This window comes from Macaca mulatta, chromosome 4 (assembly GCF_049350105.2).
Source record: "Macaca mulatta isolate MMU2019108-1 chromosome 4, T2T-MMU8v2.0, whole genome shotgun sequence".
Classification (NCBI taxonomy): domain Eukaryota; kingdom Metazoa; phylum Chordata; class Mammalia; order Primates; family Cercopithecidae; genus Macaca; species Macaca mulatta.
The window spans coordinates 26,794,588-27,082,945 of NC_133409.1; the positions used below are offsets into that span (position 1 = coordinate 26,794,588).

General features: G+C 36.7%; 1 protein-coding gene, 2 long non-coding RNA genes and 1 other non-coding gene across 5 annotated transcripts; 3 read left to right on the forward strand and 1 right to left on the reverse strand.

Annotated features, from left to right (window-relative positions):
• The first annotated feature begins 32,013 nt into the window (after positions 1 to 32,013).
• On the forward strand, positions 32,014 to 106,774 carry LOC144340714 (uncharacterized). 2 transcript variants are annotated; one of them, XR_013416984.1, is made up of 3 exons: positions 32,014 to 32,300; positions 53,627 to 53,684; positions 67,252 to 69,862. It is a non-coding gene; the product is annotated as an uncharacterized LOC144340714 (long non-coding RNA). The 2 variants fall into 2 exon arrangements; XR_013416985.1 differs by lacking the exons at positions 53,627 to 53,684; positions 67,252 to 69,862 and adding exons at positions 101,124 to 101,245; positions 105,622 to 106,774 and having other exon boundaries at positions 32,134 to 32,300.
• Positions 43,569 to 43,705, reverse strand: LOC114677879 (small nucleolar RNA SNORA46). The gene has a single exon (XR_003729307.2). It is a non-coding gene; the product is annotated as a small nucleolar RNA SNORA46 (small nucleolar RNA).
• Positions 106,775 to 106,814: 40 nt separating the features above from the next.
• Positions 106,815 to 155,708, forward strand: LOC106998165 (uncharacterized). The gene is made up of 4 exons (XR_013416986.1): positions 106,815 to 106,948; positions 108,294 to 108,452; positions 150,610 to 150,678; positions 154,657 to 155,708. It is a non-coding gene; the product is annotated as an uncharacterized LOC106998165 (long non-coding RNA).
• Positions 155,709 to 180,303: 24,595 nt separating this feature from the next.
• Positions 180,304 to 181,129, forward strand: LOC144340715 (oligosaccharyltransferase complex subunit OSTC). Its single transcript, XM_078001185.1, has one exon. It carries the CDS (start codon positions 180,334 to 180,336, stop codon positions 180,781 to 180,783), a length of 450 nt encoding a protein of 149 aa, XP_077857311.1. The 5' UTR covers positions 180,304 to 180,333; the 3' UTR covers positions 180,784 to 181,129.
• Positions 181,130 to 288,358: the final 107,229 nt, after the last annotated feature.

Genomic DNA, 288,358 nt, shown 5'->3' on the forward strand with positions numbered 1-288,358 from the left:
TTCTCATTAAGCATTGGGCTGCGTGATGGGGAAATAGCAGTATATGTTACACCAAGACACAAAGACAAGACAAGGTCCTTCCTTTGTGGAAATTATATTTTTATGAGGAAAGCAGGCAATGAACCACTATTAATTCACTTAGTTAATATTTTTATTAAGCCTCTACTATTTTAATAGATCCTTCTCTAAATTCTAGATACATCACAATGAATAAGACAGTGTGTCTGTACTCTCAAAGATCCAAAGTTTTAGTGGGAGAGATGGAAAATATAAGTGACCAAGTAAAAGAATACAACACTTCCAAATAATGATAACTGCTGTGGAGGAAACAACAATCAGTTGTAATATAAAAATGCTATATAATGCCAATGTAATGTAAAAATGCTATGGAGAAAAATAACACTCAGTAATGTGATAGGAAATCAAAGGGATAGAGGATGGTCAAGAAAGGAATGGCTGAGCAGGTGACATTTGAGATGAGACTTGAATGATGAGACCAAGCCTGCCATGTAAAGGCCAGAGGGAAATGTGCTTAAGCATAAGTGACAAGTGAATGTCCTGAGGGAAACAGCTGACAGAGGTATGGTTGGGCAGAGTGAGGAGAGGGTGTAGATGGTGAGGTTAGTAGGCAGCCCTTGTAGGCCATGGGAAAAGTTTGACTCTTTTCCTAAGCATTGGGAAACTACTGGAGGATTTGAAGTAGCTACATACTAAACCTGACAAGTTTTGGGAAAAGGTTATTATGGATACAATGAAAAAATCAGATATGTGAGGATGCATGTGGACACAGGTGCTCCTGTCAGAAGGAAACTGCAGTAGCCTAGTTAGCGATGTTGGTGATGGGATGGCCTAATAACATTAGAGATGGAAATCAATGAACGTTTATGGAATAATTTTGGAGACAGAGGTGACTGGTTGATAGGCTGAGCACAGGGGGGAAAGGCAGGAATCAAGGATGATTCTATTTTTACTTGAGCCTACAACAGACAAATAAAAAATGAGATAATAATAGAAGTGGTAAGTACTCTGAGGGTGATGTGGTAGGGGGTAATGGGAGAGATATTACTCCACCTGGAGATAGTTTGGTCACAAAAGGATTTTTGTGAAGGTTGCATTTGAGCAGAGATCTGTGGCATGAGAAGGAGCTGGTCATTGAAAAATCTGAGGCTGGAGTGAACAGTTGAAAGGGAAAAGTCCTGACACCAGGACAAGGAATTGAAATCAACAGTAGCCCATTATGACTGGAGCACAGTGAGAGAGGGGAAATATGCTGGGATACGGTTGCAAAGCAAAGCAAGAACCATAAAATAACTACTTAGGACTTTGTTCCTAAACCTGTATTTAAATCCGTAGATTCATTGATAAGACAAAAAGCTCTGAGTGGAAACTGGAAGATGACCAGCATGGCTGGGGACACAGTGAAGTTCTCAGAACTCCCAGTATTTGGCAGAGCTGATTTGTTTTAACACTTCTTATTTCCTAGGGCTACTTAGAGATCTTTTAGTTGTGCTTAAAGATTCCATATGACCGAATAAATAAAAAATTCATTTGTGACTTTTAGTTGTAAATTTAGAATTAATTTTTGGCAGGTTTACTAACAATAATAATATAGAACACATGTAATGTTCAAAATGATTTCTATGTTCAACATTTTTTGTAAGGCAATGCAAACGTCATTATCCTCATTTTATCAATGAGCTAAGATGAGTCATGATGTAGTTTAGTGGACTTGGCCAAAATGAATTCCTAATTAATGGAGGAATTAGGATTAGACTCCTTTGTTTCTTAGTCCAGATTCCCTGCCGGCGCACCCTTTTTTCTCTGTAAATGATGAATCATCACAGAGAATAATGTTTAGCAGAACACAATTTTGGACTCTTACTTAGTGTGAGCAAGACTACAGAGAGAAGTTGCCGAAAACAGCTTTCTGCACAGCAGGGAATGCTTGAAGACAAAATGGGGAGGAAGAAGCAAACAGGAAAACTCACCAGAAACGTAAAGGAGAATATTGTTTAAGCCTTTTTTTTTCTACTTGTATTTCTAGTCTTTCCCTTTCCTGGAAAATGCCCATTTTTCTAATATTGAAAAAAAAATTAAAATACTGGTCTCTCACACACCTACTTTACAATTAGGAAGTTGGTTCTTACACTATTTCTTTTTATAGTACTTCTTTCCAATTTAACCATATAGAGTGACATTAGATGTGTGTGTGTGTATGTGTGTGTGTATGTGTGTGTGTGTATCACCTAGATTTTAAGCATCTGGAGGGCAAAAACAGTATCATTTAGGCTTTTGGTTCATGTTACAGTACATTGTGTGAATACTTGACAATCGTTTTGCCTGGCTAGGAGACTGAGCTTTTTTCTTTTTTTTTTTTTTTGAGGCGGAGTCTCGCTCTGTCACCCAGGCTGGAGTGCAGTGGCCGGATCTCAGCTCACTGCAAGCTCCGCCTCCCGGGTTTACGCCATTCTCCGGCCTCAGCCTCCCGAGTAGCTGGGACTACAGGCGCCCGCCACCTCGCCCGGCTAGTTTTTTGTATTTCTTAATAGAGACGGGGTTTCACCGTGTTAGCCAGGATGGTCTCGATCTCCTGACCTCATGATCCGCCCGTCTCGGCCTCCCAAAGTGCTGGGATTACAGGCTTGAGCCACCGCGCCCGGCCTACTCTTTTTTCTTTTAAGTAAGCAATTATAAAAGGACAGTTATTAGTTACCATTGGTTCATTACCTAATAAGTGCCTGTCCAAAGAATATAGGCATCCTATCTGAAGGTGGGTCTCAATGTGTTCAAATGGGTGCATGTTCAAGCAGGCTGGAGAACTTACATTGATCATAGACTATGGCTGACTTGACAAAAAGGAGTATAGACCAAAGGCATGTGCTCAAAATAAAACTTCTTGTGAAATTATTCTTTAAAAAGCATTAGCTGGAAATTTGGTTGAATAATTCTGCAATAAGGGCATTAGATCTTTTTGTATTAACTGGCCCTTCAGTAGTAAAGGTGTAAGACCCTTACTTTAAATTAATCCAGTGTTTTGAAAATGCATTATTGGGTTCATATAGAAAAACAACTTGACTTTTCTCAGTAGTCTGTTTATATAGATTCTTCTGTAGTATGAACTTTTGGGACATGTGTAGATGATTGTGAGATTCTCTTATGTTTTTAGTTTTTCTATCTGAAACAGAAAACCACAATCCTTCTTCACCTTGTCAATCAGTTAACTGCTACAATTAGATGAGAGGACCTAAAATCAATAATGGAAAAAAAGAGATTACTCAGAAGATTTATTATCATAGGTAGAAAAGTTAGATGTGTCTTTACAATAATATTTTTACTTTAACAGTTTAAAATATTAACAATAATAGCATTATCATTAAGTAGTATGGGGCTGTTTATTTTAACTATAGTTTAAAATATTAATGATAATAATATTATTAGTAGTACGGGGCTACTTATTTTAACTATCTCTTTGATGTAGTGGAAACAGACTCAAGATGAAAGCTAATTTCTTTGTTCTCCTCCCCAAACCTTCCCATTTGATCCCAGCTACTTGCCTGAAACTCACCTATGGTTCCTATTGAGAGTCCTGAGAAGATATGTTTGAAAATGTCTTCTTTGAGCAGTCCAAAGTTTCACATGCTGTATAGCTCTGTACACTCTCTCTCTCTCTCTCTCTCTCTCTCTCTGTTTAATAAGTGTTAAAAATCAAAATTAATGTGTTGGTTATTTCAAGACCATGAAAAATATTCATCTACTAAGCTGAACATTTTTCAGATACAAGTTTTTATCAAAGAGAAATAACATTTTTTTAAAGCTGAAAAATTGAATATAGAGATCCTGAGTAACAAGAAAGAAGCAAACACGTCTTTGCTTACAGCTCTCTATTACGCCATGTGAGCATTGTACATGCACTTGTACTACTTTACCCTTCTCTGCTTTGAAGATTAAAATAGTTTGCATAAATCATTTTTGGCAAATAACTATCTCAAAATATACTTTATATAAAGTGTGAGCTTCAACACACTGTGGTGACACTCCAGGAAACACTTTGGAACCTCTCTAAGAAGATTTTCAGAAGTTGAGAGAGATTTGTTTCAGGCATGACATAAAATGTAAAAATTGAATTTCTTGCAGAAACTTAAAACCAAAACATCATATAACCTCTCTGTGTTTTGGACCCATCGTGTCTGTCTATTTGGATAGAAACTATTGGATGCACATTTTTTGGTGAGCTGTCAGCAGTGAAGCATGAAAACAGATGTGTTTCTGCTATTTTTATTATTAGGGAAATAAAAGCAGCTGTGCTGGACTGGTGTGCGAAGGAAGCTCTCAGTGAGGCCTTCACACTCAAGAAGCTGGAAAACCTGGCAGCGTAGACCACGGGGGACAAATTCTGGGCATTGTTGAGGATTTCATTCCTTTCTGGAGGTGTTGGTTCAGTTTTTCTGATATCAAAGCTCTATGTGAGAATATATGCTAAAGCTAGATAAAGTAATTATGGCCTCAATTTGCATATGGCAATATGAAAGACTATTTCAGAACTGCACTTTTTCAGAATTTGAGACTCTGTCACTTTAAAAAGTGAATGTTGCTTATTATATTTGTGTTGGGGGATGGTCAGTGAGAAGTATAAACTGATGAAAGTGCTTTGATACAGTTCTGCTAAAGCTGTCTAGACAAAGAGGACCAAATATATGTTTTCTAGACACAATACACACAATGGGGGAAAAATCTAGCATATTTGGTGAAAGAAAAACAAATCAAAGTATAAAAACAGTCTTCTTTTGTGCACTTGCCGACCTGACAATAACCAGATGCTAAGTTTTTTTTTGCATCAAATTGGTCTTTTTTGTGCAGAGGGTCTATTTTGGGTCCAGTTTGGAAAATCTGTCACAAAAGTTTACTTGTCTCAAGCTTTTGCTTCCTTCTGTAGGTGTCTGGTGTTTGTGTTTGTGTGTGGAAAGAGGAATGGGGAGGAGGATTTTGTGTGTGCATCTGCACGTGTGTGCGTAAGGCTACTTTTATATGTGTGTATTCATCCATTCCCATGCTGCTAATAACAACATACCTGACGCTGGGTAATTTATAAAGGAGACACATTTAATTGACTCACACTTCTGCGTGGCTGGGGAGATCTCAGGAAACTTACAATCATGGTGGAAAGGGAAGCAAACACATCCTTCTTCACATGGCCGCAGCAAGAAGTGCTGAGCAAAAGGAGAAAAGCCCCTTATAAAACCGTCAGATCTCATGAGAACAGCATGAAGGTAACTGTTCCCGTGATTCAATTACCTCCCACCGCGTCCCTCCCAAGACATGTGGGAATTATGGAAACTGCAATTCAAGATGAGTTTTGGGTGGGGACACAGCCAAACCGTATCAATGTGGCTATGTGCTTTTCCTGCCTTTACATAGAACAGAAGTTATCTCTTGGCAAAGAGAGCAGAGACAAAATGAGAGAATAATGAAACTAGATTTCTCTATATTGATCTGAAGTTTGAACTGATGTTATACTAATGATCAAGATAAAACATTAAAGCAAAGAGACTGATAAAAGGGAACAGTGACGTATTTCACTGTATGCAAAATTATGTAAGTACTGCATTTATTTATAGTATCTTGAGAAATTTTCCCAAGGGGAGAAATTTAAATGGACTACAGATAATCAGAAAAAGTACTAAATTTAAGAGTGTATGGCCGGGCGCGGTGGCTCAACCCTGTAATCCCAGCACTTTGGGAGGCCGAGACGGGCGGATCACGAGGTCAGGAGATCGAGACCATCCTGGTTAACACGGTGAAACCCCGTCTCTACTAAAAAATACAAAAAAAAAACTAGCTGGGCGAGGTGGCGGCGCCTGTAGTCCCAGCTACTCGGGAGGCTGAGGCAGGAGAATGGCGTAAACCCGGGAGGCGGAGCTTGCAGTGAGCTGAGATGCGGCCACTGCACTCCAGCCTGGGTGACAGAGCGAGACTCTGTCTCAAAAAAAAAAAAAAAAAAAAAAAAAAAAGTGTAGCTTTTGCTCTAAAATATAGATGCTATGGTTTCTTTAGGTAACTATGATAATAGCTCACCACTGTAGCCTTAATTAGTTAGAATCTCCAAGTGAGATATAGCTACATGTGTTTCTAATGAGAAATGAAATTCTGTGGTGCCTTCATATTCATTTTTACAAACTGCTTGTGTGTAATAATCTACTAAAAGGTTTTGATTTGCTCTTCCTCTTTTCATATATATAAATATATATATATATATATATGTGTGTGTATATATATATATATTTCTTTTTTTTTTTTTTTTTTTTTTGAGACAGGGTCTCACACTTTTGTCCAGGCTGGAGTGCAGTGGCATGAACTTGGTTCACTGCAGTCTCTGACTCCTGGGCTCAAGAGATCCTCCTGCCTCAGTCTCTTGAGTAGCTACAGTAGTTCACCACTGCACCTAGATAATTTTATATATATACACACACACACACACACACACATATATATATATATATATATTTTTTTTTTTGTAAAGATGGGGTCTCCATATGTTTCCCAGGCTGGTCTCAAACTTCTGGCCTCAAGCAATCAATTCTCCCACCTCAACCCCCAAAGTGCTGGGATTATAGGTGTGAGTCACCACACTGGGCCATAAATTTTAAAAGGCTGTTTATGAAGCAATTTTAAGAGAAGAGTAAGGAAGAAGAGCAAATTTAGGTATGGATTTCAGAGAGCCTTGGCACGATCTCTAAAACTCCCACCCACACAAGCAATTGTAGAGAGCTACTCAGAGTCTTTCTTTCCCAGGTGAGTATTTCCGATGCTACAAATTTAGCTCAAATATTAATTTTTATTTTCATAACATTCTCATTCTCTCCTCTTTCAGTCTCTCTCTCTCTCTCTCTCCCCTATTATATCTGCCTTTAAATTTGTATTACTACTAGCTATACTTGACCAAGCTTAGAACAACCCAGTGTGAGAAAATGGTTTACACATTACAGTTATGGAATGGTTATTAGGAATGCTGGTTCAAACATGCTGCTTATCTGATCAACTCTCAATGAAGGGCTTTTTAAGATTTTAACACAAATTTTGTAGCATTCTATTGATTCATGTTTTGATTCTCAAAAATAACTATTTCCAGGTTGTCACTACTGAGTATTTTGGACTCATATATTGAATGGAAACTCAGGGAACACCACTCTGTAACAGCAGCAGGTAAAGGCAGGTGCCCAGGAAGGGAGGGAAAGTAGCAGCCTCGGGTTCTCCATTCTCCAGGGAGAACCCCCAGAGATATAAATGCCCACCAAATCAACAGCAAGGCCTTCTGGGAGTAAATTCTAAGTTTTTGTCTCTCTTACTCTCATATTCCTACCTTCTCATAGGGCATTCACTCCCCTTTTATTTGAAATTTATAATGTTGGGATTAACCTAAACTTTGTGTAGGTGTTCAAACCTATTGTAAAATTCACTGTTTAACCTATTGCCATCTGGGCTCTTTCCCTTCCCCTCAGGGTAATTCTCCTACACCACTCCATTCTCATCCTACATCTCTGACTTCCCTTCTTGGTTTCCTGAGGGGCTTTTTTTTTCTGTCTTATAAACTTTTGATGATCTTGGTTTTTTGTTTTTGTTTTGTTTTGTCTTTTGCACATACTTTATCTGAAAGATGTCATTTTTATTTCAAGGTGTTATCTAAAGCCTATTAAAGACTTCCACAATGGATTTCTCCAGTATAGACTTCTCCTGGGGGGTGGGGGGGGGGGAACATATTTATCTCCTTTGAATATCTAGGCCTGAAATTCAGTCTCTTTCATCTGAATCTCCTCAATCAGTCTCCCTTCCCTGCTCCTTCTCCTGTGACCTTCCCTACAACCCTTTCTCTTACATCATTCACTGCTGAACTACTACCAAATCGTGCAGATGTTATTTTTAAAGTATTTCTTGATCCTGATATCACCCAAAGAAAATCAAAATGTCTCCTCCTAGAATATGGTTTCCTGAGGGTAATGAGTGTTTTAAATTAAAAACCCTTAGAGATCGACAGGCATTGGAAGAGACTCTTTCCCCCACCTACATAAAGATAGGACCCATCAAGGAGAACATTTCTTCTTGTTCCCCTCCCCACATTATCTTATTATCCATTAGAGGAAAGAAGACCAAAAAAAATGTAACTACACCTGACCAGACCCTTTTTCAAGATAATGACTGTCTTCAAGGATCATTTAAATTACAAGAGAACTATTTTCACAAGTTAATTTCTGTTCTCCCTCCAATCTTTTTCCCTAGTAATTTTTTATTGTTCCTTAATACAATTTCTCTTCTTCCCCCCTCCCATAACCTGTTTCACCAGGCAGGATCCAAGCTCCATTCTTTCTGTAACCCCAAGATGGTGTATATGCTCATGTACCACACTTGGAAAGTTGGGTCTTCATTCTAAAGGCTCCCCTGTGTATATGTTAAATAAGTTGTATGCCTTTTCTCCTATTAATCTGCCATTTGCAAACTGATTTTTTTTTCCAGAGAACCTTCCGAGAGCCAATGGGAAAGCTGGACCCAACATACTTCTCTCATCGCTTCTTGCCTGGATTACTACAGTAACTTTCTAGCTCGTCTCCCTGTCTCGAAATGTTTGTTCTTTAAGCCCATGCCCCACACCACTATCAGAGTGGGCCATCAAATATCCATTTTGCTACCATCTGATTCACACCATAAAATTGCCCTACTTGTACTAGACACCTCTACATTTCAGTCCCCCTTCCCATCCCAGTTTGTTGCCAATGCTGCTTTTGGCACTTTATTTATCTTACCTTCATACCCTTGTTCCTGCTCTTTCCTCTGACTTCATTCCCTCATATCTTCATCTAACTTTTGCTCACTCATCAATGTATCAACTCCTTCACAATGCCTTCCTGACTACCTTCAGGACCATTACCCTCCTAGAGGGGTAAGATTTCCTTCCGTGGTTTGGGGCCTCATGATCAAAACAACAACTGCTTCTGTGCCTTAAACTGAATCGATGATAAGAGTAGCACTGAATCGGTGGTAATAAGCAGGCAATAAGGCTGTAGCCCCCAAGCCTCTGTATTTTTCTAAAAAACTGTAAAACAGCCAAGTGGCAAAGGTTAAATTAAGGGAAGTACATCTTCATTCAAGGCAAATATTTTAAACAGCCTCTAGGTAGCATCCATTATGTGGAAAAAGTCGAGGGTGGTGAGTGGGAGGGTGGGGACAGAGGTGGACGGTGAGGCGTGTAGAAGGGAGAAAACAGTACATAAAAAGAAGGCATGATTTCAGGTTTTAAAATTATGTCCAAAACTTTGGCTATGGTTACTCCCAAATAGAATTGAGTAAGAACAAAAACGTGGCAACCTATTAAACTTTTGAAGACATTATAGTCAAAGAATCCACATGTTGTGCTTACAAAGACTTCTAACTCTTCAAATCCTGAATCAGATAATTCTGTAATCCAGATTGCGAAGCTGGGCAGCCATCAAACATACATACTACTTTCAACATGTCCAGAGAGAATGAAAGATAGACTTGAAAGGTACTTCCTAGAGGCCAAAGCCAGGAGGTCATGGAAAACAGGATGCTGGAGAGCTCCTCACAGGGAACAGGGTGCTGGAGAGCTTCTCACTGAGGTAAGAATCAGTGACAGTCAGACAGGCTTTATAAGAAACTTACTCTGGGCTGGGCGCGGTGGCTCACGCCTGTAATCCCAGCTCTCAGGGAGGCAGAGGCGGGAGGATAGCTTGAGCCCAGGAGTTCGAGACCTGCCTGGGTAATATAGCGAGACCCCATTCTCCACAAAAAGGAAAAAAAAAAAAAAAAGACAAAAAAGAAAGTTACTCTGAGGGAAGGAATCTTTGCAGTTCATACCCATCAGCCCTTGATAATCCCTATGGACAGATGACTGACATTTCTTGTTTTTTCCTATTTAAAACTGAGATATTATGACAGTTCTCCTAGTCTTAATCCACCATTGTAAACTTAGTGTGTGTCTATTGGTAGAGGGGGTGAGGTGGTGGGGAACATACTTGTCTTTCATTTCATAGGTTGCCAGGTGCTGAATAGAACTTAGAGAGGCTTTAATATATTCCTTATATGACACTTAGGTAAGCAAAAGAAATGGATTGTGAGAAAGATAATTTTCTTCTTATCCATGGTAATGAAATCTTACCTTTTACAAGGCCATCCAAAATAAAGAGTACATTTGTAGCTTTTTTGCATCTGGTTGGTTGTGTTGATATGACTTGGTTCTGGCTTCTAGAACAAAAATAATACGTGCTTCTAGGTTTTTCTCTTAAAAGGATATCCTTCCTTTGCTCCCTTTTCCTTTCCCAGTTGTGGGAAGGTAAGGGCTGGGCATCAATTGCAAGATGGAAGCCACATATTGTGAAGGTTGGAACACTGATATAGGTGGAAGATTTATTCTTGAGGCTTGTGGAACTATCATGCAAGCCAAATGACTTGTTTGGGGATTTAGGGACCTTCTTTATCCCATCATCAAACCAGTATCATAACTAATGTAAATTAAATAAAGATAAAAAGTATCCAAATAGGCCAACATAATTAATTCAACTTCATTATTAAACCATGTGTTCATTTGAAGAGTTTCATGATTTTTACTTTTTCAAAAGCAATTCCAAACTTTCTCCAAAATCTGCAATAGCAAAGTCATACATGTATACACAGTTATTTTTCCTTTCACCCACACTCAATTTACTTGAGGGGTATAGTGAGATATAGACTGGAAGTAGGGCACCATTGGTGGGCAGATGAAAATTAGATAATCAGATTCCACCCTCTTTGGATATGTATTTTTGGCTCCTTTGAATTCAAATGGCAGATACTTATATTGCATGTTTTTGTTAAATATTAACTTACAGTGGCCCAAGTCACCAAGAGTTGAATTGCAAATGAACACAAAAATGATGAAAAGTGAACTTAATTTGAGACGTTTAGGGAAGGGATAGGAGTAAGCACATTTATGAGAGGGCTGAAACATTGAAGGCCAGGGATTTCCTTGACTCTGGAAACAGAGAAAATTCTAAAGGCCAATCCGTTTGAGCCTGGTCCCTACATTGCCAGGGCACTAGATATTTCTCTTCTCCCTATCTGTGTCCTCTGCTTCCTTGGCCTGAGAGATTATCCTGGATTATCTGTGTGGGCTGTAAATGCCATCAGATTTTCCTTATAAGACAGAGGCATGGCCAGACATGGTGGCTCATGCCTGTAATCCTGGCACTTTGAGAGGCTGAGGCAGGTAGATCACTTGAGGTTAGGAGTTCAAGACCAGCTTGGCCAACATGGTGAAACCTCATCTCTGCTAAAAAATACAAAAATTAGCTGGGCCTGGTGGTGCTTGCTTGTAATCCCAGCTACTCTGGAGGCGGAGGCAGGAGAATCGTTTGAACCCAGGAGGCAGAGGTTGTGGTGAGCCGAGATCATGCCACTGCACTCCAGCCTGGGTGACAGAGTGAGACTGTATCTAAAAAAAAAAAAAAAAAAGAGAGAGAGAGAGAAAGAGAGGCAGAGGGAGATTTGACACATAGGGAAGAGTATGTAAAGACAGAAGCAGAGATTGCAGGGATGCAGGCACAAGCCATGGAATGCCAATGAATGCTAGCAGCCACCAGAAGCTAGAAGATGCAAGGAACAGGTTCTTCCTCGGAACCTCTATACAGAAGGTCGCATTGCCCACACTTGATTTTGGTCGTCTGGCTTCCAGGACTGTGACAGAATACTTTTCTGTTGTTTTTAGCCACCAAGGCTGTAGTGAATTTTTTTTTTTTTTTTAAAGCAGCTAAAGGATATTCATACAGTGGGCAAGTCATAACTGGGGATAACATACTTTGAATTGTCTTCTTTTTAAATAAGTGTACACACCAAGGTTACTCACTAATTCATTCCCTTTTCTCTGTAAGTAGACCTCTTTCCTGTAATTGACTGTGGGTGCACAGGTGTGTAAGTGTAGTCATGCTGACTTTGCCCTTTCAGTATTTAAGCAGAGTGATTCTACGGCAATCTTTTCTACATGCCTCGTTCTTTCTTGCTCTTTGTGACTTTAATTTTTCTAGCCTGTTTTTGTCAAAAAAAAAAAAAAAAAACAAAGTTATGAGTAAGTTCATTACTTCAAGTAGTTTCATCTATTACCCCTGCTCTTTGCTGATACATGCAAATACAGTTACTGCTTTGCCTGGCCTGGCAGTAGGATAGACATCTGATGGATGAAATGCTTTATAAGATATTTTACTCTTCTAAGCATTGCATAGGCTTTTCTTAGGGTCGTATCCATGATGAATAGACTATATGTTTTCAAAAAGTAAACAGCTAAGATTTAGAAGTCAGCAAATTGGTCTATAGACAAGGTCAGTCAGTCTTTGCTGTATTAAGCCTATGCTCTACTGGGGAAGACGTACAAGAGAGGTATGGACAATATTTGACAAGTGTTAAATTACTGTGTTTGTATCCCTCTCCCCCATAAACCATGTTTCATCACAGTGATTTTATTGGGGTTGCGCATGGAAAGGAGGCGTTGACAAATGCTTCTTCAGGAAGAAGGAAGACAGAGACATAGTAAAAGTCTATGTCACAAAGCAGGCAGCCAGAACACTCCCTTCTTTCATTGGCTTATGGGCAGAAAAAGAGGAAGAAATCATAAGATATCAGGGGAGGAAAACAGTCAGACATGGGGTTTTGATGAAGGATGTGCCCTTTAAGGAAAATCAAGGCAACGAGGGTTTTGGCCCAGCCGCCCATTAGGTCTCTGGGAGGAGCCCATGAACAGAGTGGCCCCACAAAATGAAATGGCCCACATCAGGTAAGCAGGTGGACTGGCATACACACACTGAGTCAGAGTTCTGTTTTTCCTCCTGAAACCCCCTTAGGTACTGTGTAATGTGAATGCTGAGTTGACAGCCCAGTCCCTGGCCAAGCCAAGCATACTCAACCACAAGCTCATCAGATATAGATGTCAGCAGCAGACACTAGCAGAAAGCCCAAGGGTGGGACTGTGCCAACCACAGCTCACTGGATCCCAGCCAAGTACACAAACAAGGCAGCACAGGATGGTGGTTAAAGACATGGGTTATGGAGCAGTCTGCCTGGGTACAATTCTTGTCTCTGTAGTAACTTTGCATAAATCATAGTGCCTCTCTCTGCCTCAGTTTCTCCAACTGTAAATCAGATTAATAACGGGACAGATGCTTTTAGACTTATGATGGGATTGTGGCCCAATAAACCCATTGTAAATTGAAAATATCATAAGCTAAAAGTGCATTTAATAGGCTGCGCACGGTGGCTCATGCCTGTAATCCCAGCACTTTGGGAGGCCGAGGTTGGCGATCACCTGAGGTCAGGAGTTCAAGACTAGCTTGGCCAACATGGTGAAACCCCATCTCTACTGAAAATACAAAAATTAGCTGGGCATGGTGGTATATGCCTGTAATCCCAGCTACTCAGGAGGCTGAGGCGGGAGAATCACTTGAACCCTGAAGGCAGAGGTTGCAGTGAGCCAAAATGGCACCACTGCACTCCAGCCTGAGCAACAGAGACTCTATCTCAAAAAAAAAAAAAAAAAAAAAAAAAGGCGCATTTAATATATCTAACCCACTGAACATTATAGCTTAGCCCAGACTACCTTAATTAAATGTGCTCAGAACACTGACATTAGCCTATGGTTGGACAAACTCATCTAACACAAAGCCTATTTTATAATGTGTTGAATATCACATGTAATTTATTGAATACTGTAGTGAAAGTGAAAACAGAATGGTTTTATGGTTACTCAAAGTAGGATTTCCACCGAGTGTGTATTGCATTCACACCATCATAAAGTCAAGAAGTTTTAAGATAAATCATTGTAGGACAGGAACTGTCTGTGTTTACCTCACAGAGTTGTGATGATTAAATTAAGCAATGCATGTAATCAACTTAGAACAATTCTGGGATTATAATAATCATTCATTAAACATGCTTGAGTTACCCAAGAACCAGCATGAGGCCAGGAAATTCCCTTTCCGTATTGCTATGATGACACATAAATACTTCCCCCTTTTCCAACTTGAGGAAAGCAAGGAGTTCAGAAGTCATGTAAAAAATGAAATAATTGTATCAAACAAATCTAAAGGTGATTTAAATCCTTGGATTGAATTAAGTTTTAAAGTGAAATATACTACATAGAATTTCTTTTTCACTTTTCCTTGCTACTAGCTGGTGTGGTTGGGGACAGGCTCATGAGTAAGACCACATTAGTTAACAGACCAAGAAAAAAGGACTTCATTTTCTTTGCCTTTAATAAATTGTAGTGTAGGTAAAAGCCTGGTCCTGGTCCCAAGTAAATGAATGACCATTTTCTGATAGTAATGATTTGTGACAAAACTTCAAGTGAATAAAATCATGTATAATAACGGGTCAAAGCAGGAACTTTAGAGCCAGGGAAGAACTCACTGAGAAGGTAACATTGGAGTTTAGATTTGAATTTGAGAAGGAGCCACACTGACTTATATTTGGAGGAAGAGCTTTTCAGATAGATGGAGTAGCAACACAAAGGTCTGTTGGCCACAATGAATTGCTGTGTTTTCGGAACAGAGGGAGAGCCAGTGTGCCCAGAATGATGGAGGTGGAGGCACATGACATTGAAGTATTTGCAGGCTGTGGTAGAGAGTCTAGGTTTTATTCTAAAAGTAATGAGAAACCATAGAACATTTTTAATCAAAGAGTAAGATGACAGATGTACATTTTTACAAGTCACTTATATGCATGGAATATGGATTCTAAAGGGACATTAGTGGAAGAGATGTAGACTGTCCACTGTAGGTAATCCAGACAAGTGAACATGATTTGAACTAGGGTGATGGCAGTGGATATGGGAGAAAGTGGATGGATACAGAATATATTTGAGTAGTAGAGACAACAGTTTGTGCCGATGCATTAGTTGTGAAGTTGAGAAATTAAATACCCCTTACTGAGGTGAGAAAGAATGGTTTTTGGGGTTTGTGGCCACAAGACAGAACAGGTATCAAATAGTCTGTTTTGAATGTATTTAATTTAAGGTGCTTAGTACCTAGCCAAGTATAAATGCCAAATAAGTAACCAGTATGAGTGAGTCTAGAGCTCTCAGTAAAATTCATGTCTTTAACATCTAAATCTAGGTGTCACCATCCATATAGAAAGATTTGGCATCATGGGACCATAAGCAATCATCTATTTGGAGAATGTAGATAAAGAAGAGAAGAGTGCTCAGATCTATTTAGGATGAAACAAAACCAAAACACAACACATAAAGAACAAAAATGTTTCTTTTTTTTTTTTTTTTTGAGATGGAGTTTCGCTATTTTTGCCCAGGCTGGAGTGCAATGGTGCAACCTTGGCTCACCACAACCTCCGCCTCCCGGGTTCAAGCGATTCTCCTGCCTCAGCCTCCCGAGTAGCTGGGTTTACAGGCATGCGCCACCATGCCTGGCTAATTTTTTTTTTTTTTTTTTTTTTTCAGTAGAGACGGGGTTTCTCTATGTTGGTCAGGCTGGTCTTGAACTCCTGACCTCAGGTGATCCACCCGCCTCAGCCTCCCAAAGTGCTGGGGTTACAGGCGTGAGCCACCGCACCCGGCCACAAAAATGTTTCTTTATCTGTCTTTTTTGAATCTGCCAATACAGTGGAAAAGTGTACAGAGAATACAAGCTAAACTTGGAACACTGACTCTGACATGGTTGTGGGATTGGAGGAAGTTGAAGGAAAATGTTATCTTTTTGCTTTATGCATTCTGTATTGTTTGAAGACACATGGCTTCAAACATGGAAAGTATCATAACTAATACATATATATTATAGACAATTTAGAAGATAATACCAACCCCAAAAATAAAAGAAACTTTATTCATAACCCCACACTCAGAAGCAACTACAGCTAACATTTTAACATACAGTCCTCTGGATTTTTCTTGTACAAACATATTTAGATATAGAACCTTAAGTATTTTATTGTTAGTATTTCTCAAAAAAAAGTTCCCCAGAGTTTGTGTCGTCAGTTTTCATTCTATCCCAAGTTGATTTTTCTCAATGCCTAAGTTCTGATACCATTTATACCTCTGATCCAGAGTTTAATTCTGCTTATCCTACTTTTGTATCCTTTGACTACCTGTAGTTCCACCTGTGTGCCCTCTCAGAAGCCCAGATTTAATATATCACACTTGAAATGTATGTTTCCCCGATCTGCGCATTCTGAATTTTCCAAACCAGAATTTTCAGGCAGGCTCTTATCCTTGACCTATTCCATTCTCTTACTTTCCATATCTAAAGAGTTAACATGTTCTATATCTTTTATACTCTGTACATCCTTTAAATCCAAATTTAGATATCCTTATTGCCACTGCTTACATTCAAGCTTTTAATTTTTTTATTTAATTGTTTTGTTGCTGTGTTATAATCTGATTTTTCTAAAAAAGTAAACCTGAGTATGTCACTCCCTCATTTAAAGCTACCTACTGCCTTCGGGATAAAAGCTGAACTCCATAGTTTCACATAAGCCATTTGCTGATGGGGTTCCTCTGCCTTGGCTGCATTGTATCTTATCACCTTCCTTCTTGCATCTTTATCTCTAGCCACAGGGAGGCACTTGCAGTTTCCAGAATATACTCCAGCCTCCAATTTACCTACAGTTTCTGACGGACTCCCTGGAACCAAATAGTCATTCCTTACATGCTTATTGAATACCTAAATATAAGTTTAAGAAGGCCTCTAAAACTTACAATGTGGACATGAGAAGTAGCCGACTGTGTAGAGACGAAAAGTCCAAGTGAAAACATGAGCCACAAATATCAAAAGGATTCAGAATCAGGAAGGAATATTTGAAACTCTAGGGATGTAGTATCCAGGGATTCATATTCTAATCCAGTGCTGTCCAATAGAAATATGATGTGAGTCACATAGCTAATTTTAAACTTCCTAGTAGCCACATTTTAAAAAGTGAAAATAAACAGGTAAAAACAACTTTATTAATGTAAGTAATATAGCCAATATATTGCAAATATTTTTCAACATGTAATTAGCATTTAAAAATTAATATTAAAATGACTGAGATATGTTACTTTTTGAATAGTACTCAAAATCTAGTACAGGTGTATATATGGCAATCGTTACTTTTTAAAGTTTTATTTATTTATTTATTTATTTGGAGACAGAGTCTCGCTCTGTCACCCAGACTGGAGTGCAGTGGCGTGATCTCGGTTCACTGCAACCTCTGCCTCCTGGATTCAAGTGATTCTCCTGCCTCAGCTTCTTGAGGCAGCTGGGATTAGAGGCGTGCGCCACCACGCCCGGCTAACTTTTGCATTTTTAGTAGAGACAAGGTTTCACCATATTGGTCAGGCTGGTCTCAAAGTGCTGACCTTGTGATCCGCCTGCCTCAGCCTCTCAAAGTGCTGGGATTACAGGTGTAAGCCACCGTGCCCAACCTAAAGTTTTATTTTTTTAATCAACTTGATTAATGAGATAATTTTTCATTAAGTTGAAACAGTAAGATTTTTTTGTTGTTCTTCTTTTGATTTTTTTTTTTTTTTTTTTTTTGAGGCAGGGTCTCACTGTGTCACCCAGGCTGGAGTGCAGTGGTGTGATCAAGGCTCACTGAAGCCTTGACCTCCCTAGGCTCAGTAATCCTTCCACCTCAGCCTCACAAGTGGCTGGGACTACAGGCCTGTGCCGCCGTACCTAGCTAATTTTTATATTTTTGTAGAGATAGGATTTCACCATGTTGCTGAGGCTAGCCTTGAACTGGGCTCAAACAATCCTCCCACCTCAGCCTCCCAAAGTGCTAGGATTACAGGCATGAGCCAGCATGCCCATCCTGATATATAGTTCTATAAACTTAACATATGTATAGAATCATGTAATCATCCATAAATGAAGGATACAGAACAGCTGTATCACTCCAAAAAATTCTTTTTAGAAAATTGACATGTAATAATTGTACATATTTCTGAGATACATAGTGATGTTTTAATACATGCACTATATAGTAATTAGGTCAGGATAATTAGTATATCCATCTCAAGCCTTTCTCATTTCTTTGTGTTGGGAGCATTCAATATCCTCCTTCTAGCTATTTGAAATTACATAATATATTATTGTTAACTATAGTCATCCTACAACTTCTTTTTTTTTTTTTTTTGAGACGGAGTCTTGCTCTGTTGCCCAGGCTGGAGTGCAGTGGCCGGATCTCAGCTCACTGCAAGCTCTGCCTCCCGGGTTCACACCATTCTCCTGCCTCAGCCTCCTGAGTAGCTGGGACTACAGGCGCCCGCCACCTCGCCCAGCTAGTTTTTTGTATTTTTTTAGTAGAGACGGGGTTTCACCGTGTTAGCCAAGATGGTCTCGATCTCCTGACCTCGCGATCCGCCCGTTTTGGCCTCCCAAAGTGCTGGGATTACAGGCTTGAGCCACCGCGCTCGGCCTGTCATCCTACAACTTACAGCACATAGTAATATACTCAATATATACAATATAATTAAGCCACATTCTCAATATAGAGTAGTCACATATATTGCACATATGTACAATAGATAGTATACACATCATAATGCAGATTAGGGCTCCATAATCTCATGTGGCTAGTGACTACTGTATTCCTATAAAATCTCCTAATCTTCTTCTACAGAGAAGAAACTGGGGTGGGTGCAGGGAGATCTGTTGAATACCATGTTGCTGTCATTGGGGTAAGAGCAAGCATCCAGAAGTTCAAGTTTGAGGACTTTAGGAACACCAGTTCACTGTCTGTGGATGAGATTTGAGATGAGTCAGAAAAGTTGAAAGTAGTGACAAGAGTAAAAGTGTTAGGAAGAAATTTCATGATGAAGGGTGACAATAATAACCATGATGCAGAAACGGGAAGTCCCAAATTAAAAGTTCTATGACTGTGGTACAAGATAATAGACCTACTTCAGGTAGGCTATCAAAAAGTTTATGTGACTGGTCATGTCATGGTGGTTCATGCATGTAATCCAAGCATGTTGAGAGGATGAAGCAGGAGGATTGCTTGAAGCCAGCAGTTCAAGACCAGTGGGGGCAGCATAGCAAGATCCCCATCTCTGCAATAAATTTTTAAAAAGATTTTCCAGGCATATGGTGCATGCCTGTAGTCTCAGCTACTTGAGAGGCTGATGTAGGAGTATTAGTTTGACCCTGGAGGTTCAAGGCTGTGGTGAGCCGTAATTGTGTCACTGCACTCCAACCTGGGTGACAGGGCAAGACCCTGTCTCAAAAGAAAAGAAGATATTTTTTAAAAGTTTATGTATTTAGGCTTTGCAAAAGCTGAGTGTATTTGCTATTTTTTTTTTCTGGTTTACTTTTCATGGCCTCATAAAAACAACTGACCAAATATTTCAGAGGTTCTTATAGTTTATTATTTATTTCACAGCACTTTTCATGTGTTGTTATTAAAAATCCAAACCAATGGTTTTCATTTTTGTCACCTTGAATATCAGTGAATCAAAATCTCTAAAATAGTACAGGGTGGCCATGATCTCTAAACCAACTTGATGACAGTACCCCATCCTGCCCTTCAATAAATATGCTGTGAGTCCAGATAGAGAAACCTAGCACCTTTATTAGATAAGGACACTAATTATAGTGAGGTAGGGTGCGTTCAGTCACATCCTCTGGTACTTCTGAAGAAGCAGGAGTAATGATGTGTCAGAACCGATAAAAGGTGCTCAGAAACATGTTTCCTGCTTTTTATCCATAGGGAATACACATCTGTGACTAAAGACATGTTAGTCTTTCTGTGAAAAACTCAACAGGCAATCTTTATAAGGAAATTTTTCATTATTAGGCTATCTATTTGCTAATAAGTAATACATCAGAGTTTGATTTATGTATTTTTTTTTCTGATGTAATGTTTCAACTCTTGGAAAGGTAGTTTATGAAATTTTTAAAAAAGAAGTGCAAAATATTACACTAAAAGCAGAAAATCCTTTTACATATTAAATTAATTGGCTATTTGAACAGTGTCCTAGTTTTCACCATATCTGCAAGCATCTCTTGATATAATATACAACAAATATCAGCAAATGTTATTCTGCTATAGGGTCTTTTCTTATGTTACTACTCCTGATTATATTACCCAAAAGGAGGAAACATTTATGGTATTATTTAGCTTTTTTGTTTTTTAACATTCAATAAGCATTTAATGAGTTTCTTCTATGTCCATTTCAATAAAGAAGCTAGATTTTCTTTACTGATTTTGATTTGATTTTTTTTCTGCCAAACTTAGACATCTTTTAAAAGTTGGCACTAAAATAAGAACAGTAAGAACAATACTTAATTTGTATTACAAATAGCAAAGATTGATGCATGTAGACTACAGAAGCTTGGCTACAAAGCTAGACTTTTGGAGCTAGTAATATGAAGTCTCTCTAATGATGTATAGGTCTAATGATGTATAGGTGGGGGAACGTGGGGCAAAGAGTGGGGAACAAGTTGGGTTCTATTAGCAGGCTGGGGAGTGAAAGGGGTTCTATTAGCTGGATGTAGGAGTGAAGTAAGTCTACCAGCTATTCCACAAATAATGAGTTTTGAATATTGCAGGGAAAACTGTGGTTATTTGTTGCAAGAAAATAAAGTACCTGCCATTTCTGCATTTGTTTCAGGTTAAACAAATGTTTAAATGTATTTTTAAGAAAGACATGTGTTCATGGAAACTAGTAATTTTAATTCTACTTGAAAAATCATGACATAATTTTCACTTTTTTCTTCTCAAACAAACCCATGCTTCCCAGTTGATCTTAAATTGGGACCCCTTCCTCACAAGTTTTAAACAGGTCTAATTCATGACAGTTCATATCCATATCTGAAATTTATGGCAGTGACTCTCTATGCCAGTGGTCACTATCACATGGAGCCATTCAGTTCCCAGAATGACAAAAGTGAGTCAAACTTCTCTAACCCCCATCAGGCTTCAGGGAGAGAGAACATTCTCATCAAGGAGATCCTTGAGAACCCTGGTTTAAAGTCAGCTCCTGTCACTTTGAACCTACAATTTTGCTACAGTACATCTGCTAATTATCTTATACAATCATACACATTTATTTGATATAGAGAACTGTTTTCCTCTGCTTCTTCTAAGCTAATTTTCTATAAGTATTTTCTGTAGAACTGGAAATAATTTGACCAGAGGGAATTGTCAAAGCCAGTCCATACAATAGAGGAATGAGGTTTAGATAATTTGTATTGGCCCAGGATTTACTTTTACGTATAGAAAACTTTAAAAAATTGCTTTTAAAGTCTTGCTGTATTGGGCCTATTTGTTTGTTTCTCTGTTTTGCTTTTGCTTTTTAATTTTTTATTTATCTATGTATTTTTTGAGACGGAGTCTCCCTCTGTCACCCAAGCTAGAGTTAAGTGGCATGATCTCAGCTCACTGCAACCTCCAGGGTTCAAGTGATGCCAGTGCCTCAGTCTCCCTTGTAGCTGGGATTACAGATGTGTGCCACCATGCTCAGCTAATGTATGTGTTTTTAGTAGAGATGGAATTTTGCCATGTTCTCCAGGCAGGTCTCAGACTCCTGAGGCTCAAGCGATCCACCCACCTAGGATTCCAAAAGTGCTGGGATTACATGTGTGAGCCACTGTGCCCAGTCTGCTTTTACTTTTTTAAAGACAAGAATATAAAGTTACTTTCTGAGGGATTAAGTAATACAGTAGGTGTATTTGGTACAACTAGTTACTTCACTTGGTTACTCACTCTGTAGCCACTAAAAGTACAAATCTAATATGTAATAAGACTTTAATAAGAAGAAATAATTAATGAAAAATTAAAATTAATTTTAAGCATTTAAACCAACTATAGTTGAAGCATGTCTTAATAAAGCTTCTTTTAAAAAGGGATGGAGACCAGGCATAATGGCTCGTGCCTGTAATCCCAACACTGTGGTAATTCCAGCACTGTGGGAGGCCGAAGCAGGAGGATTACTTGAGCCCAAGAGTCTGAGACTAGCCTTGGCAATAGAGTGAGACTCTGTCTCTACAAAACAATAAAAAGATTAGCTGTGCATGGTGGCACGCACCTGCAGTTCCAGCTACATGGGAGGCTGAGGCACAAGCATCAGTTGAACCTGGGAGGTCAAGACTGCAGTGAGCTGTGTTTGAGTTACTGAACTATATATAGCTACTGAGCTATATTGCCTGGGCAATATAATGAGATCCTGCCTCAAAAAATTAAAATAAAATAAAAAGTAAATAAAAAGGGAGAAGGAGCTATTATCAAGGCCCAAAGTAAAAATTATAGTGAGATTGATGTTCAAAGTTAATAACACCTGTAATTTTAACATGTTCTGATGTAGACTTTATTGTCAAGTAGTTAAAAAAAAAAAAAGACTCAGTCTCCATTTATAGGACAGTCAGTGGCCTGTGGCAATCTGTAAGGATGAGAGAGAGAAAAAAGCAGGATTAACATCTCACTCTCCTGTGGGACTGAACCATGGGACCTGCAAATCCCAAGACAGAGGGGGACTCATACAAGGTCACTTGGGATTAGGCATGCAAACTAATGGCCTTACTAATTGTTCCAAGGGGTCCTGTGATTGGGCGTAAGGCCAGCACACTTCAGCCAACAAAGCCTTTCAATTAGGTACAGTCACAATGCCAAGTTCCTCAGCAAGAGCATGTGAAAGGGCTGCTTTTGACTTCTGATCAAATCCATTGAAAATCTTTGCCATGGGACCCTGAAAATCACCCTTGTAAAATATGCCTGGAATGTCTCATACCTGGGAGCTAATATTAGATATTATTCTTACTATAGAGCTTATGACCAATGAATTGGTTCATAATGCTCTCAAGTAAATGGATTTCAAAACAAAATACTGCTGTAGATCAGGCTGGAGACAGGAAATCAACCCGCATCTGCCAACAATGTTAGACTATCTCCTTTTGAAGGCAGGGTCCTTGTCTTATACCTCTGTGCAGGTGCAGAGCCCAACATATGGTAGACATTTCATGAATTGTTTTTCTGATTATATTGATAAGACAAACAGTGGATTTCTTGAGCTTGTAAAATATGCCTCAAACAAATAGGTGGTTTACGGTTTGGAAGACTCTTTTCTCCTGTATTTTCTTGGCTACCCATGGTGAGACTTGAAATATTTGTGCTTTTAGGATAGCAGAAGAGCTTGTTTTCCTACCCTGGGAAATCCAGCCCAGTGGCAGTGTGCCGGCTTCGTGGTGGTTGTCTAATCCCTCCTGCTTTGGAACGCTCGTTTGTGCGAGATGTGAAGTCTCCTGTCTTGGATCTGATCATAGAACTATGGAGAAGGGCTTTCACTTCAGTACGCTTTATTTTCTTTTCAAGTGTAAGAAAAACAAGCTTGAACCTACACGTAGTCCTGGATACTTTGTTTTCAGCTCTTCTTTGTCCTTTCTATTGAATTTTTGGTGACAGTAGTGATTCACAACCAAAAAAAGGATTCAGATTTATTCTCTTCAAAAGGGATACTCCCATAATTTCAACTCTGGTGAGGTAGATAAAATAAGGGAAGTTATGGAACCCCAAAGCAAAAGAGTTAGGACGGACTGCAGCAATTTCTGTGGCCTGTGCACAGAATCATCTGCCTGTTCTGCCAACCTCTATGTGGAATCAAACAAGTCGTCAGAGAAAGGAATTCAATTTGTTGTTTTTCTGGTGAAGAATGCAGGAATTTAGGAGACATTGAACTTACATCTTAACCATGAAAGTCTAGAGAATGTAACCTGGAAAAATATACTTTTAAAAATTTCAACAATATTTGCAAATTCAAATGCCTACAGAGACCAAAAAGGTAAGAAATAAATTTGTGAAGTGGGGCAGGTATTAGGTGAAAGAAGTGTTAGGGCTGTGGCAGAGTGGTAAATTTATGCCTATGTTCCAAAGTTATTCAAATTATTGAACATACACACACACCTTGGGCCAAACATTTCAGTGGCTATATGTAGTTTTTTGGCCATTATTTTAACCCATAGATCCTATCTGGCATTTTGTTTAGGTTTTCCATGTTAGGAAAGTTTTTCCACGAGGGACTTAAGCCTAGATTCGCTTACTGTCATGTGACATTTAAAGACAGGTATGATTTCAAAAGAACTAAAGATTGAGCCATGTGGAAGCAGGACCTTCTTAGCCCTTCGTAATTCACCAAAAGCTCAATCTGCTACTACAGTGACCCAGTGAGGACTGTCTGGACCCTCATTCAGTACTCTTCTCCTTGAGCTCCCCCTAGAGGTCAGAGTCCTCCATTAACAGGCCCCCTGCTGTTACCCAATATCTTCTGAAAGGTGAGATAAATACGCTGGAATAGGAGTGGTACTGGTGTTGATGCTGAGAAAAGAACAATCAAAAGAGAACTAAGAACAATATTTATATGTGTTTATTCCTCATGTCTTGTTCAATAAATATTGAGGGCATACTACACGCATAAAATTATGATAGGTGTCCTGGAAAACACAGAAATCAACAATACAATACCTCGCTCTTTGGGGAAACTAAAAACCTGCATAAAGCAGCCATTCTTTCTGTCATCTTAACCGTTCTTTCTGACGTCTTACAATTATCTTTCACTAATTTTTCTACTATGTACTTCTTAAGTAATGATGTTCTTAAGAATTCTTTCTGAACTTTCTTTCCTCATTTTACAGACCTTTATTTAGGTACTCCTGTTCTATCTTCTGGTTTCAGTTACCACCTATTTTCTGAAGATTTTCACCTTTATATCTCTGTATCTCTAGACTGCACCCTTCCTGAGTGACAGACTTAAGTTCACAATTTTCTGCTGGAATTCTCCCTTAGAATGTTTCAAAGTCAATTCAAATCCAACATATCTCAATGAAAATTCAAGGCCATAAGTATTTGGTGCCATATGTGCAATACTAGCGATAAGTGCTATGAATCTAGATCACTTTGAGCTGAGATGCCTGGGAAAGTCTTATGGCAGAGGTAGACATGGGCAAGACTTCAAACAAAGGATTGTTTATTGGGCAACACTGAACAAAATCAGGAGCACACCTACCATTGTTTCTTTTTTTTTTTTTTTTGGAGACAAAGTCTCACTCTGTCACCCAGGCTGGAGTGTAGTGGTGCAATCATAGCTCACTGCAGCCTTAACCTCCTGGGCTCAAAAGATTATCCTGCCTTAGCCTCCTCAGTATCTGGGACTACAGGCCAGTGCAGCCACACCTCGATAATTTTTAAATTTTTTGTAGAGACAAGGTCTCACTTATTGCCTAGGCTGGTCTCGATCTCCTGGTCTCAAGCAATCCTCCTGCCTTGGTCTCCCTAAGTGCTGGGATTACATGCATGAGCCACAGTGCACAGCCTTATCCCAATACTTCGGAGGTTCAAGCTCGGTTTTGACCTCTATTACAATCCATATATTTTTTTTTAAGTGGAAACTTCCCTCATGGCAATCTTTTTCATTCTGTCTGTTTTATTTTTCCTCTTCTAATTGAGGAGATTGGAGATTGAAGACTAGATAAGCAGAAGTCCCAGCCATATTCAGCTCACCTCAAAAGTATACATATTTTCCAAACATTTGTAGATTTCTTGATGCCTAGGAAACAAAAAGAACAATCCTGAATCCCAGTTGAGAGGCAGCTTTTGAATTCCAGGCATTTTCTTTATTCACTCTCCCTCCACTTAAGAGTAGCTCTGGCTCTGCCTTTGTTTCAGCCAGTAGCTGAATGCAGCCTCTCAGGCTCACAGCACTGCCCTGTAATCCCCTGAAAGGACTGCTGTTCTTTCTGTTCCCTCCCTTACAGTGTGGCACTTCCAGCTTAAGCAACTCTCAGCCCAACTGAACTCTTTTATAATCCCACCAGGCAAGCTCTTTTGATGCTTATTTCAAAATAAAATAGATGTTTTCTTCTTTATATCTTATGCAATGTTGCTTAGAAAGAACACAGAGAGGATTTTCTGTTCCCTGAGTAATCACAGTAGTTGCTTTTCTTCCTAGAATTGTAGATAATTAAGAACATGATTTTTTTTTTTTTAATCTACAACTGGGTACACCACGAAAATCTTAGCTGTGTTGTACTTTTTCACGAGAAAAAGTGACAGCCTCAGGGGTGAAATAAGTTATACTATGACAGCTTACAAAAAAGGCAATATACTTGTGAAAATTCGCTAGAAAACAAGAGGCTCTATTGAAGAGTTTTAATGTCTTGTGGTTTTTCCTTCCACAATGACAGTTACTAAAATTTTTTAAATTTAATTAATTTTTTTGTAGCCTCTGAATAGAAAACTGTCCATTTGCAAAGCAGGTAAATAGCTTTAAACATTTATCAACCAGGGTCATGAAAGAGATCTTTTATAATTGTATCTACTGAAGTTAATTAGGCATATTATATATCATGGCTTGTTTACCATAATACTGGCTTTGTTCTTAATTGAAGTGTTATTTGGTGAGTCTGTTTAATGGAGGCTTATGTGTTTTCTCTTGTAATTCTAAAAGTCACAAAAAATTTAGCCCAGATGAATAAATGAAGTTAAGAAGCATTTGAAGAAAGAAAGGAAGTTTCCCAATTTTTGTTAGTTTGTTAAGCTAGTGCTCGCATTGGAAAGTAGTGAAAAATCTGTTTTGTTTTTAAAGGCAAAACCAGACAACATTGCACTTGGCTTAGGTTTTGATGGGATAGTCATTTGGCTTTTAAAAATGCATTCTACTGATACTAAGAGCATGCACCGACTAGGAACCGGCATGACTTGTTTCAAAGTTAAGGACACAAATATGGTTATAATATAGTCATCTCCACCCTACCTCCACCACCAATCAATCGTTTACTCCCCTGTACCTCTTTTTAGAAAACAAAACAAAACAAAATGATATCTTTCTTTAAGACCCAACTTGGCTTTCCCTGCTAGGCAAAAAAAAAAAAAAAAAAAAGAAGAAGAAAAAAAAAATATCCAAGAACCCTAGGAAGGGTGACACTTACCCTGATTCCAACACTAAGCAGAAAGGAAACTATCTGCCCAATTAGACTCCTTCTGCCACTGCTGTTCCCTGACACACAATATTGATGTTAAGGCCTGAGCCTATAAACTGATGGACAGTGGTTATGTACCATCGCTGACGTATTCTTGCTGTTATATATACATGCCAGGCCATAGGGGTGTCCTGTATTATGTGCCAAGGTGATAGCTCTTTTTGGTTTATATCACCATGCTCAGCTACTGTTGCTGAAAGCACTTAAAATGTGAGGAAAGAATATTTCAGAGGTATAAAATAGCATGTGTTACACTTCGAGACAGAAGAGGTATGGTTATGTCTAGACAGAAATACACTGGAAAACATCACTTTCTAACAGTGAATAACTTTGGACTATAGGATCATAGATGACTTTGTTTCAACTTTCTTAGTCTTCTGCAAGAAAACCACATTACCTTATTATTTAAAAATGTTTAAGTAACCAAAGGAGTAAAAAATCAGTGACAGAGGAAAAAACAAAACCTAGAAGTGATATTATTTTTATTTTTATTATTATTTCTTTTTGAGATAGGTTCTCACCGTCACCCAAGCTGGAGTACAGTGGCCTAATCATAGCACTGCAGCCTTGAACTCCTGCCCTCAAATGATCCTCCCACCTCAGCCTCCTGAGTAGCTGGGACTACAGGAACATACCAACATGAATAGCTAATTTTTAATTTTAATTTTTTTTTTTTTTTGTAGAGATGGAGTCTCCCTTTGTTGTCCAGGATGGTCTTGAACTCCTGGCTCAAGTGGTCCACCTCAGCCTTCCAAAGTGTTGGGATTATAGGCATGAACCACTGTGCCCGGCTAGTAATATTTTAAAAAGTGTTATGGAGCAGTACTCAAGCTATATAAGAAGAAGAAAATGAAAAAATGAATTCATCAGATTTAAGGAAAGCATAGATATAGGAATCCAGGTCTCAAATAAAGCCTGGATCTAGGTACTGGCAGATTCTGTGGAGAAGGTTATAGAGAAATGAGAAAGAATATAGGGCTGAATTCAGCATGGAAGATTTTCTTACCTGTTTTTTCTATCTCAAAGGTGTCACCCACAGAGATGCCTGAGAATTTTCCTTAGTCCTTCACTCCCATCTATTTCAAGATTTTGCTTTATGTCTTTGTTTTCCTGCATCTTGAATGTAATATACCAAAGTATAAGAATTTTTATGTTCATCCTGGTTGGTGTCCTCTGAACTTCTTAGATCTGTTGTTTTGTGACTTTGAGGGGAGACAACTGTCTTGCCCTGCTCAAGTGCAACAAAGCAGATAAAAACATGCAGATTATCAACTAAAGTAACTAGAATCAGTCATTAACCATGCCCCTTGTTCCTCTTCCTATCTCCTTTTGGTTTTAATAGATTTTATTACTATTAAGGCATAGTAAAACCAACAGACCAGGAGATAACTGCCATTGAAAAGGTGGTTTATTATACTCTCAGATTCCAAGAGAAGGAATATAGGTCATGCCACAGAGGCCACACGGGGAAGTGCCAGGGTTGGTCCCGAAGCAGAGGGAGAGGGGAAAACTGGTGCCCATGAGCCTTCACCATGGTTTCTATGGGAAAAATGGGCAAGGCAGGGCAATCAGGCTTAGAATGGGAGAGCTTGAAAATTCCAGTGAGTTCTGGGGCGGGTAGGTTGTCCCTAGTTGTCTGGCATCTAGCCCTAAGGTGATTACAGCAGGTGTATAGTGGCTTGGAGTGTGAGATAAGGGAGGTGGTTGAGGGTATAGACTCTGAATTAGTTTCAAGCTTACAGAAGCTGGCAACATGGTTAATATACCCTTCTCCCTCTCATCCTCTTTCTGTCTCCCTCTGGCTTTCATACCTCTGTGAAGAGGCTTATGACAAAGGTCCAGTGTACTTTGTTGATGCATAGTGGGTGGAGAGCGGTGGGAGAGTTGAAAATGGGATGGGGCAACAGGATGAATCTCCACTCTTGGGTGCCTCACAGCATTCCCAGTTACCTAAAGAACTTCACTTTATTGAAGAAGTCTTTGGAAGAATTTTGTGTGTAAAATCATAGCTAAGAAAGATGTAACATTAAACTAGTGATAGCTCTGTTGTAAAAAATTACCTTAATGATGAATAATTTTAAAATCATTAAAATGCCTTTATGCATAATTTTTACTCCAAATTTGAATATTTATTAAGCTATGTATGTGTATATATATATGTGTGTGTGTGTGTGTGTGTGTATGGTTTAGAAAATACATATTTAGAAAATATAAAGTACATATTTTACAATCTTGGTTTGTATATTAAAAATATAAACACTATATTGTATGTTTTATATTACAAATATATTTATACATATATAAATGTATAAGTGTTATAAGAATTAAAGTGATAATGCATTTATTATACATGGTGTTGACCATGGTTACCAACTTCCAACTTTCTAAATCACAAGTCTTCTTTAAAACCTATTTAAAGTACCACATCCTTGGGGAACTTGGGAGTAAGCCTTGCTCCCTAACAGGCTCATCCTGCTCATGGTATTGCAGGATTACACTTGCTAATCTGCCCCAGGATATGGCCAGTCGTGGCCACTGGACTGCCACAGTGTTCTACAAATAAAGGCTTTTTTCTGAATATTTCTGATCACAGTACTCCTAAACCTGAGTTTTTATCTTGAGTGTCATTATCTCTCTCTTCTCCAACTCCCCATGTCCTCACATTCTGTATGCTCAATTCCTAGAATTCTATCTTGACCTGTGTTTTGAGTTTTTGCAGTGGTATCCTGCCTTGCTACTTGGGTCTGCTGAAGGGTTTCTGCCAGTACAGAATCCTAGTCTTTGTACATCATAGACTTCCTAGATGGTGATGACAAGCCTGTCTCTACTGCCAAGTATCTCCTACTGTTATTATGTGTCTTGCCACCCCAAACCTGCAATTTACTAACAGATGAGTCTATTTCTAAATCTTGGACATTATCTTAAATTAAACCTTACCTTGAGTAACTAGCCATGCCTAGATGATGAGTTGTAAAATAATATACTAAGCGTTCCAGCTAGTTTTGCTCTCTTCTCACACACTTTATGTCAAACACATTGACTTGTTTTGCAGCCAACCGGATTCAGGGAATCACTTCTCCTGTTACATTTGGAGGAGCTGTACTTCCTCCTGTCTACAATTCATCCTTCCACTTGAGCTTTGAATTCTCCCTGCTCCCTGCTTCTGAGACCTCTCACATGTGATTATTTGATAAATGTCTACCTCCCACAGTAGGCTGTAATTTTTAGGAGATCAGTGATCTTATTCTATTTTTGATTCCTATTGCACCCCTAATGCCTGGCAGACTGCCTGGCACATAGTAAGTGCTCAATAAATATCTGTTGAATAAACAAATGAAAATGCTAAGGCCCTTTAAGTATGGGACTGTATAATGTAAACTCCATCTTAGAATCTACTGTTATGTTACTCAGACTCTCAAAATGTATGTAAATGATGAATGAAGACACTCTTGAAGAAATATATAATTTAATGCTGTGTTAGAATTCATAGACTTCGGAAGATTAATCTTCAATTTCAGATAAAATTATTCTGCATAGAAGTTTGGTCCTAAATGAAAGAGAACATATCCCTAGATAAAAGTTCAGACCAGCTCTCAATGATATGGTGTATTCCTAGGCTCATTTTGATAGTCAATATCCACATTCCTATTTTGAAATCTGTTTAGATAATTTTCTCCTTTTCATATTGGCAACAAAACAGAATCGGTTTGATCAAAAGACTCAATGCAGTTTCTAACCATGGCACAAGCCAACAGAGGCTCACTCTGGGTTCATTCTTGGGTTAGTCCACATCTCCATCATTTATTATGGAATGTAACTGGTATTTCCTGCTTTCAAAAAGAAACTCAAACCCCAAATGAAATATCAAGAACTCAAAAGGATGAAGCTGTGTTTTCTCCATTCGTAAAACAAGGAATCCTCCCTCCACAAAAGTCTCAAATAAGACCTGAGGGCCTAACAACAGCAGTCCCAATTCTGTTTGCTCTGTAGTAGTGCTGTCCAGTAGAAACTTAATGCCAGTTTCTTAAATACAAGCCACATGTATAATTTAAAATTTTCTAGTATCCACACCTAAAAAACGGTCAGAGAAACGTTGAAAATGATTTTAGTAATGTATTATTAAAACGTAATGCTGTTTATTTAATTTCAAAAATATTTCAGCATTCTAAACATACAAAAAAGAAAAAACAGAATGTTGGCGATCATGTTTAAGTACAGGAGGTTCTTGAACTTTCATTGATGCAGTGAGTCTTCGCTTTGTTGACAATGAAAAGTTCTACAGTTTAAAAACAAATGGTTTAAAAACTACCACACTTAACTGAAAAAAAAAAAAAGCAGAAACAGAAAGTAAACACTTCTGAAGCCAGCTGACCACCTTTTGTTCACGGCTAGGAATGGTAGTAGAATGCTGTGTCATTAGATACAGAAACAAGACAACCTGAAGTGAAATGAATGCACAGTGCAGTCAACAGGCCCAGCTTCATAGTGCACAGCCTGAGCTACGGCCACTCCCAAAGGCATCTTCCACCACAGCCCGAACGTCAAACAAAGAACATCAAGAGTTTGTCTTGGTTGTTTTTACAAACTATAGATATATGCAGTTGATAACTCAGGATTTCTAGCCAATAACCATGTAGTTAACACTACCTTCCAAATTAAAAAAAAAAAAAAAATGCCAGAAGCACCTTTAAAGGCCTGATCACACTAACAACAAAGCACACAGAGTGAGGGGAGCATGAAGTTGCCTTTTCATTTTAAAAATATTTGGAAATATGTACAACTTTGATACAGTTTCAGGTTGCTCTAGACCCACTTGGCCACTTCATGTGAACAGTTTCTAGTTTGAGAGACAACAATATGATCGTAATCAAACTTTGTAATTAAAACTAATGAGGGCAACAGACACTTCTCAAATAGGAGATGTGTCAGTTACAGCTCTCCCCTACTTTAAGGCAGGGGTCTCCAGTCCCTGGGCCATAGATAGATAACAGTCTATGTTATCTATGTGCCTGTTAAGAACCAGGCACACAGCAGGAGGTGAGCGGCAAGTGAGCAAAGCTTCATCTGTATTTACAACCACTCCCCATGGCTCACATTACTATCTGAGCTCCGCCTCCTGTCAGATCAGCAGCAGCATTAGATTCTCATAGGAGAATAAACCGTGTTGTGAACCGTGCATACAAGGGATCTAGGTTGTCTGCTCTTTATGAGAATCTAACTAATGCCTGATGATCTGTCACTGCCTCCCATCAGCCCCAGAAAGACTGTCTAGTTGCAGGAAAACAAGCTCTCGGCTCCCACTGATTCTACGTTATGGTGAGTCGTATAATTATTTCATTATATATTACAATGTAATAATAATAGAAATGAAGTGCACAATAAATGTAATGTGTGTGAATCATCCCAAAGACCATCCCCCCACCCATCCGTGTAAAAATTGTCTTCCACAAAACTGGTCCCTGGTTTCCAAAAAGGTTGGAGACTGCTGCTCTAAGGTATTCACAAGGAGACAGAGTTTTTTAAATTTTTTACTCCTCCTCTTCCTCTTCCTTTTCTTCCTCCTCATTTTTTTTTGTTGTCCTCTTCCACCTTTTTTCCAGGCAACTTTAGTGGAACCCTTTGGGCCATCAAACTTTCCTTTAGACTTACAGTCAGCAACGTCCTTCTCACACTTCTTCAGCTGTGACACCTTAGTGATGTAAGGCTGCTTTTTACTGTCTTTTACTGTCATTTAAGTTATTCCACATCTCACCCAGCTTTTTGACACGTCTCCAATAGAGATGTCAGGGTTTGTGGATTTGATCTTGTGGCAGAATTCTGAACAGAACAGAAAGAATCCAGATGGTAGCCTTTTGGGGGCGTTAGGGTTCTTCTTGCTTTCCTTAACTGGTTCGTAATTCTTCATTTCCCAATCATAGTGTACTTTATCTGCCTTTGCCATTTCGTCAAATTTAGACTTCTCTTTCCCAGACATTGTCTTCTACCTCTCAGAGCAATTCTTGGAAAATTCTGTAAAATGAATAGGGAACTCTAGACTTTTCTTTTTATGTTCTTCTCTGCCCATCTGCACAAAGAAGGCATAGGTAGACATCTTGCCCTTAGCTTTCTTCGGGTCAACTTTGTCCATCCTGACTATATTGTTCCGATATATTTTATTTAGCTTAAAATATCAAAAAAGTCATTTCGACATGTAATCAATACGAAAATTATTGAGATATTTTACATTTTTTTCTATGCTAAGTCTTTGCAATCTGATGTGTACTTTACACTTCAATTCAAACTAGCCAAAATTTGAGCGCTTAATCGCAAGGTGTGGCTAATGTGCCACTGGGCATAGCTGTACCCGCAGATGACTCCTCCTCCCCGGGTCAGCCTGCGATGTTTCCCCTTAGTCCTCATGCATACTGAGCATCACATGGGCTGCTTGGGAGAGATGGAGATAGTGGGGCAGATTCAGAACCCAGGTCTCCATTCACATTGGGCAGCATAGTTCTAGAATATGCTTCTGTGCTGTTGTTTCCCATACAGTTGAAAGAGATGTCCACATTTATTTCTACTGCAGCCATTGGTACCATAATGAGGAAAGGCCAGCTGCTGAAATCTCTGAAAAGTTTTAATAGATTCAGTAAGCAAGATCTATCCAAGTGCTTCAGTTCTCTCCAAACCTCTGCTCACTGCAGCTGCAGTTGCTAGATTAAGCTCAGCTTTGATACAATGTGACTGGGTTCATGCTGCTGCTCTGATTGCTGCCATCATTATACAACCTTGTCCAGGCTCACTGTGGCCAGACACAGGAAGAACTCTTTTCCCTTTCATGTCAAGTACAACCAAGTGTGCTCAAGCCAAAACTGACTTGACATCTCAGTCCCACAGCTTTTGTCAGATTCACTCACATGTATTCCTTCTGTTTTTCTTACTCTGGGTAACTCTAACGATCAGGAAGCATCCTTCTAGGCCAAGTACCTATAAATGCTAATACCTAGAATAATATATATATGAATTTTTAAATTTATTTTTATGAGACAGGGTCTCACTATTGCCCAGGCTAGAATGCAGTGGTGTGATTATAGTCCACTGCAGCCTCAAATTCCTGTACTCCAGCAATCCTCCCTCTTACCTCAGTGTCCTGAGTAGCAGGGACCACAGGTGCACACCACCATATCTGGCTAATTTTTTAATTTTTTCTAGAGATGGGTTCTATGTTGCCCAGACTGTTTTTGAACTCCTGGACTCAAGCAGTCCTTCTGCCTTGGCCTCTCAAAGTGTTGGAAATACAGGTGTGAGCCACCCAACCACACTCGGCTGAATACTTTTTTTTTTTTTTTGAGATGAAGTCTTGCTCTTGTCACCCAGGCTGGAGTGCAATGGCACGATCTTGGCTCACTGCAACCTCTGTCTCCCGGGTTTAAGTGATTCTCCTGCCTCAGCCTCCTGAGTAGCTGGGTTTACAAGTGCATGCCACCACGCCTGGCTAATTTTTGTATTTTTAGTAGAGACGGGGTTTTACCATGTTGGCCAGGCTGGTCTCGAACTCCTGACTTCAGACAATCCATCTGCCTTGGCCTCCCAAAGTGCTGGGATTACAAGCGTGCACCACCACACCCGGCCCCAAATAATATTTTTTAAATAAGATTTTAACAGACAGGATGAATAAATTTGTGGACAATTAATAAACCAAGCTTTAGTGTCATGAGAATAGCATAAGTTTTCTTAAATTTTCATATGTAGTAAACCACAAAGATTATACTGTGGATTCTGATAATTTCCAGCTCATCTTTAATAGGGAGTGACTGATAGTAGATCTAACCTAAGATGATGTTGTTGATTTTTCAAACTGTGTCGCTTGGACCTAATGCATCTGCTGAGCCTGCTGCTGGGAGCCCTGGGGCAGAGGAGAGAGGCAGGTGTGGATAAAGGGTGGCAGGCAGCAGGGCATTGGCTTCTCATTCTCCTCTTCCCAAATCCCCGTCATTGTCTTCCACTGTTTTTCTTTCAATGCTTCTGGGCAAGATCTGGTATGAATGAATGGTTTCTGTGCCCAATTTTTAAAAGCTCACCTACTTAAGGGAATTGTCTCTGTTTTGATTCAGTCTGCATATTTCTTGTGCTCCCCATATTACATTTTTATCCTGCCATCTGTGCTGAGATGTCCACGTTTTCCTTAGAGGCTTTACTACTAAGTACTGTCTTTGCTTGTGCAACTGTTCAAAGAAAAATCTTTCGGTACCACATATTTTAAGCTCATTTTTATTGTGTGCGTGTGTGTGTGTGTGTGTGTGTGTGTGTGTGTGTTTTGGCTTTCTGTTTATTTAAGTAATATTCTTACTGTGGAGGAAGAAACTAAATAGAAAAAAGGACATAAAAGTCATCCATAATCGCATCACACAGAGATAAAAATGTTAACATTTTGATAAATTCCTCCTGAAATTTAGTTCATGTATATTTTAAGCTAAATTTGAACCATCTTTTATGTGGTTATCATTATTGTGATCTTGTGTCTATTTCATTAAAGCATAATTGTTATTAACTTTAAAATTCTTTAAAAAAATTTTTTTAAATTACACTTTAAATTCTGGGGTACATGTGCAGAACGTGCTGGTTTGTTACATAGGTATGCATGTGCCACAGTGGTTTGCTGCACCCATCAGCCCATCATCTACATTAGGTATTTCTCCTAGTGGTATCCCTCCCCTACCCCACCCCCAACCCCTGACAGGCCCCAGTGTGTGATGTTGCCCTCCTTGTGTTCATGTGTTCTCGTTGTTCAACTCTCACTTATGAGTGAGAACCTGCAGTGTTTGGTTTTCTGTTCTAGTGTTAGTTTGCTGAGAATGATGGTTTCCAGCTTCATTCATATCCCTGCAAAGGGCATGAACTCATCCTTTATATGGCTGCATAGTATTCCATGGTGTATATGGGCCACATTTTGTTTATCCTGTCTAACATTGGTGGGCATTTGGGTTGGTTCCAAGTCTTTGCTATTGTGAACAGTGCCACAATAAGCATACATGTGTGTGTGTCTTTATAGTAAAATGATTTATCATCCTTTGGGTACATACCCAGTAATGGGATTGCTGGGTCAAATGGTATTTCTAGTTTTAGGTCCTCGAGGAATCACCACACTGTCTTCTACAATGGTTGAACTAATTTACACTCCACCAACAGTGTAAAAGCGTTCCTATTTCTGCACATCCTCTCCAGCATCTGTTGTTTCCTGACTTTTTGATGGTCACCATTCTAACTGGTGTGAGATGATATCTCCCTGTGGTTTTGATTTGGATTTCTCTAATGACCAATGATGATGAGCCTTTTTTCATATTTTTGTTTGCTGCATAAACGTCTTATTTTGAGAAGTATCTGTTCACATTCTTTGCCCACCTTTTGATGGGTTTGTTTGCCGAGACCAGCTCAGTAGCGGAGACCCTAACCCAGTGGCACTAGAGGAATTAAAGACACACACACAGAAATATAGAGGTGTGAAGTGGGAAATCAGGGGTCTCGCGGCCTTCAGAGCCGAGAGTCCCAAACAGAGATTTTACCCACATATTTATTAACAGCAAGTCAGTCATTAGCATTGTTTCTGTAGATATTAAATTAACTAAAAATATCCCTTGGGAAACGAAGGGATGGGCCGAATTAAAGGAATAGGTTGGGCTAGTTAACCGCAGCAGGAGCATGTCCTTAAGGCACAGATCGCTCATGCTATTGTTTGTGACTTAAGAAGGCCTTTAAGTGGTTTTCCACCCTGGGTGGGCTACGTGTTCCTTGCCCTCATTCCCATAAACCCACAACCTTCCAACATAGGCATTATGGCCATGATGAACATGTCACAGTGCTGCAGAGATTTTGTTTATGGCCAGTTTTAGGGCCAGTTTATGGCCAGATTTTGGGGGGCTTGTTCCCAACAGTTGTTTGTTTTTTTCTTGTAAATCTGTTTAAGTTCTTTGTAGATTCTGGATATTAGCCCTTTGTCAGATGGATAGATTGCAAAAATTTTCTCCCATTCTGTAGGTTACCTGTTCACTCTGATGATAGTTTCTTTTGCTGTGCAGAATGTCTTTAGTTTAATTAGATCCCATTTGTCAATTTTGGCTTCTGTTGCCATTGCTTTTGGTGTTTCAGTAATAAGGTCTTTGCCCATGCCTACGTCCTGAATGGTATTGCCTAAGTTTTCTTCTAGGATTTTTATGGTTTTTGGTCTACATTTAAGTCTTTAATCCATCTTGAGTTAATATTTGTATAAGATGTAAGGAAAGGATCCAGTTTCAGCTTTCTGCATATGGCTAGCCAGTTTCCCCAACACTGTTTATTAAATAGGGAATCATTTCCCTATTGCTTATTTTTGTCAGGTTTTCCAAAGATCAAATGGTTGTAGATATGTGATGTTATTTCTGAGGCCTCTGTCCTGTTCCATTGATCTATATATCTGTTTGGTACCAATATCATGCTGTTTTAGTTACTGTAGAATTGTAGTATAGTTTGAAGTCAGGTAGCGTGATGCCTGCAGCTTTGTTTTTTGCTTAGGATTGTCTTGACTATGCAGGCTCTTTTTTTGGTTCCATATAAAATTTAAAGTAGTTTTTTCCAATTCTGTGAAGAATGTCAATGTTAGCTTGATGGGGATAGCATTGAATCTATAAATTACTTTGGGCGGTATGGTCATTTTCACGATACCGATTCTTCCTATCCATGAACATGGAATGTTTTTCCATTTGTTTGTGTCCTCTCTTCTTTCCTTGAGCAGTGGTTTGTAGTTCTCCTTGAATAGGTCCTTCATATCCCTTGTAAGTTGTATTCCAAGGTATTTTATTCTCTTTTTACCAGTTGTGAATGGTTTAGATTTTCTAGATTTTCAGTCATGATTTGACTCTCTGTTTGTCTATTATTGGTGTATAGGAATGCTTGTGATTTTTTGCACATTGATTTTTGTATCCTGAGACTTTGCTGAAGTTGCTTATCTGCTTGAGGAGATTTTGGGCTGAGACATTGGGGTTTTCTAAATATACAATCATGTCATCTGCACACAGGGACAATTTGACTTCCTCTTTTCCTAAGTGAATACTCTTTATTTCTTTCTCTTGCCTGATTGCCCTTGCCAGAACTTCCAACACTATGTAGAATAGGAGTGGTGAGAGAGGGCATCCTTGTCTTGTGCTGGTTTTCAAACGGAATATTTCCAGTTTTTGCCCATTCAGTATGATATTGGCTGTGGGTTTGTTATAAATAACTCTTATTATTTTGAGATACATTCGTTCACTGCCCAGTTTGTTGAGAATTTTTAGCATGAAGGGCTGTTGAATTTTAGCGAAGGCCTTTTCTGCATCTTTTGAGATAACCATGTGGTTTTTGTTGTTGGTTCTGCTTATGTGATCAATTATGTTTATTGATTTGTGTATGTTGAACCAGCCTTGCATCCCAGAGATGAAGCTGACTTGATCGTGGTGGATAAGCTTTTTGCTGTGTTGCTGGATTCTCTTGACCAGCATTTTATTGAGGATTTTCACATCGATGTTCATCAGGGATAGGCCTGAAATTTTCTTTTTTTGTTGTGTCTCTGCCAGGTTTTGGTATCAGGATGATGCTGGCCTCATAAAATGAGTTAGGGAGAAGTCTTTCTTTATCTATGGTTTGGCATAGTTTCAGGAGGAATGGTACCAGCTCCTCTTTGTACCTCCAGTGGAATTCAACTGTGAATCTGTCTGGTCCTGGGCTATTTTTGGTTGGTAGCTATTAATTGCTGCCTCTATTTCAGAACTTGTTCTTGGCCTACTCAGGGATTCTTCTTCTTCCTGGTTTAGTCTTGGGAAGGTGTATGCGTCCAATAATTTGTCCATTTTTTTCTAGATTTTCTAGCTTATGTGCATAGAGGTGTTTATAGTATTCTCTGATGGTAGTTTGTATTTCTGTGGCATTGGTGGTGATATCCCCTTTATCATTTTTTATTGCATCTATTTGATTATTCTCTGTGTTTTCTTTATTGGTCTGACCAGTGGTCTCTCTATTTTGTTGATCTTTTCAAAAAACTAGCTCCTGGATTCATTGATTTTTTGAAGGGTCTTTCATGTCTCTATCTCCTTCAGTTCTGCTCTGATCTTAGTTATTTCTTGTCTTCTGCTAGCTTTTGTATTTGTTTGCTCTTTCTTCTCTAGTTCTTTTAATTGTGATGTTAGGGTATCAATTTTAGATCTATCCTGCTTTCTCTTGTGGTCATTGAGTGCTATAAATTTTCCTCTACACACTGCTTTAAATGTGTCCCAGAGATTCTGGTATATTTTGTCTTTGTTCTCACTGGTTTCAAATAATATCTTTATTTCTGCCTTCATTTCATTATTTAGGTTACCTAGTAGTCATTCAGGAGAAGGTTGTTTAGTTTCCATGTAGTTGTGAGGGTTTGAGTGAGTTTTTAAATCCTGAGATCTAATTTGATTGCACTGTGGTCTGAGAGACTGTTTGTTATGATTTCCATACTTTTGCATTTTCTGAGGAGTGTTTTATTTTCAATTATGTTGTCAATTTTAGAATAAGTATGATGTGGTGCTGAGAAGAATGTACATTCTGTTGATTTGGGGTGGAGAGTTCTGTAGATGTCTTTTAGGTCAGCTTGGTCCAGAGCTGAGGTCAAGTCCTGGATATCCTTGTTAATTTTCTGTCTCACTGATCTGTCTAATACTGACAGTAGGGTGTTAAAGTCTCCTACTATTATTGTGTGGGAGTCTAAGTCTCTTTGTAGATCTCTAAGAACTTGCTTTAGAAATCTGGGTGCTCCAGTATTGGGTGCATATGTATTTAGGATAGCTCTTCTTGTTGCATGGATCCCTTTACCATTATGTAATGACCTTCTTTGTCTCTTTTTAGGTTTGCTGGTTTAAAGTCTGTTTTATCAGAGACTAGGATTGCAATCCCTGCTTTTTTTTGCTTTCCATTTGCTTGGTAAATATTTCTCCATCCCTTTATTTTAAGCCTATGTCTTTGCATGTCAGATGGGTCTCCTGAATACAGCACACCAATGGGTCTTGACTCTTTATCCAATTTGCCAGTCTGTGTCTTTTAATTGGGGCATTTAGCCCATTTACATTTAAGGTTCATATTGTTGTGTGTGAATTTAATTCTGCCATTAAGATGCTAGCTGGTTATTTTGCCCATTAGTTGTTGCAGTTTCTTCATAGCATTGATGGTCTTTACAATTTGGTATGTTTTTGCAGTGGCTGGTCCAGTTGTTCCTTTCCATGTTTAGTGCTTCCTTTGGGACCTCATGTAGGGCAGGCCTGTTGGTGACAAAATCTCTCAGCGTTTCCTTTTCTCTAAAGGATTTTATTTTTCCTTCACTTATGAAGCTTAGTTTGGCTGGATATGAAATTCTGGTTTGAAAATTTTTTTTTTTTCGTTTCTTTCTTGAGATGGAGTCTCACTCTGTCGCCCAGGCTGCAGTGCGGTGGCATGATCTTGGCTAACTGCAACCTCCACCTCCCGGGTTCAAGTGATTCTCCTGCCTCAGCCTCCTGAGTAGCTGGGATTAGAGGTGTGTGCCACCATGCCCGGCTAATTTTTGTATTTTTGTAAAGACAGGGTTTCACCATGTTGGTTAGACTGGTCTACAACTCCTGACCTCATGATCCGCCCACCTCAGCCTCCCAAAGTGCTGGGATTATTAGCGTGAGCCACTGCACCCAGTCTGAAAATTTTTTTCTTTAAGAGTGTTGAGGCTGGACACGGTGGCTCACGCCTGTAATCCCAGCACTTTGGGAGGCCGAGGCAGGCGGATCACAAGGTCAGGAGATCGAGACCATCCTGGCTAACATGGTGAAACCCTGTCTTTACTAAAAATACAAAAAAAAAAAAAAATTAGTCGGACATTGTAGTGAGCGCCTGTAGTCCCTGCTACTCAGGAGGCTGAGGCAGGAGAATGGTATGAACTTGGAAGGTAGAGATTGCAGTGAGCCGAGATCACGCCACTGCATTCCAGCCTGAGCTACAGGGCGATACTCTGTCTCAAAAAAGAAAAAAGAAAAAAGAAAAAACAAAAAACAAAAAAGAATGTTTGATATTAGTCCCCTCTCTCTTCTGGCTTGTAGGGTTTCTGCTGAGAGATCTGCTGTTAGTCTGAAGGGCTTCCCTTTGTGGGTAACTTGACCTTTCTCTCTGGCTGCCCTTAACATTTTTTTCTTCATTTCAGCCTTGGTGAATCTGATGATTATGTGTCTTGGGGTTGCTCTTCTCGAGGAGTATCTTTGTGGTGTTCTCTGTATTTTCTGAATTTGAATGTTGGCTTGCCTTGTTAGGTTGGGGAAGTTCTCCTGGATGATATCCTGAAGAGTATTTTCCATCTTGGCTCCATTCTCCCCGTCACTTTCAGGTACACCAATCAAACATGGATTTTGTCTTTTCACATAGTCCTATATTTCTCAGAGTCTTTATTTCTTTTCACTCTTTTTTCTATAACCTTGTCTTCTCACTGTATTTCTTTGAGTTGATCTTCAGTCTCTGATATCCTTTCTTCTGCTTAATCGATTTAGCTGTTGCTACTTGTGTGTGCTTCATGAAGTTCTCATGCTGTGTTTTTCATCTCCATCAGGTCATTTATGTTCTTCTCTAAACTGGTTATTCTAGTTAGCAATTCTTCTAACCTGTTTTCAAGGTTCTTTATATTTGATTTTCTGGGATCTCTCTCTCTCTATACACACACTCTCTCTGTATACACTCTCTCTGTATACACTCTCTATACACACACTCTCTCTGTATACACTCTCTCTGTATACACTCTCTCTCTATACACACACTCTCTCTGTATACACTCTCTCTGTATACACTCTCTCTAAACACATACTCTCTCTGTATACACTCTCTCTCTATACACACACTCTCTCTGTATACACTCTCTCTGTATACACTCTCTCTGTATACACTCTCTCTAAACACACACTCTCTCTGTATACACTCTCTCTGTATACACTCTCTCTCTATACACACACTCTCTCTGTATACACTCTCTCTGTATACACTCTCTCTAAACACATACTCTCTCTGTATACACTCTCTCTGTATACACTCTCTCTGTATACACTCTCTCTATACACACACTCTCTCTGTATACACTCTCTCTGTATACACTCTCTCTGTATACACTCTCTCTGTACACACTCTCTCTGTATACACTCTCTCTGTACACACTCTCTCTATATACACTCTCTCTAAACACACACTCTCTCTGTATACACTCTCTCTGTATACACTCTCTCTCTATACACACACTCTCTCTGTATACACTCTCTCTGTATACACTCTCTCTAAACACACACTCTCTCTGTATACACTCTCTCTGTATACACTCTCTCTGTATACACTCTCTCTGTATACACTCTCTCTCTATACACACACTCTCTCTGTATACACTCTCTCTGTATACCCTCTCTCTGTATACACTCTCTCTGTATACACTCTCTCTGTATACACTCTCTCTAAACACACACTCTCTCTGTATACACTCTCTCTGTATACACTCTCTCTGTATACACTCTCTCTGTATACACTCTCTTTATACACACACTCTCTCTGTATACACTCTCTCTGTATACACTCTCTCTGTATACACTCTCTCTGTACACACTCTCTCTGTATACACTCTCTCTGTATACACTCTCTCTGTACACACTCTCTCTGTACACACTCTCTCTGTATACACTCTCTCTGTATACACTCTCTCTGTACACACTCTCTCTATACACACACTCTCTCTGTATACACTCTCTCTGTATACACTCTCTCTGTATACACTCTCTCTCTATACACACACTCTCTCTGTATATACACACACACAGAGACACTTTCCTGTGTGCTATAACACAGTTCCTTTGAGTGCTATAACAAAGTAGCATAGATTGAGTGGCTTACAAGCAACAGAAATTTATTTCTCACAGGTCTAGAGGCTCAATGTCTAATATAAGGGTGCCAGCATGGTTGGGTTCTGGTGAGGGCCCTCTTCACAGTTGCTGACTGTATTATTTCATTCTCATACTGCTATAAAGAACTACCCAAGACTGGGTAATTTATGAAGAGTTTTAACTAACTCACAGTTTTGTGGGCTGTAATGAAGCATGGCTGGGGAGGCCTCAGAAAACGTAAAATCATGGCAGAAGGCAAAGGGGAAGCAGGCATGAGTGGGGCAGGATAGAGAGAGCAAAGGGGGACGTGCCATGCACTTTTAAACCATTAGATCTCGTAAGAATTCAGCATCATGAGAACAGCACGGAGGAAATCTGCCCCATGATCCAGTTGCCTCCCACCAGGTCCCTCCTCCAACATTGGGAATTACAATTCAACATGAGATTTGGATGGGGAGGCAAACCATATCACACTCTCTTTACTTATGCAAATTTCTGCAGCCAGCTCCCCACAAAATGGATTTTTCCTTTATACTACATGGTCAAGCTGCAAATTTTCCAAACTTTTATGCTCTGCTTCCCTTTTAAATATAAGTTCCAGTTTCAGACAATCTTTTTGTTCATGCATATGGGTGAGTGCTGTTAGAAGCAGCCAGAGCACATATTTTTTATTTTTAATTTGTTTGTTTTCAAAAATCAAATACAGTCATGTTCCTTAACTCCATACAGCAACAGCAGAATGGCATAAGTCAGTTGTGCAACAGAGAGAGCCAGGATTTTTCTTGCACTGCAGTGTAACCAAGAATGGGGAATATTCCCATCCATAGTTCTAAATATAGTGCTACAGATCACATCTTGAATGCTTTGCTGCTTAGAAATTTCTTTCACTAAATAACTTAAATCATCTCTCTCAGATGCATAGTTCCACAGATCTCTAGAGAAATGGCACAATGCCACCAGTTTCTTTGCTAAAGCATAGCAAAAGTGACCTTTACTCCTGTTAGTTCCCAACAAGTTCCTCATTTCCATCTGAGACCACCTCAGCCTGGACTTCGTTGTCCATATCAGTATCAGCATTTTGGTCAAAACTATTGAACAAGTCTCTAGGAAGTTCCAAACCTTTCCTCCTCTTCCTGTCTTCTTCTGAGCATTCCAAACTGTTCCAACCTCGTCTGTTATCCAGTTCTGAAGCTGTTTCCACATTTTCAGGTATCTATATAGCAATGCCCCACTTCTCTGATACCAATATTCTGTATTAGTCCATTTTCACACTGTTATAAAGAAATACCTGAGACTGGGTAATTTATGAAGAGGTTTAATTGATCACAGTTTTGCAGGCTGCATGGGAAGCACAGCAGGGAAGACCTCGGGAACCTTGCAGTCACGGCAGAAGGTGAAGGGGTAGTGTCTTCACGTGGCCAGGAGAGACAGAGAGAGAGAAGAGGAAGTGCCATACATTTTTAAACCATCAGATCTCATGAGAACTCACTCACTATCATGGGAACAGCAAGGGGGAAATTTGCCCCCATGATCCAATCACCTCCCACCAGGTCCCTCCCCCAGTATTAGGAATTACAATTCAACATAAGATTTGTGTGGGGACAAAGATCCAAACCATATCACAGACTGTCAACTTCTCATTGTATCTTTACATGGTAGAAAGACAGTGAGAGAGCTCTCTGAGATCCATTTTATGTCACTAACCCCACTCATGAGGGCTCCACCCTCATGACCTACTCACCTTCCAAGAGTCTCACCTCCGAAACTGTCACATTGGGAGTTAGGATTCCAACATATGAATTTTGACATTAGGTATATAGCAATTCTTATAGTAATTTTTCCTCGCAAATGTCAACAATTTCAATTTTATTGATGAGGACATTTTGTGTTTCAAGGATAAAACATAAATCTTGACCTATCATATTCATTGTAAATGAAAATGACCCAGATTTTCTTTAATTTTTAATTTTATTGTTTTTTTTGAAGGGGTTGACACACAGGTTTGGTCATAAGCACTCTATTTATTCTGTCACTTCAGGCAGCTTCATCCACACACGGCTTCTATTACACTGAATTCACACAAACTTACATATCCCAGAGCCTGAAATAGAGAGGGCCTATCTTAAAGATACATGTTGAAGGCTTTTATCTAAAAGAGTAGAAAGTAAATTGATAAAAATAAAGCCCATAAGGTTTTATAAGAAATTGTATCAGCTTGAACTATAAGACAGAGAGGCAATACAAAATTAAGAGAGGCCTTTGGAACTCCTGAATTACTATAGGCAAAAGGAAGTTAGCGAAGATGACTTAACTGTGAACATGAAACACTTTTTATGAAAATATCACTCAGAGGGATGAGCCAAAAGTCCAGAATATAGTCAAGAGTCATGGAGAAGTATTCCCAGGTAATAGGATTGAGCCTTGGTCAAGGGAATGGAAACATGTCTCTACATATATTTCAGAATTGCTATGGACCATGACTGTTTTGCACCTCTTTTGAATAGAAATGTCTATTGCAGGTATCCTATATTTATCTTATGACTATATGTTGTGGTTGGTGGGGATGTGATGATTAATTTTATGTGTGAATTTGACTGGGCTGTGGGCTTTCCAGATATTTGATCAAGCATTATGATGAGTGTTTCTGTGAGGGTGTTATTTGATAAATATAACATTTAAATTGATTGAGTAAAGAAGGCTGACCTCCTGCATGTGGGTGGGCTTTACCAAGTCAGTTGAAGGGTAAATAGAGCAATAAGTTGACTATTCCCAGAATAAGAGGAAATTTCTTCTGCCTGAATGTCCTTGAGTTGGGACATCTTTTATGTTTGTTTGTTTTTATGCCTTTAGACTTGAATTAAAATATTGGCTCTTCCTAAGTCTGAAACCTGCTGGCCTTTTATCTGCATATAGACCTGATCTAGAGGACTTACACTTTCAGCCAAAGCCTGATGCTACAATGAGAAAAGACTCATCAGGGGTCCTGGCAGAGGCTTAATGTATTTTGTTTTTATTATTTTTGTGATTTCAGTAGTTTTGGGGGAACAGTGGTGTTTGGTTACATGGATAAGTTCTTTAGGTGTGATTTCTGAGATTTTGGTGTACCCATTACCCAAGCAGTGTACACTTCACCCAATGGGTAGTCTTTTATACCTCATGCCCTCCCACCCTTCTCCCCAAGTACCCAGAGTCCATTATGTCATTCTTATGCCTTTGCATCCTCATAGCTTAGATCCCACTTATAAGTGAGAACATATGATGTTGGATGTTTGGATTTCCATTTCTGAGTTACTTCACTTAGAATAATGGTCTCTAATTCCATCCAGGTTGCTGTGAATGTCATTGTTTCATTCCTTGTTATTGCTGAGTACTATTCTAGGGTGTGTGTGTGTGTGTGTGTGTGTGTGTGTGTGTGTATGTGTGTGTATGTATATATGATATATATATATCTCACACTTTATCCACTCTGTTGATTGATGGCCATTTAGGCTGGTTCCATATTTTTGAAATTGTGAATTGTGCTGCTATAAACACGCATGTGCAAGTGTCTTTTTCATGTAATAACTTCTTTTCCTTTGGGTAGATACCCAGTAGTGGTATCGCTGGAGCCATTAATACCTCTTACCCTACCTGTGGCTTGGTTTCTTCTTGACCACCTTTCTAGGCCCTGCCAAGAAAACCCTTAGCTTCATTTTGCCTTTCATAAGTTACATACCCTTTTATTTGGATTTAGTTCTTGTTCTCATGGACTTCAGAGCCCACTTGTGCCCGCTATTTGGGATCCAAATTCTCTTTAGTCCATGATTACAAGCAAGAACCAGCCCCAATGACTTTCATATCAGACACATGGTTTTAGAACTTCAGACTCAGTTACTGCCTAGAAGGAAAGTTTGAGTAACACACAGCAAATCTACTAATGTTCTATTCGGTCAGAGATATAGACTGGTCAAGTTATAACATGACTATTTAATACTTTAGGTTTTCATATTATTGTTGAAAAAATTTCAGTAACATATTGTGTAGAAAATCTTTCATGTTGAGATATTTGCATCTATAGACATAAAGTTCTTCATGGTAATAGTTCATATTTTGTTTTGTTTTGCAGAGACAAGGTCTTGTTATGTTTCCCAGACTGGTCTCAAACTCCTGGTCTCAAGAGGTCTTCCTTGCTTGGCCTCCCAAAGGGTTGGGATAACAGGCGTCAGCCTCCATAACTGGCCTTTCATATTCTGTTGTTTTCCCTGTATTTCTTAATTTTGAATTTTCTCCATAGTTTTTAAATTATATTTATAAAAGTTTATAGTTTTTCCTTAAAGATTTATATCTTGAGTTTATTAATTCTACTATCTTTAGATTTTCAAATGCTGGATTTCTGCTTTAGTACCTACAGTTGTCTTTCTTAGAGTTTGTTTTGTTGAATTTTTCCCCTGAGTGTTTGAGTTGAATATATGGTTGGTGCCTTTACATTCTTTCAATGTCTTCTGAATATTGAAAACTTTATATATATAATATAATCTTCTTATTTTTTTAATTGACAAAATTTTACATATTTATAGTGTAAATGATGTTTTAAAATATGTATACATTGTGAAATGGTTACAAAAACTTATTAACATGCATTACCTCACATATTTATTTGTAGTCAGAACACTTAAAATCCACTTTCTTAGCAACTTTCAAGTATACAATACATTGTTATCAACTATAATCACCATGTGGTACATTAGACCTCTTAAACTTACTCCTCTTGTGGTGTAATTGAAATTGTGTATCTTTTGACCATCATCTCCTCAATCTCTTTACTTTCCCCACCACCAGCCCCTGATAGCCACCACTCTTCTCTCTCCTAGCATGAGTTAGACTTTTTTAGATTCCGCATGTAAGCAACATCATATGGTATTAGTATTTCCGGGCCTGGCTTATTTCATTTAATATAATGTCTTCCAGGTTTATCCATGTTGTTGGGAATCTATGGAATGGGAGAAAGTATTTGCAAACCATACATCTGATAAAGAGTTAATATCTAAAATATAGAGGAAATCACATTGTTCAATAGCAAGAGAGCAAATAACCCAATTGAAAATGGGCAAAGGATTTGAATAGACATTTCCCAAAAGAAGACAAATATGTCCAACAGGTACATGAAAAAAATGCTCATATCAGAGAGAGAGATATAAAATAAAACCACAATGAGATATTACTTCACACGTGTTAGAATAGCTGTTTTGAAAAAGGTAACACGTTGGTGAGAATGTGAAGAAAAGGGAACTGTAGTACACTATTGGTGATCATGTAAATTAGTACAGCCATTGTGGAAGACAGGATGGAGGTTCCTCAAAAAATTAAAAATGTAACTATCATATGATCCAGAACACACACTGGGTATATATTCAAAACAAATGAAATCAGTATGTCGAAGAATATCTGCACTGTTATGTTTGTTGCTACACTATTCATAGTAGCTAAAATGTGGAATAAACCTAAGTGTCCATCCGTGAATGAATGGATAAAGAAAATGGATACAGGCCGGGCGCGGTGGCTCAAGCCTGTAATCCCAGCACTTTGGGAGGCCGAGACGGGTGGATCACGAGGTCAGGAGATCGAGACCATCCTGGCTAACACGGTGAAACCCCGTCTCTACTTAAAAAAATACAAAAAAATAGCCGGGCGAGGTGGTGGGCGCCTGTAGTCCCAGCTACTCGGGAGGCTGAGGCAGGAGAATGGCGTGAACCCGGGAGGCGGAGCTTGCAGTGAGCTGAGATCCGGCCACTGCACTCCAGCCTGGGCGACAGAGCGAGACTCCGTCTCAAAAAAAAAAAAAAAAAAAAAAGAAAATGGATACATACAGAATACTAATCAGCCTTAAAAATTAAAATGTTACATATTTAAAACAGAATTCTTGCTTAAATTCTGCTTTGGTCACATCCCATGTTTTTTGACATGTAAGATTTCATTGTTTGAATTTTAAAACTGACCTGCATTAGTATCTTGATTTTTATTTTAATCTTTCTTTTTTGCCAGAGAATATTTTAAAACTTAAGTGTTTTTGTGTTTTTGGTAGTTTGTCAGTCAACTTTATGTGTGTGGGTTAATTTTATTGTAGCCAGCTACTTCGGTCTATTCATTCTCAACTTTTGGGAATATATAGTTTTTATTATGTCCTAGTGTATGATTAACTATTGTACAAACCTTAGTATAGATATCGTATCCTAATTCAACTGCATTATTTTATTCTCACTCTCTTTAAATTTAAAATACATATAAGTATTAAATTTTTGTATTTTGTACAAATAAGTATTAAATTTAATTTGCATAAAATACAATTAAATATTAAATTTTGCTTATTTGAGATCAAAAGCTGAGAAAAGAGTGTGAAAGTCTTCCATTACAGTTGTGTTTTTCCTTACTTACCTGTATTTCTAAGTTTTGGCTTTTTATAATTTGATCCTGCATCCCCATGTTTGTCATGACTCTTACAATGTTATTGTGAATTGTATATTATTTAAAATATGAAAACATTCTTGATTAATAAATGCTTTTCCCTTTTCAAAATCATCTTTTTAAAAATTCAACTTTTAAGTTTAGGGGCACGTGTGCAGGTTTGTTATATAGGTAAACCTGTGTCATGGGGGTTGTTATATAGATTATTTCATCAGCCAGGTGTTAAGCCAAGTACTCATTAGTTATTTTTCCTGATCCTTTCCCTCAACCCAACCTCAACCCTCTGTTGGATCCCAGTGTCTGCTGTTCCTCTCTCATCATTTAGCTCCTACTTATAAGTGAGAACATACAGTATTTGGTTTTCTGTTCCTGCATTAGTTAGCTAAAGATATTGACCTCCAGCTCCATTTATGTCCCTCCAAAGGACATGATCTCATTCTTTTTTATGTCTGCATAGTATTCCATGGTGTATATGTACCAAATTTTTCTTTATCCAGTCTGCCACTGATGGACATTTAGGTTGATTCCATGTCTTCACTATTGTGAATAGTGCTGCAATGAACATATATGTGCATGTGTCTGATATAATAGAATGATTTATATTTCTTTGGGCATATACTCAATAATGGGATTGCTGGGTTCAATAGTAGTTCTGTTTTTAAGTCTTTAAGGAATCACCACATTGCTTTCCACAATGGGTCAAAATCATCTTTTCATTTTAGAATAGCTTTAGATTTTTAAAAAAGTTATTAAGATAATACCTTTCCCCACAATTTTTCCTATTACTAATATCTTACATTACCATGATACATTTGTCACAGTAAGAAAATATTGGTACATTACTACTAACTAAACCTCAGACTTTATTCAGATTTCACAAGTTATTATTATTATTTTTTAAACTGGTATCTTTTCTCTTTTCCAGAATCCCATTTAGTAATACCACATTACATGTACTTGTTGTAGTTGTTGTGTCTCCTTAATCTCTTCTGGTCTGTGACAGTTTCTTAATCTTTTCTCTCTCTCTGTGTGTGTGTGTGTGTGTGTGTGTGTGTGTGTGTGTGTGATCTTGAAAGTTTTAAGGAACAGTGATCAGTTATTTAGTAGAGCGGAAGATTTATCTGACGTTTTTCTCATGGTTAGACTGGAGACATGACTTATTACTGGTGATGTTATCCTTCATACCTGGGCAAGATAGTGTTGGATAGTTTTCTCCACTGTAAAGTTTCTTCTCCTTCCTGTCTCCCCTCTTTTTCTCTTTCTTCATATTTGATTCTTTGGAAGCAAATCATTCAGAACAGTCCATATTTAAAGATTTAGGGTGGGAATAATTAAGTTTCACCTCCTGGAAGGGAGACGTCTTTCACATTTAATTGTATTTTGAGATTTCTTTCATTTGCACTTGACTTGTGAATTTTTATCTGCCTTTAAAAAAAATTGTTAATCTGTATCATTTTTTCATATGTTACTTGTACAGTTGAATTCTATTTTACAAGCCAATGTGTTCCTCTTTGTCTTTTATCAGAGTAATTCCTCAAGATTTTATCTTTATTGATTGATTTCTAAGGGATACTACTTGCTTCTAACATGTTAATCAGCAATGTAGGCTCTGGCATAGCTTACCAACCCTAACAGTGGCAGGGAGTTGCTCTGTGTAATGGTGTAGTACTCCGCTGTCTTCTCCATGGTGGGTGAGTTCTCTGGATGGGGTCAGCTTTCTTCACATATCATGGAAGTGAAAGGGGACAATTGAAACCTATTTTGAAAGAGTGAGTAATTTCTAAGCAAGCAATGTAACCTAAAAAATAATCTCTTATTTTGTAATACCATAATCTTTCTGGTTCAGATTTTAATGGCTACCATTTGTACATTTGGCATTATCCTGGACGCTTTACGTATAACATTTTATTTCATCTTCCCAACATTCCTAAGGGTAAGCCTTGTTCTTCCCATTTAAGATGACAAACTCCTCCTAGGAAATAGCAGAAGTTTGAAAACAAGCCCATCTTACTTCTACACCTTCTTTTCTACTGCACCAATCCCCTAGTAGGCAGAAAAATCCCTGACAGCACATTCCTTCTGCTTCCTACCCTTTCCTGGAGGCTTCCAAAATGTTACTATTTATCTGATTCAGGCTCAGAATCAAATAGGCAATTTTACTCTCCTGCTCCCATTAAGTAGTGCAAAAATCAGTAAGTGGTGGTCTAATGCAGGCACACAACAAAGAAAACAGTAAAAGTCACAACGTGAAATTGTAAGGAGAAAAGAAAGCCAACCTTAAATAAATTCAATTCGGCCAGGCACGGTGGCTCAAGCCTGTAATCCCAGCACTTTGGGAGGCCGAGATGGGCGGATCACGAGGTCAGGAGATCGAGACCAGCCTGGCTAACACGGTGAAACCCCGTCTCTACTAAAAATACAAAAAACTAGCCGGGCGAGGTGGCGGGCGCCTGTAGTCCCAGCTATTTGGGAGGCTGAGGCAGGAGAATGGCGTAAACCTGGGAGGCAGAGCTTGTAGTGAGCTGAGATCCGGCCACTGCACTCCAGCCTGGGTGACAGAGCGAGACTCTGTCTCAAAAATAAATAAATAAATAAATTCAATTCAACAAACACTAAATTAGTCCCCTGCTCTATGGAGATCCTTGGGAAGATCAAAGAGTGAATGAGACACAGTATTTCTACATTAGGAACTCTCAGATTTTTATTGAAGGAAACCAAAATATTTCTCTCCAAAATAGTGAGGATTGTTAGATTACGAACACTGAAAACACAGGGGAACACTCTGTCTCAGGCTCTGCTTGCCTGATGGCAGGCCATCAATCCTTCCTTGAGACAGAGCTTGCTTATCAGCCCAGAGAAGTCACCAGGAGGCAACAGAAAAAATTGCAGACATATTTTACTGTCTTCCTACGTTTTCCTACCTTTTGAAAGACTGAAACTGCTCTCTCCTTTGTCTTTCTTTTATATCAGATTGATGGTTCTTTGTGGAAATACTATTTAAGCAAGTCCCCTAAGCCACTGCCTTGAGAGAGGAATACTTTTGAACTGAGGCCTCTCCTGCATGATGGGTACAACATGCATTAATAAACTTCCGCTTGTCTCTTTTGTTAATCCGATGTTTGTTTTCAGGAAATGATCTCAACGAAGAGCCTAAAAAAGAAAGAAAAGAAATTTTGTTTTCTCCCCTACATAATAAATAAGCAAGAGTTGCTTTTTATAAGAATGGGAGTATCCAGAACAGGAGACCGTATCACGACAATGAGGATCACAGTCAGAGGGCTTGTCTCCATTGACATTTAAGCACCATGCTCTGAGCCCTGAGTCAGTGACTCAGTTGGAAAGAATGACCTCAAATGGCCTGTTGTGTATTAGCCAAGAAATTGCAAATTTTAAAAGACTTAAGAAGTTTCCTAGACCGTTCAACTTCTCCCTAGCATACAAAGGAGAGAGTATAAAAAGTATAGAAGACTTTTTTTTTATTTCAAAATTTTTTTATTTACCTAAATTTGTGTCAAGTAGACACTTCACAGACTTTTCAGAAAGTTACTAAACATTAGCTCGGCATAGCATAATATTTCTAATATTATTGTATTAATATTACCCACATAAATTGATTATAAATTTGTTTCTCCCACTGTGAGTAGTATCATTTTTTAAAAACCTAATGTATTTCAAGGAAACAGAACATATTTGTGATAGATAGTTCAGTTGGTATTTGCAATGCCCAAGTTGACTTGGAAGAATTGAAACCTACCATACTATTATTCCAAATTTTGATCATAAGTGCCCAAAGTGTATGTTTGAATCTTCGCTTACAAAGTGCATTTGAAACTAAAATGTTACAGATTTTTTTAAGCTCAAGACTATCTGTACAATCTTCTCTCTGATTTGAAATATTTTTTTTCAGATTTCAGTGGGGTTATCTTCAAATCTGGTATTTGTTGAAATGGTGTCTGTTCAAAAGTTGGACATTGTGTTACACATTATCTAATGTGGTGACATTAGTTGTATCAAGTTTCCTGTGTGCAGTCTCTGTCCCTCTGCAAAACTTGTAAAGAGAATCCTAGCCCACACTGGTAGTTTAAGATTTTTAAAATCTTAGTGTACTACAGTTTAAAAATAAATAAGTTCTATTAAAGAAGATAAGTAGAAAAGTACTGTATTTAGCTTCAGGGACGTGGTATGAAGCCTTGCCTTATGATTTAACTACATTTCAAATTGCAAGACGTGAATAAAGATAAAACTTTATGAGACTATAGTTATTTCTTGTGCAACACTTGCTAGTAAAAATTCTTCTCTGCCTTCATTTATCTTTATTTTTAGTTTAAAAGCTAAAGCCAAGTCAGGAAGAGGAAGACAAGATGAGAAACGCCAAATCAAGGTAAACATTGCTTTAGCAAAGGATAGAATTGTGAAGTAAACCAGAAGGAACATTATCATGCCTGTCATCTAGGTATCTCCCCACATCTCCTCCCTTGCAAAAAAACTTGCTTTACTTCTCTTGATATTCTTTCTATAAAACAGATATTGTGTGGTTTTTTTTTTTTTTTTTTTTTTTTTTTTTTTTTTGAGATGCAGTTTCGCTCTTATTGCCCAGGCTGGAGTGCAATGGTGTGATCTTGGCTCACCGCAACCTCCGCCTCCCAAGTTCAAGCGATTCCTCTGCCTCCGCCTCCCTAGTAGCTGGGATTACAGATGCCCGCCACCACGCCCAGCTAATTTTTTGTACTTTTAGTAGAGACGGGGTTTCTCCATGTTGGTCAGGCTGGTCTCGAACTCCCAACCTGGTCTCGAACTCCCAACCTCAGGTGATCCACCCGCCTGAGCCTCCCAAAGTGCTGGGATTATAGGCATGAGCCACCACGCCCAGCTTAAAATAGATACTGTTAGAGACAACATTTCTGCATTCTCATCTTGTAGAAAAATATGTTTCATATGAAATGTGTTTCTTTTTCTCATTTCCAGCTGATAGAAATATGAAAGATATTTAAGCCTTGCCCAGGTGTTGAACAGATTTCTTAATTAATACTATAAAGGCTAAAAAAAAAAAAAAAAAAAAAAAAAAAAAACTTTAAAAAGAGCTTAAATTTGATAATCATCTGCACATTTTGGTCTACACCTGAGTTTCAAACTCATGTGAAAGTACTGTGAAGGTTTCAGAAGATTCTCTATTTCTTCTTATTTTCAGGTATATATACCTAAGTAGAAGGTATTTCAAGGGCTGTTTTTAAAAGATGGCATTTTGGCATCTTTGCTTCCAGCAGTAGTTGGTCAAAGAGCTTTTTTAAAAATTTTGTTAACCTTGCATTTCATGAAAGTGGCTAAAAAGAAGAGTTAAAACAGCATAGTTGATGGCCTGAAAGGCAAAGATAATTACCACATGATACTAAATATAAAGCGCTAAATTTCTTCAATTAAACTGAAACTTTTGATTACTTTAATGAGGGAATCAAGTCAATGGATTAGTTAACACAAATAATTAACCTATTATCTATTACAGGGACAAAAAAGCTGGAATTGAATAAACAGTAGTCATTGGAATACTTATAATAGTAATAAACTTAAAGTTTTAATGTGCAAATTATTAGGATTATAAAATATTCCATTATTTTATATTAACTGAAGGTGATAAAATATGGGACAATCAATTTTAATTTAGTAAAATTGCTACTCAAAGATAATTTTTATTTTAAAAAAAGGGTGCTTGGTAAGACAGCTTTCTTTTCTCTTCAAGTTAACAGTATATAATAGACACAGAGTTGAAATAACTCATATTAAATTAATGTTGCAATGAGTTAAAACTTTAGGGCCTGTTGGAAGGCATGCTTGGTTTGAGATTTGGGAGGGGCAAGGCGCAGAAAGATATGGTTTAACTGTGTCCTCACCCGAATCTCACCTTGAATTGTAATAATCCCCACGTGTCATGGGAGGAACGCAGTGTGAAATAACTCATACTTACTTTACTACTGCCTCCTTCATATGCATTGCCTCTCAAATAAACCTGGTCTAGCCCATTCATGGAAAACAAAAAAAACAATAAATCAACATATCGTAACTTGGTAAATATATGAAGCTGAATTCAGTTCACCCATCTGATGAACCTGACTGTTAAATTCTAAGAAAATGTCTATCATGTTCCCATGAATTTACAATGAATGACACTGCCCAATTGTTGCATATAACCTAACCCTTCACACATCTCCACATGCAGACACTTGGCAGTTTTGGTGTGATCAAATAAGCAACAAAGTAGTTGTATGTCAAAAAACAAAGGAAAAGAAGAAAAAAGACTTTTCTATATCAACATAAGTCCCATAGTAGCTTAACAAATTATAAAATACAAGAATTCCAAAAGGCATAGTGGTGAACATAAGCCAAAATACTGTAAAAGTTTGAAGAGTGGCTGAAGTTAGATAACTTTGGTTGGTTTCTGCCATGTGTTCCCTGCCTTTTTTCTTCTCTGTGCTCCTGCCTGCCACTCTGTCCCCTAGTGGCCACATACAGTCTGACCCAGGAGATCATAGTAGGCTAGGAAGTAGGAAGTAGACCAGGAAGCTCAGCCACCACTGAGTGACACTTAAAATGAAGTCATGTTACCAAGAAGACATGACGTTTTGTGTGCCTGGATTAAGCCCTATTAACTAGCGTGGGATTTTTAACATTCCCTTCTGTTCTAATTTTCCTGGATACCTGACTTATTTAAAATAACAAGTCTGACTCAATCCATCTTTGTTTCCTTAGCACTGCATCTTAGTTGCTGTGCCCCATCCACTGCCTGGGGCTCGTTGTGATTGGACACATTGCCCAGAAATCAGGATGGAGCATCTCACTATCACCTGAGAAATATTAAGTCAAAGGACCTTTCACTGTTGTCCCTTATTTATTCATTTATCCAGTTGTTCATTCATTCATCCATGTATTAATTAATACATTTATATATTTATTCAGTATCTCCAATAGAAATTTTTTAAGTAGAATCATCAATAATTAGTAACTGATTGGATATACGTGGAAATAAATGGAGACGTCTACCGATTCTAGTTTTGATAAAATCCAGACTTTGCCCCACAAGTATCTGCTACCAGGGAGTCAGATTACAACCCTCAATTTTGCACCCCTCTCCTTCCTGACTCCATGATACACCCTAGTAAAGGAATACCTCTGTCTATAGCCTACTATTCTCTCTCCTCTCCATGCACTTCTTTTACAGCCTGCCTTTTATGCTTCTTGGGGAGGTTGCTTCCATTCTCAATTTGACTTAAAACTTCAGAGAGATAATTTCATATTAGAAGTTAAACATGTAAATTGCACAACCTTATTTTTGCTATTTAGTATAAATGGCAATTAAACTCCATATTCCAAAAGCTTTCCTTAAAAGGAATAGTGACTGGATAAGCTAAATATCTTTAGGTATTTATAAAGCATAGTAAAATATTTAATCAGCAAATGGAATTTGGTGTACATTTCTTATTTTCAGAAAAACTTTCTTTCTGTGTCCATTCTGTGATTTTATCATGTTACCCTTATAACAGAAAGGAAAAGCTTAATTTGGAGAATTGTATTAGTCCATTCTCATGCTGCAAATAAAGACATACCCAAGACTAGGTAATATATAAAGGAAAGAGGTTTAATGGACTCACAGTCCAGCATGGCTGGGGAGGCCTCACAATCATGGTGGAAGACAAAGGAAGAACAAAGGGACGTCTTACATGGCAGCAGGCAAGCAGGTATGTGCAGGGGAACTCCCCTTTATAAACGCATCAGATCTCATGAGATTTATTCACTATCATGAGAACAGCATGGGAAAAACCCACCCCCATGATCCAATTACCACACCCTTGGTTCCTCCCATGACACGTGAGGATTATTACAATTCAAGGTGAGATTCGGGTGAGGACATAGTCAAACCATATCTTTCTGCCCCTCACCCCTCCCCAGTCTCATGTCCTCACATTTCAAAACCAATCATGCCTTCCAACAGGCCCTAAAGTTTTAACTCATTACAACATTAACCCAAATGTCCAAGACCAAAGTCTCGTCTGAGACAAGGCAAGTCCCTTCTGCCTATGAGCCTGTAAAATCAAAAGCAAGTTAGTTACTTCCTAGATACAATGGGGGTATAGGCGTTGGGTAAATACACCCATTCCAAATGGGAGAAATTGGCCAAAGCAGAGCGGGTACAGGCCCTACGCAAGTCCAAAATCCAGCAGGACAGTCAAATCTGAAAGCTCCAAAATGATCTCCTTAGACTCCATGTCTCACATCCAGGTCACACTGTTGTAAGTGGTGGGTTTCCATGGTCTTGGGCAGCTCCAACCCTGTGGCTTTGCAGGCTACAGCCCTCCTCCTGACTGCTTTCATGGGCTGGCATTTAGTGTCTGTGGCTTTTCTAGGTGCATGATGCAAGCTGTCAGTAGGTCCACCATTCTGGGGTCTAGAGAATGGTGGCCCTTTTCTCACAGCTCCACTAGGCAGTGCTCCAGTAGGTACTCTGTGTAGGGTCTAGCACTGTACATTTCCCTTCCTCACCGCCCTAGTAGAGGTTGTCCATGAGGGCTCTGCCCCTGCAGCACACCTCTGCCTGGACATCAAGGCATTTCTATACATCCTCTGAAATCTAAGTAGAGATTCCCAAACTTCAATTCTTGCCTTTGTGCACCCACAGCTTCAACACCACTTGGAAGCTGCCAAGGCTTGGGGCTTACACCCTTTGAAGCCACAGACTGAGTTATATCTTGGCCCCTTTTAGCTGTGGCTGAAGAAGCCAGGACACAGGCACCAAGTTCCTAGGCTGCACACAGCAGGGGCCTCTGGGTCTGACCCATGAAACTACTTTTTCCATTTAGGTCTCTGGGCCTGAGATGGGAGGGGCTTACTTGAAGGTCTCTGACATGCCCTAGAGACAGTTTCCCCATTGTCTTGGTGATTAACATTGGGCTTCTCATTACTTATGCACATTTCTTCAGCAGGCTTGGATTTCCCCCCAGAAAATGGGTTTTTCTTTTCTGTTGCATGGTCAGGCTGCACATTTTTCAGACTTTTATGCTCTGCTTCCTTTTGAACACTTTGCCATTTCTTCCACCAGATACTCTAAATGATCTTTCTCAAGCTGAAATTTTCACAAATCTCTAGGACATGGGCAAAATGCCACCAGTCTCTTTGCTAAAGCATAACAAGAGTCACCTTTGCTGCAGTTATCAACAAGTTCCTCATCTTCATCTCAGATCACCTCAGCCCAGACTTCATTGTCCATATCACAAGCAACATTTTTGTCAAAACCATTCAACCAGTCTCTAGGATGTCCCAAAGTTTCCCACATTTCCTTGTCTTCTTCTGAGCCCTCCAAACTGTTCCAACCTCTGCTTGTTACCCAGTTCCAAAGTCGCTTCCACATTTTCGGGTATTTTTACAGCAGCACTCTACTCCATTGGTACCAATTTACTGTATTAGTCCATTCTCATGCTGCTAATAAAGACATACCTAGTCTGGGTAATTTATAAAGGAAAGAGGTTTAGTGGACTCACAGTTCCACATGGCTGGGGAGGCCTCACAATCATGGCAGAAGACAAGGAGGAGCAAAGTGACATCTTACATGGCAGCAGGCAAGAAGACATGTGCAGGGGAACTACCCTTTATAAAACCATCAGATCTCATGAGACTTACTCACTATCACGAGAACAGCATGGCAAAAACTCACCCCCATGATTCAATTTCCTCCCACTGAGTCCCTCCCATGACATGTGTGGATGATTACGATTCAAAGTGAGATTTGGTTGGGGACACAGAGCCAAACCTTATCAATAATGAAAAAAATGTAATGAAGAAATTACACATTTCAAAAATGTGAGCTACTTTTTAAGTTATCCTCAGTACACATCTTTTATTTCTATAAAGTATTTAAAGCAAATACTTTGTATGTAAAACTGCATTCCATGGAAGATATGTGATTGATTGCCAGGCAAGTGATAAAGACTAGCTTTGACATGGTCTTTTTATTTTTTCATACATGAGAGAACCCTATGTTTGAACTCACTAGTTCAGAGTCCACCTTGTCAGCTAACAATTGGTGATTAGAAGAGACTTAATCCCAATGTAACTCCCAGAGGTATGCTGGCAAAAAGAAAACACTGGTGATTCTGCACTTCCTTCACATAAAAATCTATTCTGAAGAGGTTATTATAAGTCTTTTTTCATCCCCTGTATCTTTGAAGAAGTTAGGAATGGTAACTATTACCTTTTTGATTATGAATTTACAAATAAATACTAAGTGGAAAGTGTTCATTTTCCTGGCTCAGTTATGTATAGACAAGGCATATCTTTTTACACTGGTCTACACAAAGCCTAGGTCTCTTTTCTAAGATGTTGGAAAATCAAGTGAAAAACGATTTTAATAGTTCCTGTTCTAATTTTCTCTAAATCTTCTTTCTTTCTTTCTGAAAACATTGAAAGCTAATAAGAAGACATAAAGAGTTTACCTTAGTTTCAGAAAAAGTAAATTCACATGCAATTTATTAGGCATCTACAATCCATTTTAATGATACCTACATTGGCCAATGCCACCTCCTAACAATGAAATTATCCAAAATTTCTGTGTCCTCTATGTCAAAAAGATAAACTCAAACAACCTGTTTAGGGCAAACATACAATTTCCTTACAAACATATAACTATGGAAACAAACAGAAAGTCATTGGAAGGAAAAATGATTGATAGTGCTCAGTATACTGGAGCATGACAGCCTGGTTATCCTGGCTCCACTGTCGGATGTCTAGGATGGCTAACTTCATTCAGAACCTGATGCCCTCTTTTGAGAGAAGAACATCTCAGACAGACCCTTGCAGCCAGTGTCTTTCACTGTAAGTCTCAGGATAACCACCAACCCAATTTGACTTATGTCTGGCCTCCAGCACGTTCTTTCTGCTGTCAGTTTCCTTGACATTCCACAAGTGGAACCAGAATTCAGATTTGTTTCATTTAGATCAAAGGTCAGCAAACTTTTTCTGTAAAAGTCCAGATAATGGGGCCGGGTGCGGTGGCTCACGCCTGTAATCCCAACACTTTGGGAGGCCGAGGCAGGTGGATCACGAGGTCAGGAGATGGAGACTATCCTGGTTAACATGGTGAAACTCTGTCTCTACTAAAAATACAAAAAAATTAGCTGGGAGTGGTGCCAGGCACCTGCAGTCCCAGCTACTCGGGAGGCTGAGTCAGGAGAATGGTGTGAACCTGGGAGGCGGTGCTTGCAGTGAGCAGAGATCATGCCACTGCACTCCAGTCTGGGTGACACAGTGAGATTTCCATCTCAAAAAAAAAAAAGAAAAAACAAAAAAAAAGTCCAGATAATGAATTTTTTAAGCTTTGTGGGCAAAGAGGCAAAATTATGGAAATTACATAAATGTTACATAATCAGAGAGAAAACAAATTTCCACATACTTTTTAACTGATGAAGTTCAAATATAATAACAATTATAATTGAGTACTACAGCATTCAAGTTATTTTGAGTACTACAAAATATGTATTTTTTTAACTTTTTTACTTTGTACCCAAATGAGCTGAAATAATTTTAATACAAGTCTAATAATGAGAAGAATGGAGTTCTCTCTTCTGGGAGTTGCAGGTTTGCTTAACTGAAATTCATAGTGTTTTTTCTTATCAAAATCAGTTACAAATATCATCTGTTAATGCTATCCATAATGAACTTTTATGTGTTTCATATTCCAAAACATCTTTTAGCACAGATGGCACTGCCAAATACTGTTATCAATCCACTAGCATATGATTATAATCATAATTAAAACTTGAAATACATTAACACACTCCTATTAGATTCTTTTGATATTTCGCTTTTAGCACGTCACTACATTTTGGATGAATAAGTTCTAATTGAAGGTTAGGTGAAAGCTTCTCAATGTCTTAGTGAAATATATTTTGAAATATGAAATTTCCTTTTCATTTGCATCAAGGTCTAAAGAGTTCTGCTGAAACTGTAGTTTGAGTTCAAAGAACATATCCACTAAATATTCATATAAGGATGAAAATCTTGACTGTTGCTTTAACTTTTGCCAACACGTGGTTCAAAATTGTCATTGAAAAATATTTGTTGCAAAAATGACTTCATTGCAGTATCATTCACATATAAACTCTAAATTCCCTTGCAATTTTAGATTGAATTAAGTAATCAAGTCTGCAGTAACAGAAAATTTCCAAAGCTGTTTAGTATTAAATAATACTGATTTTGGGCAATTATTCATGTTCAAGACAATGTCAAAAGCTTAGTAAAATTGTCCAAATAAGTCATTTTCTACTCTACACTTTTTTTTTTCCCATCATTAATTATAACACATCTTAGCAGATACCACTTCAGATTTTACTGAATTGTTGCTTTCTCATTTTTGGGGGGGAAAATACTCTCTCCTGTAATTATTCCACATGAACTATTCATATACACTAATTCTTCAGTCATCTCAAACTTGGCATTAATTCCTCAAGTGAAAAATAACTCAGCACTATTGGTAACCCCTGTTAACTTACCAAGAGCCAAAAATAACCACTAAACACAATTTGCTTTGTTTATTAATTGACTATTGACATTGCTCCCAATGTCCTCAACTCTTTGAACTGTTATTCTGATTAAAAGGCTAATAATCTTCAGTAGAGTTTTCTCTAGGCAGATATTAACTATAGCTGCAATCAAATGTGATTTAATTAATTCACCATTTGTAAATGAATTTCCTTGCTTAACAAATGAGCAATGTAGACATGTACTTTGGTCACAGTCTGATTTTCATTTTTTATTTTTGTGAAGAAATTCTGCTGTGACAAAATAGTCCATGTTACATTTTTTTATTATTACCTTTTCTGTGAGTTGGGAGAATACTGTAGTGCATGCATAGTTTTTGGTGACGCTGATGTATGTTGCATTTTATCACAGCTATAGTGTCACTGCATAATAAATATAACCCTTCACAATTGAATTCAATAATAAAATAACCTACATTCCATTGTGCCTCAGAGGTGCAACTTTCAGAGCCCCATTTTCTCTTCTTCTTTTGACATAATAAATACCTATTGATAATTTATAAAAATTACGTTATGGTGGAGCAATATGCATGACATACTGAAATACTGCTGAGTTACATTTGAAATATTGTTGAGTTACAATTGCATCACTGTGATCTGTAGTACATTGAGCAGGAGTGTGAAGTCATGAGAGTGTCACATATGGTTTCTGTTGTCATTACTTAACTTTGCCAGTATAGCACAAAAGCAATGGTATATAGTATATGAACAAATGAGTGTGGCTGTGTTCCAATATTATTTTATCTATAGATAATGAAATTTGAATTTCATATCATTTTCAAGTGTCACCAGATACTATCTTTTTGAGTTAATTTCAACCACTTAAAAATGTTGAAAAAAAAAAACCAGCTGGGTGCATTGGCTCATGCCTGTAATCCCAGCACTTTGGGAGGCTGAGGTGGGCAGATCACAAGATCAGGAATTTGAGACTGGCCTGGCCAATATGGTGAAAGCCTGTCTCCACTTAGCCAGGCATGGTTGTGGGTGCCTGTATTCCCAGTTTCTCGGAAGGCTGAGGCAGGAGAATTGCTTGAACCCGGGAAGTGGAGGTTGCAGTGAGCCGAGATTACACCATTGCACTCCAGCCTTGGCAACAGAGAAGACTCTGTCTCAAAAAAAAAAAAAAAAAAGTTAAAAACCATTCTTAGCTCATGGATGTACAGAAAGAGGCAAAGGGCCAGGGCCAGGTTTAATCCATGGGTCACAGTTTGCAATCCTATTTAGATCAAAAGTTTCACATTGCTGCCATTTCTATTTTCATTCATTAAAAAGGAGGAGGAGGAGAAAGAGAGGAGGAGGGAAAAGAGGAGGAAAAGAAGGATGATTTTTAAATGTCTGAGCTACTTAATCTTACTCCTGTCCATGTTGTGGAGAGAAGGAGAGATAGAGGAGGAGAGAAAGGAGTAAGGGGAAGATTAGGTATTTATGTACATCTCACTAAAGCCAGCTCCTTGTGGTCATAGTTCACTTTCTATCTCTAGAATCACACTTGAGCCCTTTGTGACTCTAGTTTTATACTGAGAATATGAAATAACTCACTTCTACAGTCCCAAAGTCATATTTAGAATAAATGTTTTAGGATTATTAGTCATACAAATATTTACTGACTTGTTCTCCATACCTCAATATAAACCATAAAATGAAGCAGCGAAATGTTCATAAATTTTCAAATGTCTGGGTTGTTCATTCTTATCCATGTCCACGTTGTGGGTATACATTTTTGAACATGTGTTATATATAAACTGTAGCTCTCTCCATCTCTACGTCTGCTCTCAAACACATCCTTAAGAAGGAGAAATCATATGGAATTTGATTGAAATACTACTTTGCAGGAAGGGAAACTAAGACTAAGCAATTTATATTTAGTATGATGTCTTTTATAATGACACCACACTCAATGGGGCATAAAAGAAAAAAAAAAGCTTCTTAGAAGAATAATGGTGGAGTCTATTGCCCTAAAAAGGACAGGACAAAATAAAGCTAAATAACCATAGCCTTTCATTTCACATATGCATATGTGTGTGTGTGTGTGTGTGTATCTGTTGTGAGATATATATATATATATATATATATATATATCTGTTGAGAGAGAGAGAGATATATCTGTTGTGAGATATATATATATATATCTTGTGAGATATATATATATATCTTGTGAGATATGTATATATCTGATGTGAGATATGTATATATCTGATGTGAGATATATATATATCTGTTGTGAGATATACATATATATCTGTTGTGAGATATACATATATATATCTGTTGTGAGAGAGATATATATATCTGTTGTGAGACATATATATCTATTGTGAGACTATATATATATCTGTTGTGAGATATATATATATATGTTGTGAGATATATGTATGTATCTGTTGTGGGATATATATATGTATCTGTTGTGGGATATATATATATCTGTTGTGAGACATATATATACACACACACATTTGCTTTGTGAGATTTTGTTTTATAATCCTAGTGACCACTTTGATGAAGATTAACTGTCAGATGATCTAGAGTGAAAAAAAGCAAGTTTTCTTTTGGAGGATTTACTGAACCTGAACTGAAACTCTTACCTACTTATAATCATGTAATTAGAATGCATTCCATCTTCCTGAACAAATGAGATTGTTATAAACATTTGAACAAAGTCAGAGGTGTCATTTGAGTTGGTAGGCATGGAATAGACCAAAAAGGGAAACTTCTAACTGCTGAGGAAAGTGATTAGATTTCCGAAAAGGGGGTAAAGGATTGAAATAAGAAACATGAAAAAGGACTTCTTTAGGAAAATGTGATTTTTCAAATTAAAGAGGGAAGTTGTGAAGGAGGATATTTTGCGAGGATGTCTAAGTGTGGAAATATAAAGAAGTAACTACATTAACTACACTGAAAACAGTTCCAATTTCCTTCTTTCTTGTTGTATTACCACCTAGAAATTTGTCCATCTCCTTATGACCTTTGCATATCAACATGTTTAATTTGGTGGAGGCTGATAATTGAAGGTGGTGGAGGTTAGGAGGATACACTGAGAAATGGACAGAAGAGACAATAGGGTATCCTTTCAGTGGAGTATGGGGTGATTTTAGACCTTTTGGGGAATAATCCAATTTAAAAGTATACTAAGATATTTTGCTACTCAATAGGGGTAGGAAACTGATCACTTATAGGAAACTACAGGTCATTCAGATGAATCTTTTCCATAACTATGCAAATGAAATTGATCCTTTAGAAATGCAATCAGTTTAAAAGTTTATATTATATTTCATAGTCTCAAAGGGTGATTCACAGTCCACATGTGACCCAGAGATTCATTCCAGAGTCCTAAAAGGTCAAAACTATTTACATAATAATACTATGATATATCTGCCTTTTTCACTTTTATTCTTTCACAAGTTTACAGTGGAGTTGTCCAGCTACAGACATATGATATCACCACAGATGACTGCCAAGGCAAATATGAGATTCCAGATGTTTTCTATTAAGCCAGACATTAAGGAGACTTGCAAAAATGTAAAACAGTGCCACCCTTCTCACTAGATTTGTGTCAGTTTTAGAAAATATGACCAATTTTCATAAATATATTACTTAAATTATAATATAAAGTACTATCTGCCACCTCAAGATTATATTGTCATTATATTTCTTCTAGTATTTCAGTGTTTCAATTTTCTATTATGAATTTTTAGTACATTTGGAATTTACTCTGCCATGTGCATGAGGTAGGGATCTAACTTTTTTTTTCAAGCCATTAGCCAGCTCGTTTACTAAATAATCTTTTCTTTCTCAATAATTGTAAATGGCATCTCTGTCATATATAAGAGTCTTTTATATACTTATATGTTTCTGGATCTTCTAGTGTATTACATTAATTTGCCTCTATCCTAATACCAGTAATAAACTTTAAAAATTATTAAGATTGGCCAAGTGCAGTGACTCAAACCTGTAATCCCAGCACTTTGGGAGACCAAGGTGGGCAGATCATGAGGTCAGGAGATTGAGAGCATCCTGGCTAACATGGTGAAACCCCATCTCTACTAAAAATACAATAAAAAAAAAAAAAATTAGCCGGGCGTGGTGGCGGGCGCCTGTAGTCCTAGCTACTTGGGAGGCTGAGGTGGGAGAATGGTGAACCCGGGAGGTGGAGCTTGCAGTGAGCCTAGATAGTGCCACTGCACTCCAACCTGGGTGACTGAGCAAGACTCTGTCTCAGAAAAAATAAAAATAAAAATAAGATTGTATAATATATTTTAATGTATAGTACAGCAAGGAAACCCTCACTATTCTTTTTCCCATTTCTTTCCCAAAAAACATTCCTCTTAAAGAAAGCAAATATGTTCAAAAAATTGCAAGTAAATATATGAATTATGTGTAAGCTGTTAGCAAAGCATTGAATACTCTTTAGATGGAGTTGAAACTCAGTCTACTAAAACCCCAAAACCCATAATGAGCAACTACTATGTGCCACGTAAGTGCTTTTTAAAGCTTTAACAAGTGCTTTTTATTAACATATATGTTGGTTTTGGTATAACTAATTTTTGTTAGCATCTCAACTCATGTTTTAGTCTTGCATGGAATATAAGATATCCAAAAAGTATTAATGTATCATTTCAAAATTTATCTATATTTAATTTTTCCCAAATCACAAGCCACTATTTTTATAGTTAACTTTTAGTTTGAAAAGAACAAGAGGTCTAATATATTTTTCATTTTCAGCAAGATTGCTTTCTGGTGTGCTAATTATAGCAATTATTGTTGTTCAAAAACAAAGTACCACAATTTTCTCTGTTCCATTTTGGGCGATTAGGTTGTCAGGATTATGTAGAAACTTGGAAGTTTCCTCACCTATTCCTTTGTAACAGCAGTGAAGAATGGCTTGATAAGAGACAACACAAATTGGCAATGTCATAAAAGATTTCATTCTCTAAAATCGTATGTTAATTTTTTGTATAAAAGGTGATACATATTAACAAATAACTACCTTAGGTGTAAACAAATACAGAAAAGCAGCAACAGTAATAGCTGTACCATTTTAGGAACATTTGAATGACTATTCTCTAGTTCCCTGTCATTCAAATTATTCATTCATTTATTTGTACTAAATATTTTGTTAATGTCTCTTTTAAAAGATTTCAATGGTTTTTCTCTTCTTTTGAGTTTAATTTATGTAGTATGAAGCTACATATATAATGTCTATATGTTTCTTTATACAGATGTTTCTTTTCTCAGTTCTTCAGGCTTTCTATATAAAATGTCTGAGCATAGCTAAGTTATTCTACATTTTACTGCCTTTGAAATTCCAAGAAAGGTTTCCTGTATTCTGTTGGTCCTTTTTCAGTTTCTTTCTGTTCTTTTTCCCCTCAGATTCTCCTGGGCAGTAATATCAAATAACCATGAAGACATCTGATATTTCCAGAGAGAGGATTTTCTTGTTGGGGCGGGGGCGGGGGGGAAACAACAAAAAACCTTTTTGGAAACAGGAAATCATTTTAAGTTGACCACATTTAGCGTTCCAAAGCTAGAAGCTTTGGAAAGTTTTATTTTATTGCTTTTTGATGTCAGCCTAATGTAGGGTTCCATACTTAGTCTGGATGTCTTTCTTAGAATTACTTTAGAAAGCAATGCATAAAAACGTCCTGCAGAATGCAGCCTTATGTATGCACCAATAGTTCTACCCACCTGTCGATCTAGTTCCTCCTAAATAAGCTTTGTATGTAAAACAAGAGTTATATATTGCAAACAAATTCAATGAGTGATAATAAGCAATGATTTATAGTATAAGATGAAGGAAACTATACTGATACTCTGTGATAATTATTTTAATATATATTTGGATTTATGGGCTTGCTTCTAGATATGTAAATTACTTCTATGAATTATAAAATGTTTAGAAGACAAGAAACATAACACAATTGTAATATATTATTTTAGTTTATATAGAGACAATTGACATTACTTTGACCCAAGTTATCCATGTTTAAGTCATAGAATCCATAGAAAACGGATTGAAATACAATTAAAGAGAGATAGATAACATTCCCTCTGTATTTTGTTTGCTTCTCTCTACTCAAAATGTGAAATCTAAGACAACAGAGAAGAAAATTAGTAAATCACCCTTTTTCCAATTTTTAAATTTTTGGTTGCAATGGGCAGAACTTGTAGAGAAAGTTGAAACACAGGCTAAGTGCTCATCATTTTTGGAAGATCTTTTTAATGCATTCTAGGATCACTTAAGTTCCTTTTGCATGACCATATTGGGAACTAAACGAAAACCAAAGACACATCAGCATTTATTTCCTATATGTATCATGTATACATGAGGCAGATAAAGAATTACCATCTCCTCTGGTGAACTGAATTTGTACCTGCCTAAGACAGAATGAATGACTCTACAATAAAACACTTGAGCATCCTGGCATCAATAACAGTCAAGAGAGCTCACCCAATGGGAAAGTGGAGTCCAGCACACTGTAATCTGCTTCCAGCCATGAAAGGCACTGAAGAGAACATCAGGCGCTGTGTTATTACATAGGTCAAATTCCCAGTGCTATGGGGAGCTCTGAACACAGTGGTTGTCTGGAGGAGCTCCAGGGGAAGTGACTCTCCTTACCCCATTGTATGTTCTTGTCACAGAAATCCCATCTGTAGTATTCATTATTGTATCCACAGTGTGTACAACATTGTGATGTCCAATGAATTGAGAATATAATAAATGTTATAAACTGACCCATACTGATAATCACACTGAGCATTCCAGTCTCAAAGAGACCCAGGGTCAAACTGAAGATTTTAAAGGGCTCTACTGGGAGATGACCATCACAGGAGCTATGCCTGGCAAGAATCCACTAGTAACCACAAGTCACTGAGTACAGAGGGAAGTATGAGAGACAGCAGAAGGAGACCTGCCTTGACTTGCATCTTTTGCTAACCGAAATTGCCTTTGAAAGCATAAACCCCAAAGCATAGTTCTCTGCTCTCTGCTGTGTTGGAAAGTTTTTAAGTGACAGATTTGGAATTGAAGGGACAAAGGGAAAAGTATAGAAAAAGCAGATGACTCATGTGTACCACTCAATTTAGAGCAATGTAGCATGCACCTTTTGTGAATTCACTACGAGTTTGGCAAAGTTGTTAATCCACATCTCTTTGTGCCTCAGTTTCACACATCTGTAACTTCAATTGTCAGCTCTCTGAGGTTTGCTGGGAAGGACTGACTTAACCCACATAAACCTAGGTTATACCAGAACCAATGATTCCATAATTGAAGAAATTTTTAAGATCAATACATTGCTCTGGGTTAATTACACAAGGACATGCCTAAACACGGTTCAGAGTATCCATTTCATATATTTTTCCTGAAGCATTCCCTGGCTAGAAACTATATTCATGTTCATTTTTCTCCAGTTCATTTCCTCACACTAGGTACCTCCATTCAAAAAAGATCCATCTATGTAAAGGTCATTTTCATTATATTACAGTGAAATTCATTCCAGGAATAGCCGGTATTCACAGGTGTTGCAGGTGGATTTCCTGCCGAGGAGTCATATTCTCCTAAAAGGAGGTTACCAGTTTCAAGGAAAGCAAGCTCTGCTAGCTAAATTGACAAGTCCTGAAATGGGTATTGTCAGGTGAAATAGTCTTCTTCATCCTAAACCACTGTTTACCAAAGGATGTGGACTGCCGATTGAAAATTACAGCCTCAGAGTTTCCTTAGACTATGCTAGAGGCAGCTTTTCCAAGTTCAGTGTTCTCAGTGTGCCAGCTTAACCTCTTAAATTCATACTCTGTGCTAAGTGAGAGTCCCGTGTAAATACTCTTGGCTACTCTTTTTTTTTCTTTTTTTCCTGTAGAATCCACATCTTTACACTTAAAAATGAGTTTTCTGGGATTGCGAACTGCTCGATCATTGGAAATGTGTTCACAGAACTAATCAAATAAAAAAAATGGTTGCTGTAATAAATTTAATATAAAACCTTGAGACTGTGTCTGATTTCTTGCAAATGAACTGAGGTGGATAACAACGTCAACCTCTGTATACTGAGATTTCTTGCTACTGCCAGGAAAGTGATGTCTTTCCTTAGCCAAAATTCTATTTTACTTATTAATGAAAATTCTGGAAGATATAGAAAATTAGAATGAAAAAGGAAACATTCATAATCTTATATTCACAGTCAACTATATTGATATGTTTATATTTGTCTGTCTAGCAAAATCCATTTTCTATATATGTGTTCTGTGTTCTCTGCAGTTATATTGTCAAGCTAATACTTATGGAGCATTTGTTAGCCATAATCCCTAGATTTTCCACTTATTACTTTGTTTTGTCCTCACCCAAATCCTATTAATTAGTTTTATATTTTATGGATAAGGAAACCAAAGTTCAGATAAGTCCAGTGAAAGCCCCTTACCACAAAGTTAGTAATGGAAGGATTGAGATTCACATCCATGTCTGTCTGGGTTCAATAACCATCTGTTAGCTCTTACTTTGTGTTGCTAATAGTGTAAGGAATGTGTCAAACACAAAAATGTTTGAGAATGGATCATCCCCAACAATAATCACTTTTTTAAGAGCAAAAATACTGAGTTGCATTCCTTGAAAAATGTTAATGTGTGCATTTATGGTTATATTCAACAAGGCTAGAGACCACTGAGACCTAAATATCTTTCTAAAGCAAATGTTGCCTTTCATAGTCAGAGATATTTGGCAACCCTAACAGAGTCACATGTGTTCATTTCTTCCATGTGCAGAAGCAAACAGATGTGTATACACTGCAAAGCACAAAGGAGCTTGTCCTGGAGACTGTTTTGTCCCAAACGTGATATTCAAGTCCTCTGGGGAAGTATTACGTCATTGGCATTGTATGCAGTTCTAGCAAGACCTCAAGGGGTTTTAGTAGTTTTGGTAAAAAACATATGGATGATTATTAGGAAACAGCATAAAGCCCAAATATACTTACTTTGACTTAAAAATAATTGGAATAATTGGATTCAGATTTTCCCGATGACAAGGGTGATTATATACAGTTTAGCTTGAGCTGAGGAGTTAGGTGACACATGTTGAAAATCACACCTGTATCAGCACCTGTTCTATGCCTTTCTTCCTCTGAAAAGTCGGGATAATAACACTTTTGAGCACTATTATGAGAGAGAGAGTGCATAATCCATGTAAAGTACTCAGGACTGGGCCTGACTCAGAGTTTGCATTTAAGAAATGCTAGCAATTCAACACTAGAACAGATTAGTTAATGGAATCCTTACCTTAAGCATATTTTTTCTTTCTTTTTAATGGATTTTGTATAGTGTAGTATTTCTTTTCATCTTTCAGTGTATGACTTAAAACTCTAGAAAAAAAGCTCGAGACATACATAATTTTAAAACATTGTTTGTAGACTTTCATCTCATTTTTCTTTATACCAGACTTAAGTCTTCATGATTTGATTCAACATTAAGAGCTCTCACGCTCTTTTCTCTTTTGCATCAGTTGCCCAAGTCATTTAAAATACTGATCATATACCTTTATTCTGTTGATTAGCTTTGTATCTCTCTGATCTTATAGTATCAAGTCTTTTTTTCTCTGTGTTTTTAATACTTTATAGAGAAAACTCCAAATCACAGTGTTTAAAACTGCAAAACAAAAGTGATTAGACACAGAAAAAACGAGTAAGCCAAATGAGCATTAGAGAATCAGAAAAGAAGCCTGTACGCCTTCATATTGCCCCTTAGTTGGTATGTGACCTTGGGCAAATCACTCCTGATTTCCTGGTTCAGCTTTCTTGTCTGTAAAATGGAGATTATAATATCTGTCAGGCCTTTCTCAAAGGATATTGTGAAACAAGATAGCAAATGTAAAAACCCTCTGTGTACTCTATAGATTGAGGGCATGAAAGCTTGTTTATTTAAGCTGTGGGATATGCGAAAGCTCTATGTGCAAAAGTGCACATGACGTTGTATGGGCTCCTGATGCAGGCACTGTGCTATGATCTGGGGTTTTGCCAACATGGTAGCAGCTTTCCAGGAAAGGGAGTTTGCAACTCTAAGTAGAATCTGATGAGAGCCAAATAGGTGATCTTGAGAGTGTGTACTCTAGGTGTCCAGGGAAGGAAAGGAGAACCGGGGACCAACTGAGCTCTTAGGAAACACCTACAAAAGAGGTGGGTTTCTGACCCTTGCAGTAAATATTGGATAGGATGGAAATAAACGGAGGACAGAGGAGGTGTTCCAGATGGGAGGAACAGCCAGATCAAATATATACAGTGGTGGAAGAGCACAATGGCTGAGCAATGGACTGATTTGAATGAGTCAGAACCTTCCTGTGGGGAAGTAATGAGAGATGAAACTGGCAAGGCTGAGAGAGGCTTAATGGGAGCCCAAGATAATGATGCACTTGGTTAACACATCACATTTGAAACGAAGGCCACTGAAGGGTTTCTGAATAGGAGAGTGACGTGGTAAAAATTGTGAACTCGAGCTTCAGACAAACCCATTTTTAATCCAAATTGGCCTTTTAGCCAATATTTTCTTAGGCAACACTTACTGGACACACATGGTACAGTGGAAAAAGTGTGAGACTCGGAGTCAACGGAGGATCTTTGGAATGTAAGGCCTCTTTTCTGGACCTACCTTTGGGCCAGCGTGGCAGGCAAAGCCATTGCCTCATATCCTGCTCTTTCCCAACTCTTCTGGAAACATTCCAGCCACATTCTTGCTTCATTGAATTTCTACCAGTGTTCTCCAGGTTAAGAGTACAAAAAAAGATTAAAAGATGTTTTCACTGAAAAGTCTTCAAAGAGATTTGAAACTGTCCTGCCTGGTATTAATTCTTTTTCTATTCCTTTATTGCTCAGTCTTGTTTTGTTGGTCATGCTGCCTTTCAGCATTGAGTGTGCTATTACATCACAATTAGAAGCATATGATTACATTTTAAATGACCATTTCCTGTCCAAATTCATCACGAAAATGGCCTTTAACGTTAGTAAATTCCAACCCACGTCTAATGTTATTTTAACATCAGATACGTTCTTACTATTTAGAATTGTCTTAAGCCACGCTTTTACATGGAGAGTTTGAAAATCTTTTTTTTTTATGTGCAGAAGCTCATGTTAATGATGTCTTTAGCCCTTTCTGGGCCAGAAATATTTGGTTTTAAAGGCATTGGTGGATTTCATATAGATTATTTAGGTTATGACATGCTAGCGATAAGATTTTTCTTTTAAGTAGGGAAAATAGATTCATTTTGCCCATCTGCTCTCTGTTTCTCAAAACTGAAAAGAGGACTAAACTTAAGTTTTTACATATTGCTTGATTTTTATCTTGACCTCTAGAGAGAGGCAGAAACTTGTCACTCCATATACACGTGGAGATTTGGAACCAGCATTTTAAAAATCGTGCTCCACATAACCTAATTAGTACACAAAGGACAAGTCTGCTATAACTGCTGAGCCAATAAACAGGACTGAGTAGAGTCTCCTAGCAAAATGATCAATATGGTATCCCCTTAAAGTATAAAATTGAATTGTTAGGAGCCTAAATCACTACAGTAGAGAATCAACCATCTCAGTTTCTATTTCTTTCTTTCTCATAGAGATTAAATGTAACTTTAGTTGAATTGTCTCCATTTCAAGAATGTATTATTTTTCACATTGTGAAATGATATAGATATTTTATGTCCCAAATAATCATGGACTGACTATGGATCAATGTGAGATAGTTGGAAAACAAGTAAACAATGGTGGAAATGCCTATGGTAATTTGAGTCTGGAAACCATGATAATATTGCCATCTGAGTTTTAAGTTGTTATAAATGAGAATGGATCTAGAACAGTGTTACTATGAATTTATTCCCCATGCCATAATCAGTAACATTTTATAGATAAAAAAAGATGTTTCAAAATGATCTTTTAGGGTAGTTACCTTGTAGTTTATTGTTCTTACAATAAAAATGCTCAGACCTTAAATTTTCTGAAACTGAACAACAAGATGGTCAACATGCGTTCCTCAATTTTCAACTAAATTGGTTATGCTCTGTTATGATATCTCTTTGGAGAATCATTCAGATAAACCCACTCTCTGTTTCAAATAAAAGTTTGAGGTAATTAAAAGAGATTTTTATAAAAACAACTTTAAGCCCTGTTAAGAAAATCAGGAATCATTACTGACATGAGATATTTAAAAAAACCTCATGACTCCTTACAAGAATAAAGATATCCCTTGCCACTTTTTGAAAGCCATACTTTAAATTGCATTTTCAAAGCCAGCACTTCCCCCAGATGATGAAATAAATTGAAAACGGAATGTTTTCAATCGAAGAAAGAATTCTCATGCTGGAAGGGAGAGGAAATGGAAAGATACCATTCTTAGGATTATACTTCATTCCAAGTACAGTTATCAAGTCTCACCTTTTAAACTCAAGAAGTCATTAATATTTGTACATGCCTATGACATAGTCTAATGATAAAAAAAAAGACATGGTCACTGGTTATATTCATATTTGGGGGGAAAAGTGACTGTGTATATTTGTACATACATAAAAGTATGAGAATGGATATGTAATAGCAGAGTGCATGTTAAGAACACAAAAATAAGGGTACATTTTACTACTGTCACAAGAGTGTACACATAAATTAAAAACTAGAGTCTATGAATTAAACCAGATAGTTCAAGAAAAGATAATATTGTATCATTTGGAAGAAGGATAGGGCCGGGGGTGTTGGTTTACACCTGTAATCCCAGCACTTTGGTAGGCTGAGGCCGTCAGATCTCCTGAGGTCAGAAGTTCGAGACCAGCCTGGTCAATATGGCAAAACTCTGCCTCTACTAAAAATACAAAAATTAGCCAGGCATGGTGGTGCACACCTGTAGTCCCAGCTATTTGGGAGGGAGGCTGAGGCATGAGAATTCCTTGAACCTGGGTGGTGAAGGCTGCAGTGGGCCAAGATGTCACCACTGCACTCCAGCCCGGGTGATAGGAAAGCGGTTTCGCAGAGAGGAAGGAAACAAATACCATTGTGTCATTTGCCTCTGTGTGACCCCTCGAGCCACTCTCCCTCATCTATCTGTCCTTGGCCTCAAAAATGGACCTGCATTGGTCACATCCACAGACCTCCCATGTCCTCTGGCTCTGTACTGTTTCATTTGAGGTTCTATTCACTTCTCCCTTTCCTCAACACTTTTGGATTAAGAGTGGTAACAGTTTACTACTGCTGGCCACGTGGTGATTCACTTCCTCTCCACTCAAACATTCATAATCTGTTACTTTTTAAATAAATACTCATCTAATTATTTCTATTCTGCTGGGACTTTGGCTGATACATTCATTGGTACTAGAAGTGGCCCCAGGAAACAGCTCTCTTGAAAGGAGATCGTAGGATTCATACATCATATCTTTGAGGAGTATAGAGATAATTTTTTGTTTGTTTGTTTGTTTGTTTTTGCTGTGGGTGGGAGGAATCAGATAGGGTATATGGCATATGAGAGCATCATAAATATTCAAGTTATCTCTGGTGGTTGCACATCGGATAATGTGCTAGCAGAGATCAAGTGGTTGTGGGGCTTAGCTGTTCTAACAATTAAGATTATTGAGTCACTTAATTTCTTGTTACAGTTCTACAAAATATACATAGGGAAAAAGAGAGTTATAACTATAAATGTGTAATTAAGAGTGTATACAGAGAGCCAGAGGGTTTCCTGAATAACTTAGGGTAAGCACTTCTCTCCTATAGTCACAGGACAGATGCAGCTGACAACCAAGCTCAGGGTATGATTGTAAATATTGCAAAGTTTTAGCACTAATTATAAACTTGACCTGCCAGGTCTCATGCTAAGTAAAAGGTAATTGTCAGGAATCAATGAAACTCTGCCTCAATGGGTGAGGACATTTTGGTAGATATAGATGAAGCTAAGAACTCTGACTCTCAAATTCCCATAAACTTTCCTTGTCTCACAACAAATATTGACTATTGTTTCAGACCCACCAGTAGGCCTGTGATAAAAGTTGGAGCCCAGTATAGATTGCACTGAGAGTACAAAGACTATTCACAAAAGGAGGAATGAATATTCTAGTCATCCCAGTAGACAAAAACCTCTCATCCAGCAGAAGTACTTCCAGATGCTAAGAGAGCTTGGAATTGGATGGTGGAAGCAGGCAGTTATGATCATCGATTTATGCTAGTGGCCACCTACAGAGGGAGAATTTAGAGGTTATATTTTATGATACTTCATTATTTTTTTCTTCCCTTTCCCTTGTATAGCAGGCAAGGCCTGCTGGTTCATGCCTGTAGTCTCAGCACTTTGGCCAAGGTGGGACAATAGATTAAGGCCAAGTGTCCAAGATCAATTTGAGCAACATAGCAAGATCACATATCTACAGAAAATAATAATAAAAATTTAGCTGGACATAGTGGCATGCATCTGTAGTCCTAGCTTCTCAGGAGACTGAGGCAGTGTCATCTTTTGAGCCCCAGGGATCAGGGTTGCAGTGAGCCATGATCGTGCCACTGTACCCCCACCTGGGTGATAAGCAGGAGTTGAGCAAGACCTTGACTCTTAAAAAAAAAAAAAAAAAAAAAAGGAAGAATTAGAAGAGTTAACTTTTTAGGCTTCAGGAGGTAATATGATTGAATTGATATTATCCTATAGTGATATGATAGTTGATGAGACTTTGTTTCTTCTGTAGTTGCAGGTGTAGGCTTTCCATCCAGGCAGTCACATTATTGAGCAGAAAGCGCTGACTGTCTTGTAATACAACAAAAAGCCTCCTTTCTGACTTCAGTCAAGGAGGAGCCTAGTAGGAGGCAGGAAGTAGGGAAGAGAGTGACATCAGGGACTTATTCCTAGGACTGGCTGTGCCCTCAATGAGAAATTCCTGCACCTCTCCAGGTGGCCTTCTGCTCTCACCTTTTTCCTAGCGAGTTCCTCCTCTCACCCCTCTGGCCATGGGATGGGAGAGGAGAGTGAGAGCTCTATTGATGCTAGTGCTGGGTCCCTGCATGATCTGAGTTGTTTCTTAAACTGTATTCACATCTCAGTCATTAGTCCCTTTGTAAACAAACCCTTCTTAAATTATTCTGATGTGAATGGGCCATCTGTTTCCTGTGAGGAAGGTTTCTGAATGACACTTAGATGTCTGATAACAAATATGCCAAAACCAACTTTAGAATAAGGAGAAGCAATCTTGGCAAGCTTCACTGTTTAAAAAAAAAAAAAAAAAGAGGTCACTAAGATTTTTCCTCTATTGTGTATCTTTTATGAAAAAGATATCACTGGGTCATCTCAGAGGACATATCCAACTATTTCTGAAATGATGCTGAGCTACTGCTGACATTATCCATGAAGCGTGCTAAATGTCCCAGTCATGGAAAAACTGGGATCTAGGGCAACACTTTGGAGAAAGACACAATGTCTTAAACTGCTTTGCTTCCTGTATATCTAACAATAAATCCCCATTTAGCAAAGCAATCTCTTTGTGAAAAAGGTTGAAATAAAATTTTTCTCAAGTAATATAAAATTTCCACAATAATCCTTTAAATGCCCCCTCTTTTCATTTATATCCTCAGTCAAAATAAGCATGACTGTATTGTGTAAATCATGTGCTTTGAGAATTTTCAAGTTGCCGGGGTGGATTTTCACTGATCCATTCAATCTTTCTCACTTATTTCTCTCTGGTGACTAATGACAGGTTATCAGAGAAGGCAACTCATCAGTAATTACATTTTCTATCTGGTCACCAATCTACTAATGGGGTTAAGCTAATAAACTCTACCAAACTGTGGAAACACATTCCTAGTAATTAAAATCCATTAGGTTTGCTGGCTTCTACATAAGAACCTAAAACAAACAAAATGAAACCAAACAAAAATAACAACATTGTCTCATGCCAGAATTAGTTATTATTATTCTTTTTTTGTAGGTGATGATTTTACCTGACACGTTTATTAATTCTGTCAATATTTGAATACCAATTGTTAGTTTAGGTACTGGCGATTAAAAAAAAAAATAAAGGCAAAGCCAAATAATACATGAATTCTTTTGAAGAGTTTCTAGTCTGGTTGAGAAGAAGCAATTATGAAACAATGGGATTAATACTATGGGAAAGATAAGATAATACCATGGACACACACAGGAGGGACAGTTATGTCAGGTGGGAGATGGTACAGAAAATCTTTTTCGGGGCATCACATAGAAGAAAGGTTTTGAAGGATAAATAGAATTAGATAGACCAAGAAAGGGAACAAAGACATTCCTAGAAGAGGGACAAACACATACAAAGGTCCATATGTGAAGATCTCAAACAGCACAATGTGTTCACATCATCATGGTACCTCACATCTGGAGAAAAAGGTGAGTATGGGAAGACGACCAGTCACAAAGCAAGAGAAGCAGGAAGGAATCAGATCACAAAGCGTGGATCAGGCTAAGAAGTTTACAGAAGGTCGTAAGGATTATGTCATTTGTAATACTATTCATTGTAAGGATCAGATTATCTTATGGTAAATGGCTTAAAAATAAGGGAACATACTGGTTGTATAACTAAATCAAGGAACTCACTGTGACTTCCTGAGGATGGTTTTTCCCTGTCTCCTGGGTCCAATGTCAGGCTTTGAAAATGAGTATTCTAGTCCTTGGACTCCCACGTGCACACCACAAGGTCTGGAGGAGGAGAAGGAAGCTTCTATCCCAGCATTTGAAATGAGAGTTCTGAGATTCAGCCTAATTGAAACTTTTTAGGTCACATGCCCACTCATAAACCAACCAGGGCCTTCCCCTGGGAGTGGAAAAATTTCTTATGAGGCACATATACCAAATTCTCAAAACTTAAACATTTCACAAGTAATGGAAATACTCCCATTCCCACTTTTTAAACACTTTATATTTTATTAAGAAGCTCAACTAATGCTCTTAAAGAGATGCTTTATTTCTTTCTACCATAAGCAGTTGGGAAAAGGATTTAGTATCATTTGACCGTGGACACATTATAAACCAAATGGAAAAGGACACATCATAAGCCAAATGGAATTTCATTATGTTAGTATTTTTTTATAGAACCAACATTTAACAGCAGGCTTTCCATGTGTTAAAAACCTTTGTACAGACCATACAAAGGTAGAAAGTGTACTTTCGGAAGATCCGAATTCTAATTCCTACCTCCCTACTTACTTCCTTTGGGCCTGTGAGCAAAAGACTCAAACTTTCCAAAGTCTTAGTTTTTCTCACTTGTAAAATACAGATAATTATCTGTGACCTGAACACATTACAAGATTATCAGAATCAAATAACTTCATTAGAAAGTGTTATGTAATAGTAAAAATAAAATAAGTCTAAATAGTATTATGTTTTCAAATTATTATTCTGTGTAGCTACTCAACAGGTAAAAATCATTTATTTTCCACTATCTTGCTTTTAAATGAAGATTCTAGGAATATGATTCAGCAAAATAAATTTCTGACTTTATGTTTTATAGCCAACTCAGGTAAGAGTAAGCCTTAAAGGCCTCTATAAAGGATGGCTTCTTGTCTTACCAGAAGATAAATTTTATTTTTTAAATACATATTTATTGCAGAAAATTAGGAAATACTAATAAACATAAAGAAAAAAAAATTCCCTTAGTTTCACTAGATATACATTATCAGCATTAAATCCTAAACATATTTTTTCAGAATGTTTTTTACTCATATACATAAATATGCTATATATATACATAAGTTCACACTATGAGGCTTATAATATTTTCTTACAGCTTAGTACATCAAAACATCTTTCAATATTCATCAGATTTAATTTCAAATGTAAACTGCATGAGGACATTTTGTTCATTGCACATCTAGCATGAAGTCTGTAATAGGGGCTTAGTAAATATTTGTTGAAAGGAGAAATGAGTGAATATACAATCATTTAAATATTCTCCCAACACAAATCAGGCTACATAATATATTACAATGAGAAATAATAAAATATTTTATATTCCTTAAATATATGATTTTGATTTAAAATATCCAGAATGGTTGTATACATTTACATGTTCATCAGCAGTTCATATAATCTTGACAAATTTGCTCTTATTTTAAAACATATTTGCCATTTTGTAAGGTGAAAACTGACATGTTAATTTACATTATTTGAATCTGACGAGAATTGTACATTTTTGTGGTACTTATCCATATTTTGTTATTTTGTTAATTGCTTATTCAAATAATTTTGGATGTGACTTCGAATCTCTAAAGCACGTTATCATCTACAAATTCAGGTATTCATATTATAACAATAACGATAAAATGATTAAAGAGATGTGCTGAGAAATATTCAACCAAATTCTATAATGAGAAACATAAATAGGATTTTATAACATTATGTGCAACAAACAAAATTATGCATTGAAGGCATCAGAATTTCAATGCCTGTTCCTTTTCTAAAGAATAGGTGAGAATTTTAATCCAGTATCAGAACAGCCAAAACAGTATCAGTCTCAAATGCATCCTCTCAATAAGGGTGGTTCACTATTCTGTATTGATTAGTCCATGTAGAGATGTTCACATTTTATTTCAGGCATTTCTTATGAGATTCTTAGTTCTTGCCTAGGTATTTCTTCCACATGCAGTCTTTGAGGATGTCATCTTTGACATTTCTTTTCTAAACCCCGTCTCTACTAAAAATACAAAAAATTAGCCGGGCGAGGTGGCAGGCGCCTGTAGTCCCAGCTACTGGGGAGGCTGAGGCAGGAGAATGGCGTAAACCTGGGAGGCGGAGCTTGCAGTGAGCTGAGATCCGGCCACTGCACTCCAGCCCGGGCTACAGAGCAAGACTCCGTCTCAAAAAAAAAAAAAAAAAAAAAAAGTTTTTGTAGTACTTATGCATTCCTCTAATGTGTTTTGCACAATGTTGCCTCTGCCTATTCCACACTTTGTCTTTGACTGCTGCATTGTCTCTGGGGTAATCTGCTTGTTTTCATCTCAATGTTCTCATTGTCTCTGGGGTAATCTGCTTGTTCTCATCTTAAATGTGATAGACGTATTTAAGCTCCCTTCGTGAGAAGTTGTTTATTCTTAGGCGTTTGAGTTCATCACAATGCCTTGACAATTTATGAAAATGAATATTTAACTCAAAAAGATAATCCCCCTGTTGAGTATTATATAATGTACAATATTGTCTAGGCTGTACTTCTAGCAACCAATTAATTTTGTGAATCTTTATATTCATGTTTATTAAAGTTCATGTTTCATTTGCATTAGTATAGACTTTCCCTTCCCTTCCAAGCTGGCTTCTTTCTGGCTTTGATTGTTCTTTAATGTTGTTCTGCATCTGGACAGGACTGATTAGTCTCCTCTCAGGTACTATCTCATTTCTAACAGTGTTTGGGTCAACTTTCGCATATGACTCACAGTGATATTACGTTAATTATATCTCTTCATTAGATGACTCACATTGATATTACATGAATTGTATCTCTTCATTAGATAAAAAATTTCTTAATGGTAGCATTAATGTTTTCTTCTCAATCATTCTGTATACTTTCTAGTGCTTGGAGGGCTACACTTCCATGAATATTCAATATATAGCTGATAAGACACGCTCTTAAAATCAGTTAGAAAAAGTACTCTTAATCATAGTCCTTTTGCTTGTATAAATGGTTAAATCAAATGTCCTATCTAAAGATGAACTATCAATATGAAATAATATGGGATTCACTAATGATGTTCGTGATTTTCATTCACCATCTCTGTTGATTACTTGAATTACAGAGTTAAGAATTTGCTTATAAAATTTGTTGATAATTCTAAATTTACAGGGGTAACAAAAACTTGATTAAATGTGAACTTAATTTTTTAAATTATTAATTTAAATATGCTGTGATAATTTGGAAACATTAATCAACAAAAATCTAATGGAATTTATATATTCAAGTATGTAAAAAAATTTTAAGGGCACAAGTCATAAGATTTTATCCAAAAGTGACCAATATAATAATAGAGTACAGAATCAACAAAGGGCTACATTATACAACATGTTTTCCCGTTATTATTGGTTGTTTGAAAGTAGAGATATTGCTTTACATTGTTATCATTTCGAGTTTTTAACGAAACAGGCATTTCATTAAAATAGAGTACTGTTTCATAGTAGCATCAGTTTTACCTTTCTTTCTTCGATGTGTAAACCTCATGCTCTGAAGAGTCCTACATCCTAGGGCATGAGTTTGTCACCCTTAATTTGGGTAGCTACCTTATGTTGGAGTGATCAGACCCAATACCAGGTGGTGGGAATGACGAAGTCCGGCGGAGTCAAAGGAATGAGAAAAGACAGTTTGAGAGAGAAAGTGGGTCCAGGGGGCCATTGCTAAGTATGGAGGCTGTGAAGGCCCCGAGCTCTGGAAGCCTAGACTATTTATTGGTGATCAAACAAAGAAACAAGTGGTGAGAATGTAGGGGTGAAAGGGAGGGTTGCATTAAGCACATGATTTACAGCTGTGATAGTTTAGCATCTGCTCTGCTCCTTGAGATAATAGAGAGCAGGTTCTTTTAACTCAAGATACAATCAATCCTGGGAGAGCAAGGAGCAAGGAGCCAGCAAGTCTAGACACATTCCAGAGGCCACGAGCCCTGGATTCTATCCAAGCCATGAGGGGTTTTATGCCCTGGACTTAGATTATGGTGAGTCAGGGTAGCCTTCCACCCTTTAGCACAGAGCTTGGTGTTCCAAAGGCCACAAGGGGTTTTAGACCCTGGACCCCGGATATGTTCCAAGACTCTTACATTATGTCAGACGTGCAAGCCGTGCCTCAGCTTCTCCCAACACTCAGCTTTTCTCCCAACACCTGATGAAGCTGATGGATTTTTCTGAGGTCATTTTCAGGTGTCTCTTCTACCATAGTTGTGAAAAAGGAATCATTACGATTTAGAGTAGTGAGAAAATGTGGAAAATTTCTCCTCTCCATCCTTTGAACCCCATGGAAATTTATATCTTCATTTGCTTTCATAAAATTTGTCTTATTTCTCTATTATTTCTTTAAAGGTAGGTAGGGACTGTGGTATATCATCACACCTCTTGCATCAGTAGGAAAATTTCCTTCATAGGAAAAGTAGAACCACAAGTTTGGTGAATTGAATTGGCTGTCAGGAAAACCACATTAAAATCCCCCTCTTGCTGTTAACTATCCATGTGATATTTGATGAATCACCTACTGGCCTGAGATTTTTTCATCTGTAAAATGAAAGGATTGAACTAGCTGATCTTGAAGCTGATCTCTACTCCTAAAATATTACCAAGTATATAATAGTAATAACCAATCCTTAGTCACCTCCATTAACATAACACAAAAGGAACGTGTGGAACATGTTTATATCCCAAACTAGTTGGATTTCCTTTGCTGAGAATCACCCACAATCTACAAGAAAGTTTGGATTCCACAGTTTAGGCTCTTTTTATTAGCAAACATGCTAAGTTGTATTTATGTAATGTATACTGATAACTGCTCCTAATTGGTGCCAATTCTGAGCAAGGAATCCTCTGCTGGATAAATGACTCTGGAGATGTACCTTCTGTAAGAATTGTTTAGATCCTGCTATTTGCATGACTTTGCCATGTTCCTCCAGGGGCTGAGAAACTTGTTTGTTGATACAGGTGAAATAATTCCAGCAGAAAGTTTTATTTTGTACTCCTGCTTTCTATCCGACTTTCAAACCTGTCCTAGAGCAAGTGAACCACCACTTTTTTTTTTCCAGCTTACTTAATTAGGAAAAAATAATAAGGATATATAAAAGCTGCTGTGTATATATAGTATATATAGTAAAGATCAAATTAGTTCATTGTAGATAAAATTTTTACTGAAATAATGTTTCCTCAGTTCCTAAAATGATATATGTGTGTGCATATAATATATATGCTTTGCTGAGCTGCACTTTGACACAGAGGGTGTGACTGCAAAGTCATAATAAGCAGAGTAGCCAACAAAAACCACTTAACTAGGCCCACCTATACAGTATGACCAAGTTGAGGATAAGCCTCACTAAAATATTTCACCTGGCATGTGTTCAAGTTTTGAGGTTGAATGAGTCTGCTTTTGTTTCTCACTAAGCCTGGAAGAAAGGGAACTTGTTAGGGAGGAGGAGAGGAAAGAAGGGAGGAATGAGTTAAGTCCTTAGCATCTTTAGTGCTTTTTCTTTGCTTCTTTTCAAACAAGCACACCACATTGAATAGCATGTGGAAAATTGGCATTTCCAGTGAATAGAAATTAACTGGCAAACAACGAAAGGGAAAACAGAGGAATGCTGCTGGATGCTGTTTGGCTTGTCTCATCTTGTCAGGGAAGGAACACGTGTGAATCAAATGGTTTAAGATGAATTTACCTACATGTTTGGCTCCTGTTCAGATATTTTAGATTTCTTAGTAATTTTGTTTACTTGGGAGGGTTTTTAAAAGTATGATTCTTCTGTAAGTTAGAAATAAAAAACAGAAGACTTAAAAGTAGTATGAGTGAACAACTGTTCAAATATGCCTCTTCAGAAAATGTGCTCACTTTGTTTTCTTTTGGAGAAACACACACACACACACACACACACACACACACAGACACGCACACATACACACACACTTATTTAAATAGCCAGAAAACCAACACAAGTATCTACAGTGTTCTTACTTTTAGAAAAGATTGCTAGTGTGGTATTTTGAAAAGAAATTTGTTTTTTTAAGAATAGAAAATCTTCTTCAATATCAAAATCCTTTCATATTCATATACAGTAATTTTACCCCCCTCATAATATGATGTATGCACTTCAAAGTTGGAAACTGATACCTCATTTTATTCTAGTGTATTGTAAAAGTTTACTGTGAACAAGCTGTGTTGTGACATCATCTACTGAGTGAATGTGTATGGGTTTAGCAAAAAGCAGGAAGCCAAACTCATGGCTCACCTGTTCTTTGCACTTTCTTTGGAGAAGAAAACCGTATGATACAAAATGCAAATCATATTTTTATACCAATCAATGTTTTCCTGAATATGGAACAGATACTCTCTGTCATGACAACTCAATCATGGCAACTCAATCATGACTTGTGATTGAAGCAATTAATCAAAAGAGGGTATTTGGTTAAAGAGCATATGTCCAGTGACAGAAATCAGCTTTCATGAAGATTACCTCTATAAAAAGTTATATAAGCTTATATTTTAGTGACAAAGTTGTTAAAAAATTCATCACATATGTAACATAACATAACCATGACCAACAATATCAAGATCTTAGAATTTTCACAGGTGTCAGACATTGTCATTAAATTATGGTGACTGATTTGAAAAAGGGTGTAGCTTTCATGATAATTGAGCATTAACCTTAGGGAAAAATATATCATGAGGAAAAAAATGCCTACAGATGATATTGCTCAGTAAAGCTGGACTTCGTTATTTTATATCAGGTTATAGTCATCTGAAAAGTAGGGACTTTCAGAATCACAGACTACTTGAGTTGGAAGGAAACTTACTTCACAATGCAACCATTGGCATACTTTGTTTTATTGCATTTCACAGTTAATTGCTTTTTTTTTTTTTTTTTACAAATTAATATTGTGACAACCCTGTGTGAACCAAGTTTACCAGCACCATTTTTCCAACAGCATGTACTCACTTCATGTCTCTGTTATATTTTGGTAATTTTCACAATATTTCCAACTTTTTCATTACTTTTATATCTGTGATGTATCTTTATTATTACTATTGGAATTGTTTTGGGGCATCAGGAACTGTGCCCATAGAAGATAACAAGCATAATCGATAAATGGTGTATGTGTTCTGACCACTCCACCAGCCAGCTGTTCCCCATCTCTCTCTCTCTCTCTCTCTCCCCCTCCACAGGCCTCCTTATTCCATGAGACACAAAAATATTGAAATTAGGCCAATTAATAAGCCTACAATGGCCTCTAAGTATTCAAGAGAAAGGAAAAGTTGCACATATCCTGTATGTGTGATTAAGCTTATAATATAAATGATTAAGCTTAGTGAGTAGGGTATGTTTGAAAGTTAAGATAGGCTAAAAGCTAGGCCTCTTGTGCCAGTTAATCAAGTTGTCAATGCAAGGAAAAATTTATTGAAGGAAATTTAAAGTGCTACTTCAGTGAATACAACAATGATAAAGCAAAACAGCCTTACTGCTGATACTGACAAAATTTGAGTGGTCTGGATAGAAGACCAAAGTAGCCACAACATTTTCCTAAACCAAAGCCTAATCCAGACCAAGGTCCTAACTCTTTTCAATTTCTATAAAGGCTGATGTAGGTGAGAAAGCTTCAGGAAAATCTCTGAAGCTAGGAGAGGTTGATTCTTGAGGTTTAAGGAAAGAAATAGCAGAAAAAAAGATTTCTTTAAAAATACTACTGCTTGTTGACAGTGTACCTGGTCACCCAACAGCTCTGATGCAGATGTACATGATTAATGTTGCTTTCAAGCCTGCTAACACACATTAATTCTGCAACCCATGGATCAAGGAGTAATTTTGACTTTCAAGTCTTATTATTTAAGAAATGCATTTTTAAAGGCCAGAGCTGCATAGATAGTAATTCATCTGATGGATCTGGGCAAAGTAAATTTAAAACCTTCTGGAAAGGATTCACCATTCTAGATACCATTAAGAAAATACATGATTCATTGGAGGAGGTTATAATATCAACATTAACAAGTTGGGAAGAAGTTGATTCCAACCTTCATGGATGACTTTGAAGAGCTCCAGTCTTCAGTGGAGGAAGTAACTGCAAATGTAGTGGAAATAGCAAGAGAAGTGGAATTAGAAGTGAAGCCTGAATATGTAACTGAATTGCTGCAATCTCATAAAAACATTTTAATGAATAAGTAGTTGTTTCTTATGGATAGTTAAAGAAAGTTATTTCCTGATATGGAACCTACCCTGATAAATATGCTGTGAACATTGTTGAAATGATGACCAAGGATTTGGAATATTGTTTAAAAATAGTTGATGAAGCAATGGTAGGGTTTGAAAGGATTGACTCCAATTTTGAAAGTTCTGCTATCGGTAAAATTCTGTCAAGCAGCATCCTACAGAAAAACCTTTCAAGAAAGGAAGAGTCAATCAATGTGGCAAATTCATCATGTCTTGTTTTAAGAAATTGCCACCGCTACACCAGCCTTCAGTAACCACTACTCTGATCAGTCTGCAGTTATCAACATCAAGGCAAGATCCTCCACCAGCAAAAAGATTACAATTCACTGAAGGCTCAGATGATTGTTAGGAATTTTTAGCAATAAAGTATTTTTTAATTAAGGTAGGTATATTACTTTAGACATAATGCTATTGCATACTTAATAGACTACAGTATAGTATCAACATAAGTTTTATATGCCCTGGGAAAACAAAATATTTCTGTAACTTGACTTATTGCTGTATTTGCTTTTATGCAGTCTTCTGGAATGAACCCACAGTATCTCCAAGGTATGCCTGGAAATTACTTCATGGATGAGGAAGCTTAGGCTTAAAGGTATCAAGTGACTGCACAGCAAGTTGTGGGCAAAATTTGGTCAACATTCAGTTTTCTTAACCCTCCAAACTCTGTGCACATTCTATTATAGCACATTTCAGGCAGAGTCTGGGGATACGCTTGTCTTCATTCCATATTAATGTCTCTGGCATCTAGAATTCAAAGAGGGAAGTACCTGTATTTGGGTTGAGAATACCAGACTGAATTTCAAACCACATTTTCTTAGGAAATAAAGGCAGTGCTTCTGATGTGTCCAGGAACACATGACTGCTCACTTTCGATAAATGTACAGTGAAAAGAATATTCTGCTCTCTTTTGAGTGGAGTGAGAAACTCAGTTTCTAAGAAAGAAATAAAGCCTTTTCCCTAGTGTTTTACCGTTCTGATGAGTTTCTGCTAGAAGCTGACATTATTTTTCCAAAGACAGATATTCTTAAAAAAGCAAAAGAAAGAAGAGAATGTCGGTTGTAATTTTTTTTTTGGAAAAAAATTTTAGAAGTGTTCATTAAATAAAATATTCCAAATATAATTGCTATATCTGAACTGGAGTCACCCTGTGACTGTTTTGATTTTATTTGTTAGAAAGGAAATTACAAAATTTAAAGGAAAGCATGTTTAACAGATTTTGAAAAGTTAATAATTGTTGACTATAGTAGGAGGTGATTAAGAAAGGGTTCAGAAACTATTTTGCATGGGCCTCTAAATAATTCATCATTTGAATCTGTCCAATGTGTTCAGCTTTCACAGACCAGCTTAGTATCACTGCCAAATTAAAGTTGGCAACTTAAAAGCTTATTGAATCTTTGGACCAAGTGTTTTCTTGTTGTTTAGAATTTTTCAAAGACAGAATAATTATTTAAGGTAGGAAAGTCTTGCCCATGAAAATATGTTTTAACACTGTTTCTCTAAGAATAGGGTTCTATTTTAATACCTCATATTTCTCTTGTATCCTAGTGACTCCTTAATACCCATTTTCATGGTGACTTCCCTCATTTTACTTTGGCTCATAGTAGATGACCTTTAGCTCTATAGGAGAGGGTAATCTGACCCTCCAGGAAGCTAATACTGAAAATATTATTTCCAATCATTTTATTCTTTGACGTTTACCTTCAAAGCCACTTAATAAAAGCCAGCTGAAACAAAGGTTCTTACTTTCCCTTTCTCTATTACTAGCTTACTTTTTCTTAAAAGATGGTGTTTATTCATAATGTTTAAATAGATAACTCAATTTTATATTAAAAAATGTGATTTACCTTCCAAAAATGCAATATGCTTGAATTGCAAATTATGTACTGGATGTATGTTGCCTATAAAACATTGTGTTCAAGCGTCCTCAAGAGGGCTATCTATCTCATTTTACTGCAGGTAGCACAAAGAAGCCAGATGGGATATTCAACACTCAACTTGAAAATCTCTAGCTCGATCATCCCATTCATTAGGTACATTTTCCACTTTCCATGTTAGTGCAGGCAACAGTGTTGCTAAGTTTCTGCCACTATGTAACAAAGATTCCTTTCTTCCAGGATCCAATAACATTCCTTCACCGCTTTTAAAGACCTCCCAGCAGCCTCCTCAAAGACCTTGATGAGACTTTGAGAGTTTTCCTAAAAATCGCTTCAAGGCTTCCAGTGCTTTAATTAACTAACACTCTCCATAGGCCTCCCAAGCGACTTTCTACTACATCATCCCCAGAGCCACTAATACGTTCTGAAACTTTGGCTGCAATAGCACCCCACTTCTAAGAACAAAAATTTGTATGGGCTATCTATTATTGTGTAACAAATCACCTCATAACTTAGTGGTACAAAACAACAATATTATCATCCCTGTACTCTCTGTGGATTAGGAGTTTGAGATTAGCTTCTTGGCTGTCTCCAGCTAGAGGTCCTTCAAAAGATTGCAGTTAGATTTCAGCTAAGAAAGCAGTCATCTGAAGGTTACTGGGGCTGGAGTATTCACTTTCAAGGTCACGTGGTCACCTGGCTGGTGGCTGGTGCTGGTTGCTAGAAGCAGTCCTCAGTTCATTACCACATAGATCTTTCTCCAGGGGTGCTTTAGCATCTCACGGCTTTATAGTGTTAGGAGATGACTCTCCATACATCTCTCACATCTTGTGAGCAGGAGATCTTAAAATTTCCCTTGTTCTGAATTCTCTTTTCGAAGATGTTTGCATAGCAAACTGCCTTGATTAATGAAGATAGTCCCCCTCTAGAGCAAAGGGAATGGATTTTTCACTTAATAAAGATACTATGTCCTTAAGCTAAAGGTTAGACAAGTTTACAGCCCATTGTAAAAAATTGAGTTTCCTAAATTTGGGTGTGTATCTTCTTTAACACAACCCAGTGCATGTATAAGCATCCCTTGTTCCACTTTGCACTGGTCTGTGGAAACTGGGGCTGAAGGAACTGAACATGCTTAAACTTTTGGTTACTTTCATTGTTTTGAGTCATCAGCTGTCCTTTGACTTTGACTCAGGGATCTCATTTCTTCTATTACCATCCACAAAACTGTGGCAAGGTAACTTGTGTGTTTGCAAGTAAGATAAAATCTCAGATATTCATGGTTCTTGATAGGCAGCTGGCTTCCCCTAGAGTGAGTGATCTAACAGACCAATGCAGAAGCTGAGATGACTTTTTGAATTAGCCTAGAATGTCACATATCATAATTTCTACAATGTTCTGTTGGCCAGCCCTGATTCAGTATAGAAAGGGACTATACACAGTTGGGAATATCAGCAGGTAGACTCAGTGAGGACCACCTTGAAACACAGCTGCCACAGCTCTCCTAAAAGTTGTAAAAACCTTAGCTCAGGGATAATACACTGATTATCTTTATGTTCCCTGTAGAGTTCAAACTAGTGTCTTCATACAATATCCACTCAACAAATATTTGTTTAGTATCATTATGTGGAAGAGTACTGAAATTACTAACAACATGTGAATTAGGATCAAGTGAATTAAATATAGCATAGTCGTATTTCATTTAATGAATATTTAACCATATAAATTCAACTTTATGAATTAAGGGGGAAAAAAGAAAACGGTTTTCACAAAGCAAAGCGCTTTAGTCATAAGCAAATTACTTCCTCTGATGCCCAACCAATAAAAACCAATAATCTACCCCTGCTCCAAGGTAAAATAATTCGCTGAACTCCTTGAGAAATAGAATTATATTATATTCAAACCCTGTTTATTCTAACTCATAAAAATTTAATGAACTTTCATAGTTAACTTTGACTTAAGCAATCTGTCCCCTATAAATGTGTTTAGAATCTAATCACTGAAAATTTCCTGACTGCACTGTGTAACATTTTTATGAAATATTAAGATAGGGAAAAGAAGAGATTTTTAGTGTGGTGATATAGTTCATCTAACTATATCTAAATCAAACTGCCATCTTCAAGTCCTGCCCCATTTGGTTTTTGATATCAGCTCAGCTAGTGGCACAGACTTCTTTGAAGCTCAGTGATTGAGATTTATCAAAAACAAACCAAAACCCAAAAAACCTGCCATGATCTTGGTGGAAATAATTTTCAAATTCTTATGCGGTTATTATAGTTTCTGGCTTGTAAGCATAATGAGTTTAAAGCATTAATTAGGAACACATTCCATCCTTTGCCTCCCATGGTTAAACTGTTTAAAGACCTTGAAGCCTCCTGGGCAAAACAATCAGGCCATGGTGTGATCATCTCCCTCTTGTTTTCTTTGCTTTGTGCTTCTTCATCTTTAAAAATGTAATTCGTTTATTCTAGGACTGTTTGGCACTTTCCACTTAGCCAACAGTAGACAAAAGAAGTCAGAAGTAGTTTGGGTTTGTAGATTCTTGAAGTGACTTATTTCTGATGGTTGTATACAGTCATTTATTGCATAAATATTTGTTGAGCAAGTGCCAGCTAAGAATCCTGACACTGTGCTAGGTGCTTTGAAACAAGTGATAAACCAGATGCAGCTTCTGGTTTGCATCTAAAGGAGTGCTCAGGAAAGAAGATGAAATGAGACAGGGACATTCCTATCTACAACCCAAAGAAGCAAGGGGTAACTTGCCATGGTAAAATATTATAATAATGCAGATGGTAAAGAGATTATTTCTTGATAAGAGGAATTAAGAAAAGAGACATGGAGGAGATGGGATTCAAGTTCTACTGGAAAGGAATTAGACATGGAGAGGGTGGGATGAGCGAGACTATAGAAGAAAAAAAGAACAAGGAGGCAGAGGAATGTGAGTCATCAAAGTAAAGAATATAAAAGGAAAAAACAGAATAAATTTGAGCTGAGAAGTTGAAATTCAAATTCTACAAGTGATAGGGAACCACTGAAGATATTTTAGCATGTTGTGATGTCATCTGAAGTTTTCCTTAGGACTTGAAGACAAGAGAATGAAGGTGGTAAGACCAATTAATGGGTCAAACCATCTAGAGTTTTGTTACGTCTTTCTAATGATTTTGGACTTTATTCCAGAACCAAGAGTAAGGCATTTTTAAAAAGTTTTAAATATAAGAACCAGTTATTTAGATTTGTATTTTAAATAGCTAACTCAGGCTGAGGTTCAGAGTTTGGATAGGAAGGGATAAGAATAGAGAGAGAGAAAGGTAAGATGGCTCCTTAACTAGTCTGCCTTTATAGCTCTTAGTTTTTGCAGTCTGCCCTTTTGCTTGATGATCCGTTTTAGGCAATGACAACCTCTTCTGGCTTGAATCAGTATCCTCTTTCAAGTATCTTTTTGATTTTCACCTTCTGGTCTCTCACCTTGTGATCATAGAAAGAAATGTACTTGGTTTAAATAGAATCAACACTTTGGACCCACTTACTGCATGGTTTCCCCAGTAGTGAAATAAGGGATGGTGAGGTGAGAGGAAATTAGAGAACATTACCGCCATTTGTCATTGTGGTTATTGTAGAGTTTTCTGAGTTCAAATGAGAAGTGCGAGTGTGAGAGTGTGTGTGTGTGTGCGCGCGCACGTGTGTGGGTGCCCGTCTCAGTATCATTGAAGCCACATACCAAAGACTGTAAGGTTGGCCCTTAACTGCAGGCATGGGACAAAGGAAATCAAAATTCATGTCCTAGACTCAACAGTCTTAGGAAAGATAAACTCTGAAACTTTTAAGTCTATGAAAATAGAGGAGAGCGAGCATTGTGTACAAAATGAAAAGTCTAATTTTGCTTCTGCCAAAATGGGATAGATGTTAGAGAAATCCTCTGGAGCAATTGAAGCTAGAAGAAGTGAACATTTTTTGAAGAACCTTTAAGAAAGCTTCTGGGCACAAATCATTGTGAGATTGGTTTGCATTTCCTTGATGATTAGTGATGTTGAGTATTTTTTCATATACCTCTAAGCCATTTATATATCATGTTTTGAGAAATGTCTATTTGGGTCTTTTGCCGATTTTCAATCTAATTGTTTTCTTGATGTTCAGATGTTTGAGTTCCTTGCATATTCTGTATATTAATTCTTTGTCAGATGCGTAGCTTGTAAATATTTTCTCCCACACTGTAGGTTGTCTTCTTACTCTGCTGATTGTTTGTGTTGCTGTGCAAACTCTTTTTAGCTTGATGTAGTCCCACTTGTCTATTTTGCTTTTGTTGCCTGTTGCTTTCAGGCCTTATTTAAAAAATTCTTTCACAGCTCAATGTTGGGAAGTGTTTCCCCTTTGTTATCTTGTAATAGTTTAATAATTTTGGGTTTTACATTTAAGTCTTTAATCCATTTCGAGTTAATTTTTGTATATTGTGAGAAGAAGGGTCTAGTCTTATTTTTCTGCATGTATATATCCAATTTTCCTAGCAGTATTTATTGAAACAACTATCATTTGTCCAATTTGTGTTTTTGTACCTTTGTAAAAAATCGGTTGGCTGTAGATGCATGAATTTATTTCTAGGTTTTCTATTCTGTTCCATTGGCCTATGTGTCTATTTTTATGCCACTACCATGCTGTTTTGGTTATTATAGCTTTGTAAAATATTTTGAAATAAGATAGTGAGATGCCTCCAGATTTGTTCCTTTTGCTCAAGATTCCTTTGGCTATTGGAGGCCTTTTGGATTTCCATATGGATTTTAGAAGTTTTTTCTTTCTGTGAAGAATGTCATAGGTATTTTGATAGGGATACATTCAATCTATAGATCACTTTGGGTAACATAGACATTTTAACAATATTAATTTTTTCAATTGATAAACACAGTGTATCTTTCCATTTATGTGTGTGTCCTCTTCAATTTCTTTCATCAGTGTTTTGTAGTTTTCAGGGTGTAGATCTTTTATCTCCTGGTTAAGTTTATTCCTAGATATCTTTTTTGCAGCTATTATAGAATTTTAATTTCTTTTTCAGATAGTTTATTATTAGCATATATAAATATTTGTAAATTTCTATGTTGGTTATATATCCTGGAACTTTATTGAATCTGTTTATTAGTTTTAATAGTTATTTGGTATAGTCTTTAAGGTTTTCTGTATATAGGATCATGTCTTCTGCAAACAACAACAACTTAACTTTCTCCTTTTCTATTTGGATGCCTTTTATTTTTTCTCTTGCTTAATTGCTCTGGCTAGGACTTCTAGTACTATGTTGAACAGAAGTGGTGCAAGGGAGCACCCTTGTTTTCTCTCTGATTTTAGAGGAATAACTTTTTAGTCTTTGCCTACTCATATGTTACCTGTGAATTTGTCATATGTAGCCTTTATAGTGTTGAGGTACATACCTTCTATATTTAATTTGTTGAGAGTTTTTATCATGAAGAGTTTTTGAATTTTACTGAATGCTTTTTATCCATCTATGGAAATAAAAGTATGGTTTTAAGCTTTCTTTCTGTTAATGAGTTATGTCACATTTATTGATTTGCATTATGTTGAACCATTCTTGCATGCCTTGGATTAATCACACTTAATCATCATGAATAATCTTTCTTTTTATTGTTATACTTTAAGTTCTAGGGTACGTGTGCATAACATGCAGGTCTGTTACATATGTATACATGTGCCATGTTGGTGTGCTGCACCCATTAACTCGTCATTTACATTAGGTATATCTCCTGATGCTATCCCTCCCGTCTCCCCCGTCCCCACAACAGGCCCTGGTGTGTAATGTTCCCCATCCTGTGTCCAAGTGTTCTCATTGTTCAATTCCTATGAGTGAGAACATGAGGAGTTTGGTTTTCTGTCCTTGCAATAGTTTGCTCAGAATGATGATTTCCAGCTTCATCCATGTCCCTACATAGGACATGAACTCATCCTTTTTTATGGCTGCATAGTATTCCATGGTGTATATGTGCCACATTTTCTTAATCTAGTCTAGCATTGATGGACATTTGGGTTGGTTCCAAGTCTTTGCTATTGTGAATAGTGCCTCAAAAAACATACATGTGCATGCGTCTTTATAGCAGCATGATTTATATTCCTTTGGGTATATACCCGGTAATGGGATGGCTGGGTCAAATGATATTTCTAGTGCTAGATCCTTGAGGAATCGCCACACTCTCTTCCACAGTGATTGTACTAATTTACAGTCCCATCAACAATGTAAAGGTGTTCATATTTCTCCACATCCTCTCCAGCACCTGTTGTTTCCTGACTTTTTAATGATCACCATACTAACTGGTGTGAGATGGTATCTCATCGTGGTTTCGATTTGCATTTCTCTGATGGCCAGTGATGATGAGTATTTTTTCATGTGCCTGTTGGCTGCATAAATGTCTTCTTTTGAGAAGTGTGAATAATCTTATTAATGTGCTGTTGAATTTGGTTTGCTAGTATTTTGTTGTGAATTTTTGCATCTACGTTCATCAGGGGTACTGGTATGCAATTTTGTTTTTTGTGTGTATCCTGATCTGGTTTTTGTGTTTGAGTAATGCTGTCTTTATAAAGTGAGTTTGGAAGTGTTCCTACCTCTTTAATTTTCTGGAACAGATTGAGAAAAACTGGCAATAGTTCTTAAAATTCATCTGTAAAGCCATCAGGTCCTAGTCTTTTCTCTGATGGAAGATTATTATTACTAATTCAGCTTCCTCACTCATAATTTGTTCAGATTTTCTATTTTTTTATAATTTAATTCTTTCTAGCTTATCAAATCTGTTGATATATAGTTGTCTATAATAGTCCTATTTTTTGTATTTCTGTTGTGTCAGTTGTATGTCTCTTTTTTCATTTCTGATTTTATTTGAGTCTTTTTTCATTTTTTAAATTTTTTATAGATAATGGTGTGTTAGATTTGTTTTTCTTTCCAAGAAAGCAACTTTTCACTCATTGATCTTTTGAATTATTTTTGCACCGTCTATTTTATTTATTTCTTCTCTGGGCCTTATTATTTTATTTTATTCCCTATATCAATCTCGGGTTTATTTTCTTCTTGTTTTTCACTTTCCTTGTCAGATTGTTTATTAGAAATCTTTCTTCTTTTGTTATGTGGGAGGATACTGCTATTCACTTCCCTTTCACAACTGTTGTTTGTTGTGTCCCATAGGTTTTGATATGATGTTTTTATTCTCATTTGACTCAAGAAATTTACCTTTTAATTTCTTCATTGACCCAATGGTTATTTGGGAGCATGTTGTTTAATTTCCATGTATTTGTAAATTTTTTGTTTGTTTTTGATTTCTAATTTTATACCAATATTGTTAGAATATATACTTTATATGCTGTCTCTCTTCTTAGATTTGTTAAGACTTGAATCCTAACATGATCTATTCTGGAGAATGTCTCAAGTGCAGTTGAGAAGAATGTGATTCTGTAACTGTTAAGTAGAGTATTCTATAAATGATTGCTAGATCTATTTGGTCTATCAGAATTTCTTTATTTTCAATTTCAATTTCTAAATTGAAGTTTTTCTCTTGATAACTTAAAAATTCGGTTTTGACAGTTTAAGTGTAATGTTCCACACACACACAAAGACAGCTTACTTCTTCAGTCAGTCCACTTGGAATATAGTTGTTTATTTATTGTTTTAGTGCCTTTTTTTGGCGGGACAAGCACCAGGTAAATCCAGTTGGCCATCTTGCTGATGTCACTGCTTCCTATTTACTTTCTTAACACCAGAGAGCAGAGTTTGTGATCAAAATCTTAGCACTTTAAATTCCCTGTGGGTAAGTACTTTTTATACCTTTGGGTTGATAATGAAAATAGTTGAGCCAGTTGTAAATATTTCCTTTTGGTATGTGACAGTACATTTTTTGCAAGATAAATGACTATAATTTAAAGAAAATTATCTGCTGGCCTCTTTCTATGTTGTTTCATTGACTAAAACACTGTGACTAGATCAACAGTTTCAGATTTAATTAAAATATTAAAATTGCACTTATATGGGTGGCAAACAATGACATGGAGAGATTGAGTCTTTTGCCCAAAGTTACATGGCAAATTGGAGGTGGTGTCATCATTAATACAATTTATTATCAGGGCAATAAGTGGGTTTGAATTTGCAAGGATAAGAAACTAACCTCAAAACACAACAAAGAAGAATGATTGATGAAATCAATGAGAAGATGGCTCACCACCAAAGAATTACGTTTGGCACTACTTTTATGACTTGCTTCTTATACTTGATCTCAAAGCACTATATGATGAAATTAAGAAAACATTTAAAATGTTCAGCTTATGAAATGTATTTGTTTCCTAAGATGGCATGCTCATTCATGACACTTGGGTTCAATGCACATGTTTAATGGTAAGAAATCTAGCTTAGAAAAATAATAAAACAAGGAGCCATCAAAGCCCAAATCCGCAGTCATTTTTAAGACACTGTTAAATGTTGCTTGCATCATTAAAAACATTTTCATATGTCTATCACTGAATAATCATATACCCAATCTTAGGTAAAAATAACTGCATTTGCCAATAGTTTGCAGTTGAAATAAAAACAAAACTCTTCAGCCAGAGAAACCTTTTAAAATATTTCAGTATTTGCCTATATCAATTTCCTGACATATATTAACTAACTTACGCTCTCAAGAGGTATTTTTTCAATGACAGATTGTGCAGGTCCTTTTTCTCAAGCAATTTATGGTTTAGAAAGGCAAATCAGCAACATATATATTAAGAAATTTTATTAGGTATTTATGTTAAAAATATTGCTCCACTTTGTAAATATGTGAAAAAATTATGTATGGTGGGTTTATTTCAAGATGTATTTAAAAATTTTTTTATTGAAGTAAAATATACATATAAACTTTGCCATCTTTACTATTTTTAAGTGTACAGTTCAGTGGAAATACATACATTTATATTCTTTTTCTCTCCTATATACCTCCACCCACCAATTTTCATGAGATCCACTTTTTTTTTAGCTCCCATATATGGGTGAGAACATGCAATGCTTGTCTGTCTGTCCTTGGATTATTTATGTAAGAAAATGACCTCCTGTTTCATCCATTTTGCTGCAAATGACAGGATTTCATTCTTTTTTATGGCTAAATTATATTCCATTGTGTATATATGCCACACTTTTTTTATCCATCTATTCATTGGTAGATACTCAGGTTGATTTACATTTTGGCTGTTGTGAATAGTGCTACAATAGACATGAGAGTGCAGATATTTTTTGACATATTGACTTCCTTTCTTTTGGATATACATCCAGTAGTGAAATTGCTGGACCAAATGCATGTTCTATTTTTAGCTTTTTGAGGAACCTACATACTCTTCTTCATAGTGGCTGTACTAACTTTCATTCCCACTAACAGTGTATGGAGGTCCACCTTTCTCTGCATCTTCACTAGCATCAGTTATTGTTTGTCATTTTGATACAAGCCATTTTAACTAGGGTGAGATTATACCACATTGTGATTTTGATTTGCATTTCTCTGATTATTAGTGATGCTGAATTTTTTTTGTATATATTTGTTTACCATTTATATGTCTTCCTTTGAGAAATGTCTGTTCATATCTTTTGCCCATTTTTAAATTGTATTATTTCTTTTATTATTGAGTTGTTTGAGTTCCTCTTATATTCTAATTACTAATCCCTTGTCAGATGGATAGTTTGCGAATATTTTCTCCCATTCTGTGGGTTGTCTATTAACTTTATTGTTTCCTTTGCTATGAAGGAGCTTTTTATTTGGACATAATCCTATTTTTCTATTTTTGCTTTAGTTGCCTATGATTTTGAAATTTTACACAAGAAATCTTTGCCCAGACCAATGTACTGGAGTATTTCCCAATGTTTTCTTCTCGTAATTTTATAGTTTCAGGTCTTAGATTCAAGTCTTTAATACATTTTGATTTGATGTTTGTGTATGGTGAAAGGTGGGAGTCTAGTTGTATGCTTCTGCATATAGTTACCCAGTTTTCCTAGCATCCTTTATTGAAAAAACTGTCCTTTTCTCATTGGAAGGTTTTGGAGCCTTTATCAATGATGATTTGGTTGTATATGCATGAATCTGCATTCTATATTTCATTCCATTGGTCCATGTGTCTGTTTCTATGCCAGTACCACCCTGTTTTGGTGACTATAGCTTTGTAATACATTTTGAAGTAAGGTGGTGTGATGCCTCCAGCTTTGTTCTTTTCGCTGAGGATTGCTTTAGCTATTTAGGGTTTTTGTGGTTTCATATAAATTTTAGGATTATTTTCTGTTTCTGTGAAGAATATCATTAGTATTTTGATAAAGGTTGTATTGAATCTGTAAATTGCTTTGGGTAGTATTGCCATTTTAACAATATTAACTCTTCCAATCCATGAGCATGGAATATCTTTCCATTTTTCGTGTGTGTCATCTTCTATTTCTTTCATCAGAGTTTTGTAGTTTTCCTTTTTAGATGTTTTACTTCTTTTGTTAGATTGATTCCTAGATATTTTAATTTTTTGTAGTTATTATAAATGGAATTTTCTTCTTGATTTCTTTTTCAGATTGTTCACTGTTGATGTATAAAAATTTACTTATTTTTTTATGTTGATTTTGTATCCTGCAACTTTACTGAATTTATTTATTAGTTTTAATAATTTTTTTAGTGGAGTATTTAGGTTTTTCTAAACATAAGATCATGTCATCTGTGAATACAGCTAATTTTTTTCTTCGTTTCCAATTTGGCTGCCCTTTCTTTCTTTTCTTTCTTCCTTTCTTTTTTTTTTTTTTTTTTTTTTTGTGAGAAAGGGTCTTGCTCTGTCATCCAGGCTGGACTGCAGCAGTGGGATCTCAGCTCACTGCAACCTCCACCTCCTGGATTCAAGTGATTCTCTCACCTCTGCCTCCCTACCAGCTGAGACTATAGGCACCCGCCACCACACCTGCCTAATTTTTGTATTTTTTTGTTAGAGACAGGGTTTCGCCATGTTGGCCAGGATGGTCCTGACCTCAAGTGTTTCGGCCTCCCAAAGCGCTGGGATTAAAAGTGTGAGCCACTGCACCCAGCCTGTATGCCTTTTATTTCTTTCTCTTGCTTAATTGCCCTGGCCTTTCCAAATTTTTAAGTGTGTATGTAGGCACATCTGTTTTTTAAATTATTTTATTATTTCAATCCTTTTAAGGAATTCGGTTTTTTAGAGATGGCATCTCACTCTGTTTCCCAGGCTGGAGTGATCTTAGTTCACTGCTGCCTCAAACTCCTGGGCTTAAAGAATTCTCCTGCCTCGGTCTCATAGGAAAATCACTTGAACCTGGGAGGGGGAGGTTGCAGTGAGCTGAGATCGTGCCACTGCACTCCAGCCTGGGTGACAGAGAAGGCTCCGTTTTAAAAAAACAAAAAGCTGGGAGGGTTACGCTAAGGGATTATATTCTGGATTTAATCCCTGTCTGTTACCAGCTGCCTGAAAATTTCCTGATAGTTTTTGGGGCCCTATCCTGCCTCCCTCATATCTGCCTATCTACCTATTCTAACAATAATATCTGCCTCATAGGGCTGATAAGAGGATTAAATTAGTTAATATACCTAAAGGACCATCAATTGTGGCTGTCACATAGTAGTAAATTAATAAATATCATAATCATTAATGATAGTATTATTTCACCAAAGCAGCCAAGTTACTTTATTGAAGAAAATAAGTTTTAAAGTTAGTTATATAAAAATATTTTAATATTGCACAAGTGAAACCATGAACTCATTGATTCCTTTTATTTCACATTCAACCAGTTATGATAATGGGAAAACATAATCTGAATGTAACATTTTCTTTTTATTTATTATATGACACACTAGCATTTAGCTCATAATTTTTTTTTTTGACATTTTTTACCCATAAGAGTTAGTTTCAGCTCTACATTCTTGCTTATAGTTTCTTGAATCCAAGTATGGTATTCCTCACTTTTCTTATGAACAGGGAGACTTTTCTGAACAGGGAGACAGCACAATTTCATAGAAAATACATGCATGTTTGAATTGATTTTTAATTTTTGCATAAAATTTTAATTTGTGTGTAACCTATGTGTATCTTAGTGGACAAATGATTTAATTGCTCTGAACTTGAATATCCTTAGATCTAAATTGTAAACTAGAAAGCATACCTTGCAGGATTATTGTGTTACCTATTATATATTTAAAATAATTTGCAAGTTGATGGCACATAATAGATAATCAGTGATGGCATAAAGTTAAACAGAAACAGCAGAAAAGAAGCAACATTTCCAACATGTAATAAAAATCAGAACAAAAATAAGACTTTTCACCTTTAGTTTTGGAAAAAATTAAATATTTAAAAATTATGCAGTATGGCAGATGGTTGGAAAAAACTGGAACCCTTACAAATTGTTGATGAAAAGATAAAGGGGTCCATTCTGTGGAGAACAATTATGTAGTGTCTATCAATGTTTAAAAGACAGTCTTTGACCCAACAATTCCACATTTATTTAACTTAGATAACAGATGAAAATAAGTGCAACATGCCAGAAATCCAGTAAAGAAGTTCAAGTATCAGAAGAGCATGAATCAAAACCAAGTGCAAGAAGAGGCACCTTGACATTGAACTAAAGGCCACCAGGTACTCACTGGGTCAATGACTCTTCTCATTTTTATGTAAATATGAATCATCAGGTGAACTACTTGAAATGCACATTCTCGGACTAATTTCTATTTTTAGAAAAGCTGATGATTCTGGTCCTCAGAACATACTTGAAATACCAAGGTTCAAGTACTTCCTGGTAAAGGAGTACTTAAACAAAAGAGTAAAGAAATGGACACTTCAGTCCCCATGTCCACCCCTCCATGCCTGTGGCCAATAGCACTCAAACTGAGAACACCTTTTCTGATAACCCCATACTGTGTCCAGAATCTAGCCCAACATAATGTCCCATTTTCCAAGTGTAAATCGCTCAGGTATACTTGCAATATGTTAAAATGTTAAGCCCCTTTCATATTATTTCATGTGGTGGTAGGGGGAGTGATGGTGCTGGTTTCAAACTTAGACATGCAGCAGAATAAGCTGGAAAGCTTGTTTAAATGAAGACTGATCAGTCCAGTCTGGCTGCTGGGTGGAGTTTTAGATTCAGTAAATCTGAGATGAAGCTGAGAATCTGTCCTTTCATAAGTTCCCAAGTTATACAGATGCTGCTGGTCAGGGACCACAATTGGAAAACCACTATCTTAATGCAATTGCTTCTGTGCAAGAAAACCAAAACCAAAGCCCAAACAAAAAAGTTCATGCCAATACTAAGTGACAAAAACCAAAAAGCTCTAATAAATTCAAAGGAAATATTTTTCTTCTCGGAATAAATCAAACTGGAAAAGCAGGCCCTCTCTATCCTCCCAGAAGAAAAGGGAAACAGGATTGGAGAGGCAACTTCAAAGCAAAGGTCACTCCCTGGAAAATGCCCCACATCCAAGCTGAGAACAGTAGAAGTGTGCAAAAAGAAAAGTCTTAATCACCCTGTGAAGCAAGAGCAACCTTGATTCATAAGATGTGTAAGCATTGCTCTTAAATGTAACACTAGATAAGGATTCATCTTGTGAACGGTAGGAAGAGGGAAAATACCTGACACATACCCATTCATAACCATTCTCTTGATAAGTCTGTTGAGGTGAAGTACTCCAGGTTTAGTTGTAACTTTTTACATAAAACAGGAAGAAGAGAAGAAGTTATCCGTGACATTCTTACTTTCCTCAAGCAGTAAGACTAAAGAAATAATCAAAGAGAAGCAAATGTAGAAATGTAATGTAATTCTTTGGATAGAAATAGTGCCTTTAGGAATAAAATTAGGTTTACTTGACAAAGTTTATACAGGGAATAGGATAAACTTGGGGTTGTTAGTGAGCTTGTAAATTGCCACTGTTACTAAGCAACTTTTAGAATACTTATTGTGAACATCAGTAAGCTTGTGGATGGTTTTTCTTTCTATCCCTGATATTAATTGAACTAAAAATAAACCAGACGTTTATCCAGAATGATTTACCACATCAATTATAAATGATTGTTTTACAAAATTTCCTCTCAGATTTTTAAATCTTGGATTTTTTAAGATGAATCAACACCTTACTTTGAGAAAAAAGAAATTATTTACTTCTGAAATTCGTTTGCAAGTTAGCCAACAATGATAATGTTTATCCTAAGAGGTGTAAAAGATTTCCGGGGGCATAAGTTTCCTCTTTAAAAAGGGAAAGTAATTACTAGATTTAGAATAAATTTCCCCAAAGCAGAACCTGGAATTTCACCAACCCCTTTAAGTTCTTTAAGCCTAATAGTTTATTTTTGTTGTTTTTAATTATTGTTACTATATAAAATTCAAGACAGTTTTACATATAAACAGCTAAAAATGAAATTTCCCCAGAGTGCATTAAGGGGGTTGATGTTCCTTCTAGGATTTGTGTGTTGTCTATCATTTAATGTCTCTCTCTCTCTCTCTCTTTTTCTCTCTCTCTCTCTCTCTCTCTCTCTGTGTGTGTGTGTGTGTGTGTGTGTGTGTATGCTTATCTGTGTAGTATATATATTTATATACTTTTATTTGCAAATAATTTGTACCTTGCTTTTTTCATGCAGCACTGTGGAGAGTTTTCTATGTTTCTTCTTTTTTTTTAATTTTTATTTTTTTTTGAGACGGAGTCTCTCTCTGTCACCCAGACTGGGGTGCAGTGGCGCAATCTTGGCTCACTGCAAGCTCCACCTCCTGGGTTCAGGCCATTCTCCTGCCTCAGCCTCCTGAGTAGCTGGGACTACAGGTGCCTGCCACCGCGCCCAGCTAATTTTTTTTTGTTTTTTTTTTTTGTTTTGTTTTGTTTTTGGTATTTTTAGTAGAGATGGGGTTTCACCATGTTAGCCAGGATAGTCTCAATCTCCTGACCTCGTGATCTGCCCATCTTGGCCTCCCAAAGTGCTGGGATTACAGGCGTCTGCCACCGTACCTGGCCTGTTTATTCTATATCAAGATGTGTAGACCTGTATCATTCACTTAATAGTGGTATGGGATTTCATAATAGAGACACTAGTTCAGTTTAATATTTGTCCCAGTGATAACTTTAAGCTATTACCAGCATTTTTGCTGCATCAATCAATGCTGCAATCAATGTTCTTATAAACACAACTTCGTGTACATGTACAACAGCTTCCTAGATGGCATTGCTGGATCAAAGACTACCTACCTTCAAAATTTTGATTGATTATGCCAAATTATCCTCCATAGGGTTTGTATCAATTTGTCATTCTACTAACTGTGAGAGTTCTATTTTATACATCATCTCTCATACTGAATGTTATTAAATATTATTTCCCAAATTAATAGGTAAAAATGACATCTGGTATTCTTTAGGTTTATGATTGTTTATTAGTTAAGTTGAAAGGAAAGTGAAGACTTCATTCTGGTAATAGCAGGAGGAAGAAGGGAATGAGGGCAACAGCAGCATTCACAGAATATTAGGTAATGTAAAAGCTCAGCTGGTGAAATAGAAAGACCTCAGAATACAGTGGCCTAAATAGTAGGTAAGTTTCTCTCTGTCTCTCTCTCTCTCTCTCTCTCTCTCTCTCTCTCTCTCTCTCTCTCTCTCTATCTCTCATGAAATGTCTGGCCAGTGTGGGCTGCTGGGGCAGCTCTGTTGCAGGTGATTATTCAGAAACTTATATTTATAGCATTTGCTACTCCTAGGATATGATCCTCTTCCGTATGGTAGAAGCTGGGTTCCCGCGTATCTATGCAACCTGTGGGAAGGGGATACTAGGGAGGTTGAGATGTGGTTTCTAGCTAGATGTTCATGCATTCAAAACCCCAAACACTAGATTTTAGCACTTTTTACAGTGGAAGTGAGAGGTGACAACGTGCTGGCAGCCCTCGCTTGCTCTCCGCGCCTCCTCCGCCTCAGCGCCCACTCTGGCTGCACTTGATGAGCCCTTCAGCCCCCCCCCCCCCGCACTGTGGGAGCCCCTCTCTGGGCTGGCCAAGGCCAGAGTTGGCTCCCTCTGCTTGCCGGGAGGTGAGGAGGAAGAGGCGTGGGCGGGAACAGATGCTGTGCAAGGCGCTGGCAGACCAGCACCAGTTCGGTGGGCATGGGCTCAGTGGGCCCACACTCAGAGCAGCCAGCTGGCGCTGCTGGCCCTGGGCAGTGAGGGGCTTAGCACCTGGGCCAGCAGCTGCGGAGGGTGCGCCAGGTCCACCAGCAGTGCCGCCCACTTTTGCCCTGCTCAAATTCTAACCGGGCCTCAGCCACCTCCCTGCAGGGCAGGGCTCGGGACCTGCAGCCCACCATGCCAGAGCCCTGCCCTGCCATGGGCTCCCACGCAGCCCAAGCCTCCCTGACAGGCACCACCTCCTGCTCCCCCGTGCCCAGTCCCATCCACCGCCAAAGGACTGAGGAGTGCGGGTGCACAGCGAGACTGATGGGCAGCTCCGCCTACAGTCCCAGGTTAGCATGTACTAGGTGAAGCCAGCTGGGCTTCTGAGTAGGGTGGGGACTTGGAGAATTTTTATGTCTAGCTGGAGGATTATAATGCATCAATCAGAACTCTGTGTCTAGCTCGGGGTTTGTGGATGCACCAATTAGCACTTTGTATCTAACTGATCTGGTGGGGACTTGGAGAACTTTTATGTCTAGCTGGAGGATTGTAAACGCACCCATCAGCACCCTGTGTGTAGCTCAAGGTTTGTAAATGCACCAATCAGTGCTCTGTGTCTAGATAATCTAGTGGAGACTTGGAGAACTTTTGTGTCTAGCTAAAGGATTGTAAATGCACCAATCAGCACTCTGTGTCTAGCTCAAGGTTTGTAAATGCACCAATCAGCACCCTGTCAAAACGGACCAATCAGCTCTCTGTAAAATGGGCCAATCAGCAGGATGTGGGTCTAGCTCTGGGGTCAGTTAAGGGAATAAAAGCAGACTGCCCCAGCCTGCATCCCTTTCCACATTGTGGAAGCTTTGTTCTTTTGCCCTTCACAGTAAGTCTTGTTGCTGCTCACTCTTTGGGGCTGTGCCACCTTTATGAGCTGTAACACTCACCACGAAGGTCTGCAGCTTCACTCCAAAGCCAGAGAGACCATGAACCCACCAGAAGGAAGAAACTCCGGACATGTCCAAACATCAGAAGGAACAAACTCCAGACACACCATCTTTAAGAACTGTAACACTCACTGCGAGGGTCCGTGGTTTCATTCTTGAAGTCAGTGAGACCAAGAACCCACCAATTCCGGACACAGAAGTGATGCTCCTGACAGCTGCTTCTCAAATGGACGAATTGTTGCTTTGCTCCAAAATTCTATGTATATGCCCTGTATGTGCTGGAGACTTCGTATAGTGTCCCTAGGGATGAGAAAAGAAAAATGTTTGCCAGTTGAATAGTTGCTATCCTATTAAGCAGGAGCTATGTTAATTTTCACCAGTCTAGATATCACTTTTAGAATAACAGCTAAAATCAGATAAAATTGTTGATAATTCACAGTCATTCTCCAAAGACCATCTAACCATTTTCCCTGGGGTTGATTTGCAGGGTCCTCAAAAACTTCCTAGGTCTAGAAACTGAGTGAGAGGCTATAAGAGGTCATGAATCCACCCCCGTCTCTTTGGCAACTCAAGCCAGATTGCTGTTTAGAAGACATACACTTTTTGCAATTATATAGATCAAGTAATACCTCATCAACCACCCATCCACTTTATTACAGGGAACATTGTCATTAGCCACCGCCACAGATTCCTGCAGGTCAAAACACTGATTGCCACCCCATCTCTGTGACTGATTATGGTAATTGCAACCACCTTTTCTCTGAAGGTTAAGCACTACCACATGGCCTTTCCTACCCCAGGATTCCATTATTCTCATTTAAATGAGAGATTTCTTCTCTCATAAACAAGAAATGAGAGATCCTAATACAATGGCAGCATCCCCCACCTTTATTTTCAGTTTGTCAAAGAGCCACTTCAAAACTTTCTGAAGATGCTATTCTCTTCTTTGTGAATTTTCTTATTTGCTTTGATGGAAAGAGTATTATTTTTTTAATGCCTTCACAGAAAAAGGTACAGTGTTCTCTGGATATCGTGATGGACAGACAAGGAAGGTGTATACATTGCATATAATAAATCAGCCTCAAGACCTTAATTCTTTAAAGTCTTGTGTTTTTTTTTTTTTTCTTCCAATTAGATCAAGAAAGTTCTGGCAGATTAATATCATGAAATGTTGTTTTTCATTAAATCCAGGCTTCAGTAGCCAACAAAGACAACTACTAGAGGTGCTTACAGTTGCCTTGGCTGGCACACTAATTCAAAATACTGGGTAAGTGCATATATTATCTATTGATGAATTGGTTCAATTCACCATTGTATTTTGTCTTCTTCAGTATAACACTCTTAGAAACCATCCCTACACAGTTTATAAGGTTCATGATTATTCAGTTTTAAAAGATCTTTTAAGTTTTATGATACATACTGTCTCTTTATGAAATAGGGTTATCAATTCTATACCTGAGGGCTGCTGAGATATAACTCTAGTTATGGGTACAGAGGCAATGAGAGATAGTGTGTGTGGGGGGGTGGCTTTTGAGAAGAACTGGCATCCCTTTGTGAGTCAAAAGCGCAGATTAGGTCATTGAAAGGTCTTTCTACATAGGAAGTTTATTTTTCTAATACCAGGAAAGAAAGGTTCCTTCTTTTTGCAAAACAATCTTGAGTTGATTTGGAAAATCAAAGTGTACACATTCAAATGGGTCTATCCTATCCAAATATCCTTATCCCCAGTCTCGCAGTGCAACTTCTCAGCCAATGCCCTAAACTTATCATAAGTGCTTTGGTAATGATGTATATTTATAAAATGCAGCAATTCTGCTACTTACACAATTATACATTGGGGCCCAGTCTTCAGGCATGTCTGTCCTGCAGTTACGAGATATAAGGGATTCTTTTAAGATTCACTATAGGAGCTGTCTAGTTCTCCACTAGTGCTTTGTGTTTGAAATTTAAGTTGCTGTGCACTTTTCTTGTTTTTTGTTTGTTTGTTTGTTTGAGCTCCCTGCATAGTCATAAGTAGGTAGCCAGCCCATACTTTTTATAATTACCAGTATTGACATATAAATGAAATGCAACAGGAATTGGATACCTGATCCTCCATCCTATGCCAGCGCTGGCAATAATCCGAGTAATTATGATACCACAGCAAGCCATTACCTATCTCCTATTTTCCTTCAGGAAGATAATGCCTGCATCCAACACTTAACAAACCAGCTTCTGAATAACCTATTAAGGAGCTACTTTATGTGGCTATTCCTGGTAGTAAATACTGTATTATTCAGAATCCCTACAGGAAACGATTCTTCCCAGATGGTTCAAATGCAGAGACTTTAATGAAGGACTACTTATGGATGTGTGTGGGGGGTGAAGGGATAGTGAGGCATCCATGGACTCACATCAGTAAGAAAACATTACTCCAAGGACAGAAAGGTCAGGGAGGAAATGAAGTTACTCAAGCACAGAGGGAGCTAGGATTATTAAAAATATGGGCCATCTGGTTGAAGCATTGGTCTTGGAGGGATGCGGCTAGTGCTAAATATACCTGCCAACTCATAGAAACATAAGGGAAGAAATACTCTTACCTCTCTTTTTTGTATTCGCCAATCTCCTGCCAGTGCTTCCAATCGCTGAACTGAACTGGGAACCAATCAACAAGGGAAACCAGGAGATGCAGTCCCTGAAGTTCAGCCTCAAGTAAGGCAGGGGAAGAGAATATGTAAATTTGTGGAGAAGAGTGGTGATGGTGGGAGCTACCAATAAAAACTATCAAAAAGGTAATTATCTCACATGTCATCTCATTTTATCCTTGTACAAATGCTATCAGCATTTCCCTGCATTTTATAAATAAGGAAAGTGAGGGTCAAAGATATGTTGCTAGTAAATTGCTTAAGCTCACATAGCTAGTAAATAGCCGTGCCAAGGATGAAGCCAGATCTATCTAGTGCATATTTCAGTCCTTCCTCTGCCACACCATATCGTGACTTAAACATTTAGATCTCAGCATGAAAATGAAAAGAGACTGAAAGTGATAGAGTTGGTATGGGGAGTGGGCACACACAAAACATGCGTTTTTGACATTCTTGAAACAATTTTAAATACATGTTCTTAATAGAATTTATAATAATATGAGATTATTTATTTACAAATTTTTCACTTACTTGAACGTAGGGCTCATGAGGACAATGATTTTGTTTTTCTTCTTTACTGCTATATTCCTGATGCTAAGATCATTGCACAAAATTTAGTAAATTTTCGAAGAATATTTGTTGAATTAAAAACTAAAGAAATGAATAAATGAGTGGGTCAGGATATATGCATGTTCCTTTGGAAAACTAGTAGCATAGAATTGTAGCCTGAAACAATAAAATTTTAAATAACTCTTCATACTATTGAGCATTTCCTGAATATTTCCAGGAAAAAAATATATCAAGTTATATAGGTATCTATTTTCTTGTTTAAATATGACAATCATAGTTACAGCTATACTAAACACAATCAGTTCTGTCTTCACTGCAAGTTTTAGCCTCTATGGTAACAAAATAATATATTGACCACAGTAACCTTTTAAACACTTATTAAGAAAGTTATCTAAAAATTATTTCTCTTCTTTAAGATTAAAGTCACTTGTCCCTTCATCTTTTCCTTATACAAATATTTCCAGATAAATTACCCTTTTGGGTGCCCTCTTCTGTGAATGGTTCAATTGTTCATTAATTTTCTGAAAATGTTAATACTTGGTAACATAAACTTAATATCGTTCTCCATATGTTTACTGACTTGTCAAGAGCAAAGTGGGGTGATTGCCTTCCCTTTTTAGGAAAATATATCTCTATTAATTAACCTATTTGGGAAATATATCTCTATTAATTAACCTATCAGTAAATATCAGTAAAACAATTTTCCATTGTAGCCATAGTCTGTTGTTAATTCAAATTGAATATGCAGGGAACTAAAAACATTAAGTAATTTTCACAAAAACTACTCTTAAACAAGATTCATTGTGTATAGGTCTACCTGATAGTCTTAAGACCAAATGTTGAGTTTAGCCACTGACAATTTGCAGAGTGCACCCATATGTGTTTTGCCCACCACTTTATCTGTAGCATGTAGCACAGTAACTCATATACAATAATAAAAGGAATAATAATGATAAACATTTATGAGTGCTTGCTTATTTTCCAGGCACCGAATACGTATCAGATTACTGTTTCAGTCACTAGAGTTGGCTCCTGACTAGTTAGTGAGACTTTATCATTACCAGTTTTGGTGACATATCTTAAATTCCAGGTTTAAGATGATAGTAGGAATTAATTGTGATGAACCCATTCATTTCCTTGTAATGTCTTTTAAGGCTCACTTGGGACTGAATAGAGACCTCAGATTCTAGTCTATTTGATCTGCATAGACTCACAATGAGTATTGTCAGAGCTGTTTCATCCCATTTACTTAGCACTTGCTTTTTGTTACATTTTCCCTTTCTAATTTCTTATTTTTTTAGGTAACTTTTTGTATAACTTTCCTTATTCCATGCCTAAACCATGGAATAAGAGTTAGAGAGAATAAAGGAAAATCACTGCAATATCCAAGGATGTACTGGGGTTTGGGAAGTATAATTATGTTTGATGAATACAAGAGAAAGACAAATGTTTCTGAGAATGCTTGCCTATCTGTATGAATGGCTATGAAATCCTATGTGTTCATTTGTAATTGGCATTATTACATGAGGTTGATAAAATGTGTATGAATCATTTTCTAAAATACAACATTGTCTTAAATGTAACATTTATTTTTAATGGAACCTATTGTATAATATAACACCAGTGGCAAGTCACATCACATTTAATGTGCAGCCTGAGGTGGAGTCCAGAAACAATGGAATATTTTACCTTCCATTGATCACTATAGATTCAGTCATTTTTCTCAATTCTCCCTCCTGCCATGTGTCTGGTAGTGCATGACCATGAGTGGAGATTTCTCTATTCCAAGGATGTTGGGTTTGGCCACATGAAGTTTTTGGCCAACGAATATGGAATTCTGAGCCAAGATCTTAAGAGACATCCTAGCTTTTTGCTTGCCTCCTTGGTCTTCTGTGAACCACTGTGATGAGAACATGACTTGGATAGCTCATGGTTCTAGGGGTATGTGGAGACATACAAAGCCCATTTGTAGTTAACCTGAAGCCTGGGATGAAGCACAGTCAACTCATAGCCTGCAGCAGAACCATCCCAAACAAACCACAGACCTGTAGAAGAGGAAATAAACACTTGTGGTTTCAGTGCACTGAACTTTTGAGTGGTTTGTTATGTAGTATCATAGTAGCTATAGCTGATTAATACAGTTACATTGAATTGGGGGAAATTTTCAAAAGAAAGGATAAGAGCAAACAAAGTTAAAGATGATGTCAGGAAAGGAGCACAAGAGAGAACTTCCCTTGTTAAAAGCTAAGAGAGGAATGAAAGTTACCAAAAAGAATCAAAGTTCCTTTTGCTTTCAATTCCTGGCCTCCTCTCAAGCACTGGATTAAATTAATTGTTATCCCCGTATTAAAATTTCAGTTTTTAAGGTGCCCACTAATGTGAGTAGTGAACAAAAATATCTAGTGGCAAAGGAATAGTCTAATTTTCTTAACTAAGAACACACTGGTAGATAAAGGGTAAGCACAGATGGGGTATATATTTCAGCCTGCCTGAGTCAGAATTTCCAGTGAAATTCTGTGTGCCTCTTAATTAGGTTTAAATGTTAGAGGTCCATTTGTAGAGTACAATATATCTGCTTTTGATATCACAATCATATGTCATGGAAAAGATAATTGGGACTTGGGGAAGAAAAGAAAAGAAAAGGACAACATTCTTAGGAAAAAAAGTTCTGAAACATGATGTGAGTTGAAGCTTCCTTTGAGTACCTCTTTGCTACCATCGTATTAGGAGAAGCGGAATAGAAAAACTGATCCATTGTTTTTAAAACTGGGAAATTAGAAAGTTACTCTTCAATGCTTTTATGAATATATAACTAACGAGAAATAAATTCAGTTACATTCTTTAACTGCTACCCCCTCCCCCCACATGAGTGATGTCTCTAATTCAGCATGACCTACTGTCAGCTCAGGAAATTTCCATCCTGAGATTTTCCTAGCAGAGTCAAAACCAGTCACCGTCAGAAACAGATAAAAAGTGTTTTAAATGAGAGTGCTTGAAACTGCATTTAAATTCTATCTTGAAAAGTTGCAAAGTGCTTGGTTAATAATTTTCCATAGTATCATTTTTAAACTATTTTGGCATGCTCTATAAACAGTACATACGTTTACTGTTCACATAGTTAAAAAAAAAGGTCTTATATTTCTTGGAACGGAGTATCTTTGAGAAAACAGAAATTCATCCCAGTCCACTGACATTATCCAGCTCATTATGGGTGACAGACAGGTTTGGGTAGACCTTGGCCTGGCAGTAGATTGGAATGAAAGAGGAATTTGGAACAGGTTGGTCTCTCAGGCAAAATAATGGTATGGGTTCCAGGTGGAAGAAACATTGTTTGGGTTTTGGGAAAGCCTCCATCCCTTTTCCCGGGCTGTTTAACAACACATTCTGCAAAGATGTTATTTCTGTACTATTCTAGGCCTACTGTTAAGAGAGTCCCAAGATTCATCCATGTTCCCTTTATTTTTTCCCCTAAATTTTGTAAGGCTGTTTAGGAAAGCTCAGTGAAGAAGCAGAAACAACTCATTTAGGAGACAGTCATAAAGGAGGTAAGGATTCATAATCTGGTCAGTTGTCAATTACGTAGTGAGTAGACTAAGAAAGAAGTAGCAAACTTGTTTCTACTTGTTAAACAAAGTTGAAAGCTTGTTTCAATTTTCTATCACTGGGATAAAGGAAACAAGATGGAAGAGGAAGGAGTTCATAGACAACCCAAATCACAATTAAAGCAAAAATAGTCAAATGGATTTGATCAAAACATTTATTTAGGCAGTATTAAACATTTGGGAACAAAAGTATGATTCTGTAGGCATCATTCAAAAATGTAAAAATAATATAATTTTAGTTCACAAAGACCTTAAATTTCAAATAAACTTTCATAAATCATGAACAAAAAGATTTTCTGTTAGTCTGACCTGTTTACATTTAATAAATTTATCTTTTGTCAATTATTGGAGTAGGAGCTGTACAAGGCAAAATTAAAGCCCATGCTCCCTTCCTTTCCTCACTTAATTCCTCCAGTTTCACAGCCAACATAATGGCTTTGTCTGGATTGAGAGCTGACCCTATAATTCACTCTCAGAAGATAGACATAAGCCAGGATTAGATTAGAGCTGGGACTGACTTCACCTTCTCACCACCTACAGCACCGAGTGCAGGATCCAATATGCAGCAAAGGCTTCATCAATATTTGTTGTACGAAAACATGAATAAGAGACTGTTAGCCAGGAGAGGAGTGTTGATGTTTAACAGGCTCAGTTCTCAACAACTCTCTATTCTGTTTGGCTTATGAACTAACTGAGAAGTAGGACAACAGAGTAAGTCAGATGGAAAACAAAATAATTCCCAATGAAGCTAATAAAATAGAATATGGTTTAAATGTATGGGCAAGTGAACTTCCAAATACTGATCCTCAGAACTAGATAAACTTAACCTACCCAGTTACAAAAAGTACTGGACTGCCAGATGCCTTCTTCCCAAAATAAATGGGGATAGAAATAGATTAGTTTATATGTATCTAGTTTCTTTTGGATTTACCCATCAGATTGAATGCTGTGTCTTTTTGAAGAGAAATAAATGAAGGAGTAGAGAGAGGCTAAGAACATCACACTGGTGGGATTCCTCCACATAGAAGACAACATTAAGAATGCTGGAGAGCCATCCCCTCACCTCCCAACAGGGAGGACTGTTACAGAGTCAATAGTTGAGAGCAGGGAGCACTTTGTTACACAGAATAGTGTCCTCTGGTTACTTTTTCAGGCATTAAATCTCTCTCTTGCTCTTTTTTTTTTTTTTTTTTTTTGGTTGACTTTTGGGTATTTAGGAAAAATCTTAAAAGTTCCCAAATGTGTTGTCTCACTGTTTGTCTCCACCATTAGCATTAATCAGCCCCCAGATAATGAAATTGACTCCAACTTCCAAAATTATCCTTTAAGCATAGAGACAAATTCCGTGTCCACCATTATGGAGGTGTTACCGAATGAGGCCACTAATAAAATTACACATGAATCATGCGAAAAATTCAATGCTAATTTTGAGTATATTAAAACTATTTGGGGATTTGTGAAATATGGTATACTAAAGGAAGCTTTTTTTGTTAATTCTGTACATAATAGTATTTTAATACCACAAAACACGCCCAGGAAAATCTTCAAAACAGTCAAATAGGGCCAAGTGCGGTAGCTCACGCCTGTAATCCCAGCCCCTTGGGAGGCCAAAACAGGAGGATTGGTTGAGCCCAGGAGTTCAAGACCAAGACTGGGTGACATAGTGTAGACCTTGTCTGTCCAACAAGTAGTAGTAATAATAATAATAATAATAATAATAATAATAAAATAGCTGGGTTTGGTGGTGTGTGCCTGTAGTCCCAGCTACTCAGGAGTCGAGGTGAAAGGGTCCTTGAGCCCGGGATTCAAGGCTACAGTGAGAGGAGATAGCACAACTGCCCTCTAACCTGGATGACAGAGTGAGCATCTGTCTTGAAAACAAAAACAAAAATGTAAATATGGATTTGTATTTGAGTCCCAAGAAAAACAGAACCCCGTAAAGATCCAACTTTAACTGATTTTAAGGTAAAAAGTCTTAGAAATTACTAAGCAGCACATGGTTCCCCTCAGAATATAACTGAGTCTGGTCAGCCAGAAATTCACCTTTGAACTGTCGAATGGTTTAAAAGTCACCGAGAACATGATCAATATTATTAAATTATACTCAAGAAAAGTTTTATCCTATTTCATTTTACATAGTCAAATTTTTTCTGCTTCCATTTATTTTAAAGCAGCTTAAAGTGTATTTCAAATACTGACAAACGATTGACAGTTGTCAAACAAATGAGATTATGTAGATATACTGAAAGGATTACAAAGTTGTACCTGTCTGGGAAACTTGGAAACTGAATAGGAAAAGTTTAAAAGAGGAAAGCAAAAAAAAAAAAAAAAAAAAAGGAAATAACCCAGGCCTAAATATTATATTTAGAGAATTAAGTTTGCCATGGAATTGCTTTCTTCTTGAATTAAAGCCAAGTCAGTGGGCACTTTTAATAAAAATCGCATATTTGATAAAAATTTGTGACTAATTCTGTCTCTATTTTCAGCTATATTTCTTATGGAAAAAATATAAAAAAATCATGTAGGTACTTTTTGAGTTCATCTACTATGAATTAGTTCTGATTTCATATGGGTTAATTACAAACAGATATTTCTTAATAGTTTAGACCACCTCTTCCTTGAACTCTTTTTCTATGATATTTTCATAAAGAGGGCATAATAACCTCTTAAGATTTTATATGTCGTTATAAATTTGTAGTATTATATTATCAAATAGCATATAATTTTGTGCAATTTTCCTTTATAAAATAATTTTAAAGAAAGGTTTCATGGAGAATCACATAAATATAAAAATACAGAAAATGATACAGAAATAAAGCTTCTACATTGCTGTGCTTCCTTATCTTTTCAATTTCTTTCAACTCTTGTTTTTCCAACAATCTGCTTATGACTCTTTGTCCAGCCTCCCAGTGTGCATTGCCGCAGAAAGCTTCTACTCCAATCCAATGCTTTTCACACACTACATTTTAGACTTACATATTCTCCTCCCACTTGTGGTTCAATCTTAATTTTGTACTTCCTAGAACATTTTTTTTTTTTTTTTGAAGAAGCCGTGTAAGTAACTAAAATACAACAGTTTTAAACAAAACTCATTTCTTCTCCCTCAGACTGTCTTTCCATTCTAATGTTGGGCAGCAGCTGGGGCACCATGTCTATCTGCCTCTCAAGCCAGGAACTTTGCAGTCATACTTTTTCCTCCACCTTTCCTCACTTACATCCGTTCTTCTCATTACACCCTAATTTGTCATCAAACCACCAAGGTTTTTTTGTAGTGAAGTTTTTTCCCCTATGATATAGTGCTCTGTTACACCATATCTTCTACAGTGGGGTGCACAAAAAGACAGTTTATGGTACAAATATTAATTCCAATCATATAGAGATAATTCTGGGTTACTGTAGTAATTGAGCCACAGAAATTTTGGTCTCATTACTCTTTAGGTTGATAAAGTTTGAAGGTAGACATAACCACCTGGTGCCAAAATAATAATCCCAACTATGGATTATTAGCAGCCTAATAAAAATAGAACACTACCTATTTCTTTTAGATTTAGGGATATAAAATTATCAATTCATATACCTAAAATATTTGAACCCCTTCCACAGCAAACACTTTTGTATTCCTTAAAAGAACTCTCAAGGTGCTATCACTTGTTCTGGCTTCTGGGCTGCTTATGTAGTTTGGGGGCAGCACAGCTTCTGATACTCTGAGTAACAAGTTATTGGCACCTAAGATTCTTTAACCCTGGTGGTACTGTGACACAAATATGGTGATATTGGCTATTCACACTCCTTCCTATAACTTCTCATTCCTTTTCCTGCTTGCTAGTTGATTTAAGAGCCAGCCATCTTATGAGACAGCTTTAAATTCAACCTTGACTAGAAGCAGAGGGATGGATAAAATATAGATTTCAAGACCCTTTCATTCCTAGAAATTTTGCTTATTTATTTCTTAAAAAATTATTTGGTAAGTAAGTGCAGTGATTCTGTGTTGATGGGTGCAAGAAAAATGTCATCGTATTAACTTTTGTCATTACGCAAAGAGAAGATAGCTCTATATTATTTGTATATTTATCAATTTAGTTTATATATTTGTAGTTTTTCCTTTCCTTTGAATACCATTTCTTTGTTAAATAATATAAAAACTTCACCAAAATTGCAGCAGGTTAATAAACAGAATTGTAATTTAGTTCATTGAAAGATACACAGATGAGTTTAACTAATCAAAATTCATACCTATCTTACTAACTGAACTCGTTAATCAGCTAACAGTGTAGTAATCAGTAGTAATTAGCTATCAGCCTCTTTTTTATGGTCATTTTACTAATTAAAATGTTAGCTTTGATTTGAAGCATAGGAAATATAAATTGAAAATTACTTATTCTAACTACAGATTACAGTGACTTACAGTCACCAATACATTATTGGTTTGTTTGTTAAAATTTCTCTGAGATGACATGTCCAAGTCTTGTGGGTCTTGTGGATTTCCATCTTAAAGGTGAATGGATATTTTGCAAGACTTAAAGTAAAATTACATATCAAGTAAGTATTAGATCAAATGGAAGAATTAACCATACATTATATTACTGCCATACCATTTAAGAAAAATAAAAGGAATGTTTTTATTCAAACCTGTAAATTACTCCTGTCATCTCACTGAATATCTTAAAAGCATCAAAACAAAACTTCATTTCATTGCAAAGAAGGTCTAAGACATTAAGGTATATTTGTCTTAAGTAATAAACTTTTCTGTCTCCAACACAATAATGGTGAACAAAGTGGTGAAAGGATGCAATTGAGGGATTGTTGTCCCTCTGTTACTCTGATCAGTGTAATCAACATGTTTATCAACATGTACAGGAAACTGGAAAGAGAATAGAAGGAAAAAACAAGAAAATGTGTTTGTACTGTTCATTCAGGCCCCTATAGCTGTGTGATCCAGGGATTACTATCAGTAGGATTTCCAAGGGCCCTTTTTCCTTATTTATCTGAAAGACTGTTGTCATGTAAATAACACTCACGAGGGGACCCCCTACAGATTGTTTCATTAATCTTAATGCTTAAGGCAAACTTACATACAAATGCTCATATGAGACAAAGGAATTATTTTTATAGAGAATTCCACAGCCTCCACGAACACCCCATTCCACTGTTTGACAACGATCATGAAGTTCTGCTTTATTCTATAAAGTCATTCTTTGTCTCGACTTTGTGCGCTGACGAGATTGAGAACATCTGGTCCTCATTCCTAATATAATGACATTTCCTGCTCCAGAGTTCCTCTTTAAATCACCCTCAACCTTCTCTTCTTTAGGCTAAATTCCAGGTCTGCTCACTCTTCTCCAGAGTCATATATGCCAAGCTTTTCGGTATGATTGCCATCCTAATTCGTAAAAAGCCACTCTCCTTTAACCCAGAACCCGTCCCTTAGCTGAGAGGACCAGAACTTCCCACCTGATTCCTGCTGAGCATTGTTACATGACCACCTTCCACATCTCTGTATGTTCATTACCTTCATTTAAGTTCTCAAACATGCTCGAGGAAAAGAAACTATTTTATTTCAGGAAGAGCCATTTCTTTCCATCAACATGCTTTCCTTCTCTGTCCCAAGGGAAGATTGCAGATCACACTGAGCTTTGGGAGTCAAGTGGCAGACAGCTGTGGCTTCAGCTTCCAGCGGTCACACAACTCCAGAGGGACTGGAAGGTCAAAGGAAGCATGTAGAACCGCAGGCTGTTCACGTGGCTTGGAGGAGGAGATGACCAACCCTTAATAAAACACCGTCTGCCGGACATGCCATTGGGACTGGCATGCTAATTGAAAACAGCAGGCGTGGCTCTGCAGCTCTTTGACTTTAGCATTCGGCTTAGCATAACTTTTCCTTCCACAGGAAAGGCAGTCCTCGGCCAGTAAAGCTGTGTTTCCTAAAAAAAAAAAAATCCGAACAAACCACTGTTCTAGTAGAAGATAAAGAAACATTCCTCTTTATTTTCTTTTTTAGGAAGTTCCATCTTATTTAATTAATTTATTTTATTTTATTTTTTCAACTGGGCCAAAGCTTGACACTGCTGTCCACAAATATTTTATCAAATTAGGATGGAAAATATCTATTAATCAAATTCATTTTTTCAAGATTATGAGTGCCCTGTTATTTTTACTACAATTTATTTTTCTTTTTTTTCTACATCAAAGTAACATGGGCAAATAGTTCAATAGGTTTGTATTATTTTTATGGAATAGCAATAAAGTGCCTACCTCTCCCAACGCCAGTTTTCTTTCCTGCAAGCAACTACTTTATTCTCTTTTAGCTATTTCCTTTATTACTTACCTCTGTTCCTTTAAATAATATGCTTACTGTTAGTTTTGGTTTTTTAATTTTAAGCAATACATAATGACTTTCTACTATGGAAAATTAACATTTAACTTCTGTCACTCCACCTCTTTCTCATTCATTTTTTGTTTCCCTAGCCCCTCAATATATCATAATTTTGGTTAAATAGGTGATAAGTATTCACATTATTAAAAATAGCATATATATGTATAAAGCTATTTACCAATGAGCTATATAGGATAAATGATTATTCTTCACCATTTGCATAGCATTTTATTTTCCCTAGAATTTTGTTCTCGTTTTTTTTCTGTCATTTAGTTTTCTATATATTTATCCTGAATTCATTTTTAAACTCTCACAAGTTATCTGTATCTCCTTTTTAAATGTTTAAACATGAAGTGTTTTAACAGTTCTTTCTTGTGGCAATATTTCTTCTTAAGCCTTTCTTGCATGCTAACTTCTTTGTCTTTAAATTGATATATCATACATGTACCTAGTCTTCTAGAGTTTTTTGATCTGCTGTAATCTGGACTAGTTTCTCTCAAGGCCTGGTCCAGAGCCATCATCATGTTCTCTCCCTTGACCATTATACTGAGAATTCCATTTGCTTCTCTCTTGAGTGGATCCACTGTTTTCTAGATTCTCTCTCCTTTATATGGATTTATTCTCTTATTTTGGTGAAAGACATCTTCTCAATCATTTCTTGAGAAGGTATATGTGAGTGATGTATTATTTTAGCTCTTTCAAGTTTGAAAATATCTTCATATTGTCACATTTAATAAATCAATAATTTGGTTGAGTTTAGAATTCTAGATGGGTATTATCGTCACTCAGAATTTTGACAACTTTCCTCCGTTGACGTCTAGTTTCTGGTGCTGCTGCTGAGAAGTCGACAGCCATTCTGATTCTGGATCCTTCTTAAGTAATTTATTTTGTTTTCTTTCTGGATGCATACAGAATCTTCTTTTTATCCATGATGTTCTGAATTTCACAATGGTGTGCTTTGGTGAAGTACAGCATCGGGACTGTGCTGAGCACTTATTGGGCCCTTTCAATTTCATGATATTATCTTAGATTATTATTATGTGACTTTTTCCACTTATTTCTCTGTTCTGTCTTTGCTGATATTTTGTTTTCAAATGTTGAAATTCCTGTATCACTATTCTAATTATCAATTATCTTTTTTAAAATTTCTATTTATTTTACCTTTCTACTTCCCGGAGTCTCCCATCCTTATTTTTCATTCCTTATACTGGAGTTTCAATGGTAACAGTAATATATTTTAGTTTCAGAAAATTTATTTGTTTTTTGGATTATTTTAAGGTAGAAACTGTCTATTCATCCATGTTCTATTTGATATGACCCTATTCTTGTTTCATAAATGCTACATTTTCTCATATTTCTAATGGGAGTAATGATTCTCTTATTTTAAACTCTCAAGTCTCTCTATAGACTCTGAATCTCCAATTTGTTTTTATTCTGTCTCCTTTGTAATATTTGTGAGTTTTGTGCTAGCAGATTTATTCAAATGTTGACAATCATCAACTGCTCTTAAATAGTAAAGATTATGACACAAATCAATTGATTAGAAACTTAATTCTCCCCATGTGCTTCACTCTTCATGTGTTCTGGCTGAGGTATTTCACTGAGGGAGGCCTGGATATCATTAACGGGACTTTTCTCTTGAGCTGATCAAATTCCCTGGGTAATAACTCTACAATCTTATGCTTGGGAGGCAGTAATCTGTTGCTAGTATTCTGGAAATCAAGCAGCAGAAGAAAACTGGGACTTCAACACTGAATATTAAAACTTTCTTTGAATTCTCCTCTTCCCTGTAAAAATTCCTAAATCTCATCATTTCTTAGTATCCCACAGAGCATGTCTACTTTGTCTTCTGCAGAGGAAAAACATCCTGTATTAAGGTAAAATGGGAGAAGGGCAGTTACCTAGGGTGAGGGAGAGGCTCTAGAAGGTATAACTGTTTCTTAAATTTTCAAACAAGTCTCTTTGCAGCCTTACCTTCAATGCACTTTCACAGATACCTAATGCCATTTTACCAAGTTGTTTTGGGTACTATGGTGTAACTGGTTTCTTCTTAGTTTTCTCAGCTATCGTCTTAAGATTCTGTTTTCTGTCTTATAATGTCAGTTATCACTTATTCAGTTTTTGAGCTGTCTACATTTTATTAATCTTGTATCATTTCTAGTCCCCTTTGACTTAGGTTTCATTTAGTAAGCTCTATTTTGTTATTTTAGAGAAATTCTGAATGAGCGAAGGAAAATCTATATGTTCAATATGCCATCTTCAACTGGAAATCACTTGGTTACCATTCATTCTTCCACTTATTCTTTTAAAAAGTCTAAACCAGTGATATAAATTAGCAGATCACACAGGCCTACTCATACACGAGACATTAATCCATAGACACTGTTACTATCTATTGCATTACATCTACTTGATTCGCAGATGTATTTTGTCTCTAGTTTTGCAGATATTTTGGCTTGTAATCTGTAATCTCTCACTGTAGACAGAAGTGGCTTTGGATTCCAGCCTTACAATTTACTAGACACTTGACTTTTGACAATTAACCTCATCTCCCTGCATTTCAATCCCTCTCTAAATGGGGATAAAATAATTTTCATGTGTGACTATTGCAAGAATAGCTATATTGTATGCAAAGTTCCTGGGATGCAGCCATTATAATTACTTCATTATTTTTCAGACATTGTTTTTCTAAACTTTTCCTTTCTTAAAAATGCCCAAAATGATTAGATAGCTCTGTTTACTCTGTTTTGAGCTACAGCTATGACTTTTGATCAAAATCAAATCAATATAAAATGGATATTGATTGTAAGTGATATATTCTGACCTCAAAAATTTGAGGTAGAAATATATACATTATGTAGTTGTTTTACAGTTATTCATCAGAACTTTATTTCTTAGTAATTCACTTCTTTAAAAGCTATGTAGTTTTTTTCAAGGTTTTTAACCATAGCTGAACTTCATATTTTCTACTGTAAAATGAGGATAATGATATCTTCTTCACATGGTTTTATTGAATGAAATGCGATAATCTGTATAAAGTGCCTAGTACTGTGCTTGGCCTCAAGGATGTGCCCATTAAACAGTATCAGAGAAGAAACCCTGAATAACAGCACTCACATGCTAATATAAGGAAATGTTTTATTCAAATTTAGACAGTTATTAAATAACCATCTATCACATTCAATTCCAGGATAATCTAAGAAGTGTATCTCGCTGTCACTGGTAAAATTTACTCCTTGAAAAAAAACCTCCTTCTAACAAAAATGTTTCTGTCTAGAGATATTTAGAAGGATTCAATAATACTTTCAAAATGTAAGATTACTCTTTAATGCAGTAGTTCTACTTCTAGCATTTTAACCTCCTATATAGATATACATGTGTATGTGTATATATACATATATATGCATATTCATATATGCTTATATATAATTAGCAAGTCTGAGAAAACACACATCAAATACTTAAACATACATCAAATAGTTATCTCTGGGAACTGGTGAATAAAGGGCAACGTTTGCGTTTTATTTTGTCTCTTCATTGCTTGAAGTTTTATAGAGAGATATTATTTTTGTAGTTTTTTCATAATCAGCAAAACATGTAGTTAAATAATAAGGTTTAAAGTTCTTTGTGGAGTCCATTAGAATCTACATAGGCATACTGAATGATATTTAGTACAGAGGGTCCCTGACTTACAATAGTTCAATTTATGATGTTTTTACTTTAGGGTGGGTTTATCAGGACATGACCCCATCATAAGTTGAGGAGCATCTGTAACGCAAAGCCCTCTGAAGATTTTGCAGTATTTGAGCATCACTGTAATTTCTCCTTGCTCATTTATTAAGTATCTCATCACTGTAGTTCCCTCACTTTCTTCTGTAGTTTCTCTGAACCCTTTACTACTGGGGAAAGGATAATGTTGTTTAAATACTATACAGTATTATTAGTCACATTGTACTATGGTCTGTTGAAGGAATTGAATATCACGTGATTCCATTTTTAATTTTTTAGAATAAGACAACAGATGTAGGAGTAGTATCTGTATTTTATTGAACTTCATGATAATATGGCAATTAAGCTATTTTAAAAAGGACTCGGCTCTGCCACTACAGATAGCTAAAAGTTCAGGATAATATGTAATAAAATTTAAAAAATATATAAACTGGTTTCAAGTGAAAGGAAAATTCTAAGTTGGAAAATAGAAAAAAAGAGAGCTCAAAACCAGATCAAGCTGTGGGGGCAGCTGAGACTGTGTAAACCACAGAGGCTATGGATACAGATATCGAATTTAAGGGCTGGGAGATAGGCTATTAATGCCCAGTTGGGAGGAGGAAAAGGTCGTAAAACTGCAAACTTTGAAGTCTGAGTGGAAAGAAATCTTCACATTCTTGCTTAAAATTCTACAGTCCCTTACCGTAACAATCAGAATTAAGTCCACATTAGCATGGCTTGCAAAACCCTTAATCTGAGAATTTTCTGTGAAATTTCCAGCCTCAGCTCTTTCCATCTGGTGCCTGAAACATATATACTGTCTTAATCAACTATGCACACAGCCACAAATAGGCTATACACTCTTTCTTTTCTATATGAAAAATTATTATGATTATTATTATTATACTTTAAGTTCTGGGATACATGTGGAGAATGTGCAGGTTTGTTACACAGGTATACACGTGTCTTTGTGGTTTGTTGCACCCATCAACCCGTCATCTACATTAGGCATTTCTCCCTAATGCTATCCCTTCCCTAGACCCCCACCCTCCGACAGGCCCCCGGCGTGTGATATTCCCCTCCCTGTGTCTATTTGTTCTCACTGTTCAACTCCCACTTCTGAGGGAGAGCATGCACTATTTGGTTTTCCATTCCTGGGTTAGTTTACTGAGAATGATGGTTTTCAGCTTCATCCATGTCCCTGCAAAGGACATGAGCTCATCCTTTTTTATGGCTGCATAGTATTCCATGGTGTACATGTGCCACATTTTCTTTATCTAGTCTATCATTGATGGGCATTTGGTTGGTTCCAAGTCTTTGCTATAGTGAACAGTGCCACAATAAACATATGTGTGCATGTGTCTTTATAGTAGAATGATTTATAATCCTTTGAGTATATACCCAGTAATGGGATTGCTGGGTCAAATGGTATTTCTAGTTCTAGATCCTTGAGAAATTGACACACTGTCTTCCACAATGGTTGAACTAGTTCACACTCCCACCAACAGTGTAAAAGCACTCTTATTTCTCAACATCCTCTCTAGCATCTGTTGTTTCCTGACTTTTGAATGATCACCATTCTAACTGGCATGAGATGGTATCTCATTGTGGTTTTGATTTGCATTTCTCTAATAACCAGTGATGATGAGCGAGCTTTTTTTCATGTTTGTTGGCCACATAAATGTCTTCTTTTGAGAAGTGTCTGTTCATGTCCTTTGCACACTTTTTGATGGAGTGGTTTGTTTTCTTGTAAATTTGTTTAAGTTCCTTGTAGATTCTGGATACTAGTCCTTTGTCAGATGGATAGATTGCAAAAATTTTCTCTCATGCTGTAGGTTGCCTGTTCACTATAATGATAATTTCTTTTGCTGTGCAGAAGTTCTTTAGTTTAATTATATCCCATTTGTCAACTTTGGCCTTTGTTGCCATTGTGTTTTGTGTTTTAGTCATGAAGTCTTTGCCCATGCCCATGTCCTGAATGGTATTATCTAGGTTTTCTTCTAGGGTTTTATGGTTTTAGGTCTTATGTTTAAGTCTTTAATCCATCTTGAGTTATTTTTTTCTATAAGGTGTAAGGAAAGGGTCTGGTTTTGGTTTTCTGCATATGGCTAGCCAGTTTTCCCACCACCATTTATGAAATAGGGAATCGTTTCCCCATTGCTTGTTTTTCTCAGTTTTTCCAAAGATCAGATGGTTTAGATGTGTGGTGTTATTTCTGAGGCCTCTGTTCTGTTCCACTGGTCTATATATCTGTTTTGGTACCAGTACCATCCTCTTTTGGTTACTGTAGCCTTGTAGTATAGTTTGAAGTCAGGTAGCGTGATGCTTCCAGCTTTGTTCTTTTTGCTTTTGGATTGTCTTGGCTATACAGGCTCTTTTTTGGTTCCGTGTGAAATTTAAAGTAGTTTTTCCTAATTCTGTGAAGAAAGTCAATGGTAGCTTAATGGGGATAGCATTGAATCTATAAATTACTTTGGGCAGTATGGCCATTTTCATGATATTGATTCTGCCCATCCATAAACATGGAATGTTTTTCTATTTGTGGCCTCTCTTATTTCCTTGAGAAGTGGTTTGTAGTTCTCCTTGAAGAAGTTCTTCATGTCCCTTGTAAGTTGTATTTCTAGGTATTTTATTCTCTTTATAGCAATTGTGAATGAGAGTTCACTCATGATTTGGCTCTCTGTTTGTCTATTATTGGTGTGTGGGAATGCTTGTGATTTTTGCACCTTGATTTTGTATGCTGAGACTGTGCTGAAGTTGCTTATCAGCTTAAGGAGATTTTGGGCTGAAACAATGGGTGTTTCTAAATATACAATTATGTCATCTGCAAACAGAGACAATTTGACTTCCTCTCTTCCTGTTTGAATACTCTTTATTTCTTTCTCTTCCAATACTATGTTGAATAGGAGTGGAGAGAGAGGACATCCTTGTCTTGTGCCAGTTTTCAAAGTGAATCCTTCCAGCTTTTGCCCATTCAGTATGATATTGGCTGTGGGTTTGTCATAGACAGCTCTTATTATTTTGAGATATGTTCCATCAATAGCTAGTTTATTGAGAGTTTTTAACATGAAGGGATGTTGAATTTTATTGAAGGCCTTTTCTGCATCTATTGAGATAATCATGTGGTGTTTGTCATTGGTTCTGTTTATGCGATGGGTTGTGTTAATTGATTTGCCTATGTTAAACCAGCCTTGCATCCCAGGGATGAAGCAGACTCGATTGTGGTGGATAAGCTTTTCAGTGTGCTGCTGGATTCAATTTACCCGTATTTTATTGAGGATTTTTGCATCGATGTTCATCAGGGATATCGGCCTGAAATTTTCTTTTTTGTGTGTATCTCTGCCAGGTTTTGGTATCAGGATGATGCTGGCCTCATAAAATGAGTTAGGTGGTGCTTATTTTTCTATTGTTTGGAATAGTTTCAGAAGGAGTGGTTGTTGTGGGAAGTCAGGGACCCCGAACGGAGGGACTGGCTGGAGCTGTGGCAGAGGAACATAAATTGTGAAGACTTCATGGACATTTATCAGTTCCCCAAATTAATACTTTTATAATTTCTTATGCTTGTCTTTACTGCAATCTCTGAACATAAATTGTGAAGATTTCATGGACATTTATCAGTTCCCAAATAATACTCTTGTAATTTCTTATGCCTGTCTTTACTTTAATCTCTTAATCCTGTTATCTTTGTGAGCTGAGAATGTACGTCACCTCAGGACCACTGTTGTACAAATTGATTGTTACACATGTGTGTTTGAACAATATGAAATCAGTGCACCTTGAAAAAGAACAGAATAACAACAATTTTCAGGAAACAAGGGAAGACAACCGTAAGGTCTGACTAACTGCAGGGTCGGGCAGAATAGAGCCATATTTTTCTTCTTGCAGAGAGCCTATAAATGGATGTGCAAGTAGCAGAGATATTGCTGAATTCTTTTCCTAGCAAGGAATATTGATAATTAAGACCCTGGGGAAGGAATGCATTCCTGGGGGGAGGTCTACAAACAGCTGCTCTGGGAGTGTCTGTCTTATGCGGTTGAGATAAGGACTGAAACACACCCTGGTCTCCTGCAGTACCCTCAGGCTTACTAGGATTGGGAAACCCCAGCCCCAGTAAATCTGAGGCCAGACCGGTTGTCTGCTCTCAAACTCTGTTTTCTGTTAAGATGTTTATCAAGACAATATGTGCACCACTGAACATAGACCCTTATCAGGAGTTTCTGATTTTGTCCTTGCCCTGTTTCCTCAGAAGCATGTGATCTTTGCTCTGCTTTTTGCCCCTTAAAGCATGTGACCTACTCCCTGTTCATACACCCCCCTCTCCTTTTAAAGTCCTTAATAAAAACCTGCTGGTTTTGCGACTCAGGGGGCATCACGTACCTACCGATATGTGGTGCCACTCCTGGTGGCCCAGCTGTAAAATTCCTCTCTTTGTATTCTTTCTCTTTATTTCTCACACTGGTCGACACTTAGGGAAAATAGAAAGAACCTACTTTGAAATATTAGGGGTGAGTTCCCCTGATAAATGGTACCAGCTGCTCTTTGTATGTTTGATATAATTCAGCTGTGAATCTGTCTGGTCCTGGGCTTTTTTTTGGTGAATACCACATTTTCTTAATTCATCCATTGATGGACACTTAGGTTGTTTTCACCTCTTAGCTATAATAATAATGCTACAATGAACATGGCAGTGCAAATATCTTTTTGAGATCTTGTTTTCAATTCTTTTAGATAAATACCAAGAAGTTGGATTGCTAGATCCCATAGTCATTCTATTTTTAATTTTTTGCGGAAACTCCACACTGTTTCCCACAGCAGCTGCACCATTTTACATTCCCACTGTTGATGACAAGGGTTCCAATTTTCTCACCAATACTTGTTACTTGTTATTTTTCAGGTTTGGTTTTGTTTGTTTGTTTGTTTCTAACATAATTGCTATGCTAACAAATGTGAGGTGATGTCTCATTGTAATTTTGATTTGTACTTCCCTGATGATTAAGAGAGTATCCTCTGTTCAGCATCTTTACATATACTTGTTAGCCATTTGTATGTCTTCCTTGGAGAAATGTCTATTCAAGTCTTTTGATCATTAAAAAAAAATTGGTTTATTTGTTGTTGTTAACATTATTGAGTCATAGGAGTTCTTAATAGTTTTAGATATTAACCGCTTTACAGATATCTGATTATGCCAAGATTTTCTCCCATTTGATTGGTTGCCATTCCAATCTATTGATTGTTTCCTTTGCTGTGCAGAAGCTTTTTAGTTTGATGTAGTCTCATTTGTCTATTTTTGCTTCTGATGTTTGTACTTTTGGTGTCATATATAGGATTTCATTGCCAAGACTTTTCTCTTATGTTCTTTTCTAGGAAATTTATAGTTTTCAGGTATTATGTTTAAGTCTTTCATCCATTTTAAGTTGATTTTTGTGTATGGTGTAAAACAAGAGTCCAATTTCATTCTTTTGAATGTGACCATATAATTTTTTTTTTTTTTTTTTTTTTTTTTTTTTTGCACCATTTGTTGAAGAGACTACCCTTTCCCCATTTCATAATTTTGGTACACTTGTCAAAGATCATTTGTATATGTTTGGGTTAATTTCTAAGCTTCCTATTCAATTCTATTGGTCTATATGTCTGTCTTTATATCAATATCATATTATTTTAATTACTATAGCTTTGTAGTGTGTTTTGAAGAAAGGAAGTATGAGGCCTCCAGCTTCAATATTTCTTCTTAAAATTGTTTTGGCTATTCTGCATCCCAAGTGGTTCCACATGAATTTTAGGATTTTTAAAAAAATTTCTGCAGTGAATACTTTTAGGATTTTGATAGGGATTGCATTAAATCTGTATCTTGCTTTGGGTAGTTTGAGAATTTTAACAATATTAAGTCTTCCAATCCATGAACACAGATGTCTTTCCACTTATTTGTATCTTCTTTAATTTCTTTATTGAAAGTTTTGTTATTTTCAACATACGAGGCTTTCACTCTCTTAGTTAAATTTATTCCTAAGTATTTTATTTTTGGGATTATTGAAAGTGGGATTGTTGAAAGTGGTATTATTTTGTTGTTAATTTCCTTTTCAGATAATTTTTTGTTATTTCATAGAAGTGGTGAGAGTGGGCATCCTTACCTTGTTCCTGATCTTAGAAAAGATAGTAGTTTTTCACTACTGAGTATAATGTTAGCTGTGGATTTTTCACATATGACCTTTATATGTTGAGGTAAAATCCTTCTAGTCTTTGTTTGTTGAGTGATTTTGTCCTGAAAAGGTGTTCAGTGTTGTCAAATGCTTTTTCTGCATCGATTGAGATGACTGTGTAATTTTTATCCTTGTTCTGTTACTGTGATATATCACATTGATTAATTTTCATATTCTGAGCCATCCTAGTGTTCTAGGGATAATACCCAACTGGTCATGGTGTATGATCTTTTTAATGTGCTGTTGAGTTTGGTCTACAAGAATTTTGTTGAAGATTTTTGCATCTATATTCATCAGGAATATTGACCTACAGTTCAATTTCTTGTAGTGTTTCGCTTTGTTATTAGGGTAATGCTGGTCTCATAAATGAGTTTGGAAGTGTTCCATCTCTTTAATTTTCTGGAAGACATTGAGAATAATTGGCATTAATTTTTCTTTAAATGTTTGGTAGAATTCTTCAATGAAGCCATCTAGTCCTGGGTTTTTCTTTGTCAAGAGGTTTTTGATTATGGTGTGAGTCCCCTTACTAGTTATACATCTGTTTAGATTTTCTGTTTCTTCATGACTCAGTCTTCATAGGTTGTACATTTTTGAGAGTTTATCCATTTCTTCTAGGTTATCCAAATTGTTGACATATAATTGTTTTAGTATTAGAAAGGGGTTAATATCTAAAACTGTTAAGAACTCCTACAACTCAATAATGTTAACAATACTTATAATATTTTTTATTTCTGTGGCATCAGTTATAATGTCTCCTCTTTCAGTTTTTTATTTTATTTATTTGAGTCTCCTCCCTTTTATTCTTAGTCCAGCTAATGGCTTGTCAATTTTGTTGGTCTTTTTTATTTATTTATTTTTATTTCTATTCTTTATTTCATTTATCTCTGCTCTAATCTTTATCATTTGTTTCCTTTTGCTAACTTTTGGCTTAGTTTTATTTTTTCTATCTTCTTGAGATGTAAAATTAGGTTGTTTACTTAAGATTCACCTTCCTATTAAATCTAGACATTGACCACTACAAATTTCTCTCTTAATACTACTTTTGCTGCTACCTTTAAGTTGTAGTGTTTTGTATTTTCACTTTTCTTTGTCTCAAGATATTTTTTAAATTCCCTTTTAATTTCTTCTTTGACCTATTTGTTTTCATAAGTATGTTTTTTATTTTCCGTATATTTCTGAATTTTCCAAAATTTCCCCTGTTATTGATTTCCTGTTTGATTCCATTGTGGTTGGAAAAGTCTTCTTACATCCATTAAGAACTTATTTGTTACTTAACACATGTTCTATCCCAGAGAAAATCATGTGTGTGCTTGAACAGAATGTGTATTCTGCTCTTGCTGAGAGTATGTTCTGTTATGTTTTTCAGGTCTATTTGGTATATAGTGTTGTTCAAGTCCTGTTTCCTAGTTGATGTTTTGTCTAAGTGTTCTATTTATTATTGAAAGTGAGTGTCAAAATCTTCTGATATTATTGTGTCAGTGTCTGTTTCTTCATTCTGTTCTGTTAAAAGTTTATATACTTACATGCTTTATATACTTAGATGTTCTGATGTTGGGTGCATATATTTATAGTTGTTTTATTTTCCTGATTAGTTGACCTTTTAAAATTATTTTGTAATGTTTTTCTTTGGTTCTTGTGATAGTTTTTAACTTAAAGTCTACTTTGTCTGATGTAAATATAAATACCCCTGGCTTTCTTTTATTATTATTTGCCTGGACTATGTTTCTCCATCCTTTCACTTTCAGCCTATAAGCTTTAAGTCTAAAGTGTGTCTCTTGAAGATAGCATATAGTTGGATCCTGTTTTGTATCAATTTAGACATTGTTTCTAGTTTTTGTTTAACTTTTATTGTAGGTTCAGGGGTACATGTGCAGGTTCATTATGTAGGTAAATTGCATGTCATGGGAGTTTGGAGTACAGATTATTTCAACAGCAAGATAGTGGGCATTGTATCTGATAGACAGTTTTTAAATCCTCAGTCACCTGCCCCCTTCCACCTTCAGGTAGATTCTGGTATCTATTGTTCCCTTCCTTGTATCCATATGTACTCAATGTTTAGTTCTCAGTTATATGTGAATACATGCATATTTGGTTTTCTCTTCTTCTGTTAGTTTGCTTAGGATAATGGTCCTCAGCATTACCTGTGTTGCCACAAAGGATATGCTCTTGTCTTTTTTTTTATGGCTGTGAGCATTCCATGGTATATATGTACCACATTTTCTTTATCCAGTCTACCATTGATGGGCATTTAGGTTGATTCTGTGTCTTTTCTATTATGAATAGTGCTGCAATAAATATACACATGCATTCGTCTTTATGATAGAATAATTTATATTCCTTTGTGTATATACCCAATAATGGCATCGCTGGGTTGAATGGTAATTTTGCTTTGAGTTCTTTGAGAAATTGCAAAACTGCTTTCCACAATGGCTGAATTAATTTATATTTCCACCAGCAGTTTATGAGTGTTCCATTTTATCTGCAAACTTGCCAGCATCTATTATTTTTGGACTTCTTGATAATAGCCATTCTAACTGGTATGAAATGGTATCTCATTATAGACACTCTGTTTTTCTTGATTTGGGAGTTCAATCTCTTTACATTTAAAATAATGATTGATAGGGGAGGTATTACCATTAATACCTTGCGAATTGTCTTCTCTCTCATAATTTTTTTGCACTTCTTTTCTTTTCCTCTCTGTCTTCTTTTGTGTTTCATTGATTTTTTTTTTTTTTTTTTTTTTTTGGTAATGACATGCTTTGATTTCCTTCTCATATCTTTTTGTATATCTTCTGTAGATGTTTTCTTTGTGCTTACCATAGAGCTTACATAAAACATCTAATATACATAACAGTATATTTTGAACTAATGATGACTTAACTTCAGCTGCATAGAAAAAACTCTACTCTTTTGTTGTGCCACACAGAATTTATGTTGATGCCACAGATTATATCTTTTTATTTTGTGTATTCATTAACACATTTTATAGTTATTTTAATACTTTTGTCTTTTAAGATCCATCCCAGAATTGACATTGATTTACATACTGCCATTATTTAGAATATTCTGTACTTATCTATATGATTACCTTTACCAGCAAGTCTTCTACCTTTATATGCTTTCAAGTTGCTGTTCAGTGTCCTTTCACTTTAACTTGAAAGACTCCCTTCAGCATTGCTTATAAGTCAGATCTAGTTGTGATAAAACTCTTTAGATTTCCTTTGTCTAGAAAAATCTTTATTTCTCCTTCATTTTTGAAGGATAGTTTTGCTAGATATTGTGTTTTTGGTTGGCAAGTTTTTTTTTCTTTTAGTTTTTTCAATATATTAACCCACTTCCTTCTACAAAGTTTCTGCTAAGATACCAGCTGATAGTCTTATCTCTCCGTGTAGGCTCTCTTGTATGTGGCAATTCACTTTACTCTTGAAGCTTTCAAAATTTTTTTTTGGATTTTGACAGTTTGATTATGATGTGTCTCAGTGTTTTCTTCCTTAAGTTTATCTTATCTGGAATTCATTTGGCTTCTTGAATCTGGATGTTCATTTCCTTCACAATAATGAAAAGATTTTGGCCATTAGTTCTTTAAATAAGCCATTTTCCCCTTTCTTTTTCTTCCTCTTCTATTTCTGGGACTCTCATAATGTGTATTTTGGTCCACTTGGTGGACCAAATAAATTCCTTAGGCTTCTTCTCTCTAATAAATTCATTAGGCTTCTTCTCTCTTCATCCTTTTTTTAAAAATTTCTCTCTGACTGAATACTTTCAAATGACCTGTATATGAGTTCACTGATTCTTTCTTCTGTTTCATCATAGATGATATTGAACCTATTTAGTGAATTGTAAAATTCAATTATATTCTTCAGCTACAAAATTTCTATTTGGTTCTTTTGCACATTTTCTATCTCTTTATTAATATTTGCATTTTATTCTTACATTTTCCTTGATTTCAATGAGCAGTTTTATGATGCTTATTTTAAATTCCTTGTCAGATAATTCATATACCTCTGTTTCTTTAGTGTTGGTTTCTGGAGATTTATCTTGCTCCTTTGGTTTGACCAACTTTAACTATTTCTTTCTGTGCCTTGTTACTTTGTGTTGGGATCCATGCATTTGAAAAACCAGTTACCTCTCCTAGTCTTTATAAACTAGCTTTATACTGAGAAAGACATTCACTAATTAGCCCAATTGGAGATTCTGTGGACTTCTCAAACCATTTCTGTGATTATATCTTCTCTAAACTTGTGCATATACATTTCCCATTAGAGAGGTTTTGTCAGGTTCTCTTTCTCTGACAAGTGAGTATCACAACTTTCCCTACTGGTTTCAATGCAGTTGATTTCATACCCACTTGGGACGCATGAACCTCTTGAATGCTTTCTGGATTTCTAACAAAGATAATTTGTCTGTGTATTGTTATTGAATCAGTGTCTCCACTGGGGAAGGAGGTGCTGGAGCTTTCTATTTTGGCATCTTGCTGATGTCATCCCTCAAAGCATAATTAATTGTATAAATAAGAACAAATTTCTCTAAAGTATCAAATAGTTATTAGAGTACACAGGTTACAAAAGGGTATTTTTGATAGAGCAAAGTTCCACTCTTCCTTTTCTACCTCTCTTCTCCAACTTATACTGCAGTTGAATTTGGGGTTTGGATTGCAAAGCAAATTTCTAAAGAAAGGGGACCTTACAAGGAAATTTTAAAATAAGTCTTACTGATATTTTTAGAGCATCCAAAGTCAGTCTCTTGGGAAGTAAGTTTCTAAAATTTCATGTCTTTTCTTCATCACTCAGTCTTGAAGTTGGAAAATCATACTTTTTTAGTAACTTTATAAAAAAAGTGTCAGAACTTTGTGTAATAAGTAGTTCAAATCATCTCAATTTTCCTACTTTTCTCAAATATCTTTGTCATGAAGTGATGATTCCCAACTGCAAAATTTTTATTAGCTGTCAACTTTCCATTGACCAGTGATTCATTTTTTCAGGTAATAAATCACTTCCACTCCACTACACAGTAGGAAACTTTGTGGTATGTTTCCAGCATAATTAAAAATAGTTTGTTATTCTCAGCTTCTCCTTGACTATTTGAATGAAGATATTAGAGAACCGTCAAAGTCTGCATACTCAACACAGGATTGTCACACTGTTGGTCAGAGTGCCAAAAAGCCGAAGAGAAGAAAACCACAGTTGAAGAAAAAGCATTCTTCTGGCCAAAAGAAGAGTACAACTGCCTCATACATTCTAGTTCTCAAAAACTGGGTTCAGCTATATACATATATATGGAAAAATACACACATATCTATATACATACATATACATACACACACATAGGTGTATCTATGGACAGTTGATACATATATATGTATACATTTATATATGTATATGCATATGAATATATATGAATAGCTTAATATTTATATTCTATACTGTTTGTACATATACATATATGCCAATATTAAGCTATTCATAAATATTCTGTAAGCTTCTTTTTTATTATTTTTCCTCTAGAATAGAACACATTACTATATTAGATTTTCATTGTTTTTGAGCTCTCATTTGCTACTTACATTGTCTAAAATAAGTTATTTTATTTTATTTACCTGGTACAGTGAGAGAGGCAGATAAAACACAGAGTATAAATAAAATCTTAAGTCAAGAAAAGGTTGACAGTAATTAATTTGAAAATATTTTTTCCCAAATAGCTTTTTGTAGATTAAAAAAAAATCTAGTCTAGCAAGCCACAATGTTATTGGTAGATATTTTGGTCTCTAACTATAATGCTACTGATGAATTTTATCCTAATATTAATTTTAGAAACAATATAAACAAATCAATTATTTTCTTTTTCTTTAACTTTTTTCATTTCTTTACTTCAATATGTTTTTGGGGAACAAGTGGTAATTGGTTACATGAATAAGTTCTTTAGTGATGATTTCTGAGATTTTGGTGCACCCATCACCTGAGCAGTGTGCAATACAATGTGTAGTCTTTTATCCATTGCCACCCCTCACCTTTTTTCCCCGAGTCCCCACAGTCCAATGTATCATTCTCATCCCTTTATAGTTTATGTCTCTTCATAGTTTAGCTCCCACATCTGAATGAGAACATACAATGTTCTCCGTTCATGTTCCTCATTTGATGTTGGTTTTCTATTCCTGAGTTACTTCACTTAGAATAATAGTCTCCAATTCCATCCAGTTTTCTGTGAATGTGATTATTTCATTCCTTTTTATGAATGAGTAGTATTTCATGGTATGTATACCACATTTCCTTTATCCACTCGTCGATTGATGGGCACTTGGGCTGGTTACATATTTTTGCAATTGCAAATTGTGCTGCTATAAATATGCATGTGCAAGAATCTTTTGTGTATAATGACTTATTTTCCTCTGGGTAAATAGCTAGTAATGGGAATGCTGGATCAAATAGTACATCTACTTTTAGTTCTTTGAAGATCCTCCACACTGTTTTCTGTGGTAGATGTACTAGTTGACATTCCCACCAACAGTGTAAAAGTGTTCCCTTTTCATCAGGTCCACACCAACATCTATTATGTTTTGAATTTGGCCATTCTTGCAGGAGTGAGGAGGTACCACATTGTAGTTTTGAGTTGCATTTCCCTTATAGTTAGTGATGTTGAACATTTTTCCACATGCTCATTGGCCATTTGTATATCTTCTTTTGAGAATTGTCTATTCATGTCGTTAGCGCACTTTTTGATAGGACTGTTTGTTTTTTGCTTCCTGATTTGAGTTCTTTGTAGATTCTGGATATTAGTCCTTTGCTGAATGTATACATCGTGAAGATTTTCTCCCACTCTGTGGGTAGTCTGTTAACTCTGCTGATTATTTCACTTGTTGTGCAGAAGCTTTTTAATTTAATTAAGTCCCATCTATTTATTTTTGTTTTTGTTGTGTTTGCGTTTGGGTTCTTGGTCATGAAGTCTCTGCCAAAGCCAATGTCTAGAATGGTTTTTCTGATAGTGCCTTCTGATAGAATCTTTATGTTTCAAATCTTAGATTTAAGCCTTTGATTCATCTTCAGTTGATTTTTGTGTAAGGTGAGAGATGAGGAACCAGTTTCATTCTTCTACATGTAGCTCCCCAATAATCCCAGCACCATTTGTTGAATAGAGTGTCCTTTCTCCATTTTATGGTTTGTTTGCTTTGTCAAAGACAAGTTGGCTGTAAGTGCTTGGCTTTATTTCTGGTTTCTTTATTCTGTTTCATTGCTCTATGTGCTTATTTTTATACCTTTACCATGCTGTTTTGGTGACTGTGGCCTTATAATGTAGTTTGAAGTCAGGTAATATGATGCCTCCAGACTTGTTCTTTTTGCTTAGTCTTGGTTTGGCTATGTGGGCTCTTTTTTGGTTCTGTGGTAATATGAGTGTTATATTTTAAAATATGAATTTTAAGATTTTTTTTCTAGTTCTGTGAAGAATGTTGGTGGTATTTTGATGGGAATTACATGGAATTTCTAGATTACTTTTGGCAGTATGGTGATTTTCATAATATTGATTCTACCCATCCATGAGCTTGGGATGTGTTTCTATTTGTTTATGTCTTCTATTATTTCTTTCAGCAGTGTTTTGTAGTTTTCCTTGTAGAAGTCTTTCACCTTTTTGGTTAGGTATATTCCTAAGTTTTTCTTTTTTTTTTTCAGTTATTGTGAAAGGGGTTGAGTTCTTGATTTCATCCTCAACTTGTTTGCTGTTGGTGTATAACAGAGAGCTACTAATTTGTGTACATTAATTTTGTATGCTGAAACTTTTTCATTTACCAGTTCTGGGAGATTTTGGATGAGTCTTTAGTGTTTTCTAGGTATATAATCCTATCATCAACAAACAATGACAGTTTGACTTCCTCTTTGCTGATTTGGATGTCCTTTATTTCTTTCTCTTGTCTGATTGCTCTGGCTAGGACTTCCCATATTATGTTGAATAGAAGTGGTAAAAGTGGGCATCCTTATCTTGTTCCACTTCTCAGGGGGAATGCTTTCAACTTTTCCCCAGTCAGTATAATGTTGGCTGTGGATTTGTTGTAGACAGCTTTTATTACTGTAAGATATGTCTCTTCTATGCTGATTTTGCTGAGGGTTTTAGTCATAAAGGGATGCTGGATTTTGTCAAATGCTTTTTCTGTGTCTATTGAGATGATCATGTGATTTTTGTTTTTAATTCTGTTTATATTGTGTATCACATTTATTGACTTGCATATATTAAACCATCCCTGCATCCCTGGTATGAAACCCACTTGATCATGGTAGATTATCTTTTTGATATGCTGTTGGATTCAGTTCTCTAGGATATTGTTGAGGACTTTTGCATCTATGTTCATCAGGGATACTGGTCTGCGATTTTATTTTTGTTATGTCCTTCCCTAGTTTTGCTATTAGGGTGATACTGGCTTCATAGAATGATTTAGGGAGATTCCCTCTTTCTCTATCTTTTGTAATAGTGTCAGTAAGATTGGTATCAATTCTTCTTTGAATGTCTGATAGAATTCAGCTGTGAATTCGTCTGGTACTGGACTTTTATTTTTGGCAGTTTTAAAAAATTTTATTTCAATCTTGCTGCTTGTTATTGGTCTGTTCAGAGATTCTATATCTTTCTGGTTTAATCTAGAAAGGTTGTATATTTCCAAGAATTTATCCATCTCTCTAGGTTTTCTAGTTTGTGTGGATAAAGGTGTTCATAGCAGCCTTGAATAATCTTTTGTATTTCTGTGGTATCAGTTGTAATATCTCCTGTTTCATTTTTAATTGAGCTTACTTGGATCTTCTCACTTCTTTACTTGGTTAATCTCGCAAATGATCGGTTTTATTTAACTTTTCAAAAAACCAGCTTCTTGTTTCATTTATCTTTTGTACTTTTTGTTTGAATACCATTTAGTTCTGCTCTGATTTTGGTTATTTATTTTGTTGTGCTGGGTTTGGGTTTGGGTTTGGATTGTTCTTTTTTCTCCAGTTCTATGAGGTGTGACCTTAGATTGTCTATTTGTGCTCTTTCAGGCTTTTTGATATAGGCATTTAATGCTATGGACTTTCCTCTTATTGCTGCTTTTGCTGTATCCCAGACATTTTGGTAGGTTGTATCACAATGACTCAGTTCAAAGAATTTTTTAATTTCCATCTTGATTTCATTGTTTGCCCATTGAGCATTCAGGGGCAGGTTATTTAATTTCCATATATTTGCATGATTTTGAGGGTTCCTTTTGGAGGTGATTTCCAATTTTATTCCTTTGTGTTCTGACAGAGTACTTGATATAATTTCGATTTTCTTAAATTTACTGAGACTTGTTTTGTGGCCTATCATATGGTCTATCTTGGAGAATATTCCATGTGCTGATGAGTAGAATGTATATTCTGCAGTTGTTGGGTAGAATCTTCTATAAATATTTGTTAAGTTCATTTGTTCTAGGGTTTATCTTAAGTCCATTGTTTCTTGACTTTCTGTCTTGATGACCTGTCTAGTGCCATCAGTGGAGTATTAAAATTCCCCACTGTGATTGTGTTGCTGTCTGTCTCATTTCTTAGGTCTACAAGTAATTGTTTTATAAATTTGGGAGCTCCAGTGTTAGGTGCACATATATTTAGAATTATGATATTTTCCTGTTGGACTAGTTCTTTTATCATTATATAATGTCCATCTTTGTCTTTTTAAACTGCTGTTGCTTTGAAGTTTGTTTTGTCTGACGTAAGAATAGCTACTTCTGCTCACTTTTGGTGTCCATTTGCATGAAATATCTTTTTCCACCCCTTTACCTTAAGTTTATGTGAGTCCTTATGTGTTAGGTGAGTCTCCTGAAGACAGCAGAAATTTGGTTGGCAAATCTGTATCCCTTCTGCCATTCTGTATCTTTTAAGTGCAGCATTTAGGTCATTTACATTCAATGTAGTAATGAGATATGAGGTATTATTTCTTTCATTTTGCTATTTGTTGTCTGAATACCTTGTTGTAGGTTTTTCATTGTGTTATTGTTTTATAGATCATGTAAGCCTTATGCTGTAAGGAGGTTCTATTTTGGTGTATTTTGAGGATTTATTTCAAGGTTTAGAGCTCCTTTTAGCAGTTCTTGTAGTGCTGGCTTGGTAGTGGCAAATTCTCACACCATTTGTTTGTCTGGAAAAGACTGTATCTTTCCTTCATTTATGAAGCTTAGTTTGGCTGGATACAAAATTCTTGACTAATAATTGTTTTGTTTAAGGAGGCTAAAATATAGGACCCCAATCCCTTCTATCTTGTAGGGTTTCTGCTGAGAAATCTGTTGTTAATCTGATAGGTTTCTCTTTATAGGTCACCTGATGCTTTTGCCTCACAGCTCTAAAGATTCTTTCTTTCATCTGGTCTTCAGACAACCTGATGACTATTTGCCTAGGCAATGATCTTTTTGCAATGAATTTTCTGGGTGTTCTTTGAGCTTCTTGCATTTGGATGTCTAGAATATTCTCTCAAACATGTTTTCCAAAGTTTTAGATTTCTCTTCTTCCTTGGGAATAACAATTATTCTTAGGTTTGGATGTTTAGCATAGTCCCAAACTTCTTGGAGGCTTTGTTCATTTTTAAAAATTATTTTTTCTTTTCTTTTTTTTTTTTTTTAACAAAATGGGTTAATTTGAAAATCTTGTCTTGATGCTCTGAAGTTCTTTCTTTTGCTTGTTTGATTCTCTTGCTGAGACTTTCTAGTGCATTTTCAATTTCTCTAAGTGTGTCCTTGCTTTCCAGAAGCTGTGATTGTTCTTTATCTATCCTTTCTATTTCACTGAAGAGTTTTCCTCTCATATCCTATATCATGTCTTTGATTTATCTAAGTTGGACTTCACCTTTCTCTGGTGACTGCTTGATTAGCTTAATAATCAGCCTTCCAAATTCTTTTTCTGGCAATTTAGAGATTTTGTTTGGGTTTGGATCCATTGCTGGTGAGCTGGTATGATCTTTTGGGAGTCCCGAAGAAGTTTATAAGTTCTTTAGGACTTTATAAGTTTTATCATATTATCAGAATTGTTTTTCTGGTTCCCCCCAATTTGGGCAAACTATGTCAGAGGGAAAATCTGAGACTCAGGGGCTGCTTTTCAGATTCTTTAATCTCAAGCGTGTTCCCTTGATGTGGTGTTCTCCCCCTTCCCCTAAGAATGGAGCTCCCTGAAACCAAACTGTAGTGATTGTTTTTGCTCCTCTGGGTCTAGTCACCCAGCAGAGCTACTGGACTCCAGGCTGGTACTAAGGAGTGTCTGCAAAGAGTACTGTGATATGGTCTATCTTCAGGTCTTGCAGCTGTGGATACCAGCACCTGCCCTGGTGGAAGTAGCAGAGTAGTGAAATGGACTCTATGAGGGTTTTTGGTTATGTTTTTGTTTAGTGCACTGGTTTTGTGTTGGTTTGCCTCCACCCAGGAGGTGGTACTTTCAAGAGCACATCAGTTGTGGTCCTAGAGGGAGTATGCAAACTGGCCCTAGGGATACCTGGTTAAGTATTTGGGTTTCTCAGAAGGTGAACAGGGCCATGGAGCCCCTAAAAGATTATGACCATTGTCTTTGGCTACCAGGGTGAATAGAGAAAGACTGCCAGGTGGGGGCAAGGATAGGTATGTCTGAGCCCAGCCTCTCCTTGTGTGGGGCTTGTTGCGGCTGCTGTATGGGATGGCGGTGTGGTTCCCAGTCTAATGAAGTTATATTCCCAGGGGGATTATACCTGCCTCTGCTGCATCATACAGGTCACCAGGGAAGTAGGGGAAAGCCGGCAGTCACAGGCCTCACCCTGCTCCCACACAGCCTGCAGTCTTAAAGGCTGGTCTCAGTCCCACCATATCCCCTCTGCAGCACTGAGTCTATTTTCAGGCAGCTAGTGACAGGCAGAGAACATGTCCCAGACCACCACCTTTCTCAGTCCCTCCTGAGAAAGCAACTCAACTCACAGTTTTTTTGGCATCTCAGAGAGCCTGTAGCAGTGATCCCATTCCTTCAAAGGGTCTGTGGATTATCTCGGCTTTCCTGGTATGTTCCTGTGATAGTTCTTGGAGCAAAAGTTCACTATGTGAGTCTCCACGTGCTGCTCTGTCCATGTGGGCAGGAGCTGCAAGCTAGTCCTGCCTTCTATCCACCATCATCCTCTGCAAATAAATAATTTTCAACTGGCATTTATTATTAATCTGTTCCAGGCACTTAATACATATACACATATTGTCTAGTCTCAATGACCACATTATAGGGGAAGATGTTAAGTAACTTGCCAAACATCCCACAGCCAGATAGTGGCAGAGCAAGAATTGATACTGAGCAGAGAAAAGAACCATACTCAAAAACCTTATATTATTCTTTCTTCATTCTTGATGTTCAATGAGTAATAACACAGTCTATTTGCTCTATAGTCTTAAATTAAAACACGATGTGATAGGAAAGGATAAATTATAATAGTATCATCCTACTTTGTTTTATGGTAAAGCAAATCAGTCACCACAAGAGAGAAAATCACTGCACACACACACACACACACACACACACACACAAAGTTGTGAAATTATACAAGGTATCATTTTGTTGTCAATATGCCCCTCCAAAGACTGAGGGTTGTACTACACCTTCTCAGAGCTCTATCTGGGAAAGGATAGGAAGGTTCACATGCTTCTTTTCTTTCTTTTTTTTTTTTTTTTTCCGAAATGGCAAAAAGCCCAGACATTTTTGTTACCATTCCATGGTAAACATTTGTCTCTCCAGTCACCCAGATTCATGATTCATTTGTTAGGGGCTTAGTGGGCATATTTTGGCTGTCAGCCTGCCGTGTGCCCATGCCGGGCATTGACTGAGTTCTGTATAGAGGAAGTCTCTCCTTTTTGACCATACAAGAGCATGTGGATGGGCTTTCTAACCAGATGCAGTTTAGCAATGAGATAGGTATGCAACACAGGAAAGGCCTAAGGAGGCACCTCGCCCACAAATTACCGTGGGTGCCACACTCAGCACTAAGCAGTGTTGGCCATGAACTACATTAGAGCCCAGTAACTGTACTGTTTTATCGTGCCACTGTATGTGTTAGATAGCACAGAGATGTGGCTTCTTAAGGAACCATCACTGTTTCTAGACATGAAGCAAGTCTAGAACTGCTATATCATGTGACAACTATGTGTTTGCTTTGTTTAATAATGATTCATAATGGTCTTTTGAGTATTAGGAATCAGGCTATACAGCCTCATTTTTTACATCATTTAAAAATGAGACTTCTATCAACACCAATTCTAAAAATGTGCATAAAACATCTGCGCTGATGCCCCCTAACCTTGTTGGAGCTCAGGCTTTTGCCTTCAAGAAATCATTGTACAGAACAACTGTATAAAACTTGAAGAATAGCTGAGAATAGAAATGTAGAAGAAGTAAAGAGACAAAAGATCAGTTAAAGCCACATCTTTTCTTCCTGTTAGGTTGGTGCTTTCTCTAACACTTTCTATGTTTCTTATTTCATTCATTCTTTTAATGAATAATTATTGTGTGACTTCTATATGCAAGGCACTGTAGTAGGAACAAGAATGGAGGAGATAATTTTGAGGCACAGAGTAGTTTGGGGGGTAGGCTGGTCCTGGGAAGTGTGCTAATAAGCATAGTTTAAATTAGGAAATGAGCATAGTATACCCAAATAGCAGCAATATTCAAGTGAGAGAGGAATAAATATAAGGAAGTAAAAAAATTCCCATGTATATTGCCTATGCCAAATTTTATTCACAGCCAGTCCTGTAGCCAGAAAGAAGTAAATATTTGTTCTCTGCCTCCTTCCTTCCTGAACTCAAAGTTCTGTCTCAAGTATAATAAGCACAATTCAACTTAATTACACATTCAATAGGTTTCAGGTGGGGAGAGGCTATAATTTAAAATATTTTCTATCAAAAATTTTGTTTTAAAAGCCAAATAATTTACAGGCAAATTTTGAGGACTGTGTGTACCTACATGGAATCATATTCTTTCCTTTTCATAGGACTTAACTCATCATATAACTATATTTGTAATTATGTAATGATATAGAGCTTAGCTAACTATGTAAAGTTAGGCTGAATATGTAGCAAAATTTCATTCTTCACAGTTAAAAGTTCAAGCGATTAATGGCCACTGTATTAGTCCATTTTCATGCTGCTGATAAAGACGTACCTGATATTGGGAAGGAAAAGAGGTTAAATTGGACTTACAGTTTCATATGGCTGGGGAGGCCTCAGAATCATGGAGGGAGGTGAAAGGCACTTCTTACATGGTGGTGGCAAGAGAAAATGAGGAAGATTCAAAAGCAGAAACCCTTAATAAAACCATCAGATTTGTGAGACTTATTCACTACCATGAGAACAGTATGGGGGAAACCACCCCCATAATTCAAATTATCTCCCATTGAGTTACTCCCACAACACATGGGAATTATGGGAGTACAATTCAAGATGAGATTTGGGTGAGTACACAGAGCAAAACCCATTCCACCCATGACCCCTCCAAATCTCATGTCCTCACATTTCAAAACCAATTATGCATTCCCAACAGTCTCCCGAAGTCTTAACTCGTTTCAGCATTAGCCCAAAATTCCATAGTCCAAAGTCTCATCTGAGACAAGTCAAGTCCCTTCCGCCTATGAACCTATAAAGTCAAAAGCAAGCTAGTTACTCCCTAGACACAATGAGAATATGGGTATTGGGTAAATACAGCCATTCCAAATGGGAGAAATTGGCCAAAACAAAGTGATTACAGGGCCTATGCAAGTCTCAAATCCAGTAGGGCAGTCAAAATTTAAAGCTCCAAAGTGATCTCCTTTAATTCCATGTCTCACTTCCAGGTCACACTGATGCAAGAGGTAGGTTCCCAAAGTCTTGGGCAACTCCACCCCTGTGTCTTTGCAGGGTATGCCTCCCTCCTGGCTGCTTTCACAGGCTGGTGTTGAGTGCCTGTAGCTTTCCCAGGTGCATGGTGCAAGCTGTCGGTAAATCTACCATTCTGGGATCTGGAGGACAATGGCCATCTTCTCACAGCTCCACTAGGCAGTGCCCTAGTAGGCACTCTGTGTGGAGGCTCCAACCCCACATTTCCCTTCCACACTGCCCTAGCAGAGGTTCTCCATGAGGACCCCAACCTGCAGCAAACTTTTGCCTGGGCATCCAGGCATTTGCATACATCTTCTGAAATCTAGGTGTAGGCTCCCAAACCTCAATTCTTGACTTGTGTACACCTGCCAGCTCAACACCATGTGGAAGCTGCCAAGGTTTGGGACTTGCACCCTCTGAAACCATAAGCCAAGCTCTACCTTGACCCTTTTTAGCAATGGCTGAAGCAGCTGGAATGTAGGGCATCAAGTCCCTAGGCAGCACACAGCATGGGGACCCCAGGCCTGGCCCACAAAACCATTTTTTCCTCCTAGGTTTCTGGGTCTGTAAAGGGAGGGGCTACCATGAAGGCCTATGACATGTCCTGGAAACATTTTCCCCATTGTCTTGGGGATTAACACTGGGCTTCTTATTACTTATGCAAATTTCTGCAGCCAGCTTGAATTTCTCCTCAAAAAATGGGTTTTTCTTTTCTACTGCATCATCAGGCTGCAAATTTTCTGCTTTTATGCTTTGTTTCCCTTTTAAAGTGGAATACTTTTAACAGCATCCAAGTCACATTTTTTTTTTTTTTTTTTTTTTGAGACAGAGTCTTACTCTGTCGTCCAGACTGGAGTGCAGTTTTGTGATCTCAGCTCATTGTAGCCTCTGCCTCCTGCCACAAGTGATTCTCTTCTCTGTCATTCAGGCTGGAGTGCAGTGGTGTGAGCTTAGTTCATTATAACCTCCACCTCCTGGTACGAGCAATTCTCCTGCCTCAGCCTCTCGAGTAGGTGGGACTATAGGCATATGCCACCACACCCAGCTAATTTTTATATTTTCAGTAGATATGGGTTTCACCATGTTGACTAGGCTGGTCCTGAACTCCTGACTCAAGTGACCCACTCACCTCAGCCTCCCAAGGTGCTGGGATTATAGGCATGAGTTACCGTGTCTGGCCCCAAGTCACATTTTTAATGGTTTGCTGCTTAGAAATTTCTTCTGCCAGATACCCTACATCATCTCTCTCAAGTTCAAAATTCCACAAATCTCTAGGACGGGGGCAAAATGCTGCCCGTCTCTTAGCTAAAACTTAGTAAGAGTCACCTTTGCTCCAATTCCCAATAAATTCCTCATCTTCATCTGAGACCACCTCAGCCTGGACCTTATTATCCATATCACTATCAGGCTTTAGGTCAAAGCCATTCAACAAGTCACAGGGAAGTTACAAGCTTTCCCACATTTTCCTTTCTTCTTCAAACCCTCCAAACTGTTCCAGCCTCTGCCTGTTACCCAGTTCCAAAGTCACTTCTATATATTTGGGTATCTTTTCAGCAATACCCCACTCTACTGGTACCAATTTACTATATTAGTCCATTTTCATGCTGCTGATAAAGACATACCCAAGATTGGAAAGAAAAAGAGGTTCAATTGGACTTACAGTTCGACATGGCTGGGGATAACTCAGAATCATAGCGGGAGGTGAAAGGCACTTCTTACATGGCAGTAGCAAGAGAAAATGAGTAAGATAGTAAGATGCAAAAGCAGAAACCCCTGATAAAACCATCAGATTTCCTGAGACTTATTCAGGAACATGAGAACGGTATGGGGGAAACCGCTCCCATGATTCAAATTATCTTCCACTGGGTCCTTCCTACAACACTTGGGAATTATGGGAGTACAATTCAAAATTAGATTTGGGTGGGGACACAGAGCCAAACCATATCACCCACTATCTTTCTACCTATTATGGATTCAAAACTTTTTGTGTGTGTGTGTGGATTTGTAGTATAAAACTTTGTATCCTAAACATTTACCAATAATTCATTAATTATAACTTAGAGTATTTTCTCCTTGAAGTTAAATTTGTAGTAGAATTCTTAACCTTTAAAAACTTGGAATTCATTCAATCCTTTTTTTGGGTGAAGTTTTTGAGGCAATGAAAGAAAGGATTTTTTTTTTTTCGATTGTGTACTAAGATCATTCCAACACTACATAATTACATTCTTGTGAGTAATTTTAAATGATTTTCTAAGAGATCAGCTTAGTTACTGAACAAAATTTAACAAAAAATGTCATTAAATCTGAAGTTGCTATGTTTATGGTGCAGGTACATTCTTACATTCTTTTTCTTCTCCAAAATTTTTCAGATCCAAACACCATATCAGAGTTCATTGCTTTTTAGGGCTTATATTTACAGACATTTTAATAAAAGTCATGAGACTTCATCCTGTGTTTTTATGGGACTTGAATCTAAGGAGATGAATCAGAGTGGTTGTTAAATCTGAATTAATATTGTTGAGATTCCATTGGCAACACAACTGCTGATTTGGAATATCTGTTGTGACTTTAGTACACTTTAGTCATGAAGAGTGAGTGCAAAATATTTATAGCATTTCAAAAAATTTTGAAAAGTTCATTTTGGGTCATAAATGTGGTTCCCACTTGCACTTCTCTAGTTATGTGTTTAACAGTAAAGTAAAAGTCCAGCATGACTGACATTCTGGGAAAAAGAATTAACTAAGAGGTTTTTCAAGTTTTATGAATAGAAAAATCACAAGAGAATTCGGATAGCCCCAAAAAACTATTGACATATTATGGTAGAAATCCCTGCTCACTAAGGAGTACTTACAGAATAATCATTCAGAGAAAGGTGAATTTTGGCTATGCCACTTCATAACTCAGAGCTTGTGATGTTATGCAAAATGCTTCAACATTCTGGGCCTTAATGTCCCCATATGTAAAATGAGAGAAATAATAGATACTATATAGAGTTATTATAAGGATGAAATGAGATCATGAAAAAAGTGGCTGAGACATTGTAGCTTTGCAATACATGGTAGCTGTATAGCTGTATATGCCAGGAAAATAAATGCTGAACACTAATGAGTGACTAAATCACAACAATCTTGTGAATTCTGGGCCTGAGTCCTAAAGAACTTGTGAAAAGCATGATCTTTTCATTGACTGGTATGTGTTTTGTGTAGGAAACATGTTTATAATGTATGAGAGATTGAAGTTCAATTATCTTATTTTCTTTCACTCAAGAGACATAAGAGCGTCATGCTCTCAATATTGTTCTTAATACTTGTTTGAAGGATTGAGTCTATGCTGCCTAAGAATTTATGATTGGTAATGGGAATTAACCATATAAACTACATCCTGCATATGTGTTAGCTAATGCTTTTCCTTTGTTTAGTCTAGAAATGCCTTAATTTTATTAAAAATTTACCTCTTAAAAAGGTACTGAGAAATTGCATTGTTGGAAATTTTAGGAAAGACCACTGGGGGTGATTTGGGGGGTTGTCCTATAAATTATCTTTGCAGACTTCTAGGTACCCTTCTGCACATAGGGCCAGTCCTGCCTGTAGCTTCTCTGCTGTTTTCATGTTCCACTTCAGGTAAAAGAGGGACTGTGCTGTTTAATCACACGAACTTATATGACATAATTTATCCATATAAGCATAATATGATTTATCCACACAAAAAAATCAAAAGACAAACAATATAGAAAAGCAATGTACACAAAGAAATTCACAACAGCATTTTTAATAGTAATATTAGAAATGACCTAATCACTCACAAGAGGGAAATGACTGGATAATTATCAAATTAAGTCAGTGAAATATTATGTAGTTGCTAAACTAGTAATTGTGAACACGACAATGTCATAATATAATGTTAATTAAATAAAACAGAACAAAGATTGTATTTCCTCATCATTACAACTTCAGAAAACATGTAAGCATGGATAAATTCTAGAAGTAAAAACTAAAAATTATATATGATGGTGAAAATTGTGTGCATTTGCCCTTTCTTTTTAACTTTCCTCTACTGCCATAATTATGCTGGTACAAAAGAAATAAATATGGAGTAAGCAATAAAAAATTGAATGTTATCTACCAGACGTATAGCACTATATAAAATATGTTTAGGTATTATTCTGTATGTAAAAGTTTAACTTGAGAGTTTAAATTAATAATTATAGGAATAGTTCAATACATATAGTGATGTTAAAAATGCTAAAAAACCAGAGTAAATGAATTAGAAGTAGAAGACACGAATTATTGCCTCAACTAAGCCACTAAGTGACAATTTAACTTGAGACAGTTTGTTTGTCTGAAACTGAATTTTAACTGTAAAACTCAGGAATTGACTAAGGTTGTTTCAGGTATGTTTCCAGTCTGAAGTTTTTTGATTCTGAGCCTACAGCTCTCTATCCAAGCTTTATGTAATGTTTACACCCTTTATTTCAGGTACTATCCTAATAATAATGCTAATTACTACTATTGTATTTATTAGGACATCTGCTGAAAATGTGACTTAATTAAATCTTAAATGATTACAAGTTATATCCACTATTTAAAATTTCTTCTCAGCTCTCTATCAATCTTAAGAATTTTATCTTTGGAGCTACCTAAGGTAAAAATCATATATATGATTACTTTTATATATAAATATATGAAAAATATAGATTCTTTCATATATATAAATTTTATATATGACAGATATAATTACTCTATCTAAAAATGAAAACTAGAGTGTATTTTTGTACATGCTTTTTTCTTTTTAAACTTTTCAACCTAAAAAATGTTTGTGCACAATTTTAATTTTGCAATTCAATTAAGTAATAGAATTATTAAGATACAATTTTTTTGTAAAAGTATACTTGGATAAGCTATAATTTTTTTATTAACAGACTAATTAAAACTTGGTAAGAATTTGAAGTGATCAAATTAGTTTGTTTATGAATATAAAACAAATTACCGAGGGTATTTAAAAATAAGCTCCAGCAAGGAACTTAAAGAATCTCTTAAACAAGACATATTCTAATTCTTACCTCCCCTTGCAACTGATCAGAATAATTACAAATGGGCTGTAAAGTCAGGGTCATCGAGAGGCAGCTTGGTTTTTGATATTTTCAGTGTCAGGAAGGAAATGAATTGCCTTCAATCAGGGACTGGTAATTACCACAATTCAGGAGCTCACCACCTACAGGAAATGCAAAGACAGAACATAAAGTCTGTTACAGCAGCTTATGTTGCTTTGATCTTCAGCAAAACTCCATTTGCTGCAGTATCCTGGCATTCTCCACTTTGTTGAATGTGAGGGTTCATAATAGACACAGCATGTTACTGACTAATTTCAGTGAGGAAACTCCACCTCTTTCTCTCTTATTTTCGTGTTTGACAAGAAGCTCTTTCTCCTAGAGATAAACACATTAAACTTTATCTGATATGGTATGAAGTAAAACAGTGTCAATTTGAGGACACAGACAAGTTTGAATGAGCTACATAAACATTTAGGCTTTGTTGGACCAACTAAGTTTTATTATAAAATCTCTCCTCAAACACGTTACAGTGTGCACTCAAAGTCACTTGTCCAACAAAAGCCTATTTATTTTCTACCTCTATATTTACTTGCACCAGTACATAAAAAATTTTTAAGCCTCAAGAGAAGACAAATCACAAAATATTCAGCACCAGAAACCCCAAATTTTAAAATTCCATGAGGTTTGGGGTTTGATTTTTTAGCTCAAGTTCTCGGTCAGATGAAAGACATTCTGGTCAGAGGGTTTACAATTTTAGATGCTTTATTTCCTGTGTAATATTTGTGATGTGGCATTTCTGGAAATATATGGTCAGGGAAGGTACAGAGAGCAGCATTTTCATGAGAGCTGGTAGAGAGCGTGGTGAGAGAGATACAGTAACAGGTAAAATAAACCCATCCCATAACCCCTTTTGGCCCTACAAACAAGTGACCCCTCTCTTAAGACAAGCTGACCCAATAAAGCCTGGTTGAGGTATGTCTGTTAATTAATCCAACATTTAATAATTCTCTCCCATGCACCAGGCACCGTACAAGGCACCAGATCTGGCAATGACTACCAAGGCAGCCTCTAATAGGAGCAAATACTCATTTAAAACCCTCCAGCCAACATGGCGAAACCCCATCTCTACTAAAATTACAAAAGTTAGCTGGGCATGGTGGTGCATGCCTGTAAACCCAGCTACTCGGGAGGCTGAGACAGGAGAATGGCTTGAACCCGGGAGGCGGAGGTTGCACTGAGCCAAGATTGCACCAATTCACTCCAGCCTGGGCCACCGAGCAAGACTCTGTTTCAAAAAAAAAAAAGCCTCCAACCTAAAATCTAAAATGACTCCTTTAGTTTTTGTCCACTGGTCATTCTATGTAACCCATTTAGAATCTGGCTTTTAAACTAAGATAATTAAAATGAGATTAAGAAGCTATTAAGACTGACATGAAAAAATGTCAGCAAGGACCTTTAGGTTTATCTACTGAATTTGTCTCATGAAATGCTATTCAGTGATATTTACTAAACTGAAGTAGCTACAACTATTTACTTCTAATTGGAAAAAAAAAAAAAAAAACATTTCATGTAGCTTGACTATGGGTATGGGAACAAGGGGAAAATGAGAGTTACTTAACAGCTGTGGTTTGAATGTGTCCCCCAAAATGCACATTTTCATGAGAGCTGGTAGAGAGCTTGGTGAGAGAGATACAGTAACAGGTAAAATAAAGTCTTCCCATAACCCCTTTTTGCCCTACACACAAGTGACCCCTCTCTTGAGACAGGCTGACCTATCTCCACGTGTTGGAAACTTAATTCTCAATGCAACAGTGTTGAGAGTCGGGACCTGTAGGAGGTAATTAGATCATGAGGGCTCAGACCTGGATTAATGCTCTTATCACAGGAATGGATTAATTATCATGGGAACGGGTTCCTGATAAAAGTGATTTCAACTCTTTCTTGCCTTCTGATGCTTTCTTACCCTTCCACCTTCTGCCATAGGATGATGCACCACAAAAGCCATCGCCAGATACCAGCACCTTAATGTTGGACTTCTCAGCCTCCAGAACTGTAAGAAATAAATCCCTGTTCTTTATAAATTACCCAGTCTCAGGTATCCTATTATAGCAGCACAGAATGGACTATGATAGAAAATTGGTACGAAGGAGTGGCACCCTTGTTATAACAAATACCTAAAACTGGAAGCCACTCTGGAACTGGGTAATGGGTAGAGTATGGAAGAATTTAGAGGAGCAGGCTAGAAAAAGCCTAAATTGCTGTGTATTACTCCAGAATGGTAAGAAATAAATCTCTGTTCTTTATAAATTGCTCAGACTCACAGCACAAAACAAATTAAGACATTAAGATTTGCCCCATTCTTAGAATTCATTTTCTTCCATTTTTCCTTTTAATTAAATCAATGCCAGCATCTAAGCAATGTACCCCTTTTGACCATAGTCTTTCTAATTGACCAGAAGCTTAGATGTGGAAAATGCAAAAATTAGGCACATTTCTGGTGGGTTTAACTTCTGAGAAATTTTCACAAGGTTTTCCTTATTTTATCTGCTCCAGTAAACCTGTGGTTTCATGAACAGGCCTAGAATTTAAGATACAGCTTCTAAACTTCAAAGGTGACTTTTCAACCCGTTTGTTTATAGACAAGGTATTAACGTTTTGAGTTCTAGAATAGGGTTTTAGAACTTACTTTCATAAAAGTTTATATAGTCAATTCCATTCATTTATGCTAAGGACATAAAATATTTCTAGATTGCACAATAGGTTTCCGTGGGAATCGAATGGAAATCCAGGTTTCCTGACAAGAAACAAAAGGTCTCTCAGTCTCTCTTGATCCCAGTCACTTCTCAAGAAAAATAATTCTTTACCTGGGTTTATCTTGTCTTAAGTCCAGTGCTTCCTTGTGGGATTTTTTTTTTTTTTTAAATGCTGGATTGCAGATTAAATAAAAAGATCTGAGAAACAGGTCAGAAATTAAATCCTGGTGTTGTCATGGTTTTTTTAAATAGCACCCTTGAAATTGGTTGCAGAACATACATTTTATCTGATTCTAATTATGTGGAATTCCAAAGTCATTTTGGTAACAGAAACTATTCTAACCTGTTATTAAACTCAGGACTTTTTTTTAAGAAATAAAAATTGCTTGGTAAGAATGTTAACGTTTAAAAAACTATTAATGAATCAGACCAACAAAACCTCGTCAAATGAATCTGTATCTGTATTCATGGTTCAAGCATTACTTCCACTTAGTTAAAAATGAATACATCCCCTGGAACTTAAAATAAAAGTTGAAGAAAAAAAATGAATGCATCTTTCATCTTTTATGGTTACAGATATAATGGAAAAATTGTTTCTGCCTCAAAGCCCTACTTTAAAAATAATTAATGAAATATAGACATTGATAAACATCTCTAAAATTGCATTTCCCATGGATATATCTATTTAACTCCTGATTCTTTTGTTAACATAACCCATACATGGGAAAAGAAATTGAAGCTTTTTAAATTACATGCTAATACATGGCCATCAATTTTAAGGGATTTTGAAAAGTCCACAATAGTAAAAGTAGAGTAGGAAAAATTATAGTGAAGAAATAATAAAATAAAATAAATGAGCTAAACAATTAGCCTCTCTTTATTTATTTGAAGGAAGTATTTAGAAGTATGTGCTGATTCTTACGTTCTCATACTTCAAGATGAGATCATGTTGGCATGCACTATTAGGGCGCTCACTCTTGTCCATAATGTTTTGGTAAGCTTTAATCAGATAGCTCTGTAATATGGTAATACCTTCTCTTTGGATAACTCTTCATTTCAAAGCAATGCATAGACATTACACCTTTAATTGTAGGAGACCTCGAGGCACAAAGCAAAAGCAGAATCAATTTCATCATGGGAATATACACAGCAAGGCATTAACATCTATAGTTAAATATGTCAGCATCAAACTTCTCCTTGTACCACCCACCGTTTCACACAGTTCAGTTAGCTGACTCATTCATAACTTTAAGTCCAATCAGAATAAATTAATGATTCATCACTAATAAAGGTGCAGAGTGTGTACTTTTATTCTTCACTAGGGTAACATGACCCTTCTGAGTACGTCTGGAGCAAATGTGTATGAAGTGCTTGGTCTTTTGTCACTAAGTCTACGTACTCAGAAAAGACATAAATTTTCAGTATTGTGGTTTACCACTTGCCAGGCAAAGGAAACTGTAAATAAATGTTTCACCACACATTTATGTGAAAAAAAATTAATTGGTGAATGGACTTTGTTATGATTCTTAATAATAATGAATCATAGTTTTACACATATAGTAGGATGAAGCATTTGAGATTTGATTCTAGCATTTCTGTTGATGTGTTCATAATTTATCCAATGAAAGTATTAAAAGAAAAGCTTTTTGGGGGGCCTTGAATTCAGAAGTCTCAAAGTTGTGCACTTCTATCAAATGATGTAATAGGAATGTGTTTAAGATCAGCAGATGATATATTGAATGTAAACATAATGTGCTTATGACAAAAGCCAAAACACTATTTAATTGATTGGGAGAAAACAGAAATTCACCAAGAGTCAAAATCCCAAATAAGAGGTCCATGTTTTCAGGGCTTATTTTAATAGTATTAACTACTTCAATAAATTATTTTTCTTTGCTTTTTTCTATTCACTTAAAAATATTTAATGGTTTTATTGAACTACATTTTACATATAAAATTCGCCCATTGAAAATATTCAACTTGATGATTTTTAGTAAAATTTAGAATTGTGCAACTATGATAGATTCCATTTTAGATAACTTCTGTCATTCTAAAAAGATCTTTAATGTCCATTTTTAGTGAAATCTGCTCCCACCCCCAGTCCCAGCAAATACTGATATAATTTTCATCTACTTATTTTTGCTTTTTCTAGAAATTTCATATAAAAGTGTGGTTTGCAAAATAAAACCCCCTGCACTTGTCAATATGTTACATCACACTGGAAAGGGGACTTTGCCAATGTAAATAAGACTTATAAATGAGGAGGTTATCCAGGACTATCTGGATGGGCCCAATGTAATCACTTCAGTCCTTAAAAGCACAGAACCTTTCTCAGCTGGGTCAGAGAGATACAATAATGGAAGAAGAGTGAGAGAGATGCAACGCAAGAAAGACTCAGTCTGCCATTGATGGCTTTGAAGTTGGAGGAAGGGAGCCATGAGTCAAGAAATGGAGGGGACCTCTAGAAGGGAACAGTCAGAGAATAGATTACCCTCTAGAGCCTCCAGAAAGAAACACAGCCCTGTCAATTTACCTTGGTGAGACCCATGTAGACTTATGGCTTCCAAAATGATAAGATAATACATTTGTATTTTTTTATGTCATTCAGTTTGTAGGAATTATTATGGTAGCAATAGAAAACTCATAGAAATGACTTATTATGATTTTGAGATGCATTCATTTTGTTGCATGGATTATTCTATTTTATTGCTGAGTATCATTCTATTGTATTGATGCCATATTTTGTTTTTTCCAGTCACCTATTGGTGGTCATTTGGGTCGTTTCCAGTTTGTGGCTATTGTAAATGATGATTTTATAAACATTTATGTACAAATCTTTATGTGGATATCTAAATATATGATTTTATTTCTCTTGGATAAATACCTAAGATTAGAATTGCTGAGTCATATGGTATGGATGCTTAACTTTAAAACCTCCCAAACTGTTCTTCAAAAGGGTTGTGCCATTTTACATCCCCACCAAAAATGTATAAAGGTTCCAGTTTCTCAAAATATTTGCCAACACTTGGTATGGTCAGTCTTTTTGATTATAGTCATTCTAGTGGGTATATAATGATATCACATTGTAATTTTAACTTGCATTCTCCTAATGACTGATGATGTTGAGGATGTCTTCATTTGGTGTTTTTATTATTTTATTTTTAGCCATACGTATATCTTCTTTAGTGAAATGCCTATTGAAATATTTTGCCTATTTTCTTGTTATTTGTCACTTATTATTGAGCTTCAAAAGTTCTTTATGTATTCTGTTCAATAGCCAGATGACCTCATCTTTTGGCATTTACACCCTTGAGCAGTGCCTTCCTCATTGCTCCAGGATTGGTCTGACGAAAAGAACCAAACAACATACGGCAGAAATGATGGTATATCACTTCCAAGGTTAGGTTATAAGAGACTGTGTTTTCCATCTCAGCTTCTTTCTCTCCCCTGCCAAACTCCTTTGCATCATTCATTCCAGAGAATCCAGCTGCCGTGTCATGAGGACAATCAGATGGCTTATAAAGGGCCCTTGGGATAAGGAACTGAGGTATTTTTCCAACAGCCAACAAGGAACCGAGGTCTGCCAACAACCATGTGAGTGAGCACGGAATTTTCTAGCTCCAGATGACTGCGGCTTTGGCCAACAGCTTGTCTTGAGACACCCTGGGCCAGCACCACTCAGCTAAGCCACTTCCAGATTCCTGCCCCTCAAAACTGTGTGACTTGTTGTTTTGAGATGCTAAGTATTACAGTAATTCGGCAACAGATAACAACTATATTCTGGATACAAGCGTTTCTGATATGTATGGTTTGCAAATGTATTTCTCACTTTGTGGTTTGCCTTTCCATTTTTGAAATGGGATCTTTTGAATACCATCAGTTTTCAATTTCGATGAAGTCAAATTCTCCAGTTTTTATTTTGTGAATCAGGCTTTCAGAATCATGTCTAAGAAATTCTTGCCTAAGGACACACATTGTTTATCAGATGTCGTCTTCTAAAATGTGGATCGTTTTAATTTTTCTACTTTTGTCTCAGATTCGTGTTTATTTAAACTTGTATATGGTGTAAAGTAAGCATCTAAGGTTTTTCGTTTTGGTTTGGTTTTTGTTTCGCATATAGCGATCCATTTGTTCTAACACCACTTGTGGTAAAGATGATTGTTTTCCTCTTGAATTGCCTAGGCATCTTTGTTAAAAATCAATTTACTGTAAATGTGTGGATTCTTTACTGGGTTCTTCATCCTGTTTTATTGATCTACATATCTATTATTATATTGATGTCATACTGTGTTGATTACTGTACTTTTGTATTAAAATTTTACACAAGTCCTCCAGCTTCATGCTTCTTTTTCAAAATGTGAGTTGGAATCATGACTATTTGTTACTAACAAACTCTTCTTTCAACAGCATGATAATATTTTTGAAATGAATAAAGCAGATGAATCAGTTCTGATAAAAATTAAGATATCCAAAATGTTTTCAGAGGTTTTCACCATAGTAAAAAAAAAACATACTTGATTTAAATAACTATTATTCACCTATCATTTTCTCAATGGCTACATTTCATAATGTTAGGACTGATTAACACCAAAAGCAATATCCAATATAAAAAAATCAATGATGTTTTTTGAAAAGATTTTAACTATTTATTGATAGCATGTAACTTTACTAAGAAAATGGGTAACATGAACAAAAATTTTAACTATTTTTCAGCACTTATCTGTTGGTCGTGAGAATTTAGAAGGTAAATCCTCATATTGCTGTTAGTGGAACAGTAAATTGTTCCAAAAAATGTTTGGAGAATAATTCATAGATTTCAAGGAATATTTTAAGATTACTTTTGTACTATTTATCAAAAACTGCTTATTATTTTCTGGTTTTTGTTTTTGCTTTTCCTGAAAGAGTACAAATATCAATTGAATTAAACTTTTCTGTATAGTATTTCAAAGTATTAAAAATAGTACCCAGTGGCAATTTTTTGTTCATCGAGACACTATGAAAAATTTCCAATATTATGCAAGAATAAGGTTGTTTTCATTAGGACTATTCCTATCTACTAGTTAAATTGAATCACCTTTAAAGCATCATGTACAGACTTAAAAAGCTTTGTCCTTATTGACACTCAAAGAACCCAGGAAATCTGAACATTTGATTTTCTACCACCTCTTTCTCTCATGAAAAAACATAATAAAGATTTTCTTGTTTTACTTTCTATGTTCCTGTTGTGTTATTAGCTGGTACACTCATTTTGCACAGTCTGTATAAACAGGATGATTACCTGTAGTATTGGATCTCTGTCATTATCAGTCAATTCCAAAATGAATGAAAATGTCAAAATCTGAAATTTCCTGTTTACTTCTGACTCGGACAAGAGTCAACACGGCACATTTGACATTTAGCCTAATTACCATAGTTGCAAAAAATCATTTAGAAAAATGTCAGTGAACATAAAATAATATCCTTTGTCTCATATTAACTGGTTTAATAGTTTTCTCTAAATCTTTATGGAAGAGAATTTGGAAAGGTCTTTCATTGTCAGTTTACATTTGAGTTGGGTTGTGTAAATATGTGGAAGGATATCTGGACATCTTTCAAGATCAGTTAATTTGGGGTTAGGGTTAATCCAGAATTCTTCTATTTGGCATGTACTGGCATATCTTACTAAATTCAATAAAATAGGTAGCCTATATAGAGGTATTACTTATATAAATTATAAGAAGACTCCAAAAATGATTAGAATATGTTAAACCACACATGTAACAGGGTAAATTACTGAAAATTACTTTTCCTATGAGAGCTAATGCTAAACTTTAGTTTTTGCTGAACTTTAGTTTTTGCTAAAGCAAAAAATTGAATTGAATAATATTCAATTCAATTCAATTTTATGTCTGCCACTAGATAAGGTGTGTGTGATCAGATATACCACCCAGATTGCAGGCATAAATTTCTATGTTTCAAAATTTTAAAAATATAAAAAGCTAGGTTTATTTCATGAAATAAAAGTGTTTTGAAACTCACTTAATTAAATAAAAATGGAAAGTAACAAAGCACGGTGATTTCAATGCTGAGTTCTGTGCTCCACAAAGATTCCATTTCTGGCTGAGACATCGGTATGCTTTCAGGAAGCAGTAATGCCATCAAAACATTAAGTTCAGATACCCTGAACTCTTAGTACTGACTGATTTGTCAATCAATCCTCTGCATTTTTTTCTGATCCAAACTTTTATTACATATGCATTTGTAAAAATTGAAGTCCTGCCATTTGTTACTTTATTTTTCTGTATTTACATATTTTAAGTTTTATTAAGAAAACAGGCAGCATGAAGAAAAATTTAAACTATTTTTCAGCACTTACCTGTTGGTCATGAGAATTTAGAAACTAAATCTTCATAATGCTGTTCATAGGAAATTGTTCCAAAAAATGTTTGGAGACTAATTTGTAGATTTCAAAGAATATTTTAAGATTACTTTTGTGCTATTTATCAAAAACTTCTTGTTATTTTCTGGGTTTTGTTTTTGTTTTTGTTTTAGTTTTCCTGAAAGAGTACAAATGTCAATTGAATTAAACTTTTCTGTACATTATTTCAAAGTATTAAAAATAGTACCCAGTGGCAATTTTTTTCTTCATCTAGACACAATGAAAAATTGTCAATATTATGCAAAAATAAGGTTGTTTTTCTTAGTATTATTCCTATTTAAATTGGATTAACTTTAAATGGTCCTACTTAAACTGATCCTTCAATCAGTCATTTATTCTGTTATACTAATCTTTTTTCTTTCAAATGTTATACTTTAAGTTTATAAATTTGTGTACCACTCAGCAGCTGGGAGAGTAATACAGGAAGGACATTATTTTCCACCAAGTAAAATATAGCACACAAAATGTTAGAAGAGGAGAGCTTAGGTGGTTAGGAGAATTATGATAAGCCTTCCATACCTCTCTATGTCCAAGGAAATACAGAATTTTTTAAAGGACTCTATTATATGCACCATATTTTAACTTCCATTTACATAGGATGGGGGATTTTTTTTACTTTTATAAAGGAAAGCAAGGAGAGAGATCGTATCTAGCTTTGTTATACTACATTCTGATTTTGCATCGTTACACTATTTTCCAATATTTTATAAAGTATCTTGTAACAAACATTTGATGGTGGGAGTCAGGAGAGGCTATGCCTAGCCATAGTGAAGTGCTAGTCTATCTAAATAGACGTGGCTTCTACTGTATGAAATCAGTAGCTTTTCTGGTAAGTGGTAAATTTCTTCATACATTTGATCTTATTTTGAGTTAAGGTTTGCAGATTATGTTATGGTTCACTGAAGTCCCCAGTAGTTTCCAGCCTTTTCTTTCTAAGTCACATTAAACATTTATCATTGGGGCAGAATAAAAATATGCACAGCTATTTTAATAAAAGCTAGGAGGCCAGGTGCAGTGGTTCACATCCGTAATCCTAGCACTTTAGGAGGCTGAGGCGGGTGGATCACCTGAGGTCAGGAGTTCAAGACCAGCCTGACCAACATGGTGAAGCCCCATCTCTACTAAAATACAAAAAATTAGCCAGGCACGGTGGTACATGCTTGTAGTCCCAGCTGCTTGGGAGGCTGAGGCAGGAGAATCGTTTGAACCCGGGAGGTGGAGGTTGCAGTGGACCGAGATTATGCCATTGTACTCCAGCCTGGGCAACAAGAGTGAAACTCTGACTCAAAAAATAAAAAAAGTAAAAATAAAAATAAAAACTAGGAAGTTCTCTTGGCAAAAGCAATATTATTAATAAACATAACCCTTTTTTGTTTGTTGCCTATGGTGACATTCTTAGATTACAATAGAAATGAGAAATGTAAATAAGTAGTTATTTCACAATTTAATGGTTCAGACTATGACAAGTTCTAGAAATGAAATTTCCTACTGTCAATGATCTCTGCCTTCCTAGCCTAGTTAACATGGTGAGGAATATCACTTCTGGTAATCCAGTCAGATGCCGTATCCAGTGTGAGTGGCTGAGTGTAAGCAGATATTTTTTTCTTGGGTCTCACGTGACATTGGCTTGGTCTAAGTCTTGCCTGGCATCCCGATAAGTCTGTATGACACAACTTTTACTATGCTTTTCCAGCTCATTCTTTTCTCAAATTATGGACTAAAATGCAGTACTAACATTCCCAACTGTTTTTACTAGACTTCTTCAGAACATTAGGAGTACTGTAGATAATACCAGTATTATTTTATTGGTTTCTTTAAATAGTTTTTGAGTTTCTTTTTTTTGTTTTGTTTTTTGTGGTTTTTATTTGTTTTTTATTTTTTAAATTATTACAAGCAATGTATTGAATATATAGGGAGTTATATTTTAACAGAATTTCAAAATAGAAAAGGAGCATTTTACTTTTTTGGATTCATGAGAATTTTCAAAATCATTATTCAAAAGGAATGCTTCTCAAATTTATTGATTCATAGTATATGCTCTTTGCTGGCACAACCAAATCTGACTTTGAATGTCAAAACTCATTTTTTATTGTTTTGCTGTAATTTTCAGCAAAATTACAGACCAGTAATCAAAGTAAATAAGGAGATTATGTGACACAGTATCCTTTATTCTTTCAGAGCAAATTTGGTATTGTTAAATCTACTTATAAGCATTTGGCTTTTCTTTTTAATGACTCAATGGCCTTGTAGTAATTTTAATTCTAGTAAAGATTTTATGTATCAGTGATGAATTAATGCTGCTAAGATTTGATTTATAATTTTAAATATATGTGGACAGTAAAGAAAATCTGCACATATTAATTGTTTCAAAAAGAATGGGTTCACTTTCTTTTATAATTATTTGTGATTCTATGTGTGATGGTATGTGCATTTAAGCCTACCTATATGCAATCATATAGTTTTAAAATATAAGATTATCATCAGTTTTTCAACTAAGATAACTTAAATTATGTTTAATTTGGGGCTTAAAAATTCAGGCAATAATAGATAATAAGGGTTCCCTTCTAAGTTTATTGGTGTCAAGATGAAATACCAAATGTCATAAGCATTGTCCTTTACAATTCTGAGTATGTTCTACTTTTGAGAGTTTTGTGATGTGCCATTTGGCCTACTTGTTTTACCTCCTTGTTTGCCAAGATAAGTCTCAAAGGAATGTATGAAAGATATTTGGGGCCAAATAATAAAGTGTGGTTGAAAAACACTTGCCTCCTGTAAATACAGTTTTACTGAGAGAATATCAAGATTTGCATCTCTGGCAATAATACGAGGTAGTCTTTTAAAATTCCTCATGTCTTTGCTTTACTTTGTTTATATGTAGAATTTTAAAGAGGATCAATGATGTGACATGTAAGATGGTACATAATTTAAGTTTCTAATTTCAAATTCTCTGTAAATTAAAAATCAGCAAAGTAGTGTTTGATTTAAATGAGACATTTTCTTTGAAAGGATTGTGTCAGAGATTGTTGTCTAGAAGAAGAAAATACTTCCTTAATATACATGGTACCTTAAAGAGATTGTGGTTTGTAACTCATTTGACAACTGTCTATAAAACTGGTTTCCAATATATATATATAATAAATCTTTGCGTAGATCTTAGTCTGCTTATTTATGTTTATTTACAAAGTAGCCTTTGCAGTGGCCCTGCTTCTTCTGGTATTTTATCTCATCATGGAAGCTTACATGTGCAGGTTTTCCTCACTGCTTGGTTTTGCAATGCCATTGGAGATATGTCCTGTAAGGTGGGCTTGCTGAAATCAGCTACTCAAGGACTATTGCCTGACTCCCAAGAGTTCTGTGCTTCCTCTCACTGCTTGTACCTACTAAACAAATTTTGTTGTCAAGGTTCATATAAGACCTACATTTGGAATTCCTGGAAAATTATTCAAATTAATTATTTGGATGTTTCTTTCTTCCTGGAATTATAATTTTGATGACCATCAACTTTATGCAATACTCTAGAAAGATGATAATAGCATTTTCACATTCTCAGCACTACATTTTCTTCTCTACTATTTGTCAAGTATTAAAGGCCCCAGAGGAGTCAGCAGGATGAAAACTGAGGATTTGTCATCATTCAATTCCTGGCTAAAATTCGAGGACAAATTTCTTTTTCTTTTTTTTTTTTTTCAGATTAACTCATTATTTAAATCTGAAAAAAAAAAAATCCCCAGTTAAGAAAATGACATTATCCCCATTTTTCAGACAAAAACATTGAGACCTGCAGGTGTTAAAATCCTACTCTATTATCAAACAGCAGCACCAAAGAGAAAATTTGACCTTAGATCTCCCTGACTCTAATGCTTTCACTTTTTCTTTTTTTCTTTATTTTTTTTTCTTTTTATTATTATACTTTAAGTTCCAGGGAACATGTGCACAACGTGCAAGTTTGTTACATATATACACATGTGCCATGTTGGTGTGCTGCACCCATTAACTCGTCATTTACATTAAGCATATCTCCTAATGCTATCCCTCCCCGCTCCCCCCACCCCATGACAGGCCCTAGTCTGTGATGTTCCCCATCCTGTGTCCAAGTGTTCTCATTGTTCAATTCCCACCTATGAGTGAGAACATGAGGAGTTTGGTTTTCTGTCCTTCTGATAGTTTGCTGAGAATGATGATTTCCAGCTTCATCCATGTTCCTACAAAGGACAGGAATTCCTCCTTTTTTATGGCTGCATAGTATTCCATGGTGTATATGTGCCACATTTTCTTAATCCAGTCTATCATTGATGGACATTTGGGTTGGTTCCAAGTCTTTGCTATTGTGAATAGTGTTGCAATAAACATACGTGTCCATGTGTCTTTATAGCAGCATGATCTTTTGGGCATATACCCAGTAATGGGATTGCTGGGTCAAATGCTATTTCTAGTTCTAGATCCTTGAGGAATCGCCACACTGTCTTCCACAATGGTTGAACTAGTTTACAATCCCACCAACAGTGTAAAAGTGTTCCTATTTCTCCACATCCTCTCCAGCACCCGTTGTTTCCTGACATTTTAATGATTGTCATTCTAACTGGTGTGAGATGGTATCTCATTGTGGTTTTGATTTGCATTTCTCTGATGGCCAGTGATGATGAGCATTTTTTCATGTGTCTGTTGTCTGCATAAATGTCTTCTTTGAGAAGTGTCTGTTTATATCCTTTGCCCACTTTTGACTGTGTTGTTTGATTTTTTCTTGTAAATGTGTTTAAGTTCTTTGTAGATTCTGGATATTAGCCCTTTGTCAGATGGGTAGATTGCAAAAATTTTCTCCCATTCTCTAGGTCGCCTGTTCACTCTGATGGTCGTTTCTTTTGCTGTGCGGAAACTCTTTAGTTTAATTAGATCCCATTTGTCCATTTTGGCTTTTGTTTCCATGGCTTTTGGTATTTTAGACATGAAGTTCTTGCCCATGCCTATGTCCTGAATGGTATTGCCTAGGTTTTCTTCCAGGGTTTTTATGGTTTTGGGTCTAATATTTAAGTCTTTAATCCATCTTGAATTAACTTTTGTATAAGGTATTAGGAAGGGATCCAGTTTCAGCTTTCTACTTATGGCTAGCCAGTTTTCCCAGCACTATTTATTAAATAGGGAATCCTTTCCCCATTTCTTGATTTTGTCAGGTTTGTCAAAGATCAGGTGGTTGTAGATGTGTGGTATTATTTCTGAGGGCTCTGTCCTGTACCATTGGTCTATATCTCTGTTTTGGTACCAGTACCATGCTGTTTTGGTTACTGTATCTTTGTAGTATAGTTTAAAGTCAGGTAGCGTGATGCCTCCAGCTTTGTTCTTTTGTCTTAAGATTGTCTTGGCAATGCAGGCTCTTTTTTGTTTCCATATGAACTTTGAAGTCGTTTTTTCCAGTTCTGTGAAGAAAGTCATTGGTAGGTTGGTGGAGATGGCATTAAATCTATTAATTACCTTGGGCAGTATGGCCATTTTCATGATATTAGTTCTTCCTGTCCATGAGCATGAAATGTTCTTCCATTTGTTTGTGTCCTCTTTTATTTAGCTGAGCAGTGGTTTGTAGTTCTCCTTGAAGAGGTCCTTTACATCCCTTGTAAGTTGGATTCCTAGATGACATGATTGTATATTTAGAAAACCCCTTTGTCTCAGCCCAAAATGTCCTTAAGCTGATAAGCAACTTCAGCAAAGTCTCAGCATACAAAATCAATGTGCAAAGATCACAAGCATTCCTATACACCAATAACAGACAAACAGAGAGCCAAATCATGAGTGAACTCCCATTCACAATTGCTTCAAAGAGGACAAATTTCTTAAGCTGTCTTAGCCACACTTTCCTCATATATAAAATAGAGCTGAGAACAGAGGCTAAATGAGTATTAACTATCTTTACCTCAGACCATTTAAAATGAAACTAACTTGTAAAAGTCTGAGTAACAAGGATTATAGGAAGTACAATGAAATACGTAACAATGAAGCACATAACTTGTGTCATGAGAGATCCTGTGAAAATGTCCTTTAGAAACAGTGACCAATGTATACAGGTTAACTTGTAATGTCTTTAATGTAGAAAAAAACAAACAAATGCCGATTCTTTTACTATCAATACAACCTCTGGGGTAGGTGATGTTTTATAAACCATCAGCTATTTTTTTTTCTTTCCTTTAAGGTCCAGTATTTCACTAGAATATGCATTGATATTGATTATTCTGGGTCAACATTATCAGATAATCTCAGATGTATGAAACAATGTGGATATTTCAATTTGTAGTCACATTTTTTTCAGGGATTACATTTTGTTGTGCATTTGTTCTGTTCCCTTGTTTCTCCTTCCCCAACTCCCTTTTTATCCTTTTGTTAGATCTTCTTTATCAATCTCCATAATTTGTCATAGTCTCTGATATCTTTTTATCTCTTCATTTATTTCAATTTTTAAAAAAGTATTTGCTTTCACTTTCTATTTCTCTTAAAATATTATCTATTGTGCTTTTCTTTTGCATTTTCTCTAATTTTTTCATTTCGAATATTTTTGGTTTTATTTCTAATTCATTTCTAAACTCTTTTACCTCATTTCTAGTTATTATTATTCTAATTATTTTTTATGTCTTATAACCATTCCTAATGTGTATAGTTAATTTATATACAGGTTGTTTTGTGGCCATATCTTTCTAGAGTAATTCCTTTGCCTGTAGGGATATTATTTTACTTCTTGTCCTCTTTTTTCTTTTAACAATCGTTGTGCTAGTTAATCTCAATGCCTTTCTGTTGCTGATTATTTTGCTAGGAGATGGATATTTAACATAACTCTTCTATTGTTTTTTGTTTTTTGTTTTTTTGAGATGAAGTCTTGCCCTGTCACCCAGGCTGGAGTGCAGTGGTGTGATCTTGGCTCACTGCAACCTCTGCCTCCTGGGTTCAAGCCATTCTCCTGCCTCAGCCTCAAGTAGCTGGAACTACAGGCGCCTGCCACTACATGTGGCTATTTTTTTTTTTTTTTTTTTGTAATTTTAGTAGAGATAGGGTTTCACCGCAGTAGCCAGGATGGTCTCGTGATCCTCCCGCCTCCTGACCTCGTGATCCTCCCACCTCAGTTTCCCTAAGTGCTGGCATTATAAGTGTGAGCCACTGTGCCCAGCCCTTCTTCTATTGTTTTTGTGAAATGTAGAAACATATGGTGACTTGCTTTCTAATATTTACTGTCTCTTTATCCTTCCTTTGTTTTATCTATAATTTATCTTTTATTCATCTATTTTGCTTATATTCTACTCAACTTTGCTTCCATCCCAGCAGTTTCTCTTCAGTGTGGGGCTTTCTTGGGAAAGAACTTTAATTGATTGGTTTTCAAAGTTTATGTGGTCCCCACTGGTCCAATCCTTTAAGAAATTACTGACTATTCTGTGATAGAAAGAATTCTAAAAATGACCCACAAGATTTCTGTTGCCTGGTTATTCAATCTGACACTAATCTAAGTACTCTCATGAAGGGACTTTATAGATGTCATTACGGTTACTAATCAGCTGACCTTAAAGTAGGGAGATGATCCTGAATTATCAAAGTAAGCCAAACGCTAAACACATAAGCCCTAAAAAAAAAAAAAAAAAAAAAAAAAGATAAAAGTCTCAAAGTTGAGCTAAAAGATTCCACAGAAAGAAATTCAGATATATTTGAATTATGAGAGGGACTTGACCTAACACTGCTGTCTTTGAAGATGGAGAAAGAGAGACACAAGTCAAGATCTCAGCAGCTTCTAGAAGCTGAAAATGATTATGGGCCAGTAGCCAATGAAGAAATGGTTACTTCATTTTAACAACCACATGAAGTTCTGTTGACAAACGGAATGAGATTATAAATAAATCCATCCTCAGAGCCTCCAGAAAGGAATTCAGCCCAGCTGACAACTTGATTTCAGTCTTGTGGGGCCTGGAGCAGAGAAACCTTCCAAGCCTATAGGACTTCTTACCTACAGGACTGTGAGATAATAAATTTGTGTTTTTTAAGCCACTAAGCTTGTGATAAATTATAGCAGCAATAGAAAACTCTATAGAGCTCTTGTATTCAGATACTTATTCAAGCTGCTGTTCTCAAGTTGGCTCATTTTCCTCTAAAATGAATACTATTGGCTATTTGGAGTTTCTTAAATTCATGTTCATTGAATGTTCTGTTACCTCCTTATGTTTCTTTTAATATAGATGCTGATAAAATACTGGTCCTTTAGCTGTAGAATTTATCCTCTACAGTTTGTATTTTGTGGTCTGTAGGGCTGTCATGTAAATTGGTGTTGGTGTTAATGTTATCCATGGGTTTTCAATTTGTATTCAGTTGTTCTATTTTTATATAAGGATTCAGAAGGATTAAAAATTTGATGCTGCCATCTTGCTGGAGTCTCTCTGGCCTTAATGTCCTTGTTAGTCTATGATCTTTATCCAAACTTGATCTTCTTTTATAAACATACTGTAATTACTCTCATCTGACCTGTGCCTGCCAGAAATAGCTTACCTCATTCCTCTCAGTACTTTTTAACTCCATTGCCTCATATACTATGTGGGTGTATGTCTATTAATTTGCTACTTTGAAAATGGAATTTGATTGTTTCCTGCTGAATGATACTTAGTGTTCTTATGCTGTGGACAATGACTGCATTTACTGCATTTTGGTCACTTAGAATGGTGCACAACATCTAGCAGGTATTTTATACATCAGGTTAGACCTATGTGTCTAATGCAACCATGATTCTTCAGTGAGGAAATCCAAGAGAATCCCAAGAAAATCAACTAAGAAACTGTTAAAACCATGAAAACATTTTGTAATAGTCAATGGAGAAAAAGAAAAATATACAAAAAGATCTATGGATTTCTTAAATGCCAGAAATAGATAAAAAACTGTAATAAAAATAATCTATTAGTAACAGCAATAAAAACATAGACAACAATATAATATGCTCACCAAGAAAGTGTCACTTATATAGAAATCCTTACTGAGAGCCAAAAAAAATTTAGCACACCATGTTCTTAAATGTGATTTTTCAGGAATAATACCATGTAAGTATCAGAGTAAAATTTAAGTGACTGTATTAGTTAGGATCCTCCAGAGTTACAGAACAAATAAGGTAAATAGATAATGATATATGAGAGATTTTTTTATTAGAGGAACCAGCTCATGTGATTATGGAGGTTGAGAAGCTCCATGATAGGTCATGTGCAAGTTGCAGAACCAGGGAAGTCAGTAGCATGGCTGTCCAAGTTTGAAAGCCTCAGAACTAGGGAAACTGATGTTGTAACTCCCAGCCCCAGGGCCTGAGAACTCAGGAGAAAGGAGTGGGTGGTGGTGGAGTGGTGTCACTGGTGCAGGTCCCAGAGTCCAAAGGATGGAAAACCTGGATTTTTAATGTCTGAGGGCAGGAGAAAAAATGTGTCCCAGCTCCAGGAGAGAGAGAACGAATTCATCTTTCCTCTGCTTTTTGTTCTACCCTACCCAATCCTCCAGCAAATTAGATGGTGCCCAACCACTCTGAGGGAAGATCTTCCTCACTCAGCTCACTGACTCACATGTCAAGCTCCTTATAGTCACACCCAAAAATAATGCTTTATTAGCTATGTGTAATCCAGTCAAGTTGACACCTAAAATTAACTATCACAGTGAATATGCATATTGTAGTAAGAAAAACCTCTTTAAGTATACCATTAAGAACAGAAATTATGGCCAGGTGCAGTGACTCATGCCTGTAATCCCAATGCTTTAATAGAATAGGGAGGGAGGATCCCTTGAAGCCAAGAGTTTGAGACCAGTCTGGACAACATAAAAAGACTCTATCTCTACAAAAATAAATAAATAAATAAATAAATAAATAAATAAATAAATAACAAAAATGAGCCAGGCACTTGGCACACACCTGTAGTTTCAACTGGTTAGGAGAGTGAGGACAGAGGCTATCTGGGAAGCCTGAGCCCAGAAGCTTAAGTTTGCAATGAGTGAGACCTTGTCTCAAAGAAAAAAAAAAAAAAGGAACAGAAATTATAAAGGAAAAGATAGAAATATTTGATTTCTCTCTCTCTTTCTTATGGAAGTTTAATGCCCTTTGTTGGTTACAGTATAAGATAATTATCTTGTTTGGCAAAAATATGTTTAAATGACTTGTTAATCAAAGTGTACCTAACCCAAACTCCAGTAATTTGCCCTAAAATCATCATGAATTGAAGAAAATATTTCATTCTGAACGTATTAATTACCATACAATTCATAATTTTAAAAATTGGAAATATAAAAAATTGAAAAACATAAATTTTCTAAAATTTATTAAACTAAATCAATTATGCTTCACCAAACCTAGGGCATATAAGTACTAATTTAAAATACTGTTAGTTTTGTATGTCAGGGGCATGTGTGCATTGACTAGAAAGATGTTTATAGTAATATGGCAGAACAGCTTACAGAAAGTATATACATTTCTTTGTGTTTTTTTAAGAAAAAAAAAATCCTGAGTACTTTTCTGAAAACAAGGCTGTCAGACTTTCCCACCATTTAATTACATTTAACTCATTTTAATCTTAGCAATATATTCATGACAAAGTATGTCCTCTTTAGCATTCTTTTTTTTTTCTTTTTAATTTTACTTTAAGTTCCAGGATACAAGTGCAGAACGTGCAGATTTATTACATAGGTATATGTGTGTCATGGTGGTTTGCTGCACCTATCAACCTGTCATCTAGGTTTTAAGTCCCACATTCATTAGCTATTTGTTCTACGGCTCTCCTTTCCCTTGCTCCGCACCCGCTGACTGGCCCCAGTGTGTGTCATTCCCCTCTCTGTGTCCATGTGTTCTCATTGTTCAACTCTCACTTGAGTGAGAACATACAGTGTTTGGTTTTCTGTTACTGTGTTAGTTTGCTGAGGATGATGGCTTCCAGCTTCATCCATGTCCCTGCAAAGAACATGATCTCATTTATTTTTATAGCTGCATAGTATTCCACAGTGTATATGTACCACATTTTATTTATCCAATCTATCGTCGATAGGCATTTGGGTTGGTTCCATGTCTTTGCTATTAGAAATAGTGTTGCAATAAACACATGTGTGCATGTGTCTTTATAGTAGTATGATTTATATTACTTTGGGTATTCACCCAGTAATGGAATTGCTGGATCAAATGTTATTTCTGGTTCTAGATCCTTGAGGAATAAACACACTGTCTTCCATGATAGTTGAACTAATTTACATTCCCACCAACAGTGTGTAAAAGTGTTTCTATTTCTCCACAGACTTGCCAGCATCTATTGTTTCTTGACTTTTTAATAATCACCATTCTGACTGGTGTGAGATGGTACATCATTGTGGTTTTGATTTTCATTTCGCTAATGATCAATGATGTTGAGCTTTTGTTATGTTTGTTGGTCGCATAAATGTCTTCTTTTGAGAAGTGTCTGTTAGTATACTTTGCCTGCTTTTTGATGGTTTTTGTTTTCTTGTAAATTTGTTTAAGGTTCTTGTAGATTATAGATATTAGACCTTTGTCAGAAAGGTAGATTGCAAAATTTTTTTCCCGTTTCTGTGGGCTGACTGTTCACTCTGATGATAGTTTCTTTTGCTATGCAGAAGCTCTTTTGTTTAACCAGATACCATTTGTCAATTTTAGCTTTTGTTGCTTTTGGCATTTTCATCATGAAGTATTTGCCCATGCCTATGTCCTGAATGGTATTGCCTAGTTTTTCTTCTAGGGTTATTATAGTTTGGGTTTTGCATTTAAGTCTTTAATCCATCTTGAGTTAATTTTTGTACAAGCTGTAAGAAAGGGGTCTAGTTTCAGTTTTCTGCACATGGCTAGCCAGTTTTCCCAGCACCATTTATTAAATAGGGAATCCTTTCCCTATTGCTTGTTTTGGTCGGGTTTGTCAAAAATCAGATGGTTGTAGATGTGTGGTGTTATTTCTGAGGTCTCTGTTCAGCTCCATTGGTCTATTGTCTGTTTTGGTACCAGTACCATGCTGTTTTAGTTACTGTATCCTTGTATTATAGTTTGAAGTCAGGTAGCATCATACCTCCAGCTTTGTTCTTTTTGCTTAGGAGTGTCTTGTTTTGCTTAGGATTGTCTTGGCTATACGGAATCTTTTTTGGTTCCATATGAAATTTCAAGTAGTTTTTTTTCGAATTCTGCGAAGAATGTCAGTCGTGGTTTGAGGGGAATAACATTGAATCTATTAATCTATTAATTACTTTGGGCAGTATGGCCATATTCGTGATATTGATTCTTTCAATCCATAAGGGTGGAATGTTTTTCCATTTGTTTGTGTCCTCTCTTATTTTCTTGAGCAGTGGTTTGTAGTTCTCCTTGAAGCGGTCCTTCACATCCCTTGTAAGTTGTATTCCTAGGTATTTCATTCTCTTTGTAGCAATTGTGAATGGGAGTTCATTCAAGATTTGTTTCTCTGTTTGTCTATTGTTGGTGTATAAGAATGCTTGTGATTTTTGCACATTAATTTTGTTTCCTGAGATTTGGTGAAGTTGTTTAACAGTTTAAGGAGTTTGGGGGCTGAGACTATGGAGTTTTCTAAATATAGAATCACGTCATCTGCAAAGAGAAACAATTTTATTTCCTCTCTTCCTATATGAATACCTTTTCTTTCTTTCTTTTGCCTGATTGCCCTGGCCAGAACTTCCAATAGTATGTTGAACAAGGGTGGTGAGAGAGGGCACCCTTGTCTTGTGCCGGTTTTCAAAGGGAATGCTTCCAGCTTTTGCCCATTCAGTATGATATTGACTGTGAGTTTTTCATAAATAGCTGTTATTATTTTGAGATATGTTCCATCAGTATCTAGTTTATTGAGAGTTTTTAACATGAAGAGATGTTGAATTTTATCAAAGGTCTTTTCTGCATCTATTGGGATAATTATGGTTTTTTGTCATTGGTTCTGTTTGTGTGATGGATTACATTTATTGATTTGTGTATGTTGAACCAGGCTTGCATCCCAGGGATGAAACTGACTTGATTGTGGTGAATAAGTTTGTGAATGTGCTGCTGAATTCGGTTTGCCAGTATGTTATTGAGGATTTTCACATCAATGTTCATCAGAGATATTGGCCTGAGGTTTCTTTTATTGTTGTGTCTCTGCCAGGATTTGGTATCAGGATGATGCTGGCCTTATACAATGAGAGGGTGAAGTCCCTCCTTTTCACTTGTTTGGAATAGTTTCAGAAGGAATGGTACCAGTTCCTCTTTGTACCTTTGGGTACCTCTGGTAGAATTCGGCTGTTAATCCATCTGGTCCTGGGCTTTTTTTAGTTGGTAGGCTATCAGTTACTACCTCAATAAGAGAACTTGTTATTGATCTATTCAGGGATTCAGCTTCTTTCTGGTTTAGTCTTGGGAGTGTGTATGTGTCCATGAATTTATCCATTTTTTTCTAGGTTTTCTAGTTTATTTGCCTTGAGGTGTTTATAGTATTCCTTGATGGTAGTTTGTAATTTTGTGGGGTCAGTGGTGATATCCCTTTCATCATTTTTTATTTTGTCTAGTTAATTCTTCTCTCTTTTCTTCTTTTATTAATCTAGCTAGTGGTCTATGTATTTTGTTATTTTTTCTGAAAAACCAGCACCTGAATTCATCAATTTTTTGAAGGATTTTTCTTGTCTCTCTCTTTGAGTTCTGCTTGGATCTCAGTTATTTCTTGTCTTCTGCAAGCTTTTGAATTTGTTTGCTCTTGCTTCTCTAGCTCTTTTAATTGTGATGTTAAGGTGTCGATTTTAGATCTTTCTAGCTTTCTGATGTGTCCATTTAGTGCCATAAATTTCCCTCTTAACACTGCTTTAGCTGCATCCCAGAGATTCTGGTATGTTGTCTCTTTGCTCTCATTGGTTTCAAAGAACTTCTTGATTTCTTCTTAATTTCATTATTTACTCAGGAGTCATTCAGAAGCAGAATGTTCAGTTTCCATGTAGTTGTGTGGTTTCGAGTTAGTTTATTAATCCTGAGTTCCAATTTGATTGCACTGTGTTCTGAGAGATTGTTATGATTTCAGTTCTTTTGCATTTGCTAAGGAGTGTTTTACTTCCAATTGTGTGGTCAATTTTAGATAAGTGCCATGTGGCACTGAGAAAAATGTATATTCTGTTGATTTGAGGTGAAGAGTTCTGTAGATGTCTACTAGGTCCATTTGTTCCAGGGCTGAATTCAAGTCCTGAATATCCTTGTTAATTTTCTGTCTCAATGATCTGTCTAATACTGACAATGGGGTGTTAAAGTCTCCCACTGTTATTGTGTGGGAGTCTAAGTTTCTTTGTAGGTCTCTAAGAACTTGTTTTTTGAATCTGGGTCCTCCTGTTTTGGGTGCATATATATTTAGGATAGTTAGCTCTTCTTGTTGAATTGATCCCTTTACCATTATGTAATGCCTTTCTTTGTCTTGTTTGATCTTCGTTGGTTTAAAGACTGTTTTGTCAGAGACTAGGATTGCAACCCTGTTTTTTTTTTTCTTTCTTTCCATTTTCTTGGTAAATTTTCCTCTATCCCTTTATTTTGAGCTTATGCGCGTCTTTGTGTGTGAGATGGGTCTGCTGAATATAGCACACCAATGGGTCTTGACTCTTTATACAATTTGCCAGTTTGTGTCTTTTAATTGGGGGCATTTAGCCCATTTACATTGAAGGTTAATATTGTTATGTTTGAATTTGATACTGTCATCATGATGCTATCTGATTATTTTGCATACTAGTTGATTCAGGTTCTTCATAGTGTCATTGATTTTTATATTTTGGTGTGTTTTTGCAGTAGCTGGTACCGGTTTTTCATTTCCAGATTTAGTGCTTCCTTCAGGAGCTCTTGCAAGGCAGGCCTGGTGGTGACAAAATCCCTCAGCATTTGCTTGTCTGGAAAAGATTTTATTTCTCCTTTGCTTATAAAGCTTAGTTGGCTGGATATGAAAATCTGGGTTGAAAATTCTTTTTCTTTAAGAATGTCGAATATTGGTCCCCACTCTTCTGGCTTGTAGGGTTTCTGCTGAGAGGTCTGCTGTTGGTCTGATGGGCTTCCCTTTGTAGGTGACTTGGCCTTTCTCTTTGGCTGCCCTTAACATTTTTTCCTTTATTTTGACCTTGGAGAATCTGATGATTATGTGTCTTGGGTTGATCTTCTCATGAAGTATCTTAGCAGTGTTCTCTGTATTTCCTAAATTTGAATGTTGGCCTGTCTTGCTAGGTAGGGGAAGTTCTGCTGAATAATATCCTGAAGTATGTTTTCCATTCATTCTCCTGTCTCTTTTAGGTACTCCAATCAATCATAGGCTCAATCTTTTTACATAGTCCCATATTTCTTGGAGGTTTTGTTCGTTCCTTTTTGTTCTTTTTTTCTCTAATTTTGTCTGTATGCTTTATTTCAGCAAGATGGTCTTCCTTTCTTCCTCTTGGTCAATTCAGCTATTGATACTTCTGTATGCTTCATGTTGTTCTTGTGCTATGTTTTTCAACTCCATCAGGTCATTTATGTTCCTCTTTAAAATGGCTATTCTAGTTAACAGCTCCTGTAACCTTTTATCAAGGTTCATAGCTTCTTTTCACTAGGTTCAAATATGCTCCTTTAGCTCAGTGGAATTTGTTATTACCCACCTTTTGAACCCTACTTCTGTCAATTCACCCGTCTCATCCATCCTCTGTCCAGTTCTGCACCCTTGCGGGAAGGGCGTTACGATCATTTGGAGGAAAAGAGGCACTCTGGCCTTTGGGTTTTCAGTATTTTTCTCATTGATTCTTTCACTTCATCGTGAGTTTGTCTAGTTTTGATCTTTGAGGCTGCTGAATCTTGGATGGGGTTTTTTTTTTTTTTGAGACGGAGTCTTGCTCTGTCACCCAGGCTGGAGTGCAGTGGCCGGATCTCAGCTCACTGCAAGCTCCGCCTCCCGGGTTTACGCCGTTCTCCTGCCTCAGCCTCCCGAGTAGCTGGGACTACAGGCGCCCGCCACCTCGCCCGGCTAGTTTTTTTGTATTTTTTAGTAGAGACGGGGTTTCACCGTGTTAGCCGGGATCGTCTCTCGATCTCCTGGCCTCGTGATCCGCCCGTCTCGGCCTCCCAAAGTGCTGGGATTACAGGCTTGAGCCACCGCGCCCGGCCTGGATGGGGTTTTTATGGAGGCGTTTTGTCGTTGATGATGCTATTTTTGTTACTTTCTGTTTGTTTTTCTTTCAGTTATCAGATCCCTCTTCTATAGGGCTGCAGCAGATTGCTGTGGGTTCACTTCAGGCCTTATTCATCTGGTTCGCTCCAGCATCTGGAGATGTCACTCAAGGAGGCTGCAGAACAGCAAAGATTGGTGCCTGCTCCTTCCTCTGGGATCTCTGACCCTGAGGGGCACTGACCTGGTGCCAGTAGGTATGCTCTGAATAGGATATCTGACAACCCCTTTTGGGGGGTCTCACCCAGTTGGGTGGCACAGGGAGCAGGACCCATTTAACAAAGCGCTTTGACTGTCCCTTGGTGAAGGGGGTGTGCTTTGCTGGGGGAAAACCCACTTGCCTGGGCTGCCCAGACTCCTTAGAACTAGCAAGAGGACAGACTAAGTCTGCTGTTCTGTGGAGACTGTGGCTACCCCTCCTGCTAGAGGCTCAGGCTCAGGGAGATCAGAGTTCTGTCTCTGAGATCCTGGCAGGAGTTGTTAGAGCTGCTGCAGGGAGTCCCTGCCTAGTGAGGAGTGATGGGTCAGGATCAGGCCTGAAGAGGGTCTCTGGCCACAGTCTGCCACAGTTAGGCTGTGGGGGATACCTCTTGGGACTTCTCCGCTCCAGCAGGGGAAAAGTATGGCCTGGAGCTATAGGGATGGCAGCTGCCCCTCCCCCTCCCTAGGAGCTTAGTGTTAGGCAGCTATCAGTCCCAATGCTGGCTGCTGCCCCTCCCACAAGGAGCTCAAATGGCTTAGATGGTGGCAGGCAGCAGTAGCTATGGTGCTGGCCACCCCTCCCCCCGGGAGCTTAGCAGACTCTAACTGATTCCAGATTCTAGCTGAGTACCTTTTGAGAATCTGTGCAGCTCCATGGTTGGGGCCCTCGGCCCTGGAGGCATGGGCTTACAAGTGGGATCCTCCAATCTGTGGTGGCACACTCTCCAGAACAAAGCACAGTTTCCCAGCCTGGGGAGCATCCTCATTCACTGCCTCCTTTGGGGGTTGGGGTCTCCCCTGCCCTGTGTGGCTGACAGCTGGGCCGCCACACCACACTGTTCTTCCTTCCTCTCTGTGGTCATGCCAGCCGTGTAGTCACTTCTGATGACAGAACCTGTCTACCTTGGTTGCTGGTGCTGGATTCAGGCTGTTATGATTCTTTTAATGGGAGCCTCCCATTGCTGCTGCTTTTGGTCAGCCATCTTGGTCCCACCCTCTTTGGTATTCTTGATATTTGTTTACATCATCTACTGGAAAAGCTGTTATTTCTATTTCTACTTATCTTCCTATAGAAGGAGGTTGCCGTTTATACCTTTCTGTTAAGAGGAATTTTTCTTTTTCTTTTTCTTTCTTTCTTTTTTTTTTTTTTTTTTTTTTTTTTTGAGAAGGACTCTCCCTCTGTCGCCCAGGCTGGAGTGCAGTGGCACCATCTCACCTCACTGCATGCTCCACCCCCCAGGTTCACGCCCTCTCCTACCTCAACTTCCCGAGTAGCTGGGACTTCAGGCGCCCACCACCGCGCCTGGCTAATTTTTTGTATTTTTAGTAGAGACTGGATTTCACCGTGTTAGACAGGATGGTCTCGATCTCCTGACCTCGCGATCCGACCTTGTGATCCACCCGCCTCCACTTCCCAAAGTGCTGGGATTACATTCCTGAGCCACCACGCCTGGCCAAAAGGAACTTTTCTAATTCTAAGTAATTATTTAGTTACAATGATAATGTACTTAAAATGGCCAATAGACTTATGAATATTCAATTGTAAGTTACTAAGTAGAACAAAATTTTGGATCAAATAATTTTAAAAATACTTCAAAAGAAAAATAGTGAATTACTCAAATGTTGAGGTTAACATCTGGCTACATTTTTTGAATCAGGTAGTTTGAAATTTTTATATAATGAATATATAAAATTAATTACATGAATGTATAGATTAAAAAAAAACTAACAAGCTTATTACCACAATTCACGTGAATATAAAAGCTTGCCCTTAGATGACTAGCCCGTGGAATAGATACTACAACCCATGTTCTCAAATTCAGTCTCAAATTTCACTCTATACAGCTGACAATATTAAAGAATTTGACTCATGCATAAATATTCATTTCATGTCAACAAACATTGGGGCAAAGAAAGAAAAAAGATTGAGTCACTCCTCAATAATAAATAGAAACATATTTTAATAGTTGGAGTTAAATTTTTTTATTGTGTTGATGTTTTTATCTGATGTTTAGATAACTGTTACAACTTTCTGTTTGCACAGATGTGTTAACAGATACTTGAACAACCTTTGAAAGGAGTTATACATATTAATTTTAGTCAGCAGAATTTTCAAAACGATATAGCTATTTAAACACATTTAAATATATTATTCTGCAATAAATAGGAAAATTGTGTGTCTTAGCATTTATTTAAAGTTCAATATAGACTATATTTTAAAAATTAAAAGTCAACATATAAATTAATCTTTATACTTCAAGATATGAAGTATCTCTGCAAATATCCTAAAAACAGGGTATTTGCGGAAAAGAGAAAAACACATGGATATTAAATATACAGGTGGGTACATTTTTACATATGTATCCTCTTCCGTTGTTGCTGGAAGTCAGGGACCCCGAACAGAGGGACCGGCTGAAGCCGCGGCAGAAGAACATAAATTGTGAAGATTTCATGAACATTTATTAGTTCCCCAAATTAATACTTTTATAATAATTTCTTATGCCTGTCTTTACTGTAATCTCTGAACATAAATTGTGAAGATTTCATGGGCACTTATCACTTCCCCAATGAATATCCTTGTGATTTCCTATGCCTGTCTTTAGTTTAATCTCTTAATCCTGTCGTCTTCTTTGTAAACTGAGGAGGATGAATGTCGCCTCAGGACCCTGTGATTGTATCAACTGCACAAATTGTTTGCAGAGCATGTGTGTTTGAACAATATGAAATCTGGGCATCTTTAAAAAAGAACAGGATAAGGGCGATGTTCAGGGAACAAGAGAGGTAACTTTGAACTGGCCGCAGGTGAGCCAGACAGAACAGAGCTATATTCTTCCTCTTTCATAAGCAAATAGGAGAAATATCGCTGAATTCTTTTTCTCAGCAAGGAACATCCCTGAGAAAGAGAATGCGCCCTGAAGGTAGGCTTATAGACGGGCCCTTTTTAAGGCGTCCGGTCTTTTATGGTCGAAGCCAGAAGGGATGAAGTAAGCCCAAGTCTCCTATAGCGCTCCCCGGCTTATCAGTTGGACAAAAATTCCCACCTAATAAATTTTAGTCAGACAGGTTATCTGCTCTCAAACCCTGTTTCCTGATAAGATGTTATCAATGACAATGCGTGCCGGAAACTGCATTCACAATTTTAATTTCACCTCATCCCGGTGGTCCTGTGATCTCGCCCTGCCTCCATTTGTTTTGTGATATTTTATTACCTTGTGAAGTATGTGATCTCTCTGACCCACATCCCATTCATGCACTCCCTCCCCTTTTGAGAATAGCTAATAAAAACTTGCTGGTTTTACCGCTGGGGGAACATCAGGGATCCTGCTGATATGTGATGTCACCCCTGGACACCCAACTTTAAATTTCTCTCTCTTGTGCTCTTTCCCTTGATTTCTCAACCCAGCCGAGACACTTAGGAAATAGAAAAGAACCCCCGTTAAACATCGGGAGCGGGTTCTCCCGATATTCCATGATACCACCACTAAGACCAAAATATAGAACATCTCTAGCACATTTCTTACAGTCCACAACACGCTAGCCATAAACCAGTATTCTGATTTCTACCGCCACATATAAGATCTGGCTGCTCTTGAACTTGAGACAAACGTAATCATTCAGTGTGTATTCTTCTATGTCTAACTTCTTTTAGTCAATATTATCTCTGTGATAGTTGTACATGTTACTACATGTAGCAGCAACCTACTCTAATTACTATGTGGGATTCCAGTGTATCTCACACAGTAATTAAAGTATGCCAAATCAATGGTTTATCACCATTCATTTCTTCATTCTACTCTTTTTTTTTTTTTGTGAGACGGAGTCACCCAGGCTGGTGAGTCATCCATTTGTGAGACGGAGTCACCTCTGTCACCCAGGCTGGAGTGCACTGGCTCGATCTCGGTTCACTGCAAGCTCCACCTCCCGGGTTCACGCCATTCTCCTGCCTCAGCCTCCCAAGTAGCTGGGACTACAGGCTCCTGCCACCACGCCCGGCTAATTTATTTTTGTATTTTTAGTAGAGAAGGGTTTCACCGTGTTAGACAGGATGGTCTCGATCTCCTGACCTTGTGATCTGCCCGCCTCAGCCTCCCAAAGTGCTGGGATTACAGGCATGAGCCACCGTGCCCGGCCTTCTTCATTCTACTCTTGATGAACATTTGGATTATTTCCAACGGAGGTTTTTATGAACAAAGTGCCCATGAACATTCTTAAATAGGTCTTTTAAATGAACACATGCCCTTATTTTTTTAGTTATCCCCGTAAGAGTGGACTTGTCATTTCGCAGGGTTTAAGTATGCTTAGTTTTAGTAGATACTACTATAAATAGTTACCCAACATGCTTTTACCAACTTACACTTCCACAAGCAGTAGCATTAGAGTTCTGGTTGCTTCACTTTGTCATTGACACTTGGTATTGTCAGTCTTTTTAATTTTAGTAATTCTGATGGATATATGAAAGTGCCTCATTGTGTTTTAAATTGTGTTTCCATGATGAGTTATAATGGGTAGCACTTTTATGTTTTTGGGTATTTAGATATCCTTTTTTTGTGAAGTACCTGTTCAAATCTTATGTCTATTTGTTATTGTGTTTTTTGTAACTCTAAAACTTGATTTACAGGAGTTTTTTGAAATTCCGGGTACAGATGATTGGCCAGATAAATATATTGCAAGCATTCTTGCTCATCATTTTGTCTTTTCACCCTCTTAATGGTGACTTAATAAACAATAATTCACAATTTTAATGAAGTCTAAATTAATAATATTTTATCTTTTTGGACTTATTTAAAACATATTTCCCTACATTAAATTATTTTTCTATTTTTCTGTAGTTTTAATGTTTTATCTTTCCCACTTAGATTCATGATCTACCTCAAAATAATTTTTGTGTACAATGGAAGGCAGGTGTTTTGTTCCCCTTCCCTGCCATGGAAAATACTATCTTTCTTTACTAAATTGTACTGATGCCTTTGTTGTAAATCAGGTGACCACGTAGGCATGAATCTGTTTCTGGAATCTTTGCTATCTTTTATTGGTTCAGTTTCAGTCCTTGTGCCAATATTACACTGTGATAGTTACTGTAAATTTGTAAAATCCGCCAATTTGTTCTTTTTCAAGATTTCCATGCCTTACCTAGGTCCTTTGCATTTCTATGTACATTTCAGCATCAGTTTTTTAGTTTCCACACACACACATACACACACACACACACACACACAAATGCTTTCTGGTAATTTTGATTGTAATTTTGTTGATTATGTTGATCAATTTTGAGAGGATTAGTTGTTTTACTCTCAGCAATTTAGTTTTAGGCATAGAAATTTTTAATGTCTTATTAGATTTATTCCATGAATTAAATGTTTTATTGCTGTTACCACGTATTATAAATGGCAACTTTTGTACATTTCGTTTCTAGCTGTTTATTACTTTTATATAAAACATATATGTAAATTTTATATTGAGTATGTATCCAGTGACTGTGCTAAATTCACTAAAATGTTATAGATTTATTTTTTATTTTCCACATAAAATTATGTCATCTGTAGATCATGAAAGTTTTCTTTTTCATTTTTAGTCGTTAAAACTTGATTTCTTTGTATTGCCTTTGTGCATTGGCGTAAGTATGGTGGTTAGTAGAAGTGATGGTAGTGGACATTCTTGTCTTGATCTTGCATTCAGAAGAAAAGTTTTCAATACATCATTGTTATGTTAAGTGTAAGCCTTTTTGTAGGTATATTTTAACAGAGGAAGGGCATTCCTACTGGCTGACGAATGATTTAATCATGAGTGAGGGCTGTTTTACCAAATGCTTTTAGCATTTATATAAATTGTCATATGGAGTTTTGGGGAGGATTCTGTTAATGTGGTAAATTGCTTCCATTGAGGTTGAAAGCTAAACCAACCTTGATTCCTAGAAAAAAGTCCATTTGGTCATCGTATGTTATCCTTTTAATAAATTACTGAATTCTTGTATTATTTTATTTAGTATTTTTGCATTTGTGTTCATGAGGATTATTACTCAGTGATTTTCCTTTTCTTACAATGTTTTACTAGGCTTTAGTTTTAAGGTTATGCTGGTCTTATGAGGTAAAAAATATTTCTCCTTTTTTGATTCTTTGAAAAAACACCGGGCGCGTGGGGCTTGAGGCCGAGAACGGCCCTTGCTGCCACCAACATGGAGACCTTGTACCGTGTCCCGTTCTTAGTGCTCGAATGTCCCAACCTGAAGCTGAAGAAGCCGCCCTGGTTGCACATGCCGTCGGCCATGACTGTGTATGCTCTGGTGGTGGTGTCTTACTTCCTCATTACCGGAGGAATAATTTATGATGTTATTGTTGAACCTCCAAGTGTTGGCTCTATGACTGATGAACATGGGCATCAGAGGCCAGTAGCTTTCTTGGCCTACAGAGTAAATGGACAATATATTATGGAAGGACTTGCATCCAGCTTCTTATTTACAATGGGAGGTTTAGGTTTCATAATCCTGGACCGATCGAATGCACCAAATATCCCAAAACTCAATAGATTTCTTCTTCTGTTCATTGGATTCGTCTGTGTCCTACTGAGTTTTTTCATGGCTAGAGTATTCATGAGAATGAAACTGCCGGGCTATCTGATGGGTTAGAGTGCCTTTGAGAAGAAATCAGTGGATACTGGATTTGCTCCTGTCAATGAAGTTTTAAAGGCTGTACCAATCCTCCAGTATGACATGTGGAAAAGAATGAAGAGCAGCAGTAAAAGAAATATCTAGTGAAAAAACAGGAAGCGTATTGAAGCTTGCACTAGAATTTCTTCTTGATATTAAAGAGACAAGTTTATCACAGTATTTTTTTTTTTTCCTGCTGACCTATTGCTATACCAACAATGTTGAGTGGCATTTTCTTTTTAGTTTTTCATTTCTTAAAGAAAATATACTCCATATCTACAACTATAATATCAAATAAAGTGATTGTTTTTTACAACCCCCTTAACATTTTTTGGAGATGACATTTCTGATTTTCAGAAATTAACATAAAATCCAGAAGCAAGATTCCATAAGCTGAGAACTGTGGACAGCTGATCAGCTTTACCTGTGGTGCTTTGCCTTTAACTAGAGTGTGTGATGGTAGATTATTTCAGATATGTATGTAAGACTGTTTCCTGAACAATAAGAGGAATGAAAGGAGCAGAAATAAATACTTTTTCTAATAAAAAAAAAAAAAAAAAAAAAAAAAAAAAAAAAAAAAAGAAAAAACACCGTTTAAGACTGATGGTTTTTTATTTTTAATTTTTTGAGGTACATAATAGGTTTGTATATTTATGGTGTATATATGTTTATGGTATAAATATAGTAGATGTACATATATATTTATGGGGTACATAAGATATTTTGGTACAGGCATGGAATGTGTTTTAATCATATCAGAGTAAATGACCCCATCACCACAAGCATTTATCCTTTCTTTGTGTTACAGACAATTCAGTTATACTCATATAGTTATTTTTAAATGTACAATACATTATTGTTGACTGTAGTCACACTGTTGTGGTATCAAATATTAGATTTTATTCATCTTATCTAACCATATTTTTGTGCCCATTAGCCATCTCTACTTCCTCTTCTCCACTCCACTACCCTTCCCAGCCTCTGATATAACCATCATGAAATTCTTGTCTTGTTCTGGTTCTCAAGGGGAATACTTCCAGCTCTTGCCCATTCAGTATGATGTTGGCTGTGAGTTTGTCATAGATGGCTCTTATTATTTTAAGGTATATTCCTTCAATGCCTCGCTTTCAGGGTTTTTAACATGAAGCGATGTTAAATTTTATTGAAAGCCTTTTCTGCATCTATTGAGATAATCATGTGGCTTTTTATTTTAGTTCTGTTTATGTGGTGAATAACATTTATAGATTTGCATATGTTGATCCAACTTTGCATCCCAAGGATAAAGCCTACTTGATCATGGTAGGTTAGCTTTTTAATTACTTGCTAGTATTTTGATTATTTGCTAGTATTTTGTTGAGGATTTTTGCATCTATGTTTCCCCTGCCCTGCTGTCCAAGTGATCTTTTTAACATCTCTAAAGTCTTTACAAGTGTCCCAAAGTTTATTCTTTGTATTGATAATTTGTCTTTTTCTCTTTTATATTCTAGACAATTTTTATTGAGTTTATTTATTTATTTATTTGTTTTATTTATTTATTTATTTTTATTTTTTTGAAACAGAGTCTCACTCTGTTGCCCAGGCTGGAGTCCAGTGGCATGATTTCGGCTCACTGCAAGCTCTGTCTCCCGGGTTCACACCATTCTCCTGCCTCAGCCTCCCGAGTAACTGGGACTACAGGCACCCACCACCAAGCCTCGGTATTTTTATTTTGTATTTTCAGTACAGATGGGGTTTCAGCGTGTTAGCCAGGATGGTCTCCATCTCCTGACCTTGTGATCCGCCCGCCTTGGCCTCCCAAAGTGCTGGGATTATAGGCATTAGCCACCACGCCCGGCTGAGTTTATTAATTAATCTTTTCAAAAACCTACCTTTGGTTTTGGTGATTATCTCTATTACCTATTCGTTTTCTATTTCATTGACATTTATTCTTTTACTTATTATTTTCTTTATTCTATGCTCTTTTATTTACTTTGGAATTCTCTCTGTAGCTTTTTAAGATGTAAGCTTATATCACTAACCTGCAAATGTTCTTATTTTTATGTAAATTTAGATTTGTAAACTTCATAGTGAACATTGCTTTATCTGCATATCATGTGTTCACATGTCCTGTTTTCATTGCTTTCAGTTCAAAATAATTTTTATTTCCATTGTGATTTCTTGTTTGACCCATGTTTATTTAAAAGTGTATCACTTGGTTTCCATACATTTGCACAATTTCTAGTTATATTTTTATTATTGATCTTTTAGTTTAACTCCACTGTGATTCAATAATATATTGTTTTATTCAAATCCTCTGAAATTGTTGAGATCTGCTTTATAGGCCTATATTTTGGCAAATATCCCATGCTCACTTTAAAAAAATGTAAAAAATGCAATTGTTTAGTGCAGTGTTCTGAATATAAATTAAATTAAATCTTAAATACTCTTGCTGTATTTTATCTGTTTGTTCCATCAGTCATGAGATACATTAAAATCTCCAATTATGATTGCTCCATTTTTCTTTATAGTTCTCTCAATTTTTCTTCTTTTTTAAAAAAACTATGTTATCTGGTGCACTCACATTTTGGATTGCTATATTTCTCTACTGAATTATCTTGGGATATTATGAACATCCTAATATATTGCAATTATTTTAAATATTAATTAAAATATATTTACACACACTTTCAAAGGCTCTGCACTCATTCCTGTATTTTCCCACTTCCTTTGACTTGAGTAATTTATTTTTAATACTTTCTGTATCTCCATTTTGCTAACAAAGTCTTTCAGTCTTTATTCAACTACACACATTTTATTTTGTTTTTATTTTTGAATACTTTCAATGTGCTTACAATTTTAGTTGGCATTTTGTTTTTCTTTCAGTACTTTAAAGATGTCATTCTGCAGTCTTCTAATTTTCAGTTTTGGCTGAAAAGCCAGCTTTTCATTTTGATTTTTCTTATTTGAAAGTAACATTTCTTCTTGGACCTCCTAGCTGATTTTAAAGTTTTCTCTTTACTTTTGGTTTCTGTAAGTTTGCCTAAAATAGGCATAATGGAGTTATCTTTGTATTTATCTGGGTTGGGGTTTGCTGACCTTCATAAACGTAGTGGTTCATGTCTTCCTCTTTCCTTCCTTCCTTCCTTCCTTCCTTCCTTCCTTCCTTCCTTCCTTCCTTCCTTCTTCCTTCCTTCCTTCCTTCCTTCCTTCCTTCCTTCCTTCCTTCCTTCCTTCCTTCCTTCCTTCCCTTCCTTCCTTCCTTCCTTCCTTCCTTCCTTCCTTCCTTCCTTCCTTCCTTTCCTTCCTTCCTTCCTTCCTTCCTTCCTTCCTTCCTTCCTTCCTTCCTTCCTTCCTTCCTTCCTTCCTTTTCTTTCTTCTCTTTCTTCTTTTTTTTTTTTGAGACAGAGTTTTGCTTTTGTTGCCCTGGCTAGAGTGCAATGGCATGATCTCCACCCACTGCAACCTCTGCCTCCTGGGTTCAAGTGATTGTCCTGCCTCAGCTTCCTGAGTAGCTGGGATTATAGGTGCCCACCACCACAGCTGACTAATTTTTGTATTTTTAGTAAAAATGGGGTTTCACCATGTTGGCCAGTCTGGTCTCGAACTCCTGGCCTCAAGTGATCCACCTGCCTCAGCCTCCCAAAGTGCTGGGATTACAAGCATGAGCCACTACCCAGCCTATTTTAAAATAATACTTGACATCATCTCTTCAAAAACTGCTTTGGTCCTATTCTCTTTTCCTTTTGAGACAGCAATAACATGTTTATTAGACTATTTTACTATGCTCCTAAATTCTCTTACACATATTCCTCACCTACAATGATTGGATTAGAAACTGTGGCTCACCTCTCTAGTTGAAACAGAAACTAGAAAGCTATAGTTCTCATACAGTATCAAGGAAAAAATTGTGACTTTATAGACTAATTGCTTTTAAAACAGGATGTGTTTTCTTGGCAATCCATGTGTAGTTTTCCAACTAATTAAGCCAAGATCATTTTAATGAGAAATCAAAGCTAAAATTGATGGATTATGTGTGTGATGACGCAAAGTAGTAAACATGTAAGAAGCCATGTTGGCTTATTCCTGCCTGCTTGAACCCCTGGCTCTATGATGAATTGCAGCTCTCCAGAAGAATGCCTGGAAGATAAAACAGAATATAGTACATGGCCCCCCATGTTTCTTGCCTGAGTCTCTCTATTCCCTAAAACATAATGACCATAGTCCTTGCCTTTTTCTACACATAAAACAATGTCTGACAGGATTACTGACTGTGCCTCTGTAGTTTATAACCAGATGTGCTATTATACCCCGATCTTTTTAAAAACTATTTTTTCAATAGCTTTTAGGGTACAAGAGGTTTTGGGTTACATAGATGAATTATATACTGGTTACACCCCAGTCTTGATGTGGTTCTGCTTTAATGTAACTTCTGAGCAAGCTCAATGTGATTTTGCATGTACTGAACCCCCACCACCCGTACGTAGCAGTGGGCTGAACTACCGTGCCAGAGCAGTCTGATGGTACTGCTCCCAGGCCATAGGTTTAGTCGATAGTCCTGAGAAAGACTTCTGAATAATACTAATTAATTCTTTAAATACTAATTAATGACTTTTTTCTTTTCTTAACATGTTGCCAGTAAATGCCACTCAAATATGCAGAATAATTAACAAGATACAGAGCAATATTTTTCAAAAAGCAAGTGATCACCCCGGCACGGTGGCTCACACCTGTAATCCCAGCACTTTGGGAGGCCAGTGTGGACAGATCACCTGAGGTTAGGAATTCAAGACCAGCCTAGCCAACATGGTGAAACCCCGTCTCTACAAAAATACAAAAATTAGCTGGGTGTGGTGGTGGGCACCTGTAATCTCAGCTGCTTGGGAGGCTGAGGCAGGAGAATTGCTTGAACTTGGGAGGCAGTGGTTGCAGTGAGCCGAGATTGTGCCATTGCACCCCAGCCTGGGCAACAAAGTGAGACTCTGTCTCAAAAAAAAAAAAAAAAAAAAAAAAAAAAAGCATGTGATTTTCTCTGAATTGCAATGTTGTACAACAAAGTAACAAATCTACTGAAACTTCTTCAAAACTGCCTGTATTCTAGAAAAATCAATCCATCAAAGAAAAATATCAAGTTATTTCTATGTTCTTAATACAATGCTAAAATTCATTCTGAGTCTAAATTTTATTACAGAATTAATTCTATCACAGAATTAAAATCACCAAATACAAGCTCTCTTACTTAGTTGTTGTAAAAGTTAATGACACAGGACATTTCTCAGCCAGTTTGAAACCAGGGACCTCCACAGCCAGTGACACACCCCTGCCCCCAGCCCTGTGGCCTGGCATCACAGGCACCCTGCCCACTTTGCCTGCTGGGCCAAGACTGGCTTGTGCACTGGCTTAGCCCATGGCTGGGCCAGACGTGCCCTAGCTTGCCTGTGTTATAGCTTGTAACCACATTCAGTGGTTTCTGAGCTCATGACCCACATCCAAAAAGAATGAGATTATACTAACATTTTGAAGGGTGAGGAGGGTGGAGAATAATTTTATTGAGTGACAGACCAGCCCTCAGCAGAGAGGAGATGTGGGGGGCTAGTCCCCCACCCCTGCAGTCAGGTGGTTTCTCTCCCTGTGTGGTTGAGTCTGGGACTTTTATGGGCTCAGAAGAGGGAAGTGGGTGCTGATTGGTTTGTGAGTATGCAGAGAAAGACTAAAGCAAAGGCACTACTCAAAAGTGAGCATGACAGTGTAGAAAATCAATTAGAAAAGGGTAGGTATATGTATTATAAAATAAGTGAAGTGTAGGGATCACTCAGAGGAAAACACACCAAACAGGAAGACAGGTTCTCAATCTGGTTTACCCAAGGCTATCTTTGGCTTGAAGGTCAGGTTTCACTGGGGTCCCACCCCTATGTGCCTAGGCATTTGACTGCCTCTTGTCACTATCATTAATTCATAGAAGTAACTATACTAAGTAAAAATACATGCATGAATAGCACCCAGAAATATCTGAAAGGGTGTACCAGGACTATTTTTGTTTCAAATTTGAAGAAATCCAACTCAAGTCAGCTTAAGCAAAAAAAGAGAATGTATTGGTTTACATAAATGAAAATCCAGTTTTGACAAGATATGGTCATAGCCCAATCCTCAACTTATCACCATGGATCGGAGAATGGAGGGGTGGAGGAAGATATTAAGGTATTTGGCCAAACCTAGATGAGTGCTCTAACCTTGGAACCCCAGGTCAAAATGGAGTAAATGTGGATATCTGAGCAAAAATTGCAGGTTGAAGGCTGCATCAAGGATAAGGAAAAATGAAATTGGGAAGGTAACAACTGAAAGAGACAAATAGAGACAATAAATAAGAAAACAAAAAGGGAGTATTCATTGGATAGTTGGGGATTGCAGTTGAATTTCATTTTGTTCTGTTTGTAAAAAAATTACGTCCTTCAATTTGAAAAATAAACCAAAATATTTGCAGTTATTATTTTTTGTTTTTGTTTTTTGTTTTTTTTTTGAGACGGAGTCTCGCTCTGTTGCCCAGGCTGGAGTGCAGTGGCCGGATCTCAGCTCACAGCAAGCTCCGCCTCCCGGGTTAACGCCATTCTCCTGCCTCAGCCTCCCGAGTAACTGGGACTACAGGTGCCCGCCACCTCGCCCGGCTAGTTTTTTGTATTTTTTTAGTAGAGACGGGGTTTCACCATGTTAGCCAGGATGGTCTCGATCTCCTGACCTCGTGATCCACCCGTCTCGGCCTCCCAAAGTGAATATTTGCAGTTATTCTTACTGTAAAGCAAAAGAATAATAGAGACTTAACTTAGTAATAAAACCCAGAGAACTATCATATAAAGAAATCTTTAACTCCAGATAAAATGATCTGTAAGAGTGAGTTTCTAGCTTAATCAATTTATTAAAAATTCTGTATGTGCAGGGTTTCTGGACATTGTGGAGAAAAACAGCGATTCTTTTGGTTGCCAAAGGCAAACTCCAGTCATCCTCCTCGGGAATGTATCTGAGAAGAGTTAATGCCAGAAATATGTGGATCAGGCCTTAGGCAGGAACATTCACAGACTCTAAATGGATTCTGGAGTTTCTAATCTCTTTCTTGGGAATTTTAATGTCAGGGAATAGATTAAGAGGTCCAGCTTAGTTCGAAAAACCGGAGTTGAACCTTTAGAGTCAAAATCAGCATCAAAATTCATCCCATGAATGTATCTCAGTGTCCCTGTAAAAGAGGAGATACATAATTGATATGCTGAAGATTTCAACATGATATTGAAATGGGAGCATTTGCAAAGTAGGTTTATTAGAAATAAATATGGGCTTTGTTTTGTTATTATGATAATCTATGTAAAGCATTGCTATAAAGCTAATTTTCTAATGTGTGCTAATACATACCTTTCCAAAGATAGCTATCCAAAGAAAGAATGGGTCACATCAGGGAAACAATATTTCTACATTTGCAGAAATCATAAATCTACAATTGTAAATTAGAAAAATTAGGGTACTTGATAATTTATTAGGCTTATCTGTTTCCTATGATGAACATCAAAGTTAAGTCTGTAAAACTTACATTTTCCTGTAATTTATTTCCTTTTGAAATCAAATAAACCAATGTGTAATTATAAATTATTTCTTTTACAACAAGGAAAAGTATTAATTCCAGTCTTCTATATCCTCAAATATACACTAATAATATGCTTTACATAGCATTGTCAATTATTTGACAAGATAAATAATCCATAATATCAAGTTACTACCTTGTTAAAAACACACATAGAGTGAATCCTAATGTAAAGTATGGACTTTAGGTGATAACAATGTGTCAATGTAGGTTCACTGATTGGAAGAAATGCACAACTCTGGTGAGGGATGTTGATAATGGGAGAGATTGTGCTTGTGTAGGGGCAGGGGTTTCTGTGTAGGAACTCTGTATTTTCCACTCAGTTTTGCTGTGAACCTAAAACTGCTTTTAAAAATAAAGTTTATTAATTTTTATTAAAGCACACACAAAATCTTATTTTTTATCTATAAATATGTTATTCTAAGAAGTATTTCAATAATTGTATTCATAGTTGCAGAAATTCAAGCTATTCACAAAATTTATGCTACAGATTTTTTTAACTGTTTTCTTTGAGTGCTTATTTCTCATTTTCTCAATTATCTCATACTGATACAATTAATCTCTTTACAAAATAAATTCCCTGAGCTTCTATTATTCTGAAGTGTCCTGGAGATGAATCTCAATGCAGCTTTGTAAAAGTATGAAGCACAAGGCTTTTATCCTTCCGGGAATATTACATTTCATGTTTCACTTTTGTGGAGAAGTCAGTAACAAACCGCTCACCCATCTGTTTGCTTAATAGAATATTTCAGTCAATGAGGCTGGTGTCTGGAGCCAGACAGGCCTGGTGGCACTGGGCTTTGGCCAAACATCTCGAACCATTTTCCTAAATGTTTCAGAACCAGCAAAATACAAAGCTGGTTTTACCAAATGCTTTTTCTCTTTAATTTTTTAATTTGTTCACATTGTGAGGGAAATGTAATCCATCTGCTTCATTAGCACTTAATTCAACAAATTATTGCTTTTTAAGAGGAATTTGATGTCCAAGATGCCTTGTGAGTCTTTTTATTCTCCCCATTGGAACTCCTGGGAAGTGGGGGTTTCCAAAGACAAATGTATCTGAGTTTAGAAGGTACTGGTGTAGTGAACAATATCATAATATTAATATCCTTTAACCTAGAAAGGTTGTGTCTAGTACCACCAGAAAGATTAATTAAAAATACAGTCTAGTGAATATAATTATTAAGCTTTTGTTCCAGTTTCTTGGCTTCTTTCAAATTTTTTCTAATTCCAGCTATCCCTAAGTGATATAGTACATTGTTCCCAACCTAAATATTTTTTTTTTCATGCTCTGACCATCAAGAGGTTGTTTTTCTACCAAAGGCTTTGATTACCACTAAGTGATTCTATTTCCCTAGGGCTTGGCTCTGTGTACACTTGGATGTGTTTGCATTGTCTGTATAGGAACGCCCCAGGCATATTCCATATCACTAACTCTGCAGGATCTTGATGTGTGTTATATTTTAAAAGGCTGTGTGGACTCATAAATTTTGGAAACACAAGGTTAAAGGAGACTCAATGGGTTTTTTAGTTCAGGATTTTGGGGCCTTTACTGTTTTAATGAGCACTACGCGTCCCCTAGAGAGGACAGCATATGGAGCGCTGCAGAACTGTTTCAGCGTGGAGCACACTTTTCTTGGAGCATCTGGACTAGAGTTCCATGGGAAAAACTTTGGAAATTCTGACCTACATCTTTTCTCTTTGCATTTATTTCATTACCTCCTGGTGTCTGGTGTCTATTGTCTAAAGACAAATAACAAACTGCCTTCTTTTAACATTTAATTTAATTTTCTTTTCATTACAGAGGGCAGGATTGTTCTGTTTCACTGAGGAAACAATCCTACCATCAATAAAGAGTCTGAAGCATCAAAGAATATTTTGCAACTATTTGAATGGAAATCCCCATTTACGGGTTTAGTGGGCAGTGTAGCAGCTTGGCATTAGAAGAGCTGCATTGCATTTCTTTGATTAATTTCTATCAAATTGTGCTACGATAGGTAATTTATCTTTTTTTTTTTTTAATCCTGTGAGAATTGGCCCATCTTTACTAAATTGCAAAAAAAGGAAGCAGAAATATATTTTAAAAATAGCTTAAAAGTAAGAAAGAGATAATATCGGGAGTCTTTTCTATGAAGGTGAGCTCTATCTGTCTGTCTGTCTGTCTATCTAGAAGTACATGCAAGTAAGGATATAAACATTTAGAATTACTTTTTCTCTTTCATCCTGAGGCTAATCTCCCTAAAATGTCTTTTCGGTATTTGTCTCAATTCCATGCCTCAATTTTCTACCTGGTTTAGGAATCACCTTGAGAGACGGATGGGTAGAGAAACTCATGAGAACAGTCACATCCTTTAAGAGGGCCTATATAAATCTTTCACTTCACTAATGCCTTAGGGACATGTGTGTGTGTGTGTGTTTGTGCGTGTGTGTGTGTGTATGTGTAGAAAGAGGAGAGAGGTCACAAATTCCTAGAAAGAAATAAACTTCACTCTTCTCAGGTGAGTCAATTCTACACTAAAAGTGACACATTCTTTTTGGGCCGCTTCTTTTGGCTATAACTCCAACTTCAATCTCCATTTTAAGGGCCAAGGATGCCACCAAAACACACTGTAATTGTTTAGTGAAATCACCTGCATTACACTTGCGTTTTCTCCTCTTTCTGCCCTGTGTTCCATCCACCTAGTTTGTTCTGAGATTATCAATGATAATGCTATTTTTTGCTGCCTGAATTCTGCTAGTATCTCTCAATATTGTTCCTATTCACGCATAAAGGGATTCATAAAGGATTCATGCCTTCCTCTCTGTTTATGTGCAATGTCTTTTGCATTATATATGCCATGGTAAATTCATATATTCATTTGTCAACCATTTATGCAACTCTCCACTTATTCATATATTCATTAATGTATGCATTCATCCATTTAGCAAACATTTATTCTGCACCTGCAACACAGCAGCTAAGGGTGTTTTTAAAGTTTTTGCCTTCAAACTAAGTAAAAATCATCCCAGATTTCCTACAAAAAGACTTCCAGATGAAATGTAAACACAGAATAAAATAAATATTAAAGGCCAATAGCATCATTAATGGCAAGTTTAATTCATTTTAGCTTAGAAATGGGATTCTTTTCTTGGGCTCATATGATATCCGCGTAATTCTAGGATTAATACTGGGTCCAGAATCACAAGGAATAATATTTTGCTTAAATATAATATTCCACATAGGAAACTCAGTCAATATTTTACATTTTCCCTAGGCTCCAGCTTCCAATTTTATTGTGTTATAGTATTGCAGTCACCTTTTATTTTAGTTGTTAAATGGAATATCACTTTGGAATGAAAATATCTGAGAGACAGGATGATATAGTTTATAGGACAAGTCCCATAATATAATTAAATATGGCACTGATATTTACTGCATTCTATTTGCTTGTGTTAGCTAAAATTTAAATAGTCAGTGTGGAAATCATTTATTCAAATAAGTTTTCGAAACATTAATTCCCTTTTATGCCTAGATTACCAGCTCTCTTAAATCTTCATAGTTCTGTGATTCTCCAACAAATTTCCCTTTCTCTGCTTCTTTTTAAATGAGATCTCCCCAAGAGAGTTGTCTAAACGCAATGTCTTCAATTTCTTTCTTTTCTGTTTTTAACTATGTAAATACTAATTAGGCTTCATCTCAGTCATTATTCCTAACTGTATCCTGCCAATTGCCCAGGATGAAAAAACTGGGAGTCATTCTAGACCCTGTTGTGTCTTGCGTAGCCCATATCCAATCCATCAGCAAATCACATCAGTTCTTCTGTAAATGTTATACAGGGTGCAACAGACTGACTCACCACTTGTACAGCTACCACCTTGGTCTAAATCCTGGCACTAGTGTTGCCAGACTCATAGGATCCAAAATAAAATGAATGCAAATGTAACGTTTATTGCTGGAAAAAGCATAGGATTAAAGTAAGAATGCATTCCGGCCAAAGGCTGCCTCTCAGCAAGGGGTCTAGAAAGCCTGCATATAGGCGCCAATCATCTCCTAGTTGTAGGAGTCTATTGTTTTCTCTCAAAGATCAGGGACCTCCAATGTGTCCAAGAAACACCTAGGTGGATTTCTGACTGGGTTTTTTAGTTCCTTGCTGGACAATCAGGCATGTTCTCTGCGATGTAACATGCTTTTCCTTTAGACAGTTGCTTGGCCTCCTCCCTAGTCTCCTTTGAGTCAATTGTTTAGCCTCAACATCAGAGCCCTGTGGAGGTCTCACTGAAACCAGGTACAGATCATCAATCTTGCTATTATCGGTAAACAAAATAATGCTGAAAACCTGATAGTAACTACCCTGAAACTTGCCTTGGACTCATGGTTACAAAGTAACACTATTATTCTGTATATTTCATGCCTTAACTAAGGGATCAGTGTCATCCAGATACATCTCCTACCTTTAGCAAAACAGTTCAGGCCAGTTCCAGGCCTGCTGGAATTAACAGACACAGCACAACCCTGTCAGTTCTCTCCTGAATTGTTGCACTTTTCCCTGCTTCCATTTTAACACTGGACAGCCTATTCTTGACAAAATCAGAGAGATCCTTTAAGATAACAAGTCAGAACATGGCACTCCTCTACATAAAACCCTCCATGAATTCCTTCGTTTCATGGCCTAGAAGACCTCCACCACCTAGACCTCTACCTCCTTCCCTTTCCAGCTTGGTCTTCTCTAACTTTTCCCCTTACTTTCTCCGCTCTGGTCACACTGGCCTTCTCACTGTGGAGGTCATGGCTGGAAACGGGCCTGTGTGCTGCTGCCCTTCTGCCTGACATGCTCTTCCTTTAAATAGTGTTTAGCCTCCTGCCTCATCTCCGCTAGGTAAATTTTCAGATCTCATCTTCATAGTGAAGCTTTCCACAATGACAATTGAAAATATCCCTCTTCAAATGTTTCTTTTTTAATCTTCTGTGCTTTCCGTTTTCTTCAGATAATTCAAAACCATCTGACATGCTCTATTTTCTACCATCTTTTCTTTACTGTCTGTCTTTATCATAGATTGTAATCTCTCTGAGGAAAGGGGTATCTATTTGAGATTCATTGCCAGATCTCCAACTCCTAGAACAATGCCTGCTAAACAAGTGAGTGAATGACAGGTTGTAAATTCATATCTGAAAATTTAGAATATTCATTAGAGGTCTGGGCTTAAAAGCATAGGAATCATCTCTTAAATCAAACACATGACAGACTTAAAAGCAATAGCCTCATTTCATAATACCCAGAAAATGCTGAACTCCAAGAAGTGTATAGGGTCTCAGCAAATGAATACACTCTCTGGCTGAAGTGGAATTAAGGAAAATACCTCACATATTCAGGGAAGATCATTGCTTATACATTTACTTTATACATTTGAGCTTTTAGAATGTAAGCAACTCAAAAATTAGGTAGGTTTTGGTTTTTGTTTTTTAACTATAAATCAAGATACCGTGAGATAAGTTCTTCAAATCCCTGGAAATGAGGGAACATCCAGAGTTTAGACTTGGCTTCCAATGGGGTGATCATAGAAGGTTTCACGGAGGATAAACATTGAGGCTGGATGATGTAACCACACGTCCAGGTGCCTCTGCTTCTACCTGGATTTCTCATAGGCCACTTAAACTCTCAAGTCAATAGCTGGGGCTTCATCTTTGCTAGACCAAATCTGTGATACTGTGCTAATCCTAATCTCACTGAATGGAACTAGCATCCACTTAATTGAAAAACAAACAAACAAAAAAACAGGCCGGGCATGGTGGCTCAAACCTATAATCCCAGCACTTTGGGAGGCCTAGGCGGGCAGATCACCTGAGGTTGGGAGTTTGAGACAAGCCTGACCAACATGGAGAGATCGCATCTCTACTGAAAATACAAAATTAGCTTGGCGTGGTGGCGCATGCCTGTAATCACAGCTACTCAGGAGACTGAGGCAGGAGAATCACCTGAACCTGGGAGGCAGAGGCTGCAGTGAGCCAAGATCATGCCATTGCATTACAGCCTCGGCAACAAGAGCAAAACTCCGTTTAAAAAAAAAAAAATTTGAAAACTTGGAAAAACATCTTTATGTCTTTTTTTTGCCATCAACCCCCAAAACTAACCAAACATCAATTTTAGCAAGTAAATATTTGTATGTCTTCCTACTCCTTTCCAAGACCCCCTAACACTGCTCCAATTAATGCCAGCAATATTTTTTACCTGGATACTCACCAAAGCCTCCTAACTGATCATACTGTCTTCCATCTCTTTGACATCTGTGTTCTCCAAACCACCCAAATGCAACTTTCAAAAATGCAAATTGTGTTGCACCTCTGCTTCAATGATTTTCTATTTTTCTTAAAAAAAATTAAACCTCTTAACGTAACTGTCTTGGAAGGCCATTTGTGCCTCTGCTTGTTTCTTCAGCCTCAACTCTTTACCTATTGTGAGTGCACCCAATTGAGCTACTTTTAGAATCTACAATATGCTAGACTGAAATCTACTATTCCTTCCTGTATAATTTCCTCAGGGAAGTTACCCTGACCTCCGTGTTACAACCTTCTACCATATATATACTCCACAGACTGAAGTCAAATGCTCTTGCATTGCATTTCCACCGCCTTCCAAAACTCCCCTGACAGAGTACTTACAACACATTACTGTAGTTGCTTCCTTAATCACATTTTTCCCACAAGACTATAGTAATAGTAAAGATAGTAAAAATAAATAGTAAAGATTAATTGAGTGATTACTGCATGCCAGATTCATTCATTACACACAACACCTGATGAGGTATGTCTTGTTTTACAGTTAAGGAAGCTAAAGCACAGAGAAGTACAATAATGTATCCAGGGTCATACATCCTGGAAGTAGCAGAATCAGTATTTGAGGCCAGAAACTCTGCTCTTAATCCTAACAATATTTATGAGAGCACACAACACTATAGACATACTTTAAAAACTTTTTTTTTGCTTTAATTATAAATAATTTCACAACTAATAAAACACCACCACCAAAAAAATAAAGCCTTGAGCTCCTCTTGAAAAATCCATAATCTGTGTGCACTATACTCATGGTGCACAATACTCTTTACAAGGGGCATGGAATTTCCAGCTTTCCACGATCTCCACTTGCTGTTGTCTCCCTGATAGAACGTGTTTCCTCCTTTATCATGTTTGTTTACCATTATAAATTTCTTGGGAATAAGGACCTTGCCTATCTTATTGCCCCAATATTAAGATCCCCAATAATAAGCAAAGTTTCCAGGCAAAATATAGGTACTGGATAAATATTTATCAAATACATGAAGTAACGAATGCATGAACTGCAGAGATATTAGAGAAAGTAGAGTTGATACATTCAAACAGGGAAAACTACATAAGCAAAGCAATCTCCTAAAGATATTTTCATAAGGGTATTATAATTATATTATCCATTTTTCATGAAATCATAGACTTCTGAAGTTTCTCTAATTGTGTAATTTTCTAATTTTTGTATCTGTGCTGCTGAAGCGAGTACAATTGTGTAATTTTCTGTCCTTAAATGGTACTTTCTGGGAGTGAGTAACGACAATTCCTAACTGTACCCCTCGTGCACTCGTGAATTAAGATTTAAGCATCATTTACCGATTTTCATATTTGTTGCTGTATATGCAACATGCTGTTCAACCAATTAGTAACTATATTCTATGTGAGTGTAGTGTGTTAGTATAAAACAATAAACAAGCAAAACCACCAAACCTTCTTAAGTCAATATTATGTAGATAATTAATATCAGTGTTGTGTCAAAGACTTTAAGAACATGTTACCAAGATTGCTGATGATGTAGTTTCTATATCCCTGAGAAACAGCAGGCTCTGGAGTCCTTGGAGAAAGTTAGTTTCTCCCTCCTTTCAGTATAGATTTTCTCTACCCAACAGAAATCAATTAATCTTTTTATGCCCAAGATTATGCTTCTATAAACTGTAGAAAATGGTTGCTAGCTACACGAAGAAGAATGTTCTGATAAACAATGAAGTCATGTCTGAAATGCAGTATACAACAAAGTACCATGATTTTGAGGGGATTAGAATTAACTTGTTTTCCAGTTTCTAATTAGTCTATAATAACTGAGGGACAGTCTAATAATTCTTGACCCCTTTTTCTGGGTTACTCAAGCAGCTCCTAGGAATTCTAATGTGCACATGTAACACTCTATCTGTTGCAAGTGGCTTCATGTATAAGCCAATGATATACAAGTAGGGCGCAAGATATTCCATTAAAAAGAAAATAAGAGGACTTTGCCTCATTTTCAATATTTTCCAAGCTAAGCAATGTGACTTTCCCCTTAATTTGGTTATGTTCACTTTCTGTAGTAAATGTTCAAAAGTCATTTATTAGGACAGAGGGAAAATTTGCTATCACTTTCTCTGAACCAATAAAGAACATTGAAGTTTCAAGCAAAAGAAATTTCATTACAGAGCATTGGTATTTTGGGAAGCATTATGGTGTTGATATAGCAAATGTTAATTAAATGACCCTGTAACTTAAACAGGGTCAATCTAACCTCTTCTTTTGACTGATATTTGTGAGGTACAGTTGTTTATAAAGTACTTTTGGGCTTGGAGTAAAGTACATTTTCCCACATTATTCAGTAATTCACTGCCTCTGTGCAATCTTTAATTCTTTTTAGAGTTTGGGATTTGGGGGAAATGCCTTTACAGTTTTAGTTACTTTGCAAATTAAATTCTAATTTATATGAAGCCGATTCAGTCTTTCTTCTTTCCAGAAAATTTAACAGAAAGCTATAAGGGCATTAGCCACTTTGAACCTTTCTATCAAGATGTGTTCAGATGGGGAAAGGCACCTAATAGAGGTCTGAAGTTTAGTAAAACTTTATTATTAAAATCTATTTCATTATAATTATTTTCTTGCACTTTTCTAATTGACTTCTTTTCGAATGGTTATTTACATACTGCTCTTCCTGCATCATATTTCCCTTTTTAAAAAGCTTTTTGCAAAAGCCTTTTCCCCCTTTTTTGAAGAGGAAAAAGATTTTTCGTTCTTAATTGAAAAGACATTTACTTTGGCAAATCTCTTTTCTCTTCCATTAACTGTGAAGCATTCTGAGGTCTGAGAAAAAGAGGTTTTAGCCCTAAGATCAGTCCCCAGGTGTTGGTAGTTTAATCCATCTTGGTAGAAAAGACCAGGAGAAGGGAGAGAAACAAGGGGGTCTTATAATAACACTGATAAGAAAAGATTGTAAATATTGAATTATTTTGTATGACATTTAAGGCTAACTTCCGACTTGAAGGTGAGGGTGGGTAGGATGGAGAACTTCTATATGACACCAAAAGCCTCTGCCTTCATTTTGAAAGAAAGGGAGGGCTATGCATGTTTACCCTGCATTTGCCTGTAGAATTCAATCATTCCCTGGCATAAACTCCCCACTAACTTACCAGAAGCCTCCTCACACCCAGACACATATGTTTCCAATTGAAAAGCGCTTACAAAAAGACCACCTGCCAGCAAAGGGAATGTTTTTCCTCTCCCAGTGGGGTTCTTACAGACAGGACTGAATGTAGTTAAGCAGGAACAGAGCTAGAAGCCTAAAACAATGATGTTGCAGGCTAGCATGCTTATTGAGATTTTCTTTCAAAAAGAAAAGGAAGATGTATAAGAGACTAAAATGATCACTGTTATTTTGTTTTGCTGGGACTCCATCAGAACTTTGAATCCTCTCTTCCCCCACACCTCCTTTTCATATTTCTTTGTTCAGTCATGTTTTGTGATATGCTTGAATAGTTTTAACTAAATAATAAAATATTTGAAAATAGTTTTAGTTTTTGAGAGGTACTACTTTAAAGCAAATGAAAGGATTTTTCATTGTGAGTGTAGATGAAAATGAATCCTGTTGTTTACCCTGTACCTATTTTACAGTCACCGAAAGCAGAGAGAGTCACACAGGTTGCTGAAAAACTAACAGCTGAATCATTTAAGTATTAAAATTAATCTTGAGCATCAAATAGAAAACTTCCACACACACAGAGTGAAGTCGTTTGGGTGGAAATTGAGGAAGAGGAGAAGGAAAGAGGGGAGAAACTGAATATCCTCGAGTTTAGGAATGGAGTCATTTCTTATTTCCTGTTTCTGTTATTTTCTTTTCACACATACTCAGTCACTCTACGAAGTGTAAACAGATGCTGGGGACTGAGTTCTGGGATTTAATAACACTTTTTTTTCTTTTTTGAATGAAAGAAAAGCCGGATGAGGGAAGCCCAGCCACAGTATTGGGTGAGATAAAAAAAGCTGTAAGTAAAAAGTTCACACCTATTTTGTTTCATAAAATTAACCTCACAATCAAATAGCTAGAGGAAATGCTTCCTCCTTTGACATTCTTAGAATCCTCCTCCTCCTCCCCATTGGAGGGCTTTATATTAATCTCACAAGTACAGAGATTGCAAGTAAAACCATTCCATCAGCAGTGATAGCCTTGTGTGGGAAGTCTGAGTGGGCCGGCGCTCATGCAAACACTGCAGGCACATTCCACAGGGATGAAAGTGATCTCAGACGCCCAGCTCCAGTTGACAAAATCTAGGAGTCAGGTGACAAAGTGGTGACATGGTCAATGATGACAGCCAAGAAGCAGTTCCAAGTTAATATCACGTACAGAGACTTGAGCCAGCTGCATTCTGTATCATATTGTTATGTAGCAGAGACAAACTGCAGTGAGGAAAAAAAGAGTTAAAAAAAATTCATTCCACAAGCCTTCACTGTTGTGTAATGAGATAACAATACAAAGGTTTGCTACCTATGGGAGGTCTTTGAGCAATTTACCACCCAGGAACCAAAGTGAACTAGATGAACTCTTCTTAAAACAATAAGCTGAAGGTTCTAACTTGCATGACCTCACTAGTCAAAAGCGAAGTGAAGAAATAGGAATATAATAAGGAAATAGGTACATTTTCTATGGTGTCTTTCTCATGATACTTTTCTCTTGAGAATTCATGGACTAGCACTGTTTTACAATAACTTGCTTTAGAAACAGCATGAGAGAAGCATATGCAATTCATGTTTAATGAACTGAGAGCAGTCTTTTGGTTAAATGGTGTAGTTAAATCCCTGCCAAGGCAACCCCTGGTCTGTGATCCCCTAGGAAACTAGGATTGAGAGTATTCCAGAAGTATCCATCGCTTTCTTGTTTCTTATGGAAAAATCTATTTTTAAATTTTTTTCTTGTTATTGTTCTTTTTCCCAGAAGACTAATTCTATGTGTAAATTATGTGGTTCATTTTTTCTTGCTCTGCAAAACAAAATCTTTAACTTCTGCCAAAGTTAGCATTTATGGGACAGTTGTCTCCCCTTATCCACAATTTTGCTTTTCGCAGTTTCAGTTACCGGTGGTGAACCACACTCTGAAAAAAAAATATGTGTGTGTGTGTGTATATATATGTACATATATATATCCAGAAAAAATATATGGATATATCTATATATAGAGAGAGAGATTTTTTTTTTTTCTTTTTGACACTGGCTCTGTCACCCAGGCTGAAGTGCAGTGGTGCTATTTCTACTCACTGCAACTTCCGCCTCCCACGTTCAAGCCAGCCTCCTACCTTAGCCTCCCGAATAGCTGGAACTACAGGTGTGCACCATCATGCTAGCCAATTTTTGCATTTTTGTAGAGACGGGGTTTTGCCATATTGCCCAGGCTGGTCTCGAACTCCTGAACTCAAGCAATCTACCCTCCGCAACCTTCCAAGTGCTAGAATTACAAGTGTGAACCACCGTGCCAAGCCCTGAAAATATAAATGGGGAATTCCAGAAATAAACAATTCCTAAATTTTAAAGTGTGCACTATTCCGAGTAGTGTGATGAAATATTGCACCTTCCCAACTGTGACTCGAATTATCCCTTTGTCCATTATATCCACGCTGAAGACACTACCTGCCTAGTCACTTAAGAGCCGTCTGGGTTATCAGATTGACTGTTGTGGTATTATAGTGCTGATGTTCAAGTGACCCTTATTTTTTTTAATAATGGCCTCAAAGTGCAAGAGTAGTGATGCTGACATGTCATTGTAATTATTCTATTTTATTATCATTGTTGTTATTCTTTTACTGTGCCTAATTTGTAAGTTAAACTTTATTATAGTTATGTATGTATGAGAAAAATCATAGCAGATACTGGGTTTGGTGCTGTCCTCAGTTTTAGATATCATCTGGGGTGCTTGAAACATGTGCCCCATGGATAAGAGGGCTCACTGTATTTATTTTATGTAGGCAGTAGCTCAGAACTACACATCTCAACCAAATTTTCTTCTTATGTTACATGTTTCCAATTTTAGAACGAAAACAAAATGTCTCATTGGGAGAGAAAATCTATTACCTTGTTCAGAATACTCATAGAGCATGGCAGAAAAAAAAATCACTGTTTTTTCCCATTTTCATGATGTTAGGACCTTGAATTTGACCTTTCAACCTGTCACCTAGCCTTTTGGTTCCTGCCTTTCGCTTCCAATATCTCTCTCTTGCTCCCTCCTTCCTTCCTTCCTTCCCTTGACAAAAATTCACTGACGACCATTTACTCTGTGCCAGGTAGTTCTGCCAGGTTCCACGGGTGATAGAAATATCACCTGAGAAGAATAAAAGTTTTCTCTTTTACATTTTACTTCTGAACATTTGAATTTTATCCTAAAAAGTATATATCACTTTTCAAAGATATTCCAAATTATTTTATAAAAAATAATTATTTTAAAACAGAGGTCAGCAAACTTTTTTTTGGTAAAGAGCCACACAGTAAATATTTTAGGCTTTGTGGGCCATATGGTCTCTGTTGCAACTACTGAACTCTGCCACTGTAGAGCTAAAGCAGCCACGATGATACCTAAACCAATGGGTGTGACTGTGTTCAAAACAATTTTATTTACAGAAACAGGCAGTAGGCTAGATCTGGCCCATGAACTGCAGTTTACTTACCCTGATCTAAAATATTGAGACAAAGCCCACTAGTCCAGACAAGTGCAGTCCAGCCATTAGTGCCACTAGCATCATGCATGAGCCATAGTAAGCATTAAATTACATATCAGAGTACAATGATCTTATACAGATTATTAACTATCTTAGGGCTTCAGTCTCTTTATTTACAAATTCATAGAGAAGCCTAATTAGATATTTTGAGTGTTTTTCTAACTCTAAATTTTGGTTATGTCTTATCATTCATAACCAAACTTCAGAAGAAGAGAAGCTGCTTGATAAAATTTGCTGAGCAATGTATGTAGAGAGCAGGTGTCTCTTGTCACTGATAAGACATGAAGGGTGGAAACTGGTCACTTGAGTAAAAATTATAAATTGTGTTAAACAAATAATAAAAGGTAAATCACACTTCATTTAATAAAAATTTTATGTACATTTTCTCATGATTCTCATTACAACTATGGTCCTCATTACAACTGCATTAGATAGCAAGAATGGTTACTATTTCCCTTGTCTTTCAGATAAGAAAGTAAGAGATTAGAGAAATTACATGAATTACCTATTTTTCAACATTTAATGCCTAGCTGAGCAGAATGTAAATGCCAGCCAAGTCTTAATTTAGAGCTCTTCAAACCATGACAGCTTCCTTCCAAATTACATGCTTTAGAATTACTTTAAAAATTGCAGTATCGGCCAGGTGCAGTGGCTCATGCCAATAATCTCAGCACTTTGGGAGGCCGAGGCAGGTGGATCACTTGAGGTTAGGAGTTCAAGACTAACCTGGCCAACGTGTTGAAACCCCGTGTCTACTAAAAATACAAAAATTATCTGGGCGTGGTTGTGCGGGCCTGTAATCCCAGCTACTCAGGAGGCTGAGGCAGGAGAATTGCTTGAACCCATGGGGAGGAGGTTGCAGTGAGCCGAGATCACACTCCAGCCTGGGGAATAGAGCGAGACTCAGTCTCAAAATAAATAAATAAATAAATAAATAAATAAAAAATAAAAAAAAAAAAGGCCGGGCGCGGTGGCTCAAGCCTGTAATCCCAGCACTTTGGGAGGCCGAGACGGGCGGATCACGAGGTCAGGAGATCGAGACCATCCTGGCTAACACGGTGAAACCCCGTCTCTACTAAAAAATACAAAAAACTAGCCGGGCGAGGTGGCGGGCGCCTGTAGTCCCAGCTACTCGGGAGGCTGAGGCAGGAGAATGGTCTAAACCCGGGAGGCAGAGCTTGCAGTGAGCTGAGATCCGGCCACTGCACCCCAGCCTGGGCGACAGAGCAAGACTCTGTCTCAAAAAAAAAAAAAAAAAAAAAAATTGCAATATCAGTCTAAAATGATAGAACAGCAGTACCAATGTGACTATTAAATTACACCTGCAAAGGTAGGTATTTTGTAATAGAGTTCCATAAAGTTCAAAAATGAACCACTACCACCAACAGAAAAAAAAATAGCAGATGAAGCAACTATGTACAGTGCCTGTAGATGACACCAAAATACAAATCTCAAACCCTTAAGAGCATGAGGAGTTCAGGCCAAGCCGAGCTCTTCTGTTCTGCCCATGTTTACAAAGACATACCATTTTTACTTTCTAGGAAAAAGTGTAGTGATCAAACTAATAATGCCTTTCTAATTAATTTCTTTCAAAATAAACATACATTTACAAGCTGGTCACTTTAAAGACTGTGTTTTTCTCATATTAAAATTGAAGGTTTAGTCATTCCAGATGACAACAAAAATATTAATTATTTTTAAAACCTGTTCTTGCTGAGACATGCCATTTTTACTTTCTAGGAAAAAGTATAGTGATCAAACTAATAATGTCTTTCTAATTAACTTCTTTCAAAATAAACGTACATTTACAAGCGGTCGCTTTAAAGACTGTGTTTTTCTCTTATTAAAGTTGAAGGTTTAGTCATTCCAGATGACAACGAAAATATTAATTATTTTTAAAAACTGTTTTTGCTGATTTAGTTTTCACTTTTTTTCATGTTTTTCACACTCCATCTGGTTTTACATATTCTGTATCCTTTTCCTTTTTGTCAAGTTGAAAAAAATGCACATGCGTCAGTCTGCATCTTCAAAACATTTTACAAACACTACCAAACTGAAATTCTTTAGTGGTTAAAATGTTTTTCTCATGAGCTTCTAAAATACCTCAGTAAATGGTTTTTCTTTTGTTACCCAAAAAATTTTAGTTCTCTACTTAGGCAAATATTGTCTGTATTTAATTTAGCACTTATTAGAACATATGTATAGTCCAAGCTTTTAAGGAAAAACATGTTAAGAAATAGGGAATCCTTGCTTTGTTTTCATTTTCTCATTAAGTTCAATATTGATTTAGGTGTCAAGAACGGTATACAATGTATCCTAATATGAAGACAATGAAGTGAGCGTGCCTTTAGGAAGCCATGATTGTTGAGGGAGACAGATATGACCACACCATTTTCTTACAGTAGGCTGTGGTGAGGGCCAGCATGAGAGAACAATGACAATGACATTGACATTGACGATAATGACAACAAAAATAATGGCAGGGGCAACAGGTAATACTAAGTCCTCATTGTATAGAAGGCATTTTTTAAAAGCTTGCACACAATTAACTCAGTTAATATAACCAACTGTGAATGTTATGGTAGGGAATTAAAATTTACTTTCAATTGCTTGATTAGTATTCAGCCAAGTTTGGCTTTTAAAGGCTCTCAATCATTTGTCTTTCCTTGCCTCATGCAGTGGTTTTATCAGCTACCTTTATGGCATAGTTTTCATTCCCCTCTCGCTTTTGACTTTGTAGTCTGCAAAAGCCCCTGTTATGGGCTGAACAGTGCCTCCTCAAAACTCACATGTTGAAGTCTTAACCCCTAGTACCTCAGAATGTGACTGTATTTGGAGATGGGGTCTTTACAGAGGGGATTAACTTAAAAGGAGGTAGCCAGAATGAGTCTTAACCCAACATAACTGCTGCCCTTACAAGAAGGGAACATTTGGAAACAGATGAGTACAGGGTGAAGACCATGTGAAAACACAAGGAGAAAATGAGCATCTACAAACCAAGGTAAGAGGACTCAGAAACAATCAACCCTGCAGACACCTTTGTCTGGAACTTGAAAGGTCCCAAGCTGTGAGTAAAGAAATTTCTACGTGCCAGTCTGTGAACATTTTTATGGCAGCCCAAACAAATGAATCTACCCAATTGTGCAGTTTTTTCACATGGTTTTTGTATTTACTTATATTTTATTTATTAACTTTGTGTTTTTACATATTAATTTGTAAAAAGGACACAATCTCTAAAAATCAAAACAGAAAGGGGGAAAATCAGGCCCCGAGATAAGCCACTCACACATCAAGGGACCTTAACCCGTCTTTCCATCACCTTTGGACTTGGATTTCAGGTTTACATTTACAGCCCTGATAGTAGTAACAAAAATATACTTGTCATTTCTGAAGTTTAAGTAACAGATAGATAAAATTCACATCGTTAAAATACAGCTTTATGTAACAGGAAAAAAGATCCAGTGGCTATTTCTCTCTTAATTCTAAATGATAATTTATACAATATTTGGGGTCGTATGCACTTCTTTTTGTTCTTCTTTTGAGACGGAGTCTCACTCTGTTTCCCAGCCTAAAGCGCAATGGTACGATCCCAGCTCATTGCAACCTCCACCACTTGGGTTCAGGCTACTCTCCTGTCTCGGTCTGCTGAGTAGCTGAGATTACAGGCACCCACCACCACGTCTGGCTAATTTTTATATTTTAAATAGAGATGGGATTTCACCATGTTCGTCAGGCTGGTCTTGAACTTCTGACCTCAAGTGATCCACCCACCTCAGCCTCCCAAAGTGCTGGGATTACAGGCATAAGCCACCACGCATGGCCTTTATGCACTTTTCTGAAATGTAAATATTAGCTATATGTGTAGCTCAGGCTGGAAAAATTAGTATTTTGGAAAGAGTACATAGTCTCAAAAATTACATAAATTATTTTTTGAATTATTTTTAAATTCTGAGAACTCATAGGGAAAACAAGAACTGTTACTGTCTTCTGTTAGCTTGTGCAGGTCTAACAGAGTTTTAAATTAAAAATTCTCATAACCTAGATTCTGAGATTCAGGCCTAAAAAATGCAGCATGATTGCATTTGGGATTTAGAGACTTAAGGGATGACAAATATTAATAAATAATATTAAATCATTTATTTATTTTTTTCTTTATTAAGTACTCCTTTTCTCTAGTACCATTACTCCTTCTCCTGGCTCTTCTGTAGCAGGGGTCCTGCCTCTTGCTTTTGCTTCCCAAACCCTTGTTTGCTACAAAATACTGCAAGTCACTAACCTGCCCTAATAAGTAACACTTTTTGTGCCACTGCCTTTACTCACATAGAACATCTTACCTGGGTTCCCTTTTTCTCCTTTTCCTAACGCTCCTGGAGAATACATTTTCAATTATTATTAATTTTAAAATCTTTTTGAACTATAATAGACTTCAGAAAAGTACATATATATGAAATTGATTTTTGAAATTCTTTACTTAATCTAGATTTACAAATGCATTGCTTTGAAGTTTATTATTCTCCTATAATTTTTTACTCTTGTTATGATTTCCCATTTCATTTCTAACAATTATTGGTACCTTTTTATCTTGAATATACTTGCTAAAGTGTCTTCTTAATCTTTCAAACACTGATTTTTGCTTTTATTTGTCAGTTTTTTACTTTTTGTCCCATGGTTAGTTGGTTTATGCTTTTATTTATATTATCCTTTTATTTTATGTTGTTTATTTTATTTTCCTGGGCTCCTGTGTTCAGAGCATAGATCACTTATTTTTTATCTTCTTTTCAAATGGATACATCTAAGTTCATGCATTTTTTTTTCCTCAGACGTGCCTCAGCCATACCCTCAAGTTTTGTTACATAGCATTTTATTTTGTTATTCAGCTCCAAATAGTTTACAAGTTTCATTTTGATTTTTGCTTTAACCTAATAATTATTTGGAATTGTGTATGTTCATGCATGTGTGTGTGTGTGTGTGTGTGTGTGTGTGTGTGTGTGTGTATGTGTCTTTAATTTGCTTGTATGTGGGTTTTTTGGTGGAATTTCTTGTAATTGTCCACAAATAAGTAATTGCAGCCTGTGTACTATCACCTTCATGGAATTTGCTGACATTTCCAATGTGGTATAGTACATGGTAAATTTTTGTGGCTGTAATCTGTGTGTTTGAAAATGATGTGTAGACTTAAGTGTATGGTAGACATTTTTGTATTGCTACTTAGTCAGGCTTGTTAAGGGCATTACACAACTCCTCCATATCCCTCTTTATTAGTTGGCAGTTACTTGGTTGGTTTCTGAGAGGGATGTTCAGCCTCTCACTGTGATTACGAATTTGTCCATTTTGCTTTGTAGGGCTATCAGTGTTTGCTTTATATATTCCCCTCGGTGGTACCCCCGTTAAACATCTTCCTTGTTGCGCTGGGCCCTGTGGTCCCAGGTGTCTACTACTGAGGCCGTGAAGAAGCCTAGTTACTTCTCAGCTTCCATAACAAAACTTTCTCTTGCACATTTTGTATCTTTTGTTCTCTTTTTAATTTGAACTCTGCTTTTAGGATTTCTTTTAATGTCCAGTCCTCGGAGAATTCTCCTTCTTGTTTGTGAGCATTGAGCATTTTAAATGTTTAAATTATTCTGTTGTAACCTCTATATGGATTTGATAGAAGAGGTCGAGGAGAGGCTAAAGTATATGCTCATTTCAAGCATTTCAAGATTAAACTTGAGTTATTCTAAGACACCTTTCATGGTCTTTCTCTTCCACTCTCCAGACTCTCCTTTTATCATGCCATCTCTTGCCCTGACTTTCCAACCTATGTTTGCTCCTTTCACATTGTTATAAAGGAACTACCTGAGACTGGGTAATTTATAAGGAAAGGAAGATTTTATTTAGTTTACAATTCTAGGGACTATACAAGAAGCATGGCTCTGACATCTGCTTCTGCTGTGGGCCTCAGGAAGCTCCCAGTCATGGTAAAGTGGTAAGAGGAGGAGGCTCAGATGAGAGAGGAGGAGGGTGCCAGGCTCTTTTTAACAATCGGTTCTCCCATGGAATAACACAGTGAGAACTCACTTATAACCGCAAGAAAGGTACTAAGCCATTCATGAAGGATTTGCCCCATGACCCAAACACCTCTGACTCTAGGCTCCACCTCTAACATTGAGGATCAAATTTCAGCTTGAGATTTGGATTTGCAGGAGGCAAAGTATATCACAATGCCATCAATCTTCTTTCAGTTTCTCAATGCAGAAAGATCTGTCCTGACACAAGACTTTTACATATCAGAATTCTCTGCCTGGAATTGCCATTTTCCCCATGATTGACCTGATAACCATATTTATCCTTCAGAAATGAGATAAAATGTCACTTACTTAGAGCCATCTTTGGCAATCTAACATAAACCAGGCCGTTCAATTCTTTTTTATTCTTTTTTTAAAACTTTTATTTTAGGTTCAAGGGTATATATACAGGTTTGTTATATAGGTAAATTGCGTGTTGCAGGAGTTCGGTGTATTAATCTGTTTTCACACTGACTAATTGGGTATTAAATAAATACCCAAGACTGGGTAATTGATAAACACAAAAGGTTTAATTGACTCACTGTTCTGCATGGCTGGGAGGCCTCAGGGAGGCTTACAATCATGGCAGAAGGAGAAGCAGGCAAGGTGGCAGGAGAAACAGAGAGAAACCTAGGGGAAACTCGCCATTTATAAAGCCAACAGACCTCGTGAGAACTCCCTCACTATGACGAGAGCATGGGGGAAACCGCCCCCATGATCCAGTCACCTCCCACCCACCAGGTCTGTCCCTCAACACCTGGGACAGGTGTTGAATTATAATTCAAGATGAGACTTGGGTGGGGACACAAAGCCTAAACATATCATTTGATATACAGATTATTTCATTACCCAGGTAAGGATGTCTGTTGTTCCCTTTTTTGTGTCTGTATGTACTCAATGTTTTAGCTCCACTTATAAGTGAGAATATGCGGTATTTGGTTTTCTGTTTCTGCATTAATTTGCTTAGGAAAATGGCTTCCAGCTCCATCTATGTTGCTGCAAAAGACATGATCTCATTCTTTTTATGGCTTCATAGTATTCCATAGTGTATATGTATCACATTTTCTTTATCCAGTCTACCATTGATAGGGATTTAGGTTGATTCCATGTCTTTGCTATTATGAATAGAGTTGCAATGAACATACACAAGCATGTCTTTATGGTAGAACAATTTATATTTCTTTGGATATAATACTCAACAATGGGATCTCTGGGTCAAATGGTACTTTCGCTTTAAGTTCTTTGAGAAATTGCCAAACTGTATTCACAATGGCTGAACTAACTTACATTTCCCCCAGCAGTATATAAGCATTTCCTTTTATTCACAACATAACCAGCATTTGTTTTTGTTTGTTTGTTTGTTGGTTAGTTTTTTAGTTTTTAATGATAGCCACTCTGACTGGTGTGAGGTGGTATCTCACTGTGGTTTTGGTTTGCATTTCTTTAGCGATTAGTGATGTGGAGCAAATTTTTTCATATGCTTGTTTACCACATGTATGTCTTCTTTTGAAAAGTGTTTGTTCATGTCCTTTGCCCACATTTTAATGGTGTTGCTTGTTTGTTTCTTGTACATTTATTTAAATTCCTTATAGATTCTGGATATTAGACCTTTTCTGGATGCACAGTTTGTGAAAATCTTCTCCCATTCTGTAGGTTGTCTGTTTACTCTGTTGATAGTTTCTTTCACTGTGCAAAAGGTCTCTAGTTTAATTAGATCCCATTTGTCAATTCTTATTTTTGTTGCAATTGCTTTTGGTGTCTTCATCATAAAATCTTTGCTAGTCCTATGTCCAGAATGATGTTTCCTAGGTTATCTTCCAGTATTTTCATAGTTTTAGGTTTTACGTTTAAGTCTTTAATTCATCTTGAATTGATTTTTGTATGTGATATGAGGAAGGGGTCCAGTTTCAATCTTCCACATATGCAGACCTTTCAATTCTAGTTTGTTGCAGTACCTCTACTTTATTTCAGTTTAGCATATTTCATAATCGTATACCTAACTAATTATTCACTAATTTATTCTTTATTCCAAATTTAGTTTCAAATTCAAATTGGTCAGAGACTATGTCTAGTTGTTCTTCGATGTATTCTTATTGCCAAGACAGTACTGGAAATATAGTAGGTATTAAAAGAATGTCTGTTAAATGAACAAATAAATACCAGCCCCAAATAGTTGCACACTTTGGGTAGGGGTTAGGAAGATCACAGGAACTAATATCAGGCTAAAATTCCATATAGACACGACACATTGATTTTAAGGAGATATATCTAGTCTGAGAATTTAGGAAAATCATAAAAGCTACAAGCGCAAGACATTTTATATTTATGATAGCTAGTCTTTACATTAACATTGAAATTTACAGATAAGTTGAGGATTAGGGAAATCAAGTAACTTACACAAGATCAAGTTATTTATAATAGCAGACCTGGGATTCAAAACCAGATATGTTTGGTTCCAAAGTTTTTCCTTTCTTTACACTAGTACCCTATTCACCATTATTCAATATTTGATATCTAAGAAATATTACTAATTTTATTTTGAAGGCAATTTATTTTAAGAAAACCAAAATGACATTTTCAGCTTTGGAATTCATCTACACTGAGACAAATACAAAAATCTAGCTACCAATATAGATTTAAAAAATTATTTGTACAACTGAAGAAATATTGAAAGATATCAATTTTCACTAAGTTGCTAGTTTCTGTGGACTTCTCTAACAAATTTTATTGAGTTCAATTTACCAAAGTAAATAAGCATGACCATAAGAATTGATGGAGATATGTGAGAACCGCTGCTTATTTCTTCATTAAGACTGTGTAGATGAGCTCCATTTAATACTAAGTCTAATTCTTCTGTACATTAAGATAGCAACTCAAGTCAGTTTGGGCCATCCAATTCTTCCACATAAAGTTGGCTAAAACATCTGGATGATTGATCAAACATCTGGGTGATTGATTAAATATGTGACTGAACTGATGGAACACTTGGGCATCATAAAAACAAACCAAGAGCTATTTTTGCCTGACTCTAAGAAATGGGAAAATCAATATTTCTCTTTAAGACTTTTCATCACCTGCCTAATAATCTAAATATGGCTCCTAAGAAGATGAACATTGTGTGCATTTTACATTCCTCTCATCTCTAGAGGGGTTTTGTTTATTTAGTTTCTGTGGCTGAATGTTTAAAACAAAAATGAAAAGAACAACTTGGAAAGATTTTTACAAAAACAATAGGTCCACTCCACCCTTATTACAACATTATTTTTATTTAGCTAGTTTTTAAAATAAGTAGTTTTGCAATAAAAGCGATAAATAAAAGATATAAAAACCTAGAACTTCCTAGGTTATAAAAATTCAGAAAGAAAAACTTGTGTAATACTTAATATATCAACATGAAAATAGCTACATAAGAAAATATTAAATGATAAACTCAAGAAAGTAATGAATAAAAGGAGAGAGAAACTGAATATAATACCTTTGAGAGAGGGTCATGTGCAATCCAACAATAATACCTCAATTACTACAATGATACACGCTGACAAAAAGCTCAAAATGTAATAATTATTAGTCTTGGTGCAGTGGCTCACACCTGTACTCCCAGCACTTTGGGAGGCTGAGGTGGGCAGATCACAAGGTCAGGAGTTCGAGACCGGCCTGGCCAACATGGTGAAACCCATCTCTACTAAAAGTACAAAATTATCTGGGCACGGTGGCACATGACTGTAATCCCAGCTACTCAGGAGGCTGAGGCAGGAGTATCGCTTGAACCCGGGAGGCAGAGGTTGCAGTGAGCTGAGACTGTGCCATTGCACTCCAACAGGGCAACAAGAGAAAAAACTCCATCTCAAAAACAAAAAAGAATTATTAATTTTATTAAACAATAATTTTGCTAATATTAAATTAAAATTATACTTTCTCAAATTATTGATTTTGAAAATTTATTTTATTTACTTTTTTCCATTTTGATTCGCTTTTAAAGACATTCATTTCCAGTATAAAGAAGGTCACTGTATCTCCTCTATGTGGCACATACATGAAAAGTATGGATTTGTTGGAAATAAGTAAAGTTGAAATAAGTATTGGATTTCTTGGAAATAAATAAAGGTAAGTGTAAAATGGCAATTAAGATAATAGGTCTGGAGTCATATTACATTTCCATCCAAATCACATATGCAAAAGAGTCACAAGCAGTGCATACAAAATTGCCTCTAATTTCTATTTGTATAACTGCAGTAAAGTTATTTAATCTATCTGTGTCTCTATTTGTTTCACTGGCTAATCACAATAAAAATAATGATAACCCTTGTTCAGTTGCAGTGTACCAAAGTAAGAAAGAAAATTTAAAAAAAAAAAAAAAACAATAACCCAACAAGGTCATTTTGAGAATAAGGTTGATCATACACACAAAGCGATAGTACCTGATATAGAAAAAAAAAATATGCTCAAAGCCATCAAGAAGAAAATTCACTGGTATATTTCTAGTATTAGCTATAAAACAGCACTCTGTAATTATTTGTTTATATTTGTTTAATGAGCAGTCTGGTGTCCATCTTTTTCACAGAGAGATGAATGGAAAACAATTACACAAAATACTATAGGCAAGGAGAGTGCAAAGGATAAAGTACAGGGAAAATTAGGCTTTTTTTTTTTTTTTTTTTTTTTTTTTAGTGCAAAGCGGATATAACAGGCACTCATCTTTTGTCATATGTTTCCTTAAACATTTTACAAACGCTTTTTTACAGCCTTGAAATCTTGTTTTGACTCCCCATTCTCTACGTAACGAATCACAAAGATCACTAATAATTAACCCCTTTTGAGGTTTCATCTTCAACACGCTCCCTCCCACAGCACGTGACAATGTAGACCAATCTCTGTCTTTCCCCTTTCCATTTGCTTTAAATAACATGACAGTGTATTGATTTTTTTGTTTTCTTCATTTTCCTCCCAGTCTTCTTTGTTCTTTGATGTATTTTTTTCTTTATGTCGTATGTGCTTTCTTGGACATACTACAAGAATGTGTATACTAGGTAAATGAGATACCATATATGAAACATCAAACCCAGGGTCTCATATATAAGGGATCAAAATTTAAGTTCCCTTTCTTCTCTTATGCTCTACTTATCTCAGTGATGCCATCAGTGCTCATGACTTTAATAATGACTTCCACATAGACAAGGCTAAAATATTTATCTTCTACTAACTTCTCTCCTCAGATTTACTCCTCTGTTCCTACCTGCCCACTGAATAACCATCAAGTCGACCTCAATTCTTCTTTTCCTACCCCGGACCACATACCACTACCCCTAGCTTCTGTGTAAGCCCTCCAACTTATCTACTTATGGCACTGGTGATTTATTTCGATCCTGCTGTAAATATCAAAGCTTGCTTTCCCTCTTTGTTGTCACCTGTAAAAGTCACTAGGTACTGGAGGATCTACCTTCACCATGTCTATCACGTTCATGTTCTCTTTTAAATTCTCATTATCACTTCACTTGTTCAAGACTGTTAAATACTCAATGCTGGATAATTTGTCGTAGACTCGAAACTGCTCATTCCAAATCTATGTTTTCATCATTTTGTTGTCACTACTACTACATTAATCTTCTATATATGTATATGGAGCATTTCTTTGATTATAGCAATTTTTTAAAAAGTTTCTCAAATACAAACTCAATGCTTTCTATGAATTTATAGACTTAGCATTCATGATTTTAATTCTTCCAGCATGTTTCAAGAAAGCTACATTAGTAAGAGCTCCCTGCTTCTGCCTTGTTCTTTCTTACCCTTTTTTATCTTCCATATGAGATTTTCTCCCCTACAATCACCACTGATTGACATTAAATGTATAATTCAAGTCTCAGTGTAGGTACCATGGTCTCCATTGAGTAATTCTATTCACTTTTCAAGCTTAGAGAGCAGAAAGCATATTTAACATAGCTTTTCGTTGTTCACAGGATTCACCACAGTGCCTTTCATATTGTAAGTAATTAATATCTGTTTGATGAATGCAAGGATAGATTTGTTTTTCTGGGGTTCCGTGTACTTATCACTATGTGCTGTAGAATAAAGACCTTTGAGAGCAGGAGCTTTGTCCTGTGTTTCATGTTTCATTTCTCCACAGTTCCCAGTAACATTCCAAAAACACCTAAAAATAAGGGAAAAGGGTAAATTTTATTTATATTGTTGGTTTTGAAGAAAACAGATAGTTCTATCTCACAGATAGAAATATGAAATGACAGCTAGCTGTGGTTAGAATGAGCCATGCCCAGAGGCCTAATTTGAGTTATCAAAAATGCAGTTTCAGCAGCAGCAGCAACAACCACTGTAACCACCATCAGTTTTGAGCAAAATATGATAGGTCTTACACTCAAAAAAGGCTCAGCATTTGTGATAAAGAAAAATTGTAAACAGAAGCCAAAAAAAAGGATGGTCAAAGGGTCATTTGGTGCTGTTGATGTCTTCACCAGCAGAAAGGACTGAAGACGGGGTATTGGAGTTGAGGGGATTCTGAGCCACACCTTGTAGGAAAGGGGCTTAAATTTTCACTTCAGCTTCTTAAGAGGGGATTCACTCACATAGGTCTATTTTTTTTTACCTGCAGATTTGGTGATGAATAAGGCAAAGTATAGAAGAGGGAAAAGGCCTCCCTTTCCTGGGACACAGTACAAATGTGGCCTAGACTATGTTTTAAAAACAATTTGGGAAAATGTTCTTTACCGGCTCTTGGTGGTGAGAGGCTTATATGAGGTGATTGATATGGACCTCAGAGGGTTTTTTTTAGCATATATTTTCTCCATTCTCTCTTCCCTCCCCGCCCCTGCCACCATGAGTATTTAGTCCCTGACCAGTTTTACAGAAAGACCAACTCAAGGAAAATAGGTTACTGAAAATGAGCTTTAGAGAAAACAGTCCTAGGGTTAAATCCCAACTCTTTCACTAGGGTAAAATAAAGATAATTATAAACAAAATGAAACAAAACAACAAATATGAACAAAAATAATGGCAGCTTCTACTTGTTGAACACTAACTCTGTATCAGTTGCTATGCTGAGAACCATCCATTTATTTTCTCATTTACTCTTCATATCAGTCCTGGGAGGAAGATATTATTTGCATTGTGCAGGTGAAGAAAATTTAACTTCAGAAAAGTTTTGCTCTCAATTATGTGCATGTAAAGACTATTTTCTTCATCCTTGTGGTTTGCTCCTCTGATTCTACAATGCTGCCTTTTAATTAACTCCTCTGAACATCAGACATATTGGAAAGCACAGTCTAGCCATATTCCCTTCTGATACTGAATTCTGTGCATGGGATTTAAATTTAGGATATTTTATTCCATATCAAAGAGTTTCTTAACTTTATTTCACTTTGTACTGTTCAGACTTGGCTTACATTTGGTACTTATGAGCAGCAACAAAAGTAAAATGAATTGCAAGTTATTGGCTCAAAAGAAAGGTTTTATAAAAACTGAAATTTTTGAGCACTTAAATAAACAATCAGAATCATGAGGGCCATATGAACAATATATTAGTATGTCTTCAGAAAGTTTACAGATTGAAAGCAAACATTTACTTTTGGAAAGGATAAAGATCATTCATTAGGAATTTTTAATCAGTACCATAATTAGAATTCTAAGAATTATTAAGACTGTGTGATGGTTAATTTTATGTGTCAACTTGCGTGGGCCATGATACCCATTATTCTGATTGTTTCTGTAATGTGTTTTTGGATACTATTTCACTTAAGTCAGTGGACTTTGAGTAGGAGATTGCCCTCTATGCTATTGCTAGGCCTTAACTTATCAGTTGAAGGCCTGGATACAACAAAAGATCAACCTCCCTGAAGCAAGAGGGAATTCTCCAGGAGACTGCTTTTGGACATCTGCAACATCAGCTCTTCCTGGTTCCTCAGCACACACACTATCTTTGTACTTGAACTGTGGTTCTTTCCAGAGTCTCCAGTCTGCCTGCCTCCCCTTCATACTTTGGGCTCACCAAGCCTCCAAAATCATGTGAGCCAATTCCTTAAAATGTATGTGTGTGTGTGTGTGTGTGTGTGTGTGTGTGTGTGTGTTCAGTTGTCCCTCAGTATCCATGGGGAATAGGATTCAGGACCTCCCTAAGTTACCAAAATCCATGGATGCTCAAGTCCCTGATATAAAATGGCATAGCATTTTCATATAGCCTATGCACATCCTTCCGTATACTTTAAATCATTGCTAGATTACTTACAATGACTAGCGCAATATATATGCTATGTAAACGGTTGTTGACCCTATTGTTTAGGGACTAACGACCAAAATGTCTGTACATGTTTGGTACAGATGCAACTTTATTTTCTGAATGTTTTAGATTCATAGTTGGTTGAATCATTGGATGCAGAACTCACAGATACAGAGAGTTGACTGTATATACATATACATCTTGTTGGTTCTGTTTCTCTGGAGAACCTTAAGTAGAACAGAGTGTTACAGCAGCATCCATCCATACTTGAGGAAAAGTTTCATCAATCTTTAGAAATGAATAATTCCATTGAATTAAAAATCTATTAGGATGACCAGCATACATTTTGAGATGTTTATGTTCAATGAAAGAACAGAAAGAGCTATTAGGTTTAAGGGTTTCAATTATTAAAGACCATTTACATGGTTTAAGTTATCTAAATTCTGGTTAATGTTGAGAAAGAAGTTTGCATCAATATAGAAAGAGTGATAAATACATCTCAACCATTTTCTATGACCAGTCTGTAAGACTAAAGTTTCCTGTAGATTGATGACTACTATGATTTCAGAGAGGTCATCATTTAAAAGTGTTGATTAGAAATTTGGGGAAGTCACTTCAAGCATAAATCCTGGTTTAAAGGCTATATTTATATTTATAAACTAAAATTTCTTACTAGAAAAAATTTTAAAGATTTTCTTTCAATATTTTATAAAAATTAAATTGTTTTTTCCATAAAACTGTATAATTTATTTTTTATTGTAATCATACAACCTAAATAAAAGACAATGATTACTTTTTAAACCAAGATCTATGTAGATGCTAAAACCCTCCACACCAGTGTACTCCTATAAGCCACATAAATATTATGTTTCTATGTATCATAATGCGAAAAAGATTAAAAGTGCTGTTGTAGAGAAAAAAATTGGACTCTTTTTCTAAAGGCAATATAGAATAATTGAACTATGTAACACTAAAAGGACATGAAAGATTATAATATAATTCTGCTTGCCACATTTTACCTAGATGGTTTTGAGGTTTCATGCCAGGAAATGTTTTAGAGATGTTTCAGATTTTAAAAGCTTTCAGCTACAGCTGCCTCATCATGATGAACAAGACAAGACAAGACCAGATACATAGAGACCATTTGAGGTTGTTGCAATAATCCAGGTGAGAGATGACATAGCCTGAATCAGGGTAGTGTTAATGGTAAGGGAGAGAAGTAGGAAGATGTAGGAGATATTTATGAATTAGACTCAGTGGGATTTTTATTGATTTGATGTGAAGGGTAATGAAAAGAGAGGGGAAAATAAAGGTTTCTGACTTGAGCAACATAAACTGGCAACAGTACCAATGAAGAGCTCTGTGTTACCCAAGAGTGTGGTGTAGGATGACATTCACATTAATCCTCACCTTCTTCATCCACAGAGCATGTGGTGGCCCTCAGATCCTGTCCTCAAAGAAGCCAAGGAGCCCAAGAAAACCATCAGCTCCTTGATATTTTCTCCTTTGACCAAAAAGGATGAGAATAGCTTTTTCCTCTTTCACAATGTCTTACAGCCCTTCCCAGAATTCTAGGTCACTTTAAAGGAACACCATTCAGAGCTATCTAACCTAAATTTAGGCAACTATATTGTAGCTTCTTGACCTAATCTTTATTTCCCTGAAGTGGAAGCTTACTTCTTAATCATTCCCACCTACCTCCATTACAATTTGTATCGTTGTAGTACAAATTATATTCATTTAAGGGAATTGGGTGCCTTTGGGGGATTCCCTCTTCAGGAGTGGAAAAGATAGCCAGACAGGGAAGAAGTATTAATAGATCAGAACACATTCAAGATTGAGAAGGATCTTGGAAACCTTGATCCATCTTTTTTTTACAGACAGAAAAATTGCAGCCCAGAGGTAAAGTACCATAGGTTGGAACAAGGGAAGATAACAGGACAGAATGTTAAAGGTTACCAGAAATAGAGATGTAGATAAATTAATGAGTCAGATCCATTTTTCTATCTTAATCACTATAATATTTCACCAAAATTAAGATAACAACAGTTGTAAGGCATGAAAAAAAGCACTGCCCATTAAATTATGACAAAATGCTGAGATGTCACCACTGTAAGATATATCTCAATTTCTGGTTTGTTAAGTATTAAACATATTTCAGTATTATTGAATTCAGTAAACAATTCAGTAGAATTGAGGAACTCTGATAGCAAACTTTCCAATCAAAATTCCTATGGCACAACAAACAAAAATTACAAAAAAAAAATTTCTATGGCAGATGGTGACATTTCTAGCCTACTTTTAAAAGTCAAGAATCTCTTAAACACTATGATATACAATCAGAAATTATATCCACTCAAGACTTTAAAACTCTTATTTTTTTCTATGTTATAGAAAAATGAACTTACAATTACATGTTAGGGCTCATTCAGAATTTTGGTTACAAAAAATTGCAATGATATGTAATTAGTTATTCATCCTGAATGACTATAAACCTCTTATATAATTTGAAGAGGTCACAGACCACAGACTTCTACCTTCTGCTTTATTTCAAAGCTTATAGCAGTCTAAGTAACTCTGGAACCATTCAGATGATACAAAATGTACACTTACTTTTATTTTGTAAGCATCCCTTAAACATGAATCATTACATAAATTTCTTGTTTTAAGAATATTTACTGGATTATTATTAAGTAATAAAATATTAAGCCAAAAACGGATAATGAAAGCACATGCTCTAAATTGAAGGAAGGAAAAAATAATAAAATGTTTGATGTAGTAAAATGCATGATCATGTAAATGTTATCCAGCCTTCTTAAGTAGGAACTGTTTTTTCTTTTGAGAATACATTCTTGCATGATATGCATGGAATAACATTTTGGAGGTGTAATTAGAAAAGCAGCACTGAAATCTATCTTTCCTGCAATGTAGTATGACTTAACCCTAAGATGAAGAGTACAATATCAAAGTATACATTTTGCTTTAAGTTGACAGATTGCTTGGAATCTTCTCCCAACAGACTTACTATGGTTGAGAAATGCATATTTCAGATTTGTCATAAGAGATTATCATAGGTTCTGCTTACCACATTGTGTCTAGGTGGCCTTTAGGTTTCCATGCTGGGAAGTACATTTCTTATATTTCAGAATTTAAGGGCTTTTGGAAACAACAACCTCATTGCATTCTTGAGAGGGACATGTTACACAAACACTCAGAAAATAATATAGATTAATATAGACTCAAAGAGTCTATATTCAAGGCAAGGAGTTTAATGTAGAAAAACATCAAGATGATATTAGAAGATTCCATACTCCTGGCATTCTTATACAAATCTTGTGTATTGTAAACAAAACAAAACAAAAAAAACAGCTCCTTAAAAAATTCTACTTTCATTTGTATTATCTCTTAGATTTTCTTTCTTTTTCTTTTCTTTTTTTTTTTTTTGAGATGGATTCTCGCTCTGTTGCCCAGGCTGGAGTGCAATGGCACGGTCTCAGCTCACTGCAACCTCTGCCTCCCAAGTTCAAGCGATTCTCCTGCCTCAGCCTCCTGAGTAGGTGGAATTACAGGCATGCGCCACCACGCCAAGCTGATTTTTTGTATTTTTAGTAGAGACGGGGTTTCTCCATGTTGCTCAGGCTGGTCTCGAACTCCCAACCTTAGGTGATCCTCCCACCTTGGCCTCCCAAAGTGCTGGGATTACAGGTGTGAGCCACTAGATTTTCTTTTATTAATGTTTAGAGAATCTCAATATTTGCTATTCTTTTCATTAAAACTTTATTTGAGATTTGCTGGTAATGTCTAACATTGGTTTTATTTGATCTCACATTAAAGTCACGATACGTTTTAAGAGTACAGAGGAAATATCATTCAATAAAATTTTTCACACAGTTTTAGTAATGTATGGAAATAGAGGGGGCATCAAATGATATCAGAAGTAGAGTTTTCTTTCACACCTTTACTTCCTTCAGTTTCAGGAAATGAAAATGATGTGCTTAAGTAAGAAATACCAGACAGAACAGACGTGAGCAGGGTGCTATAGCTTTGCTGCTGGTTGTCTGTCTATTTGATAAACTTTTATTAGAACAGGCAAAATATGCAAACATCAAATCCATCAAACTGACCAAACTCAGCAACAGTTAACCAAAATAACCCACAAGAAGAAAAAGATAGGAATGATGCTATATGAATGAGCCCTTGGGTGACTCCTGCCATCCAAAAATTATAATCCAAAATTTTCTTCCTTTTATTTTTTTTTAATCCTCAAGGATTACTGTAAGTGATTTCCACAATTGCAAAGTAACCTGAAGCTCCAGGAAAAACATTTTAAAATAGTTTATGTTTGTATATCATAATTTATCCTTACCTACTCCTGGTTTTCTTCTTATGAAAACATGTGTTCTTCTAATCTTGTGGACCATCTTTTTTTGCAGCCCAAGTAATTGAGATTGACCATGCAATTATTATGTCCAACCACCAGTAGTTCAAATTCATAATAAATTTTATCTTGAGTTTAAACACTAATTCATCATGTACCAAATGACTCTCCTAAGGGTGCATATGTGCACAAGGGTGTGTGTGCATACATGTGTGTCTTCAGAACTATAAAAAATTTCAATAGGCTACAATCCCAAAAGTGCAAATCTCTTATTTTAATTTATGTGCTAAAAATAATAGTATACTTTAGTCAATTTCTGATCTACTGACCAACCTTATTTTCAGCAATATTTCATTTAGAATTTGTAATTTCATTTATGCAGACTATTAATTAAGCTAAAAGACTGTGGTAACTCTGTGGAGAGTTACCTAATTTAGTTGGGTAACTGGAAATGAAGATGTGTCCTTCTTCCCTTGTTAGAGCAAGAGGAAGGGATTCAACTGTGATGTTGTTCTAGGGACCTACGTGGGATTCAGAGATGCCTTCTGGCTTACTTCACTGTAGGCCATCCTGGGAAATTTCAAGTCATTCACAAATATACACACCAAAATCAAGTTCTAAATTGCAAACAGAATAAGATGAGTAAGTAAAGATCAAAGTGAAGAGGGTGTGGAATTTGGAGTGCCAGTGGGTAGAATGGTGTGCCATGGGAAGGAGAGAGGAGCATTTTAGCAACAAGGTAAGGGAGTGGTTTATTAAATTTCTTTGGTACATAAGTATTGACAAACCTTGTGGGCTCCAGGTTCTAGCCTAGGGCAGAACAAAGTCGACAACCTGCAAAACTAGTTGGACCTCTTTTGACTTATGGGACTCAAAGACCAACTAGTAGGTTTTATGACACTTTCACACTCATGAGTCAGTTTCTTGATACATTTTGTCTCTCTCTCTCTCTCTTTTTTTTATCCCGAGGGCATTTATTTAAATATGTATTCACCATTGACAGTTTAAGATATTCTAGAAAACATCAAAGCAGGAAATCTTGTTGAGCAGGACTCAAACCACCATCCCAACCCAACACATACCTCTAATCTCTGACGCTAGCTAGAGCTGATTTTATGAGGATGTGAACTGAGAGTCTTTTACAGCAGTGTACGTATGTGAGAATCAGAGTAGTGGTGTTGAATAAGTTTTAAATGTCATATTCAGCAGTTTAATTACTTTGTGTGTGTGTGTGTGTGTGTGTGTGTGCGTGCGCGTACTGATGCTTATTTGGCTATTTTACTAACCTCAAAGTAAGGAATGAGATTTTTACACTCATTGAAAGGGAACCTGGGCTAAAAGGTTGAAAGATGCATTCCTATTTTATGTAGGATTAGGGCTGAGTATGCTTGCTTTCCAATCTACAAGGGTGGGTGGAGGCAGAGCACACATATTTGTCATGTATGGCACAGGCAGCTGAGAGTTGCAGTGAAAAAGGCTGAAAGGCTAAACTGCAATGTGGAAGGCTGAGCCATACTGGTCTCTTGACCTTGAATCTTAGGTCATCTTGGTCAACAGTAGAGTATTGTTACATGATATCACACTGCTTCTCCTTTCATGTACTGGATTCATGCTTCTAAAAGAATTTAATTGATGTTTCTAGTGCAGATTTATAACTAGCAAATTCATCTTAAGTACTCACCTTGCAGGTCACTTCCTACTCAGGGTTATAGACAGCATTTCTAAGCTTTGTCTTCATGGAGCTCATTAAGGAGTGTAGAACATAATGGAAATAAAGACTGGGACATTGATAGGTAGAAGTACAATATGGCACCTTTCACCTTAGCAATGTATATAATACACCAAAGGATGGAAGGAGAAGTATTTGTTGAAATATTTTTGTTAAAACACATTATTCTGGACTTATGCACAAGCAATAAAAAGATAAAAATAGACATACGAAGGATTGTTTCAAGAAATAGAAAGGGCATTAATAAGTTTTGCCAAAATCCTTAAAGACATAATTTGTATATCTTATGTCATAAAGTCATGTGACACATATTTATAGAGAAATATAAAAATACATGTGGGCCAAATGTTTATGGATAAAAATATTTAATAAATCAAGTGCTGTATTAGAATTTGGCTGGAGATGTTGATGTTATTTTTAGTTTTTGTGAGCAATTACTAGGATACTTTTGGCAAATGAGGTGGTTAAAGGAGGGTCGTAAAAAATAATCACAAATTATTACAGGTCTTATGGCATACAATTGATAGTGTTTTCCAAATTTGTGGCCTAAGCTATGTATCTGTGACAGATGAAAATCTCCTTTTTTAATTCCAAAAATTCACGAAATATATTTTCAGATTATTGTTTTCAAGGATCCTTTAGCAATAAAATAAGCAGTTAAAATTCATATCCTCTGCATCACACTAAGAAGCAGAGAATAATTTATGGCTAGATATCCCAAATTTCAAGTAAGGTTCCTTCCAGACACAACTGTGCACCAAATGAAAATGCAAAGCATTTCATTATATAGTACATCACTTGATTTCCAATTAATAAACGCAAGATTTATTTCTAACAGTTTCTCTGTTCACATCTAGATATATAATATGAAATGTAGAAGGAAGTTCTAGTTTGATAGTGTCTCAATTACAATTGCCAAAAGTAATTATTTATATTTCCAAAAAATACAGTCATCCCTCTTTCGGGCAGTAGACAAAACATTTTAAATATGTTTTAAACACTCCTTCTACATGAGCATGTCTCTTTCCCAAAGAACCTCAGTATACTTTGTTATTAGCTATCCTTGCTGTTACGTGGAGGAATTACAAAATTTATTCTGCATATCCTTATCTTTACTACTATTTCAAAAGCAGAAAAGATTGATAAAATAGCTTCATTTACTGAGTGTTGGAAAAAACTTAACAGTTAAGAATAATCGTAGGCCCGGCGCGGTGGCTCACGCCTGTAATCCCAGCACTTTGGGAGGCCGAGGCGGGCGGATCACGAGGTCAGGAGATCCGAGACCATCCTGGCTAACACAGTGAAACCCCGTCTCTACTAAAAATACAAAAAAAAAAAAAAAAAAAAAAAAAAATTAGCCGGGCGTAGTGGTGCGCGCCTGTAGTCGCAGCTACTCGGAGGCTGAGGCAGAAGAATGGCGTGAACCCGGGAGGCGGAGCTTGCAGCAAGCCAAGATCGCGCCACTGCACTCCAGCCTGGGCGACAAAGCGAGACTCCGTCTCAAAAAAAAAAAAAAAAAAAAAAAAAAAAAAAAGAATAATTGTAGAGTATAAACAATGAAAAAATGTATTGAGGAAAGAAAGGAAAATTATGATATTGTCTGTTTTATAATTCAAGCTAAGATGGCAAGAAATGACTTAAAAATGTGTTTTGTTTTTATAGATTCACAGGAAGTTGAAAATGGAAAAAAGTAGTATTACTCTCCACTCAATTTCCCCCAATGGTTGCCTGCTACACAACTGTAGGACAGTATCAAAACCAGAAAAATCAACATTGTTACAGTATTAATATTTTACCATCTGTGTAGATTTGTGTAATGACCACCACAATCAAGACACAGAACTATACCATCACCACAAAGGTCACTCTTTTCTCTCCCAATCCTTTTATAGCACTCTCCTGCCACCACACATAACCTCTGGCAACCTTTAATTTGTTTTCCATCTCTGTAATTTTGTCATTTCCAGTATGCTATATAAATGGAATCATACAGTATGTGACCTTTAGAGACTGGCTCTTCTCTACACAGCATGGTACACTTGAGATTCATCCAAGCAGTTGCATATATGAACAGTTCATTTATTTTCATTGGAATAAATGCCCAGCAGAATCAATGCTGGCTCATATAATAAGTGTCTGTTGAATTTTTAAGAAACTGCCAAACTGTTTTCCTGAATGACTGTAACATTTTACATTCTCTCCAGCAATGTATGAGAGATCCAGTTTCTCTGCATCCTCACCAGCATCTGGTATTGTCACTATTTTCACTTTGGCTGTTCTAATAGGTGTTTGATGGTACTTCATTATGGTCTCAAATTGCATTTCCTTAATGTTAATGATTTTGAACATCTTTTCATGTACTTATTGTCATCTGTATATCCTCTTCAAATGAGTGACGTCTGTTTACTTTAAATATGTTCATAGGATACAAATTGATATCACAGAATATCAAGTGATTTCTTTAAATAGTGAGTATATTTGTTAATCAAATATATTGGATTTTTCTGTAAAGGGTCCTTGGTGACAGCCCCAGGAATTGTATGCAATAAAATTACAATGGATATACAATTCTATAATCAAGGACTGCTAGTTAAGTCGAGTTTTCAAAACAGTAAAAAAAATATAAATAGCAAGCTCCCCAAATAAACCAAGTAAAATAAAAAGCTAAACCCTCAATGTTTTCCACATAATTTTAAAACCATGAGTAAGGTTGTAATTGTAAGACAATACAAAGGAAAGGCTGATGATAATGTTTTGTCTAGAAAAAAAATATTTTGTACAGAATAAGTTGATTTAATGAATATACTCATAACAATCAGGAGGTGAGAAAAGAACATTTAATCTAATCACATTTTTACATAGAATAAGTTGTTCAAGTGGTTTTCCTTTATCCTTGTTTTCATTTCTTATTAGTAACACAAGGAAAGCTACTGACTCCACACACAATACGAAAAGTAGACTTTTCATAGGGGAACCAAATGCTGACATGATACTTACTGAAACTATATTTCAAAAGTAGCTGATAATTCTCCTGAAAGATTCAATTAACTTAGGTTAAATTATTTATTAATTCATTTAGGCAGTACTTATTAAGTACCCATAGTATATTTTAACTAATCAAATACTGTGTGAAACTCTTGGGATCCATGAACATATAAAATATATTCCATGCTTTTCAGAGACTTAAAATATAATACAGGGAAACAGAACTGTATAAAGCTTAAGTACACTAATGTTTCCTTAAAATTTTTAAAGAAAAAGAATGATATCTGATGGTCAAGGATGGTTACCTCTCTGAACTTATAACAAAACTGTTCTGAATACTTACTTGATAGAGTTCATTTACATAGTCCTTTGTTACTATTTATTTTCACTTATAAACTGTTTTTAAAGTCATAAAAAAAATAGCAAAAAGAGAAAGATGAAAAGAGATGGTAGCTGAAAGCAACATTCTATACCTAACAGTTATGAATTATATTTTATTCATTTTGCTCTATTAATTTCTCCAAAAGATTGTAGTTGTTTCTGGCTAATGGAAATACTATATATATCTGTTGTGTACTGCAAATATATACATATGTTGTTTATTTAATAACTAAATGCATGTTTAGATACTAATTGTATATGTGGGTCTGATATGAATGGCATATTAGAATTCAAGAAGGCGTGGTGGGTAGTCATTTTCCATAAATTTGATGTGTTTCTCAGACTGAAGATCCTAAGGAAGAAAAAAGTGCTTGTGTAAAGTAAGAGTGCTCCCTATAGAGTTAGAAGGATTTGTAAAGGAAGGAAATGGAAATAATTTTTCTGAATTTCACTTAGGACCAAATATAAGGACAAGAAAAGATGTGATCTAAATAGATTTCTTAAGTGTTTCAAATTTGAAAGTGGTTAATGAAGTGTGTTAAAAATATCCATCTCTGAAAAATACCTAGAATAGAATTTCCCTTTTCAAGATCTAATAGATAAGATGAACTGGATTCCTTCTCCAGGTCACTCTAACCTCTGAGAAATCCATGTGTTCTCTTCTGTAAGAACAGATCCTCCTCCCCTCCTCCCCCACCCTGATCAAATGAGGCAATTGACATTTTGTAACTGCTTTCTTAATGGGAATAACATAATAAACAGTGCCATCTACTGACTAACATATGTCATTGAATACCTCTCAACAGTAGTAAATATTCTTGAGATCGGAAATCCTACTGTAATGTTTGTTATATGTTTACATCAGTCACATGTCATAGATACTTAAAGCTGCAGGGAATGTAGATATAATTTCTTTTTATCTTTTCTGGATTTCTAAGAGATGAGGAGATTGAGATCCAAAAAGATCAATTTGCCCAAAATTTTGACTTAGTATTTTTCATTGAGTACCACTCTCAACTGAATCCTGAGATACTAGGAAATTTAACATTTAGAGCTAGCAGTCAGTCTGCAAGGTTGTCTATCCACTAGAAAAAGAGTCTGACAGATATGATTAATGAAACAAGTATGAAATCAATATAGCAAAGCAAGTTGGCAAACTGCTGATGTAAGTTTGGGGAGAAGTACATGCTGACGTGCGGGCTTACAAAAAAAAAATAAAAGAGGAACTAAAGTACTTTGCTACTCTGTTCTTAATAAAAAAGAGTGGCAACTGTTTGATGATGGTTTTAGAAGCCTGATTTGTCATCACAAAAACATAATATACAAAATGAACCCATTATGTTTTAAGACACATCTTGTCAATACCAATTTATAGCTTGAACTAAAATAAATATAGCTATACTATGAATCTTTGAATTTATGGCAATTAGGCTGAGTAAAATAGGGTCAACTCAATAAAAATGCTTTTTTTTCATTATTAAGAATTAAGCCGGCCGGGCGCGGTGGCTCAAGCCTGTAATCCCAGCACTTTGGGAGGCCGAGACGGGCGGATCACGAGGTCAGGAGATCGAGACCATCCTGGCTAACACAGTGAAACCCCGTCTCTACTAAAAAACACAAAAAACTAGCCGGGCGAGGTGGCGGGCGCCTGTAGTCCCAGCTACTCGGGAGGCTGAGGCAGGAGAATGGCGTAAACCCGGGAGGCGGAGCTTGCAGTGAGCCGAGATCCGGCCACTGCGCTCCAGCCTGGGCGACAGAGCAAAACTCTGTCTCAAAAAAAAAAAAAAAAAAAAAAAAAAAAAAAGAATTAAGCCATATTTGGTTTATATTTGTGCCTAAGAAACACACTTAATATTTATTTCTATAAATATTAAGCTACATTTAAACGTTACATTCAGATAGGTTCATAGTTATATCATCCATGACATTTTAGTACAGGGCCTTGTTGATGTAAGGGGCTTAACGAATTTTTGTGGAATGGAATACTGGTGGAAATATATCCTACCTTCTCATTTCAGGTAGTAAGTTGTCAAGCTGATTACTATAATGGGATAAAGTATTTTGATAAAGTATTTTGTTATTAATGATTTTAGGCTCATACAAGTTTATATAGAGCACATGAGAATATTAGAAAATATACAAGCAAGTTTATATAAATGAGATTAGAAAATTTACAGTAAATTAAGAAATTTGGGGTTAATCAGCAGCCAAGTGAATTATATTAGAAAATATTTCTAAGTACAATACTCAAATTTTATCATATTTTCTACCTTTCAAACTTAGAGGTAAACAAAAGTACTGAAAACCTAGGTTTCACCATAAGTTGGGACCATATGAGCATAGGTTTCAGAATATGGCTTTCTTTCTCTGCTAACTGTACTCCCAACACCTTTCCATGGGTAAAACTAGAGTTATCTAAGGAGCCAGAATCCACCGGAACTAAGACACCAAATGTAATAGCATAGTGAAAGCACTGGAGAAATGTACTTTCATAAGAGTTGCACTGCTCTGCAGGATACACAGGGCTTTGACAGTGGTTTTGAGATTAAAGACAGGGACCCACAGTGAGGTCCCTGTCTTTAATCTCAAATTGCAAGTCTCCACAAAGATGTCCTCTTGGCACAGGATCAGGACAAAGCCCAGAAATGCTGACTACAGCAACTGAAGCAAATCCCAAAACCACATGACCATTCAACAGAACACACAGATACTTGTTCTGCACACACGTATGTTGGGGTTTGGATAGGATTTCAAAATAGTTCACACTCAGCATCTTCTGTTTCCAGGATCTTATTTGATGACCCCCTTCTCTTTCAATTATTTGATCAGAAGACTTGGAAAACATGACTCTTGACTTCATTTTCCTGTTCATCTCGGAATTAATCTGCATGCTGTATTTGCCATTTATGCTGTTGCATTTATGTTCTGTGCCTTTTTTTTTTTAAACCTCATGTTAGCAGAAATTTTAGACCTATTTAAATTATATTTATTTGCAGGTGACTGGTAAAATGAGGATAATACAGTATGAACATGTTCCCTCTTCTTCCTGCTTTCTTTCTTTTATTATGTTAAGTCCTCAGATACTCAAAACTGAAATACATCTTGATATGGTTTGACTGTGTCCCCACCCAAATCTCAACTTGAATTGTATCTCCCAGAATTCCAATGTGTTGTAGGAGGGACCTAGGGGGAGTTAATTGAATCCTAGGGGCCAATCTTTCCCATGCTATTGTCGTGATAGTAAATAAGTCTCACAAGATCTGATGAGTTTATCAGGGGTTTCCGCTGTTGCTTCTTCTTCATTTTCTCTTGCTGCTGTCATGTAAGAAATGCCTTTCACTTCCCACCATGATTCTGAGGCCTCCCCAGCCATGAAGTGTAAGTCCAATTAAACCTCTTTTTCTTCCCAGTGTTGGGTCTTTATCAGCAGCGTGAAGACGAACTAATACACATCTACTACATGATTACCAATATCTGTGGGCCAGTTAGAAACTGCTTCATGTAAATTCTGAGGTTAATAAAGGGTTTTAGGATTTGGTCAATTCTAAATTTAAGGGAGGAAGGGGATGTGTGTGTGTGTGTGTGTGTAAAAGAAGAAAGATCAAAGCATCCACGTATCTCTAGAGACAACACTAACAACAAATAAAGAATATTCACTATGAGAAGAAGCCTAATCTATTATCCATTAAGAAATTTAAAGCACAAATAGGTCGTAAAGATATTTTATTTTATTTCATTTTATTTATTTATTTGTTTGTTTATTTATTTATTTATTCATTCATTCATTCATTCAAGGTGTCTCACTCTTGTTGCCCAGGCTGGAGTGCAGTGTCATGATCTTGGCTCACTGCAACCTCTGCCTCCCGGGTTCAAGTCATTCTCCTGCCTCAGCTCCCCGAGTAGCTGGGATTACAGGAATACACAGCCTTGCCCAGCTAATTTTTGTGTTTTTAGTAGAGACAGAGTTTTGTCATGTTGACCAGGTCTCCAACCTCTGACCTCAATTGACTTGCTTGCCTCGGCCTCCCAAAGTGCTAGGATTACTGATGTGAGCCACCATGTCCGACCAAGAAGTTTTAAAATATAAAACGCACCACAGACGAAGAGAAACAGCAAGGCTCTGTTTAATCCTCCCATTTTCCATAGACGTCATTTACAAATTCAGATAACAGCCTCCTCATACATAGGCAAAAGAGTTCTCCCACCACAAAAGCTCAAAGTCTTTTTTTAAATAGCAAATGAAAACTTAGTAAATGTTTGAAAAATCCTGGCCCTTCAGTAAAACTCTTATAGAAGAGTGTGCCTGTGTCATTCTAGAAAGAGTACCAACACAAACTGTCCGTTTCATGAAGGTCACAATTGCTCATGGTTTTACAATCACATTGACTTAGAAAGAAAAGTCATACATTTTCCCCATCTCACTCTTATTACTCCGAAAAGAAGAATCCATTAGGGAGTCTGTTTAACTTTACACGTGTGAAAATTATCTGAGCATGAGATGGGATTCTAAATGTACCTGTTTTTTCCTTATGGTATAACTTTCTTTTTTTTTTTTTTTTCTTTGAGACATAGTCTCGCTCTGTCGCCCAGGCTGGAGTGCAGTGGTGCAATCTCAGCTCACTGCAAGCTCCACCTCCCGGGTTCACGCCATTCTCCTGCCTCAGCCTCCCAAGTAGCTGGGACTACAGGCGCCTGCCACCATGACCGGCAAATTTTTTGTATTTTTAGTAGAAATGGGGTTTCACCGTTTTAGCCAGGAAGGTCTCGATATCCTGACCTTGTGATCCACCTGTCTCGGCCTCCCAAAGTGCTGGATTACAAGGCATGAGCCACTGTGCTCGGCCTCTTTATGGTATAATTTTCTCACCAGACACGTTCTCTATCATCCAGTGTTATGCCTCAACTTATAATAGCAAATGCAATTCATGCAGGTAATTCAAAGTGAAGTTAAAATATGTACAATAATTATTTACTACTTATGTATTAGGTAACTAAAGGTGTGATATCTAATAGGATCTAGTCAATTAGTTAAGTGGCAGACAGCAAAGATCTAAAAAATGAATTCTCTACTTGATTCATGTCTCTCAATTGCCACTTTTTAAGTTAAGCTTGAAAGTTATTAAAAATTACAACCAAAACCCTACCACTAGCAATGATCAAAAAGCAAGCCTGTGGATTTTGGATTAGTTTTAATTCCTACTGATTTGGAAAAAGAAAATCCAAGTCCTGCTCACAAACACCCCCTCCTAATTAATCGTCTTTCTTAAGTGGTCTGATGGGGCAGAACAACGTCAGCTTCTGCTTCAGCCACTTCAATCCTTTAGAGCCCAATTCATGGAACTCTTTGTATATCCAGGTCTATTCATAGTTTTGAGCATATCTTGATAGACATAGGCAGATATTAACAACTCTTCAATTCTATCAAGTAGAGCTTCAAAAATAAGTTAAGTTTCAGTCCACAGAATTCAGAGGCCGAGTTAAGATTGTTGTGCTCCAGCATGCCATTCCCATGCTACCCTTCCCAGTGGATACACCTGCGTTTTCAAAGACAGTCAGAGGCACATTAGGGAAGCCCATGCAAGGGAAATCTATTTGATGTCATTCAGTATGAGGCATCAGTTTAGGTGTTTTCTCCTTAGTTTTCTCATCTAAAGCAGAGCCCTAGCTTGAAGAGTTGTCTAACTGCAGACTTCTTCCCTTCTCAGGGGCTGTATCTTCTTTACATTTTAATCATTATACTGGGAGGTCTTTTATAAATAGGATGAAAATATAATTAAATATATTTGCAGATGACTTGTGAGAATGAAAGAGAAAGGTATTAATAATGACACCAGGAAAACAGATATGAACCAGGACTGCCTGAACAAATATGGATATATGGACACTATAAGCCCCTAGGGTTTTAGAAAAGAAATGAAGACTCTAGTTGGGTCCAGTGCTGTTTGGTGAACACTTTCCCATCATTCAAAGCCCATTCCTTTATAACTATTTTTTGTCTTTCACTTCAAATGTTCCCTGGCAAAGGAATCATCTGTTCTACCCAGCGCTCACCTTTGCAATTTATCCACCTTACATTTAGCACAAATAGATTATATATACATGGTCTTAAACACAGTAGGAAGAGATAGGAATGAATGAACAATCAAGTAATATTGCTGGTTTACCAGAGAAATATCGATGTTCAAAACATTGACCAGGTTCTTCAGAAATGGATTTCCCAAAGTTTGCTTGGAACTATTCATCAAAATTTATTTGACAGTGTCCTTAATATTCTCCCTAGTGAAATGTCTTATACAAACTAACGAACGATTAGAATACCATTCAGGGAATCATCATCATTACTATGCACGGTTTATCATGTGGGATTTTTTCTTTTGGCTTGAGTGTATTTCAAGTATAAATTTTCTATTCTATAACATTTTTCATCCTGGTCTTTAAAAGGTGGGTATTGAAAACATAGATGCATTTTCCATTGTGTGATTTTTTTTCCTTCAGTTTCTAATGGTTAGTAGTTATATAACCTTTGTAGATATTTTGAACTGCTTTTGATAAGTACCTTTTGCTATGCTTCGAAATTTATGTTAAAAAAGAAATGCAAATCAAAACCACAATGATGTACCACTTCATACCCTTTAAGATGGCTAAAATAAAAGAGATAATAACAAGTGTTGACAAGGCTGTGGAGAAATCAAAACCATCATGCCCTACTGATGAAAATGTAAAATGATGCAGTCACTTAGCAAAATAGTTTGGCAGTTCCTCAGTTAAGCATAGAGTTACCATGTGACCCAGCAATTCCACTCTGTGGTGTAGAACCAAGAGAAATGAAGCCAAATGTACACACAAAAATTCTTACAAATAATGGTGCTATGAATGTACATACAAAAACATTCATAGCACCATTATTTGTAAAAGCCAAAAAGCAGGAAAAAATCTATAAACTAATAAATGGATAAATAAATTAATAAATAGATCAACTAAATAGACAGAAAAAAATCTGTCAACTAAATCGATATATGCATTCAAGGGAATATTATTCAGCATAAAAAGAAATGTCATGTATGCTACAACATGGATGAATCTGGAAAACATTATGTTAAATGAAAAAAGCTAGTCACAAAGAAAACCTCACATATTACATGATTTCATTTGTATGAAAAGTCCAGAATAGGAAAATCTATGAAGACAGAAAATAGATTTGCGGTTTTCTAGGACTGAAAGGATGGGGAGGTTAGAAAATGACAGCTAAGGAGTGCAAGGTTTTGTGGGGCAATAAAAACGTTCTAAAATTGATTGTGATGATGGACACTTAACTGTCAATACATTAAAAGCCAGTGAGTTGTACTTTAAATGGGTGAATTATATACTATGTGAGTTTCATCTCAATAAAACTGTTTTTTAAAAAACATAGTTAGGATATATTTTTCTTACAAAACCATAGGCCAAGAATACATTCATTCATAAGTAAGAGACGGGCACAAAAGTACATACATTAAAATAGAAGCACATTAGCAAGCATATCAATTGCTAGTTAAATTATGAAACGTATAACTCAGTAACAAGCACTTTCTAAAAGTCCCACATGAAGGGAGAAAACACAAATCCTAGGCGGTTAAATTCCTAGTTGAGTAATGATATAAAGAGAAGTTGCAGAGCTATCAAGATGAATTTTCATAGCTTGGGCAGATCCTTCTAGATTTATTCCTGACAGAAGATCTGCTCATTAAGCCAAGAAGTAGAAATTATGGTTGAATAATATAATAACTTTTAACCTGTACTTGCATATGAACTTAGCATTTCCTCAACTTAGAATAGTGGTTATGAGTATGAGATATGGAATTTAAATCAACTTGGGCTTGAATCCTCTATAACTTAAAAACTGTGTGACCCAATTTAATGTTTTTCACTTCTCTAGGTTTCAGTCTCAGCATCTCTAAAATAATATGTGCTTTATAAATGCTATAATAAACAGAAATTCTTTTGATGTATAATAAGCACTCAATTTACTATTTTTATTACTCCTGCTTTTAAAAAAATCAGACACAGGCAGTCATAGCTTGAAGCATCTTTCCTTTGGCAATAGATTTCAGGGAAACATACTGAAGTGAGCACAAAAGTCTCCTAATGAGACTGAAACTTTAGTGTCAAATTGTCACATGACTCCATCAGTGATGAGTGAGGATAAAATTCTAAAAAGCACTCGTTAAGTTGAAAATGATACAGCATCTCATCGAACAGAAAATTATCCCAGTTATTCTGACATTGGAGAATCATGAACCGGGGCCATGAAAACATTTAAATTCTCTGCTGAGTAAGTGAACATTTATACATATAATACTTCATTATTTGTTGTGTCTCCTGATCTACTTTAAATTTTAAAATATTTCATTTTACCTTTTTTTATGCTTTGGTTTTATCTCAGAAAGTACTGGCTAACTTTTTGCTTCTTTCCCAAGCTTTTGTGTTGGAAGAAAATCTAGGAAAATCTCCAATGTATCTTCAGGAATAACTGATAATGGTGCTTCCAAGTTTTCCGAGATTACTAATAGAAACAATGTGTAAAAGATACAATGACACCATCACATTATAAGTTATTTTAATGAGGAATATATTACTTTCTATTTTGCAAAATAGTTGAACTATTGGAATACAGAAATAATTATTGTTGCAAAATGAAGAGATCACCTATTTTTAAAAAATACATAACCCTTCTAAACTCAAAAGGCGAATGAACATCTAATAGCATGTCAAGGAGACGTTTCAACATAATACAAAGGATTAAGACTGCTACATCTGACATCAGACTATTGGGATTTAGTTTCTGCTTCTCCTGATTGCTAACTATGATTTTTGGGAAATTACCTACTCTATGCATTGGTTTTATTAACTGTTAAATATTAATATAGTAATAATAATACCTGCCTTATTTTCTGTTTTTGTTAGAATGTGAAAATTATTTAGAAGAAGGCTTGACAGGTATTAACTGTTCAATAAAGGTGTTGTCAGTTAATATTTTTTAACTACTCAAACCAAGGGAGCAATAAAATACCCAGATTCCCTTATGTTAAAATGTTCCAATTATTTATAATTATGATTAGAAAATAGCCTTCTTAGAGTCACAGACTATTTTGTACTGATTTTTGGAACCCTAGTATCCCCTCCAGTGCCTGTGTGTAGTTGGCAGGTGACAAATCAAGACAGGCATGCCTGGCTCCCCTAGTTTAACCTCGACTTCAAAATCTTTGCCTTAGAAGCCCCTTTGCATGCCACCTAGTTAAAAACAGTTGATCGCTCCCACCCTTCTCAGCTCACTATCTATTTTGCTCACATCTCTTATCACTCCCACAAATTTTCTTTTATTTGCTTCCTTATTGTTTTTACCCTACTGGGATATAAAGTTCACAGAGCTCATGAAACTTGTTGGTGTTTTAATTTCCATCACATCAGTGCCCAGAACAGTGCCGGAAACCTAACAGTTTCTCCACAGATATCTGCCAAATGAAGGAATTTATTTTTGGATGAAGACATAGTGTTATGAAATAGGATGGTAAATTATAAAGAAGAGATACTTCCTGTTTTTTCATCTTGTTGCATTTTGGGTTTTCTAGAAAGTGAAATTTGGTTTTGAGACGTTTACTAGGGAGTGTCACTTGGTTCAATAATACCTGTGGAAGGAGAAGTGAAATGTGGGGTTGATCAAGGGAGGAACCCACCTTTGGTTCAGACCAGCAGCCTTGGCCATGTCGGAGTTAATATGTCTCAACTTCATAGTTTTCCTGTGTTAAAACCACATGGCCTTTTCTTTATACCTTTGCCTCAATCAGTCATTGTGTGTGGCCCACCCACAAAATGATATAACCTTGGCAGCTCACCTCTGCAGCTGAGGTGATCTGAAAGGGCTGATAGCTGAAGGCTGTGGGGCAGCAAGTCTTCCTTCCTTACAGAGGGATCTGGGTGGGACATCACATCACCACACACTCTGTATTTCCCATTCTTTTATACTTTTCACTTATTCATTCAACAAATATCAGTGTGCATTTTCCATGAACCAAGCACCATCTCAAGTTCCAGAATGTTGACACTGAACAAAACAAAGTCCTTTCCCTCAAGGAGCTAACATTCTAGAAAGGGAAGATAAGCAACAACCAAGCATACACGCATGTGTAATTAGTCAGGAAATACTAAGTGTTATGAGGAAAACCCCTTCAGGGTTAAAGCTAGGAAGTGATATGCTGGCTGACAGCTGAAGGAAGTGAGGGAGAAAGCCATACTTACACAGAGTGTACTAGGCAGTAGCACCAGCAAGTGAGAAGACCTAATATATTCAAGCAGCAAGAGGGGGCCAGTGTGGGAGGGTTGCAGGCCACGACGCCAGTGAGGTAATTGGGGCTGATTTATGAGTTGTATTCTAAAGTTCAGATTTGGAAACCTAGATTTTTTTTCCAGTAGTTTCCTGAATTTCTGCCCGAAATTTACTCTTTTATCCTGACTAGGGATATTTAGTTTGAGATTTCGTGATTCCTCCTATTTATATACTTTTCCATGGACTTATTCAACTGTTTACAAGCAAGGGGCAAGAAAAGTCTTTGTAATCAATGATTGTAATTTTATTTCACAGCTGAAATCTCTCAGATGTTTGCTCTGTTTCCCACTATCCCGAGAGAGAGGCTTTAGATGCATCTGCTTACGGAATGAATATGCTACACCTCATTTTCCTTTCCTTGGAGGATGTGTTCTTTTGAGAGGTTTTATTTTTAATTACTTTGCCTTTCTGTTGTTAGTGTTGGTGATTTGAGATGGATACAACATCTATTTTGGTACACAGTGCTCCATAACATTTATCACAATAGCAGAAGTACTGCTAGACAAAACTAAAACCAAAAAGGCAATGCTCTGCACTCTAATCAGGGGGAAAAATGAGTCATTCCTCCTAGTATTCTTTAGAGAAACCAGGTGGTTTTATCATAAATATTCTACTTAAACATATGTAAGTCATTATGCATCACAAAGGAGACAGGCAAACAAGATCAAAGTTCAAATCTTCAACTGGTATCAATCAAGAGAAGCAAGGACAGAAGATGGGGAGTGGGATCAGTTATTCTCAAGGTCCAGAGGAAGCTAATTCACTGAATTTCATCATCAAACACCTCGTCCCCAAAGCTCACTGCAGCACAACCAAGAGCAAACTTAAGCCAACCTCAGTTGGAGAAACTTCTCCAGCATCTGAGTTCACAATTGCATGCTCAATTTGTCCTGATGGTCCTCAGAAGGATGTTTCTAAGAGAAGTGGTGACTCCTTCTCATGCTTTGCTTGGGGCCTCAGAATTTACATCTATGCCAAAAGAAGTTTAGAATTACTTCATTCAGCCAGAGATAAGGGAAATAATAGAAAATGAAGGGAGATGTTGCATAGGGTTGAACAGAAATTAAAAACTAGAGAATGATTTCTCACCAATCACATATATTCTTCTCCTCCCTGAAAGTGGGTGAAGAAGAGTGCACTGTAATACTCTGCCCTTTCATCTCTCTTTCATAACGGGAAAGACAGAAAACTGATCTTCCTTTGAGAGATGAACAAACTCTGTCTGATACACCCTCAATGGCCCTGATATGAGCTGGAGAATAGTCAGGGTCTACATAAAGGCAGCAAATTCTTCAGCAGGTGCCTTGCAAATAGCATGCTAGCTGCTGACATTTGACATACTATCTTTGCTTTTCTACCAGAAATAAGAATATAGAATTGAAATACCATTCTTTATTCATCCACAGCCAAGAAATTAATGACAGGGACCAAAAGAGCCTTACAAGGCACACAAATTAATTTAAAAGCTCAGAGCCTTTAGCAAAGACAACAGTAAAACGGGGTTTCAGAAGTCCCAGATTTTTATTTCTGTTTGTCATGTATGCCTTCCTTTTTTAACTTTGCATCGACCTCTGACTCATAAATCACCACCCCCCTTTTTTTTCTTTTTTCTTTTTTTTTCTTTTTGCCTCCTGTCTTCTATGTCGGATAAAATGCTAACAGGATGGTACAAAGAAATGAGACACGGATATTACCTGGAGAGTTAAGATGAACTTTATGGAATGTAGGGCACAAAGTTGAAGTGAACTTGATAGATGGAAAGGATATGGATATTCCAATCATAAGTAAAAAACAAGAGCATGCAGTACACACCAAATAGTTTTTGCTGGGAACAGTGGGAAACTGTGCCTGTGGCAGAGGTTGGGAGATGGTGAAAAAGGAGGGGTTGTGGGTGGGCTAGGGCAGGTGCTAGGAGCCTTAGTAGAGATAATAACTTTCTTTACATGTCAGCACACTCCTGCTCTGTAAATTCCTGCCACCTCCCCATGACTACAATGTAACTCCACTCCTTAGTCCAGTCATTTTCTCCTGTTCAAGGGATCCTCCTGAACAGGAGGACCTCCTGAATTTCAGAGGTCCAGTCATTTTCTCTTGTTCTGAAATAGACTGAGTTCTTATGCTGATGGGGATGAAGTTTTGGGTGAGGATGAAGAATAAATAAAGAATCTTCTTTTGGTTCCTGGACCATAAAATACAAAATTCATATATCATCAAGAGTTCTTTGTAAACAACAGAATGGTTCCATTAAGCAAAATAATAATATATATATAAAATTAGGATACTGAGAACATAATAGAACCATAAGAATATATGAACAAACTTAGGGAAAGAGAAGAATATGACTCTTTGGATCTAGTACCAAGATCTCAGGGACCATCTCCTTATAGTGCTGCAATTGAAATGCTCAGATCCAATCACTTTCCTTTTTCATTTGTCTTCCCTTGAGATACAAATTTCCACACGGAAATTGTGACTGACCTAGTGTAAATCACTTATCAACTTCTGTGGGGTGGGATTAGGGTTGAGGAGGGAGGGATAATCCTATGACTGCCATCCCAGCAAAACCAGTACTAATGGGAGAAGGTTGAACATGCACCCAAAAGAAGGGATACCCGGAAGACCAAAACCAGATGGGTCTATTATAATTTGGGAGAGGACGTTCATGTTTTCTATCATGATAACAAAAAGTGTGATGAGATGCAATGGCTCAGGCCTTTAATCCCAGCACTTTGAGAGGCTGAGGCAAGGTGGGCGGGATTGCTTGAACCCAGGAGCTCGAGACAAGCCTGGGCAACATGGTGAAACCCTATCTCTACAAAAAGTACAAAAATTAGCCAGGGGTGGTGGGTTGTGCCTGTAGTCTCGGTTACTCCGGAGACTGAGGCAGGAGGATCACTTGAACCCAGGAGGTGGAGGTTGCAGTGAGCTAAGATAATACCACTGTACTCCAGTCTGGGTGACAGAGTGAGACTCTGTTTAAAAAATTAAAAAAAAAAATGTGCAGAAGGAAAAGGAAGCTGGGAGGGGTTGGGGAGTAAAGAAGAGAGAGAAAATAAGTAATTGGAAATGTCAGCAATCTCAGATGTCAGGTCTGCAACCCAAGGAACTCAACAAATACACCATAAAAACCAATAACAAACTCCTACTGAGTAACTACTATGTGCTAGACACCATTATATGTGTTGCAGACATAAATCTTATTTAATAGTCTCAACAATCCAGTGAGGCATGTCAGGTGTTCCCAACCCTTTTTTAAACCTTAGAATTATCTGAGGAGCTTTTTAATAATAGCAAATAAGGGGGTAAGCTCCAAGCATCACTGTTGTTTAAAAGCTCTTCATTTGATACCAAATGTGAAATGGGTTAATAATCAGTGAATGGCCAGGCATGGTGGCTCACGCCTGTAATCCCAGCACTTTGGGAGGCTGAGGTGGGCAGATCACCTGAGGTCAGGAGTTCCAGATCAGTCTGGCCAACATGATGAAACTCCGGACATGGTGGTGGGAGCCTGTAGTCCCAGTGACTTGAGAGGCTGAGGCAGGGGAATCACTTGAACCTGGGAAGCGGAGGTTGCGGTGAGCTGAGATCGCGCCATTGCACTCCAGCCTCGGCAACAAGAGTGAAACTCCATCTCAAAAAATAAAAATAAAAAATAAAAAAATATAAAATAATCAGTGAAGGGCCAGGTGCATTGGCTCATGCCTGTAATCTCAGCAATTTGGGAGGCCACAGTGGGCAGATCACGAGGTCAAGAGATTGAGACTATCCTGGCCAACATGGTGAAATTCTATCTCTACTGAAAATAAAAAAATTAGTTGGGCGTGGTGGTAACGTGCTGTGGTCCCAGCCACTCAGGAGGCTGAGGCAGGAGAATTGCTTGAACCTGGGACGTAGAGGTTGCAGTTAGCTGAGACTGCACTACTGCACTCTAGCCTGGCAACAGAGCGAAACTCCGTCTAAAAAAAAAAAAAAAAAAAAAAGGAAAAGAAAAATCAGTGAAGTAAGCATAATCAATACCTCCATTTTTCAAGAGAAAAACTCAGCTCAGCGAGATTAACTAGCTCAATAATTACATGATAAAGCCAGTCTGGCTCTAAAATTTGAGTTCATACACCATGTGGTGGCAAAAACATCCTCTGGTTTAAACATATCTGGATTCAAAGCCTTATGTTCCACTTAAGAAGTATTTGGTCTTGAGCAAATAATTTAACCCCTTTGGTTCTCAAATTACTCAGTTATAAAGTGGGCGTAACAGTAACTACCTCACTGTGCTTGTGTGAGGATTCCAGAAAATCAAATGCATGTAACATATAAGGTGTTTCAGTAAATGGCAGTTACTATTCCTTATACTGAGATGTCAGTACTATTGGTTAAGCCCTCAGGTGGATAGAGAAAACCTCCCTCTTGCTGGGATTTGCTTATTTGCTCCCTGTTGTGAGCTGCTACCTTTTTCATTGCACATAAACATTGAATTGGCAGAATATAATACTGTATATAATTCAGATCTACTTACTCTAACATGAGACCTTGAGCTCTTTTTATTTCTAATATATATGTATTAAGTTGAAATCATTATACTCAGAACGGGATTTTAGGCAAAGTCTGGAACTTTAAATGAAATCTGTAACTCATCCTATGGAAAGTGTCTTCTGAAAAAGGCATGTGTTATATGACACATGGACTACATTACCCACTGATGTAATTGGTATTTACTTGTTTTTGTTGGTTTCAGTCTGAGCTTTTCTAAAACTTCTCTCTTTTGTTTCCATTACCTTATTTGTGAGAAAATGTGATCTGAAGGTTACACCTGGAGCCAAGGAATGCCGTAATTCTAATTCCATAGTCTAATCCCAGCTTGACTCTCACTGGGGTCCTTGAAAATTAACAATTAATAATTCTAAGATTTGCACCTACAGAGTAAATCACATTATATAGTAAACCTGGTAACATTTTGAGAAATGAGGCATTAACATATGAAGATTACAAATGAATAAAATGTTTATATTTGCTTTGAGCATGATATTTCTGAAATGGCAACAACATCTTATAAAAGCAGCTATTCTGAAAGAACTGTCCAGCCTTCCCGTCAATAAAGGAAGCTCAAGAGAAGAAAAGTCGTTGCTCAGAACGAAAAAATTCTGCTCCAGGTGTATATGGGAATAGAGATGTGCAATATATGTGGCTTACCATATACAATGAGAACTGTTGTAAGGTAGAGCAGGCTATATGAAGATATTCAACACTAGTCTCAATTTAACTAAAGTATTGATTCATTGAGTAGTTTGAGTGTTTTAAACTATGGTGCCTTGTATAGTTTCAGTAAAGTTTAGGAAAAATTGAATAGTGAAGATGATGACTTTGAAAAATCGAATAGTGAATTATTGACTTTGGAGGCAATATAAAAGCATAACCATACATGTTGCTATTCCAGTATCACATTTCTGCAGTTGTTAAATGCATAGACGTTACAGTTCACATGGCTGATAAGGATGAAAAATGAAAAAAAGTAGCCATCAATGTATCTCAAATATGCCCAAAATTAAAGTTTGTTATCTCAATTCAAGATGCCACTATCAATGGTTCAAAACAGTATTTGAGGAACCCATTAAAATTAATTCCTTTACATCATTCTTAATAGTTAGCATATTATCTTCAATTTTCAGTAGAGCAAGAAAGCATATTTTAAATGTTTTCACCTAATACATTTATGCTTTATAAAACAAAGTAGTGTGAAATATCATTAATATTATTTGTATTTCTTTACTAAAGGTATTACATTAATAAATGTACCAAATAATTGTTTTTTTTTTTTTTTTTTGCTTTCATTCATTAAAGTGAAATTACATGTTATTTTAAAAATGTAAGTGTTAAGCTTTCCCTTCCATCCTTTCTCCTCTCCCGGTAATGCAACTCAGATTGCCTCAAGGAAATGCTGTAGCTTTGTAAAGTAATGTTTTGCTGATACAGAAGACAATGATTCAAACATAGATTAAATTTCACTCTATAATCTTCAGGACATTTTAAAAATAGAAATTTGTTTGGAAAGTAGTAGTTTGGTGTTTACCGAACCTCATACTTTCAGAAGGAATCTTTGATCTCTTATTCCCTCTCATAAATCTCTCAACAACAAACCATATTTCAGTAACATTAAAGAAAACGATCGCAACTCTCCCTTTTACTGTACAAATAATTTTCTCTCTGCTAGACCTCATCTAAAACTCCATAATATGAGTATCTTACTGGAGTTAATTATCATAATGTTTTCATCTTTAGGACAAGTGAAAGTAGGAAATAAGATAAAAAAAATTTAAAAAGGAAAAGGAAAAAAAATTAAGATGGTTTCCTGGGAGTTTCATTTTCTAAACTTAATTCACACTTGAATAATTTCCTATCCATCTTTGTGATTTGTTTTGAGACTGTATGAAAGATTAACTAATTTTTTTCACTTCTTTTCCTCCCACGAATCTGAGTTTTCCTTTGCAGAGCTGATTAAATACATTTGAAGGCTACTGCGATATTTTTCTGATAATCTTGGAGAAAAGCAAAATAAAATCAAAAAATCCTGTAAACTATATTATACAAATAATAAAAAGCAATTCAGTGTATGTGTTATACTGAAAAATGATTTCTATTACTTTTGTTCCTTGCCCCATTGCCCTCTGAGCAACTCTGCTCCTTTCTTTCCTCTCAAACGGAGCAAGTCATCACATAGACCCCTCACGCTCACTACAGCAGCCTCTGGAAACACTGGCAGTGGCACCCGCACAGCAAATGCAGCACTCCTGAGCGAGGACCACAGGGCAAGAATTGTTTTTAATATGGGTGTACATTAGTCTCATTACTTTTGAGTCAAATAAACATAGGAAATTAAATTATGATTTACATAAGAAACAGAACTTTTTAAATGTCTTTCTTTTTTTATTTGGTTGCCTTCATAAGTGGTTAAGAAATAATACTGAATTACATACTTGCATCATTTTGGGGAATTCCACTTATGATGTTTTTGAGGAATTTGCAGCCATTAGTTAAGAATTTCATTTATACTTTCATGGTTAAAAACAACTAAAAGTTAGTTATTCAGATAATAAATTGAAATCAGTTGGAATCAACTGCTTGTTCTGTGAAGACCATTATTATTCAAAAGACATTTTATGTCTGTGTTATATTGAAATAACAGCGAAGTGTGATTCAATTCATACAATTTACTATTCATCTTCTTTGTGATTTTTTTAGGTATATTGTTTTAAAAAGTAGATTAATTAATTAAACATTGCATTCTCAGATTGTCTCACAACTGTAGGAGTCCAAAAAATCACTAAAACAAAAATCAATTTACACATTTTAAAAGTGGTATTGTTCTAGTTCACCATTTAAAATATGCTGTGGGTCGGGCGTGGTGGCTCACGCCTGTAATCCCAGCACTTTGGGAGGCCGAGGTGGGCAGATCACGAGGTCAGGAGTTTGAGACCATTTGGCTAACATGGTGAAACCCCGTTTCTACTAAAAATACAAAAAATTAGCCGGGCGTGGCAGCGTGCGCCTGTAGTCCCAGCTACTCGGGAGGCTGAGGCAGGAGAATAGCGTGAACCCGGGAGGCGGAGCTTGCAGTGAGCCGAGATTGTGCCACTGCACTCCAACCGGGGAGACAGAGCGAGACTCCGTCTCAAAAAAAAAAAAAAAAAAAAAAAAAAAAAAAAAAAATGCTGTGTGTCATGGTTTGTATCTTAGCAATCGCCATTTTTATGATTTATCAGTGTCAGTGTGCCCATTCCACAAAAAAAAAAAATCACATGAAAGATATTTCCTGAGCCAGTGTATATTTGGTCCTAATTTTTAAAAATGAGAGGAAGTGCATAGGTTTTGCATGAATATACATGGGACAAATGAAACAGATCTGTGATGAAGCAAATTGTTTGCATGTGTGGCTTTATCTTTATAGCCAAGTGGCTTACTCAGTCAAACATGTGAGCTGAACTTGACTTCTGCTCTAGAAATTATCCCAACCTCTGCCATACTGCCCACTATACCTCCCAACTCTGCTAGAACAACTTCACTCTGCACACTTCACTGTGGCAGATACAGTGCTGCGCTGTGTTCTAGACACTGCAGGTACCGAGGTAAGACATACCCAGAGGACTCACAGGGCAGCAGGCACAAGTGGTTACAAAATAAAACAGAGGAAAGCATGATTTATAAAGTTCATGGGGATTCAAAGACCACAGAGATTCTGCACCAATTTAAGGGGGTAAAGGGGTAATAAGAATTTCTTGGAGGTCTCTTTCAATAATACGGAGGATTTCAAACCGTGAAGATAGTGGAGAAGTTGAGAGGCCAGAAAACCCAGGAAAAGGAGGAAGGGAGGAAGACTTTAATGGTAGGCTAGGGATAAGCAATAGGATTAGCAATGTGTTCTACCTTCATTTCTCAAGCAAGACTTGAGCCAATTAACCATGAACAAGACTGCTTTGCCATGGTAAGAAGCACTTGTTAACAATTAAAAATGAAAATCTCTTTCATATGACTGGATACAGCTCTTTAACTCAGTTTAATGGAGCATTCACTGTCAATATAATTTGATGATATTACTTAGGACTGGTTTTTATTGCTTTATATATTTAAAAACTGAACATTTTCTTTCTGTATATGCAATAATTTAGAGTGTAAACTAATTGGGGAAACAATATTCCAAATGGCCATTTTGGTTTATTCATGAAATGAACATGAGTGGTGTCTGTACTCTACCAAATAATTTGTTTGGTCAGAGTAATACATTTCTGGAAACTTTATAGACCCCAATCCCAATTTCTCATTTTCATTTTTCTATTAGCATTTTTCATGTTATTAGGAATCAAAACTAATCCATAAATAATAATACTTCATAGGAATAGTATTTCATGTGTGTGATTCCTCTGGTCTGAAATATATTGAGATTATATCGGAACTTACGTCTATTTTGTTTACTTAAGAGAAGGAGTGAATTTTATCATATCTTTTGATTTGATGTTTTCTACAGTTTTATAGCATCATATCACCATTCTTATTATTTATCAGAAAACAGTGATCATCCAGGTAAAATATTTTGCCCTCAAGCTAGTAAATGGCATGGCCATTATTCAAATATAGGCCTATTAAATTCCAAGCTACATAGTATTTCCACTATATTACAATGTCTTTCTGAAAGAAAAGAAAGTATAAGTAAGACCTCACATGCCAAATTGCAGTGTTTTGTTTAGATATAAACAAACAAAATTATTTCTGGGATTCATTTATCATTGGTGTTTTGTTTATCCTTTTAGGTTGGACATAGTGAAATTTTAAGGTCTTAAACAGACATTGCCTATTTCATAAACAAAAGAAAGAAGTTAACAGATATACACTCAGATTATATGTATCCTGAAATTGGTAAGGCACTAAATATTTCACATCAACAGGGATAAAAGCTCAGCAGTGTTTGGGATTGGAACATCCAACATTTTTTTCCCAAATCGGAAATTCATTTTGCCAAGGAATTTTTCCCTTAATTTAAAAACCATGTTTTGTGTAAAATATAATACAGAAATATAATTCAAATATTTCTGATTCATTTATGCTCAGGCTCATATATATATAAATATATATTTTTAGTAAGGGCAGTCATGAATAAAAGTACCTCAACTAAATAAAGCATTTGGATTTTTTTAAACAAATACAATGTTTACTAGAGTGGGGTGTGAACTTATTCAATATTAAAGAACTTAGGGCTAATTTACAACCCAGGAACTATAGATAACATATGTCACACAGAAGGAAGAAGGGGAGGAAGAAAAGCTGGAGTGAAAGGATAGAGAGAGGAAGGAAAAGGGACAGGGAAAGAATAAAAGGAAGAAAAGAAATGAAAAGAGAAATGGAAGATAATTATGTCTGTTATTTTCATACTGTTTTATGATTTTAAATATACTTTCATATGTATTACTTCATATTTCCTCTACTTTTCAGGTATACTACTTTATATTTCCTAACAACTTTGAATGTGATGTCACAATTTCCATTTTATAGCTAACTGAAGAGATGCAGATTGTTTATGTGAAGTGCTTAAGATCACACACGGAGTTGAAAGATAGCTCCCTTAAAGTCTTTCTGAAACAATTTGGGCTATAAATGGTAGTGCAGCTGGGATTTTAATCAGATCTTCTTCAGCAAGGGCAAAGCTATACCTTTTGCACGGTGGTTCTCAACTTGAGTGTGCCTCAGACTAACCTGGAGGCCCTGTTAAAACACAGATTGCTGAGCCCCATCCCCAGAGGCTCTGACTCAGGAGGTCCAGAATGAGGTCCAAGAATTTGCATCTCTCTCAATCCCCAGGTGAAACTGACACTGCTGGTCAGGAGACCACCTTTGGAAACTGTCAATTTTGCCAGCCTTCTGGAAGTTTGGCCTCTGTGTAGGGGTGAGCCACTGGGACACAATGTGAGCCAATACTGCTTGCATCATACACGAGCTAAGACTAGAAATAAGAGCTTAAATTTAGAATAAAATCTGATTTTTTTTCTTCCTCATTTTTAGACTTTACACCAGGAAGAGTTCCTTTTAAAATTGGCCTGGGTGGTAGAGGCCAGAACATACACAATTCAACAACAACTCGCACCCCCCACCTCCATTTCCCTGCTCTACAGGACCATCCTGACTTCCACAGTGACCCGAGCACTGGCATTCCAAGGACTCAAATGACCACCTTCCTCGCCCTTCAGTAAAGCTGCCTGAAATTCTTCTAAGTGACACTTATTCCTACCCATTAGGGAATTTTCACCTCACATTTCCCTTGCCCAAGCTAGGTAACATTTGAAGGGAGGAGAAATGCAAGTCTAGAAGTGGGGCTTCGGGGCGGGAGGGAGTGGGTCGCCAGAGTGATAGGGCTACTTTTGGAAGATGTGGGAGAAACATTCTGGAAAGACAGAGGGGAGGCACACAGACAAAGGTGGCTTGCTTGCTCCAACAGCTGAGTTTACCCTGACAGGCTTCTGTGTCCACAGTGCCACCCTGCCTTCTAGCCATAAAGGGGAACTGGTTGACGGGTCCATCGTGAGTAGGTCAGATTAATTTTTTTCAGGGCAAAAGAAAACACTGAAAAAAAGAGCTTAGATAATGTTTCCAGGGCATCTTGAGAAAAGTATAATCTATAGGAAATGAGAGTATTGATAATATGAGACCCTAGATAATACTAAAACCATTTGAGTAAAAACTATGATAAGACTTTGGGGCTGCAGGACTATGTCTCTGAATTTGGGGCCTTTTCAAGAAGTCCTGCAAGAAAAGATAGTTTTACCTTTAGAAAAGCTTCTGTACTATTTTTTTAGTTTGTAACTGTAACAGACAAAAATTCACGTTCTTCAGCCCGAGTCAGGGTGATGTGAGGAGACTGTGACTGTGAATCTCACTGTCATTTATTTTTCTTCAGTATCTCTCAGTGAAAAAAAATATTTGGATGAATGACAGAAAGCATCCTGAACTGCACCTGCAAAAGATATTTCACACATTCCTTTTTGGACATTTTGTTATTTTCCTCTAAGCCGATAGCCTTTCCATCTTGTGCAGGAAAGATCATTAAGCATTTCATAGGCATAAACAGTTCATGTTCAAAACTTTTGCTACTTCAGTTGTAATATTGTTATTGTGCTACATAAATCTAAAGTAAAACCAATTTCTCTGCCCAGTACCTATCAGATGCAATTTAGGGGAAGTGCCTTTATATTTATACCCTATGGGCCCAATCAGGTAGAAAGAGAATTATTCTTTATCTTGTCTAATGTCCTCAAATCTCCCAGGTCACAAATCACAGAAGGGCAATGTGGTAGCATTCTTCTGGGAACTCAACAGATATATCCTCAAAGTACTTTTGTCAAATACATTATTGTAATCAATGTGAATCCTAAACTGTTATTGTTAATAGTATAGTTATATAGTGTCAATTTTTTTGGATTATGAATCATTTTTGTAAGTAATGTGTCATTTGATTATCTCAAAAATTCTGTCAAGTTATCCCATTTTGTGGGTCAAAGAACTAAGGTTCAGGAACATGAAGGGACTTGCTTCAATTCATTGGTCAAGATGTGATGGGGGGAGATTTGGAGAGGCTCCAGGGTCCAAGGGGAGCATTTGTGCTATTCTATGTGGCTTGGCTTCTAGCAGAGCACAGATCTTAGATGTTTAGCTCTTCAGTTACAGGATGGAGAGGAAGGAAAGTCAGAAGCACAGGGTCGGTCCTGTTGTGTAGCACTGATTTTCAGAATCTTCCCCCACCACTTCGTCTTTCTCCTTGTTCTTTTTCTGACCAAGCCTTAAGTGACCAGTTTAACTTCTAGTTAAGGACCAATTCCTTCTGGCCCAGTGCTACAAGGATATTAGCAATCCCACTCCTTCAGAGAGCTGATTGTGAGTCTTGCTAGCTCCTCCTCCAGGCAGAACCAGGTGTGGGCACTCTTTCTGAGCTCTGCATCGAACGTGGGGACCTGGGATGCAATGTTTGCTGCTCCCACTGGGGACATACAGAGAGGGCGATTTGTTAGTGACAGTCAAGAAAGCCAGTTCTGGTTCTTTCTAGAGACAGATGCAGGGGCCTAGATGTTGTTATTAATCATTCATAAAAAGTTCTGTGTTCTAAATAGCAGTGTTTACATGTTTCATAACAGGTCTAGCCTCATAAAAAGTGGGTTACAGGCTATCATGATAACATTTCATCTCCTTCACCATGTTGTGGCCAAGATAAATAAGCTGTCACTGCTACTTGCATCCTTGACCCTCCAATATGCTAGAGCACAGCCGCCAATGGGGTGTGCTGGCAGCAAGGTAGCAGGGAGAGGGGCAGGACTACTCCATCAAGATACCACCACGAACCCTTTTCCCATATTTAGGCTGCCTATTTGGATTAACTATCAACCAAAGACCTTTGTTTTTAAACAGAACACTTTGTCTCTTTCACATTTGATAAATAAAAGCCTTAGATTGAAATTTTTTCTGATTTTACTGCTTCCTTTAAGTTTTACCTCATGACATTTTGAATAGACTGAATGAAATCATAGTTTATTTCCCTCCCTCTTCTGGTGCCCACCCTGTCCCCCACCTTTCCCACTTCCCCGTTCTCTGAGCCTGTCTGATTTAACTGTTTAGGGAAGATGGTATTAACGTAATACCATCTGAGGAACACCTGCCTGCATTATCACTACTTTCCTCTGAGTTAGAAGCTCCATGCCTTTTTCAGTAACAAGAAGAGGGAGAAACCATTGTGAAACACACTACTCAGAAAGGACAATTTAGGCACGTGAGAGGAAATCAGTCTGCAGCAAACAACAACAGTAACAAAACAAGAATGAATTTCTAAGAGTCTGGTGTCTGGAAAGTAAACTAAATGCCAATTGAGAGCAGAACCAAGCCCTACACTTGTGTTTTAATCCCCCTCTGTTCTTACACAGCTTCACAGCTATGAAAAAATAGTCAATAATATTTGTATTTGCTCCTCTATTCATTTTTTTCTCTCCACTTGATGATAATCTGACTTTCCTCACCAATGCCAGTGCAAGTGAAATATTAAAATAACCACCAACCTGGGGCTAAAATAGCAAGCGGACTCTGTTGCTCTGGGTGTAACCCCAACACTGCCCTAGTTTGGTGGTGATATTTTGGTAGTCAATCTGTATTTGCCAAGGGAAAAAGTAGGATGCTAATGTAATCTTCAGTCCACACATGCATTAGAGTCAATTCCAAGCATGTGCAGGTTGTCATCCCTACTGGGGGTCTTTGCTGGCCATGAACAATGAGAGAAATTTTAAGTTTATTAGAGAGAATCCAGTCCTCAGCTGGCCAGATAATGACAAGACTGCTTTGGGAAATGTAAAAGTAAGAGGCAGTCTAGGAGAGGGACTCCTAGAAAACCAGAAAAAGTCTTGAGATAAACATCTTGAATTTCTCTATAGGTGAGACTTCTGATATTTCTGAAAGAAGCTGAGGGTTCAACCAATACTATTAACCAAGATAATGAAATGAGGACACTATTAAGAACTAGGAAGAAACAGGGAGACTCACATGTCTAACTGGACCTGTTTATATTTGACATGGAGAGTCTACAGTGAGACTTCTGATTCTGAGGAATTCTTAACAAATTTTCTAGAAAAACACCAAAATTCTAAAGCTAGGAGCCAGGTTTCTTGCACACTTCTCATAAATCATCTTTTAATTATTATTATTATTTAGTTTTTGATTTGGAAAAGAAAAATGCCATTCTACCTTTAGGCAGTTGACTCAAAACACTCAGCTCTGAGAAAAGGAGGAAAAGAAATGAAGATTTAGAGATTTTAGGGATCCTATATTAGGACAGATTACACTGAGTAGACAGAAGGATTTCCCTTAATAATATTCTTCCTCCTTGGAACCTTTTTGGCCATTATAACTGTTATATTATGATTTTGTATGTATCCATTTCAGACTATGCCCCTCCATCATCTGATCATCTTTTCCTTAAGAACAGAGATTGTGCCTTATTCATTATATGCCCTTTAAAGCACTTAGCACTAGTTTCCAGTAAGTGTTTAATAAATATACATAATCTTTGCCCAAATGCCCTAGAAAAAAAGGGCCTGGAGCATAATATTATGTGTTAGTACTTTACTGGGGAGTGCATTCTCAGGGAAGCAGGAATGCAGATAAAGGGGAGAGAGGCAGGGAAGGGGAGAGAATAAATACAAAGGGTGCATGACCTAGCTGGCCACTGCTTGAAATTAAGCATCACTAATTGTTTGATCTTATGGAATTATCTTTAGAGAGAACATGTGGATAACACATCTCAGGACAGTCCTTCCAGGGAAAAGGAAGAAGACGAATTTTTAAAATATCTCCTGTCTCTCATTTGGCAAAGATTTGCCACATACATAGCTCCCCTGCACTTGCAAGTTGCATATGCCTAAGCCCTGAGTATGCCTGCAGCCCCTCCACCCAAAACAGAGGTTCTGTTAACCTACAGCAACAGGTAAACATGAAGTTGATTGGACCACTATCATAGCATCAACTGGGACAGAACAAGTGTACAAAGACCTGGAAGACATGTGAGACCAAGAGAATCTCAGGTGGGGCTGAAGAGGTATCTGATAGTTTGCTCACAAGTTTGCTAGAGCTCTCAGACTAAGGACTGCCTGAAAAAGCTAGATCCCATAAAACTATCTTTGAGGTTTCCTGGGACAAATGTCACTTGACAGTACCTGTGCTGTATGGTTCAGGTACTGTCTTGGAACATTTTTTTAATGACAAATTTTCTTAACATTCAGTGCAATGCCATTTACACTCTATATGAGCCATATTTGCTGTGAAATATATGTACCAAAAAATGATGCAACATAGTCCTGAGGTCAGGTTTATCAACTGAACATCATATAGCGGAACATATTGCTAATAGTACAAACACTCATTCCTCCTTGAGAGTTTCCAATAGTGAAAAATCCAAGAGAATTTTTATAAAAACACAGATAAGCATGGTGGGTCAGCACATTTCTTCCATACAGATAAATACAATCTAAAACTTATCAAGTCAGCTGCTACTCTGATCCTGACAGGAACTGAAGATGCTTGGATAAGAGAGAATTGTTTTCAAATTGTTCACATTCAAGGGAGGTGGATAAACATCCACACAATTGTATTGGAGTACTAGAGTTACTGTACTGTGAATATAAACCCACTGAAGAGAGTGGTTACCTAGGTCTGGGAAAATTCAGGAAAGATTCAAAAAGGCTTCATTTTGATGAGGCTTAAAAGAATAAAGAAATTCTCTAGGAGGCAGAGAAAGGGAATGGCATTCCAGGCATAAACAACAGCAAGAGAGAAAGGCTTCTTTCCAGTAAACACGGCCCTTATTGAACTAAGAAACATCTACTCATCTACGAACTTTGTATGCATACGGTGTTAGGGACTTAACAGTTTCTCTCATCCAAACCCAGGACTTGAATTTGAATTTGAATTAGAATGAGGAGAAAGGATGGTCCAAAGAAGCATTAGAATAAAAGCTAGAGAGGGTACTGGTACTCAAGTCCTCACGCACATCCAATGACAGAAACTCTCCTTTGACGTCTCTGCTTCTTGCCCTTGGGTGATCAAGCCCTTTGTCTAGTTTCCCAGTAGGACCTCAATTGTTAACATTGCATTAAGTGATGGGGGATGGTCGTGAGCCAAGTGAAGGCATGGAGAGTTTCAGAAAATTCTGACTTGGGATGAAAATTTCCCTGGATTTTACCTACCCACCCGCCGTAACTAATTGAGCACAACCTTTGTGCTAGGGTCCATTATCTCTAGTGATTATTTTTATAGATTATATGGTAACTTTTAAAAAGCATAAACATTTTAAAAGATTTTTGTTTTTTCTGCCTTTTGGCAAACTAGTAAAAATACATTGTCTTTTTCTTTTTTATTTTTGAGACAGAGTCTGGCTTTGTCTCCAGGCTGGAGTGAAGTGACATGATCTCGACTCACTGCAACCTCCGCCTCCCGGGTTCAAGCAATTCTCCTGCCTCAGCCTCCCAAGTAGCTGGGATTACAGGCGCACGCCACCACGCCCGCTAATTTTTTTTGTATTTTTAGTAGAGATGGGGTTTCACCATGTTAAGCAGGATGAGCACTGTCTCCTGACCTCGTGATCCATCCATCTAGGCCTCCTAAAAGTGCTGAGATTACAGGTGTGAGCCACTGCACCAGGCCGACTTTTTCTTAATTTTGTTTTTGACCATTGATTTATATACCTACTTATTTAAAAATTTTTAGAATAAGATTAACATCTTCTTTGATTCGATAATCCTCTAAAGTAGCATGATAAGCAGAAAGAGGGAAAATTTTATTTAAGGAAATTCTACAAAAAATGAGGAGTATATTTTTTAAAAGTGTTAACTTATATATTGCCTTCCATTAAAAAAAAATCTGATTACCTTAAGAAAAACTGTATACAACTTTTTGGATGGAAATAATATATTATGCAACCTCAATTTTTTTTTTGAGGGTGGCATTGGAATGCTTGAATAGTTTGCATTTTACTTTTAATTGACTTCTGAACACTCATGTGCTGTGCTGGCAATATTTACTAAAGAGTAATAATTTATCTTTTATTAGCTTAGAAATGTCATAATATTGAAGCTCCACAGCTAAATTTCTATGGTGAATATCAGCTACTTTTGGAACATATTGTTTACCTATTCTACCAAGTGTCAAAAATTTAGCTCAAGAAAGAAATGCAATTTCCTGGACTATAAACCAACTTTTGGTGCATAAACACATATCTAATATACTTAATGTTAAATCCTGTGGTACTTGCATATGAATGTATTAACAAAAACCCAGAATAGCTCCTTTAACTATTTACATACATTTCATAACTTCCTTTTTGATTCAGAATTGCTTCACCCAAATTTTTGTGCTTTCCAGAGCATTACAACAATGTGATACAATAGGAGTTATTGTGAAAACCACTAGATCATTTCACCTACTCCAAAATGCAGGGGCAGCTTGCTTGCTTAAGTGTCTCAGGCAGATGGATCATATTAACGTCTGTGCACTACAGCTTGCCCTGGCTACCAGGGTGTTTCTGGATGCAGTTCAAAGGGTTGACTTTGATCTATGAAGCTGTATACATTTTAGGCCAGGAACTATTTATCCTAAAATCACCCATAGTGGGCAAGATGAAACAGGGAACCATTGTTGAAGCTGCCAGCATCATAATTCAAAGTTAGTAGCTTTCTCAGTAATGTCCACCAAGTTGCCATTACCTGAGGAATTCAACTGCACTTTTACTATCCTTTTAACTGTATAGCCGAATGTAGAAGATAAAAGTCTAACTTTCATATAACATAATATCTCATGTATTATGACTACAGTTAAATACTTTGGTATATTTAATTTACATGTTAATATCTTACAAATTTTCATTAAAGTATGTAACTTTTTTTAAAGAAATGGAACATCTTAATTTCAGATAAGGTTTTATATGCCTAAGGACCACCATTAATGTAGATCCTCAAAATTTAAAAAAATGAAATAATCCATGGTTTTTTTAAAAAAGGAAAAGTTATTGAATGTAAATAAGCTGAAAGAACAAAAATAATTAAAATCACCCATCATTCTACTGATGCAGGGCAAAGTAAGCCCCCACATTGGGGCTTAGCCCAGGAGGGTTTTTGGCTTCACCCAGGAAAGAATTCAAGAGTAGGCTCGTGGAGTTGGGCAAGCCCGGGAGGGTTTTTGGCTTCACCCAGGAAAGAATTCAAGAGTAGGCTGGTGGAGTTAGGCAGCAACTTTTATTGAAGTGGCAGCAGAGGTGCTATTCCTTGCAAAGCAGGGATATCCCATAAACAGTGTACCCAGAGCAATGGCTCAGAGGCAGTTCTGCAGTCATATTTATACTCACTTTGAATTATATACAAATTAAGGGGCAGGTTATGTAGAAATTTCTAAAAATAGGGTGGTAACTTCTGGGTCATCAGGTTATTGCCATGGAAAGGGATGGCAACTTCTGGGTGTTGCCATGGCAATGGTAAACTGACACGGTCGTAGTGGGCATATCTTATGGGGAGGTGCTTTTGCTTCCTCCCTGTTTGAGCTAGTCTTCAATCTGGTCTAGAGCCTGAGTCCTGCCTTCCACCTCACTACCACCTAGATTTTGTAAAAGATTTATAATGGCTTTGAATTCAACAAAAGGCTAAATCCACCATTAACCAAGTGAAGAGACATTCATTTAGCTCCTTATTTATTCATTTATTTATTAACTAAAGCAGTGCTACAGACTGAGTTAGAAAGACAGATGAGACTTGGAACCTCATCTGAATTAAGAGAAATCATGTCAATAATTAATTACAACATACATACTATAATGTTATAATAGTAATAGTTGAGGAATATTTAAATGAGCGTAGTGGCGCAAATGACTCAGTAACTAATTTAGTCAGAGGCAGTGAAAGTTAGATGTTGAGGAATGAATTCAACTGTATCAGACAGACCTAGGTAGAAAAAAGAGGAAAAGCACTAACTCTGGTACTAGTACTAGGATCTGGATTTAAATTCTAGGCTCTACCTGACACATTTTATCGAAATGATCTGCAAGTTACTCAATTACTCTGTGCTTCAGGTCCCTCCTTTCTAAAAAATAAGGATAATATTTACTTCAAATAGTTACATGAATTCATCTACCTAAAATACTTAGAACAGCATTAGCTACTGTTATAGACATGTGAAACATCAGAACACACTTCAGGAACTGTAAGTATTTGGGCCCTTGAGTACAGAGAGAGCTGGGGAATTGCAGAAAATGAGGATAGAGGATAAGTATGGGTCAGAGAATGAACAGGCTTAATTACTTGCAAAGATAAGGAGTTTAGACTTTATCCTCAAGGCAAAGGAGAGCCAATTGAAATCTATAAGACAGTGGGGTAATGCAATACAATTTTTGTATAAGCAAAATAACTCTGGTGATAATGGGGAGAAGATAATGGATCTCAGAAGGAGACTGGAGGTGGGGAAAATAGTTCAGAAACAAATCACTACCACAATGATATATTATCAGCAATTATGGAAGTTCCCTTTGCATTTTCCCCATTTTTAATGAAAAGCTAAAAAAAAAAAAAAAAAAAAAAAAAACAAAACACCCTGAAATTGACGTTACTGTAAAAAAGGAAAGAAAGAAAAAGGCAAGCAGCATAAGAAAAAAACTCATTAATGCCATTTTCATTCTTCCTTTTCTATAAAATACTCCACGTATCTCTAAAGCTCTATTTGCATCCCACCTCCTTGAGGTCTCCTCTAAGGATTCCAGGCCTAGGGCCAGGGCTATGCTTCATTCAAATCTCCAGAGAACTAAGCAGAGCTGTAGATCTAAATATATTTAGAAACTGACAAATAGCTTTTGATTAATTAACGTCAAGAGAGGTGTTTAGGACAAATTTCACTGAAACGAGAATGGTGTGCCTTCTGGAAAGGAGGAAAAAAAACCTAGCATTTTAATGAAATAAGATGACCAGCTTTACTAGAATCAAAATCTAGAATACATATGAGCATAATTTAACTATGAAAGAAAAAATTGCCTATGTATAATTTCTTTCTCTCATTCAGGATCATGCAAAACAGCACTTGTGTTTTGATTTGTTTTAGCTTTTCAATTTTGTATATTTGTATAGTTGTCAATAGACCTCATTTAGTTATTATTTTACAATATTTATTGGAATAAATTAAAGATATTTTACTACACACTGGTACTTTCTACTCAGATGATATTTGTAGGAAAAGTAATCAGTATTTTTCTAACTCATCTCTACTGCAACAATTGGCAGAGATTAGAGTCATTCATACGTAAAATATATGTAATTTTTTCTCTTAAAATATGAAATCTCCTTCTTGAACCTAATAAATGTTGATTCACATTCTCTGGTATTTTTAAACCTACAGAACACTTCTTAGTCTATATTAAAAAATAACTCCACACTTTCTCTAAAGGAAATTCTACTCCAGGGAAATGTAGAAAGGAAAATCTTGGGTGAGTAGCAAGGGCTGGGAATAACTGAATGGCGATATGTCTCTGAATTAGAAGTTGTAATAAACCAGCTGCTCAATCTGGTATAGGGCTTTTCATGCTAAGGCTGGGTAGTGGAAAATGTTAAGGAGAAATTTTCCATTCATCTCGCATACTTCACTGCTTAGAAATATGAACCACCTGTAACAGGAGCCCCAGGGGATTAACAAAAGTCGTACAGATTACCCATTAATGGCTCAGACCCCCTTCTGTTTGAAATTCAGCCCTTTTTTTTTTCTCTCTGAACATTTCATGATCTCCTCCACCAATTATTTGGAATTCGTTTGTAATAAATGCCTTATGTTTCCCCTACTGAGGCATGCTTGTTCACTAACATTTCACTTTCTCTGTATGATGTGAGTACCACAATAGAATTCCAAATGAAGAAAAGATAAACTTTGGGTTGAGTTGTGTTTGCTTTAGAAAAGGAGAGGATATAAAAGTGTTTATTTCGGCTGAGCTGAATGGTCCAGTCATTGCATTTTCTCTGGTGATTCTTTCATTTTCTACTTCACTACAGACAGAAAAAATAATATATACATATGTATGTGTATATATATATTTTAATTCTTGGGGATAATCAAACTTGTCATTGAACTGAGTGTACAACGTTTTTAAAATTATTTTAAAGATGCCATTCTATTATTTGTTTAGTCAACAGACACATATATTTGGATCCAGGACTCCAGCAAAGCTATAATGTATCAGCCTTTGGGCTATTGCATGATGCCAAACGATATTCTTAGAGATCTGCATCACTGGAGTGTTTTTAAGAAATATCTAGTATCTGTATGCTTAAGTGCATAAAATGTATTTGCTTTCACCATGAGGAAATAGTTTTTATTCTTACTTAGTAAAATAGCTAAAAGATCATTTTGGCTGAAGCTCTATCAGTTTCTAGACCAGTGTTTCTCAAGGGGATGCAATTTAGCCACCCCCAATTCCCACCAAGACATTTGACAATGACTGGCACATTTTTGTTTGTCACAAGTAGGAAAGGGATGTGTTATGGGTATCTCATGGTTACAGGGCAGGGAAGGGGCTAAACATCCTACAGTTCACAGGACAGCCTCCGCAACAAAGAATCATTCTGCCCCAAATGGCAATAGTGCTGAGATTGAGAAAAGCTTATCTGGACAAAGTTAGCATCTCTGAGCTTCACTTTCATAACCTTTGAAAAGGCCATTGTTCTGAAAATTCCCATAACCTCTTCATGCTAAATAAATGTGGCTGTTTTTCTTTTCATATGTTAGGAGACATGGACTAGTAGTTACATTAGGAATTCCTTTATATCTTTGAAGAACACAACTTCTGGACCACAGAGACACAGAAAACCATCTCATAGATACTCAGGGATGCTTTCAGAGCAGGCATAGCAGAATAGCTTACCCCTAACTGGGTACAGGAGAGTTTTAAAAAATAGCATTGATGAGGCCGGGCGCGGTGGCTCATGCCTGTAATCCCAGCACTTTGGGAGGCCAAGGCGGACGGATCACGAGGTCAGGAGATCGAGACCTTCCTAGCTAACACGGTGAAACCCCGTCTCTACTAAAAATACAAGAAATTAGCCAGGCATGGTGGCAGGCGCCTGTAGTCCCAGCTACTCGGGAGGCTGAGGCAGGAGAATGGCGTGAACCTGGGAGGCAGAGGTTGCAGTAAGTCGAGATTGCACCATTGCACTCCAGCCTGGGCGACAGAGTGAGACTCCGTCTCCAAAAAAAGAAAAAAGAAAAAAAAAACAGCATTGATGAAATACCATCAATGGACTTTGCAGGTGGCACCAATAAAATCTGGCTCAGGTATCCGAGGTGAGATATTAAAGGGATTACCATCATATTTACCACATGTCTATTTCAAGGGGGCATGCAGGTTTTTGTTTTGTTTTGGTCTCAATTATTTATGATGCATAAAGAAAAAGCTTCTATTTTATTAATAGTTAATCTTTATCTACTTCGGTAAGGGGAAACAACATTAAGCTTCCTTTTTCAGGTCTATTCACCAGAGAAACAAGATACTTTCTTGTCTGGGTCCCAGACAAACCACTCTGTTTCTATATGCCTGCAAATACTCATTGCTTAAAAAATTGACATTGACTGACATCAACAGAAATCCTCCAGTTTTTTTTTTGGTCCCTAAAACAAGTCAAGTCAGGTTTTTTCTTCCATTAGGGCTTCTCACTCACTAGTCCTTCGACTGACATAGTTTTCCCCAGGATGGTATCACAATTGGTTTCTTTTTTCCATTCAGGCCTAAGCTTAGATGATACCTCCCAAGATAGTCTTCTCCTAACCCTAAAATAAAGGAGTCCCTCTCATTCTGTTTCACTCCCTTTGAAGAATTTCTTTTAAATTTACATATGTGTGTGTGTGTGTGTGTGTACATATATATACATATATGCTCAGCATTTATCAATGTTAACTTATTTTTACATTTTGATTCTCCCCCTCACTAGAATGTAGGAGGGCTTCTCTTAATCACAACTGTTTTAAAAAATATTGCCTAGTAAACAATCAGCACTTGATAATTGTTTGTTGAATAAATATATGAAGGAAGGAAGAAATGGAGGAAGGGAAGTAGGAAGGGAGGAAAGGAGATAGGAAGGAATGGATTTGGAAAATCTACTATGTTCTAGCAACTGCTGGAGGTCTTGGAGAGTACAATATCAGCGGAATGAGGGGGTATTTGCCATCTTCTTCTCACAGAATGGAAAGGAAGTGGAAGTATTAAAGTAGAGGTACAGAAAAGGACTTTGGAACTATCAGAGGAAACAGCTAATTCTGATGCCATGTACATGCTGGGAGGGGAATAAGAGAAATCATGGAGAAAGAGACATTTGAAATGGACCTTGAGGTATTCACACTATTTTGCCAAAAGCGGAAGGATATTCCAGAAAAGATGGCCTGAATGACAGTTGGGAGGCAAACTTATACAGTATATGGTATGTATTGAACAATGAAATACATGTTTTAAAAAATGTTCATATCTTCTACTAAAATTATTCTAACAAAAATAAAATTATTTTATCAAATAAATTCTTAGATATAAGTATGTTGAGTAATATATGGCAGCTTAACAAATCCTTTTGTTATATTTATGTCTAAGATTTATGCATATTAACATTTATTTAAGCCTTTTACATGTATAATAAAAACAATTTTCTCCTTAATTTCTAGAGTTAGAGAATATGATTCTGTTGTTTTTTTAAATTAGCATAATATAAAATCACTTGAGAGCTGTTGTCACCAATATTAATGCCTAAGTTATTATGCAACCTCAGCTTTATGGGTCAGTTTTCATGATTTATTGAAGAAACATTTTAAGTGTTGGCTTATGAGAAATAACGCAACATCCCCCAACTCTTCTGCCTACATTCCACTCCTACTCATCACTGCCAATTGCATTAGTTTCTCCTAACTTGTGTGCTAGAAATGATACATCTTGAAACTGAAAAATATTGTCAGAATGTGTGAAAGTACACTCCTTCATAATATGGTTTTATTTTCATTTGTACTCCTGAGTCATTGATATAAAATGTGCTCTCCTTTTTTTAAAAAATTCTACCCTGCCTATTTTTTCTCCCTAAAAAAAAAAAAAAAAAAAAAAAAAAAAAAAAAAAAACCCACAACTAAGTTACTATATACATGGCTAAGATTTAAGTGAATGCTTGATGTGTTATAAGAAATACTTAATTTTGTTTATTAGGAAACTAATTATTTCATTGATTTAATTAGTGTTTTTCAAGAGCCTTGGTTTTGCTAATACAGCAATGTAAACAATATTAGAAATCTTTGCTCTCAAGAGGCATTCAAGAGGATAAAAGGTTTTTATAAAAAAGATATCAATAAAAACAATAATTTTAAGTAAATACATGAGACGTGAATAAAATAAGACAGACCAAAGTAAAAGGAGCAACTGGGAGGAGGCAGTATCAGATTGGAAAATGAGAGAAGTCTTCTCCGAAGAAGGATGATTTGAGATGAGACTGTAATATAAGGTAGAACCAGTTGCACAATGATACACTACAATCATCCAGGAAAAAGAAGTAAGCTTGGTGATATCCAAGGAACTTCAAGAAACCCAGTGTGGCTAAAACTATGTGAGAAAGGGAAAGTAAGATAGGAGAGGAGTTGCAGGGATAAATATAGGACAAATTTTTTCAGGGAAACATAGTCCATAAAAAATGTGTTTAAAATTTATACTATTACTATGGGAGGCCACTGAAGAGTGTTTAAGTGGAGGAATAATACAATCTGATTTAAGATTTTAAAAGAGCATTTTGGTTGTTCTGTCGATAATTGACTATAAAGAGTAAAAATTGGACACAGAGAGAACAGATGGGAAGCTATGGCAGGGTCCAGGGAAGAGATGATGGCCCCTAGGACTATAATACTAATGTGGAGATGAAATGAGAGTTTGTGTTTAGGGTATAGATTTTGGAGGTGGATTTGGTAGAACTGGCTGTGGATTGGATGTGGGAAATGGACAAAGAGAAGAGTGGAGGATAGACTTGGCCTTATGTTAACTGGACCTTATGCTGGAAGCCTAGTCCTGACACTTGCTAGATGTGAAATCTCAGAAAATATTTTACCACTTCAAGGCTCTGTTTTCACATCTTTAAAATCAGGATAAAGATAATTAGAACTGATAGTATTACAAAATTTACAAAAGTAAATTTCTATGCTATGTCTAATGGAGTGCTTAGAAGTCAACATGTGTTTAATCAATATAATATTTCAAAACATTTAATAAATAGGTATTCAAAAATTTTTTTTTTATTTTTTATTTTTAGAGATGGAGTTTCGCTCTTGTCACCATGGCTAGAGTGCAATGGTACAATCTCAGCTCACTGCAACCTCTGCCTCCCAGATTTAAGCAATTGTCCTGCCTCAGTTTCCTCAGTAGCTGGGATTACAGGTACCCACCACCACGTCCAGCTGATTTTTGTATTTTTAGTAGAGACAGGGTTTTCACCATGTTGGTCAGGCTGGTCTCAAATTCCTGACCTCAAGTGATCCAGCCTCGGCCACCCAAAGTGCTGGGATTACAGGCGTGGCCCACCGCGCTGGCCTATAACTTATTTTGCAGTGCACTATGACATCTGCAAGACATTTAATGAAATCTTTCCTGATATTTAGTGAAAAAATGAAAAATGACTGAACCTGGTGATAATAATTAGGTGTTGTCATATCTGATTTGTCCGATGGTACCAAACAAGTATTGATTACTGGAGTCTGCCATCTGGAAGGATGTCCCTCTCTGCTATCATCTCTATGCCTCTACCCTTGGTCAGGCAAGTGTTCAGCATTTAGTTAATATTTGGATAAAGACAGAGAAGACAGGAAGTTTTAGATGACACGAGAATAGAAAGGAGAGCTAATAAAAGAGATGTTGAAATCAGGACTCAAAATATTCTCAACAGGCCAACAGCATGGGCCAGAACAAACAAGAAGAACCTTGAGAGCTAGAAACGTGAAGTTCTACATTTCTGTTAAAAAAAGATTAACCTCACACGTACAGGATTAACAGTAACTCATGTGAAAGGGCTTAGCAGTTAGAGTTGACTGCAAGGTCAGAATGAACTTGCAGCATGACTTAGCTGCTAAAATCGTAAAGACTATTTTAATCTGCATTAATAGAAGTCTAGTGTCAAGGACAAGAGAAGGGTTGGTTCTACTGTGCTCTGTTCTGATCAAAGCCATCTGGAGCATGTCCATTTTTGAGGCCATGATTTATTCTTTAATTATTAAATAGTGGCAATATATAATATAAGATTGAAATGTAGGAGTACAAAACTATATCAAGCAGAGATACTGCACTCAAAGGTTTCACAGCAGAATGAGAAGAAACTGACATATATGTAAATAGTATACAAGAGAGAAAGATAAATGCCTCAGGTAAGATAGCATTAAAAACAAATGTGGATGTTTTAGGTAGATATTGATCACTATCAGCTGCTATGGAAATCAAAGGAGTTGGACTTCATTCTGTAGGTAATGGGACAGTCATTGGAAATGTTTGAATTGGTGAATGATGTAATCAAATCTATGTTTCAAGAAAGAAAACAGAAACTAATACCCAGCAATTTACAGATTAGTCCATATGATCCTCAAAGCACTATCTTGTGCCTGTGGAATTTAGCCTCTTTAGATGGAACCAGAAAAACCTGAGAACTGCAAGAAGACAGATTTTGATTCAATATAACAAAGAAATTTCTACCTATCATGTTGTCTTAAGATGAAAAAACTCTTGGTAAGCACCTGACCAACCTTTTCAACTCTTTTTGAAGAGTTTCAGCAAAAATTAGATGGCCATATTTCAAGCCCTACATGCAGTGGCTGAGCTCAGGGTTTCCTTCTAGTCATAGAGATCTTAGAGGTCTATGTTTTCATGGCGTATTAACATGCATATTAATTAACATGGTGAACAAAGCAATTATTTCTGTATTTTGTTAGCTTCATGTTTGTACTTTCTATTGTCTATAAAACACCACTATGCATTTTCTAACTTATTATATGATTACATTAAAAAGTCTACTTAAACTGCTTTTGTCATTATTTTAATTCAAAAATTTAAAATTATTTATTACATGTTTTAAGTAATTTGATCAAATCATATTATTTTGTCTTTAGTCCCAATAAGAGATCTTACCAAATTTTAAAAAAGGCCATAACATAAAATTAACCACAGCTATATATATATGCTACTAGATTATCAATTAGTACAACCAACAGGGAAAATCTGGATCCTGTGTTTCTTCTGTTAAACATACACGTATACTCAAAGTATAGAAATGGTGATTTTGCTTTCTAATCAATCATTTTAATTTCAAGAAGTATTATAAAATATATTCATGATTTGGATCACAAATTATCATTCTGATTTTTAGCATTTTTAACAGAGCAATATGTCCCAAATTTTTGTTAGCTTTATGTTCATTTTTAATATTATCTGTAAAATGCCGAAGCATAAACAATAATAACATGTGTCTACTTTTTTTATACTAGAGAAAGTAAAAATCAATCACTGTGCTGTCAACAGGCAAGGAAACATTCAGGAAACAACAGGAAAGGGGACCACAGCACAGGCTTGTAGTGATGAATTACATTGCGTCCCAGGGCTTGCAACTAAATCAACAGTGGTCTGATTAATGGTTCCTCCACATAACATTGCTGTATGAAAAAGAAAGCTTTGCAAGTTTTCATGAGAGAGTAGTTTCAGTACACCTACAGGCACAGTGTGAAAAATAATATGTATGAGAAGTTTCTTTAAAAAAAAAAAGTTGATTAAACTTGGACTAATATTTATTAGCAGAAAACTTACCCTGAGAAAAATAGACTCCTATTGTACTTTATTTATTTTATATATTACTAGTTTAGGTAAAGTTTGTGTGGCCTTTCAGAATTGTATATCAGAAATTATTATTTTTCTAGAAAAAACAAGTATACAACTGACAGACAACATTTATGAAGTGTAAAGATGTTTTTCTTGATAAGTAAAGAAATTAGAATCAGATAATATTAAATAACAGAAAATGTACATCTGTGCAACTGCTAGCAATTTTCATTTTACAGGAGTGAGCTCAAGTTTGATTTTTTTGTGTACAACTTTTTTTTAACATTTTTTTCAAAATTTGATTTTTGACCTCGTGTTCCAATTAGTCCCCATTTTCAGCAACCAGGTTGTCAATCCTCAGTGGTGGGAAATCCACTATCTGCTTCTTCTGCTCCTGTTTCCAGGTAGCAGAAATGTGTTTTGGGAAAAACAAACCACAATACAAGACAGACAGCGCACTCAACGAGAACTCCATTTCCATTCTCTCCACCACAAAACTTCTCTGACATTTTACATAATCTATATGCCTTTCCTTTCATTATTATTATTATTATTATTATTATTAAATATTATTGGCCAGGCGTGATAGCTCATGCCTGTAATCCCAGAACTGTGGGAGGCCAAGGCAGGCGGATCACCTGAGGTCAAGACCAGCCTGGTCAACATGGTGAAACCCCTTCTCTACCAAAAATAGAAAAATTAGCCAGGCATGGTGGCAGGCATCTATAATTCCAGCTACTCGGGTGGCTGAGGCAGGAGAATCGCTTGAACCTGGGAGGCGGAGCTTGCAGTGAGCCAAGATCCTGCGATTGCACTCCAGCCTGGGCGACAGAGTGAAAGTCCATCTCAAAATAAATAAATAAATAAAAAATATCACTGTTACTAAGTGAAGATCATGTTTTATTCATGTTTCCTTAGTTTTTACCTAATGTCTTATTTTCTGTTCCAGGATCTCATCCAAGTCAGGACATTACATTTTGTTAACATGTCTCCTCAGACTCCTCTTCGCTGTGACAGTTTTTCAGACTTTCTTAGTTTTTGATGACCTTGACAGTTTTGAGGAATTCTGGTGGGGTATTTTGTAACAGTCTTCTCAATTAAGATTTGTTTGATGTTTTTCCCATGGCTAGACTGAGATCATGAATTTTTAGGAGGAAGAACACAGAGGTAAAATTACGTTTTCATTACATCATATCAAAGATATATACTATCAACATGACTTACCACTGTTGACATTAAGCTGGAGGTAGAGTTTGTCAAATTTCTCCAGTGTAAACATACTCTTGCTTCTCCTTTTATACTGTTCTGAAAGGAAGTTGAAGTCACTATACTCAGCTCATACTTTTTTTTTTTTTTTTTGACGGAGTCTTCCTCTGTCGCCCAGGCTGGAGTACAGTGGCGCTATCTCGCTCACTGCAGCCTCTTCCTCCAGGGTTCAAGCGGTTCTCATGCCTCGGTCTCTCGAGTAGCTGGGGTTACAGGCGCCCGCCACCACACCCGGCTAATTTTTGTGTTTTTAGTAGAGACCGGGTTTCTGCCATGTTGGTCAGGCTAGTCCCGAGCTCCTGGCCTCAACTGATCCACCCACCTCAGCCTCTCAAAGTGCTGGGAGTACAGGCTGAGCCACCCCACCCGGCCTCAGCTCATACTTTAAAAGGTGAGAGTTATACCTTGTTTTCCAAATCATCATAAAATCTAATCACAAATTTCCCTGGAACACCGCAGCAACACAGAGATAGTACCTTACTGAAAACTGTCGCCTTTGACATAGAGACAACAGCATGTCAGCCAATGTGTCATATTTTGGGTACTTTCCCAGCTCCCAGCCATATGGCTTCTAAGAACAGCTGTGATCCCAGGCTCTTGGGCCCACAGAGGCATGAACCTGCTGAATGAGTCTATAAAGCAGAAAAGATGCCAAGACTGTACAATTCATTAGTTATTATTCCTCATCTGTGATTCCTGCTTTATGCTTAGTTTGCTTAATTTTTCGCCAGTTTTGAATTGATTTTTCATTTCTTTCTCTTTCCATTCTTCTTTCCTTATTCTGCCTTATTTCATAACTGCTGTATTCTTAAGTGTCTTCTTACGGGTCACTCATAATGAGTTAACAACAAATCTGATGGGATAAACCTTAAGCAACATCATGCACTACTTCCACAGATTGCTGATCACACCCCCATGCCTCCTGCACTAAAGTTGAAATATGAAATTCCTTTGAGTAAAGAATAAAACAGAAACTATTTCCATGGTAACATCATCACCAATTAGTTTAATAAAATGCATAATTCAGTGTGTAGAATACTAAAGAAAAGAGATTCTGAAAGCCAAGATGACACCAGGTTTCTGCATTATCTTTCCAAAATATGTACTAGACATATAGTATCTTCAATCTATAAATGAGATGCTGAAGACATAAAGACTTTTTTTAAAAATGGCCTCTGGTATCAAGAAACTTACAGACCAGTTAGCTGCTCCTGTGGCATAACTGAAAGGTTATCACCAACAAAGAGTTTCTTTGCATTTATTCTGAAAGTACAATTATTACTGCAACTCTTTGTGAAGGCTATATTAAATTCTCTAGCACCATAATTAAAGAATTACACATTAAATAATAACACATAGTTTTTAAGATTTAAAAGAGTGAAACTATGTAATGTTGTTAGGATGTATTTTATTATGAATTGATTGTTCATGTTCTTTGCTGATTTTTAATTAGGTTATTCACCTCCTTTGTGGGAACTCTTCGTATATTTGGGTTACAGTTTCTTTATCTATCATATATTTAAGATGTTTTCTGATGTTTACTGTCTTTTTATGTATTGATCACGTTTTTACTATTCAAAGGTTTTTAATTTTACATGGCCACACTTACTGTTTTCCTACCAGATTTCTCCTTTCATATCCTTTTGACACTCTCACTAAAAACGTCAAGTAGAAAATATTGAAGTTCAACACTATGTAAACAATATGACTCCAATTGTGTAAAAATAAAATAAACAAAAAAGAAGGAAGAAAATTGTATTTCCAAAATTTCCCAAACTTTTCTGGGTTAACATGTATTATTCTTATAATCAGATTAGACTATTAATTGAACAAGTATTTTTAAATACACAGGTGTCTCTCAAAGAGAAAATGCATAAACCCTCCAGTACCTACCATTATTTCAGCATGGAAAGGCCAGTATTCTTGGGATCAGAGCTCAGAGTAGGTGAATTTTAGCAAATGTCTGTGGAGACTACTTTTCCTCTTGGGACAGACATTCTGCCAAGACTAGTAAGGCTGATATTACCTGGACATAAGAGAAAGGACATTGAACCACTGAGAAGTAGAAAGAGCCAAGAAGAAAACATGAAATGGTTGAATCAATAATATGTCAATTATTTATTCATATTTGAATGAAGGCTCCCTATTTCAGTTAGTAACTGAAATCTGTAAATAATTTGGAAAAGGCAATAGGGATTAAAAGGTCATTCTCTTTTTCATTAAAATACACTAAATGCCTCTGAGTCTATAAAGTGCAGCCATTTAGACCAGAGAAATCAAAGAAAATGTGAGAATTTTAAAACTGTCAGTCAACAAAAGACTGAAATTAGCAAAATGGAAAGAAAAGTATTGACTGGACAGAGAAAGGAAGGATTTAAAATAATTCTGACAGTAATATTTAATTATAAAAATTATAAAAATAATAATTTTAAATATTTTAAAACAGGAGGCTAAGGAGTAATCTCCAGACGAAGAGACTGCTGTGTGCACTAAGCCTGACTCTCTATTCAGTCAGTGTGGTCACTGCGCTGGGGAAGAGTCTGACAGTGGGACGGAAGCATTAGGAGTACCTGGGCTCTGAAGCCAGTCTCAGCTTCTCCATTTAGTTATACCAGGTGACATTAAGCAATTTGTTTAGTCTTTCCACAAGGTTCACTGTGGAAAGTGTTTGAGATGATGGCTATACGGAACGTGGTCCAGCTCTTGCCCCACTGCCTAGACTGGTGCCGCCGACACCTGGTGGGTGCTCTATGAGTTGCTGAACAAATGAACAGAAAGCACTTGATGATGACCTGAGATGAGTTATTCCTTTAGAAAGGACAGTGGACGGTAAATGGTGCAGACACGTGTTACATTTGCTAAGAAGAGGGACAACTGCTCTGAGCGAGTGTGGTATGGGCTGTGGTTGTAATGGAAAAGCTAGAATTTGATGTGGTCTTTGATGAATGGGATACATTTAAATGGATAAAGAACAAGAAATAGAAGAGACCAAAAACAAACAAAAAAACAAAAAACAAAAAACAGTGTGAGTAGAAGCATTTGAATGAAGCTGCACAAATCATTTGTGACTCAAATAAATGGAGTGTGGCAGGAAATGAGGTGTAAAAGTAGGAAAAGTTGGGAGGTCGATTCACAAGTGTTTTATTATTATTATGTTGTATAACTTACATGTAGATCATGTGTATTTGTTTGTATCTCAAATACTAAATAATATTTTTGAAATGGATTAGAGCTGGAGAGGAAGGTTTGGTGCACCAAATTACTAACTGGAAGGAAGATACCTCTAAATGTATGTTTCATGGAGAAAACTCTTATCCCGTGTTTCTGGTATAACCATTTCCTCTGCTTTTCTAACATTTTGGAACTGTTCTTGTGGACTTAATAAAATGGTATAAATTTATTTTAGACAAATTCTTAATAAAACTTTAAAAGAAGTATGTTGTTGTATTTTCTCTTTTATCTCAGAAATTCAACTCCTGAACCAACTCATTAACATATTTCTGGACATACTTGTGTTGCTACATGACAGAGTATAAGGTTTAGGTCTGAAATAAAGCACCTAAAGTTAATATGGTGCACAATAGCTTTTTTGGTTTCCTGCTGTTTTACTGACATAATGCATTTTGTTGAGAAACTGCCCTATAACTCAGCCTGTTTATCAGCATTTCCTTTTGAGAATTTTAACATTTTAACAAATTAAAATAGAATATGCATAGCATCTCATTTCAAAATAATTTTGTGTAGAGTTTTTTTTCATAAGAATTAGGAGTTTGCTCAAAATGGAGTAGAGGCTTTACTGGTCCCAGGAGAAAGTTGGGAAGAAGGCTAAATTGCACTGGAGGGAAGGATTGGGGGTGCAAAGAATTGGAGGAAGTATGAATTCCAGAGACAGCAAGGTAGAGGAGTTCATGCTGAGACCAGCAGTTCTAGATAAAAGTAAGGAGAGAAATCTCTGAGTGAGGCTAGGACCAATGTTTGGGGAGGGGAAGAAAAAGCACTGGAGAGGCGCTTCACAGGAAAGGCCAGAAAAAAATTTAAACAAGAAACAGAGTCACACTTAAGCAAAATGTGAAAATTTGTGCCCATTAAGTGAAAGAAATTTTGATGCTGAGGGCTGACACAAATCTGCCCTTCCAAAGTGCTAGCAAATTCACAGTAAATTCAAATTAGGGCCATCAGAGGCTGGTCACTAAAACAGAACAATAACAATATTAAAAATAAAAATACTGGCCCAACAGTGGTTATTTATTGGGAGGTTTCTGTGGGCCAGGGTTGGGCTAATTGCATTACGTAGATTAATTGCTTTCTTCTTCCAACATGGGTGTTGTTACTCCTACTTTGTAGATGAGGAGAGACCTGAAGGAGTTAGGTAACTTGCCCAAAGCCACAGGATTAATGAGTCCTCAGGGAGGGTAGGAGCTGCCAGAAACTTCGAAGTTTTCTGTGTATATTCAGGGCACTCCTCACCCTATCCCAACACTTTTACAAAGTTGTCTTTAAAATTTTGGCTCCTATAGCTCCTAAAAGAATTCTGAAAAGCTTCTACTCACTGACACATTCATAAGTTAACATCTGTATTTTTCCAAAGCTTAAATAGTTACAAATGCTGTCATTTCTGCTATAGTTTAAATATAGACATTTTAAAATAAAACTCTCTCATCACTTTTAATTTATCCAGTGGAACTTCTTCATAACAGTGTTTTAATACCAATCACTATTTATTTTAAAAATACATGAACAATTTTTAAGTTACTATTTAACCTCTTCCTTTTCTCCACTTGAACTCCTATTTCCATTGCACTCTCCCCCACAAAATTGTAGCCTACCGTAATGTATCTTTGTGCTTGAAATCACTCTGACATAATGTGCTATAATAAAAACACTTACATATTTTTAATGTTTTATGTTTAATTTTCCATGCCTTCAGGCTCTAAGAGTTAAAATAATTTCTTCAGACTTGAGTTATTATTTTAAATATCATTTGTACACAGTTGACTAAAACAATATAAGTATAATCCAAATGTTGATAGTTACCACACCTAAAAGTATAATTTTACGAGGAAAACATTATTAAATGGTATAGATAGAGCTTTTTTCCAACTGGTTAATACACTCAGGAATAAATAGTACTTGTTGCTAAAATGAGTCAGGACTGCCTAATTTTTTTTTTTTTTTTTTTTTTTTTTTCTGAGACGGAGTTCCACTCTGTCATCCAAGCTGGAGTGCAGTGGCATAATCTCAGCTCACTGCAACCTCCGCCTCCTGGGTTCTAATGATTCTCCGGCCTCAGCCTCCTGAGTAGCTGTGATTACAGGTGCCTGCCACAGCTAATTTTTGGTATTTTTAGTAGAGATGAGGTTTTCACCATGTTGTCCAGTCTGGTCTCAAACTCTTGACCTCGGGTAATCCTCCTGCCTTGGCATCCCAAAGTGTGGGGATGACAGGCATGAGCCACCGCACCCGGCCAGGACTGCATAAAAATTAATAGCAAAAAAGGAGAAAGTGTTTGGCCACGTCTGAGAGTAATTTACCAAAAGCATATTAGTCATCATTGTTGTGTTATATTAATAAATAAAGAGGAAAGTAGTGAGGCGTCACTGTGAACAGAAGGCTTTTGCCCATATTAAGAAAGATGATTAAGAGATGGGGTGCAGTGGCTCATGCCAGTAATCCCAGCACTTTGGGAGGCCGAGGCGGGCGGATCACAAGATCAGGAGATCGGGACCGTCCTGGCCAACATGGTGAAACCCCATCTCTACTACAAAATACAAAAAATTAGCTGGGCCTGTAGCCCCAGCTACTCGGGAGCTGAGGCAGTGAAATTGTTTGAATCCAGGAGGTGGAGATTGCAGTGAGCTGAGATCGCACCACTGCACTCCAGCCTGGAGACAGAGCAAGACTCTGTCTCAAAAAAAAAAAAAAAAAAAAAAAGAAAGAAAAATGTAGTATATTATTTTACACTATAAATGTCAACTTTTATAGGTTATTAAGTTAGATTTTTTTTTCTTGTACTTACAGGCTTAACACGAATTCATCAGAATCTAATGTGAAAGTTTTTAGTTCTTCTTTCATGAAAAATATATCAGACACAGATGGGCACCTTGGCTAAATGATGCTTTCCAGAAACGAATATTTTGAAAACTCTCTTTGTCACCATAAAGCTGCTTAAAAATATATATATTCTCTAAGACAATGCTCCACAGAAAGGTTAAAGGTTAGGATGTCTTCCTTTTTAAAATGGAAGAATGGTAGATATGATATTGTGTATTGTAATGTAATAAGGAATATATGTGTGGCCTCTGCCCCTGGATAAATATTAGTAAAGTGTTTCCCTGAGTTCTGTGAGCTGTTGTAGCCAATTAATTGAATCTGAGGAGAGGGTCATGGGAACCCTGATTTATAGCTGGCCAGTCAGAAGCACAGGTCACAACGTGGGGCTTGCAACTGGCATCTGAAGTGGGGGCAGTCTTGTGGGACTAAGCCCTCAACCTGAGGGATCTGACTTTATTTCTAGGTAGAGTGTGTCAAAATCTAGTTAAATTATAGTACACCCAGTAGGTGTCTGCTGGAGATTTGCTTGGCATAGGGGAAAAAAAGAACATGTCAGAAGTGCTGTGTTGAGTGGTGTGTGAGAGTAGAAAAGACACTTGGTTTTTCTCCTTCCTCTAATAGTAGGTGTGAAAGTTGATGCAACAAGCAGAATCCACATTACACCCGTAACCAGAAACAGGTCCTGAAAACATACCAATGAACCCCTTGGAAAGTCTGTGGGCGACCCCAAGAGTACCGATGCTCAAGCTTGAAGGCCTCTGAGGCCACATCAAATATGCTTGAAAACTAAAGTGGAAAGGACATCAACTTTAGAATCAGTGAGATACAGGTTCTAATCCTACTGCTGCTGCTCACAACTGATGTGATACTGAGCATGTGACTTAAGCTCTGAGTCTCAGGTTTCTAATCTATAAAGATGACAATCCTAATGCTGGATACCCCTGATTGCTGAGAGGGTAAATGAGACAAGATGTGTGATCTCACGGTGCAGTGCCTGGACAAATGTACTCGAGACAGATTAATTTACTCTTAATAAGTTTCTTTATTTTCTAACACAGATAAGGGTACTTATTCCACAGGATTTGCTGAAGATTTAAAAAGATCATTTCAGTTTTGCTTTTTTTTCCCCACTAGAGTGTCAGAAATGTTTATTTATCAAAGAGTTTGAGTAATGTATTTAGTAAATATTTATTGAGTGATTATTATGTACTAGGCACTGTTCTTGGTGTGTTGGATGCAAAAGTAAATAAGACACAGTTCCTGGTTTCATGAACAAAGCTCACAATTTGGCCACAGATGAATGTACCCACTAACTATTTAATAATGAGTTAACTACTAATTGTATTTAGGATATTTTACTGATTTCTGAGAGAAAAACTTCAGTAGGAACATAGGAACAGATAGTAAATTTTGGTTGTATAAAGAGTACGTAGAAAGTGAGAGAAAGTATATAGACTACTTCATCAAGAAATTTAAATCAAAATGGAAGAGAATGAAGAAGGTGGTGGATCAGAAGGCAGAGTGAAGGGATGTGAGAGATGCTAGGACATTTACAGACCTGGCACGGGGAAGTGGTACCTAAGATAGAGAATCAGCATTGCAGAGGCAAAGTGCAGACCAGTGATGCGCAGGTCCCAAGGGAGGTTGGAAACTATGGCGTTACAGCACAGTCGGAAGTCAAGTAAGAAAGTTAGGTAAGAAGAATGAGACAGGAAAAGTCAATTTTGGTTACTGGGTCTGGATTCCTGATACCAAGGCACAGCTAATATTCATCTTTCAATAGCGAGGCATCCTGTTTCTACATCCTTGTGTCTGATCCATCAGCAACATAATCACCGGCAGAGCACTGAGTTTGACAATGAAACTATAATGATAAACATAAACAAGTGATAAAAGCAAGACATTAATCAAAGTAATACATTTTTGACAAACCTCTTTGTATTGATTTTATTTAGACTTTCACACAGATATGATGTCTGTTTTATGGCAAGAAAAAAAGAGGAAGTTGAAGGACATGGACGAGATAATAGCTGGAAGAGGGGTTGAGTATATACCCATGAAGCTGTGAAACATGAATATATACTCAAGCCAAACCCATATCTACTGAATTATGGGTTCCAGGGGCCTGGCCCCAGAACATAATTTTTTGAGCACTACTTCCCGCTACGTCAGTGATTGTGATTAATATTTGTGACCTAGTGATTTAGAACAGACTGAAATTTGAGGTCGTTGTTATTAAACAATTTACCGAAAGCCAGGTGCAAGTCAGTTTGTTCCATTTGAAATGATTCCAATCGCAAAACTATTTAGGTGTGAAAATGTCTTGAGAAGGTTCCACCCTCCACTAACCTCAGCACCAGCATTTCCCACTGGGTTTCTATCCAATGCAACCTACAAACCAGGGTCTTACAGGTTGCATTACTTGGCTGGGATCCTCTAGTAGAAGCACTTCTTTAAAAGTTACATATTCCTCACTCACAATTCCTTTTATGCTTTCTTGTCTAACTAGAGCCAATGACACATAATCCCCAAATCTTAAAGCTATGTCTTCATAATCCTCTAGAGGCAAAAAGGGGCAAATCTACTCAAGGTTGGAGTTACTAAGGAAAAGGAAAATACTGGTTTTTTTTTGTTTAATTTTTTAAAAATACTTTAAGTTCTGGGACACATGTGCAGAATGTGCAGGTTTGCTACATAAGTATACACGTGCCATGGTGGTATGCTGCACCCATCAACCCATCATCTACGTTAGCTATTTCTCCTAATGCTCCTGCTTTTTTTTGGTTTGTTTTTTTAGTACATTATGTGCTATTATTCACTTACTCTGTCCTTAATAAAATAGATTTTAAGAAAGTTACCAGCATATTATGCATGATAAATGGGAGGATTAAGGGTGTGTGGCAATTTTATAGTTCCTTGTAGAAAAAAAAAATGTTTAAATTATGTATTTGTAGATTTAGACTTTTACCAGATCTCCAGACATCATTGTGTTCTTTCTTCATGAGAAATTCTTTAGAAAATCCACCAAAAGTAATCCCGGTTGAGCTGTTCTCCCTAACTGAAATATGTATGCTTGCATCTTGAATAAAAGACAAATGATAATTAAATGCATATCTAAGTGAAGGTGAATAGTTTTGAAGCTTGAAAGTATTAACAATATACTGTTTAACAATCATTAACCTCTAGATGGTGATGTCTAGATCTCAAGAAAAAATGGAGATAAGTCTGTCATTGAGTTCTCACTTTAATGTTGTACATTAGTGAAGGTTATATAAAGGTTAGTAAAGTGGACAAGTTAATTTTTATTTTTAATAATAAAATATTAATTTAATATTAATTGCTGATAACTTAATTCAATCAACAATGGACAGAAGATCAGTAAAGTATTTTCAATTTCAGTAAGATGATGAGAACAGATACTAAATCCTGGTTGTGTGAGGGGTAAGTGGAAAGTGAGACAAAGTATATAGACTACTTCATTAAGAAGTTTATTAATGTGGGGGATGCAAAAATAAATAAGACATAGTTCCTAGTTTCATGAACGTAGCTCAAAATAAAATTATCTGACAATAAAGTCAGATCCCTCAGATCTCAACTTCCACTCTGTCTACCCTCCTTGGAGGTCAGCGAGCAGAGCTGAAAGCCCCAACCCTCTAATCACTTGGTTGGCTCCTCTGGTACTGGGATATCCCCTTGCACTGAGTAAATACTTAGTATAAATCATAATTTTTAGTCCTCCTAACTATCCTGCTATTATCACTAGCAGGACATAGAAAATAGATTATTGGAAAATAAAGTGACTTGTATAATGTCAAAAAACTAGTAAGTGGCAGAGCTGAATTTGAACCTAAGCAGTCTGAATCTAGAGCCCAAACACTTCTACTCTAAGCATTATTTCTTAAAATGTGCAGGTGTACACCATGTTCTCACTCATAGGACTGAACAATGAGAACACTTGGATACAGGGTGCTCTCTGTGTCCAACCAACACAGCACATGTATACATATGTAACAAACCGGCACATTGTGACCATGTGCCCTAGAACTTAAAGTATAATTTTAAAAAATGTGCAGGTGTAAAGAATTGTAGTTTAGGTATAGAACTCACCCACAATATGCACCCCCCCCAAAAAAAACAAAAGAAAATAATGGCATGAAGGTAGTGGTAACCTCTCGATGAACTCACAGGACTTATATAGCTCATGTTGTACAAGAATTCAGTAAAAACATTCTCAATGTGAGCTATAAAAACACTCTAGGTCATACTCTGAAGCCAAATGGATTAAAATCAGCCAGTTTACAAAAAGCAGCCTCAGATGTGATGTAGCCCTATTCGGTTTCAGTAAATAAAGAGGTCAGGAGATAGTTTCCATATGAGCAAAGAGGGTTTGCTTCCTAGATCATGCTGTTAATGCTTTTCTTGGGAACCTATGGTTTTTCACAAACTTTGAAGGGAAACAAAATGAATTAAATGCCAAGTAACAATGCAAAAACCTTAAAATTTGTACCAAAAATTCTCAATTTATGTATTAATTGCTATAATTGCTATAATACTTAATATTTGTCAAATACTGTGCTTTTCCTAGGTTCTTCTGACCTATATAGTACAACTAAGTGCTAATTACAGTCATGCACCACGTTTCAATCAACAATGAACCACATATACAATGATATCCTATAGATTATAAAACTGTACTTTTACTATACATTTTCTATGTTTAGATACGCAAATACTTACCATTGTGTTACGATTGCCTATGGTATTCAGTGCAGTAACATGCTGCACAGTTTTGTAGCCTAGAAGAAACAGGCTATACCCTATAGCCTAGGTGTGTACAGCCTAGGATATACCATCAAAGTTTGTGGAAGTACGCTCTATGATGTTCACTCAGGAACAAAATTACCAACCAATGAATTTCTCAGAAGATGTCTTAGTCGCTAAGTGATGTATGACTATATATGACTACATAGACTAGAAAACGAAGGTTTCATATTAAGAGATGGTATTCAATATCAACCTGACTGTGCTCATCCACTACTCTAGTTCTAACCTGTGGATAATTCAGAACATTTCAGGAACGGAGATACTTTAGACGGGTTTAAAAGACAAGTAAACAAAGAAGAGCTAGAATAGTGACCAGGTGAGCAAAAAAGAGTTTAAATAATATGACTCGTTCAGAGACTTCTTAAAAAGGTGTAAATGTGCTAATGTTCACTGAGCACGGCGGAGCTGGAGAAGATGAGACTGGAGAGAGGAGGGAGTCTGGTTCTAGGGCCTCTTGTGGTATTATGTATAACTGGAACTTTAAAGCAGGTAAGAGGCATCATTAGATTTGCATTTTAGAAAAATTACTCAAAAAGAAAGAAGAGTTTCCTGTGGCAATAGAGAGGAAGGACATCAAAGTGTGCATCCCAGGTTACAATATACCTTCTCCCATCAAATTATCTGAAATGCATTCCAATCACATTTACACAACTAATTTTTAGACGCCATTTTTTATCTTTTCCCTTGAAAAATTGTAAGAGTCACAAATTGTTCTTCAAGATAGAAATAGGCCAGGCGCGGTGGCTCACCCCTGTAATTCCAGCACTTTAGGAGGCCGAGGAGGGCGGATCATGAGGTCAGAAGATCGAGACCATCCTGGCTAGCATGGTGAAATGCTGTCTCTACTAAAAATACAAAAAATAAAAAATAAAAAAATAAAAAAATAAATAGCCTGGCGTTGTGGCGGGCGCCTCAGGAGGCTGAGGCAGGAGAATTGCTTGAACCCGGGAGGTGGAGCTTGCAGTGAGCCAAGATCGCGCCACTGCACTCCAGCCTGGGCAACAGAGTGAGACTCCGTCTCAAAAAAGAAATAATAACTATGGATGTTCTTTGTCCATTATTTCTTGCAGAGTACTGTCTGGTCAGATTGTAACCTTTTTTCTCAAGGCTCTGCCTTTGGACATTCTAGAAAGATGTTATAATAGTGAAATTATATTGGGGCACCAGGAAGGGAAGCTATTAAGCTTATTTATCCTGATGCTACTCCACAATGTGGGGATTTGAGGAGGCAGAAAGTAAAGGCAGGAGACCAGTAAGGAGTTTACTGAAAAAATTCAGGTAAAAATTAATATGTAAACTAAGGCAGTGGAGGTGGAAGTGGAGATTAAGGCTTGGCAAATGTGATGGGATGACAAAGGGGAAAGAAAAAATCTAATGTGATTCTTAGGTTTCTTGTTTGGGTATCAAGGACAACATAGAGTACAGGAGGAGAAATACGTTTGCGAGAGTGAAAGTGAAACGGGAAGAATTCCCTTTTCCCCCTCAAAGGCATGGAATGGGGGTGTGACTCCCTTCTTCAGTGCCTTGATGCTCAGACCTCTAGGGGAGCATACAGGTAGGCAGGCTGTGGGGCTCCGACCCCGCGGCAGTGTCTAGGGGTGAATGTTTACAGCTCCTGAAGTTTTAGTGGGCATGTGTTACAGGGTGCTCTTTTAGTTTGCCATCTATAGATGGTTTGTGCTAACCAGCTCAGTTAGTCCCTCTACTTGTCACAAGGACAGAGCACTTTCTGTATCCCAGGTTCTTGCCTTCATGTACCGGAAGAATCGGATTACACGTGGGCTTGGAGAACGAGTGCAAAGTTTTAGTGAGTGGAAGTAGCTCTCAGCTGATAGGGGAGCCAGAAGGGAAATGCTTTTCCCTGGAGTTGCCCTGGCTCTCCTCCAACTACTTTGGCCAGACTCCGCCTTGTCCTTCAGGTCAGTGGCCTGCTGGCGTGCTGGCATCTGTTGGAGTGCTTTTCCGTCAGCGTGCTCCCTTGACGTCCTCTCGCCATCCACCGCTTGTCTCTTCTTCACTGATGTGCTCCTCTCCAAGTCTGGTCACCTGTGTGTCTGCCCGCTAGGGCCTCCAGTTTTTATAAGCCCACAGTGGAGTGGTGACAAACCAGGGTGGTCTTACAAAATGCAACAATTGGGCCGGAAAGCAGGAGTGCCTGTCCTCACTTAGGTCCATGGGGGTGGAGCTCTAGCCCGGTACCTGCCTTTCTCTATCTAGCACTTCCCTTCCCCACTTCCGTATCATTTAAAGGGATCATGCTCTTCCCCTTTCAACCCTCCCATATCAAAAGCATTGGAGGAGCAATGAGAAATAATCTTTGGAAAGTTTAGCTTCGTGCATCTACAGCACAGCCAAGTGAATTGTTTATAGAAAAATAGATGCATGGTTTTGGAATTAAGGGAAATAAGATATGGATGAAAATAAATGTATGTGGGTTTAATTGGTCACCAAATAATTAAGCAGGGGGGTCATTTGGAAAGAATATATATTAGGAAATTTAAAAATAAGTCTGATGTTAGAATCCTAAGAGCCATGTATAAGATAAGCTACTAAAGAGAAAACAAAGGAAGAACATCAGACAGGTGGAATCTAGAGGTAAAACTGATATCAGAGAAGATGGGGTGATATACTTTAAGAAACAAGGCGTGGTTAGAAAGACCACTAGTGAGAAAAAGAGAAAAAAAAGTCTTTGATGGACAACAACAAGGTCAACTATCAATGAAAAATTCATATACTGCTTGTATTTATTAAGCTTCCCAAAGTAGTAGCTATAATTCCAAACTTTCCTTTCCTAATCTGTCCACTCAAAGAACAGAAATAAGTGTACCAATTAAGAATATAAGATATTATCACATTAATATTAAGTACAAGAATAAAAAGAAAAGAGACTGTATGTGTGTGTGTGTGCATGCACGTGACACAAAGAGAATATTATGTTAAGGAAAGATTATTAAACAAATGTGCAAGATAATTTGCTAGGTGCATGAACAAATAAGTTTAGCTTTTAACCTTACACTCTATGTCAATATTAACTCTAGATTGATTTGAAACGTTAAAAGTTTTTGAAGTGTAGAAATTAGAAAAAGTATGTGGGTGAACATTTGACTAATTTTAAGATGAGGAAGGACTTTCTAAAGTTAAAATCAGTGAAAGGATAAAAGAAAACAATTTGCATGTAAATAATTTTATAATATAAGCATATCAAAAATCTTCTAACAAATGTTGAAAAATTAGAAAAATGTTTCCAACAAATACTACAGACCATGTACTATTTGCACTGGTAGAATCTGTCTGATGTAAGTGTAGCGTCTACTGAAGCCTTGCAACTTTCAGGGGAGGGCTTGGACAGTAAATTGTGGTTAGTTTTAATCAATTTCAGCTTTTAGCAGTAGCAGTAGCAGCAGCAGCAATGCATCTTCTGCCTCCCAGCCCTATGGCTAGCATCCACCATGTGTTTCCGAGGCACTTGCACATAATTTGTGACAGCCAGGGTTAAAAATAAGGACCTTGCCGTCCAAATATCAGGAATCTGATTGCTGCTTCTGATCATGGAAGTGCACACACAGAGGCAGACAGCCATTGTTGTACCCCTCTCACTAGGGCTGAAGCAACTTCTAGTGGAGTTAAAGGACCAATGCTTTTTTTTTTTTTCTGTAATCCAAGAATCCCATACCAAGCAAAACTGTCCTTCAAAAGTGAGAGAGATATTAAGACATACCCAGATGAATCAAAACTCAGAGGATTTACTTTTAGACCTGCCCTACAAAAATGCTAAAGGAAGTCTTGCGGGATGAAATGACAGGACACTAGACAATAAATCTAAGCCATGTGAAAAACTAAAGATCCAAGTAGAGATAAACACATGGGTAATCATGAAAGTTAGTATTATTATAACAATGATTTGTAATTTTACTCTTGAGTGTTTTTCTCTATGATTTAAGAGACTAATCAATTTTAAAGAAACAAATAGCCTAAAAGCTTATTATGGGCTAATTGTTTCTAAGTATTATTATAACTTAGATTTATAAATCCATGTTTTATTTTCTACATAATTTAAGAAACTAATGTGTTAACAAAAACTAATTGTTAGTTTATGTTTTTCAAAACAACATATAAAGATGTGATTTTGTGACATCAATAACTGGAAGGGGTGGGAATAGGACTGTGAAGGAGCAGAGTTTTTGTATGTTATTGAAATTAAGCTGGTATAAATTAAAGTTATAACTTTAGCATATTAAATGTAATCCTAAGGTAACCACAAATAAAATAGTTATAGAATATATACAAAAGAAAATGAGAAGGGAATTAAAATGTTTCATGACAAGAAAAAAACTAAGTGCAGAGGACAATAGTAGTGCAGGAAATGAGAAATAAAAAAGCTATAATGCATGTAGCAAACAAATAGCACAATGACAGAAGTCCCTCCTTATCAGTAATTACTTTAAATGTAAATAAACTATTCAGTCAAAAGACAGAACTTGGCAGAATGGATAAATAAACATGATCCAACTATATGCTGCATGTAAGAATCACTTTGATCCAAAGACACAAATAAGTTGAAAGTGAAAGCATTAAAAAAGATATTTTATGCAAATAGTAACAAAAAAGGGGCAGAGCAGCTATACTAATATCACAAAAAATAAATTCTAAATTTAAAAAGTTATTAAAAAAACAAAGAAGAACATTATACAATAATAAAAAGATCAATATGGCAAGAAGATGTATCAGTTATAAGCATTTATATGCCTAATAACAGACCATCAAAATATGTGAAGTAAAAACTGACAGAATTGGAGGGAGAAAGAGATAATTCTATAATAATAGCTGGAAGTTCTACCTATTGAGAGTACCAATACCTACTCTCTGTAATGGATTGAACAACCTAACTGAAGATAATCAAGGAAAGATTGTACAACACAATAAATCAACTAGATCTAACAGATATAACAGTACATTGTATCCAATTTCTTGAGGAGAAATTCACATTTTTCTCAAGTACACATGCGACATTTGCTAGGATAAACTACACGTCAAATAACAAATTAAGTCTTTCAGTCGATTTAAAAAATAGATGTTATACAAAGTGTTTTCTGCAATTACAATGGAATGAAGTTAAAGATGAATAATAGAAAACTGAAAAATTCACAAACGTGGAAATTAAACCACACAACTTTAATAACTAATGGATAAAAGAAGCAGGGACAATGGAAATGAGAAACTACTTGGAGATAAATGAAAACAAAAACACATCATATCAAAACTTATGAGATGCAGCAAAGGCAGTACTAAAAAGGAAACTTAGAGGTGTAAACACATTTTTAAAAATAGATTTCAAATCAACAACCTAACTTTACAACTGAAATAACTAGAAAAAGAAGTACAAACTAAACTCAAGCCACCAGAGTGAAAGAAACAGTAAAGGTTGCAGCAGAAACAAATGAAATACAGAAAAGAAAAACAATAGAGAAAATAATAGAAATACAAACTAAAACAATAGAAAAACATAATAGAGAAACAATAGAGAAAATCAAAGAAACAAATGCAGTTGACTCTTTAAAAAGAGAAATTTGGCAAAACTTTAGCTGGATTAAGAAAAAAAGAGAAAACTCAAATTAGTAAAATCATAAATGAAAGTGGAGATATTACTACTGATTTTACAGAAATAAAAATATATTTATTAGAGTTGTATTAGTTCATTCTTGCACTGCTATAAAGAAATAGCTGAGACTGGGTAATTTACTTTAAAAAGAGGTTTAATTAGCTCATGGTTCTGCAGGCTGTACAGAAAGCATGGAGGAAACTGCTTCTGGGGAGGCCTCAAGAAACTTACAATCTTGGTGGAAAGGGAAGGGTGTGCCAGCACTTTACATGGTCAAAGCAGGAGGAAGAGGTGGGGGGAGGTGTCACACCCTTATAAACGACCAGATCTCATGAGAGTTCACACACTATCATGAGAACAGCACAAAGAAGATCGTGCTAAACCATTCATGAAGGGCCACTTCCATGATCCAAACTCCTCCCATCAGGCCTCACCTCCAAAATTGAGGATTACAGTTTGACATGAGATTTCATGAGGTTACAGAACCAAACCATAACAAGAGTACAATGAATAATTGTATGCCAACAAACTGGGTAACCTAGATGAAATGGACAAATGCTTAGAAATACAAAACCAAGTCTGAAATACAAATAAATAGAAAATTAGAGCCTATAAAAAGTAAGGATATTGAATTAGTGATCAAAAGTCTCCCAGCAAAGAAAATCTCTGTACCTTATGGCTTCATTGGTTAATTCTACCCAAAATTTAAAGAACTAACATCAACTCTTCCCAAATTTTTTAAAAAAACCAAAGTGGAGAAAACACTTCCTAACTCTTTCTATGATATCAGTATTGCCCTGATACAAAAACAAGACAAATAAATGACAAGAAAAGAAAACTACAGACCAATAACCCTTTTGAATATTAATGCAAAAATCCTTAACAACAGAATAGCAAACAAAATTTAGCAGCATGTTATAAAGATTATACACCATGAGCAAGTAGAATCTATTCTGGAATGCAAGGATGGTTCTACATACAAAATTCAATCAATATAACAAACCACACTGACAGAATTCAGAAAAAAAAATCACATGATCATCTCAATTGATGTGGAAAAAGCATTTGAAAAATTCAACCTTTTATAATAAAAGAATTCAAAAAATGAGGAGTAAAAGGTGCTGTGGCCTGAATTGTGTTTCCCAAAATTCATATGTTGAACCCTAATCCCCAATATGATGGCATTTGGAGATGGGGCCTTTCAGAGATAATTAGGTTCAGATGGTGTTATGAAGATGAGGCCTTCACGATTAGATTAGTTCCTTTATAAGAAGAGGCACCAAAGAGGTTGCTTTTTCTCTCTACTATGTGAGAACACAGTAAAATGGCAATACCTGCAAGCTAAGAAGAGAGTCCTCACCAGAACCTGACCATACTGGCACACTGATCTCAGACTTCTAGTCTCCAGAACTGTGAGAAAATAAGTTTCTGTTTGTTAAGCCACGTAGTTTATGACATTCTGTTAAGGCAGGCAGAGCAAACTAATACAGAGAGAAACTACATCAACATAATAAAAGTCATATATGAAAAACCCACTGCAGGCATCATACTCAATGGTGAAATATAGAAAGCTTTTTCTCTAAGATCAGGAACAAAACAAGGATGCCTATGTTCATCCCTTTTCTTCAACATAGTACCGAAAGTCCTAGCCAGAGAAATTAGTCAAGAAAAAGAAATGAAAGGCATTTCCATTGGAAAGAAGAAGTAGAATGATCTTTGTTCATAGGTGATATAATCTAATGTGTAGAAAACTGTAAATGTTCTACAAAGCAGGTCACGGCAAACAGTGCAACCTCAATTTTGTGACACTTAAAGAGGTGGTTTGGAACTGAAAACACTTGGAAGGACATACAACAAAAAATTAATATTTATTCTCCACGTTTTTCCAGGTTTGATAAATTCTCTACAATGATCAAATATTGCTTTTATAATTAGAAATTATGTATAAAAGTGTAAAAAGCCTATGCAAGTTAAAGAAATATGTGGATTAGTAATAAAAACTGTAACCAACATACATGTATTTGGTCGTTCTTGCATTGCTATTAAGAAATGACTGAGACTGGATAATTTCAAACGAAAATACATTTAATTGGTTCACTGTTCTACAGGCTGTACAGGAAGCATACTAGCATCTTCTCAGCTTCTGGGGAGGCCCCATTAAACTTCCAGTCATGGCAGGAGGCAAAAGGGGAACAGGTGTCTCGCATGGAAGATCAGGAGCAAGAGACAAAGTGAGGGGGAAGGTGCCACACACACTTTTAAATGACCAAGTCTCACAAGAACTTACTATCACAAAGTCAGGACCAAGTATTTGAAGGATCCACCCCCATGATCCAAACACCTCCCATGAGGCCCAACCTCCAGCACCAGGGATTACAATTCAACATGAGTTTTGTGTGGGATCAAATATCCAAACTATATCAATATATAAAAGAGAAATACCAATGGCTAATAAGTCTATGAAAAAAATCTAACCTCACTGGTAGTTAAATAAATGCAAATTAAAACCATTACAAATTATTAAACTGAGAGAAATAAAATACTCATTGCCAGCAGGGTATCCTCATCTCCTGCTCCAGTGGGAATTGATTGTTACAGGCTTCTGGACAATTGTTCCTCTGACTCCAATTCAAGCTACTTTAACAAGAAAAGAAGGATTTGGGGGAGACTACTGGAATCCAAGGGAAAGTTAAAGAATCTGGCCACAAAGAACAAGGATATAGTAGGGCTTCATGCATCACTGAAATTGGGAATTTTACAGCAATCAGGACATTACCAGTGTTATCATAAGTAAACTCTCTCTCCCTTCATTGCATACTGACTTGCTCTGCATGTTGAAATGGGGCCTTTGCTGGGTGCATTGGCTTACACCTGCAATCCTAGCACTTTGGAAGACCAAGGTGGAAGGATTGCTTGAGGCCAGGAGTTCAAGTTCATCACTGTATAAATAAATAAATAAATAAATAAATAAATAAATAAATAGAAGTAGGGTCTCTGATAGCTTTACTGCTTCACAATTTCTAGCTTCAGCTACCAGTAAGATTCTGACCTGCCTCTTTCTTAGCACCTGGTCCATAAATGCTGGGAAGATCCTCCAGACCAAAATTGGGTGATTTATTGGCCCTCGAAAATAAAATGTGGCTGCAGGAGCAAAGTTGAATAAACACATGGAAGGTTCTGTGGAAATCACATAGAAAAGGGAGAAACAGCATTGCCAGAATAAACAGGGTGGTGCTGCATATTCCAGGCAGTAGGTGTCCACCACATAAAATAAGACCCTTTACATTTGGAACCTTGGACACAAGTCTTATACTCCATCTTAAGGAGAGATAAACAGGAACACTGATACATTGATGCACAGATATTTATAATAAGAGGAATCAGTCAGTTTGTATACATACACACACAAATTATAGCACAGCCACCTTTCAAGAGGGGCCTAAACTTCAGCATTTTTCACTCTTCCCACCGTCGGTGGAGAAGGGCGTGACAAAGAGTGAGCAAAGCCTGCCCATGAATGTTCTCTGGCTTCTCCCGTCTTCACATGTGGGCCCATACAACTAGATAAGCAAGGATGCAAAGTTGTGTACCTTCAGCAATTTCAATGTCTCTAGGGATAATTGAACATTTGTTTTTCTCCAAAGGCTATCTCTTAGAAAACAGTAGAATGTCAGAGTAACACCATGCCTGGAGGCTGTGGCAACCAAAATTCATCATTTTCACATATTCGTCGAAGAATATGCTGAGAAAACCATAGTCAAAATAGGGCCATTAAAAAGATTTTTGCTATAAGCTAGCAAAAATTAATAGCCTAGGAAAGTATTTCTGAGAAACATTACTGACTAAAAGGTCTGTAACACAAACACGTAGGTATGTATACATTTATAAATACAAATATTCACGTATAAAGCCCCTGATCATATGCAGCCATAATAAATTAAAAGATACAAAGGAGGTTACAGCACGTATGCCTGGAGAGACGGAGAGAGAGATATAGAGCTGTAAGTAGAGCTGAAGAAAGGCACTTAAAACTCAAAAAAAACAAAAACAAAAACAAAAAACAAAACAAAACCAAAACCAAAAAACAAAAATCTTAAGGGCAGGCCTTGGTGGCTTATGCCTGTATTCCCAGCACTTTGAGAAGCTGAGGTGGGCAGATCTCCTGAGGTCAGGAGTTTGAGAGCAGCCTGGCCAACAGAGTGAAACCCCATCTCTACTAAAAAAAATTAGCCAGGCATGGTGGCAGGCACCTGTAGTCCCAGCTACTCGGGAGGCTGAGGCAGGAGAATTGCTTGAACCCGGGAGGCAGAGGTTGCAGTGAGCTGAGATCGTGCCTCTGCACTCCGGCCTGGGTGACAGAGCGAGCGAGACTCCGTCTAAAACAAACAAACAAACAAACGAAAAACAACAACTTATGTACAAAATTCTTAGCATCCTTCTGGAAAAATGAGATTTCTGTGTACCAAATGGATGGTACTGAAATTTTGCTTTAATATATTACAATGACTACACACAGAAAGACTCTATTCTTAATCCCTTTCAATATGCCAGATACTGTCTAAAGATTTAACATATATGAACTCATTTAATCATCACTACTACTCTGTAGGGTAGGCCATGTTGTTATTTCATTTGCTGATAGGCTTAGTAACTTGCTCAAGATCCTCAGCTGGTACCTGGCAAAGCCAGAACTGGAATCCACAGAGTCTGGCTCCAGCATCTGGGCCTTAGCTACTCTACTGTGTTGACTCCCTTATGATAAATTCATAACACAGCCTACTATTTTGTTTTAGTAAAATTATAAATCCACTTTGTCACTGTACAACATGGGAATACATTTTAAAACAACTTATTGAACACTTTTTATTTTGTGTTTTCTGTGAAAACCAAAACAGTAGTACTTTACCACAGGGAAAGTGTGTGCTTAAAGCCTGCCCACTCTGAGAATATTATTCATAGAGAATTATATTAATTATAAATATAATTTCCATATCATATTCTTAAAGAATGTAAAAAAGAGGCCGGGCATGGTGGCTCATGCCTGTAATCCCAGCACTTTGGGAGGCCGAGGCGGGTGGATCACGAGATCAGGATGTCGAGACCATCCTGGCTAAGACGGTGAAACCCTGTCTCTACTAAAAATACAAAAAATGAAATTAGCCAGGCATGGTGGCGGGCGACAGTAGTCCCAGCTACTCGGGAGGCTAAGGCGGGAAAATGGCGTGAAACTGGGACGTGGAGCTTGCAGTGAGCCGAGATCGCGCCACTGCACTCCAACCTGGGCGACAGAGTGAGACTCTGTCTCAAAATAAATAAATAAATAAATAATAAATAAATAAAAAAGAATGTAAAAAGGTACAAATTCTTTTTCAAAAATATTTCACCTCTCTAATTTTCTAAATCAGGCTTCATGTGAAAATAAACCACTGTATTTCACTGTTGCTTCAAAATATATCTTTGAAAGCAGTGAAAATAAAGCATTCTATTTTATATTTAGATTTTCTATTTCATGACCATTTTAACATGGCATGGGTTAAAATAAAAGTATTTCACTAATCTGTACAGCATAATTAGCAGAAAGTTAAAATCTTCAGATCTGAGATTTTTGTGGGAATGAAATAGACACTGCAAAATCAATTTTATTTGTATAAACATATAAAATAAATAAGTTATTTAACAACCAGTAAATCCGAGTATATTCTAAGGAGAAAAACGAGTATTTTTTAAAGTTGATTATATATATATTTTTAATAAAGTTAATTTAGAAGAAATCTTTGCCTATCCTTCTAAGAAAATTTTTGTAAGAAAACGGGGTTGGCATGCATTGTTGAAGCAATGTTGAGGAAATAGTTGAAAGAGCTAAAAAGGCAATCCAGAAAAAGACAAAAATCCCCAAAATAGATTCTTCTGAAAGAATGAGATAGTCAACAATCTGCTGAAATGAGGTTCCTTGTGGACAAGAATCATTGGTTATTCAAATGTGTAATTCTAGCACCTAGGAGAGCACCTGTCAATGTGCTAGGGAGGTCTGTTCATCTCTTCAATCAATATTTATTATTTGTCTGTTTTCACACTTCTATGAAGAACTACATAAGACTGGGTACTTTATGAAGAAAAGAGGTTTAATTGATTCACAGTTCCACAGGCTTAACAGGAAGCCTGACTGAAAGGCCTCAGGAAACTTACAGTCATGGCCAAAGACAAAGGGTAATCAAGCACCTTCTTCGCATGGTGGCGAGAGAGAGAGTGAGAGAGAGAGAGAGAAAGTGCGACACCCTTTTTAAACCATCAGATCTTGTGAGAATTCATTCACTATCAGAACAGCAAGGGGGGAGTCTGCCCCCATTATTCAGTCACTTCACACCTGGCCCCTCCTCCAACACAAGGGGATTACAATTTGGCATGAGATTTGGGCGAGGACACAGAAACAAACTGAATCACCTGCTTAATGGGGGGTCTGTGTTAGCACTAAGAAAATATAGAGGGTATAGGCTGGAAGAAGGAGAAGGTACTGAGGTGATTCAAGTAAAGGCCTCGTTTAAGAGGGGGAGGAAAATGATTCTGTTCTCTCATCTTGGTTGAAAACCACTGTGAGTCTCTGTTCCTGGGCTATGTGGTTTAAATGGTCATTGTATAATTAAATTCAAGTGTATATATTGACTTATTTTTCCTATTTGAGACATTGAAATCAGATAACTGTTTATATAATATTCACATATATTCAAAATAATTAGGCATATTATATGGTAGGTTCTTTATGACTTTGTTCCCTAAACGTTCTACACCTTTGGTGGAGAATTTGTGAAATTTCTCCACCAAAATGTAATCCTTTATTTTCCCTCATATTTAGTCACTGGGGCATTCTTTCTCACTTGTCTCCCGGTGGCCTAGGCTTCCTCACACTATGGTGGCTCTGTTGTAAGAGTAAGCATTTCAAGGAGATGCTTTTATGACATGGCCATGGAAGTCAAATAGTGTCAGTTCAACCATAGTCCCCACCCAGATTTAAGGGGAAGTAATAAAGACCCATCCTCCCCAGTCTTGATGGGAAGAATATCAGTGTCGCTCTGTAAGAAGTTCATGGGTGATTAATATAATAGCTAAATATAAATATGGAGCAATTTTAGGAAAATACAATCTTCCACAGTTTACCTTCTGGCCACAATTTACATGCCTTCCATGTAGGAAATATACTCATTTCTTCTCTCAAGACCCATAAGTATCATTA

Bases quoted from the DNA above. Each gene is read 5' to 3' on its own strand.
- LOC144340715 (XM_078001185.1), top strand. From the start codon at position 180,334: ATGGAGACCTTGTACCGTGTCCCGTTCTTAGTGCTCGAATGTCCCAAC.